Here is a 287,696-nt window from a genome sequence, read left to right as displayed (position 1 = left end):
TAAACATGGAAAAAGTCAGATGTTCATGCCATGGCCCCTTTAAATCGGACAATGGGTATCATGATCTAAAGATGTCCAAAACATCATGGCAACATGCAAACCCAGTTTCAGTCACAAGACAAGTGACGATTTTCACAGAAGGTTTCACAAAGGTCCAAAGGCTAAGTTCGGTAAAACTACAGTTAATATTGCACGTACAGCTGTGCTTTCAATTATTAAACAACATTAGGCAGACGACTTTGCACTTTCAAGTGAGATTACAGTCTATTCATAAGTTTATCTCCACAATGATCAAATTTCCCTTTTGGTATTTATTAAGTCTACACATTTAAAATGAACATGTCCTCAGGCAGTCACTGCCCATACCAAATCCTAGAAATATTCATCTATATGAAACTTAATATCATTCATTTTTTATTTATGATTGCATTAATGTCACAGATGGTGATGTTGATCCCATACTATGTACTCTGTCAAGGGGACAACCGTTGGTATATCCAACCCCCCTCTGCCTGATGCTGCATATCTCCCAGCTCAGTTTCTCCCTCTTTCGGTCGCATGAAGACTATTCGGTCATGTAATCTATTAGTCTGACCCTGCCAGAACTCAATCAAGAATGGTTTGACGATGTATCCACCCCTGTAAACATATATAGCCGCAAAAATTACATAGATTACATATATAGTTTTCTCTGTCACGGTAAAGCATATCATTTTATAAGGCTTACCAGTAACTTGGCATCGGCACATCTGTGTCCTTATACTTTTCTTCAAGTTCTGCATTCTTGTCTCTCAGATACTTAAAGGGGAACACGAAAATGGACCAATGAATCAAGCAAAACAAGAATGATAGCATGGACAGCTTGAATAACCAAGGTGCGAATTATCAAGCTGAAACAAAAGGTGGTGAGAGCCACCTCACCTGTCTGCTCGGTATTACTGCGCTCTGCCTGCTAACAACAGCACCGATCTGACTGCTCTTGGGCCTTGAGTGGAAGTATTCACACGAACGATCATATGGGATCCGGTTTACAGTGCCTTCAATGCGAACCTAGTACAAAAAAACTTTATATTTATACACCATATATTTTAAAGGGACATTTTGATCTCCAATTCAGTGAATTCATACTTACTTGCCTATTTAATGGTTCCCAGTAAAAGACAAGAGAGGCATAGGGATTACTTTCCTATTTGGATAAGAGAGGGTTATTGTAAGTAACTATACGCTAATAGATATTCATTGAATTATAAATTCAGTTTGAAAGTGCAGTTACCAGTTCCAAACCTTTCCGACTCTCGTAGTTGGTAAAGAAGCAAAATCCTTCCTCGCTGTAACCTTTTAAAAGGACCACGCGGGCAGAAGGACGGCCATCTCTTTTAAAAGAGACAGAGGAACAAAACTGAAAATGTACAAGTGCCTTTTTTATTGATTTATTAAATATCTCAGTATGCATCTCTGTATTACTATGCATACTGTAGTACCAGGTATTTTCGAATCACACCAGGATTCTTACTTGGTGGCTGTTGCAAGACACATTGCATTGGCTTCTCCAACCTCAGGACATTTTGTTGCCTGTTCAAACCAGTTGCCAAACTGCTTAATTGGATCTAGGGAAGCAAGCTGGTCTTCCTCAAAACACTGTAAATAAAATAAAGTAACAAGTCATTTACATAAAAGACTTTCTGTGCTAAGCTGTTTTAATAATGCTTATATATGATTACTGCTTAGACATCACATTACATTGCACATTAACATGTATAATTAATATTAAAAGCATTCGATTGTGCAATATTTCTTTTTACTTAAATAACTTAATGACGATTTAATGCACAAATATTTTTTACTGCGTAGGTTTTGTTACAAAAATTTACTTGCTTTACTTATCTGTGCATTGTCTTTACTATTAAAATAGGTCTGAGATCATGAACAAACATAAATATTGAGTCCCACCTCTTGGTCGCTCTTATAGCTTTTTCTCATGTTACTCAGATCCATGCTGGTGCCGCTGTCCGTAGATTTACTGCAGACAAACGAGGTATATAACGATTGATTATAGCTCGCAAAGGAAATACGAGGCTTAAAAGCTTTCACAATATTGCCGATATTACTTGACGTGCAGAAGCTCAATATACGTCTCATGCCTGAATCTCCAGACCAACGTCATTGCGTTACGTAAAATGTTTGGAAAACACGTTTTGACAACTAAACTTTCAATTTGAAAATAAATAATATAAATAGTAAATAATACAAAGTGCTTATTTATTCATCAATTTAATGGAATAAATTATTACGTAAATGACATTCAATTACACTAAAACATTTATACGCTGAACTTTTATTTTGCAAACCTATGCTGTCATATATCATATCCGGATCAAGATGGCAGCGACCTTGTGTGGCAGGCTTTTGCCGAAAGCAGGTACATTTCTGTTTTAAAATGATAAGAAGCTTTACTATGTTTATAATAATGCTCGTACAATATGGCGGACGATGTCTGGTATTTGTAATTAGGCAATGAAAATGTTAAAGCTAAAATATAAGACTTTATCAGGTAACTGCACAACATCATTACTGTTAACGCATATACATATAGTTTATTTGAGGTGATGATTTAAAATATTCCCCATGATATTTGTGTTCTTTATTAAAGATATAATGTCGAAGTATGTAGTTATTTAATGCTATGTTTGTATGTCTTTTATTCCGTGTTTTGTTTTGTCTCTGCTGCCACTGTAGTACATGAGTATTTTTCTTCCCAATATGCTTTTGTGTTTTTTTATTTTATTGAATATTTGGGGGATAATTGCAACGTGTCAATGTGGTGTAACCGGTCTGTCTCAATTGGTGTAACTCGTTTTTTTTTTAAAATTAAAAAATGAATATATTCATAAAAAATATGTAATAAAATATAATCATCTAGTTTAGTGTAATATGAGTTTTTTTTTAAACATATATTTTTACTTAATTTCTCAAAGATTATTTAGAAAACAGAGCTGTTTTCAGCATATGTCAGTACAAATATTACAAAACGCATTCAAATTTACATTTAGAAATAAAATGATATTTTAAAATCATTATTTTTTTGATTACGCTTACATGCCATCAAGGTGGATAAAATATTTAATATTTCTCATTCTTTGACACAATTGGCGGTTACACCATTTGACATTTTCAGGTCCATTTAGTCTTAACTTTCATAAAAAATGGTGCAAATGTAATTTTTTGTTGCTGAAAATGAACATCAATACACTATGCATTGAAACAAACCTGATGCATGCTTTTAAACAAGTTTGCATTAGAAATGGATTCTAAATTTGTTAATTCTGTATACATATATTTGATATATCATGTATTGAACACTGAATTTCATTTTTTGTAAACGAATAAACAAATTTAAATGAATATTGTTCATGTGCATTTGTGTACATGTGATACAGATTTTAAAAAGTAATGAGGAATGCAATTTATTTTTAGACAGTGTAATTAGTGAGTAATTTAATACAATGTTGACAATGTAATTGTGTGCATACAAGACAACATAACCAGATACGCTTCTTTTAAAATCACAGGATGGGTACCAATAACTCAAAGTGTTCGCCATGGCTCCAAATCAGTCACACGTCACAGAAAGCCAATGCACATTCTCAAGCAAAAGTTGATGGCTGTCACAGAGTACATTCCTCCTAAACCTATTGCTCCCCCTGGTGCCCTGACTCCACGAGTTAGAAAGACTGAAGAGGTGAACAGCTACTATTATAGTTAATAAAACAGTATCTTAATGATAAAAGGATTGGCTTGATGAAAAAATGTTTACCTTTTATCTGAAATTGTTTCATTTTGTGATAATTTTGGTATTAAATCAGAAAAGATATGTTGGCGGTGTTTTAAACTTTTGGACTTACATGGTTAATAAATCTAGATGTGTTTGATTACGACAACCACTTAAACATGTGTTCAGTCTTTATTCAACAGATATTTAAACGATGATTACTATTTTAATTTGTGTTCAAAATATAAAAAGTGTAAGTGTCTATTACTATACTATATGTTAACTCAACTCCACCTCTTCTAGGAAAGCGCCCTTGCAATTCTGTTGAGGAAAGACCTGGAAACGTTGTTTAAGGAATGTAAGATGATTGCTGTTGTCCAGAATAATGCATCCAATGCAGAAGACATGCTACTTCTTAAACACAGGCTTAAAAGACACAACATCAATGTCAAATTTTTCCCAAATCAGGTAAACCAAAGCCATGTCCAATTGCATTCAAGGACCAGAACTAACTCTATAATATTATGTTACAAGATTCTGCTTGTTTTTCTTTGCAGGTGATGAGGTCCTTTCTCAACAACAGTGTATACAGTAACATGTTACCACTATTCATTGGCCAGACTGTAATATGTGTTAGTAAAGAGCCAAAAGTTAAAGAGATGCTGCAAGTGTTGAGGGGCAGTCCACAGATGGTGCTTCTAGGTGAGACTGTCATATACATAAACTTGTCATTTCATTGTGCTTGTTGTTATCTAACAAAGGACTTTCTTAAACCTTTTTTTTTAGGAGCATGTATAGAGAACACATTACTCTCGTGTCAAGGCCTTCTCAATTACTCCAAACTTCCTTCAATGACCACCATTCAGGGTGAGCTGGTTAGTAGTCTAACCATGATGACCTCACAGACTGTTTCATTGTTACGTCATCACCCAACCCATCTTTGCTCGCTGCTTCAGCAGTATATCAAACAGCAGGGCGCTGGGGACACAACAGATGCTGTTGCAGACAAAGATGCTGCCTGAATTTTATTAATACATAGATGAGAAATTTCAGTAACTGCCTCAATGTCTGAATGAATTTGGTGCGGCATCACAATATGTATTAGGAAAAACTGCTCTATGTGATTGACAAATGCATGCATATAATAAAACTCTGTTATTTAAAGTGGACAGATTTGTTACTTCTCTGCATTCAAGATGCGGTCTCCTCTTTCATTAAAACATCTTTGTATGCAAAAGCATTGGCAGTTGAAGCGTACTTCTAAGTGTATGGAAAGGTGTTAATTTTCCTAAATATTACACTTACAGTAAACTTCCTGATTGCTTTCTGTTATATGGGCCAAGGGAGGCAATCAATTTTCTTATAGCTTGAGCCATAAACAGACAGAGTTGAGCCAGCAAATCAATATATTTAATATAAAATTTACAAGGCATGTGTGTGTTGTAAGTATGGATGTTGATGGAGTTTGTCCTGGTTAGTCCTGAACTGGGGTCTCATTTATAAAATCCTTACTAAAAGTCTACGTACACACAAAAGCCAAAAATGGCATATGGCAAATAATATTAAGACTTATGAAACAAAGCAATGTTCCCTTTATAAATCACAGATCACCGGCAAGTGTGCGTACATGAATCATCTTCAGATCCCACCCTGCAAGCCCATTCTTCCATCAAGTTTGTTTTTTTATAGATCACAACCTTTGCGTGGGAACTGGCGTACGCACGTTTCCAGACTTGTTTTGTGCGTACGCACCATAGGTACGCACGCTTTATAAATGAGACCCCTGGGCAGTGGCACCACAAACAATTGGAGCATCTCTTTTATTTCACAGCATTTGATATTATATAATATGTTAAATAACCTTAATAGACAGTTTTAAGTTGTCAACTTTTATAAATTCAAACACAGGGATTAAGTCCCAGACTAAAATGCATATTTGAGTGGGCTTAACTGAAAACAGCTTGGACTGACATAACTTAAAATACATTAGTGTCTATTGGTTTGTCTCAATATTCACATGAGTAATGCTTTTTTGTAAGGTATGTTTGTAAAAACAACTTAAAGGTCTTAAAATAACTGAGGCCTAGTCCTGTCTTAATCTTAACCTTGTTTGGGAAACTGTCTGTCCCAAATTGTACAACTATATAAGCCAAGTGGAACATGCATTTATACTGCAAAAGTAAATATTAGCTTGTGGGCATGAGTCCTGATTAGGGCTAATCTCTGGATTACTTCATGTTAATCTAGTTCAGTTAAGGTTGAACTTCCAGATTTGCTGTAGTAGAAACCTTTCTGTGATTCATATGTTGGCAGCTGTTTGATTTTATCCTTTGCAACTATATATGGTCCCCTTTTTGGAAAACAAACATGTGCATTTGTAAAACTTAGCACACAAGCTGATTTTAAGACCAGAGGGGTGGCTACGCACATTTAAAGAAAATTTTTAGAAATAAAGCTTTTTAGATTTTTATCTTTTTATTGAAGCAATAGCTGTTATTGTGTCTGAATGGCTGGATGGATGTTACTGAGAATTCAGTTGGTTGCCTGTAATTCCTACAGTCTTAAAGACACTAATGCGGATAATGATATGGCGCAGAGCCTTTGGTGGATTTGGAGGATGTGAAGTCACCAGTGAAGGACTGTTGTGTAGCTCTCCATAATATTCACTGTTTGTATAGACATACAGACTGCATACTTGTATTTTGAAGTAAAGTGGAGGAACTGGTTGTCGTTGTCGAGTATTGTGACGCACAGATGTCTCAATGGCAGAGGGTGAAACTCAGACACTTGGAGAAGATGAAACGCATTATACACCATTCACAAGAAATCTCAGGTGAGTGCATGAAATAGACAAATTATTTAGTTTTTAATAGATAAGTATGTCTGAATATGACCAAATATTTTCTGTATATGAAGTAAGGAAGAAGTTGACTTTCAGCAGTAAATGCAGTTTAATAGAGAAATAACTTATTTGTGACGTTAGTTTTATGACAGAGTTTTACATTCAGAAATATTTCCATTTTGAATGTTATGAGTTTTTTTGCAATTTGACGTAGTTGATTGACACTAATAATTTATACCACTAGTGACTGTCACAGACATTGTGTGATTTTTACATGAAAAACACTGTAGCATATAAAGATGATACACTGAAAAAAAAGATTAATTGAATTTAATAAATTTTTTTAAGGTAAGTGGTTGCAATCAGTTTATTTAAGCTACATTTAAACAAAAAGATTAGTAAAGTAAAATAAAATATAAAACTTTTGTTTAAATGTAGCCTAAACAAATTGATTGCAACCACTTACCTTAAAAGGAGTTGATTAGATTCAATGAATCATTTTTTTTTCAGTGTACTTATATTTGTATTAAAAGCATCTGCACCAAGATATTTGTTATTAAACTGTAGTAATAGAAATGGTAATTAATCTACTAAAACCATTATATAGGCTACATCATGTCTGCTTTGACCTGTCTTGGCTATACTTAAAGAGCTATTCGAAACCTAGTGCTGCTAAAAAAGGGACATTCAAAGCCAATTATCATAATGACATTAAGACTGTGCAGCAGAGACGGTTACCTGTGTTAGGTTATGAGTTAAACAATTCCAGAATAACTTATTAATTTCCCAAAACTTCTGCTTAAATGTAATCTTCAATTATACATTTGGCAGATGCTTTCATTCACAATGTCGTACATGTTGATACGTGTGTTCACTAAAAATTAAACCCACAACTTTGGTGATGCAAGCACAATGCTTGACCAGTTGCGTTTCTGCTTTATAGAAACTAGGTTTTACTTAAATGAAAATGTTACTGTTATTATAAGATTTTGTTCTTGTTTGCCTTGACTTATTCTAGATGAATGGGCAGGTTTAGGCTTGTCAGCATCAAGACAACAGTAGTCTGGTTTCTATCACACCCTGCGGTGGCATTCCATTCAATTTATATATGTAAAAAATGATTACTGTAATCTGTCAAAATGTAATTAATAAGAGTAATTCAGGATGTACAGGTGTTTTCTTGATCCACACATCATAGTTTTAAAATGAGCTTTGGGAGTGTACTATATTATTATACGATTATTATTTTTAGGAGCGTGGGTTGTAGTAGATTTACAATTTAGAAATTGTTGTCCATTATGTGCTTCTTTTATTTGTGTTAGTGTTCAAAACAAAGAAATAAATGAGACTTTAGCTTGGATTTCACAGACAGGGTCACATTGCATTTATTTATTTAGTTTATGTTGTGATGCCTTGACATTATGTACAATTAAGTTTTAAGTCCTAACATAACCCTTAAAATGCATATCAACTGTTCTCTTAAGGGGACACTCCACTTTTTTTTTTGGGGGTATGCTGGTTTTCCGGCTCCCCAGGTGAAACATTTCATTTTTGCTGTTTTGAAGGCCGTTCGGCTGATCTCCGGGTCTGGCGGTGGGCTACCGCTTTTAGCATAGCTTAGCATAATCTATTGAATCTGATTAGACCATTAGCATTGAGCTCAAAAATAACCAAAAAGTTTCGATTTTTCCTATTTAAAACTTGACTATTCTGTAGTTACTTTGTTTACTAAGACCAATGGAAAATTAAAAGTTGCGATTTTCTGGGCTGATATGGCTAGGAACTATTCTCTCATTGTAAAGTACCATGACAATAGGCACAATGATATTACGCAGTGCACAAAAATAGTCCCCTGCTATTGAAAGTAACCAAGGGGACTATTTCGGGTGCTGCATGATATCATTAGTTTTAAATATTGAAGCTCTTTGGTCATTTTTGAGTGCGATGCTTATGGTCTAATCAGATTCAATGGTTTGTGCTAAGCTATGCTAAAAGTGGTACCGCCGGACTCGGAGATCATCTGAATGGATTCCAGAGCTGTAGAGGTCAAGTGTTTAACTCTGGGGGAGCTGGAGAGTGGGCATATTTTCAAGGAAGTGGAGTGTCCCTTTAAGTTTCAGATGGTGTTTATACTTGTCTAACTAAAAGATATGTAATTCTGTGATCACTAATAATGTATTTCTACTTTCCAGACATACTGTGCTCTAGTAAACAATGAGAAGAAGCCTCTAGCTGAGCTTATCGAAACATAGAGCTCAATTAATAGGACATCATGAACATGGATTTCCATGGATCTTTAGCGGACCACAACCAACCACAGATCAGCGGTGTGGAAAAAACTCCTGGGGGCTGGTATAAGCCGACCCACTCCAGAAGCAGCAGCACGGGATCATCACGTCACTCGCGTCTGGTTTGTAACCTCTCAACCATGTAAACAAAATACTTCCCATTTAAAATTGCAACTGATTTTGGGCACACCTAAATAGTATCTATCAAGTTAAGGTTGGTAAGAATTGGATGTTATTTCCTGGAGCAACCAGTTGCTCAACATCTTCGTTGTGTAAAAGCCAATCCAACAAGTTTATTTGTTCTAAGAATCTTAGCAGTAACGTTTTGTTCACCAGGGATGTGCCAAGTGCACACGCTGTGAATGGAAAACACCCTGTTTTACATATTTGTGTTTTTTCTGCCCCTTTGGTACCTTACAGAACATTAAACATTGGGAAGTAATGGACGACTTTCCAGCAGATATGAATCTCATCACAGAGAGCAAACAGGTTTCAAATCCTCCAGGAATATGTGAAGGCTATCTGATGAAGAGGAGAAAGTGGCCGCTGAAAGGTTGGCATAAGGTATGAGGAACAAGCGGATCCAAGACTTTTATCTAAAGTGACTTACAAAAGTAAGGAAAACAATGAAGTGATTAATTGTAAGAGTTATATATAAGTGCTATATAGTGTTTGAACAATTGGAGAGAGAAAGAAGTAGAGAAGAGCAATTTGTTTTTAATCAATTTAAAATAGTTATATAGAGTAGTCTTTTTTTTACTTTTTATACTTTGCCAAACCAACAAGTCAAATTCCTTCTTGCAGAGATACTTTGTCTTGGATAAAGGGATCCTTCGATATTCAAAAACTGAACATGATGTAAGTTTGCTATTCCTTTGTCTATCCATAACAACAGCATTTTGGATCCAGACACTTTCAACACACATTGATATGTTTTTCAACAGTTTTCCAAAGGAAAGATGCATGGTTCACTGGATGTCAGTCTGGCTGTAATGTCGGTAAACAAGAAAGCAGGACGCATAGATCTAGATGCTGGAGACAATCTCTATCACATGAAAGTATGTTTCTGCAATGTTATTGCTTTGCATTTTTATTCATAATGTAAGATTTAATTCTTTACCAATTTATCGACACTATCAGAGAAAAATGCTCCCTAGCCATTACTGGTGCGGTACACCTTTGCACAGCACCTAAAGAGTTAATATTAGTACCTCAGAGGCACATATTGGTACAAAATAGTGCAAATTAGTACCTCGTTGTTACAAAATGTACATATCTGTACTTAAATAATATATATCAGGACCTTTTTAAATTGTAATGCACTAGTGAAAGCTTTTTAACATTTTTTTTCTGTTTTCCTTTATAAATTATTATGCAATTATTTATTCAAGTGAATGGTAACTAATGCTAATTTTATTAAACATTTCACTAGGCCAAAAGTCAGGAATTATATAATTTGTGGGTCACCAAATTAAGTGCCCACAGGATGTATAAGAAGAACGAGGCTGCGCATGTTCACAATGGCTACCTACAGGCCCTGACCCAAAGCAGCCATTTATCCCAAAAAAACAGTGCCATGACGGCAATGGTGAGTAGATAATTTACAAATCACTCGTGTGCCATGCTGACTTAGTTTCTAAGTGAAGTATTTTTAATAATCAATCGATGCTTTTTGTGTGCTTCTTAATGCCAGAGCACGTCTTCATCTTACTTGGGTGAAACTCAAAGAGCAAATCTGCCAAATGTCAATCCTGCGGTTAATGGAAAAGTGGCAGCCTGGCTACAGACCCAAGAGCCTGACGTCTGCAGCCAAGGTATTGTAGTATTTATTTTGTTTCAGCAAAAGTGTACATTTGAAAAGGAGACAAATGAATATGTAGTGAGCCTATGTAATATGCTTTAGAGCTTAACCGCTGTCAGCTGGAAATGAATGAGCTTCATCGGCTGGTTCAGAAGCTGCTCGCTTATGAGTCCGTCAAAGCAGTCAATAACGGAGACCTGCAACGGATTATAAGCATGCAGGTAATGGGTCTGCTGATGACAACCATTGCCGTAATGATTTGTGAATCTTTGACACAATATTAAAATAAATGTTTGATTTACAGAATATATCTCTTGACAAACCAAAGAAAAAGCCTGGCAAGATTTGGGGTCACTCTCGCACACTGTCGCGATTTGAAGCTTTTGGAACGGTGAGACCGCTCAGTTAAAGCTTTATTTGATATTACAGTTTTCTCAGTCACTTTGAAGCATTTCTCGAATCCTTCTTAAAATTTGCATACTAAGTGCATTTCTGTCAGAACCATCCAAATTGCAAATGTTTAGCCATGTTGTCACCTTTACCTTTTTTTAAAATTATAATTTAAAGTACAAATAAAAATTACAAAATTAGAAAGGTTCACTGTAAGAAATGTCACATTTTCTTTAACTCAAAATTCAAGATTTACTTAACAGCAATTTATCAATTGAGTTCACATTTACATAAGACAAAAAAGCCTATGGAAAATATGCTTACGGTAACAGATTATAACATAAAGGTCAACAATTGTGCATGAAAATTACATAAGCAATTGAAAATGTAGCAAACAGCAAATAATTTATCATCTGCATGATTGTACCAAAGCATTTACAATTTGTCCAAACCCATGAGAATTTGCTTTTACAATGGGGAAGATAAGTATGAGTATTTGACACATCAGCATTTTTATCGGTGGGGGGATTTCTGGGTGGGGTATTGACACGGATTTCCACCGGATGTAACCTTCAAGCCAAATGTTGAATTCATACAAAGAAATCAGAACATTTAAGTGTACAAGTTGAGTCATAATAAATAAAGTGAAGTGACACAGGGAATAAGTATTGAACACATGAAGAGAACAAAATGGTATAGAAAGCCAGGAGATCACCTGAAATCTGTCAATATTGAGAGAGAAACCCTGCCCTCTATCAGTACTAATTGATATCAGCTGCTTTAGTCCTAATTGATGGCCTATAAAGGCTTCTCATTAGCCAGGAGGCACACAGAATAGACTTCATGATGGGTAAAAGCAAAGAACTCTCTTAAAATCTTCGTAATCTTATCGTTGAAAAGCATTTTGATGGGAATGGTTATAGGTGCATTTCCAGATTGCCGAATGTTCCTGTGTGCACTGTGGGGGCCATTATCCGGAAATGGAAAGAGCATCACTTCACCATCAACCAGCCACGATCAGGTGCTCCACATAAGATCCCTGTCAGAGGAATCCAAAGAATAATCAAGAGAGTTCTCCAAGAGCCTAGAACCACTCGGGCAGAACTTCAGGAAGACTTTGCATCAGCAGGTACTGTTCTTTCAATGAAAACTGTAAGCAATGCCCTGAACCGTCATGGCATCCATGCACGCTCACCACCCAAGACTCCATTGCTGAACAAAAAGCATGTTGAGGCTCGGTTAAAGTTTGCGAAGGAGCATTTGGAAGAGCCTGTGGATTATTGGGAGACTATAGTATGAAAGCAAAATTGAACCTTTGGAGGTCGAAGCATTATGGTTTGGGGCTGCTTTTCAACAAGTGGTACTGGCAGACTTCATATTATTGAAGGCAGGATGAATGGAGAAATGTACCGGGACATTCTGGATAAAAATCTGCTGCCATCTACCAGAAAGCTGAAAATGAAAAGAGGGTGGACATTTCAGCAAGACAATGATCCCAAACACAAGGCCAAGGAAACAATGAAGTGGTTTCAAATAAAGAAAATCAAGTTGCTTGAATGGCCCAGTGAGAGAACTGAATATCAAAGTTCATAAAAGTGGCCCAAGGAACCATCAAGATTTAAAGACCATTTGTGTGGAAGAATGGGCCAGAATCACTCCTGAGCAATGCAGACGACTTGTCTCTCCATACAAGGAACGTCTAGAAGCTGTAATCACCAGCAAAGGCTTTTCTACAAAGTATTAAATAAAGTGCGTTCAATACTTATTACCTGTGTCATTTTACTTTATTTATTATGACTCAACTTGTATACTTGAATGTTCTGATTCCTTTGTATGAATTCAATATTTGGCTTGATGGCTGCATCTGGTGGATATTTTGTGTCGGTTGCCCACTTGGAAGTCCCCTTGCTGGTAGAGGTGCTGATGTGTCAAATACTTATTTTCCCCACTGAATGTTGTGCACAACTGACTTGATGATGTGGAGGCTGAGCAAAGCTTTTTGAAAAATTAAATTTGGATGTGAGAAATGCTCCAAAGCGACTGAGAAAAACTGTAAGATAATATATATTAATAGGATGATATCCTATTAAGATTATTCCATGTTTCCTTAAAGGTTTGGAAATCCAAAAGGTTTAAATGCATTGTGTAGTTATTTGTGTAGAGGATTTAAACCTATAGTTGTTAAGTTAACTTCTTTTTTTACATTAAGCCATTTCGTGGGATTACTAAATCGGTAAGTTAACATACTGCTGCTGACATCCTTATTTCTATTTACAATTACACATACTGTAAAAAGCATAATAGTACAGAATGGGTACTACCATGGCACTTCGATAATGCATGTACACTGTCCGAAAAATAGTCCCAAGCTGTCATTAATGCAGTACTCCTTATAAAGGTCCTAATATGTAGGAACATTTATGTATACATTTGGTACCAATATGCACTCTTTGGTACCAATTTATGCACCTCTGAAATCTTTAGATACAAATATGTACTTTTAAAAGTGACAGATAGGGACCATTTTTTACTTTTTTTCTGGCAGTTTTTTTGCGTGTGTGTGTGTGTGTATATGAACATGATAGCGTGTTACATGATGTAGATATTTAGTGGAAGTTTGTGTCATTTCTACCTTGATCTTACTAAACCAATGTCTCTTTTCTCTTCTCTGCCCTTCCTTATAAAATACAGTTATCGTCAAGCCACCTAAACAGCTCATCCCACCTGGGAGCCTCAATGTCGTCTATCCCAGATTACGTCAGCACCCAGCTGACCCCAAAAAACTCACCAGATGTCAAGAAGCTCCATCAGGACATCTGCTCTATGTCCTTGAAAGGTCAGAAGCAATACAAGTAATGCATAAGTTTGTTCACACTTGATAAATGCAAGATTTACCACTGAGTTGTAAAGTGAAGTGAAAGTGACATGCTTGTCAAGTATGCAACGCATACTCGAAATGTGACCTCTACATTTAACCCATCCCAGTGAGTAGTAAACACACACGCACTACAAGTCGTAAACACAGACGGAGCAGTTGGCAGCTATTAGGGTTAATGCCCAACCTGCCAGCTGTGAGACTCAAACCAACAACTCTTGGGTTACAAGCCCGAATCTCTAACTACTAGGATACGACTGCCCTGTAATGTGTGCTTCTGAAATACATTAACCGTCAATGTTTGTTTTCCTCACAGTTCATGGGTCTCTGTGTTCTGCACATGAGTCTCTCGCTCAAGAGCGCCTGCGGCTGCAGGACGCCTGGTCCAGCAGAGAGCTCCACCAAACCACATCTGCCCAGATTAACAACCTCTGTAGCCTGGCTGAGGTAAATTACCTGAAATATCAATAGCATGCATGTCCTACATAGATTTAGTAGTACAGCTTATGTTGTATCTGTTAGGTAGTATTTGATAAATGCTACTAGTAATACATACTGTGTTGTGCTTTAGATGTTGTGCTTTACTGTATAGATTTGTGTGTGTGTGTGTATCTTCAGTTAGACGTTAAAGCCCGCCACACCAAAATCCACAAATTGTCCGTGTCCTCCGAATCCTCTGAAGGCTCCTACCGCACTGTGCTACAAAGGAAGGTGTGTCTCCTCCCACCCCAAACCTAGTCACCCTGTTCAATGCATTTATTTATCTCTTCATCTCCTCCCATTATGCCTGCATTCCTGTTTATAGGAGGACAGTTTCACTTATTGTATATGCCAAACGGGTTATTTGTACTGTCATACTCTCTGTCTGTACTATATTATCTTAATCTCTTTCTTTACTTTACTCAGTTTGGTTCAGGCCGCAGTTCTTTACGTGCACCTTCAGTGGCTGACTCCACAGCGGAGTATTTCGATGCATGTGATGAGCTTGTGGACGCAAGCTCTTCGGAAATGTCCGACGAATCGGGTCTGAGTGATGGGTCCAGTAATTCAGAGCCAGACGAGTCTCGGGGTTAGTGAACACCTGCTATTTGTTACTATAGTGAAAAGTAGAACATGATTACGAAATGGCCAGAAGTTGGTGGTTCACTGCACTTTCGGTTTAAATGAATAAATAGAAGACTAGTTCATTATGGATATCTGCCTAATATTGGCCATATAGTGAATTGCATTAACATTTTTCTTTTTTCAATAAACTCCACAGCAATAGCTTCACGCAAGTATCGTGCCAGTCTCTCAAGGGCGCCACCTAAACTGAATATTGTTAAGGGCACCGGACATCGCACTACTCTACCTGCCGTTTGCCCTGATAACAGTCACGTTGGCTTGATGACCATCCTGTACAACAACATCGGGAAGGACCTGTCCCGCGTCTCCATGCCAGCAGCTCTGAATGAACCCGTGTGCCTACTGCAGAGACTCTGTGAGGAACTGGAATACTCAGAGCTACTGGACACAGCCAACCATACTGATGATCCCTATCACAGGATGGTAATAACAGCTTATAGATTTTTGACAGAGTTGACATATTAGAATTAATGATAATTAATGATTCAATTAGAAGTATAGATGTTTCAGTGGTAACAACATAAACAAACAGCTTTTGTGTCCCTTCCAGTAGACTTTCTCATAGAATAGTCTAAAGTAGATATTTCTGATAACAACCAAAATAAATAACCAGAAACCTTAGTTTAAGCCATAGCTAAAGCATATCAACCATTACACTGAGCTTACGTCATTGTGTAAAATGAATGTATACAATGTGAGCTACAGATTCTTAAATTCTTAGCTGACTGCCAAAAAATCGCAAGAAAAGTTGCGATTTTCTAGGCAGATATGGCTATATCATTAGCATCGCGCAAAAAATAACCAAAGAGTTTGGATAGACACAGCAGCCAAAAATAGTCCCCTTAATAACTTTCAATGGCAGGGGACTATTTTCGGGTAGTGCATAATATCACTACGCCTGCTGCAGCCATGTTACAGCAGCAAAGTCCTTGATTATTTCGCCAGAATGAGAGTATAGTCCTAGCCATACCTGCATAGAAAATCGCAACTTTTATTTTTTTTTTGTCGGTTTTAGTATACAAAAATATTGAAACTCGTTGGTTATTTTTTAGCACGATGTTAATGGTCTAATCAGATTCAATGGATTGTGCTTAGCTATGCTAAAAGTGGTAGCGCCAGACCCAGAGATCGGCTGAATGGATTCCAAAATGGTAAAAATCAAATGTTTAACTCTAGGAGAGCTGGAAAATGAGTATATTTTCCAAACAAAGCGGTGTCCCTTTAACTTTAATTGTTACTATATTAGTAGACACCCCAAATAAAACTTTGGACAAAATATTTGTTTTTTTCTGTCTATCCCACTTAATTAATTTTTCTGCTAAATGTAAAAGTTAGTTCGTTGGCTTGTTTCTTTCTTTTTTGTAATTTTAAAAGTTTGTTTGTTTTTTTATATGTTAAGCATTTTGGAATTTTTTTAAAAATTTTATTTCTAAAAAAATTAGAAAAAGGTACAAAAGTTGTCAGTGGGACGAATATCTTTTTAAAAAGTTCTTAATATGTACCAGTTTGGTAGAGATATGTAACTCTGAGGTACCAGTATACAATATGCACCTTACAAAAGGTACAAAAGTGTACTTTTTCAAAAGGTAACGCCCTAAGGATTTTTGTGTTTTTTTGTACCTTCTTGTACTTTTATTTCGGAAATTGTACAGTATGCTTAGCCACAACTTCTGACTGTCTTTAAACTTACGATTCTTCTGTAGTTTAAAAGTTTACAGATTTTTAGAGATGTTCGCTTGCCACTTGTGGTATATAATTATTGTGTTTTCTGGGCAATACCTGAAATAGACAGTTTTTCCTCAATTGTCTTAGGCATTTTCAGAAATAAATTTGACAGTTTATAAAAAGTTTTTTGTCTTTGTAGGTTTATATCGCTGCTTTTGCCATATCTGGCTACGCATCAGCTCAATTCCGCAATCGCTACAAACCCTTTAATCCCATCCTTGGAGAGACATTTGAGTGTATTAGAGAGGACAGAGGTTTCCGCTACATTAGCGAGCAGGTAAGTGATCGTCTCCATTGATCCTCAGAGATGTTTGTTATGGAGTGATGGTTGAAACTGTATGTTTCCACAGGTTTCACATCATCCACCTATATCTGCTTGTCACGCAGAATCAAGCAATTTCAACTTCTGGCAGGGTATGATTTTTGCCCTAGTTACAGTCATGAGTAATGTAAACAGTTGAATTGAACAATCACATTCCATTGTGTTGACTTGTATGTTGTGGACAGACCAGAGATGGAAGAACAAGTTTTGGGGCAAGTCTTTGGAGATCATGCCAACAGGGATGGTGAATGTGACTCTAAAAAAGCAAGTATCTTGTGCGTTCCGCTGTCATTTCTCGGTCTTTGGAATGCTGGGCTAGGAATACTGACTGTTCTCTGATATACCTTAGGTATGGGGATCATTATGAATGGAACAAAGTGGTGACTTGCATCCATAATGTCCTTAGTCAGCAGCGATACCTTGAGCACTATGGCGAGGTAATCATCCGCAACCTGAAAAGTTCAGTGTGCACCTGTAAGATCACATTTGTCAAGGTAGGTTTTGATTTACACGAAGCATACAGTATACTGATGCAGTCCAAGTATAATTAATGTGCATAACTTTAAAGATTTTTTGCACCTCCAGATTCTAGATTTTCCAATAGTTTTTCTCTTGGCCAAAAATTGTTCTATCCTAACAAACCATACACCAATGGAAAGCTTATTTATTTATTATTATTACATTTCAATTGTGTCATCCATGGTCCCATATGTAAATGTGAATGACAGTGAACGGCATATTGCTCTACCAGTTAAGCACAGGTGTTTATAAATGCATGAAATCTTTTTTGTACTCCCAGTCTCGTTATTGGGGTTCAGATGGGTCCAAAAACCAAGTGCAGGGTGAAGTTCTTAATGAGACTGGTAATGTTGTCCATCGATTTGGTGGATTTTGGCATGAAGGAATCTTCTGTGACACCCTGCCCAACCCACAGTGTGTCTGGAAGCCAAGTGAGTACAGAAGAGCTGAATCATCCTTTTTTATTGGGCACATGATTTCAGACATTTAAAAAGTCTTGTTTTGTATTGCCAGATATTGTCAGAATCTTTGTGCTTTCTTGCAGATCCACAGCCTAAAAACTACATGCTTTACTATGGCTTCTCTAGCTTTGCTATGGAGATGAATGAGCTGACCCCTGAGCTGAAGCCCCTGCTGCCCCCAACAGATACACGCTTGCGTCCTGACCAAAGGTAAGAACTTCCTAGTGACAAGTGGTCTTGAGGAACATTGTGTTTTGGATGCCGAAGCGAATTACAGTCATTGACGTTAATCCATCCAAAATAATATTCTGTGGCATTTATCAAGAGAATTACAAAAATTGTGTGGAGAGAGAATGAAGCCAAAGCTGCCATTAGAAACACTTTGTAAGTTTTTTTGTACAAATTTTGTATTATTCACCTTATACCATTCTTTGAATCGGATTGTCCTCTGCAGCGTCGGGAAAATGCTGGATAAGGACAAATATACTGTATGCATTGCATCACTATGCACTTGTGAATAAGAGTCAAGTAAATTATCGCCTTTATTGTGAAGTGACATTGTCACATTTACTCAAGTCTTAGCCTCAGATGATATGGTCATCAAAAGTTTGTATAACCGTCTGATGCAAACAAAAAACTAGACAAGACTTTGCTCTTTACACAGCTTAAAGCGCATGCTCTTTACACAGCTTAAAGCGCACGCAGGCTTTTAATGTGCTATGGTTGGAGTCGCTAAATAATACTAACGTGGGGTTAATGGTAACACGGTTGCTTTATATATTTATACAGGGCTGAGCAATCTGTGCTTTTGGTCTTGAATGTGAATCCTGTGAAAAGTTTTAATGTGTTTTTGTTAAGATATTGAACAAAGAGTGTTTTGGAGGCATGTACAGCAGGGAAAATAAGTATTTGACACAGCAGCATTTTTATCAGTAAGGGGATTTCTAAGTGGGCTATTAACACAAAATTTCCACCAGATAGCCATCAAGCCAAATATTCATACAAAGAAATCAGAACATTTAAGTATACAAGTTGAGTCATAATAAATAAAGTGAAATGACACAAGGAATAAGTATTTAACACACTTTATTTTATACATTGTAGAAAAGCCTTTGTTATAGATTACATCTATCTAGATGCCTCTTGTATGGAGAGACCAGTCGTCTGCATTGCTCGGGAGTGATTCTGGCCCATTCCTCCACACAAATGGTCTTTAAATCTTGAAGGTTCCTGTGCCTTTTTATGAACTTTGATCTTCGGTTCTCTCCATAGATTTCCTATGGGATTTAGGTCGGGTGATTGACTGGGCCATTCAAGCAACTTGATTTTCTTTCTTTGAAACCACTTCATTGTTTCCTTGTTTTCCTTATGTTGGTTCACCCTCTTTTCATTTTTTTTAGCTTTCTGGTAGATGGCAGCAGATTTTTATCCAGAATGTCCCAGTACATTTCTCCATTCATCCTGCCTTCAATTATATGAAGTCTGCCAGTAGCCCTTAGTAAAAAGCAGCCCCAAAATATGTTGCTTCTACCCCCAAACTTAACTTTTGTTATGGTGTTCTTGGGGTGGTGGGCAGGGCCATTTCTTCTCCAAACATGGTGTGTAGAATGACTGCCAAAAAGTTTAATTTTGCTTTCATCTGACCATACTATAGTCTCCCAATAATCCACAGGCTTCTCCAAATGCTCTTTCGCAAACTTTAACCGAGCCTCAACATGCTATTTGTTCAGCAATGGAGTCTTGTGTTGTGAGCGTGCATGGATGCCATGGCGGATCAGTGCATTGCTTATAGTTTTCTTTGAGACAACAGTACCTGCTGATGCAAAGTCTTCCTGAAGTTCTGCCAGAGTGGTTCTTGACTCTTGGAGAACTCTCTTGATTATTCTTTGGACTCCTCGGACAGGGATCTTATGTGGAGCACCTGATCGTGACCGGTTTATGGTGAACTGAAGCTCTTTTCATTTCCAGATAATGGCCCCCATAATGCTCACAGGAACATTCAGCATTTTGCAAATGCGCCTATAACCATTCCCCCATTCAATGATAAGATTACAAAGATCTTGAGAGAGTTTTTTGCTTTTCCTGTGTGGCTCCTGGGTAATGAGGAGCCTTTATAGGCCATCAATTAGGACTAAAGCAACTGATATCAATTAGTACTGATAGGGGGCAGGGTTTCTCTCTCAATACTGACAGATCTCCTGATCTCCTGGCTTTCTATGCCATTTTGTTCTCTTCATGTGTTCAATACTTATTCCCTGTTTCATTTCACTTTGTTGTGACTCAACTTGTATACTTGGATGTTCTGAATTCTTTGTATGAATTCAATATCTGGTGGAGATTTTGTGTCGGTGGTCGACTTGGAGGTCCTCTTGCTGATGGGAATGCTGATGTGTCAAATACTTATTTTCCCCACTGTAAGTAAATTTCTTCGTCTTATATTTTTTTCGATTTCTGAGATTGGTTTGGAAGTCACCAAATCCAACCTTATATTATTTTAATCACTGTCTTCTTATCTTAAACAAAACACCATTTAAAAACATGTCAACTCCTAGTAACCGATAGCTAGGATTGAAAACATTTTTACACAGCGGGGTTAGTTGTAACATAGTGTTACAATTAATTATGCATATAATGAAATGAAACCAATTTGAAACAAAATCAGAACTGTTAATACAATATCAGGAAAAATAACTAACAATTATGATTTTTTTGTCGTAGTTGTTCAGCCCATTTAAATCTGCTATTTATATGCATTGATGCATAATACAAGGATGGTTAGATGAAGGATCATGGATGGATGAATGTGTGAATATCTAGCTATTATCGGCGGATATAAAAACAATATCCATCTTTAGAATATAGACAGAATTTTATTGAATTATTTGTGTTTTAACTAATTTTTGTAGCAGGTGTTACAACAAAAACTGTTAAAATGAACCCCACCCAAGTTGTAACGTTTGCAAACCTGTCACTTTCGGTGTAATTGTACGATAATGGTAGGTCCCACAAACAAACTTTTAATGTTCAATTGTACTAGAAATGTGTGCTGATTATGTAAAAAAATGATTAATCTAACTTAAGTATTTTTTGGATTATAGAGCCAAAGCCAAAAAAGGTTACTTTGTGCCCCACTCTCCCCTACTCCTGATAAACCTGCTCCTAAACAACACAAAAATTAACTGTGACTGATCACTTCACATACTGTATATCAGTCAGATGTCACTTCCTATCTATGGGTGGTTGTTGGTTAGCTCAAGACCTTTTGACCTTTAAATCTGCTGGCAAGAGATTTATGAATGGGGATTATGAATTCCCAATATTTTTCTTTTATATATAAAAGATGAGGTCATTAAATATTTACTGTTTGGTAATCTTAGGTTACTTGAAGAAGGGAAAGTAGATGAAACAGATAAAAAGAAGGATGAGTTGGAAGAGAAGCAAAGAGAAAGAAGGAAAATTCTGGCCAAAAAAGGAGAGGACCACATTCCTCGCTTCTTCAGGTAAGTTAACATCAACACTATGCAGAGCGGGAGTTGTTTTTAACAAACAGACACAAATATTTCAATGCCCTCTGTTTTGCAGGAAAACCTTGGATGATGCTGGAAGGGAAGTATGGCTATACAATGGAACGTATTGGACGATCAGGAAGAATCCAGGATTTTCCCACGTAAAAAACCTGGAATTGTGGTGAAGGTAGATTACTGCATACCGTGGATATCCATGCTTGCACATGATTTAAGAAAACCCATTGAGAGCACAGATGATTTGCCCAGGAATTTTCACACAAAACCGATTCCACCGAGCAAGGATGGTGCTTTTACCGACAGCAACAGGATGAATGCATTTTAAGACTTTTTATGATTTTGTGTCTCATGGTTAAGGACACAAACACTTTGACCTTGTCTTTCATTTTGGATATAAGCCAGGACAACAAACTATAAGATGAATGACAGATGTACGTGGATATCTTTTAGTTCTGTTGTGTAGGTACACACATTTCTATGGACTACACTGAATTGCTTTTCCATTCAGATAATGAGTTGTGTGACACTGGATAAAATCATTGGGAATTTTCACAATGAAGTCTGGATTCAGAAAATGGATATTATTTATTCAGAGGTCTTGTAATTTTTAAACTAATTTTTAAAACATGATTTAGGTTTGGTTAACTTTCTTAAGGACTATTATTTCTTCTGTTAGAGACATGGCTCAACCTGAGCAGGATTAAGTTGTAAATGGATTAATTCTAATTTGAGTCCTCATTGACTTACACTGAAGGAGAGGTGAAATGTGTCCTCTGCTCTAGGTTGCACATCTATTTTGTTTCGTACAGCAAGTGACATTTTCCTTTTTTAGGCTGCCACATTGTTTATTGGCATGAAATTATTTAGTTAACAGTGTCAATTTGAAACAACTCTTCTGTACTCTTGGCCAAAATATTTACAAAATTCCCAGTGCACAAACACTTAAGTCATGACTTGCTTAGCGTATAGCAGGAATATTGTAGCCTAGGCAGTCGGTTGTTATCGCAAAAATAAGCCCCAGTGATGCAGTGTGATCTCACGAGAATTCGTACATATTTCACGAAAATTCGTATCACTTCATTCAACCACATTCGTAAGTTTTGGTACGATTTGCCTTGACCCCTGTGACGTTGGGGTTAGGGGTTCGGTTTCGTCGTTGTTTTTTCATGAGAATCATACGATTTTGCACAATTAACTTCGAATGAATTGATAAGAATTAGCCAACTCGTAAAATATGTACGATTTCTCAGCACACTGAAGGGGCTTATTTCGTGATAACAACCGTCTGCCTCTACATTATCCGCTTATTACACGGCTATTTACCTCAGAAGTAAGGTAAGGAAAATTAAATATTGATTTTAAATATTTAATTAGCTAATTTTTAATGAATGCAGACCTTTCGCGAGGAAAACCTGTTTACTATCGGTTTTATCATAAGACGAGACGATAAAACGTCGTGAATACGTTATATGTTTTAATCATTTGTAAATATTGTGTCATATATGTTATTAAAATACATATTTAAATTACAGTTTTGTGTAATATTAAACTGTAAAAAAAATAAACTGTAGCCTACCGGTTAAGATGATTTGCAGCATCCAGGTTAAGGTTACCGTTTATTGGGAATAACAAACCTGCAAATGTTGCAACTAACTTAGCCAATCAGAATCAAGCATTCCAACGAGCCATGTAATAAAAGAGCAATACAATATACGAAAGAAAAGGAAAAGAGAATTTCGTATAGTTTCATCTTTATTACATTTAGAATGAATCAAAAACATCATTTATTAATATATACAATATGACAGCTTTGCTGTATCTGAGGCTCAGTTTGCTTTTTGAGGAAATACATCTTTATCTGGTTCATTAAGAGCACCTCTTTAATAACATTTGTTGTTTAACAGAAATACACAAATCTAATATCAGATGGTGCCAAATAGCTTTCATAAAAGACCTGATATGACACTCTTTGAAGATATGAGGAGCATAATGTCCACCAGGGGTCAGCCAAAACAGAGATTGATTACTAATGACAACAATTCGTTCGAGTATTTTAAGTACACACCAACAATAATAAAGGTTTCAGTGCAAGTGTAAAAAATAAAGAAAACGTACAGGAACATGAATTAAACACCTTTTTAAGTTAACATATAGAAACACTGTTTAATTGCACTTTAAAAGTCAAATTGTACTTCAGTGTTTGTTTGTTAAATAAGATTCTTTTTTGTCTTTTAGCCACATTGTTTTCATTTATTCATTTAAAATCGGAATACTTAAAACAAAATATTTCTTATAAATTATTACATTACACAGAATACCAAAAATCCCAGTGTCTAAATTGATGTCTTTAACATGTTTGTGGGCTTAAATAATTTTTGGCACACCAATATCCAATAACTGACCATGGCCTTTAAATTCAGTGATGACATTGTAAAAGAATACAGTGATCGGCTTTACATCGAATTACTCTTGTTTCACTTGGTTCGCATCCCAATACATACATAAAAGACAGAGGCAGTTAGAGTCAGTTTGCTGACTTTTTTTAAAGTTGTGACCACAGAGGATCAATGCCAAGTTGGTTTTCGCAGCACGTTACAGTTTCTCGGAAACTTCTAGCATCATGCGTTTTGACAAAAATAACATAATGCACTTTAACAAATTCAAAATTTCAATTGTTATATATATTAAAAACACTTATGGAGAAGATAATACACTGTCAAAAAAAGTTAAAAATGGTCCCAAGCTGTCACCAGGGCAGTAGACTACCCTTTTAAAAGGTCCTCATTGGTACATAATGTATTTGGTACCAATATGCACTTTGGAGTTACTAATATTAACTCTTTAGGTGTACTTTTTGGAAGGGTACCGCCCCAGTCACAGCAATTCATGCCCATTTCAGATAGTGTAGGATATCAATGGTTTTAGCTTTACATCCTCAATTTATTTGTCGCCCCTTGGCATATGTTTTATCAGTGTACCTGAATATCATTTGTGTGTGATGTGGAAGACTCAGAAAACTTCAGTAAATGTACGATTGTGATGTTTGGCATAACCTATGCAGTGTTGTCTTCACCCACTTATCTATCTGGGGTCGTTCTCACCTCTGAATGCCAGGCGTGCCTGATAGGCTCAGACTGAAGGCTTATTCTTACATCGCGTCTTTGACGTCTATGTGTGGGCTGTCTGCATGTTACTCTGTTGATTGAATAAAGATGATGTATAGTCAGTTTGAAGCCCCTGCCAGGTGTCCATTTTTCCACCCTGTCTGTCTGCATGCTGTCATACGCGACGCCTGGAGGTGTGACGCTGTTGCTTTAAGTATGTCCTTGTTACAGGTCAGATCAGATAAATTAAACTCGCAAGGGTTAAAAGATTTGCTTGTAGCCAGTTTAACTTTTTTAAGATGAAAATAATGTTTTAGCTCTGGAGATGAAAAAATAAATTATAGCATTTTTAAGTCCTTTTAATCTAGATAAATGGGAGTCATGGTATAAAAAATCATTTGTATACGGTGACATTTGTTAAACTGTTAAAAAACAGAGCAAGCAGAACGTGCACCCGAGTCTGCACACCGTTGTCCTCTCTCACTTTTTAACCTTTAACATTCTTTCAGTTTGTACTTTGTTTTTTGTTTCTGTCGCTCTTATGAGGTATTGTGCAATTTCTTCATATACGAAGTGGACTGATGCAAAAGTCCTGGTATTTTGGCATGAACTCTAAACTACATAAAGTGTTTATACTTTAACGTATGCTCCCTATCAACCAAATTATGTCTGTCTAATAATAGTTGGAACCACAGTTGGTGCATAGAGCCATGCTCTTTTAGACACTGGCTATTTTATTTCAGCATGTGGTGTCTGGGTGGCCATGGCTTTATGCTTATTGGGAGCGCATTTTGGGATTGCAAAGATAGGATACAGTACCTGTAAGTAATTGTCTGTACTGGTGTGGTTTATAGTAAAATATATCATCAATGACATCATTTTATATGGACCTAAAAATTATTTATTCTCCCTCATGTCATTTCAAACACAATGGAAGTGAATGGTGACCACTGCTATCCGTAGTGCCCATCCACTTTTTTGATTTCACAGAAGCAGTTTGGTCTTTCTGCTAAAATATTCCTTCATAAGAAAGTCAATAAAACTGTTTTGAAGACATGACATTGACTAAATAAGAGTTTTCATTTTTAGGGCAAACGGTCGCTTTAAGGACAGAAGAGAATGTGACAAACTATTTGATCGTACGTTTGTACGTGTGAAAGAGCGTTGCGTGGGTTTTGCAAGGTGTTTTTCGTTCGTTTGATGAGGGGGACGAGACAGTTCCTTTGGGGGAGTGTCAGCAGGTGCGCTGTGAAATCTTCAGCTGCTGAAACGTCTGAAGTTGCACAGGTCTGTCTGTCTGTGTCTCCAGGCCAGTGTCTCAATGCAGTCACATCGTCTCGGCTCTTAAGCTGTCGCTTCGTCTCACCGTGACCTTCGGTACACCTCCAGATGACCTTACCCCCAGACAACTAACACAGGAAACATAAAGCACAAAGGGACCACCTAACACGAAGCAGACTGAGATTATTGTGCTGTCTGGCACGGTAATAAAAACTGGTTTGGGTACGCTGTGAATCTGTTGGGTTGAACGGAGATGGTGCGTTGTAGGGAAAAACGGATGGGCTTGTGAATGTGCTACAAGCACACCTTGAGATCAATTCATCCTTGCACTCTTCTAGAGTGAAGCTTTTGAAAAACCAGTTGGCTTTATTCCTTTATATCAAACCCATTTGTGGTCTTCAGTGAGCGTAGAAGCCGTAGTAGCCCGCATCACTGCAGTTATCCTTTTCGCAAGGCTCTGCGTTGCGGTTCGGAGGGGAATTCTCAGTGCTGGATGTGTAAGGTGATACACGCCTCTTCTTGTTCTCCGCTCCTTCAAACAGACCCGAGTCACCAGAGTCCACTGATTTTACCGAGGGGGTTTCAATCCAGGGGTCATCCCCAGACTCTTTGGACTTGTCTTGGAGCAGCGGTTGACGCTGGGGCTCCAGAAGCGACGGGGATGGATGGAACCGGGAGTTTGTAGCTGAAGGAGAAGATGAAGTAGTCGAGGAAGAGATGGTTCGAAGCCAGCTGAGGCTAGACCCGGGTTTACCGTGGTGGGGATGGTTAAGGTACTGTGGTGAGGGCCTGCCTGAGCTCCACGCACCTGGGCTGGCACCACACACAGGACCGGAGGCGAAGGGGCTATCAGTGTAGTAGCCAAGTGGGTGGTGGGGGGAGGACTGAATCGGAAAGGGTTTGTAGAGATTGTTTGAAGGGTATTCGCTATCGTACGCATTAAAGTCGAGGCGGTTGGGAGGAACCCCCTGCTGGCTTGGTAGGTACCAGCGGCTGTGAGGGCTTGTGGTAGGGTCTTTGGGACACTCCTGGGCCATGCTGACAGGCTCACGACCATAAAACCGACTTTGAGGGAGAGGGCTCATGTATTGGTCAGACAGGTAGGGCTGATGAGGGTAACAGCTACCCGGGAGGAGCTGCTGGCCGTCCGTTGGGGAAGGTGTAAGGCGGTCAGATTCAGGTGGTGCGTACAGCCTGTGTAAGGAAAACTGAGCGTTAAAAGTCAACTGATGACTCTTAAACAGAAGTACAGCTCAGGAGTATTATTTTTAATTTGTTACTTATACCAAAGTGATTTTTCGCATGTATAATGAACAACATTGCCAAAATGTTCTTTATGTGAACATTTTAAATCAACAGCAATTGTCCACACAGACCACATTTTGCTTTATTTATTTCGCTGCGGTCTTACTTACGTGTCATAATTGTCCCGGAAACCTTTAGCAAAAGGGTTGTGATCTATTTTCAGCTGAGTGATCTGTAAAACAAATGAAAGTGGAAGGGGTTGAAAAAAGGACAAGGGGAGAGATAGTGAGAGAGAAAGAAGAAAAAGAACAAGAGATGGGATCAAGGAGCAAGGTCAAAAAAACAAATCAGTGATTACAGTAATCAGTGATTACTGTCAATAAGAAATAATTTATTAATTTATCTGACAATAAAAAATACCATAGTATACTTAAAGTATACTAAAGTCAGTGACTGCTCATCCGAGGGGCGCTAATTCAATAATAAGTGTTTGGAGTGTCACGTGTGTTGCTTGCGTTTTCAAAATATGTGTTTGTTGAGTCATGTAAACCATGTGCATCACGTGTTTTGTCAAAATAAGTGCCTGCTGCACACGCATCGAAATATTTATGATAAAAGAGACGCTCAGGTTCCCAAAATACACACAAGACACTCCCTTAACAGTAAACTCGGATAACGCATAAGATTATGCGAGTATCTGGCAAACACGAGCGTCTCTTTTATCATAAACCCTTTAGACGCGTCTGCAGCAGGCACTTACCTTGACAAGACACAAGATGCACACAGGATCTCTCGACGCTCCGAACACATATTTTGAAATTAGGAACCACACACATGACGGGCTACATACATGTTGTGAGGAACTTCGCATCGAGCGCCCTCGAAAAAAAAAGTCACCAGCCGCCACTAACTAAAGTCTATTGCAAAATACAAGTTATTGTCTAGTTCAGGTGTCTCCAACCCTGATCAACCGTCCTGCAGACTTTAGTTCCAACACACCTGTCTGTAATTTTCAACCAACCCTCAACACTTTGATTAGCGCTTAAGCTGTGTTTGATTAGGATTGAAGCTAAAATCTGCAGGATGGTTGCTCAGCAGGATTAGGGTTGAAGACCCCTGGTCTAGTTCATCCTACACTGTGTTAGCTGTAAACTGTGGTTATTTGGCTGATTAATATGAAAATAAGCCCACAGCTTTACAACATTACTCACGTCTGCATTCTGATAAGCAGTGACTGCGATAAACTGGGTCTCTGGAAACACAAACGTCTGGGTTTTTGCGGTCAAAAAGGGATCTTCCGTTCCGTCCTCCTTAACCTCCACAATGTGTAGACGCGGTTGGTACTTATGAAGTGACTGGAGCACTATCATCTGTATATCAGACAATGCAAGCATTAGAGAAGATGTAAAGATATGCTGTGGTGCAACTGATAAACTATATAAAAAATGACTGCTTTGCTTTAGATATTTCAGCCTGTGTAATTATTTTGCTCGACAAATTTAGTCCTTTCTGATATTTCTCAAAATATAAGAATGTAAAAGTAGTAGAATCAATTGTTTGCTTTTTAATGTATTTGTGTTGTATCTTGTAATGAATACATAGATAACTACAGTACATAGATGACTATATAAATACATACTGGGTCTACATGAGTAAGATGGTTACCTGTCCAACATTGTTTGAGCTGCCTTTGTTGTTGGTGAGTTTCAGTTTGCCAAAGGAAACTTCTTGTCTCATCCAGTGATTTCCAGTATTGGGAGAGTCTGGGTGCATATACATTCTGTTTCCTGTAAAATAATGCATAATAATGCAAATTACAAGAATTTATACCACCACCAGCAGCTTTGTTGTTATAACCAAGTTTAAATGACCATCCATGTTTATTTTTCTGTCTTTATTAGACACAAACAGAAAATATAGAAATATATAGATTTAATTTAGGTTCAAGAAAGTATGTAGGTTCCGGCTATTGCTTAAGTGTAAGGGGAGGCCACACTAAACAATGGACACTTTATCTTATAATATTCAATAATTAATACCGTATACAAATTTCTTGTATTTTCTGGTTGTTTTCTAATAAATCACTGAAGTCATCACAGATATTAAGAAATAAGCATATCATTGCAAAAGCAACAAATCTAATGGTGGTACGATGGCCTTTTGCACAGTACTGTAAATATTTATGTACGCAATAGCTGTTATCAAAAAATGTATCTTTACGTTCCTTAAAGGTAAAAAATTTTTTCTGACCATATTTTTATCCATACATATTAGGTATATCTCTGTTGCTCTATAATGCTGTTTAAAAATTCCCACAATGTCATTAACCAAGCAAACATGACATCACTGGCTAAACCATTATTATTATTAATATTATTATTATTGTTATTATTATTATTACGTTTCATCAACTAATGGCAGATGGGGGAAGTGTTTAAGAAGTGTTATTTCATTTTTGAAAAATTATTATTACTATTATTATTTAATACAATTATTTTTGCAATGCCAACTGGAGATGAAGAAAATACATTACATACTGTACACTGTAAAAAAAATTCCGCAGAAATTACAATGTTATTGCAGCTGGGTTGCCGGCCATCCACCGCAGATTCAAACTGATGTTATCTACTGGCAAGAGCCTGTTCAAAGTTAAATAAATTTTAATTAACAAGTCTTTATCTTTACAGAGTAAAACTATACAATAACAGCCTCATGCAAAGCATTCTGGGAAACAGAAATCATCATCAACCTTTTTTTGTTTTTTGCTTCAGATTTTGTTTCCCAAAATGTTTTGCTTGATGCTGTTATTTTAGTTTTACTCTCTAAAGACAAAGACTTGTAAATGTTTAATGTTCATTTAACTTTGAACAAAATGTTGCCAGTGAATAACATAATCTTGAATCTGCGGTGGGTTACCGGCAACTCAGCTGCAATTTCTACGGATTTTTTTTACAGTGTACATCAGCTTTAAACATCCATATTTCACGTTTCACTGGAATCAATAGTATTTTTAAATCTTATAATTACATAAATAGCATCTTTTGAATATGCTTAACAATGAATGCATTTCCAGCAAAAAAGAAATATGTCTTGGAAATGCACTGGAATGGGCTGTCATGCATTTGACAGGCACAGCAACATGCGATCACTCTTGAACAGCAGTTGCAGTGCAGAGCTGTTGTGGTGGCGGGCCACATGCTTAAGTTCCTCTGATTGTGGCATACAGTGGTATCAGAAACACTCATGCACTTCTAGCCACAAAAAGAAAGAGATCCGAGGACGTGAAGTTTTCTGCACTGCTCAGAAAACACTTACACTGTGAAAACCGCAAGACAGATAAAGACATTTATCTTGTTTGTAGGGTTTAAAAGCAGATAGTGGCCAGAAGCTGTCGTGTGTCTGTTCGGTACCTGGCATGTTGCCTTCTGCTTTTCCACACTGAACCCATTTGCCTCCTTGGTACCTCCAGTGGTGCTGGTCGGAGAGAACCACATCGACATATATGTTATAATGAGCCGTTGGGTCCAGAGAGCTGATGTTGAAGCTGAGGAAAGGGAACATCCTCCTGTTAACAGAGAGATAAAATGCATTGAGATTATGTTGTTATTGTTATGGGCCACTGCACAAAATGTGCAATTCATACTTTCTGTGAAGTATGCACTGTGTTCCTGTAGCTCAGCTGATAGCGCTTTGCATTAGCAACGCAAAAAGTCGTGGGTTTGATTCCACACATGCTGACAAAAATGCGTAGCTTGAATGGACTGTAAGTCACTTTGGATAAAAGCATGCCAAATGCATAAATGTGATTGAGATGTGGGTGATTATAGGGTAGTAATAGTTTGCCACAGATGGACGATAGGTAGCAGTCTGTACATAAATCTTTAATATGCCTCTTAATAAACATGTCTGAAGATGCATCTGCCTGTAGATTTATTTGCAAGACACATTTCAATCATGGGGCAGTGAGGGAGTGAAGGTAACTGGGAGGTCAGCGTGTCCTAAGATAGAGTAACAAACATAGGAAACACAGATTTTCCTGCAAGGGATGTGATGTTAAACAAACTCAGTATTTGCCATTTTACTGCTTTGGTTGTCTTGGGACCTTGGGTCCACCTGTGATGTAACATTCATTTACCGTCACAATTGTTTTACAAACAGCGTTGGTTCTCAAACTTTTTGGGGTGTGGCCCTACTTGTGTAAGGTGCATCCCATACGGTTCCCCTAAAGAGAATTCATGACATTAATGACAATCTCAAACTTATAATTTGAATTCAGCAAAACATTATGGGGCGGTTTTCCGGACAAGGTTTAGATTAATTCAGGACTAGGGCTTAGTAATATTAGGACATTTAAGCCCACATGGAAAGAACCTATATGTGGATATATGTGCATATATGAAACCTATATGCAGCTTATATGCACATATATGCTGCATATATACAGCATATATGCACATATATAAAAATATATATGTGCATATATGAAACATATATGCAGCTAATATGCACATATATGCAGCTAATATGCACATATATGCAGCACATATACAGCATATATGCACATATATGAAACCTATATGCAGCTAATATGCACATATATGATAAAACATCGGACGCACTTGATACACGTCTGGATCCGAACTTTACTTCTGTTTTCGTTTTTTTCAATGGTTTGACTAGTTGCTAAACTGATCTCTTGAACAAATGCCTCATCGAAAATAACAAATGTTTTGGTTTCCTAGGTAATCTGTGTGTTGTTTTTTTGCTTGTTATATAAATAAACTACGCTTAAAGTACTTTGTTGTTATTTATTATTAGCGGAGTTTCCCGGAAGTTATGTGCGGACCGCGACAGCCGCTTGTTTATGTTGTTACTGCTAAAACCGTCTATACTCTCATTAGGGCTGGGTATTGTTAGGAATTTCACAATTCGATTTGATTTCGATTCTTGAGGCTTCGGTTCAATTCGATTCGATTCAATTCTACATTGATTTACTTCCTTCGATATCGATTCAATAATAGGTAAATGCACAAGCAATTAAGTACCTGAGTATATTTTTAAATAATGTGTGTAGTATTACTAATGTTCAGAGGTGGAAAAAGTACTAAAATATTGTACTCAAGTAAAAGTAAAGTTACTTTAATAATATTTTACTTAAGTAAAAGTAAAGTTACTGGTCTAAAAATTTACTCAAGTAAAAGTAAATCATTTTAACTTTACTCAGAGTAAAAGTTACTTTTTTTTTACAGCGGGGAGAGGTGGAGGATTTTAGTATAGTTCAAAAACGACAAGGGAATATAAATCTCAAACTAGTTATTTTTAATTGTAAGAACATCTTTACAATTAAACTGCAATAACAAAAAGTTAATAAAATAAAAAAACTAAGAAACATTTATGGAATTATTTAATGATTTTACATTTGAGTTATGCACTTTTGAAGGTGGTCAGCAGCTTGTAAATACAATCACTAGTAAGGTTGTAATTGATGTATTGCTGGTAACATACATTATTTTATTAAACTATATATCTAGTTTAAATGAGCATATAATGAGATGAGTGCCATGTCATACTTTTGACACGTTTATTGTCTTCCCTGACCTGGGTACCTGATGTCAGACCTTTATTCTCTCTCTCTCTCTCTCTCTCTCTCTCTCTCTCTCATGTCTAATGACCTGCGCATTCACGAGGACGCGAAGCTGCTAGACTGCGGAGGATAATGCGCATTGTATTAAAAACGCATCATGCAAATGAGCGGTAAAACCCGGTCTGCAATTTCGTACTCGAGAGCATGAATCCTACCTTTCATAGGAATGAAACACTCTCTTCGCGTCAGTGGAAAGTGGTCGCTTAAATATGACCAGGGGTTTCTTTCATAAGATTTGAACTGAGACGTGTCTGCATTAGCGCGCGCCTGTCTCGTCCGTCTCCATGGTTCTTTTTGCGCGTTCCCCCGCTCATCAATCATCCGTTGCGCGTCTTTATCACTTTGCTTTTTAAAAAAAAATTTACCCAGTAATGGATATGATTTAAAATGTAGCGAAGTACAATACTTCAAACAAAACATACTTAAGTAAAAGTAAAAGTACAGATTTTAAAAACTACTCAAAAAAGTAAAAGTACACAAAAAACTACTCATTTACAGTAACTTGAGTAAATGTAATTCGTTACTTTCCACCTCTGTTAATGTTTGATCACGTTGATGGTACAGGCTTAAAAGAAGTGCTGCTGTTTGCCATCTTTGATCTTTCTGTTTTGATATAGCGCGGCTTGTACAACGCTGAACGCTCCCACTAGAGTGTTGCCCACAGCGCCGCCACTGGCCGGGGGGGCTGAATCGATTCATAGGATTTGATGAATCGATATTGAATTGAGAAACAAATAATTGCAATGCATTGATGAATCGATATTTTTACCCAGCCCTAAATCTCATTCTGCTAAGGGTCTAATCTGATTCAATGGATTATGCTAAACTATGCTAAAAGTGGTACCGCCAGACCCGGAGAATGGATCCCAAATGGTAAAAATCTAATTAACTCTAGGGGAAAATGAGCCTATTTTCAAAAAGAGTGGAGTGTCCCTTTAAGCCCTGTTCGGAAACCGCCCCTAAATTATATAATGTAATGCTGGTGGTTAGTCGTAATCTTCTGAGGTTTAATTACACAGAATTTATATTAAATGAATGTACAGTATTTCATAAAATGTCATAAAACTAGGGCCTCCCTGGCACCATCTCACGCCCCCCAATTTGAGAATCACTGGTTTAAAGCCATAAGTCATTAAAGTCCATGTGAACAGCTTTACTCATTCCCATGATTTCAAACCTGTATGTTGTTGTTTAAGTAACACCTAAATATAATTTTTCTAACACATCTCACACTTTTTTGTATGGAAAGACCTGCATACCCGTTTTGGTTGCAAAGAATAAGGTACAGTACAGCTTTGAATGCAGTACAGTAAAACTTCCTGTAGCTCAACTGGTATTGCGTTAACAGATCAAAAGGTCATGTGTTCGATCCCAGGAAACACACATACAAATAAAACTTTAATGCACTTTAAATTGATTTTGACCAAATGCGTAATTTTAAAAATGACTAATTACATTTTTCCGCAAACTGTGCCTTTAAGAAAAACAACAGTTCAGCTGGCTTCGGTCCAACCTCAATACTATTCTGCATGCTTTCATTCTCAGTAATAGATTTCAGAGATGTCTGTAAGCACAGTGACACTCGCACTGCATGGCTGCCTGTCATTCAATAGATTTCACAGTTGCAGTCTACTGCTCAAGCTTATACATTTCCTCTCAGCTTGACTGTCAGGTGACACTGCATTTGCCCGCTCATATCTGTGTCTGTATCATATTAATGTCGTGAACCGCATACACACCAAATAGTATGTATATGGCTGGTAATTCATTTGGGTTATGAATACGCCTTTAAAAATGTCTCTCTCGTCACGGCCCCCTGTGCCGGTGTGCTTTGCTGAAAGAAACTGTAGACTTTATTTCCACTGGGAAGAACATATGGGGTCATATTAGTTGTGCATATTTTCGCAAGCGTGCAAAGGTATCATGTATAAGTTAACATTGTTTGTTTTGATCTCTGGATGTGTGTGCAGGTGAATAATATACACAGTTATTGCGACTGTATTTATATGCAAATATTTGCAAATTGTGGATAAGATATTTTAACGTTGTGCATTAAGGTACTGTAGGAGGAACAAAAGATAAAATATGACGTAAAACAACTAATTAAATCATACATCAAGATCAAGCTTGTTTTTGCCACGTACAATTCACGATCAGTTTTACGGTGCTTTGATGCTTTTTTGTCCGTGTCGAAAGTTTAGCGGGCTATTTGACTTGCATGCGTTACAAAAATCCAACCTTATGACAGTCGTCAATTGAGTTTGGAACAACCTGAAGTTTAATAAATTATGAATAAGTTTGCATGTAATAATTCATGAAACGCATCCATAATGATGCTCCTGTTCCACTCGCTCCAGCGTAAAAACGGCTAGTGGATATAAGTGTAAAATTGATATTTCAAAGCGAAAAAGGTTTCACTTTCACAGTGTCTCTCTTCAAGTAGGGTAAAGGACGTATGTCGAGGATCAGAAGCACAGAAGGGCAGGGCGGACTGCCCACCCGCAAGCAGCTGTAATCAATCATCATTCTCAGATGGACTCCTGGCATTGTAAAGCCTTGTGGTGGTGAAGAGACCGAGCAGGTGATGGGTTTCTTCTTCCACATCAGTTGTCAATATAAGTGAAAGCAGAAACCAGAATAGTCTGTGTATCGTTCTACGCTCGCTTGCCTCCTCGTTCTGACTTAAAACTGTACTGTCTGTGGCAGTCACTTTCCTCATCTGACTGAGCTTCAAAAATTGTCATACTTATTTCAAATGAGACATTTATAAGAAATCAGTACCTGGAATGGGGGAAACCAGTGGGTTTACCACTGAAAAAATGTTTTGCATGAGTGGGAGGTTAAGGTTTACGACAGAAGTTAGAGGTTAACCTGTGGAAACTTAGCTGTCGCTCGACTCAGCGATGGAGCCAGAACATTGCAGTAGGTGGTTGCCAAACACAAATACCTCCTCTGCTATCTAGGACTATCTGCAGTGCACATGGGGAAGGTACAGTTTTCCATAGGTTTATACAGTATTTCCCCTTTGCACATGTAATGCTGGTTGCCCTGCTAAAGCTAGCAGCTGTGTTTTGGTTTGTGGTAGTAGTTTAGTTTTTATTTAGTTTAAACAGCTTAAAGGAACAGTTTAACCCCAAATGATTCAATTTTGGGGTAAACTATGGGCATATTGTAGGGCACAAAACCACTCGTACATTTCTCAAAATATCTTCTTGTATGTTCCGCAGAAGAAAGAGTCATATACAAGTTTTAAACGACATGAAGTTGACCCTATCAGTGAAAAGCAAGCTAAAGTCTCATAGGCGTGGTTCCCCGGACAGGGATTATCTTAAACCAGAACCAGGCCTTTGTTAAATTAGGATATTTAAGTAATTTTTAAAAGCATAATTTATACATAAAACCTACCAGTGTGCATCTTGAGACACAACACTCGCACTGATATATTTTAAGATATGTCAGAGCAAGTTGTTTTCGATCAAGACAAAACTAACATTTAAGTTAGTGTAGGACTAGGCTTAAGCCCTGTCTGGGAAACCACCACATAATGTTATTTTAAGACTAGGAGCATCGAAGTTTGATTTCAATCACTGATTACATTTTAAATTTGACATGACCTTACTCAGTCATCATTAAAGGAAAACACCACCGTAAAATTTTACTATGTACTTACCTCAACTTAGACAAATTAATACATACTGATCTTTTTTCAATACGTACACTTAATCTTTGTACCACGCATTGTGACTGTGTTAGCATTCAGCCCAGCCCCATTCATTCCATAGGATCCAAACAGGGATGAATCCAGAAGCCACCAAACACTCCCATGTTTTATTTATTTAAAGACTGATACATGAGTAGTTACACGAGTATGGTGGCACAAAATAAAATAAAAACGTGGCAGCACTTCGACCTCGGGTGCAGTAATATTGACGAAAGTTTGACAAAACGGGGAGTAGTCAGGAGTGATGATGTTACTGCGCGCCAATGTCGAAGTGCTGCAAACTAAGTGCTCTTCCGCCATACAATATAGTTCTCATTTTTCATACGCTTAAAAAATCGCCCCGTTTTATTTTGTGCCACCATACCTACTCGTGTAACCACTCATGCAACAGTCTCCAAACAGGGAAAACATGGAAGCGCTTGCCGGCCTCCAAATTCATCCCTGTTTGGATCCCCAGGAACGAATGGGGCCAGGCCAAATGCCAACACACTCCCGACGCACGGCACAAAGATTAAGTGCACGGATTGAAAAAAATAGGTATGTATTAATTTGTCTAATTTGAGGTAAGTACATAATAAAATATTTAAAAAACAGTGGTGTTTTCCTTTAAAAATTTCAATTATGTAGGTAATTCACAAGTGGGTTGACGGAATTGTATTTTTACGTGTCCCTTTAAGGTCCCTTCAAGCTGATACAGCTGTGGCCGGTAACTATAATCTCATGGCAATTTTTATGTATTTTACACAATCTTAATAATAATTTGTTTTCCCTTGTGATGTTGGGGTTAGGGGTGGGGTTTTATTATTGTTTTATCTAATAATCATTTCTGTACAATTCATACGAATTAGCCAACTTGTAAAAAACGTACAAATTCCTGTGTAAGTAAGAAAAAACTGGCTGATATCAGCTAGGGACTTTTCTGTTTGAGTGCAATCATTGATTCACCAGGACAGGAGTTCAGGTTCAGTTTATGTCACCAAACGTATACTCGTGAGCGTCTGCTGCTGCTTGTAGACGCAAACGTGTTCTGAAACCGTTGGCATTAACACTCATTTTGTCACTTTTAAAGGTAAAAACAAACCATCCACTATGACGCAGGCAAATTGGGATGTATGGTAATCACGGCATTCGTACGTGGTTGTCATAAGCTATTATGTGAATGCGGTTACATTTGGAAACCACTATAGAATTGCTGATGTTGGAGAATTGTCATAACTCTACAGATGAGCTTGAAACACAGCTGCTGATAAACAGTGGCTTGAAATGGAGCAGCCGGTAACCACAGTTACATCCCTCATGTCAACAGACAAACCCTTTGATCTTCATTTTGTTCGACTACCGTCACAGCTTGTTTGTTTCTGTTAGAGCTGCCTGTGGCGATTCTCCTGGAATCATGAACTTATATGATACAGTCAATCTGTTCTGCAGTGACCTGTGAGAGTTTAACAAGCAACAGAGTTTGTTGAAACTGAGGTCTTTGCAGCAACACAGCAGCGTATCTACCATATAGAGCTGAACAGGAAGTGATTTGTTAGTTAAAAAAAAGACTGCTCAAAGGCCAAAACGGACAAAAATATATTCGCACCTTTATAGCAGAGAGCAAGCAGAGTGACATTGAGTGGCGTGAGAGAGAGAGAGAGAGAGAGAGAGAGAGAGAGAGAGAGAGAGAGAGAGAGAGAGAGAGAGAGAGAGAGAGAGAAAGAGACCTAATAAAATGTTTTATACTCAGTGTTTGTTGAATTAAAAATGCTTTTGCATTATATAACTAAATATGGGCTTCTATAAGTGTCATCTATTTTAAAGAAGGAAGCATGCACGGTTTTCCAAACTTTGCATTTTTCACTCATGTTAAAGGTGAAAAGTTGGATCAACTTAAAAAATTACTTCAATTTGTAAACGCCTACAAAATTTATGTTATTTCAATGTCAGTTTGTTTAGGCGTTACCGATTGATGTAATTTTTTTTAAGTTGATCCGACTTTTACTCTTTAAAGTGTAGGTGGGTTCAAATTATAAAATAAAAAAATTTAATAAAAAAAATGTAATGTTTCTACATTTTGTGGTTTTAAAACTTAGTGAAACATTCCCATGGTTGATGATGTTATGAACTACACCTGTGGTTAGCCTACTTTGGCACTTGTGTGTCTTGCACCTTTTTTTTTGCAGATGATGATGTATTTCCTTTGATTTTTTATATCCTATGCAATTAAATGTATGCATTTGTAATTGTCATTTGTATTGTTTTGCCTAAGGCCCTAAATTTAAGTGAGCGCAAATGAAGGCCACAATGCATTTCTTTCTTCTTTTTTTTGGTTGTGCTGCACCATAAATACACTGTAAAATTTCTTGCTGCACTTAAATGTTTAAGTTTAAATAACTTAAAGCATCATGAAAAACGTTTTGCTTTTGTGTGTGCGCGCGCGTGCTCCGTGCGGCAGGTCAGCCAGGGGAGGGGTGTCTTGGGCTTAGGATAATCGCACATGGATACGGTTCTGAAGTAAATGTAAAAATATTTATATTATATTCAAAAATATTCTGACAGCGTCCACGCCCATTTCGCTTTTTTTTTAAATGATAGTGAGGTAGACTGGAGCTGAAACAGCGGGGTTTCATGATGCTTTAAATTAATAAATAATTTCAACGTTTTTGATTAGTTAGACGTAGGGATGGGACGATTACAGGTTTCACGATTAAACACAATGAAATGTCCTGACGGTTAATATTATAGTTTAAAATTGAATTATCATTACAACCGTGTTTGACTAGCGTGATTATGAAAACTCGCGGTAAATCCTGTCCAGCCAAAATCAGTTTGAGGCAGGCGCGCACATGCAACATAGTTTTAACATTCACAGTAAACTTATTAGACAGATTTTTTTTAACCACAAAAATAATTTCAGCGACATGAATATTAAATTGTGATTTTCAAAAATAAAACTTGTTCAAATGTTTTTAGTGTGTGTATCAGCTTTTTTACATTTCCATCTCATTTTAACAAAACTATGATAATATTGATAACTTTGGTCACTATAATCATAATATGAAATTTTCATACTGTCCCATCTCTAGTTAGAAGTTGCTATAAATTATAAAAATAAAGTTTTAAGAGCTTTCAACTTCATTATTTTATTTATACCAACTACTCAGTAGTCAAGTATGTACTTGTTAATTCTTAAAAAAAGTAAACTTAAACATTTAAGTGCAAAAAGCATTTTTTTTACAGTGTACTAAATGCCATTATACCTACAGTGTCTACCAATTTTTGCAATTTAGTTGTCAACTTCCATGCTATAACCAAATGCTTAGAAAGTCATAAGCCTCTTTGTGGCATTTTATATGAGACATATATTCACTCAAGCAGTAAGCCAGATCTATTTAGACCCAAAGCAGGGACCCATGACTCCTCTGAGCATGGCGTTCAGCAAAAACTGCACCTACGATAAACCTACGAACAACCTATTGAGTCATATCTTCCACACAAGCACCCAAATACTTTGTAGGCCAAAAAATATATACTTTCTAGGCTATTTTGTCAAAAATTTACAAAAATATAAAATACACCCCCTCCCAATATAGCACTCGAAGATATTTGTCACATGGGAAGAAAAGTAGTTCCCTTTTTTCAGGCGAACTTATACTGTTGATGCATTTGACTTTAAAAAGTCCTGTTTCATTCACTTTAGTAAACCACTGAACCACTGGCAGTGGAATAGTGCAATGGATGTTAGACAACATCTGTAGTTTCATTTCCCTCCCACAAATGTTCTATGAGGTAATATATATATATTTTCTGGTATAGTTATTAGTCTCATTTGGCTCACTTCGTTGCCTTATTTGGATCTGATACTACCCTGATAAAGCAAAACAACGTACACCTACGCCAGTCTATGTATAGATGTGGTGGCCCCACGTCTGTTTAAGTTTGTGAAAACCGGTTGCAGGGGTAAGGTTAGGGGGCAGTTTTGGAGTTAGACTTGAAAAGGGCCGAAGACCTCTGCTCTCCTCTCAGGTTGTAGGCCTTACAGTGCATTTCAAAGCTTTAACTCGGACTGCACCTCAACTTCTGAGGAAATGTGCTTCACTGCGCGCACAGGGTACCAGACCAGAGGAGAGAGAGAGAGAGAGAGAGAGAGAGAGCAAAGAAAAAGCGAGAAAGAGAGAGCGAGAGAGAGGAAGAAAGTGCCTTCCTTCATTTCCTGCACATCAAAGCTGCCTCCACTGATGTGTTTGGCCATCACAGTCTCAGTGGTGCTCAACCAACTTTACCCCCAAGCACACCACCCCCCCCCCCTTCCTCCTTACTTTTCCACTTCCTGTCTTGGCCAGAATTACCTGAGCAGCCTATTGGCAAAGTGATCCACCACCTTGAAATCTCAAATAACCAATAAAAAACTGATGTTGTGATACGTTGTATACAAAGACATGAAATTATAATTTGCATCAAATTGCAAACTGAAAAAGCATTTTAATAACACAAGCCTGTGTTCATTCTGAAATAAACTAATAAAAATAAACAAATATAAACAGGAAATGTAAAGATTCAGATGCAACAATTAATTATTAGCGGTAGGCATGGAGGTGCAAACAAACAAACAAAAAAATGCTGAATCAAAAGAAGCAACGTTTTCTCGATTTAAAGCATAAAATATCTACTAGACAAAGCAGCACAATTACGAACCTAATATAATAGCCTTACATCTAAAAGCGAAACAAAGCCCAAAATAGCTCTTTTTAATGGTTACTTTTACACACAAGGGCAAATCTAAGTAATTACAGTACAAGCAAGTCTTTATTAAGTCTAAGGTATATTAATATACACTCTTTAAATGTAGTATAACTTTAAAAGGTATTTGCGCACATAACCAATAAACTGACAATTTCTTATCCGTTCCCTTTCTCTATTTTATTTGCATGCCATGCTGAATTCCATTTTTTAACATAAATGTTTAATGCAAAGTGTGCCGATGTTTATGTGAATGTATGCATTGATTTTGCATTGATCTGAGCTAAAATAACTTTACAAAAAGTTTCAAGACACTGTTTACATTAAACAGTGTGCACTTCGTGCCAACACACCCACGATACACACATGCATGATTCTATCCGTATAAGTAGCAAGAACGTGAATTTAAAAACTAATAAATATTACAATTTATTTTGTGCACATAGTTCATACTGGAGTTTAATGTGTATTTAATTGTGTACAAAATTATTAATGAATTTTGTTAGACACAAAACAACAATAAAACTAAGTTTTTCAAAGCAATATCTTATTTTAGGCTGTAGAAACACTGCAAGAAAAATGTTTGGCATCTTCCCAATTTCTAAAGGTCAGACTTGCTTTCATTTACTTTTATTGTGAAAATACAGACTAATAAGATAGACACATTTAAAACGTCCCACTTCTTAAAATAATATTTATATTAGTAGTCTTAAATTCCCTGACCATCTCAAAGGTCGCTGCTGAATAAATTTGGAATTGTTTAACGATGTTATGAAAACTTAATTCTCATATATTTTAAAATAAATAATTTTGATTGTATGTGGTCAGTTTTTATATCACTTGATAAGAAACAACAATTTTGTTTAATCATCTAACATTTAAAATTTTCATCATGAAATGACTGTATTAAATGCATGACTTAAGCTCTGTAGGTGGAAGTGTTGCTTATTTGTACATTAATCACATATGAGGATACATTATAATGGTGGGTTATCAGACATTCCCACAAGTGTCTTTGTCTGAGGTCTCTAGGGACCACGAGCAGTTATTAGTGACGTTGTTTCCAGTTGAGTGTTTTCTTGGTAATAATTACTCAAATCTTTAATATTAATTCGTCCAAGTTCCTCTAAGAATTTTTTTTATAATAACTATCATCAATTTTTTGAAGAAGCCTCAAATATCTGAAATATCAGAGAACAGTAGTTCTTTCAAACCAATATCCAATATGTTCCAGTCAATGAGAAATAGAAGTTTGACAGATTTGTGTCAAAGTGCAGACTGGTGACTACATTGAGAGTATTGCACATAATTGCCACAGTGTTTGTTTACCTTTCGACAATAACTGAAACCAGGTCGCGGTTTGTAGGGAAAAATAAATGATTTCAGATCAAATGTAGCCATATTTACAACTCTCTTTAATTGAGATTCTAAATTTAAGATACATGCCAAGTGTTGGATTGCTTGCATGCCCACCTGCCTTGGCTGGCACTGCGCTGCAGTACTTCGTGCATCTGTGCATCACTTCAATTACATTTGAAGTTAAAACAATACATTAAATATACCAATCACATCGTGAACTAATCCTAAGTATGAAGAATTGACGTGCATATAGCATATGCATCGCATATAGGCTAGTTATGATCCGCTGTTGTCACCGCGCGTAAAATAAACATGTGCAGTAGCTTGCTCATTGCATCTTTTCAATGACATCTTTTAATTTATCCTTACAGTGTATTAAAGAGTGTGGCAAACAATTAAAACTTCTTACCGTCCCTGTTTTGTTATGATCATCTCTGTCTGATATTTGTGAAACTTTGCCCATAGTGGATAGTTGTTGAGAAGGACTTGGGTCTTCCCCGACACCTGTAGACCAGGTAAAGAGTACATCGGTGTTCGCGGGTATCCGTGCTGAAAAGGAGCCGGGTACGCGTCTGCGCTGCTTGGAAAAACGTCTTTGCCGTTTGTTGAATATGCATCCGCTACGTGTCCCGTGCCGCTGCGGGTGTTGAAGTGACAGCTGCCGAGCGCAGCCGGTGCGTAAAACCTCCCCGCCTGCGCCCCGAATCCGCCAGAGACGCTTTGGTGGTGCTCGGCGTGGAAGGGCAAAGACAAACTGTCCTGTCCGTTTTGAATCGAGTCCTGATAATAAAACCTCGTGTCTTGAATGCCCATTTTAAAGTCCGGTAGGTCCCGGTTGCGGTGCAGGTGGCTGTTTAAATCTGTGTCTTTAGCGAAACTTTGCGCGTCGGTTCCATTCAACATATTGAGATAAAAAGTCCTGCCTATGCCGCCCATCTGCAGCACCGGTCCGAGTTTACTAGCGCTTTCATAAGTTTGCCGTCCGTATTTTATAACATTTAAAATCAAAAGTTACTTTATAAGACTTCAATGAAGTTAGGTCTTTGGAAACGTATGCGCCTTTTTCCCCTCACAAACTGCTTGACTTTTCGATCATGTCTGCAATACGCGTTTAATGGCTATTTTCCCCTTTTGATTTATCTTAATTTGTTGAAGACATTGCTATTGCTATGTGTTTTGAAAAGGAATCACAGATTCAAACACATGATAAGGCTGTGTGATATATCCATATCTCGAGTCGTTATTGGTCCGGAGGTGGGCTTTAAAACTCAGACTGGGCGTGATAGGTTTATTGCGTGAGAAAGGGCCTTCCCCTGTTACAGGGACTTTACTTTGTGCCTTAACAAAACTGCACATTTATATTATTCTAATGTCAGTCAAAATTATCGTTTTGGTTTTAATTCACTATAAAATATAGAAAAGCATCAACTTTAATGTAAAAATGAATAAATACATTGTTAACATATATATTTTTTGACTAATAATAATAATAAGACTTAGCCCACTGTCATTTAGGAAATGAGGAATCTTAATATTATAACAAAAGACTCACTTTTGTCGGCTTTTAATGAATATTACACAAAGATGGGTTTGCATGGGGTCACTAAATAATATTATGAAAGACCTATTTTACACGAACACAAGTCACAGAGAGTAAATAGGCTATTTATCAACTCCATTCTTTTGCTATTGTATTACAATTTATCTACAATTTACAATTATTATTATTTTATTTTCATAAATAAGTCATATATTTTAAAAATAAATAAGTCAATATAGATTAAAAATGTAACCTTTCAATTGTGTTTTGGGGAAAGTCTTATGCAACATTAGAAATCACATTAATACTTATATGAACTAGCCAGTATTTTGTTTCTCTGTCTGTGAAATCCAGGCTAAAGTGTCATAATGTAATTATGAGATTAAGAGCATCTAAGTTTGATTTTACTTACATTTTTTAAAATGACCTTAGTGAGTCAATATTAAAGATATTAAAGTAGGTAGGCCTTTTTTTTACAGAAATGTATTTATTAAAGGTAATTAAAAAAACAGTAAATTACAAAAAAACATGACTTTTCACAAACTTGGTCACATTTGAACAAATGAAGTGTTTAAAGGTGATTTTTAGATAGTATGATCAGGTTATGTTTAAAAACTAAATCATTATTTAAAAAGCAACCAGATAAACATCTATAATTATATCTTAAGGTTTGCAACAGTGACTTCAAAAATAAAAATATGTTTGAATTATTACAAAAATCCACCAACATACTCAAACAAGCATTACATTCACACACATACTCGCAGCAATGTCCCTCCAGTACAGGTATGACACCGTTGCCTCTCCGCGCTCTCTCTAATTCCTCTTTCTGTGTCTCTCCAAGCAAGGTGAACTCACAAGGTCGCCAGCTGAACTCATTGATGTTGACACCCTGGATGATAGTGTATTGTCCCCAGTGACACTTTTAGCAGGCCAGCGAGGCAAGCCCCACACCTGCCCTGTAGTTGGTGACCAGGTCGTTTTTGTAAAGAATTTAGTTAAGCTGCTTTCCTGCAGGCCACGTTTGTCACAATGCTACAAAACACAAATAATATATGGCTTTAGTGTAGTATATTACACTATAGCCATTCAAATTTGCATTTTAAGTGCTTCATATATATTTGGCCATACGTTGTACAGCAATTCTCTGTTCATGGCACATGAGTTGCGAGAACTCGGCTTTATGGAGAAGTTAAATATGAAGTGCGAGTGCATATTTATATATATAGTCATATGTAAAAAAATATTTTTTTATTGTAAAAAATAGCATGACAGGATGTGACATATTATTTAGCTCTTTAGTGAATATTGCATCAGTGTAAATCATCTATGTTGTGAGCGCAAAAACCTAAGCGTTGTAAAAAAAAAAAAAAAAAAAAACCTAAGCGTTGTTTTAAGCTAACATCACAACACATTTATTTGTGTTATATCATTATCTTTCCCCATTCTTTAGGATGTCTGCGTTACTTTATTCTTTATCATACATAACAGATTTGAGATGTCACATTGATATCTGTAGCCAGTGAATCTATGAATCCTCTACCAGCATCTGAGTTTTTTTAGAGGGAAGTAATAAAAATATGCTATCTATGAGATATCTTTGCTTTGTTTTTTTGATTTTGTAGCTTGTTAAAAAATCATGGTTTTTCAGTTAAACTTCAGTCATAGAATGATCTGAAAGATTGCTAGATTTCTTTATCACACTTCTTCCTGCAGATCCGGGGTTGACAGTTTTCATGTGGTGGGGTAGTGAGGTGAAATGCTCTGACTCATTCTGCACTATGGGTTTTCTATACACCTGAGATTTTCCATCACTACTAACTCTAAATCTATATGGCTATGTGTGTATTTGGTATATTTTAATAGAAATACTCCAAGTCTCTCTGTTTACAACAATCCCTGGCTCTTATCTGTGGACATAATGGCTACACTCTTTAAAATAAATGATGCTTTATGATGCCATAAAAGAGTGGTTCCATAAAGAACCTTTACATCCAAAAAAAATCACAAAAGGTTCTTTGTGGTAAAAAAAATTCTTCAATGTTGGTTCCCTTAAAGAATCTTTATTTTTAAGGGTGTAATGGTAGGCCCCATTGAAACGTGAGTGTGGTTGATGTTCTGGTGGACTTAGATCATGCCTGCACTCCATTCAGTCATGTTATGCATGCAGTACTCATTTTGTCAATTCGGCATTTGCAAAATGTCAAGTCTCACTTCCTTTCCTATTGAATTTGTTTTTAGATTTAAGTAAAAAATAAAATATAATCCTAAAATACCAAACCAATAACAAGCATAATGAAGGCAGTTGAAATAAGTTGAATCAAAAATTGTGTTTTAAAATTTTTAGCAAGTAAAATATGTAAATTGTCTGATATAAAAATTTACCAAAATATGTGGGTAGAAAGTTTAAAAAATATATATATTTTGGTGACACACATTACCTCAGAAATGTAATAAAATTTTGTCCATACACACTTAAAAATACTGGGTTATTTTCAACTCAGTGTTGGGTCAAAAAGAGATGAGCCAAGCCTGTTGGGTTGTAATTTAACCTATGCTGGTTTGTTTTAACTCAAAATGCAGGGTTAGTTTTACCCATTGTTGGGTCAAATATAAAAAATTTCTATCTTTTTGACCCAACGCTGTAGGGTTGTAGACTGACTTATAAATCTTTTTGATCATTATAATCCCCAATTCGAAGTAAATTACATTTGTAACATTTATATGAAACATTTTACATGTTATATTTACATAATAGAAATGCAAGTTTTCATTATTAATCAGCATATACTAATTTTTGTATTTGCTAGCGTGTTCCTGTGTCCTAATGAATAATGCATTGCAAAGGTCATGGGTTTGATACCAGGGAACACATATGCTAATATAAGAAATATGTTGATTAAATGCACTGATTAAAAGTCACCTTGGATAAAAGCAACAAACTAAACTCTAATATTACTTTAAACAACGTGTTTTAAGTTGTATTACAATTACTGTGCATGCAGTTCGTATTAAATGAGAAAAAAGTCATATTTTATATTAATCATAATTATTCATAATATTTTTCATTATATTTTTTATAATTAGCCTGCACTGTAAAAAATGCAGCCTATGTAAGTCAATTCAACATAATATTTTAACTTATGACTTGTGATAAGTTGGCATAACAAGTGTAAATTGTTCAACTTAATTTGTTAAGTTAAAGTAACATGCAAATGATGATGTCATTTTTTTCAATATTTTCAATATTCTAGGATTATACTGTGTACTGCTACTGTGTCATCACATAAAATGAACATTTTGAAAACAGAAGTAGAACAAAGATAATACATTGTGTGTGGTATGTTTGGGTATTTTTGGCAATGCAGGTGAACATGATGGTTAAGGTGATATTAGAGGACAAGAAGAGAACATGCCTATTAATCAGTGTGAATAGCTCTGATTAGAGAGACTTAGCGGCATATGTTTCCACAACTCGGCTCTTACACCAGGTCTTCCTGTCAGGCACAGGGATCTAATTAACGCCACATATGTTTATTTAAATCCCTGCTTTGGGTGTGAAAAAAGGCTTTTGGGAGGCACCACCTACAGGGGCTGTGAACTTGGATGGGGGCGGGGAGGGGGGTTGTTGGAACGGCGAGGAAACGCAGTAGAATTTAAAGGTGTAGAGAGAGAGAGAGAATATTATGGAAGTGAAACGAAGACAAAGCAGGAGAAGTGAGTGGCGAAGGTATCACATTGAGCTCTAAGGATCTCTCACCCAACATCACATGATCTCTGGAGATGTGCAAATGTATTCCACTGCAACTGTAGATACAAACAAGCTGCCACTTCCGTAGTTTATAATTAGCTGGTAAACGATGCCGAGTATCTTGGAAAGAGGAGAAGACCTGTCGATGTCCATGAGATCTTTCAATCAGCAATTTTGGGATTTATGTCCCTAAGTATTACCCTACACTGTGACACCAATTGGCAAATCATTCAGCTAACCATGGGTGTTAACACCTACTTTTAAAAGATACCAATGAAGACAGTCACATCTTTCAAGAGGGATTTTCCACATTGACACACACATTAATTTTTTTTTGTGTGTGTTTGCTGTTGTTCATTGCTGTGAGTCACTGGGAGCTTTGCATTCTGCAACCAGCAACTGAACCCTGTATCCTCTTGTTAAATGCACTGTGTGCAAGCTTGAGGTGCAAAGTTGGTCTTTAGTCCAAAATTGATCTTTTAATGTATCCAACAATTAAGACGTTACTGCAAAGGTTCTTGAAGACTGAGGACTAAACACAACATGTGTGTGTTTCTTCTTATAAATGGTTGTGCGTCTGTGAAAGTGTATTTCCAGAACTTGGGAGACATTTTTAACCACATGTGATGCTGATACCACTGCTAAAGATGAACTACCACACTGTGTTTAGTGAGGTAAACTAAAAATTATGCTATGACATGCGGACCAAATTTACATCTTCCCTTTTACTAGCCAGCCACTTTTCCTATCCCTTTCGTAAAAGGATGAATCATTTCAACATAAATTATTTAAAACATTTTCAACTTGTTTTTCTAAGTTAAGTCAAAACTTAATGAACTTAAAATGCATTGACTTACATTTAAACTTCATGCTTTTTTTACATGGCAGCAAAAAGACTTTGTAAGTAAAATCGCAATTTTAAATGTCCACAAAATGTTTCAAATAGAAAACCTATAAGTGTACGTTTACATGACAATAATTGCACTAAAAACTGAAAAGGGTTTCCTTTGTATTTTTGAAATATTTGGCGTAAATTGTCTAAAAGCAAAAAATTTTAAAAATGCTGTATTATGCATGCCAGGCCAGTAGTTGGCGATGTTACTTTGTAAAGAAACTATGCTTTTGCACACATACGTATTCTTCTACAAATCGATAAATAAAAACAACCACTATGGCGAAAGCATTGAACGATTTTGTTTGGATAGATAATGAGGTTGGTCTTTTATTATAAGTGACCGTTTTGCTACGGTTTTCGAGTTAAACGACATGTTTCCTGGAAACGGTGTGCACTGATGTGCAACAGGGTTTGATCTTGTTTGGTGGGTGTGTCAGAACTGCAGTCCAATCTCAGCAATATGTAAATAAACCACGTGTTACTAAAGAGACTGGAATGTTGTCTTTCATTCTGGATGGCAAGGGCAGTGACCTAGCATCGAGCGTATTTTACAGTATCAAACACGTAGTTGAAAAATTCGAACTTTGGTGAAATTTTGCTCCACGTTAACCAATCAGCTGCCTGCTTGCTGCTGTGGTGCCAGTCCCGCCCGGAGTCACTCATTCAACCTGAAGGAACGCTTGATATTGTCCGTAAGCAGTCACCCGGAGCTATACGACACAAGTTCTTTTTTCTTCTCGCTTGGAAGAGTGTCAGTGAGGACAATGGGCAACCTGGTAAGTTGTAATACACATTTCACTTTTGAGTCACGTGACGTTTATCGACCCGCGCCGTTTATTTTCCCCCTATAGTGAGGTTACCAAATACAAACCGGTAACTCTCTAAATAAATGCACAATCAACATAAGTCATCTTGCAAACAGACAACCGCATAACACTTTCCCCTCCCACAAGAAGCGGATTTTGCCTCTGATGCGCGTCAAATGCTTGCTTTTTCTGCGCGTCTACTTCGTTCTGTTCAAGCGGCAAACTAGACGCGGTAGACACGATTTTGAAACGCGGTTGGTGTAAACGCAGCTTAACGGTGTCATTTTCAAAACCTTTTCAAAACTTTGCATTGTAGGACCCAAAAACCCTGCTGTCGTGTAAAAGGATGACCAAAATGCATGAAAAGTTTCTTGCATTTGGTTGAAAATGTTTTCATGTAAACGTGACCAAAGTTACTGCTCCAGTGAGTGATGGAAAATGATCACCAAACTCCGAAGATGTAGACATGCTGCATGTGCTCTGTCTGGGGTGGGAGGGTGAATAGGGGTCCAATATACAATACGGTAAGCCTGATTTTCTTCAGACTGTCCCTGGTCTGCATTTGACACAAGAAGACAGCTGTGCTCACTTGGATTTCTCCGGCTTGATCTGCAAGCTCCAACAACCCGACCCCCATAGCATGGTTTTCCTCTTTTTGGGCGAAGGACCGTACAATCCCTTTTCCTCTCAATCACTTCGGGCCCCCACTGTCGCCCGCTTGGCAAACATTAAGAAATCATCACTGGTATCGCAAAAGGGTCATCACATGTAACGTTACATCACCAGACTTAGGAGCATGGAGAAAGATGATTTTAAAAGATCTTAAAAAACTGAATGAGGATCTGATGTGCCGCACCACATCTGCAGTGACTGAAAACATGAATGAGCAAAAGTGTGCCTCAGTCTGTATCTGTTGGCTGGTAGCCTGGAAAAAGTATGTGGGCCAGTGTCAAGTCTCATTTGCGTTGGTTAGGCGTCACAGTCATAAATCACTGCAAAAGCCTATTAAATCCACTGTTGAATATAGGCTGTAGTAGGGCAATACGAGCAGGAGCTTTTTGTATCTTAATACATGTGTGGGGTGTAGAAAAAGACATTAGTGGATATAATTCAGAAGGGATTGTGGGTAATGTCTTACAAGCAAATGCTGGCAAGGATACAACTGAACACACTTTACGGTTAAAGAAGGGAATTTTTCAAATATTATTCGACACCAAAGCTCCTAGGCAATAATGTAAGAATTTCCTGTAGTCAGAACCATATTGAGTATAAAAAAGTTAAGGGAAGCTCTGATTTGACATTTTTAAAGTGTATAATGTATTGTATTGTATGGTATTGTAAATATTATATTAGAGATATTTGGGTCACACTTTATTTTACGGCATTACTATTACAGTGTAATTATACATTTAAGTACTAAGTAATAATCATTAACAACATGTATTTACTATAGGGTTGGGGTTAGGGTTTGGTTTAAGGTTAGTTGCATGTAATTATGCATAATTAACTGTTATTACTATAGTAATTGTTGCATGTAGCATGTGTAACAAAGACACCGTAAAATAAAGCGTTACCGAAATTAGTTTACACTGCTAGCGCAGATGCTAAGCTGCAGTAAATAACATCTCACTCTTGCTGCTTTGACAGGTTTATAGCAGTCATGAACAGTATTGGAAATGTACAGCATTCCCAGGAGTGGTTTAACAAATATAAACTCTTTACTACTATCAGCTGGCACAGACATATTACATTGTTTTCTTTGCTATATCTTTTACCCCATATTGGTGCATTTTGCATGTCAGAATTTAACTATTTGAATAAGGCCATAAATAGGATTTGTTCCTGTAGCTCAACTGGCAAGGCACAGGTAATGCCAAGGTCATCGGTTCGACTACCAGTGAGTACAAATGTATACAATGAATGCACTGGGAGTCACTTTGGATAAATAATTTACATTTCTCAGGTTTAAAATCATTTGAGATTTTAAGAACAGCAACTGAGGATAAGGTTGATGTTTTCCTGTCCCTGGGTTTTGGTTTCAGAGTAGCTCAGTAATATGGACCCTTCAGTCCTGCCTGGTGACACACTTGGCACAGGTTTGAAGTCTGCTACATTTGGGCTAGATAGACTGGCTAGTTGGGCGTTGGATATTAGTCTCTGTCCAGGAAGGATCACTGTAGGAAAGTGGATCTGCAGGGAGCACAGTGATAGATTTAGAGGGAGAATATCTGGTAATAAAATTTGAGTCTTGACCTGCTTTTTCTTGGGCCATGTTGCATGGCAATGACACATATCTTGTTATCACATTAAATACACTCACCTAAAGGATTATTAGGAACACCATACTAATACTGTGTTTGACCCCCTTTTGCCTTCAGAACTGCCTTAATTCTACATTGCATTGATTCAAAAATGTGCTGAAAACATTATTTAGAAATGTTGGCCCATATTGATAGGATAGCATCTTGCAGCTAATAGAGATTTGTGGGATGCACATCCAGGGCACGAAGCTCCCGTTCCACCACATGCCAAAGATGCTCTATTGGGTTGAGATCTGGTTACTGTGGGGGTCATTTTAGTACAGTGAAGTCATTGTCATGTTCAAGAAACCAATTTGAAATCATTCAAGCTTTGTGACATGGTGCATTATCCTGCTGGAAGTAGCCATCAGAGGATGGGTACATGGTGGTCATAAAGGGATGGACATGGTCAGAAACAATGCTCAGGTAGGCCGTGGCATTTAAATGATGCCCAATTGGCACTAAGGGGCCTAAAGTGTGCCAAGAAAACTTCCCCCACACCATTACACCATCACCAGCAGCCTGCACAGTGGTAACAAGACATGATGGATCCATGTTCTCATTCTGTTTGCTCCAAATTCTGGCACTACCATCTGAATGTCTCAACAAAAATCGAATTTATCAGACCAGGCAATATTTTTCCAGTCTTCACCTTCACCAAATTGTAGCCTCTTTTTCCTATTTGTAGTGGAGATGAGTGGTACCCGTTGGGGTCTTCTGCTGTTGTTGCCCATCCGCCTCAAGGTTGTGCGTGTTGTGGCTTCACAAATGCTTTGCAGCATACCTCGGTTGTAACGAGTGATTATTTCAGTCAAAGTTGCTCTTGTATCCGCTTAAATCAGTTTGCACATTCTCCTCTGACCTCTAGCATCAACAAGGCATTTTCGTCCCACAGGACTGCCGCATACTGGATCTTTTTCCCTTTTCACATCATTCTTTGTAAACCCTAGAAATGGTTGTGCGTGAAAATCCCAGTAACTGAGCAGATTGTGAAATACTCAGACCGGTCCGTCTGGCACCAACAATCATGCCACGCTTAAAATTGCTTAAATTACCTTTCTTTCCCCTTCTGACATTCAGTTTGGAGTTCAGGAGATTGTCTTGACCAGGACCACACCCCTAAATGCATTGAAGCAACTGCCATGTGATTGGTTGATTAGATAATTGCATTAATGAAAAATTGAACAGTTGTTCCTAATAATTCTTTAGGTGAGTGTACATTAGTAATGATATAATGAGGTTGTTCTGCTTTTTGTAAACATAAATATTGTAATTATTGAAAAGTACTAAAACTCTTTTCTTACTGTAAACACTCTAAAGAACCAATACAAAGAACCTTAAGTGAAGTTCTTCGGCCGTTAAAGGTTCTTTATGGAACCATAGCCAACAAATTGTGTAGTACTGTTCAATCAAAAAGTTTCAAAGTTTCTTACATCCTGTTTTACTTTGTTTTGTGCGCTGGAGGGCCTGATTTTTAAATTACTGTAATAAATGTTCAATTGATTGAATGATTGACAGACCAAGACATGCATAATGATAAATGACTTAATTCAGGGACGGTAAAACAAACCCAGTGATAGACAGGTGCCCTTTCTGCCTGTGAAGCCATATGAAGTGCAAATGACTTAGGCATGAAGACCAGGGCAGGACCTTCATGATGGCGAACGCTTGGAGTGTGACGGCAAATGTGTGGGTGTGTGTTACTCAATTCACCCTGTAGGATTTGGCCTTGGTCACTCAGGCTTTTAATCCGTGGCATGAAGCAGACATTGATGTGTGTGTTTGCATCATTTACAGTATTTGTGTGTCTGTGTGTAGGAGCGGGGAAAGAGTGGGCTCAGCTTTAGGGTAACCAACACACCAACGCTAAGAGGCTGGGGGTGGTGGGTGTCATGGAGGCTTTAAGCAGCCTTCCATGTGACAACGGCCTGCCAACCAGAGGTCTTGCCTGAGCTCTATTTCTAATTTATCCGCTTTCATCAGTACCAATCAGTTGAATCATTTATTTTTAGTGGGATGTGGTCTCTCTGCGCCATTTCCCCAGGCTGTGGCTAACAGCGGCCTGCTAATGAGCGCCAATCTGCTGTCTCTGTCGAGTTTTCGGCAGACACCTCGTCTGACAAACGCAGGGCTAAAGTCAACACGCATCATTTCCTCAGAGCCGAGTCGCCGTGTCACGATCTTGGACGCGTTTCACTTTTGTTGTGAGGATGAGAAGCGCTCTGAGGTCAGAGCGTCTTTTGGATTGTCTGTGTCAGACTGTACTTTTAAAAAACCTGTGAAAATGATGCGTTTATCAGAGTCTCCCCTAATCCATCAATTAACACAGTGCATGTGTGCACGCCTCCCCACGTGTATTTGAACCCTACTGCACCTGGGCGCTCTATCTGTGTCATGGGCGATCACACGGATAGATTTTGTCCGTTTGCGTATCCTTGTTCCCGTGGTTCTTGGGAGAGTTCAATTTTCTAGTAACTCAGCAGACGTCACTGCGCTATTCTGGCAGGCCAGTTGTGACAGCCGGCCAGCAACAGCAATGCCAGGGCAGGAATGCTGCTGGGGGTGGGTGCTTGCTGATATGTCAGAGGAAGTGGAGACGAGGGCTCTCCCATTTCACAGGGGGTGGGGGTACAAGGATTCGAGCGCAGGGGTGTAGCAGAGACGAGGAATAAAGGGAACGGCCACAGGAAGACGGGTGGGCAAAGTATTCGGGTTTGGTGCCAGCCAAGCCGGGTCTCTGGCATGCTACATTCCTAAAGATCAACACAACGGTGTTTCCTTTCAGTTTCCCTGCCCGTTTTCCCTTTACAACACCCCCCCCCACACACACACAAACACACACACACATTTTCCTTTCACGTCTTGTGCGCTCAATTAGGGTTGTCGTAGTGCTAATGTAATGTCTAATTTTCCATGGAAGTCTTACTGTTTGATATTCTCTGTAAATAACATATTCAGTGTTGGGGAAAGTTACTTTTAAAAGTAATGCATTACAATTTTAAGTTACTTCTCAAAAAAGTAACTAATTGCATTACTTAGTTACTTTTCATAGAAAGTAATGCTTACGTTACTTTTGCATTACTTGGCTGAGGCTTGATCTCTTTTAGGCCTTGCAGTTTTTTTATGATTGCAAAAATTTCAAGCTCTGGCCTGCCATCTCCGTTTCTGACTCAAACTGTTCCCGTTCAGGTGCACAGAGCACGTAATTCTATGTTAATATGTTCAGTTTAATTCAGTACATTATTTTATTTTTAAATTGAATTAATTATACTGAAAAGTAACTCAAATATTAATTTTGAGTACATTTATAAAGTAATTCGTTACTTTTATTCGTTACTTCAGAAAAGTAATATTATTACGTAATGCGCGTTACTTGTAATGAGTTACCCCCAACACTGTACTAATTTATGTATTACAGAGAATGTTAAAGCGTGCACACAAAATGTATGAAAATATTTACTTAAATAATTTATTAAAGCAACACTAAAGAGTTTTATGCTCTTTGCTCCCCCTACAGGTTGGAAGCAGAAGTGACCATTACCACTGTTGTAAATAATGTAGCCTACTGCAGCAAAGCTGGCTCTGATTGGATTGTAGGTCTGCCGTAAAGCAAGTTTTTATAGTTTTTACTCGAACTACAGGACTGCGACCCGACAGTTGTATACTTCTTTAGTGTGGTTTTGGCCGATAGAGGGCTGTAAAGCGAAGGTGAAAGTGCCGTTCACCCTGTTTCGAGTGGATGAACGACTGAAACTTTTTTGGAAACATTATTTTAAGGTAAAAATAACTCTTTAGTGTTGCTTTCATTTACTCAGGACTCAGGAGAGATAATTTATCGTGAAAGTCAAGAATATTTACATTTGTACGACACATTTTTGTATTTTTGCATAAAATTACAGATGCTTTTATCCAGTGCATTGCAATGTATACATTTTATCAGTATGTATGATCCCTGAGGATCGAACCTATGATCTTTTGCACTGCTAATGCAATGCTCTACCAGTTGAGCTACAGGAACACAGTTTTGCAAATGCTTTTATCCAGAATGACCCACAATGCATGTAAATGATACATTTGGCATGGATTTCTGTTTCCTGTGAATGCAACCAACAACCTTGCAATTGTAATATTATGCTTTTGAACTATAGAAGGGTCCTCTTATTGTTTCAAACCTATATTACTTCTTATACCACGGGTCTGTTAAATGCTGTATTCTGATTGGTTGAGAATGTTCCATGGGTATGCATATTTTTTCGATAACCGCACACCTACCTTTTCAAATGTCTTAAAAATAGGCACCAGAGCAATGTTTGTGGTAACTGTGGTATAAGCGGAATAATTGACTCCGGTCCTTTGAATTATTTGAAAATAATGCACACCCGCGGTATAACAGCATAACCACATTGGGTGTGCATTATTTTCTTATAGTTCAATGGCTAGCCATCAATTTCCTTACATATATTAGTTCATTTGTAGGACACAAAGGGAGGTAGGTTAGGGACTGATATCTAGTGTTTGTTTTATTTCTTTACCAAATACAACAGTGGCATGTAATGTGATGTTGTTTATTGTATATGATAGTGGTTGACATGCAATGTACTCCCATTTCTTGCGATGCAGGGATCAGGAGGTTAAAATGCTTGAAGCTGCAGACTGTTTGGCAGCGGGTGTAAATTAAGAGGGTCAAGACCCTGTTAAGGGGTCCTTCAGGGTGGTTCTAAGCACAGGCACGTTGGGTTAATATTGTGTGTGGCGAAGCTTGAATGTTCAGGTCAACCGGTCCGGTTTTACCCTGCGTTACGCTACAGAGCAGCCTCTCCCAAGAACTGGACTGGCGTTCATGAGAATAAAGGTTATGCAATCATGGAATAATCTTTGCGGTGTAATGCTAATGGATGGAATACTCAGAAGTACCATCAGACAGAATAAACCCTGATGTCAGACCAATGACAGGTTTGGCCAGTGATTATCTAAGACATTGTTATCAAGACGCACGCAACGTTCCGATCTGTTACAATTGACCTTCTAGGAAGGCACACACATACATACTGCATTGCATGAACACATACACTTATATGTTTACACACAAGACCCCTTAATGCAATTCAATCAAATGCCTTCAAAATTTCTAAGATCTCTCCTGTATGTTTTTATGAGACAGTGAAATCATGGGGCTGTTGAATGCTTTATTTTAATTAGTTGAGAAATGTTCCATGGGTGTTGATTATTTTTCTGTAAAACGCAAACCTAACCTGCAAATGTCTTAAAATAGCCACCAGATCATGTCTTAGCAATTTCTGTGGTAACCGCAGTGGAATAATTGACTCTCTGGTCTAAGGTGTCACCCACCTTGGTTGTGCATTATATTTGAATAAGTCAATGGCCCGTCGTCGATTATTCCTATGCAGACTACTTTGGAAGTCACATTTGTTTTATATTACAGCTTGAAAGTGCATGAATTTTTGGGTGAACTATCCCTTTAACATTTCTATCTTTGAGTATTTATTAGTGGCGGCTGTGTGTTGCTTGTGTTTTCAAAGTATGTGTTTGTTGCATCATGTGAACCACGTGCATCACGTGTTTTGTCAAAATATGTGCCTGCTGCACATGCGTCAAAACCGTTTACGGTAAAAGAGATGCTCACGTTCACAAAATACACACAAGACACAGTAAACTCTGATTACGCATGAGATTATGTGAGTATCTGGCAAACGTGAGCATCTCTTTTATCATAAACCCTTTAGACGCGTCTGCAGCAGGTACTTATAATGCACATAGGTTCACTGGACGCGCCAAACAGATATTTTGAAATTACGAACCACACACACACACATGACGGGCTACATACATGTTGTGACGAACTTCGCATCATGAGCCCTCGAACGAAAAAAAAAAATCACCGGCCGCCACTGTGCTTATACACGATGCAGCACTAGCCTCCAGTATCTTATTTTACAGTAGCCTACCTTTGGCTAGATCAGTTTACGTGTTTTCCAAGAAACAGATAATGTTGTGTTATTGCAAATTACGTCTTGAATATGCACTGGTGAGATCTCCGTTTATCACCATGCACAACAAAACCAAGTTTATTATAAACAAGGTCGATTTCAGTTATGCCTATGAGGCCTAGTCATGTAATGAATGAAGTGTTGTGTTGCTGTTTTTGACATGACATATTTACATATCCTCATGAGAATTCTGATCGAAACGTGTTTCATAGCACCTCAGATGTAAAGCACACCTGAAGACAGCTTTGCTTCCTTCTGCTTAACACGTAGCAGCTGTGCAGAGGGAAGGTGAGGAAAGACTGCGCTAATTCGGGGGCTGTTAGTTTTCATGTGACCAGACGGCAAGATTCATGTTCAAAGACACTTCTGACAAAGGAATTTTGACGTCTGACTTATGCTTAGTATGGACACCGGTGAAAAGTTTGATTGCACCTGAATGAACTTTTGTTTCTTGAGACCTTAACCTTTTCATCAGATTTTGGTTTAAATACTTGAAATTAGCTTGTAGCATGTACTGCGCATATGAATTGTGCTTTTATGGAAAAAGTCACATAAAATTGAAATGATAGTTAAGTAAAAGCAACAACAAAATGTTCAGTATATTATACATCACCACATACGATCCTCATGAAGTTGGTTATAGCTGCACTCTAAAACTGGCTGGGTTATTTTTGACCCATGTTGGGTAAATATTGGACCGAACACACCGCTGGGTTAAAATTGACCCAATGCTGGGTTGTTTTAAAGGGGACATTTCACAAGACTTTTTTAAGATGTCAAATTGGTTTCCCCAGAGTTCATATGTGAAGTTGTAGCTCAAAATACTATAGCATGTTAAAATTACCACTTTGTAGGTGTGAGCAAAAATGTGCCATTTTTGGGCGTGTCCTTTAAAATGCAAAAAAGTTGATCTCTGTACTAAATATCAGTGCCGTGGTTGGATAGTGCAGATTAAGGGGTGGTATTATCCCCTTCTGACATCACAAGGGGAGGCAAATTTGAATTACCTATTTTTCCACATGCTTGCAGAGAATGTTTTACCAAAGCTAGGTTGTTCTTTTTCACATTTCTAGGTTGATACGAGCTATAGCACTTAAACATGGAAAATTCATATTTTCATGATATGTCTCCTTTAACCCAACTGCTGGGATAATCCATGGTTGCATAACAACAACTCAATATTGGGTAATTCTTAACCCAGCATGTGTTTTGTCCAATATCGTCCCATTATGGGTCAAAAATAACCCAGCCATTTTTTTTGTGTGCAATCCGTAACTTTTGCCTCTCCATCCCCATCTACGTTTGGGGAAAACATAAAACTGCAGGTCACTATACGTACTTATCTTTGCTTTTGTTCAAAAACAACTAAATCTATACAGATATAACAACTTATAAATCATTATTATAAACACAGTATTGTGAAACATGGTAAGTTAAGGAGACACAAGTTTTGAACACAATGTTTTTATGTCCAATTATTGCCAGTTTAAAGAATCTTAAAGGAAAACACCACTGTTTTCAATATTTTACTATGTTCTTACCTCAACTTAGATGAATTAATACATACTATCTTTTTTCAATGTGCGCTCTTTTAATCTTTGTACAGCGCTTCTTGAATGTTTTAGCATTTAGCCTAGCCCCATTCATTCCTATGGCTCCAAACAATCGTTTTGTGCCACCATACTTACTCGTGTAACTACTCATGTAGCAGTTTTTAAATAGGGAAAACATGGAATTGTTTTGTGGCTTCTAAATTCATCCCTGTTGGGATCCTATGGAATGAATGGGTCTATGCTAAATGCTAACATATTCACAAGGCGCTGTACAAAGTTTAAAAGTGCACGCATTGAAAAAGATAGGTATGTATTAATTCATCTAAGTTGAAGTAAGAACATAAAATATTAAAACGGTGTTGTTTCCTTTAAATATAAGGTTTATTTAACAATTTTGGTGTCATTACAACAATTTATCATTTTACAGCACTTTAAATGACTGTGGTTGAGCTTGTGTGTCTGATGTGTATGTTTTCAGTGTATAAGTGTGTGTGTGTGTGTGTGCCTGTCGGCTCAAGTTATGTTAATGTTGAGTACCCGCTCCTCGAGGGACTGTTGGCCTGCAGGGCGGCCTTTCTCTAATCAGCAGCATTAGGGTCCGGTGTATGATGGGTGCTGACCCCTGGAAGGGCCATAATCAACCTAAGATTTCCTTCTGCCACCAGCACTCACATGCTGGCACCAGTCACTCATGCTGTGCGCTATATAGACCATGCGCAGGCTCCTTTTAGAGCTGTCCTGTTGCTGAATGTGTTGCTAATCTGAATTCAAGAAATTATTTTTAATGGTTAAATATAACTAACTGGTTGATGATTTTATTTGGCGACACAATACTTTCACTAAAATATTACCAAAACAATCACAAAAAATGCTGAAAGGAGAAAAATGGATACATGTGGTCCAGCAAGTAACTGGGGTGTTCCATACAGATCTTTTTTTACTTTGAACACTTTGACCAGCTTTCCCTACCTGTGCCGGCCCAAAGGTGGGATTGAGGCCTGTTGGCAGATTGACCCTTACCATAAAACAACAATAAGGCAAGAAAAGCCTGGATATGTGAAGTGACAAATGGTGCCCTTTGTGTATGAACTGATGGGGCGGAGGGCTGACAAGGTGCTCCCTCTAGGGGTTAACCTTCCAGTGTGGATCAACTGCTAAATCTAGGTCAAAAAGAAGGGTGGGGGGATGTGCTGGAGGGTCAGAGAGAACAGAGGGATATGTTGAGGAAACAATGATAAAGATGAGGGAAATAATAAGAGGTTCTAATAATCTTTAAGGGTTATTGAAAAAAAATCATTAATTTCACTGTAAAAAATTTGCTGTAGTTATGCAGCTGTTTGCCAGTAACTTACTGTAGATTTAAATGTATGTTATTTACCTGCAACAGTTTGTTCAAAGTTAAATGAACATTAAACATTAACAAGTCTTTGTCTTTACAAAATAAATCTATAAAATTACAGCCCATGCAAAGCATTCGTGGAACCAAAAATCCTAAAATCATAAAATTTTCCTTTAGATTTTGGTTTTTGCAGAATGTTTTGCATTAGGCTGTTATTTCAGATTTATTCTGTAAATATAAAGACTTGTTAGTGTTTAATGTTCATTTTGAACAGTTTGAAGAAAACCATTAAATAACATACATTTAAATCTACAGTAAGTTACTGGCAAACAGCTGTTAGTAATACTGTAATTTGAACACTGTAAGTGTTTAACAATGTAGATAGGGTTTGAGTTGTGCACATGGAGTCACAAATGAATGCAAATGGATGACTAGGGTAACCAGGTGCATGAGGGGTTGACTATAGGCTGTAGTTTTGTTTTGCCAGACTTATAACAGCATTGTAAAAAGTCTGATCCACCTCTGTGTCTTATTCTGGACAAGAACCGCCCACTTGGATAAAAAGTGGCAGTCTGACTGATATGTTAAATGACCACAGTTTGTTTTTATGTGCTGGTTAGGAGTGGGTTTGTCAGACATAGCCTTCCACAGCAGTAGAATGTGGAAAAATGTATTTCAAATAATGACACAGCAGTCTTTGGCAAAGTTTGTACAGTAAATGCATTCAAATAATGGGAAGACAATAAGACTCCATTAGTTATTGCATTACCTAACATTCCTTAACAATGAGCACAGCATTTATTCATTTTTGTTAATATATAACTTGATACCGATACAATTGTAAATTGATTGTCTGTGTTAATGCATTGGGCATTATAACAGATACATTATTAGTAAATGTTGAAATTAACATAAAAAAAAGTTAATAAATGCTCCAGATGGGTGATTCTCGCAAAATTAGACTTTTCATAAAACATTTTGATAAAAAAAGTAAAAGCAAAGTAAGAGTATCAAAATAAGAAGCATACAGTTGCAAACATCTCTTCATGTACTATTTTGCACATGATTTCAAATGACATCATACAAACCAGTTTTGTTGTTTTTTCCACATTTAAGGGGAAAATTTTCATTACCGCAATGTGTCCATGACTGAATTTGGGTTCTTTGACAAGGAAATATTTAAAAAATAAAAAACTTCAGTGCATGTTATAGTATAAACATTTACAGTAGGTATTTGATGATCATTGATACATGTAGAGACAATTATAAGAAATATAAATGTGTCCAAGACCAATTTTCTCATCCTCCGCAACAATTTTCAATCATTGTTTAAGCCCTCAAGGAACTAACATTTAAAAAAAATTGTTGGAAAGGACATAATTGACTCTGACACTAAAGATGGCTACCAGGTAAGCAGTCCTTATTTTTTTCTCTCCAGATAAAAGTTGAAATTTTGTTTGTCATAGTACCTAGACAACTTTTTAGTTCTTATTACCCAAACATGAGTTTGTAAATGCATAAATTTAATGTAATATCATGTTGCGATAATGACATTTTTTGATAATGATAATCTAAAAAATGTAAATAATTCTATAGGAAATATTTTTTAAATCCTCTAAAAAATAATGGTTACAATAAGTTTTTTTTTGCACAAATTTATATGTGCAAAAAATGGCTTCAATGGCTGTTTAAAAAAATCTGATCTTGGACACCTTCTAAATCTGGATTTTGTGAGAATCACCCACATGCTTTGTTCATTGTTAGTTCATATAACTAAACTAATGTTAGCAAATGTAACCTTATTGTAAAGCGTTGCCAAAAAAGCTATGGCCATCTCATAGAGACAATATGGTAAGTGATTGGTCTAAAGTGAGTCTGTGAATGTGCTATCTAAAAACTATTTTGGAACTTGTTATCTAGAAGTGATCAAGAAAGCTTGGGTTGTAGGTAAGTACTAAATAAAGCTTTTCTCCAAAAAGTTTTATTTAGTTGTAATAATATCACAGTACATTCCAAAGCTCTGTCTGTTTAATTGGCAGTGGGTGTAACGCATCCACTGACGCTCCACAAAACCCCTCAGAGCATTAAGGCTCATACTGAGAAAACAGATGAGGTTTGAGACAAAACAATACAGCTATTAAGGGCACTATTTGCAATCATGTAGATTGAAGTCATGTCAGGGCGCTAGAGGAGGCCACAGCTGGGTTTCTCTCTACACACACACAGAGAGCAAGATAGTCAGCAGGCTCCACTGCACCATTACACTGTCTCGGTCTTCACATTCATCACACAGGTTTTATGAGCTGAAGGAGATGAAATGGAAAACACGCCAATATGCTTAAAGGGATGGTAAAAAATGACAAATTGGTCAAGATTGTTTCATATGGTGTTTTTTTGGAACATAAAATGACAGTTTTAAACGAAACTACAATCTTTTTATGATCTCATAGTGTCTTTCAAATCTGTTCATGCTATCTTGCCTGTTTGATAAAACCCATGTAAACCAATGATATTTGGCATAAATCAAACAAGCAAAATACATAACTATAACTAGGCTAAAAGACATAAACTAGGCCAAAAGCTTTGAAAATACTCTCCTTTTTTATTTATTGAATTCTGTAAAGAATGCATGCACTCTAAAAAATGCAGAGTTGTGTCAAACCATGGTTGGGTAAAATATGGACAAACCCAACCATTGGTTTACATTTTTATAATATTAAGGGTTAAATGAATTCAAACAGTTGGGTTTGTCCATATTTAACCCAACCACTGGCTGAAACCCACACTTTTTATAGTGTTTTAAACCAAAATGTGTAGTTAAATAATCACAAAACTTTCAGTTTGGGGTAAACTATTCCTTTACAGTCCACATAATATACACTCACCTAAAGGATTATTAGGAACACCTGTTAAATTTCTCATTAATGCAATTATCTAATCAACCAATTACATGGCAGTTGCTTCAATGCATTTAGGGGTGTGGTCCTGGTCAAAACAATCTCCTGAACTCCAAACTGAATGTCAGAATGGAAAAGAAAGGTGATTTAAGCAATTTTGAGTGTGGCATGGTTGTTGGTGCCGGACAGGCAGGTCCATGTGTTTCACAATCTGCTCAGTTACTAGGATTTTCATGCACAACCATTTCTAGGGTTTACAAAGAATGGTGTAAAAAGGGAAAAACATCCAGTATGCGAAAGTCCTGTGGGCGAAAATGCCTTGTTGATGCTAGAGGTCAGAGAAGAATGGGCCGACTGATTCAAGCTGATAGAAGAGCAACTTTGACTGAAATAACCACATGTTACAACCGAGGTACGCAGCAAAGCATTTGTGAAGCCACAACACACATCACCTTGAGGCGGATGGGCTACAACAGCAGAAGACCCCACCGGGTACCGCTCATCTCCACTTCAAATAGGAAAAAGTGGCTACAATTTGCACAAGCTCAGCAAAATTGGACAGTTGAAGACTAGAAAAGTGTTGCCTGGTCTGATGAGTCTTGATTTCTGTTTCTGGCACACTTTAGGCCCCTTAGTGCCACGGCCTACCTGAGCATTGTTTCTGACCATGTCCATCCCTTTATGACCACCATGTCCCCATCCTCTGATGGCTACTTCCAGCAGGATAATGCACCATGTCACAAAGCTTGAATCATTTCCAATTGGTTTCTTGAACATGACAATGAGTTCAATGTACTAAATTGGCCCCTACAGTCACCAGATCTCAACCCAATAGAGCATCTTTGGGATGCGGTGGAACGGGCGCTTCGTGCCCTGGATGTGCATCCCACAAATCTCCATTAACTGCAAGATGCTATCCTATCAACATGGGCCAACATTGCTAAAGAATGCTTTTAGCACCTTGTTGAACCAATGCCAAGTAGAATTAAGGCAGTTCTGAAGGCGAAAGGAGGTCAAACACAGTATTAGTATGGTGTTCCTAATAATCCTTTATGTGAGTGTAGTAATCTATGCATTTACATAATCCACACAGTGGACACATCATATACACTCTAAAAATGCTCGGTTGTGTAAACCTAAAGTTGAATCAAATATGGACAAACCCAACCATTGGGTTAAAATGAACATATAATTTAAACCATCTGTTGCACTGTAAAAATTTGCTTTAATTATGCAGCTGGCTGCCAGTAACTTACAGTAGAAGATAACAACTGAAAATGTCTCATGGTCATTTAAATTTGAACAAACTGTTGCCAGTATATAACATAAATGTAAAATCTACAGTAAATTTTTGGCAGCTAGTTGCCAGTAATACAGTGAAAGAATTTTTTTACAGTGTGGGTTTGTCCACATATGACCCAGTCATGGGTTGAAACAGCCTGCATTTTTTTAGAGCATACAGAAGTTGTTTAAACAGCTAGTTATGGTAGTCATCAACAGGTTTTACTGTAACTTCTCTAGACAAGAAGTCACAAGCTCCTAGACTGATGTATTATATTTTCCGTTGTGGGTAGTTTTGATGGTGATTGTTGATGTTGTGGTTTACCTCTTGGTAATTTGTTCGCAATGCTCTCCACTTGCGCTTTAGCTCAAACTGACCCTTACGTTTCATTAATTAAAATTTGCATCCCCTTAGCATTGACTTGTTACGTCAACTAGAATCAACTTTGTGCCAGCAGGCCCTGGGGTCTCAGGCCCTTACAAGCCCAAGATCCTAATTAGGGACAGATGACTGAAAGAGAGCGAGGAGGGGGACAGAGGGACAGAGAGGGTCCTGCTGAGATGAGCGTAGCCACGGGGCTTGCGGTATTTATACTTCATGCACCTATGGTACACATGGTGGGGTGAGACCAAAATGAAACTGGACCGGGGCAGCGCCTCACGACCCAGCCATCAAGACCACTATCAGTCCAGATGGGATGATGGTGTGAGCATGAGAGAAAACGAGCGTGAGAGAACAGTGGGAGGAGTTTATAGAAGAGAACAAAGAATGAAACAGTGGGGACTAGGAGGAAGTGAGAGAGATGGACATACCGCAGGTATATATATAATACGAACATGCTGATGGGAAATTTCACATGTAGACCAAAGGTTAGTGGTTTATACTGATAGTGTCTTTTGATAGCTCTGTGAAAGGGTAATGAAGATCTGATCTACTATATCTGTTCAAACTAAAAATTTGTGGCATGAATGTTTCTGCCACAGTAAATAAAAAAATAATATTCATCTTATATTCCTCATATCATTCAAGATAAAGTACATGCTTTTATTGTTAGGATTTCACCAACACGAACTCATGGCAATTCGTATGTTTTTTATTAGGTAGCTTATTTGTATTAATTCGTATGACCACATTTGTTTATTTTTGTACAATTTGCATTTGCCCCTATAATGTTGGTAAGTACAATAATCGTAAGTACTTGTACGATTCTATTCGTAGGAACTTCATACAAATTAGCCAGCTCGTAAAATATGCAGTGGCGACTTGTGACTGCTCATCCGAGGGGCGCTAATTTAAAATAAGTGTTCGGAGTGTCATGTTTGTTTCAAAATATGTGTTTATTGCGTCATGTAAACCATGTGCATCACGTGTTTTGTCAAAATAAGTGCCTGCTGTACACGCCTCAAAACTGTTTATTATAAAAGAGACGCTCAGTTCACAAAATACACGCAAGACACTCCCTTAACAGTAAACTCTGATTACTCATGAGATTATGCGAGTATCTGGCAAACGCTAAATCTCTTATCATAAACCCTTTAGACGCATCTGCAGCAGGCACTTATTTTGACGGGACACGTGATGCACATAGGTTCGCTCGACGCGCGGAACACATATTTTGAAAAAAGGAACCACACACATGATGGGCTACATACATGTTGTGACGAACTTCACATCAAGTCACCGGCCGCCACTGAAAATACGCATGAATTCTTGTAAGATCAGACTGTATAAGATTTATTTAGAAGTGATATATGCTTATTCGTGTATACTGGTATCTCATTTCTTTGTGTAACACTATCTGTTACATCAACTGAGATATTTAATCTGTTTAAGTCATATCATCTTTTATACAAGCAGTTGAGCATTAACTCTGAATGTGATGCATCGTTTTGCCCCAGCTAAGCTGAGTGTGATGATGTGGATTCGTCCAACATGAGCAGACGGGCCAGATAAAGCAGTATATATGAGCCAGGACCTGAAAAGACATGTGTCAGTAACACAGAGGGTGACATGGCCTGACACCCTCTGGTTCAAGTGGATGTTAAACCTGTTTGAAGGTCTCAGCCTGGATGGATGATGCTTCTGGTTTGAGGCTGAGGGATCTTTGGACATTTCAGTTGATAGCTGAAGACATCTCCAGATCTTCACCGCTGGTGTCTTCTGACTCAATCAGGCATGTATGAAGCACATCTGTGAACTGGGTTTGGTGAGGAGGGTGGCATGGAGGTGGAGGAAAGAGGAGCGTTGTCGACCACAACAAACTCTATCTCTATATTGTCTCTATTTTTTTGCATACGCTTTAATCGCCTTTCCGGTTTCATTTTATATCACTTATTTCGTACTCTATCACCTCTGGTTTTGTGCTTGTTTATTGTGTCTTTTTAACATGTTTTTATACACTGTCAATATAAAGGTACAAAGCTGTCACTGGGGGAGTACCCAAAAAAGTAAAAGGTCCTAATATTTATCATTTAGGTACAGATATGTTTATTTGAACTGCCAATATGTACCTTTGAAGTAGTAATATGCACTCTTTGGGTACCTTTTTGAAAGGGTACTGTCCCAGTGACAACTTTTGTATCTTTAATTCTGAGAGTGTATACACTTAATTGTATACACTATCACAAAAATCTGTAAAAAAAAGTCCCTAGCTGTCACTACGCTGGTACCCTTTTAAAAAATACACTGCACCTAAAAAGCGCATATGAGCTCCTCAAAAGTACATTTTGGCACCAAATCTGTACCCAAATGCACCTATTAAGACTTTTTTGTAGGGTCCTGGGACAGCTTGGGACCATTTTTGCCCACTTTTTCTGACAGTGTCATTGTCTTTAGGTACTTTCTATCTCTTTGTATACCTTTAATAACTTTATAACTTTAAGTTCAGTATTATCTTAATCATCTTTTTTACTGTGCTTTTATAATACAAACCGATTAGCCTTAGCCCCAGCAAAGGTTAAAAATAAAATATTTATGCATGGTAATGACATAAATGGAACATGTTGAATCAGTCATTTTTAAAGTTTCATTTGTCATACAATATCGGTTTGGGAGGAAAGTGGAGGAAGATGCATACAGGGGGTCACCATGATTTTCTAGACCCTAGTTGGTGGAGGCGGTGCAAAATCACCTTTTTGTGGTGACTGAACCCCACGAAACACACCCCTTACCCCCAGCTCAATGTTTCCGAGGTCAAACCCACTCTTACTGTCATAAATGGATTAGTATTGTTTTTCTTTCTTTCAAAAGAATAGGCAGATCAGAGATTACTGATATTCAAAGACAAGTCTTTCTTGAGGTATCACAATGTTAAATCTAATAAAAATAAATGTTGTGTTTTCAAACAAAGAGGTGTGTTAAAAAGTGTGAACATTTTGGGACGTCCTAAGTGAGAGAAATGACTCATACCCTTTAAATGAGATGGTGCTTTTTTAATTCTTCTGTAGCTTTTTTTTACGGTATCTATTTTATCATAATTATAAAATACAACACAAGTATATGATATGCCATCATTTACATAACTAAGTGTGTGTCTGGCATATCTTACTGCCTGCGTAGCTGCTAAGACCTCATGTTTGCCAGCCAGATCTCTCAATATAAGAGCTCTAATTGCTCAGAAAATTACATGTAATGCTGATTGCAGATGACATGGCCTGACGGTACAGAGACATTATGACGCCTTATGTCTCCCCCCTCCTTTTCTCCTAACCATCTCTTACCTCCTCGAGCCCCTTCCCGTACACCGTGTCATCCTCCGCTGACCGCAGCGATGCCCCTGGTGACCGCCCATTGCCCTCTTCTCGTTGAAGCTGTCGAGTGCAGAGATGTCCCAAAGTTCAATCTTGTCATACTCAGGCATCGCTTTCTGCCACCCCCTATCCATCAACCGAGCTGTTTATGAACCATTACGATATGTGTGTGAGAATCCATCTCTATGCGCATACGACACGCTCACTGCCTTCCAGTACATAGTCAGCTGCATGGCTCACCTGCAAATGCAGACAGGGTGATTTTTGTTCGCATTTCTCCATGAATTTAAGGCTTTGTCCAGTGTACTTTTTAGTTTGGGAAAATTTAAGGAAATCACAGGAAAATTGGGGTATAATTTTTGATATGGGAGCTTCACAGTGAGATGGATTTTTATAGAAGGCTGAAATAATCTGTATTTGACCTTTCGAAGCTTTGAGGGCATGTAAAAATATTTTTATTACTCCAAGTTATCGTAATGAATAGTTAGTTTAACTACATTTATTTTTTAGTGTTGGCCTATTTCCAACCAAACATGAAAATTGTGACGGTTCTTATATATGCAATGCTCTTGAACATATTTACATGCTAAAAGTTTAATATAATAAAAAATGCTGGAAAGCAAAAATTAAAGGATTAGTCAAATCTCTTTCTAATTTACTCAACCCCATTTCATCCAAAATGTTGATGTCTTTCTATGTTCAGTCGAGAAGAAATTAGGTTGTTTGAGAAAAACATTCCAGAATTTTTTTTAAATTTTAATGGACTTTAATGGACCCCAAAACGTAACAGTTTTAATGCAGTTTAAAATTGCAGTTTCAACTGAGTTTCAAAGGAGTCTAAACGATCCCAAAAGTGGCATAAGGGTCTTATCTAGCTAAACAATTGTCATTTTTGACAAGAAAAATAAAAAATATGCACTTTTACACCACAACTTCTTGTCTATCTCCGGTCCTGTGATGCGCCAGCGCGACCTCACGTAATTGCGTAATGCCATGGAAAGGTCACGTGTTACATATATGAAACGCACATTTGCGGACCATTTTAAACAATAAACTGACACAAAGACATCAATTAGTATCGTGCCACATACAACAACATCAGAACGGTCCTCTTTCTCCAAACACTAGGGCGTAGTTTCGCATTCGTCATCTGTGACCTCTTGACGTGATGACGTATTACGTGAGGTCGCGCTGGTGGGTCACAGGACTGGAGATAGACGAGAAGTTGTGGTTTAAAAGTGCATTATTTTTTATGTCAAAAATGACAATCATTTCGCTATATATAAGCCCCTATGCCTCGTTTGGGATCGTTTAGAGTCCTTTGAAACTCCGTTGAAACTGCAATTTTAAACTGCATTTAAACTGTTAAGTGTTGGAGTCCATTAAAGTCCATTAAAATGAGAAAAATCCTGGAATGTTTTCCTCAAAAATACACAATTTCTTCTTGACTGAACAAAGAAAGACATTAACATTTTGGATGACATGGTGGTGAGTAAATTATCTGGATTATTTTAAAAGAAAATTTACTAATCCTTTAAATCAAAATACACAGAAACTTTTAACTCTACAAACATGAAGTGAAAACTAAATAAAAAGTAAATAAAAAATGTTAAACTAGATTAACACTGGATTGCATATTCACATCGAATGTGTCTTAATAAACGCGTGTGGTGTGTAGGTCGTGCGCTACCTCCCTTGCGGGTTGGGACGTGTCACCCTGTTGTCTCGTCACTGTTAATATGAACTTGAGCAGCCAGGCGTGGAGCTGTCACAGATCAGCTCACAACCCTGCCCCCTCACGCTTCTGCTCCCAGCATGTATTCATCCCTGCTACCTCACTTTATCTTAAATTAATTTCAGGTCAAAAAACCAACCTATCCCTGGCACCAGTCTATGATACCTCACCAGACACCACTGTAGATCAGTCGAAGTGTAGAATAACAAGGTAACACATTGTGGTCAAGTTTTGGGATTGTTTGCTCGTTTGATGAAAATTGTAAAATGCATGTGCAATACAAATGCTAAATATTTGTGTATTGGCTTGGATGGTGTTGTATGAAAAAGTTATTTGACGTTTTTCTTTCTGTTGACCTTTCTACTAATGTTGCATGAGAACCTGGAGTGTTCTTCTTCGTAGTAGTTGAGGATTAGGCCTAGCATGATGAGATCAGGATCTGTAACCTTACTGGCGGGCACTTAACCTTTTCAAAACATTGTCTCAGACGTGAACTAGAGTACATACTGTAGACTTTTAACGCTCCATACGTTGGTTTATTTAAAATGATTTATTGACAATGTTACAGTTTTATCACTTCTGAATGCACCCTCAATTGTAAATTGCTGTGGATGAAAGTGTCTAAATGAATGAATGTAAATGTTAAAGGTCCCGTTCTTTCTGTGTTTTTGAAGCTTTTATTCTGTTTACAGTGCGCGATATAACATGTGTTCATGTTTCACGTGTAAAAAAACACGGTATTTTTCACACAATTCACTTATCTGTACCGCTGTTTTCACTGTCCTCAAAACGGGTCTTCCTTGTTCTATGAAGTCCCTCCTTCAGAAATAGTGATAGGAAGTCCTACTCTTTTTTGTGAACCAGTTCTTTCGGACAGTTCGTTTCAAAGAACCGGTTAAAAAAACGATTCACAAGTTCTTTAACGTACTTTACGTAATGACGTCATTCACATCTAATTCTATTATTCAGGAGGGTAAAGAACGAACAATTCATTCACGAACCGGACATCACTATTCAGAAATACGTATCGAGTTCTGATTGTGTAGTTTGTTTAGTGTGTTTTGATTTGATAGCAGCCTAGCTTTCCGTTAGCTAATCTTCCCTACTGAAAAATCCAGCTAAAACCAGCATAAGCTGGTAGCTGGTTTTAGCTGGTTTAAGGTGGTTTACACTGGTCCTCCCAGCCTGAAAAATCTGGTCATGCTGGTGGGCCAGCTGGTATTCCAGCATGACCAGCTAAGTCCAGCTAGACGAGCTTAACATGTGACCAAAACACAGCTAGACCAGCTTGCTACACCAGCAAAACCAGCTTCCTACACCAGCAAAACCAGCTAAAACCAGCTCACCAGCTTATGCTGATCTTATTCCTGTGGGTGGAGTTTAGTCAAAAAAACGTCATTGAAGCAGGAAGTAGAGGGCTGTCGTCCAAACCAGCTGTTCGCTGTAGTCTTTGAAAGGTAAATTCTGTTAAATAAATATATCGCCTGGCAGTGAACTTTTTTAGCTTTATCATATTACAGGTATTATTTATGATATTATACCAACATTACACGCTAACTAGGGTTTAAAAAATGGGATCAGAAAGAACGTGACCTTTAAGTAATAATGCAGGTTAAATCTAAAGATTACTTTTGTGACATTTCTGTGTCTACACACATTGTTGGGTTACTTTTAACCCAGCATTGGGTCAAAAGGGACAAATCCAATCCTTTGGGTTGTAATTTAACCTATGCCAGGATGTTTCACCTAAATGCGTTGTTTTAACCCATTGTTAGGTAAAATATACACATTTTCTTTCATTTAATCCAATTGCTTGTCCCTTTTTGATCCAGCCCTGATTGAAAATAACCCTGCATCTCTTCAAAAAAGAAAACTTGAATAAGGTAAATGAGAAAGTGTGTATGAAAATGAATCGGGATTCGTACGTGTGTGTTTATAGCTGTCTGCCTGGGCAGTTGATGTCGAGCTGATGTGGAGTGACAGTGAGCCCCCTTTCTGGCAAGCCTAGAGTGCGGGCCACCATATTGCCCGACTCCCCGGGGACGACAGATCAGAATGCCTGCCTTGCCAAAAAGTGCTAATAGGCGCAACACGTCTTACTTTCACACATTAAGGCGAGCAAAGGGTGACAGATCAGAGCTGTGATACTGCCGCATGGAAAAAAGGGCTGCAGCACCCGTTTGCCGTGCGGCAACGGCTAATGATGAGCGCTGCTAAGTTGCGGTACATGTCTGCAGAACACTGGGCAAAAATGCATCCTGACAGATGAACACTGCCTCAATACCAGTCGCAAGAGCAAATGAAGCCAACTTACTAAAGATTCACAAATATACCTGGGAAAAAGCTGAGAGGTTTTTAAAATATGAGCAAACGTAGGTGAAAGTGTCAATTTATGTGCCATATTATTTATAATGTTGGTTTTAACATGAATTGGGCGTGTGAGTGGAAACTAACCTGTGGTCACACAACTCCTTGCTTTAGTGTACAACCAATATGCTACTAAAATAGGAGGGTTTGAATATAAACCACAAGCTCTACCACAAAGCATAATTAAAACATGCATTGTTTACCACAGTTATGGATGACATCAATGGACCTGGCCTCTAATTTGTTGCTTTTTAGTTAAAACGCACAAGTTAGGCGTTTTGATGTCAAGCAGTTGCATTGACCTTTGCCTGTAAAATGCCACTGACAACATATTTTGCGGATATTGTTGCAAATCAGAGGCACACGTACTGAAATTTCAACCCTCAAATCTCTTTGATGAGGTCAAATTGCTCTCAGAAAAATGGGGTCACCTGGGCAAAGGTTCGACCATGAAGAAGCAAGCGTTTCACGGAAGGCTTTGCAGTGGCATACTTTAAAATAAGTATGTTGTGCAATATTCGTAGCATTTTTGCTGTAACATACTAAAGAAACGAAAATTATGTCAGTATTCAGTCATCCTCATGTTGTATATCTGCTGAAAGAAAGACACAGATATTCTTAAAAAATCACGAACAATAAAATATTTTTTTTTTCAAATGAAGAAGGTAATGCAGGAAACTATATTGTAAGGGTGAAAAATGACTTCATCTTTTACTTTCAGAACCGCTTTGAATGGCTAATGACTGCCCAATAGGCCATATGACTGACACATAAAGCAACTAATCACTTTTCATTTTTTAAAATAAAGTACATTTTACATTTTTTCAACTCTATTTTTACAGATTAATAACAGACCGTTGCGCAACCATCATTTACCAACATCTCGAAAGTTTATAACGACAGCTGCAAACATGTTAAAGGAGACATTTCACAAGACTTTTTTAAGATGTAAAATAAATCTTTAGTGTCCCCAGAGTACGCATGTGAAATTTTAACCATATAGATAATTTATTATAGCATGTAAAAATTGCCACTTTGTAGGTGTAAGCAAAAATGATGAAATAATGAAACAAACACTGATCACCATAATGGTGGTTTGTTGAAATTGAAACTCAATTGTGCTGTCAATTATTTCCTCTTTTTCTCTCTCTCTCTCTCTCTCTCTCTCTCTCTCTCTCTGCACTAAAATGCGGTATTATCCCCTTCTGACATCACAAGGGGAGCCAAATTTCAAAGTTTTACATGCTTGCAGAGAATGGTTTACCAAAACTAAGTTACTGGTTTGTTCTTTTTCACATTTTCTAGGTTGATAGAAGCACTGGGGACCCAATTATAGCACTTAAACATGGACAAAGTCAGATTTTCATGAAATGTCCCCTTAAAAATATCACTTTAACTGTTTGCCTTAAGGAAAACTCTTGGACGTCTCTTTAAAACTTTTTGTTGTGACCCTCGCATATCTTTAAAAATGCACTGTTTATTCCATCTTGATAAAGCATGTTGCCCCTAGTGTAAACATGACATTTTTTTATCCTCGATCAGACGGCTTTGTGCTGTTTGTTGGACCGTTAAATAATGTGACACGCGTCTCCTGGAAATCATGTATAATTCAACCAATCAGAGGATGGCTATGAATCTGCTGAAGTGTTCCCAGTTAAGTGAGCCGTATGCATTAGACATTCAGCCAACGGTCCATAGTCTCAAACTGAAACTAGTGGAAATCCAGCTTAAGTCAATTTTTATGATTTACTGTTTTCTACATGTAATCATCCTATATGATGTAAAACATATATCCTTGATATCTTTAATATTGACTGAGTAAGGCCATATCAAGGATTGAAGTCGTAGAGAAATCAGTGATTGAAATCAAACTTTGATGCTACTAATATGACGCTCCATACTTGTGATTATGAGACTTTAGTCTGGATTTCACAGAGTCAAAGGTTTTGTTATCACTGTGATTGTAAACCTGAAAAGACCCGACAACATTCATTTTTAGTACCACTATAATAGTACCACTGAATGTTTAGTTGTGTGATTGGGGTCAAGGGACATCATCAGTGATGGATGAATAACTGACCCTAAAAATAACTGACACATTGCTGAAATGATTGTCAATAATATTGTACTCCATGTCATTAATTCTACACACCATTGTCTTTTCTATGATTTTATAGAAGCCAGGGATACATCATTGTATACTATGAAATAAACATGATTTTTTTTCAAGTGAACTTTTAATAATCATTTTATTGAAAAATCCTGCTAAATGTACTCAGTTCTAACTCAACACATTTTACTGTCCTCCTTGTCCCTCTTGCCCAGGGTCACACTGTGCTTGCTGAAGCGTTATTTTGTAAGTGTGGGGAGTGCATGTCCCGTCATCAATAGGGGTGAGTTAAACAGGTCAGCGGTTCAAATGCAGGTCATACAAGTTGATGCATCGAGCTGCCCTGATTGGCCTATTGTGTCAGCTTGATCAGGTTCACTCTTGCACTCTGTTTGATTCCTGCCTTGTTTTGTAGCCCACTATACTACCAACTTCATATTATTATACCTGAACTGGCATTTCGAAGGCAAATCTGACCAAAGTGGAACAAAATCATGGTCCACATGGGATTGTTAGGGAAAACAACTGATAAAGTCAAGTGTTCACCCCTTGTTTATCTCCAGCGAGTTCTTAACACCCATGAATGCATTCTTTAAAAAAAAATGTTTCGTCTCATAATGCTCATTTGAATACAAAGTATTTTTATTAAAAATGTATTGAAAATGTGGCATTAGATGAAAATACACTTACCTAAAGGATTAATAGGAACACCATACTAATACTGTGTTTGACCCCCTTTCGCCTTCAGAACTGCCTTACATGGCATTGATTCAACAAGGTGCTGAAAGCATTCTTTAGAAATGTTGGCCCATATTGATAGGATAGCATCTTGCAGTTGATGGAGATTTGTGGGATGCACATCCAAGGCTGAAGCTCCCGTTCCACCACATCCCAAAGATGCTCTATTGGGTTGAGATCTGGTGACTGTGGGGGCCATTTTAGTACAGTGAACTCATTGTCATGTTCAAGAAACCAATTTGAAATGATTCGAGCTTTGTGACATGGTGCATTATCCTGCTGGAAGTAGCCATCAGAGGATGGGTACATGGTGGTTATAAAGGGATGGACATGATCAGAAACAATGCTCAGGTAGGCCGTGGCATTTAAACAATGCCCAATTGGCACTAAGGGGCCTAAAGTGTGTCAAGAGAACATCCCCCACAACCTGCACAGTGGTAACAAGGCATGATGGATCCATGTCCTCATTCTGTTTACACCAAATTCTGACTCTACCATCTGAATGTCTCAACAGAAATCGAGACTCATCAGACCAGGCAACATTTTTCCAGTCTTCAACTGTCCAATTTTGGTGAGCTTGTGCAAATGTATCCTCTTTTCCTATTTGTTGTGGAGATGAGTGGTACTCGGTGGGGTCTTCTCTTGTTGTAGTCCATCCGCCTCAAGGTTATGAGTGTTGTGGCTTCACAAATGCTTTGCTGCATACCTCGGTTGTAACGAGTGGTTATTTCAGTCAAAGTTGCTCTTCTATCAGCTTGAATCAGTCGGCCCATTCTCCTCTGACCTCTAGCATCAACAAGGCATTTTCGCCCACAGGACTGCCACATACTGGATGTTTTTCTCTTTTTACACCATTCTTTGTAAACCATAGAAATGGTTGTGCGTGAAAATCCCAGTAACTGAGCAGATTGTGAAATACTTAGACCTGCAGGTTTGGCACCAACAACCATGCCACACTCAAAATTGCTTAAATCACCTTTCTTTCCCATTCTGACATTCAGTTTGGAGTTCAGGAGATTGTCTTGACCAGGACCACACCCCTAAATGCATATATATAAAATTCCAGTTACACAAAATGTCCTTTTTAGCAGTGATTTTTGGGGGTCTGATGTGACACCTATTTCAGAAAAGGGTATTTTTTATATACTGTAATGGTATACATGAATGTGGATGATATGTAAGGTAAATAAGTAGGCCTATATGACAGGTCATGTATTCTAAATGTGTTGCCAAAACAGTGACTTAATAGTTTCCATGTTATCTACTATGTTAACATTTGTGTTGTTTCATGAATTTTTTTGTATTTCATAACATATATCAATTTGTGCATTTGTTAACAGACACTATACTACCGAAAACCAGCCAACGAAGCAGGTCATTGGTTTAGCACTGTTAAGCTGCACAGGCAATGTTTGTTGTAGATGATGGATGATGAAGTCTTTACTGTGATCTCCCTGGCCATCTAGTGGAAAATGTAGGATACACAGGGATACTAAGGCAAGTGGGATTTCATGTAATTATATATGCTATATGCTAATATAAAATTCTGTGCTAATTATTATGTTAAATCTCTGGTGTTTCTGTTTAGTTTAAGACATATTTTTTTAGATTTTGGGATTTGGTTCTTCGAGGATTTGAACACAAATGGCCTGCAGCAGGCACAGTATTGAACTAAGGTTTGGCTCAAACAAAACCCTAAATTTGAAGTTTTTTTTAAAAAAATAAAAAGCCAAACTACTTAATAAGTAATATGCCTTCATTATATACAGTGTATGTTACATTTACACGTAACAAAGGACTTTGTGCCATTTACCAAAATAAGTCTTCTTTGACTAAACTTAAACCACAGATATACCTGATATGTATGATATTTGCATGATGATATGTACAGATATGTACTGCATATAAAGGCTTTAATGAAATGGACGTTCAGCTAAAATATGTTTTAGATGATCACCCAACCCAGTGCACTAAGATAAATGAGACAATCACTTATTTCACAGTTTTACCCAGAAACGGTTTGTTGAAGGGTGAAGATTGTGCAGAAACCATTACAATTGGACACTATAGGTTTATCAGGGTCAAGTGTGATGCACTTCAAGTGTGAGGTGAGTTAATCTTTTTTATCTTGTTGTTAAAGGTAAAATCAGGTTTCTGGCTTTACTTGCACTAGCTGACAGGCATATCTTGTGTTCAGTTAGTCATCCAGTGTGACAGTAATGCATTGGCAGAATCACCCTCACAGTTGTGAAATTTTGAGAGCTCTTATGATTTTGACTGAGGCCAAAACAAATGTGTGAAGATGCCACTCGCAGCACATCAGGAAAGAGAAGAAGGTGTCAACCACTAACACTTCATGCTCTTATCTGGTTGTTACTATAGTATTTTCCCAGGAACATTACAGCTACTGACGTCAGAAAGTTACTTAGTTAAAAGTGTCAGTTAATAAACCAGTTAACACTATTTGCAGTAGTTCTCTAGTGAAACTGAAATGAACATTAAAATAATGATTTTATAAACGAGTTACAAGGGAATTACAATTTGTACCTAATGCTTCAGTTGTAAGTTGTAATAAATAATTAGTGCTGGGCATAGATTAATCTAGATTATTATATTATTGTGTAATCATTATGTATATATAAATACACACACATTCATGTATTTAAGAAACATTTACATGTATAAATTGTATATATTGTGTGTGTGTGTGTGTGTGTTTAAATATATATATTCTATTTACACACAGCACAAACTCATATGCAAAAAATTACTTATTTTGTATGAGATTAATCTAGATTAATCTATGCCCAGCACTATAAATAATATTTAAAAAATATTTATAAATAAATAATTCCGCATAAGTTACAGTTTATATACAAATAAATACATAAATATATACATATGTTACCAATAAAGAGCAACAACCTTTTATCCTGTTATGTATGAAAGAAGCAATGTATCAAACTGATACTACACATTCTCTGCTTTTTTTATGAGTAAACTATTGCTTGGAGGCACAGCTCATCACTTAACATCACTTGTCAGACAATTGTCTCAATAGGATCACAAGATAGAAATATAAAAAGTGTGTTGTTCCAGTAAGTTGGCAAATTAAATTAAAATAAGCGCACACATCTATGGGTGATTCTCGCGAAATAAGACTTACCGGTATGAGGTGTCATGAAACATTTTGATAAAAAAAGTAAATGCAAAGTAAGAGTATCAAAATAAGAAGCATACTGTTACAAACATCTCTTCATGTACTATTTTGCACATGATTTTAAATGACTTCATACAAACCAATTTTGTTGTTTTTTCACATTTAAGGGGAAAATTTTCATTAGCACAACGTGCCCGTGACTGGATTATTTGACATGGAAAATGTATAATTAAAAAATCTAAAAAATAAAAAGCTTCAGTGCATGCTATACTATAAACCTTTAGGGCCCTATTTTAATGATCTAAATTGTCTAAAGCGCACAGTGCAACGTCTAAATGGGCGTGTCCAAATCCAATTTTGCTAATTTAACGATGGGAAAAATGGTTTGTGCGCCGAGCGCATGGTCGAAAAGTTGGTCATAGTGTTTTAATGATTTATGGGAGTATTTTGGGTGTAACGTGCAATAAACCAATGAGAGTCTTAGCTCTCATCCCCGCCAGTTGTGCTGGCACTATGTCTAATCCCTATTTAGATGACGGACTTTGTAAACATGAAAACTAAGCGGAGGAAGAAGACCCCCAGTTTAAGATTAATGTTAAATAATTGTGTTGTTTTTCACTTGTATTTTTTCATTAAAACCTTTAAAACCCGTTTTCTTTAATTCATGGAAGTAAAAAAGCAGGCTTTTAATTGCTTTAAATGTATGGCTATTCAATATCATCAAAAAAATAATTTGCAAGTATGTAAGAAAAGGTTTGTACTGTAAAAATACTTTACTTGTAACAAACAGGAGTTAAAGAATTTACAAACGGCTCTCCGCAAGGTTCAGCACTTGGACAGCTTTTTGGGCAGTTTTTGGGCAACTTGGGCAGTTTTTTTAAGCATTACTTAAAAATGTTTTTCATCTAACCATATCCACAGGTACAGAGTCATCATATACAATAAATCCGTGAGGTAGCATTTAAAAAAAAAAAACATTTAAAAATAGATGCATTTGTTTAAAGCAAAGCATTTATTTACTTACCAGGCTGCAGGTGAAGCAGCTCTTTGTGCCTTCTAATGTCTCATAATTAGTCCTCATTTATGTCCAAGAGACTCAATAATAATCTTTTACATTCAATCCTTTAATCTTTCATATTTAAAAGCGTTTTTGTGCTGCTACGCATTCATGTATGTGTTAAGCAAACCCGCGTTGTCGCCATTTAAAAAAAATTGTTGGAAGGGACATAATTGACTGTGACATTCAAGATGGCTACCAGGTAAGCAGTTCTTATTTTTTCTCTCTAGATAAAATTTGAAATTTTGTTTGTTATAGTAGACAACTTTTTAGTTTTCATTACCGAAACATGAGTTTGTAAATGCATGGTTAATTTAATATCACACTCACTTTTGCCAATTTTACTTAATTCTTTCATGCTGTGATAACTTAAAAAAGTGAACTTAATTTTATCTAGTTCATTTAACAAAAAAGTGTGTCTTGTCAGCTTTACTTAAAACTGATTTGTTCAGCCAACATAACATTGTTGCATAAAAGACAGATTAATAAAAACAATACAGACTTGCATCTCATTGGCTGAGGATTTTGCAGTGTATTATGGATAATTGTTGTTCTGGCACCCTCTTGCAGAAGTGTAGCACCATTAGATAGGTGCGCCAGTAAGAAGTGGCCAAATATGAGTCGATGAACTTGTTCTGATATATTTTTGAACAAAACAAATAAACGGTTTGGAACGTTACATTGCATTTCATGTTTGTGATATGTTTGTAATAAAAAAAGAAGTGTACTTAAATTTTAATTAAAAGGGTTGGCGTTTATAAAATGGCATTATTTAAATTTTGTGTCATCATTAATAAAGAAATCCCAACATTAAACCCAACATTTCATTTTTTGGAGTGCATGTTGCGGTAATGACAATTTTTTATAATGATAATCTAAAAAATGTAAATAATTCCATAGGAAATATGTTTTAAATCTTCTAAAAATAATGGTTATAGTAAGTTGAGACCTTAATATTATATGTGAAAAATTTTCTTCAAGGGCTTTTTAAAAAATGTGATGCTGGACACCTTCTAAATCTGGATTTAATGAGAATCACTATATATATATATATGTATATATGTATATATATATACACACACACAAATGTATGTTTGCACCAATAAACATGTACGAATAAGCACCTTTAATAAAGTATTATTCATCAAATAAAGTCATTGAACAGCTTTGTTTGAGCCTTAAATAGCTTCACTTTAACTTGGCCTATGCTAAAGTGGCAATTGCCTGTTAGTATGCATGTTTGCGTGTCTGAATATAGAGAAAGAAGAGGGATAAACCGAGAGAAGAGCAGAAAGAAAAAAAGACGAAAGTATGAGCACTTGATGAAGAGCATGTGGTTTGGAACGGATGGGCGGGTCATCCTGTGAACTTGAGAAGTGTATCTCTCAGTCAGTGTGTGTGTGTGTGTGTGCGTGTGTGTGAATGTGGCAGAGAAATGACACAAAGGATCGGAAGTGGGGTGGGGGTATTAGAGGAAAACATAAGAGAGTTTTTAAACAGTACTTTAACAAAACACTCTCTATTATTACTTACATTCAAAGAATATGAACAGCATGGTGGGTTTCGGAAAAATAAACTGTTGGTTTAGAAGATCTTAGATATTCCAGAGTATGTAGAAATGCCAGTTGGTGTTATAAATATGTATTTATAAAAAGGCTTTGAAAAATGAGTTCTGAGAAATAGCATGATTTGTTTGCTGTAGCACTTGCTTTGTATGCAACAGACTGTGTGTGTGCGTGTTCTCTATTCATCCCTGCACATTAATTACTCTAATGTGAGATTAATTTTCCCATAGGTTAAAGTCTACAAAAATATGACAAAAGATCAGTGCATGTTCCAGTTTATTTCACATAGTATTTACAGAAGAAAATCTTTGACACAATATGCATTCATTATGTGTTCATAAATCCCTTTTTCTTTAAAATACCTTGTTGCTATCACAAAATACCGTATCTCCCCAAATACAGTACAACCACCCGTTATGTCCTCTTGGCCCTTTTGGAGATTTGGCGAGTTGTCATGTTGTCCCTGTGGAGGTTAGTCGTGTATGGTCAAGGAGCCATATTCACAAAGTTTTATCCCCTGAGTTATTTAAGAATATCACAAAAGGTCACACACCACACTACAGGGCAAATGAGAGACCATATATAGAGCATCCAGAAAAGCACTCGGTGGCTAATTTGCCATTGCATGAGAAAAACATGAGCGAGAAACAGCGGCAGCTCTTTAAATAACTCCTGAGGAAACTCTTTGTGAATAGTGGCTTACTTTCTCTTTGCTTCTGCTCGGTAGGTTTGTGGACAAAGGTGCTAGACAAGTTAGATTAGGAAAGGTGTTGTGCACACATCTGTGTTATTATGCAGAAATGGTAGCTGAAACTTTTCCAATTGATACCATTGATCCTTAAGTGGTACCTGGTCGATATCCCAAAAAGTAAAAGAAGAAACAAGCAGGCTTTGTCTTTGGTTGATTAGATGGTTTCTGGTTGACTTCAGTATGTCCACATCTGTTGTACGTCTTTGTATATTTAATAGTGACAACATCATACTACAGATGATTCATGTTTACAAGAACGACACTCCCCAAAAATTGAGGTGCTTAAAGGTTCTTCACAGCAAAGCCATAGAAGAATCAGTATTGGTTCCTCAAAAGGTGCTTAGAAGATAAGTTTCTTTCATATCTTTTTATAATCTAAACAACCTGTAGATTACCATTCAGCCAAAATTGTTCTTCTATGGCATCGTGAAGCACCTTTATTTTTAAGAGTGTATGCCGTCTGTATTTGCCATTAGACTATAACCAGAAACCACATGTAACTAGACAACCAATTGGATGAAACTTCCACCCATTATTTGACAGACAGCATATCTTCCCATTAGCTCTTGCTATATTTGGATGGCTAATTTTGGACCACTTTCCCATTATAGCTCCTTGGGTTAGTAGCATATCCAGTGCTCTCACCGTCACAAAGTCTGCAGAATCAAGAAGACTATAACACATAGGGTACACCTGAAAGGGAATAGGTTAGTTAGCTAATCAACCCCTCAACTGATGCCATTTATACTCGGATTATAGTAGTACAAAAAGTTGTCTTCGGCAATCCTTTTGCTTTTATCTGAGCTTGCAAAATGCATATCTATATATTATGTACTGTAGGTGATTTTACATATTAATACAGATAATTGGCTTTAAATACAGTTATACATTTACAGTACTTACATTTTACAAAAATTTAAACTGATCAAACTGAGTTCTGTTTGTGATCAAGAGAATACATGGTATATTATTTGTCCAAGCAATTTAGTTAGATAACCTGGTTGATCAAAAACCATCCATGGAACCAAAGCTATCAACTCGAAGTAATAGTACTGAGATCACAATAAACTGTTGAAATTGACTAAACTGTAGAAATCACAGTATTACTGTCTTGAGAACAACACAGTAACTGCCGTTTTGTCAGTGATCGTCTCAATCCTTCTGCACAGAGCTCGCTTCGTCTGTACTGTATATTGTGAAAGTCTTTAAGAACATATTTATGAAAAATCTTTCCTTTTTATACATCCAAACACCCCGGAAGACCAACAAAATAAGCGTAATTGTGAATTTACACGTAATTACAAATAATTTTGTTAAAGGGAAGTCCTATCAAATGAAGATATTTAAGGGAGAGTATTAAAAAATAAATTACATCTGTAAGTTGTTTCTTTTTTGCCTCAGTGTTAGTAATATTGGTAAAGGTAAACTGGATGTTAAGTGCTTATATAAAGTGCTGATTTCATAGGATATTTATTGACCTAGAAATTGGCTGTGTGTTTAATGATCTCTTGATATTTCAGAATAATGCCACATCCTGGATGAATCTTTAATGCCGGCTAAGTCATTAACTCAGCTCTTCTAATAATGCCCGCTGACCGAATGGCCCGCAAGGCATTGTGTGGCCACGCCAAAGCGTGAATGCAAAAGATTATGGGAACTGTGACTGAAAGCACAAATGACAGTCTTAATATTGCACTTTGCCTCCTTTAGAGAGTCAGTTTGGCTTAGTGTATAGAATTCAAAATGCATGTAATAAAAAGTTACAGTCTGTGTTTAAAGGAAACCTGATGGAGATATTTTATGGATGCTTATAAACCTTTCATGGCCTCTCTTTGGGATTCTTGACATGTATGTGTTTTTGTAGTGAATCTTTTTCAGACCGGCCGCAAGTTCGCCTACATTCTTTTTGAAGGCACCCAGCTTGAAATAGTGGGAGCTCTGAAAAAATGTTCCTGTGGAACAACAGAAGGTCATGGTGTAAATGTGGGTGTCAGATCTTGCTATTCTCCAGGTGCGAGTCAATGTGCTTGATCAAGGCATCATCAGGGTAACCGACAGGAAAGATAAGTTGGCATAGTGGACAGCTCCTGACATCACCCTCTTCATCTGTCTCCATCCACAGCTGTGAAGAAGTTATTGTTACTCTTTCATTTGTATTACTATTTACAATACACAAATACCAAATTTTCATAGCCTATACCAGGGATGGGCAATTGGTCCTGGAGGGCCGGTGTCCCTCAGAGTCTAGCTCCAACTTGCCTCAACACACCTGCCCAAAAGTTTCTAGTAAACCTAGTAAGACCTTAATTGGCTGCTTCAGGTGTGTTTAATTATGGTAAGAGCTAAACTCTGCAGGACATCGGCCCTCCAGGACCGAAGTTGCCAATCCCTGGTCTATACCAAGGTTCCCCCAAATCTTACCCTGGAGGGCCGGACCTTGCTCCAACCCTGATCAAACACACCTGAACAAGCTAATCAAGGTCTTCATAATCACTAGAACAGCGTTTCCCAACCCTGGTCCTCGGGCACCCCCTCCCAGAAAGTTTTAAATGTCTCCTTATTTAACACACCTGATTTAACTCATCAGCTTGTTAGGGACACATGTTTACCATTTTGGAAGGAGGCTGATGAGTTGAATCAGGTGTTTTAAATAAGGAGACATCTAAAACTTTCTGGAAGGGGGTGCCCGAGGACCAGGGTTGGGAAACACTGCACTAGAAAATCACAGTAGGGTAAGTTTGATTAGGGTTGGACCTAAACTCTGTAGTGCTCCGGCCCTCCAGGGTAAGATTCGGGGAACCCTGGTACCAATACCAGTGCCATGACTTTTGGTGCCAATTTGACAAAATATACTAATATATTGAAATCTAGAATAATTTTGAGCAACAAATGCTACTCACGTTAATAGACGGCCAAGACTGGGCATGCTCTGCGTGCAGGTATCCAGGTGGGTGGCAGCTTAGGGTGTTGGGGCGAGGTGGAATAGGGAATGCGGAACAAGAGGCAGGGCCTCTGGCACTAGACGAAGGACTAGACACACCCAGTGTTCGGGGAGGACTGATGGGATGAGGGCAGGACCACTCCTCTTCATCCTCTGAGGACTGAGGAGGCTGTGGAGATGGGTGCAGCGATTTTGGGCTGGGCTGAGGCTCAAAGTGAAGGTGGGACACGTCGGAGTGGTGGAAAGACAGCTCCCTGGACAGCCGTGGAGTTTCCGACAAGCCCCCGTCTCCTCCCACCCCCTGAGAGCCCTGTCTTTGGACTAACATGTGCTGGCTTCCCCCATGTTGTTGCTGCTGCTGCTGTTGTTGTTGCTGCTGTTGCTGCTTGTGGTAGCTGTCCACATACGGCCGAGGTTTCGGCAGGGTCGACACAGGATCCAGAGTGAATCTCGGCGGCCGTTGGTAAGCCGACGGATCGGCCACTTCGGAGTAACTTCGCCTGCCCTGGAAACTTGCCCTCAGGTGGTGGGACGTGGGCCTGCAGGAATACGATGCGGGACCGTCGCTCAGCTCAGGCAGAGGTGAACGACGGTGCATGTCTGGAGACAGACGCTGCAGCACAGGAGAGCGGCGCTGGGGCACAGGAGAATGGCGCTGTTGTATTGGGGAATGACGTTGTTGGATAGGAGAATGTCGCTGGGGAACGGGAGAATGCCTCTGATGGGGGACGGGTGAGTGGCGTTGAACTGTCAGACAAACACACAGGAGATAAGTGAAAAAAGAAAAGCAAAAAGGCCCATATTATTATTATTATTCATATTATGCAAAATCCACTTTTACAAGTTGTTTGGACATAAATGTGTGTTGGCAGTGAGTGAATACAACCACCCTACAATAAAAAAAATGAAACCAAAGAAGTCTCATTAGACATTAGGGATGCTCCGATCGATCTGCCACCAATCGGTATCGGCCGATAATAGCATTAAATGACTCAATCGGAACTCGCTAATTTAACCGATCTCATGAACCGATCTTTGTGCTTACTTTTGTCATCATAGGGATCCTGAATGCGGTTGCTCATGTGCGACATGCAGATTTGGATTTCTCTCTTTGCCTTTACAGAGATATGTGAATTTTCTATGAAGACGCGCTCCGGTCAACAGTGCAACGTGTCTTCACATCCCCATCAAACAGCGTATACAACAAATATCTGTCACGGACAATGGCATCCTCATGCCAAAAGTTTATTGTTTGCATGCATTTTAAAGTTTTGACTGTTTAAACTTTATTTTTACTCACAGCTGCTCTTGTATGCGTACACCCGACGCACGCACACACAGCTGCCTGTCATCAGTGCACATAGACAGAGTGATCTCTCTCACGTCTTATGCTGCGTTCATACCAGCCGCGGTAGAGGCGTCAAGCGCGAGTTAAGTCAATGTGAAGACTCGTTGATGCGGGTCTGAAGGTCTCGTGGAACGAATGAGGCGTTTAGCGCTGCAGACGCAATTCTGCCTAATTCACACGTCTAGTTCACGCGAATGGCGCGAATTGAGCATTGCCGCGACAAACGCGCAAGTTGAAACATTTTAACTTTGCCGGAAAAAAGCGCTGCGTTAACCGATCAGAAGCTTGCTCTAGTAGTGACGTAATTACAGGAAGTGAGCGGAGCCGCAGAAGCCCTTCTTTATGACGCGAATTTCCGCGTGAATGTCTCGATGACTAGAATTTCATGCACAAATGAAGCGAGAAAACTCAAAATGTTCAAGTGGCAAACTAGTCACGCAGACGCGAATTTGACACCTCAAACGCGGCTGGTGTGAACCCACTGTTAAAACTACAGTAACATAATTCATCTCAATAAAATCACATTCTGCTCTTCACTGAAAATTTTTTATACTTCATACGAATGTGTGTATATTTAATTCATACAGTAAAGACTTTTAACAGACATAAGCCTTTTTAAAGAAGATGAAATATTTGTTGTGTTTATTTATTTGATTCTCTATTAAAACAATAATATACCTGATTCCTGCAAGTAATATAACAAAGGCAACATCTGTGTACTTTATCTACAAAAAAGTTACAGTCTTCAAAAAGCTTGCATATCATCTTTAAAAAAAAATCGGTAACATAATCGGTATCGGACGATCACGAAAATAACAAATCGGTATCTGAATCGGCTGCAAAAATACTGATCGGAGTATCCCTATCAGACATGCTGTTTTGATTCTCTTGTTAATGTGATGTCACACTAACAAAGTCCCACCCACAGCCACTGACTGACTTGTTAACTTTACCCAAAAGCTTTTCTAAATGTGCTTGTAAGCATGTTGTAGCAGTAATGCGGCTATTAGCCCTTCAAATGTCCTAGATTTATTTAATGTACTGTACAACTGGTTGATTATTCTGGTGGTTGGTATATAAAGAGCAACATGATATTTGATTTTAATGCTCTACCAGAGGAATAGCTTGAAAGGAATATAACAAAAAATAAATAAACGTGCAAATGAAACCCACCAAAGTCTATAATCACTTCCCCTTTTCTCCTCAAGTTTCCTCTTTAAGATATTTGTATTTACTTTTTTTGCATTCACCCTCACCATCTGTGCTACATGTACTTCCATTTTTGACTGCTCCCCTATAGGGCATGCAGAACCTTGCATTTGCCTCTCTCTATTAAGACTAACGTGCATATGCTGAACTTCCTGCAATGGTGAGATTGCAATCAGCTATTTAGAGAAATCAGTCCCTCTATCTATGAATCAGTAAGTTTTTTTCCCCTACATCTCCGCTTCTGGTCTGGTTTCCTATATTAAATAGCTTGTGTGGTTAAGTGCAGGGTGCTAAAACGATAAGGAGGAAGGTTGTTTATGTTCTCAAAGTCTAAAGAAGAAACTTGTGGCGTGACAGGCAGAATCATGTCAGCAAAAATAATCCTTGTGGAATTAAACGAAATGCAAACAAGCGCACAACGCTCAAAAGCATGTGAATGTTGTGAGTTTTACTTAAATGATCTGTTATAAAAAAGGGTACAAAAACACTTTATATTTCCTAAAGCCTGCATTTTGCATTTTCCAATTTGCGTAATACTTGTTTAACAGTAAAATAAATGAAAATAATCCTGACGGGCAATAATTGAAAACCTCAAAGATTACTTTGAGATAACTACAGGAATAATGTTTTTAATATTTGTGCGAGTGCTAAAGATCAAGAGATTCAAAATCAATAGGCCTTTTGGTGTCTCCAACTGGCCCTTATGTTTATTTTTATTTTTTTTTAAATATATAATAATAATCAAAATACTTTTTGTAAGTCTTGGATATATTTATGTTTAAAAATTGTTTAAAGTGTAAAAAAATAGCTAAAACACCCCCTGAAAGTTCAAGACCTCAGCATCAAGGTTTTTCCCCTCACGCCTCCAACTGAAGACATAAACATCAAGCAGTGATATTCGTGTTTAAATAATGTAAAATATAGATAATAGAGATGACGGTTAAGGCTGTTACCTGGGCTTGCCGGCTCCTGTGAGGCCTTCTGCAATATCTCGGTCTGTTTGGCGGTCAGAGTCTGTAACTTGCCCAACTCCTCTGTTAGTTCAGTGTAGGCCAAAGCCAAATTTACCCTGAGGTAGAGTGGGTGAGAGACAGCGAGCAGAAGTGAGAAAGAGAGAGACTGGCAATGTTGACTGCATGTACTGTTTTAAAGTTTAACACATCGCTGTACGACTGACAAAGACTAAAATATCAGCATCATATCCTGTAATCGCATAAGTTCGTAGCTGTAAACGCAAAAATAAGGTGACACGCTTATGACAATGTTCGACAATTTTGGTAACCCAGCTAAAGTTATTGTTTTGTGATCAAGTTTTCTACATAAAATCCTCCTACATAAAGAACATTCTGTGAAAATCTAATTTTGATATCTTTAATATCGACTGAGTAAGATTAGGGCTGTCACGATAATGAAATTTGGCTGACGGTTAATTGTCTAAAAAAACGTGACCGTTAAATTGTCTGTTTTAGTGTTTTGACGATTATAATGATTATTTGTCTGTTTTATTGCTTTATTGATTTGTTCATAAAAAAAATTCACACATTGTTGTGATTATTTAAATTAAATATTTTAAAAGGTTTACCTGGCAGTAAATGAAGAGTTTCGTTGCAAAACGAGATAAATCCATTTTTTAACATTTTTGTCAAAACATGTTTATTATTATGTTATCATGTTATTATTTTGTTTTATGGTGCTACTTAGCTGTATTTTTTTAAGTTATGAAGGTTTAAATCAAAATAAACCAACTGCAGTTGAATTGATATTAATTGGAATGCTCAACCAAAAAAACGAGATTTCTGAACAATTAAAAAAACGTAGTTATCTCGTTTTGCAACGAAACTCTTCAAATATTAATACACATAACACATATTTAAAAGTAATTATTTAATGAATATATATTTAAAAAACGGAAAATTCCGTAAAAGGAAATATACACAATAAAGTGTCTGAAAAATAACTGAAAATAATAAAAAATAATAAAAATGCAATCAAAATAAACTGACTATACCAGAACAGGCCTCAAATAGTAGCCAATCCTACTAAGGTCATATTAGTACTGGACCACAAGTCTGTAGTGGTTGCAAAAAAAAAAAAAATCAATTACTGCAGCTCCCCCTTGTGTTTTTTAGCGAGATGTGCAATCATTGTGGTGATCTGAAATCATCGTGATGAGGCCAAACAATCGCGACGAGACGATTATTTAATCATTGTGACAGCCCAAAGTAAGATCATGATTAGAAAGAATGAGCTCAAACTTTGATGCTGCATTAGATTATGAGACTTTAGCCTGGATTTCATTGACAGGGTCACACTTATTTTTGTGATAATTGTTTAACAGCACTGTGAGCCTCCATCCTCCATCTTTCAGCAAGCTACATGAGATGTCTAGCAAAGAATAGAAAGTATTAGCCAAATAATTCATTACAGAACATTGTACTCATTCACCACAGCATCCAGGAAGTTAAAAGTAATCATTTGCAGGTTTCGTAAAAGCTATTACCACAAAAACTCATAACCTACAGTACCTTCCGTCTTCTGCTTATATTAAAATCTACACTCTTGACTTTAACTACACTGTTAAATGATGGGTTGTTTTTTAATCTATGGTTGGTATCATATGGACAAACCCAATCGTTGGGTTTAAATGAACCTATACTGGATTATTTCAACCCAAAATGCTGGGGCTAGTTGGAGCCAAGAGTTGGATTTAACAACCCAACATGCGATTTAATGTTGCTCAATAATTTTAAACATCATAAATCAAAGAAATTACATACATGAGTAAGTTTGACACAGATAAGGGACACATTTTTTGTTAGAAACTAAGTTTTAGTAACAGTGAAATCATGCCAGCTCACCTTGATGCAGTAAAACAGAAACTCTGCACTTTATCTGATTTACGTGCACAGAATTTACAAAAACCTCCAAATGTCTTATTATAAAAACACTCATCGCATTTAAGATGGTGAAAGATAAATCAGGACATGTATTTCAGTTTTACTTGGAATGTGGGCACGTGAGACCGCTCGGTTTTTAAACTTGCAGATGTTGACATGAATCTGAGAGCCACAGAGGGGCCACTTGTTACTGTATAGTTAAAATATACTGCCAAGCTGTTACTTGTAACAAATTATTGTTAAGTAAAGACTATGATAATCATAACTAGCACGGTTTTTAGATACTGTACAGGTATAATCCTAATAAAGTAGTAATTATATTCACATTATAAAACAACAAGTACATTTAGGATGCCATCTGAATTACCATTTTAGTTTTTCTCATGTTCTGTATATTGTATATTGCAAATTACTACACAGACTAAATGTAAGGGACATAAAACACAAGATGCTGACAAACCTAACAATAAAGTTTGCTGTGTTTCAATAAGACGAGTTTATACTGTATGAGTCACCACCACACAACAAGCTTTCTGCCTCTTTCTCAACCCCCCACACATCCAAATCACCACACGGCCCCAATAAACCTGCGTTAGAGACAGCTGAATAATTGAAAAACGGTTGCATAACTGTACCTTCTGTCCATTTTAATTGAGACTACTCTTATACTAAAATTTGAGTATAAATTTACTTGTATATAGGCAATCTTTATTTCAGCCTTGGTTTGTATTTATAGACTAGACGTCAAATCAAGCCACCGGTCAGCTTACAGTATCCAGTGATCTGCTAGTTTCTGCTTTGTTGCCAGCCAATGAGCCATACAGTAGCAGGCATCCTTACCGTACTGCTTAATGCGTCCTTTATTTGCCATCCAGCGACCGGCTTAAACAGCCGTAGTACTGAACGAGAGTCAGCAGTAATGAGCTACCTTTGTCATAATCGAACACTGAAGTCTCAACTCTCATTTGATAGAGACTTTCTATCAAAGAGGTATTCACATCAGATTTAGGCGATGTGTGACAATTTTTTTTCTCACCTCCACACGCACACGTACACACACGGCTATAAACTTATAAAGCGATGTGCATCACTTCTCGCACTGAGCAGAGACGCTCAAAGAATGTGTGAGCATCTTTCGATGCATATTAATCATAAGTCAAAACACAACAACACATCATTGTCAGATGAGATGACCAAGCGATTTGTGGTGTGTTGGTAACGTGGACAAATGACACCTAAAGTTTGCGCTCTTTCCAAAGTACTGCTGTTTTTATCATCAATACATGATATCTCATTGGTTCCTTTCCTAATAAAATAAAATAAAAGGTCCAGATGTAATTTCGCATTTGCATTTTTCAATCGAAAGAGGGGTGTGTGATTTACTATCCATGATCTTTCTTGCAGCATCCCCTGCAGTGCAGGTTCATTTTTGTCATCTGACACCTTGCCTTTTGGGGTTTCTTTATTTTATCAAAGGTAAAATATCAGCCCTTGAAGTTTTGTGATTTTGGCGAGCAGATGTAGTAGGAGAACAAAATGTAACAAAAGCATGAGTGGGAGGATGTGTGTGTTCTTTTATGTGAATATTAATAGTGATGTTGTGTGTGAGTGTATGTATGGGGGAGGAACGGTGTGTGGGTTTGCTGAGCGATGTCCGACCTTTGCTCTGAAACTCGAATTTATAATATTTGCTTTTTCCTATGTAAGCTATGGGGCTTCATGAATTTATCTTCCATTTCTCTGTAAACCATTGTCATAAAACCTCCAACTAACTTAATCAGCACATCCCACACTCCACATTATACATGTCACAAAGAAATATGAAATAAATATCCAAGAGAGAATTATAATAATAAAATCCTTCTTAGTTATTCAAATAAATAAAAAATTTTGAACAAATATGGTATGATTTTAGACATCAAACCTAATGGCCTGTGGATGCATGTTGAAAATACATGCTAGCTATCTTTGAAACCTCAAAGGCCCCTTTGCGTGTTAAAACGTCTGTGAAGGGTTTCGCAGTACTTGGGTGTAAACGTTTAAGGCAGTTGCTATATATACACTGCTCAAATTAATATAATAATTTCCTTGCTGCTTAGATGGGCCACAAAGTCAAGCGATGCATCACCAGACGTTCGGGTTTATGACTGACATGTCATGTCAACAACTTTATACACAAAATAAACAGAATATCTGATAACAGTTATGCTTAAAATAAAAATTAGCATAGCATATTTAATCCATGGTAAAATACTGGCACTAAATAACTTGTAGATTATTCAAATTCATCAGTAGGTGTCGAAAATGCTAGGATTTTTGTTTTTGTAAGCAAAGTGGTTGTTGTATGTGGGTATGTCTTGGGCGGTGACTTTTTCTACTCTATCTAAAACTATTTAAAACATCATTTTGCAAATTTGCAGAATATTTAGAACAGTGATTCTCAAACTTTTTCAGAGTGCGGCCCCCTTTGTGTACGGTGCCTTCCTTCGCGCCCCCCCCAACAAAAAATTTATGACAAAAAACAGTTCTAAAACTTCTCATTTTAATTAAACAAAACTTTAATTTATACAAGGTAGTGCTGCCTTATTTTTTTAGGTTTAATTTTACTGAATTCATGATAAATTAATGTGTTTTATAAAATGTCATAAAACTGGGGCCCCCCGCCACCATCTCGCAGCCCCCCTGTGGGCCCCGGACCCCAGTTTGAGAACCACTGATTTAGAAGACTGCATATTTATACTTTGCAAAACTCCATTAAAAATTCACTATTATGAAGCAATGAATCCTTTCAATAAACCTGATGCTATAATCTTTACTAACTTTATTTGTGTTGGCTGTTTAATATTTTTTTCAAAAATGTCTCATTATTATATATTAATATTATATAAAAAAATATTAAACATTTAGGGGTTCCATATGCAATCTGAAAACAAATTAGGCATCGCGGAAAAAAAATGAGTCAAACTGCACATTGTTCTCATCTATCAATGTTTTTAGAGAGTGTATATGAAAACGAAAGCAAATCAAACTATTTTCCTAATAACCTACCCATCAGAAAAAAAGACAAAAACTACCAACATAAGTAATCTATCTGAGTAACAGCATGGTAAGTTTTGTCCTTTTTCTGTTAAATCACGGCTTTTACAAGAATGAGCAATTCAAACAGAGAGGGGGAGTGAAGTGTGAAACTGTGAGGTGCAGGGAAACGCCAGCATTACTGCGACCTTCCTCTCCAATACTCCCCATTTCACTTAAACACAGGCTACTTTCAGTTCACCTGTATTCTCTTCATCTTCAGTTAGACCTTGACGTGTCATTGAGATTGTGGAAGTGGGTTGGAGGCTTGCCAATAGTTATACTGCCCTCTACTGGCTGATATTTTTCCCTTAACAACATCTAAAGAAAACAAACAACTTCATGCTTTGTTATTGATCTGTACATATGAAAATCAAGCAATCTTATCGCTTAATAAAAAGAGTTAAGTTATTATCAAATTTTACTGTAATTCTTTAATCAAATTTGATCTAATTTAATCTACTCAATGTGACCCTGGATGCAACTGAATGGCAACTTTTGTTAGACCTAATTACAGTAGCCTACTGTTTTACCCCACCACCACCTGACTTCCATCCACGTTTATTTTTCAATCTATTTTATTAAGATACAAACAGAAAATACAGGAATGTACAAAAAATAAAAAAATAAATTTTCAGGATTAAATGTCTTCTTTTGGCATCGTCTGTGTTTAGTGTGATCTCTCTTGGAACTAAACACATCTTGAGCATTTCTGAGCAGAATGAAGTAAAATAAATTTCTTTAAAATTAGAAATTAGGATTTAATTTTATTTATGTTTAAGAGATCTTGCAGTTTCCTGCTATTGCTCAAGTGGAATGGGAGTTTACCCTAAAACGTGACACATCAGTTTACATTTTTATACAATTTTTAATACTATATATATACACATTTCCTGTATTTTCTCGCTGTGTTCTATTAAAGAGACTGAGAAACAATTATGATCACTATAACATTGTAAAAACATAAAATCTAATTGTGGCATGGTGACCTAAGACTTGCACAGTACTGTATATTGTAGAGCACCTTACTGGGTTTCCCATTTATATTTTGTGTAAAAACACAACAAACACAAAACTTAGCTAAACGATTTTAGGCTGTAGAGCTCACGTTCTCTTGAAATCAATGAAGTAGACACTTACTGTTCATCTCCAACTTTCTTTATCCATTCCACATCACACTGTCCACATATGGAGCTCACCTCCTGTGCAAAATAGAGACATGTTGTGTATTAAACCTACTCTAAACAGTGAACAGTACTGGGTAAATTACAATGAAACACCAGTGGCATGTGGCATGTCTATGGCATCTTCTGGAAAGTACAGTACAACGTCAGGAAAAAAACCCAGTGCAAAAAGGTACAAAGCTGTACCTTTGGAGTGGTACCCTCAAAGGTTAATTTTAGTACCTTTATGGGTACACAACAAATTGAATGTTGTATCTTTTGGGGTACAATATTATATCTTAAGGACCTTAAAGGGACACTCCACTTTTTCTGAAATTTTTCTGAAATTTTTCCAGCTCCTCTAAAGTGAAACATTTGATTTTTACTGTTTTGCAATCCATTCAGCTGATCTCCGGGTCTGGTGCGGTACAACTTTTAGCATAGCTTAGCATAATCCATAGAATCTGATTAGACCATTAGCATTGCGTTAAAAAATGACCAAAGAGTTTAGATATTTTTCCTACTTAAAACGTGACTCTTCTGTAGTTACATTGTGTACTAAGATCGACAGAAAATGTAAAGTTGTAAAGTTTTTTAGGTTAATATGGCTAGGAATTATCTCATTCCCGTGTAATAATCAAGGACTTTCCTACATGGCTGCAGGAGGCACAATAATATTACACAGCGGCTGAAAATAGTCCCCTTGGTAACTTTCAATAGCAGAGGACTATTTTTGGCACTGCGTAATATCATTGCGCCTCCTGCAGCCATGTTCAATGGATTATGCTAAGCTATGCTAAAAGTGGTACCGCCAGACCCGGATCAGCTAAATGGATTCCAAAACGGTAAAAATCTAATGTTTAACTCTAGGGGAGCTGGAAAATGAGCGCTTTTTCAAAAAAGTGGAGTGTCCCTTTAAGTAACAATTCTGTACCAGTTACATTTTAAAACAGTTAACTGTACCTTTAAAAGCACACAATAGATCCTTAAGGTACAGTAATGTACCCAAACTGGTACAACATTGTATTATGTTTTGCATATCTGTAAATGTACAAAACGGAGCTTTAGGGTACAACCCAGCAACAAATTTAATTGTTAATTGTTTTAATTATTAACTTTTTTTCTGACAGTTATGTGTTTATATGACACTCACGAAATTTCGTGATATAGTCACGTAACTTTTTGATTCTTTTTTAGTGATACTGTCACGAATTTCCACGTTTTTTCGTGATCGTATTACGACTTTCTGTTTACGTGTAATTGTCATGTATTGGTTACTCAACTGCTTTTTCCTATTTTCGAACCACTGTTGCTTCGGTTTAGGGTTAGATTTGGTGTTTGCGTTAGGATGTCACTTTAAGTATTGGTTTATACTATTTTTTCTGAATTATTTTTGTATATTTTCAGATTGTCGCCTGGCATTAGGGTTAGAGTTGGGATTGGATAAGGATGTTATTTTATGTAAATCTAACCCTAAACCGATGCGACAATGGTAAGAAAATAGGACAAAACAGTTGAGTAACCAATACGTGACAATTACACGTAAACAGAAATTCGTGATACAATCATTTTGTGACAATATCACAAAAAAGAATCAAAAAGTTACGTGACAATATCACAAAATTTTCGTGAGACTGGGTAGTTATTTGCAAATGTATGTGCTTTTGTTTATAAGATGTTTGTGTCACTGACCCGCTGTCTATGATTGCTTTGCAATTCTCTGAGCTCTTCCCGTAACCTCTCGCATTCGGCCTTTAGCTCCTCCTCTCTCTGACACGCACCTTGAGCCTCATGCCGCACCCCCTCTAACTCCGCCTCCAGGCGTTGTAATTTTAGGTCAGAGAGGGTGTCCAGGCTTCGGGAGCTCTGGAGGGTCATGGGGCAGTCAAGCACTGGGAATGGACAGTAATTATTATGAGATTATGTGAAAATATACGGCAATCAGAAAATAAACACGTTTGTCATAGCCTTAATAAAAATGTAAAATAGAAAAACATTAAGACAAAATAAATAATGCTTGATTGAAGCTCAATCATTTGCACAACAATAATTTTGCATTTAAGGAATATCAACATTGTAATTCCTTAAAAAATATAGAAAATAAAGAATTAATATAGAATTTTTATAGTAGCCTACTTCAGGATCCTAAGTGTCAGGAGAAATCAAACCCAGACATCCTAATTTTAGTTGGCATGCACCTTGCCAACTGCTGCCCTTTTTACTCCTCCTACGCCAAAACAGGCAGGTGTTTCTGAAAGGGCCACAGCTTGCCATCTCACAAAATCCCGTCTGATCTACACTGTGGACAAATTGTCTATAAACATGACTTTGAAGTAAAAGACTTCAAAGACCGATCGTTCTCAAAACAGGATTTAGTGAGACAATAAGGCTATGTCCAAATTAATCTGCATATATTGAAAATAAACCATGTTTTCGTTTTGTGCGCACCTCGTGTACTTTGGAGTTTTAAAATGATTTTCAGAAATTGCTTATTCATTCTAAAAATATATGATAACCCTTGGGAAATTAATAAAAAAAATGTGTTTCAGTTGTCGCTGAACAGGTGTACTGTCTCAGTATGGAGAGATGGCAAAGAGAGAAAACATCCATTTTAATATTTATTATGAATAATATAAACGATAGAAACACTGTAAAAAAGAGTTGTTGGTTTAACTAATATTTTTTTTGTTGAATTAACTCAAAATTTTAAAAACAACCAGGTAACTTTTTAAGTTTTTTTGTGTGTTATTCTATGACCCTTATAAAAACGAACTAGGTTTTTTTTTTTTTAAATATGGTAGCCATATTTAACCACTAACCATACTATAACTGTAGTAAAACCATGAGTGCGTTTACATGCACAGTCTTACGCAGATTATGCTTAATAAACTGATAACACGTGGGATCATGTAAACGCGTAAAAGATTTTCTTTAATCGGGGAAAGCCCATAAACGGCGTAAGCAAATATCGATCGGCACAGGTAGTTTTTTTGCTCATTACCCCGATTTCGCGTGGCATGTAAACACCTTAACCGGCTTTCTCACGGTTTTGTCCATGTGCGCATGTCTCCACGTGTGACAGATATATGTCAGATGCGGAAGTAAGCACTAAGTAACGCTTAAAAGTCTCCGCTCTACTAAAGCAGTTGGCAGAGAAACTGCGAAAATAAAAACTGATGTTATATTTGCAGGTTCTGGGGACACGAAAAGAGATAAAACAATATAGCTTAAGACAGATATGCCGCCGGCTTTTTGATCAACTATTATGTACTATAGGTGATGACGTCACTACCTGCGAGAAACCTTGGCTGCGTTCAGCCCCGACAAAACGTTGCACAACGTTTATTAAACAGAAACGGTGATGCGTTGAACGCCCTGTTGGGATGACGTAAGAGTTGCAACTGCGGTAGCTGAGAGGCCATTCTTTGTGTTCTTTTTTAAATGTTTCTGAAGCCTGATGAAATCGTTATAAATGTGTGTTTAATACTGTAAAAGACCCTCAATGTTACAGTCACTGACCTTGCCGTCCAGAATGAAAGACAACATTCCAACTTGAACCCATTGAGCGAGCTGTCTCTTTACTAACGCGTGGTTTTATACATCTTGCCGCTGATTGGGCCAACATTTCTGACACACCCACCAAACAAGAGAAAACGCTTCTAAAACCTGTTGCATTCCGTTGCACACCGTTTCCAGGAAACATGTCGTTCAACCCGGAAACCGTAGCAAAACGTTGCGCACCGGTGTGAGATTGAACGTGCCCCTGACAAATCTCCAAGTCCCATGTAAACGCAGTTGTCTGCATAGCGGGTTTATTGATTTGCATGTAAACGCATGAAAACAGTTTTTTATAATAAGCCGATTTTTGATAGTTATCCGCTTATTCTGTGCACGTAAAAGTGCTTCATGATTAATATCTGTAAGGGGTGATCGGAAATGCCAACAAAAACTGTCACCAAGTTAAAAGTCTAGTAGAGGCTTGGCAATTGCTCCTGGGCCAATAAGGCAAAGTTTCAATCTACAGTACACTCCTCCTTCACTCCATGCACATCTGAAACCTTGAAGCAGAATGCAAAATTGAACTATTTACTGTCAGAACGTCCTGCTTCTCACCCCCGGCGTGGGCACAGTGATTCAGCAGCTCATAAGCCGTCCTTGAGCCAGCAAGTATTCTGACAGTTCAGCAATAAGCAAGCAAAAACCAACACAGCCCTGCACGCCTACATCTCACACCAAACTACAGTTTACGGTGAGATGGATTTTTACTCCTCCTGCTACATTTGCATGTAATATTAGTATTCATGTGCGTGCAAACAAATCTGACATCATCCCTGTGTTGGGCTACACAGCATCTCTGTTGCATAATTTACATAAATGCATAATTGGCTTTAATTCTCTGAGATTATTTGGCTTCTGCTGTGCCTCCAAGCACGATATATCAGCATAACTAGAGGTTGACTGAAATGTTTTACATTCAAAAAGGGTCTTAGTTGAGAGGTTATGTTCTTGCAAATATGCTTTCATCTCAGTTAAGAGTCTATTGGTGTATGTATTGGTATATATTGTACTGTATACATATTGTATTTGTATTGGGCAAATGCGCTTTTGGTGACCTGAGTTTGAGTCCTTGCTCGGTGTCCTTTGCCAGTCCTGTCCCTGTACTTTCCTGTCCTTTATCTGTCAATTTTATGGCACAAATACCCCCAAAATAACCAAAAAAGCCACTGATGATCTCTTGTCTTTATCAAGAAAGCACAATGAAAGTGAGAAAAAATTATGGCCAATGCATTGGCCTGTTTGAAGTCCTTTATAAGAAATGATCTCTTTGAAAACTATAAGGCTTGATAGAATACTAATCTGAAAATTTGAAGCATATTTAATGAAAGTGGACGCTTCAAAGACCCTTATACATGGTGGCATAAAAATGAAGAGACTATATAAAGTGGAAAATAATGAATGAGGTTTAAGCTTTTTTTTTAAACTTGAAGCCAAAAAGAAATTTTCAATGAGAAATGGCAATGTCCTTCGTAGTTTCTAACTTTAATGTTTTTTTTATGCATTGGCTTAACTTTAAGCAATTGAGTTATAATGTGATTCATGCATACTATCAGCAATGCATCTCATTTCTGGCCCTTTTCACAGCCCACCATTAACATTATGGCTTCAAGCAGTGAGAATGCCAACAGTACAATGATGTGGCAACCCTCAGAGATAAAATCACTGTCAGGATGAATGGCTGACAAACTACTGTAATAACTCTATAAAGCTATTGGAGCGAGAACGTTCTAGTCATTCAATATTATTTCCATTATATTATTATAACACCCCCAAGACCAAAACATAAAGACCATTTGTGTGCGGAAACACAACACAAGACTTACAATGTGGGTCAGGGCTGTGTAGCTGCAGATATTGCATGTCTTTGTTGTGTAGCTGTGTGTTGAGTTTGTGTATAGAGCTCTCCCTCTGCCTTAGAGCCGATTCTAAGCTGTGGATCCGCTCGACGTGTTTCTCGACCATAGATGTCTGAAAGATGTGAAGAGAAAAATAAAGCAGAGAAATTTACACTGTAAAAGATTAAACAAGAAACACCCGAAGAGATCAGTACAGAGAGTAAGAGAGGCAATGGGGGATTGATCAAAAGATAGACAGGGCTAAGAGGCCATTACTTAAACCGTGAAGATTTTTCTCAACGTTCAGGTCTGTGAGGGATTTTACCAGCAATGAAAGATGAGAACATGTACAGACATACAGTAACATCTGATGGGTGGTTGAGTGTTTTAGAGAAGTGGAAAGCAATCATCCAATTTTCAAAAACCCAGTTCCTGGGTCACATTCAAATCCGGAATCATCCGAGACAATCCATGTTTAACTCTGAGGATGCAAGCGAGCATGCATATATCAGGGTTCCCACGGCTCCTTGAAAGTTTGTGAATCTGGGGGAAAATTCAAGGCCCTGGGAAGTTTCGGAGAATATACATACATAGATACAGGTCATTGAAAGTGCTTATTTTATGCAAGACGTTATCTGGAAAAAATCCATATTATTCGCTGTGTAGTGTAGAATAATATCATAAAAATTCTAAACTTTTTAAGCACACGTGCTAAACTGTTCGCTTTAAATGCGTATATCTTCTGTATGCGAATGTTGATTCATATGCTTTTTTGCATAGTTGCATTTGACATATGAAAATGTCTCGGGTTACGTATGTAACTTTTGTTCCCCGAGAACGGAACGATGCGCTGCGTCTCCCTTGCCATACTTCCTGCATCCCTGTAACGCCGTCTTTGGCAATATTTCAGATTGCGATATACTTCCTGGCTTCCGCGTCACCCTGTCTTTGTCGTTAAGCCTCACTATTAGTCGTTAAGCCTCACCCTTACCCCTGGAGGCATCCCAAAATGTCACCGCAGTGACGCAGCACGAGTTCCCTCGAAAGGGAACCGTAACAATGTATCTTAAAAGATAACACAATGTAACCTTGCTCTCATTTGAAATGTGTCCCCACATTAACTCCTTGAATTTAAGGGTATTGGACCTGGAAAGTCCTTGAAAGGTCCTTGAATTTAAATTTAACTAAGGTGTAGGAACCCTAATATATGACTAAGAGCTTTTATTTCATGATTCACTAATATAAGGGCTATTTTGGAATCAAATCAAATTCATACGGCCAGTTAGAAACGTATGCATGGTACAATATTCATCAAGTGGACACCTGGTTAGATTAAAGTCTGTAGCACACAGAGAGGCTAATTATCACAACTGCCCATTCGCTCTGCAGCCAAACACAGCATGGATGGATGTCAGGGGAGGGTGTGAAGCATTAAATGATTCAGGAGTACTCGCACCATCTTGTCGAGGTCGCGTTGAAGACTGGTCTTCTCCATGTGGATCTTCTCATAGGCTTGAATGACATCTTCCAACTGTTCCTCTCGTTCTTTGCTCTTCTGAAGCTGAAGAACACACAAACATAAGCACACACATATAAAAAAGTTGCTTTATGGTATAGTTGGGTACCACAATCCTCAAGACCTTCAAGAACTTCACATGGAAAGTGTTTTTGTGTTTTTCTTCTCTTTGCTTTTCCTCTAATGTATGAATATTAAGCATGAATATGTCTACCTCGTTGTTCTCCTGCTATACTGTATTTGTGACTATTTAATTTACATTTTGAAAGTTTACAGTAAATCTAGTACCTGATTTGTAGCAGGCTAGCCTGACACGAATCAAACAGTAAACAAGCAGTTTACTTAGCAAAGGAAAATCCATCCAGATTTCACTGGCTCATATCGGCATGAGGAGGCTGTGGGGGTGTCCCGTATGCCACCAACCCAAGCCTATTTCATTCTGGAATCCATCTGGCTACAAAAGTAGCAGACTATGTAATAGAGGATAAAAAGATTTATACTGTAGACACAGAAACATATCACAAACGTTTACAATATTACAAACACGCTTGTGTTGTCGCCTGACACATAAGCATCTACTCCAGTTATCCCGTAATGCACTCCTCTGCACTGATCCTTTGGCTTTGTAGATAATAGCTGGTTTTAGTTATACAATAGCTTGTGTACAGAGAGAAAGAACAGAAAATGGTTTTTATTTTCAATTGTGCTGCATGTGATCTCGGTGACAGCTCATTACTGCCTGAGAGTTATAAAGTAATGATGTAGGGGTAACTATTTGTAGTTAATTCCATTTCTGATTTTAGATAATGTAGATTTAACACTAACAAGACCAATTTGGATTCTAACTCGTTTTAAAGCACGGGTTCATTATGTTGTTAGGACATAAATGTTTTAGGCAAACCTGATTGGTGCATTTACCTCACTTTAACTAACCTTACATTTACTTACGACTCGCATGGTGCGAAGTTCGTAACAACATGTATGTAGCCCGTCATGTGTGTGGTTCGTAATTTCAAAATATGTGTTCGGTGCGTCGAGTGAACCTATGTGCATCACTGTCTTGTCAAAATAAGTGCCTGCTGCAAACGCATCTTACTGTGGGTTCACACCAGTCGCGTTTGAGGCGTTAAATTCGTGTCTACCGCGTCTAGTTTGTGGCTTAACAATTTTGAGTTTACTCGCTTCATTCACGCGTAAAAAAAATGTGTGTGAAATTCTGAATGTCATCGAGACATTCACGCGGAAATTCACGTAATGGGAGGGGCTTCTGTGAGTCCGCTCGCTTCCTGTAATCACGTCACTACTGCAAGCTCCTGATTGGTTGACGTGGCACGTTTTTCCGGCAAAGTTCAAATTTTTCAACTCGTGAATTTTTTGCGGCAATGCTCAATTCGTGCCATTCGTGCTAACAAGGTGGAATTGCATCTACCGCGCCATGCTAAACGCCTCATTCACGCCACGAGACTTCCAGACGCACGTCAACGCTTCTTCACATTGACTTAACATTGAAATCTCTCACATTTGACGCCTCTGCCGCGGCTGGTGTGAAAGCAGCATAAAAGGTTTATGACGCTCGCGTTTGCCAGATACTCGCATAATCTCATGCGTCATCAGAGATTACTGTTAAGGGAGTGTCTTGTGTGTATTTTGTGAGCAACACACATGACACTCTGAACACATATTTTAAATTTGCGCCCCTAATCGAAACAAAAATGAGAAGCAGACTGCAGCCCCTTTTGTTTTACTGATGGCAGTTTAAAGACCACGCCGAACACTGTGGGTCTGCGCTAGAAGTCAGGACAGATGGCAAAACATTGTGCTCAGTACATTACACATAAGGTCAGAAGTCGGAAAGTAGGCTGTCTTTTGTGGCTGTTCAAACACATTAGAGCACATTAATGCGTTTTCGAATGTGGTTAAGTGGACGAGTTCAAAACTCTTTAGACCCCGTATTTATCATGTGATCCGATTGACCAAAACACATCTTATAGCAACTGTAAACAGGGCCTTAGAGTACATTTCAAGGTATGTCTTTTATCAGTATGTGTTATCGCAGGAACTCAAACCTATTACCATTTGCGCTACTAAAATGCTCTACCAATTGAGCTTTATTAAAGGCAGGGTCCATGATCTCTGAAAGCCAATGTTGACATTTGAAATCACCTAAACAAACACGCCCCTACCCCAATAGAATATGGACCTTCTTTTGATAGACCCGCCCCACACATACGCAACCCAGGCAACAATGTTGTTTAGTAGACACGCCTCTTACTGCTGATTGGTGTGTTTTGGTACTCGCGACTCTGGCCCTGTTTACATTAGAGCATTTGCGTTTTAAAACGGCATTTTAAAATGAAAACGATCATCATTTATACTGGCATTTTAAAAAGAATCTTCATTCACACTATACACGACCATAAACGCATGAAACATGACCAATCACGTAACATGCGCATAAAAGTGTAAAATAACTTATTACTCTAATAATAGCTTACCTTTGCGCATTTATGCAGCCTAGGGGTGTGCGATATTGACAAAATTTATACCTGGATCCTTGCCGGCAACTAGACACTATTTTTGAACCTATAAAAATGTGTTTGGGAAAGTATTATATTGTTCTAGCTCCCCCACAACATATTAATATGATAAATAGGTTAATGTTGATGTTATAAACCAAACAGAAAGGTCTTTATGATTTAAAAAGGAAGCATTCAAGTGAAGAGTACTAAACAGTAGCGAATTTGAAGCAAAAATAAATTTCAGCAAATACTTATTGCTTTAATGTAGGGAGTTCCTCTTCAGCCATTTCACGCTGTTATATTTATAATAGCCTAGTTCATTGTTCGCACTTCATATTTATGATCTTATATTTGAAAATTTTCGTACAAACTGACTGTATTCTTCAGAAAAACACCAAATAACGTCCCTTACCTTTCGCTGTTCAGGGTGTGATCAATTAATTTAAAATTAATATGACGTTAATTTTAAAAGTGTGCGTGGTCCGTGCACGTCCTCCGCTAGCAACACAGAAATAGCAAAAAGTGCAATCGGCTATAACGAGCATTAAATATTAATATGACGTTGATTGTATTGTTTTTATTAATTTATATTCACAAAACTTATCAACAAAACATCTATTAAAATCAAAAGGCAAATTATATGAAACGAAATTCATTTTAAAGCAGCAAACAAAACTTAAATTAAACTTGAAAATAATGTCTGACCCATTACAATTCTCCCTTCATATTGGCCTTTCCAATGCCCTATATGGCGTTTAAAATTACACTCTATCTTTTGTAATAAGCTAACTAAATTTAAACAAAACAGAAACAACATTACAACAATATTCAAACCCAACAATACTCAAACATAAATATAAAACAGACATTATCTATAAGGACACATTTTAAAACAATCTGATATAACGTTTATACTAGCTTGTTGGTAGATGTTTACTATTTTTTGGCAAAACCTCCGTTGCAAACCTCAATTTACCTGAATAAATTTTTTTTTTACTTTTAAAATGATGCACTGTCACGTTAACATCAGCTGTTCATTTACATAAGATTCTGTCCATGTTCATTTACACAGCAGCGCAACGTCTGAGTTCTAAAACTAAAACAGGGTCTGCGAACGAATCCGTTTATGAGGGTCGAAAACGGTGGTGTGGTGTAGTGTAAATGAAAGGCGTAAACATAGCAAAAGTAACGCGTTTAATTATGTTTATTATATAAATAGATGTTTTTTGATAGCGTTCACAGTTTGACAGGTCAGCAATTTTGGATAGATCAACTGTTTTTATCAATTGTTTGTGGTTTAGCTAACCAAGGTACTGTGGCCTGACTGTCGTTTAATGTCATTGTATTAAGAGAAGTTTATTGCTTGAGAAGCTACAGTTTTAAAATAGCTTTCCCAACACTGTTAAAGGATAGAAAACAATGTAAAGAACAGAAAGTGAAGAATGAAACAGGCAATCAAGGAGGGCAGAGAAGAAGAAGGAATATATACACAAAGCACAAGACGTCAGCGAAAGCGAGGGAGGTGTGGGAGAGAGAAGAACAGATGACAAAGAGAAATCTGGCTCTTTAAGCAACGATGCTGGGTGGCTATGGAAACACATAGCAAGCATCATTAATTAATGAGATGCTTCGCCCGGCAACAAGCTGACTGATGAAGAGAGAGAGAGAGAGAGAGAGAGAGAGTGTATGATAATCACATATACTCTTCACATCACAGCTAGTTGAGAGAGATAGACTGTCATGAGTGAGGTGTTTAGGACAGCAAAACCGAATGCATTGTGGTCCGTGTTATGTAAGGCTTTTGTCATGCATGACTGGGCATCTGAAAGAGTCCGGTTCTTCTTCATTACCCTACAAATCTTGTTTTCCCTCTAATCTTTCCATTTAGTGTCGTGTAATCCAGATTTTCAACATAATGAAGCTAAATTACATTATGAAAAGGCATTGGTTCAGTTAGCAAAACAGCAGATGCAATACACTCCAAAAAAATAATAAGTGTACTGTATGTGGTGTGTGTATTTGCGTATTTAGCAGGATTTGGGTAAAATTCAGCATTTAAAAATAGGGGATTATCACGCCGATATGTAGTACTTCTGCTTTTAGCGATCTTTGTGCCATCCACTTCCAGTATATCGTAATGCCATGCCAGTTCTGCAGGTTCAGATTGAACAGAAAAGTTTGTAAAGAAAAGTATGTAAAGGAACGACGATGAATTTGTAGTTAAGTAAAAGTACAGATCATTTGTTGCAAAATGTAACAAAGTAAAAGTCTAAAGTATGCACTATAGATTCTACTAAAGTAAAGTACAAAAATGTACTTAAATACAGTAACAAAGTATTTTTTACTTCGTAAACTTACATTCCACCAATGCCTAACAGGATGTTAGATAGCTAACCTAACTGTGCCGGAAGTGGACATGCACAAAGTTGACAAGTCCCGCCCACAAAACCCGAAAGCATGATAGTCACCTATAGTATCCATTTGGATTTATGAATTGAAAATTAACTGAACTGGCAGAGCCCCTCGGGATGTTGAATTGGATTTGAAACGACAGAAAGAGAAATGTACTAAATTGCATTTCCAGGACATAGACATCTATTTACAGAGGACATTTATGAGTCCAAAACAACAACGAAATAGGCAAGAGCAGAAACCCTCTTGAGTGTTGTACAAGGTCTTGTAAGCCTGTTTTATGTTTTGTGGCTCAACTTTTGGGTAAATAGTTGCATTTACGATTCCAAAATCTTATTCTTCCACAAGCCATTACTGATTTGAATAGGTAGTATAAAATATAAAGTATATATAGTGAATACAAATTTCTGTAACTGGCACTGACATCTATTTATGAGTAATTTGAACACTACTTTTCAAAATTTAAAGCAATCGGCATGGTAAGTTCAAACATGTCACCACGTTGTTAACATCAATTGTCTCATGATGACTAGTTGTAATATGCCCATTTCGTCACGAGACACAAGAATCAGCGAGATTCCAAGTTATTGATATGCTGATCAATATGGTCCCATAGCAACGTAGTGATTGCTAAATAAACTCAAAATATGAAGTTTTGTTTCGCTTCAAAAGACTGGAGATTCCTTTAAAGGGGACATATCATGAAAATCAGACTTTTTCATGTTTAAGTACTATAATTGGGTCCCCTGTGCTTCTCTCAACCTAGAAAATGTGAAAAATATCAACCCAGTAACTTGAAAAAATAGGTAATTGAAATTGGGCTCCCCTTGTGATGTCAGAAGGGGATAATGCTGCCCCTTAATCTGCACTATCCAACCACGGCACTGCCATTTAGTGCAGAGATCAATTTATTTGCATTTAAAAGGACACATCCAAAAATGGCACATTTTTGCTCACACCTATAAAGTGGCAATTTTAACACGTTATAATAAATTATCAATATGATATTTTGAGCTAAAACTTCAAATATGTACTCTGGAGACACCAAAGATTTATTTTACATCTTAAAAAAAGTCTTGTGAAATGTCGCCTTTAAAGATGGATATATGTGCTTTTTTCATCCATATAAGACAACATGACAGCATTTTAATATAATTTTTTTTTTAGAAGTCGTATACACCTAGGATGGCATGATGGTGAATAAATTATAAGAAATTATATTTCCTTTAAGTTTCCTGTTTGTTACTTCAATTTAAATTATGAATGAATAAAACATGTTTTTCCCATTTAATTTTAAGTGGTACACAACTATAAGATATATATTGTATACACTGCTAACATATTCCCACATAGACACGTCTGGTATTTATTCTGCCAGTGTTACCGAGGTCTGATTCTGGGATAAAAAGTTTGTCATTGTGACATCGGTTTGCATTCACATTCATTGGATGTCGCTATAGAGAAAGTGTGTGTTTGGGTGTGTGCATTTGTCTATGTTTGTGTTTGCCTCACCTCAACGGTGAGCATGTTGACTCTCTGTTGCAGGCTGCCATTTTCTGACTGGAGCAGGGCAGTGTCCTTGGGCTCAAAGGAGCAGTAGGAGCTTCTGTCATCTCCAAACTCACTTATCATGGGGAACTGCATGCAAAAACAAACGCACACACATAAATATTGATCACAATGGTGATCACAGGCACAAAGCATACAAAATTAAAACTTTAATCATTTAAAAGTATCATGTTTTTAAAGAAAAAACATCAAATTCATAGCACAACAATCCATCACATGGAAGGTTGAGCGTATTGCATTGTGGGATATAATAATCCATGTTGTAAATTTGGTGAATGTGGTAGGAATTTCAGTCAGTTATCAGTCTGCATTATCAGTCTGTAAATTGTATGAATAGTGCTGGGCAAAGATTAATCGTGATTAATCGCATACAAAATATAAAAGTAATTTTTGGCATAATATATGAGTGTGTGTGAATAATTATTATGTATATATAAATACACACACATTCATGTATTTATTTAAGAAATATTAAAATGTGTTTATAGATATTTATTTATATTTTTATATATTCTATATTATATATAAATTTAAAAAAATTATATATAAATTAAAATTCTAAAATGAATATATGTATGTGTTTGTGCCAATACAATGCAAAAAAAAATCACTTTTATATTATATGCGATTAATCCCGATTAATCTTTCCCCAGCACTACATTAGAACGCTAACATGCAAAAAATAGCTCATTTGAAAAAAAAACAGACTTTTCTGAAACTGCCCTCAGCAATATGTGATCAGACACACAAAACCTTATAAACCAAAGTCGTGTTAAAGTCATGAAAAATTGTATTAATTTATTTGTGTCCATGGCACGAAAATAGGCTTTTTCGTGCTTTGGACACAAATGTCTTTTTCATGTCACTCGCACAAATTTCTATAAATAGTTTTTCGTGTCTGTGGCACAACTTTCTTTTTTGTGTCATTTTATGTATTGTTTTCTCGTAGTTTCTTCCTATTTTCCTACCATTGTCGCTTGGGGTTGGGGTTCGAATCACTTTCTGTAGACATTCATTTTTAGACATCCTACCCAAACCCCAACTCTAACCCCAACTTCAGGTGAGAATCGTCTTAAAAGCGGAAGAAAAACATGTAGAAACCAATACATAAAAGTGCATCCTAACTCAAACCCCAAATCTAACCGCAACGCCAAGCGACCATTATTTAAAAATAGGAAGAAAAAAATGAGAAAACAATACATAAAATGACATAAAAAAGAAAGTCGTGCCACGGACATGAAAAAGCTGAATTTCGTGCTATGGACATGAATATATTAACCACATTTTTTGTGACTATAGCACGACTCTCTGTGAGATCATGTTGTTATAAACTTATATTTTTTCTTTTAAAAGATAAAGAACACAACAGTCCATTTTACTGCATAAACACAAATGCGCCACTCAGTAATTTCGGTGTTTTAACTCACTTAGCCAGTCAATTTATAGCAAACACTCCTTTTCCATTTAGAAGGGCCTGCTTTCATAGGCCACAAGTTCATCTCCTACATCATCATTTATCGCACTATTCGCATCAGCAGACGCTATGTGTTTTGATGTATTGCATATATATTTTTCACTCCTACATGAATCTTCCACATTTAGCCTTTTGCCAGGCAGGGAGCCATAATGAACGCAGAACCCTGGAGGCACTTATCCCCTCGCCTTATGCGAAACCAGGTGCTCTTCATAGGACCGCCTTAGTTGGTGTATATACATGCATATGTTTGGGCAGGGCTAAACCAAAAGTTTGAAAAATGCCCAATCTGTTAGATCTGCCCAAACCTTTTACCTTCAGCTCTCCATAGAGGTCAAACAGCTGTCCAACGTGCCAAGTCATACATTAGGCAAAGATCACATCAAATGAACCAGCTTGAAACTGAATAAGTAACACTGTGTTATGTAATGCAAGATGTTTATGTATTGGGAGGACACTTTATTTAAAGTGACTTGCAGTGGAGTGATGCTAAACACTATCAATAACATTTTTAATCTGTTCTACTTTATGAAGAGTAAAATCTATGTAAATGAAATAAACTATGGCTAAATGTACTGTTTAGCAGCATCAGGAAAATCTCCTATTTTGTGTTTTTGTGTTCCATCCTCCCTGTCTGACCTCCTCATTAAAAACATACTTGTTTATATTGCATGCCATCTGGGATATAAATAAGCATTTCTCATACATGAAATCCCAGGCACGGCTCTTAATAAGGGCTCATTAATCAACCCCCTCTTGCATGCTTAAGCTTAAACTATGCCAAACGTTTACATCAGTACTAAGCTAATATATATTCATTGTTTTACATGGGAACTGACTGTAAAGCAACTCTACTGTATAAATACTGCAGTTATTTAAAATGCTTGGGCTCATAATAGGTTCTGTGCAAAAACAGTGGCCACCCCCATACTCTGAAAAGCTACGGTGTAGGAACAAATTATGAACCTATATTTAAAACTAATTATATTGATTATGCTAATAATATTACTATAAAAAATGCAACAGAGTTTCTATTTCCCATTTCCAACCAAATATAGCACATCATATGTCATATGGAGTCAAGTATGTTAGGTAGGTACAGTAGTTATTACCAACTGTTGCTTTATGCTCTTTCTCAGTTTTATCCACTGCTGTGTGCCGGATATTCTTGTTATCACTTCTGTGTTTATCCGCTCTTTTCCACTATGCTTTAATTAAATGTCATTTATGTGTTTGACCATGGCATTGCATCTGCAGCTGTGACAGAAAGGCTGGGAAAGAAAAAAGGATTCGGCACTGACAGGGATGTTACCATTTAATAATTACGCCATTTGCACAACACTGGCTAAATAAGACTTAAAGGATTAAAAAAAAAAAAAAGATAATTTACTCACCACCATGTCATCCAAAATCTTGATGTCTTTCTTTGTTCAGTCGAGAAGAAATTGTGTTTTTTGAGGAAACATTCCAGGATTTTTCTCATTTTAATTGACTTTAATGGACTAGTTTTAATGCAGTTTAAAATTGCAGTTTCAAAGGACTCTAAATGATCCCAAATGAGGAACAAGGGTCTTATCTAGTGAAACGATTGTCATTTTTTGACAAGAAAAATAAAAAATATGCACTTTTAAACCACAACTTCTCTCCTTCCTCCGGTCCTGTGACGCACCAGTGCGACCTCACGCAATACATCATCACATCAAGAAGTCACGTTGACGTATGCGAAAATACGCCACAATGTTTACAAGTGTAGAGAAAGAGGACCCTTCTGAAGTTGTTGTACAGTATGTTGAATGATAATGTCTTTGTGTCAGTTTATTGCTTAAAATGGTCCGCAAATGTACGTTTCATATATGTAACACGTGACCTTTCCACGGCATTACGCAATTACGTGAGGTCGCGCTGGCTCATCACACAATCCTCGGAAGAAGAGAAGTTGTGGTTTAAAAGTGCATATTTTTTATTTTTCTTGTCAAAAATGACAGTCTTTTTACTAGATAAGACCCTTATGCCTCGTTTGGGATCGTTTAGAGTCCTTTGAAACTGCAATTTAAACTGCATTAAAACTGTTAAGTGTTGGTGTCCATTAAGTCCATTAAAATGAGAAAAATCCTTAAATGTTTTCCTCAAAAAACATGATTTCTTCTAAACTGAACAAAGAAAGACATCAACATTTTGGATGACATGGTGGTGAGAAAATTATCTGGAAAATGGACTAATCCTAAGAAACCCTGCAGTGTGGTACATTACAGTACCAAAAACTAGAGTTTAGTTTAATCTGACTTAAAATTAGCTATTTTGATATTTGAATAAATACGTTTTAGAGGTGTTAAAATAACTAACACCACACTGTAAAAAATGCAGAATGTTAAGTTAAAACAACGTGGTTTTGCAAGTCAATTCAAAATACTATTTTAAGTTTTGACCTCTGAATACTTTACATAACTTTTAAGAACAATTTGAAATTGTTTAACTTAATTTTTTAAGTGAAAGATACATAAAAATATATGGTGATTTGACAAAAAAGTGCATAATACAATTTTAAGATGCTCTTAGGAAGATTATCATAACATGCAGGTATCGTAAAATTGATCATTAGGTTTTGAACACATTTGACATCAAAGCCAGCTAAGTGTGTGCTGTCACTAAAGACAAAGAAAATACTAAGAAAGTCTTATATGTAGATTAAAGTAAGCTTTTATTTTGTTTTGTTTAGAAAGTACTTTGTAATTAACATTTTTGTATAAATTTTTTTTCTATATTTTAACTATTAAACAAGGTTGCTTAATGTGCAAAGATATAGTACTCTGCAAAAGTCTTAGGCCACCACCACCATGTTGTTTTAGCAAAGTTTTAATGTCCATCCATATTTCTTTGTCACTCTCTTTATTTAGATACAAGCAGAAAATTCAGGAAATATGTACACAAAATTGAAAACAAAACAATGTTCAGGACTAAATGTCTTCTTCAGGCATCAGTCAGTATTTAGTGAGGCCTCTCTTAGCATGAAACACATCTTGAGCTTTTTTGAGAAGACTAAAGTCTTGAAGTCATTCGATTAGAATTAGAAATTAGGATTTCATTTATTTCGGTTTAAGGGATCCTGCAGCTGCCTGCTATTGCTTAAGTGGAAGGGAAGTTTACCCTAAATACTTAACACTTATATTTTTACACTGTTTTTAATACTACTGTACATACACATTTCCTGTATTTTCTGGTTGTATTCTAATAAATAGACTGAGAAATAATTATATATGATAACTATACAATTGCAAAAACAACAGATGTAATGGTAGCATGGTGGCCTAAGACTTTTGCACAGTACTGTACGTCACAGCACCCGCCCGCGCTACCAGTAGTTACCTCGCTGACAGGCATATAAGGTGACCGAGCTGTTATCTGAGGATAAATTCTCTTTTGTATGTTTTTGTACCTTTATCTCATAGATCTTGAGTTTTCTTTTGATGTCTGTATTCTCTCTCTCGAGTCCCGCCAGTCGGGTCTTAATGTCCTGGTAGGCGCTGATGAGCGCAAAGTGGGAGGCCGAGTACATGTCTTCTGATAAGGGAGAGCTGGACCAGCCCACCCCGCATCCATCTTCTTTGAGACCCTCGTTACCCCCCAACAAACCCAGCTGGCTCCCAAACAGAGACTCCATAACTCCCGACCCTCAACCTGTGAGAGAGATAGAGACAGAAAAAAAGAGGAAGGTTGTTTATGTGAATCAAAGATTTGTGCTGATCAGCTCTGCGATATCGGTTCTTTCATCTTTACCATCATTTTCACTCTAGGGGTTTCTTTTAATACTCATGATAACATGTTATTTCTCAGCTACCCCGATCATTAGTATTGACATCGACATCAATGTTCATGTAAACAGCCAAGCAACACTGAATCAAAGTATTTCCACCACAGTGCTGTGAACCACATGCCCTTCTGGGTACATGTTTGATCTTTTAATGGACAATGGGGATTGTTCTCTGTCAATGAAACATCATAAATTATTAAAGAAGACTACTTCACAGAGCTGAGCTGCGTGACCTAACTCAAGTACATGCTGTGCTGCTAAGTTGATGACCTCACCACCTAGTAACAGTGTGTGATGCTGAGATCACCTGTTTTGGTTGCTTGTTGCAAGCACAGAATCAGCAAATGTTGCATGTGATGTGACTGTGGTGATAACATTAAACTTGTTTTAATGCATATTTTCTCTACATTTTAGAAACCTGAATCACTTTTTACCTGAAGCCGCGTGCATATTTTTTATTTTTTTAAAGAAAGACCCGACCTGAGACAAGCCTGAGAAAATTAGACCCGAGTCCGACCCAAACCAGTGGCAAATTTTTTAAACTCGACTGGACCCGAATGTAAATGGAACAACTTGTGTGCAGTCTGCAGAAATGTACCCGACCTGAAATGAACTGAATCACTTTATACCTGAAACCAACGTGCATCATTTTTTTTTAAAGAAAGACCCGACCTGAGACAAGCCTGAGAAAATTAGACCCGAGTCCGTCCCAAACGAGTGGCTTTTTTCTTTAACTCGACTGAACCCGAATGTAAACGGTACAACTTGTGTGCAGCCTGCAGAAAGGTACCCGACCCGAAATGACCCGAATCACTTTTTACCTGAAGCCGCGTGCATAAATCTTTATTTTTTAAGGAAAGACCTGACCTGAGACAAACCCGAGAAAATTACACCCGAGTCCGACTCAAACCAGTGACATTTTTTTAAACTCGACTGGACCCGAATGTAAACGGTACAACTTGTATGCAGTCTGCAGAAATATACCCCGACCCGAAATTACCTGAATCTCCTTTTACCTGAAACCGACGTGCATAAATCTTTATTTTTTTAAAGAAAGACCCGACCTGAGACAAACTCGTGCAAATTAGACCCGAGTCCGATCCAAACCAGTGGCATTTATTTTTAACTCGACTGGACCTGAATGTAAACGGTACAACTTGTGTGCAGTCTGCAGAAATCTACCTAACCCAAAATGACCCGAATCACTTTTTACCTGAAACCGATGTGCATGAATCTTTTTTTTTTTAAAGAAAGACCCGACTCGAGACAAACCCGAGAAAATTTGACCTGAGTCTGATCCAAACCAGTGAAATATTTTTTTAAACTCTACTGGACCTGAATGTAAACGGTACAACTTGTGTGCAGTCTGCAGAAATGTACCCGACCTGAAATGACCCGAATCACTTTTTACCTGTGACCGATGTGCATGAATCTTTTTTTTTTTAAAGGGACCCGACTCGAGACAAACCCGAGAAAATTTGACCTGAGTCCGATCCAAACCAGTGGCATTTATTTTTAACTCGACTGGACCCGAATGTAAACGGTACAACTTGTATGCAGTCTGCAGAACTGTACCCGACCTGAAATGACCCGAATCACTTTTTACCTGAAACCGACGTGCATAAATCTTTTGTTTTTTTTTTAAAGAAAGACCCGAGACAAACCTGGGAAAATAAGACCCGAGTCCGACCCAAACCAGTGGAATTTTTTTAAATCCACTGGACCCAAATATAAATGGTACAACTTGTGTGCAGTCTGCAGAAATGTACCTGATCCGAAATGACCCGCATAACTTTTTACCTGAAACTGTTTGCATCTTTTTTTTAAGAAATGACCCAACCCAAGACAAACCAGAGAAAATTTGACCCAAGTCCGACCCAAACCATTGGCATTTATTTTTAACTCGACTGGACCCGAATGTAAACGATACAACTTGTGTGCAGTCTGCAGAAATGTACCCGACGTGCATAAATTCAGGCATTTTTTTTTACCTGAATGTAAACGGCACCGACTTGTGTGCAGTACAGAAAAAAAAACCTAATGGCCTTGCATCCAATTTGGTGACCTCGCATCCAATTTGGTCCCCTGCTCCATGTATTTTTTGTGATGACGAAACCAAGGTTACCATTAAAATGTGCATTCAAAATTAATTTACAAGGTCTTTCTCACCATAAATTAACCTACCTCCAGCCACGCATGGTCGCAAGTTTTTAAATTTTAAATTACCCAAGACCCGATGCCGCTATATTATTATTATGCCCGACTCATGTCCAAGGCCAACGTGAAAGTTCGTGTCTTGGGTTGGACCTCGGCTTTTCGGATCTAAGTAAAGACCTCTAGTATAAAAACCTTACATAATGAACTGTATTGTTTTTATTACCTTAGAATGAGCCGTTTTTATGTACGCACACATCTGGTCTCCTCTGGTCGAAGTTGCCGTCATGTTAGCCCTAAACAAAACCCCAAACTGTTCTACAAAGCGCGTTTTGTCCCTATGTCGTCTCAGACAACGACATGTTTATCCGGTCGCAGCTACTGAAGCTTCTCATTGCATTTCTAAATTGTGGTTGGTTGCAATTCGCAGTGTGACTTCAAATATACACTCAAAAATGTAAATGAATCTAAGGAATTAAGTTGTTTACACTAAATTTATACAGTACTATGGAATTCAATAGGTATCGTCAACTGCCTGCATCATTCGTCAAAATATCTTTTTTTGTGTTCAACAGAATAAAGTAACACATGTCTAAAATAGCATAAGGGTGAGTAAATAATGACAGAATTTTTATTTAGGGGGGGGGGGGATATCCTTTTAAATGACAGTTGTTGGAATTGGGCTGTGTAATACAGCAGAGTCAGACAGCGATGTTTGTAAATGTCTAACTCTGTCGGTCCCGTGTGAGGTGTTTTCATCCCATCAGTCCTCTGGGACCGCTGTCTACACCATGATGAATCACCACCAGCACCCATTCACTGGAAATGGCCATGCACATTGCGCATGCATACATAACATAAACAGGAAAAATGTAACATGTAAGCGCTTTAAAAAACATAGTATGGAGAGATGCATATAGCATCAGGTCGTCCATCTGATAAACTATGGAGGTGTGAGGAGGTTTTACCGCACACAGAATGAGTCACACGCTTCTTTCTTAGCAAAGCTATTTTCGATCACTTGCATGCGTACGAATGTTCAAAAATGTACTGAGAACCCTTGGACCTCTTCCTGGGTTTTCTCTCCGTCCTACTCTCTCTCTCTCTCTCTCTCTCTTTTTCGTTTTCTTTCTCCTCATCCATTACGGTAATCCAGAAAAATACACACCCACACTAATACATTTGCTCAGGCATGGCACAACCATGGGAGGAGAGAGAGAGATTGCTGTTTGCTGATGAAGGTGCGAATGTGTGTAGGTGGAAGAATATCACTTCAGAGACATTACGACCCACTACATTAATACAAGTGTGTTCTCACCCATTTTTGTGATGATACGAGGCTGCAACCCAATGCAATTGTCTCATGTGATGTGTAAAGCATTTTGACCTCCTCTGGACATGAGCTATGTTCTCACGCAAACATTTGGCTATCTGAGTCTCTGCGAAAACAAGGGATTATAACATGGATCTGACAATTTGTCATGGCTCAAAACCCTGGCAATGTACGAGGGACGACAGCAGAATGATGCACTACTCGCATAGCAGGCTCACCAGACATCGCCCATCTTTCCCTTTTCTTTTTCCCCTTGCACCTAATTTTTGTGAACACTTGCACTATGTGTTCACCTATTATGAATTCTACAGCTCTCCTCCCTGCTTCATTATGGCAATTACCACAGGAAGTCATTTGTTACCTTGGGGCTGGAAGGCACTGGCACATGGACGCACACACATATATATTTCCTCAGAGATATTTTCAGCAACTCAGATAGTCATTATTAATGACAACAGTGTGGTTGCAAAAAAGACATTGTGTAGGTATTTTTAAAGAGCTGTTCTGGATTAAAACACCTTGTACCATCTGTGAATAATGCTGAGGTAGTTAAAGGTAGCTTTTGTACTAAATACAGTACATGATTTTAGGGTTAAGATATGTAAAATATGGCATTACATTAACATTTCAAATGCACTCGTTTTAAGGTTATAAAAATCATAATGATGCTGAAATTTCAGATCATTTGCTTTAATGATGGGAGTGGGAATCATATTTTGTTTTTCAAGTCAGTACAAGAGCGAAATGACACATACTATAATTATACAAAAACATCTGAATAATTAAAGAATCTACCAAATCATCCAAAATTTAGGAACAACGGCTTCCAGCTCTCTCCGTTGATCACTGCTCTTCAGCAGACATTGCATAATTTTTTGCAGTCTCACTTGTTCACGTATTGGCTGCCGTCCTAAACATTTACCACAAGCCACATGCATTTATAGACAGCAGGACAAGTCGTATCGGACACAAGGCCATTTTATCGTGGGGATTTGGCTCGTGTAATGCAGATATAATGGCACAGATACACAGACACCTGTTATTTCAGTGGGGTGTGTATAGGTGTTGCTTGGTAGACTATTAGCAAAGGCTGCAGGGATAGTGTGACTTGTTTATGTTAGTGATAAAAAAATGACCACTGTAGATACACAGGTGAGCAATACATGGGCTACTTTGTCTTTACGCACATACACACACAAGCTTAAAATATGAATGTGTGTTAAAGTACACACGTGCATATATGCATCCACATGTCTTATTTGTAAAAACAGTTTTTTTTACACTGGTTAGTTCTGAATACAGCAATTTTGGATACGCACGACTGCATACATGGCTGCACGACTAGATTGAGTAGTGCCACACTCATCTTCAAACTAATTTATGCTAAATATTTGTTAATAGTCATGTACATGTAGAAAGAAAGATGGCAAGGACAGAAAAATGCAAATCAAGCTCTTTCAAACACACAACCCCCAATTTTACAACAATTATTTGTAAAATTTCTACCACTGAAACATTTTGATTAATTTACTGTAGAAAACGATGCTAAAAATTTTGATTCCTTAGAAAGGCTAACAATAAAATAAAATGTCTATACTTCTTTATCTGTACTGTTATTTTTACTGTTCCTAACCTATAAACAGGCTGTTGTAGAGTAACTGCGTATACAATTGGCCCCTGTGTTTACTGTTGTGATAGCAGAATTCAGGGCCCATGGGGTTGAGGAGCTCTAGTCAATATCATTAAATGGGCCCCAATGGTAGGACTGTAATGCTGTATTCATTATTTTCAGTGAATTGTCATGGGAAATGTCAAATTGACGTCAAAACCCAATGTCAGACTGACATCAAAACACAATGTCGGCTTGAAGTCAAAACCCAATGTCGGACAGAGGTCAAAACCCAACGTCTGATTGATGTCAAAACCCAATATCGGACTGACATCAAAACTCAATATTGGACTGACATCAAAACACAATATCGGACCGACGTTAAAACCCAACATCAAAACCCAACGTCAAAACCCAACGTAGGATTTAAGTCAAAACCCAATATCGGACCAATGTTAAAACCCAACGTCAAAACCCCATGTAGGATTTACGTCAAAACCCAACGTAGGATTTACGTCAAAACCCAATTTCGGATTGACGTCAAAACCCAACGTCAAACCCCGATATGTCTAAACCCAACGTCAAAACCCGATATGTCAAAACCCAATATCGGCCAACGTTAAAACCCAATATCAGACTGACGTCAAAACCCAACGTTGGACTGACATCAAAACCCAACGTTGGACTGACGTCAAAACCCAACGTTGGACTGATGTCAAAACCCAATATCAGACTGACGTCAAAACCCAACTTATGATTTACGTCAAAACCCAATGTCGGACTGACGTCAAAATACAATGTCGGCTTGAAGTCAAAACTCAATGTCGGACAGACGTCAAAACCCAAAGTCTGACTGATGTCAAAACCCAATATCAGACTGACATAAAAACCCAATATCGGACCGACGTTAAAACCCAATATCAGACTGACGTCAAAACCCAATGTAGGATTTACGGCAAAACCCAATATCGGACTGAAGTCAAAACCCAACGGCAAACCCCAACGTAGGATTTACATCAAAACCCAATATTGGACTAATGTCAAAACCCAACGGCAAAGCCCAACGTAGGATTTACGTCAAAACCCAATGTCGGACTGGTGTCAAAACCCAACGGCAAAGCCCAACGTAGGATTTACGTCAAAACCCAATGTCGGACTGGTGTCAAAACCCAACGGCAAACCCCAACGTAGGATTTACGTCAAAACCCAATGTCGGACTGGTGTCAAAACCCAACGGCAAAGCCCAACGTAGGATTTACATCAAAACCCAATATTGGACTGACGTCAAAACCCAACAGCAAAGCCCAACGTAGGATTTACGTCAAAACCCAATATCGGACTGACGTCAAAACCCAACGTTAAAACCCGATATGTCAAAACCCAATATCTGACCGACGTTAAAACTGATCGAACTGATGTCAAAACCCAACGTCGGCTTGAAGTCAAAACCCAACATCGGACAGACGTCGGAACCCAATGTCTGACTGATGTCATAACCCAATATCGGACTGATATCAAAACCCAATATGTCAAAACCCAATATCGGACTGATGTCAAAAGCCAACGTAGGACTGATGTCAAATTCCAATGATGGACTCATGTCAAAACCTAATGTCGGCTTGAAGTCAAACCCCAATGCCGGACAGACGTCAAAATCCAACGTCTGACTGACGTCAAAACCCAACATTGGACAGACGTCAAAACCCAACGTCAATTTGATGTCAAAATCCAACATAGGATTTAGGTCAATACCCAACATCGGACTGACGTCAAAACCCAACATCGCTTGACGTCAATATTCGACGTTCAGTCCAAGTATTATTTTGACATAATTGTGTGTGAATTTTCTGCTTAAGCGCACACAGAAGTTAATTGTGAACTGTATGAGATGCGGCTTCCCGGGAGCATGCTTTGAATGCGTGCCCACACAAAACTCAGACAACGCATACCTTCACATTAAATTTGCAAGGCTTAAACAGTGACAGTTGTACAAACTGTCCCGGGCGTCATTCACGCTGACCATGGATCTTCAAGCAGTTATCATCGTTTATAGGATTTTCATGTTAAATAATAATACAATCTCTGCACGCGTAGTAGTTGCTTCTGAGTCAGCACGTCCATGAGTATACTGTAATACAATTACTAAAGTGTGTTGTGGAATCGTGTGGGCCCCCGACAAGCTGGGGCCCCAGGCAACTGGTTGCATTGCCTGTAGGATGGGTCAGCCCTTGCAGAACGCCTCCGTTTTGGAAAGAAGATGGGCCGGCACAAGTTGGCATGAGTAGCGACTCAGCTGAGTGGGTGCTGTGGAGGGACCATGGTCGAACCTGGTGGGCAAATCAAAGCATGTACATGTGTATTTTTACCATAAAAGACAAGAAAGGGAAAAATGGATTCTATAGTACTCACAAATGCAAAATAAGCTCTTTTGGGGTTATATCCATGCTGGAGTGTTATATCTTCCGGATGCACATGATGTGTTCATGTTGGTTGAGCAACATAAATGTGCTAAAGGCCAAGGGGCTTTTGTAGAAGTCGATGTATTCATGTGTGAGGATCATACAAAGGTCTTAAATTGAAAGTTGCTGTCATGTAACATAAATTACAGTAGTGGCCAGCTTTAAACAATTGACATCTTTATAATATTCAAATATTGGATTAAGTAAAGATACATTAAAAATGTTGTATGCATTGGTGTGTTTTTGAAAGATAAACTAAAGCTCAGCTTTGAAAAGAACTTAAAGAGGCTTGGCAAAAAATTACACACAACACATGTGCAAAGATTATAAAGACCTAGCCCAGGACAATGACTATATTGCCACAAAAGAGAATCTCCAAATTTAAATAACAGATACATTTGTAGTCAGTATAATAGCTTTAGTTTTTTTGTCCATTTTTTTCACTGTAAAAAATTAGCTGTAATTATGCAGCTGGTTGCCAGTAACTTACTGTAGAAGATAAAGAATGAAAATGTTTCATGTTCATTTAAAGGATTAGTCTATTTTCTTAAAAAAATCCAGATAATTTATTCACCATGTCATTCAAAATGTTGATGTCTTTCTTTGTTCAGTCGAGAAGAAATTATGTTTTTTGCGGAAAACATTCCTGGATTTTTCTCATTTTAATGGACTTTAATGGACCCCAACATTTAACTCAACACTTAACAGTATTTTTCAACGGAGTTTCAACAGAGTTTCAAAGGACTCCCAAACGAGGCACAAGGGTAATTTTTGGCAAGAAAAATAAAAAACATGCACCTCTAAACCACAACCTCTCGTCTATCTCCGATCCTGTGACGCACCAGCGCGACCTCACATAATTGCGTGATGACGTCAAAAGGTCACATGGTGGTGGTGGTTGAGGAGATTCCCCTGTTCATATGTAAAGCGCTTTGAGTACTGAGAAAAGCACTATATAAATGTAACAAATTAAATTATTATTTTAAAACTCCGTTTAAAAAATGTTAAGTGTTGAGTTAAGTGTTGGGGTCCATTAACGTCCATTAAAATGAGCAAAATTCTGGAATGTTTTTCTCAAAAAACATAATTTTTTCTCGACTGAACATCAACATCAACATTTTGGATGACATGGTGGTGAATAAATTATCTGGATTTTTTAAAGAAAATTGACTAATCCTTTAACTGTTGCCAGTAAATAACATAAATGTAAAATCTACAGTAAGTTACTGGCAACCAGCTGGCAGAAATACTGTGATTTCTACAGATTTTTTTACAGTGAAATAAAACCGGGATTTTCTAATATGCTGTGTTTTGACTTCTTGCCAAATTATTTTGGCCAATAAATACTTTAAGGGGTGGTTTCCCAGACAGGGCTATCCTAGTCCCAGACTAAAATGCATGTTTGAACCATCTTATTTACTCTTGCACTGACATATCTTTACATATATCATTGTTTTGTCTTAAAGGTAGGGTAACACATTTTGAAAAATGCTAACGGTAGCCGCCTAGCAATGAAATCCCGATCCCACCCTCAAGTCAAACCGCCATCCAAAGTCACGCCTCTTCCAAAACACATGAACACGCACAGATCAGATGGTCACATCTCATGTCTCATTCAGCAGTGAGACAACTTACTTGCAGTACAAAGTCGAATAACACTGCCAAAATAACCAAACAACTGGTTTACATCAGAATTAGTTTAAGCACACGTTCGGTTGTGTAGATGTAGTAACTATATCGTTACGCTAATCCGTAAACGAACACAAATTTCATAAGCAACACAATGTTTCATCAAAGTAGAATATCTGAATCCATCTCAATACAAACATATCGCGTACCTACCTTACCAAAATAAACAGTGCAACGACTCTTTCAGACCCTTTGCGTCCTGCAGCTGTTTGCATCTCGTGGTAAAGCAGTAAAGTTACCGATGTTCATTTGAGTTTTTGCTCTTGCTGATCCAGGCAGTTTTTGCTGTTGTTGTTATAAAAGATGCCTTTAGTTTTGTGCCTCCTGTGTAGGTTGTCAATTTAGCAGAAAAGTTTGCTGTTCTCACTGTTTACAGGCAGGAGGTGAGTGCACGTAAATGCGCCAATGACGTACGGTGTCTGCGTGGACTTGCTGCGCGGTGGGCATTCAAATTATGCTTACGTATGAGGGACAAAAATGGAAACGTCCGTTCGGACCGAAATCTATGATTTGTTGAACATTTTTTGGTCCTACGCCTTTCACAGATGACATACATATCTACAAATACATTTAAACAACTTAACACAGTGATTGCTATCAGGATGTGAGGAGACTTTTAACCAGCATAACAAAAAATGTTTCAGGATCAAATCTGTTACCCTACCTTTAATATACACACCAGTATTGTTATTTGCATGGTATGGATGTAAAAACTACTTAAATGTCCAAAAAAACAACAACCAAGACCTAGTCCTGGATTAATAATCTAAACCCTGTCTGGAAAATGGATTCAAAAACTTTAGTATTTTGCCCTTTTTCTAGCCTACACTTCATTTGATGGTTTAATTTAATTTGAGGGTGCATTTAAAGCACATATTGTACCCCCCAACACACACAACCAAACTTTGGCTCACTATTGGATGTAAATGCATACCAGTTTGGTACTTTAATTAAGTATTAGATACATGGACAAAACAGATCTGCTCATACCAGTGAGGGCCAAATGTCTTCACAAAAAAAGTGAGGATATTTCATGTGGTCTTTATTAGAAGAGAAGGGTAAAAACAGATCAAATCATGTTAGCTTTAAATATCTAGGCATTTAAAGGATAAGGTCGGTATTTTACACTTAAAGCCCTGTTTTCAGAATGTTTATGATGAATTAGAACGGTTTTGACTGAAATTTGGACATATGATGCTGACCCAAGAATTTTCGGGTGTTTGTTGTATCCGTCCCCACCTCTAGAATGGGTTTATAGGTGCACTGGAACAATCCTTCCTAAAATGCATTAAACTTTTGTTTACAAAAAACATGAAACTCACCGAGTGGTCAGGGGTGTTCACTGATATGCTCACACAAAAATCGCTGCAAAAGATGCTTTCCAACAGGTTTTATTGTAGTCTCTGTCCAACTCCATTGACTTGTATTAGATGTGCTGTGAGGTACGGTATTAATCCACGCCGGGAACGTTGTTTGTATTCTTGCAGTTGGCAAAGGCGGATTATCGCCACCAACTGGGCTGGAGTGTCTATTATTTAAGCTCTCAACGGAAGAATATACGGGTGTGAGGCGTTTGGAAAAATAGATCCACAAGTTTACAACGAATGATAAAGCACCTGTTGGAAAGCATCTTTTGTAGCGATTTTTGTGTGAGCATATCAGTGAACACCCCTGACCACTCAGTGAGTTTCACTTCTTTGTAAGTGAAAGTTTAATACATTTTAGGAAGAATTGTTTCAGTGCACCTATGCAGCCATTCCAGAGGTGGGGGCTGATACAACAGAAACCGAAAATTCTCGGGCCAGCATCATATGTCCAAATTTCAGTCAAAACCATTCTATTTCATCATAAACTGAAAACAGGGCTTTAAGTGTAAAATATACCGAACCTATTCTTTAAGGTTTTACTGGTATAAACATTAGAAACCCAAGAGAAGTCAAACATGTGAGTTGTCAGGGCAGATGGATGAATATGGTAGGTGAGTGGAGTGAAAGTGAAGCAGAACAATTGTGGGTGATGCATCTGTAGGTGGAACTAGAGATGCAGGGAGGGGAAAAATTAAGTTAAATTGCACAGCTCACTACTGCTCTCTCTCTATCTCTCTCTCTCTCCATCTCTTTCTATCTCTTACCATTCTACTTCTCATCATCCCATTCCTGAGTGCAATTTTCCTAACATTTGTCCATTCATCTATCCCAACCAAAATCTCATCTTTCTTTCAATTTCCAGGTCTTCTCATTTTCACTTCTCACTTTTTTCATTGTCGCTTGTTTTTACATCTTCTGCAATATGAACACAAGCCCAGCCCTCACCTGGTACCCATTTTTATGTAAGCCATTAAAGGTGCACTCAGTAATTTTCCCATTAAAAAGTGTACTCTAAAAAAGTACTAATAAAAAAGTATTTAGTACTCTAATAAATAGTATCAATCTGTCAGTCTGTCTGTCTAACAGTATGTGAGACTGAAGCTTACTTACAGTATACTGTAGGAGCACAATTTATAAGCGAAAAACACAGTGCTGGGTACATTATTCAAACTGGATGTAAAATTGAATTTTGCAGACACACATAAATGAAACAAATGTGCCCGATCCACACCTGGCAGAGAGTCAGATCTGTAATGATTTCAATTTGATAATAGAAGTCGGCACCTTTAGCACTCAATGGCTGTTCTGCTTCATTGTTCAGTCACACAGCAACTTCAGCAAACGCGGAGGAATGAATTATCCAAAAACATTGGTCTGCTCTCACTCAATGCACTTCACATATATATATATGTGTTGGTTTTTACGCTCTGTGTCTTGATATATTACTGCATTACCAAAATGAAAGCTCTGAAGTGTCCTTGGCAAAGACATGTACTGTAGCACTTCCAGTGAAAATCTCATTCATGCTGGAAATCAGGTTTAGGGGGATGTACAGAAACAAGGTCAAGGTAGTGACAGACTGATGGAGAACGACAGAAAGCGAGGTAGGAATTAAACACTTGGCTCTGCTTAAACAGCCATAAACTGGGTTTTACAAAAGGGATGTTGTAGTCTCACGCCCACACCACTGAACCTAACGGAGATGAACGAATTCCAATACAGTAAATGCCTCAGAGACAATCAGAGACAGGCAGGCAAGTCTATGACGTCACTCGCACGCATGTGGAACGACTGTGATCAGCATCTGCTCTGTCGTTTTTTCTTGAAACTATGCATCTGAAGGAGGGGCCCCGGGAATAAATTGATCACGTAACACTTCGAGAAACATGAGGAACATAAGAGAAGAGTGGAGAAGATCTCATGCAGTGACTTGTGAAGTGATGGCAGTCTCATGACGATAGCACTCTCTTTTCCACTCACATGCAATTCAAACAAGCGTGACAGCAGTGCACATGTACATGCAAACAAACATTGGGTTCATTTTAACTCTTAGTTGTCACCATACATTGGAGACAAATAATTAAGGTTTTAGAAATATCTCAAAATATCTTCCTTCGTGTTCATCAGAACAAAGAAATGAATACAGATTTGTAACATGAGAGTGACACAATTTTCATTTTTGGGTTATCTAAGAGCTACGCACAGGCTACGCAGAGCTATGCACAGGCTACGAATAGCCTACGTCGTAGCTACGGCGTAGAACCTATGCACGACTGTAAATCGGGCTTTACAATTAAACTGAAATTTCTTTATGACTGCCACTAGGGGGCGAACCCCCAACAGTCATGTCCTGATGTAATATACAATGAAAAGGCGGTTACGCCTATATAGCTTTAAAATATTAAAGCTCACATAACACACGCTGGTTCTGCATTTCTGATGTTAATCTGGAGTAACTATAGAGTAGTATTACATCCTTTATATCTCCGAAGAGTCTTTAGTTTAATCAGATTTATAAAAGAAAGATTAGCTTTACAGATTCTTTCCGATAACGTACGAAAAAATGAAGAAGGGGGAGTTACTACCGTGGGAGGAGCGCGTAAGAGTCATGCAACACTATACAACACTGTTTAACTTATGATTCACTACATGTTTGTGTCATTTATATAATATGCAGGGACTATTTCCAACATAACACAGAAGTCTTACTTACCGCATGCAACTCATGACCCGGTTGGGACTTTTCAATGAAATTCAGTGCATCAAACCCAATGGCAAAACTCCGCTGCTACCCCGGATAATAAACTATATCCATTGTTTTCATAAGGCTGGCTTTCTTCTCCTTACATCCAAAAACACACTTCTTCTTTCATGCCATTGTTGAGTTTTAAAATAAAACAAAGTTGTGTCGCGTGATATGATTTTTGCAAGTTCTAGCGTCTCCCACTGATTGACAGGTGGGCGTGGTTTTCCGGGAGAAATGCCCATAAAAAGAAGTGATACGTCTAGAAACCCCTGAAACGTCAGCTGGACCCGTAATCGGAAAAAAACTTTCAGAAACTTGTACAAAAATAATCTGTAACATGCCCAACTGCTTTTTTGACACTTTGCGTACGTTTAGCATGAGGAAACAACTCTATAACTGTGTTAATAAGTCAGAATGCATGAAATACCATTGAACCACCCCTTTAAAATAAACATTCATAAACATGAAGTGCAATTTTAGTCATAAGGAGAAGACTATATGAATGTGAATGAAATGTAACAATGTATATAATTTAAACAGTTACAAAAGAAGTTTATGAGCTCTACATGTGTTGATCTTTTACACTTGCACTTTTTTGTGCAATGTTCGATGTAGTTGTTCATAACCATTAACATTTGGCTCTTGCAATGTAAAACTGCAATTGTTTTTAAATATTAAAAAAGTAAATATGAGTTTTCAGTAATTAAAAGCAGTTTTTAATAATTAATACTGGAAACAGGAAGTGTGCATCGTTTTTTAAAAAGGCATGTTTTTTTTTAAATATGACTTTTAATATTTTAATGTATATATATTTTAATCTGGCTCCTGAAAAAGAGTAGTTGAAGACCCCTGGTCTATGGGGTCCCCAGATGGTCGAGAAGAGCATTCCGCAGTCTCGGAGCAGAGCAAAAAGCACGATTTCCCATTTTTTACTTAAAATACTTTTAGAAACCTATTTAGTTACATCTTCAGTCAAGTGGAAAATTTAACATCAGGGGCATCTTACTTCAGCAATTAAGTATACTCCACAACCCTTAAGTCTTTCTGCTCTCTGCACTTGCTCCAATACCACAGTAATGATTGCTACAAAGATAACATCCTATTGCACTGAGCAGTTTTTCAGCCGCTGCATTCATTTTAGTGACTTTGAAAGGCACAGCTGCCTGACGCTAACAACGTCAGTCACACCCCTTTCTTTTCATCCTGCTATAAGGCAGTTGCAAATAACTCTGCTACTATATTAGTGGCGACGCTGGGGTGTGCGAGTGTGCAATATCCTTCGTTCTCCTGATAGCATCTCTGTCAACAACAGCACCGCCAGAGGGGCTGAGGAGAAAGGGAGAGAATTCCGTGGAAATTGCTCTATAGGAAAAGTGGACTCTTGTTATTTTTAGGGACACCTGGGGGAATTTGAGCAGTCCAGTGCCGAGTGCAATGCAAGTGGGTTAACCTGGTTTTCCAGAAAAGCACAACGAGAATATTTTCAAGGCTAGATAGAAGCACACGCTGTCTAGAAAACGCCCCACTCTTTTATCTTGTTATGTCCCCACTAGTCATTTTTCACCCTAATATGCGTCTCATAACCCGCACTCCCTCTTTTTCTATTTCTTGCTCGTTTTCGATTATAGATACATAGCTGTACTACATTACGCCTCCGTGGTGAGGTCTCATGCTGTGTGTGTGCCACCAAAGATATCACTTTACAGAACAATTACATCAATTTCATACGGTCAACCCTTCAGCCACCTGTTCTTTACTGATAATTGCTAAATCAAAAGCTTGGGTTTCCACGCATGGGATAAAAAACGCTACCTGACATTATTGAGGGCAACAAACCAACCAACTCGAGTAACACTTAGCAACCACTTCCAAAGAAACCACCTTTGGTTGGAAACAAGTCTGAAAGCATTTTAAAGGTCATGCAAGGAACAACACAATCCATACCTCCTGTGATGCAGCACAAAAGCACATAAAGACCCTGTGGTGTGTCATTTATAAGTCTTAAACCAGATTCAAATGAGAAATCAAATAGGAAACAGCAGTTCCTGTGGTATACTTTACGTCCAGCCATTACCTAAAAGCAAATGTTAAGGTCAAAGCTGTTTTTGCAGAGATATGGTACACTTGTGTGCCAAAACTGGTTTAACTCTTTAAGAGGAAGTTGTGTAGGCTTTAATACTTTACATTTGCCATCTATTGAAATACATTGATAGAAACACATTAAATATTTTATTACTTCAAAAAGCCCAAAATTTAATAATCATTTTAACCCTGTGGAGATTTTGTTTCATGGTGCATTCTGGGTCTATGAGGTGTAATGGTTGTTGTGAAATATTACTACAGTACTATAGTACAAAATACGGTATCTACAGTACTATACCATATTTTTCGGACTATAGGCCGCGTTTTGTTTATTCATAACTTGGCTGGTGCTGCGTCTTATGGTCAGGTGCACCTTGTAAGTCAGTATGAATAATTTTGACATTTATGAGGCAAGAGACATCATTATCGTCTACAGCCGCAAGAGTACGCGATATGCTGCTTCTGTATTTATGTAATTCAATGGATTCAGTGATACAGGTGATACAAGAAACACCCGAAAATTCTCGGGCCAGCATCATATGTCGAAATTTCAGTCAAAAGCGTTCTATTTCATCATAAACAATCTGAAAACAAGGCTTTAAGTGTAAAATACCAAACTTGTCCTTTAAACTATGTAAGTGGCGCTCTGTTGCGCGACAGGGATTTGAGCAACTTCCTGAGTCGTAGCTGGGAGCCGCGGACAGGCACCACTTGTCGGCACCGGTGTGCGTATTCTCATAGAAAACAATGTGTTCGATTTTTTTAGAACGGCTGAGCTGCGCTTCCGGTGTGTGACTCCCTTTAGTGAAAATATTTTTTAAAGAAATGAAAACTATTGACATTTGTTTTAATTTCAAGGTTCATAGCCAATCCCAGTGTTAATCTATTATGCATTACATGTGTTTAGAGTTGTGGTACCCCCTTAATGTCACATATGTTTGTGTTCATGGCTGGAATTAATAAATAACCTAGCAAGAAAAAGTTTAAATACATCAAATGGTGCTTTTGATCTATTTCATCTCAGATGTTTTGACCTTCTCGCCTACACACAACAATTAAAGGAACAGTATGCAGGATTGTGGCCAAAACTGGTATTGCAATCACAAAGCTTGTGGCTAAAACTGGTACTGCAATCACATAGCTTGTGGCCAATGCACAAAATGACAACATAAACATCAGTTGAGGGCTGCAACTCCACTTTTTAAATGACAATATCCTGGCCAGACCACTGTTGTCATTGTATTTAAAATGAAAATGATTTCTTAATGTCTAGTAACATATCAGGGCCATTTTATGATTAATTGATATAAATTTCTTACATACTGTTCCTTTAAATATTTTATAATAATAATATTTATAATATTAATAATATTAATATTTATAATATTAATATATTTTAACTTATAGTTTATAGTTATATATAATATATTCTAGTTTTATAGTTTAATAACTTAATATTAATTATTAATAAATTATTAATATTACATTGCTGTATAATTCTTATTTATAATTGTACTCTACATTTACAAAAAAACTCATGACTCATATAATATTTTGATTTATGAAGTTGATAATCAACATTTTATGAAGTTTAAGAGTTTTGTACCCCTACTGGAGCCCTGTTTTGTACCCTATTCATGTAGGTGTCAATTTCCCAGATGAACCATGGAATAAAAAGAACACAAACTGAATATCAGAGAAATACAAAGTGGATACTGTAGCAGAGTGGATGTAAATAGAGAGGTATAATATATTTGCAACAGCGTCAGCACTTTAAAAGGTAGAATACAAAAGGGCATATGTCCATTCTCTAGAGGTCATTCTAAAGTGAGCTTAGACGGCGAATCTGCTTCGACTGCCCCAGCATGATAAATGACTACCTACAAACAACAGCATGCTGGAGCATTTGGTTGGGCTTCAATCAGATGACCGTCACCTTGCTATTGACCCGCATTCCGCATGTGTGGACACAGCAGTACGGTGACGGGGTGATGGATGCGAACTCCAGGGACGGTATAGTGATGGGGGCAGGATGGAGATGTCATTTTTGAAAAATCACTTTATGTGCTTAACTCCGATATGTTGAGGTTTTCAGAAATGAGGGGAGAAAGGCTACCTGCTAAACAGCCAGGTCTCTAATAATCCGGCAATCAATCAATTCAAAAAGGCTTCAAACAAATAATAGATAATTTGTTATACTGTTTGTAGTTTTCTCCACAGAATGAAAGTAAATGAATGCATTTACAATTTGCATTTCTGGTTTAAGTTTTGGCATTTCTTTTTGGTTTTACTCACTAACAAGCTTGAATCTTGAAATAGATTTCTTACTGCCAAAGCAACACAGAAATGATTGCAAAAAGCCCTGGTAACTATAAAAAGCCTGTCAGTAATGCTAATTGATGCTCTGTATTTGATTTCAAAACACCAAAGCATGTTTGTGATCCATACAGTTCGAAAACTCTTGAAACCTGAAGAGAAGATCAAAAGGAACGTTTTATTATCCATTCTGTGCTAAGGGACGTTGGGCTGATATTAAAAAGGCAATGTGAACAAAAGCCAGGAAGAAAGTATTGAAATCTCTGGCAGTTTTGCCAGGTCTGTCAAATACCGGAAAGATGGATCAAGAGCAACATATCACCTTGGGCTTAAGTACTAAGTCTATTTTAGTGCTCCCTAACTATTATATCTCCGTGCACCTCTCCGGCTCTCGTATTGGTCAAACTGACCTGCCCGGGTATTTAATATGGCACCCTGTTGGAGAGCTCATTGTGGGTTGCTGTGGCCTACGAACAAACATTTGTCAGCCTGCGAGTGCCTTACATAAACCTGCTTCTCTCTAAATTATGCATGGGAGGTATGAAACTAGAGAAAGTAATGCAATCACGCTAGTTTTGCCGTGAATCACGATTATCGGTCTACGGGGTGCTGAAGTACTTTGTAAGTGTGTTACAAGTGCACATGGTAAAGTGCTTTGTTCCGTTTTGCTCATAACTGAATCCCACCGGGAAAGATCTTAAAGGTGAAAAGTTTCACTTTAATGAAATCATTTTAATTCTGTACAGCTTTAAGAACAGCTCGACATAAGAAGGGTAATCAGCCGAGACCTGGCAATACAATATTATGTCGATTATGTTTGATTAATGCCTAAATGTAAAAGTAAATGTGGGTCATTTAAAGCCCATGTACTGCAAAGTTTTGCTTTGTAGATAATCTTTCATATGTATTGAATTTTGGGGCTTTATACAATTATATGATTTTTTTGGTTGAACAGGAACAATTGGGTATGCAATAATCTTTACAGACTTAAGCTTTACATTAAATAGTGTGCTTAACCAAAAAAAATTTTATGTGAAAAACCGTGAGCCCCATTCACTTCCATAGTATTCTTTTATCCTACTATGAAAGTGAATGGGACGGTTTGGTTACAAACATTCCTCAAAATATCTTCCTTCATGTTCATCAGAACAAAGAAATGTATACAGGTTTGTAACAACATGAAAGCGAGTAAATGATGACAGAATATTCATTTTTGGGTGAACTATCCCTTTAAAGTATTGTAAGATAATATATAAAAATACATTTTGGTTCAAAGCTTATTAGGATGACCTCAAAATGCATACGAATGTGAATGACAATAGATTAATCCAGTAAAACTGATCAATAATTTGTTTAATAAATTGCATTTTGTAAAAGTGAATGAGTGTAACTAAAGACAATCAGAGCCTAAGGCGACTGAAATAGTTTAATTGAGACTAATGACGGTTATTACAGTCGTCCTCTGGGTCACACCAATAAGCCATTCAACTTCTTTCTTTTGCTCTCAGTGCAATATTAAGCATTTGGAAAATTCCCCAAAATCCCTAATTAATCTGCAAAATAACAACTTAAAGCAAAAAGACAGCCACAAACTTAATACAAAAAAGCCTAGCTTGGAAAATTGTGTTCAGCTTTATCACATAAAATTTTGCATTTGACAAACACCTCTATTCACAGTAACTTACAGTGCATTACAAGATAAATATTTTTTATCAGTGTATGTCCCCTGGTTTTAAATCTATGACCTTTAGTGCTGCTAACACAATGCTCTACCAGAAGCTATACAGGAGCACTGCCAGAAAATATGTACACCAGCTGTACCCTTTAAAAAAGTACAGCTTTGCACATAAAGAGTTTATAGTAGTACCTCAGAGGTACATATTAGTACCCAAAAGGTACATATTGGAACCAAATGTGTACATACCTGTACCTTAATTTTTTTGTATTGATCTATTTAGCTCAATTTTACACTAAGCCATCTGGTTATATAAGCAAAATGAGGCTACAGCCTAAGCTTCAAGGGGTCTAGATGTTCAGATCTGAGGATTCACAAAGACGACACACACACAGTTCGTGATAACTCATGTCACTCATGAATGACCCTCTCCAGAAGATTTTTCTGCCACTGTTTTTCCAGCACAGCAATAAATTACTACTGACTTTCCATGTGACCATTCTCTTATAGGTTGAAACAAAGAATACAGAAAAAAATCATTTTATATTCTTTTATGTGTTTGATTACAAAGACCATTTCATAATCACAGGAGGAACACAATGCATGTAGATCATAATTACATGTTGCAACAATGACCAACATAAGAAGGGCTTTGTGACTAGGAATAGCTGTGAGGCTAACATGATTCACCTCCCAACGTCACACTCTTAAATTAGCTCCCGCAGATAGGCTCTCACTAGGAAAAAAAAGGCTGTGCTGCTAATTAAGTGCATAATAATCAAGTCAAGACTCTAAACATAAAAGAAAGAATAAAAATACAGGGCGGTTGCTGAAAAACTACAATGTCCAGTTAGTTCTTGACAATATTTCCTTACAAGGTATTCTTAAAGCGTGACGTAGACTGCCATCCCACGCTTTTCAATAAGCTACCCGACTGAGAAAGCATAATGCCTGTCAGGAGTCAAAATCAAGCTTTTGACAAACAAAGCTTGTTCTGAATCAGTTTCATAGCCTACAGCTTTTATGTGTATTAAAATGAGTATGGCAGATTTAAGCAACTAGAATTAGGAGATTATAATGCTATCAAAAAAAAGTAATCTATAAATAAAGAAATTATTTAGTAGTTACAGAATAGCAATGCATCCAGCAATGCATTTAGTCTTCGCTAAAACAATACCATACTTGAAAGCTTCTCTTACATAATAAAATAATTGATGGATATGCTATTTTATCATTATGCAAACATTTATGATAAAAATGTTTTCAAAAATAACTGTTTCAGTTTTGGGTATGTTTTTTTAGCCAGATGTGAGAGAGAGCACACAGTTTTTAAACTGGTTCAGCACCTGGAGCTGTCCACTATTCAGACCCATAGAAAACACTGCTAAAACACAACAGACGATCCTAAAAAAAAACTTTATCACCCTAACTGTTTTAGGATCTCAATGAATTTTAGCACATTTACACGGCAGGCATAACAGTTAATGTTAATGAATGGCTGCCAGTCTTTAACAATGCAACGCTTTAAAGCAATTATACCGTTAATTGAGATTTCCTATTCACTTGCCACAACAGTTCCCTACCATGTCGTTATACAGGTAATATGATCTTCTCGTTACACAACAGAGCTTGCTAATGATGTCAGCGATATTTCCTTGATTATTTACGTTCATCTTTTCCTAAATTTAAAAAACTGGATGATAAATGCATACGTAAGAAAAGTTATATACTGTAGCCTATATGTAGTGTTGCGCGAGGCAAACCTATCCACTGCGTCCGCACTGTTATTTACCGTCATATGCCGGTTAGCAAATTTATTCCGATTCAGTCTAGTATTAATCTCGTTGACTTGATTAAACATTAATGAAATATCTTCGCATGGTTTTTCAGTTTTGATCCGTTTGCTTTCATATCGATTTTGCAGTTTGACGATCCGCTTGCAGCGGCTGAGCAATGCTGATGTCAAACCTCCAGCGTCTCCTTTAAGACCAGGCTTTTGTTTCAAAACTGGCTGTATTTATTGCATATGCACCAACGAACAAAAGCTTTAGGCAACTACATACAAACCACAAAATGCGCTTTCAATACATGTTGAAAACGCAAGGCTATGCGTGTCCTCTTTCCATGTAATTACACGGATATTTGTAGAGCACGCTGTAAAACATGGCTGTGCGCTGTTTGCCACTGTGTGTGTTGGAGATGTAGCCAGCACTGCAATACTCTGACAAAAGCGAACCGAAGATATAATTCAATAAAATGAAAAATAGAAACACTCACGGTCTTTTGTGGATCGCTTTTTTGCTGTCATGTCTTCAGTTAAGGGCCAGGCACCCCAGAAGAGCTGCTGAATGCCCGCTGTTCTCCGCTGCTGGTGTTGGGTTCAGTTCCTCTCAACTGAGATCCGAGAGAGTTTGCGCGTCTCTCGAAGCTACGAGCGTCATTGTTAGGAGGTCAACATAAAACATCATCATCACTGTGCTGTATAGCATTTTCTAATGTTCATAATCTGCTGAGATTGACTTGACCTCTTTGCTGTTTGGGCTGCTGAAAATAATTTATAAAGAGGCAATTTCTTTATGAATATAACGCTTGTGCTCTGACCTAATTTAAACCAAGCTGATTGATTTTGAAGCTTTAACCATTTAACCATAGACTCATTGACTCTTGACCACACTACTTAAAGGATTAGTAATTTTCTTAAAAAATAAATCCAGATAATTTACTCACCACCATGTCATCCATTTTTGAGAAAACATTCCAGGATTTTTCTCATTTTAATGGACTTTAATGGACCCCAACACTTAACAGTTTTAATGCAGTTTAAAATTGCAGTTTCATAGGACTCTAAACAATACCAAACGATGCATAAGGGTCTTATCTAGCAAAACGATTGTCATTTTTGGCAAGAAAAATAAAAAATATGCACTTTTAAACCACAACCTCCCGTCTGTTTGACGAGCCAGCACGACCTCACGTTATCACGTAATGACGTCGAAAGGTCACGTGTTACATTTGTGAAATGCATATTTGCGGACCATTTGAAACAATAAACTGACACAAAGACATTAATTAGTATCATTTGACATACAACAACATCGGAACGGTCTTCTTTCTCCACACTTGAAAACACTGAGGCGTAGTTTCGCATACGTCATCCGTGACCTCTTTGTTTAGTGGTTTAGAGTCCTTTGAAACTGCAATTTTAAACTGCATAAAAACTGTTAAAGGAACAGTATGTAAGAAATTTATATCAATTAATCATAAAATGGCCCTGATATGGTACTAGACATTAAGAAATCATTTTCATTTCAAATACTTATATCACTGACAAGAGTGGTCTGACCAGGATATTGTCATTTAAAAAGTGGAGTTGCAGCCCTAAACTGATGTTTATGTTGTCATTTTGTGTATTGGCCACCAGTTGTGTGATTGCAGTACCAGTTTAAGCTACAATACTACATACTGTTCCTTTAAGTGTTGGGGTCCATTAAACATAACATGACAAGACAAGATCATTATTTCAGGATTTTATTTATAACTTTTTTTGAATGGTTAATAACTTAAAGGAACAGTATGTAGGATTGTGGTCAAAACTGGTACTGCAATCACAAAACTCGTGGCTTAAACTAAAAACAAGGAGCGGCAGGAATTTTTCATCTTAGGGTGGCTGTGTTCACACACTGCCAACGCACATTATGTCCAAACACCTTGTAAAAGTTGTAGCCTAGGTGGATAGCTGCCCACTGCTCTGGGTGTTCATGACTTGCAGTGTGTTTACTACTCACTGGGATGGGTTTAATGCAGAGGTCACATTTCGAGTATGTGTTGTTATCATATGTGTGTTTTTATTTATTTATGGATTGCATGGTTTGGATAAACATTCTAGATTTACACTTGACATTTATATGGATTAGGCAACAGCAGCGAATTATGTTTTAAAATATTACTTTATGAAATGGCTATAGAGAAAAACAGGACACCAATGGCCCATGTCTGACCATAAAGAAAGCTTCCACTGTGAGTGTTTTCTTCTCCATATTCTTGTCCTGGCATACATAACAGAGTCATTTAAGTCATTATTTAGGATTTAATTTAATTAATATATATATACTTGATATTTAAGAACATTGGCACTAAATATATGGTACTAAAAATGGTTCTTCTATGATTACGAGCAAAGAATCACTTTTGGTGCTATATAGCACCGTTTGTTTTTGCCTAATTTAATAACATTGCTATTGTTATTCAGCAGCAATTCTGTTTTAAAATATTACTTTGTATGAAACGGCTATAGAGAAATGGTAGTTTGGATGCTGTAATAAATGCAATTGATCTGAATGTATTAAAGGTCTTCTATTTGAAAAGAATGCAAAACTGGACACCAATGGCCCATCATGTCTGACCATAAAGAAAGCTTCCACTGGGAAAGTTGTAAAATATTCCCACATTGAGCACAAGGTGGTGCCGTTGAGCACTGGTTGAGTTGTATGCTTTGAACATGATTTAATAGTGGAATGAGCCACCACATGTCGATTTATCGAGGCCTCGATTGTAAGAAAACAAGCTTATGATGCTCAATCCACACAATTACTGAATGCACATGTGAATCTCCCAAGACATCTCGGTACATATATTTATGATAAGCATGTTCATAGAAATGTCTACAAAGAGGGTTGTTTTTTGACTTGTTTAGCCCACTGATGACTGGATGGAGTTGGTAAAATATGCATGAGTGACTTGCTTCTTATCGAGATTGTCCTGGTTATGCAAGAAGGTGTTTGGCCTGCTCCTGTTCTTGGTGTCTTTCATGGAACATAATGTCCTCAACCATGCATTCACAGTTCATAACATTAAGCCTCTGTCAGGTATATTATCCATTAATATTTTATAAATGTGTCCTGATAAGATTACAGGTGTAAAATTAAGTTTAAGTGTTGTGTTAAAAAATCTAGTTTTTAGTGTATTTTATTTATTCTGCCTTATTTCATTTAGCTCTGTGTTGACAATTTCCTTCAACTAAAATGTAATTATAGAGATATGATTAAATTAAGCTTATTGTCTACCATCTATTACCGTTTATAATGTGAAGAAGTACAAAGAGTATGCACGTGTTGTTTATGTCCTCAACATACTGTATGAACATGAGATGCACGTACGTTGCTCCACCTTCGCGCCTCGCTATTGGACAAATCTGGAGTAGTAATAGTAAACTTGGGCTCTGATTGGTTGTAAAGTGTTACGGATGAACAGAAGCTGTTTTAGAAAATATCGTACATCGCAGTATATGCATTATAAACAACATCCTAGCTATTGGAAATATTGGATACCTGCATCTGTGGTTTTAAATCAGTTTAAGACCAGTCATCGAAATGAAGTTCGTCAGGTTTATTATGAAGAACGCTGCCTTGGCCAATGCGCCTCAACACATCGAGCACTTTTCCAAATTTTCGCCTTCACCACTTTCTATGAAACAATTTATAGATTTTGGTGAGTGATCATTCTCCTGTGCTATTTGTTATCACTTGGGTGTATTTAAAATGTGTATTTTCAGGCTGATTGACTCATAGCTTACAATGCTGCCAGTTATCGTGGTGCAGTCAGTCCAGGGTTTATTACGTGGCTCATACAGTAATGTGTTACTACTACGATGAACATTATGTACGTTTGTGATTGGGTGCGTTGCATTGCATGTGCTGTTTGCATGTGGACTGCATTTGATCAAGCTGCACCGAAATAATGCATCGCTCATATCAGCCGAGTGTTGCATCATTTAGCTGGTGTGTCGGCCCTGCGATATTTGTAGATGACTTTGTTTTATTGCGGTATGAAAAATGCATTTTTCAGTTCCAAGATTACTGTATTATATACAGTCTCGTGTGTTTACATGCCTTAACGTATCCTATCAAAGCAATCGAAATTAAAATGAATAAAATTTAATAAAAAAAATGTTTATTTTTTTGTTCTACTAACCAGGTTCAACAAACGCATGTGAAAAGACGTCTTTTGTTTTCTTGAGACAAGAGTTGCCTGTACGTCTGTCCAACATTATGAAGGAAATCAACTTGCTTCCCAAAAGACTCCTTACAACTCCTTCTGTGCAAATGGTTCAAAGCTGGTAAGTTATAAAGAACGTTACCCCATTAAGTGATTTTCATTTTTTGGTTTAAAAATGACGATTATCGGTTCAAGACGTGTTGTCACACTGGATATTTATAGCATTACTCCGTAAACACGGTGATCTACTTGAAACAAGGCCAAAAACTGACGTGTGTTGACTTTATGCGGCGGTGTGCAGGCTGTTCGGTGTATGACATCAATTTACTGCAAGAGCGATTCAAAAGCATAGAGATCAATGCACTTGAATCGCTCTCGCGTTACTTTGATGTCATACCGCGATCACTCTGCGCAGCGCCAAAACATTTGCTGACGTAGAGCGCGTGAACTTTGTCCTACATTTGTTGTCTGGGTGGGTTCTTCCAGTAGGGTCTCTCTGTTATGAACTTTGGACTATTTTCACTGCCTCGTGCCTTCTGGCCACACGTCTCCTTGTTTGTGCCTTTTGGGAAGAGTGGAAACTTGGAAACAGACACCGTCAAAACAAAACACTATTCCATTAATATGCATAAAATGCACGGTGTCAACATTGTTGCACTGGTGTTTTGCAAGGACATTACGTCAATGTTTTTGTGCATGGTTCCCTTTACTAGGTTAAGCTATTTGTCATCCATCTCAATAGATCCCACACATTTATAGAAATTTAGTGTAATTTCAGAACATATACAATTATAAGTGATTTTTCATGTTACAAAAGGTCAAGAAAGTGTTATATCTAAAAATGTAAAAAAAAAATTCTTTTTACCTGAAATACTTGATGTAAATGCATATCCTCTGGTTTGTTTGTGTGCCAAGGTATAGTCAGAGTTTAATGGAGATCTTGGAATTCTTGGATAAAAGTCCAGATGACCACAGTGCATTAGAAGAGTAAGTAGGAAATGGTAAAGAGTTGGATGTTATGAAAGCAATTGAGGAGTTCAGACGCAAAACCCTCTTTGTGCGTCTTATGTTTTTTTTAATGAGCATTTTTTATCAGACTCTTAGTAATTTTACAATAAAAAGTGGCAATAAAAATTGTATTTGTCAGTAACTAATATGCCTTATTTTCACAAATGGCACTTTAATCATTTAGTCATGGAACCCAGGTATTTGATAAACATACAATATGTTGCCAAGGGCATTTGGTCAATGTCATTATATAATTTTTGACAGAGGAGAAGTTTAGCTGCTTTTGCATCAGAGCTCCTTATTTCACCCCAAAATCAAGAACAACAATTTTATTATATGTATAATAAAATTTTACAAAATTTTCCAACAGCATTAAGATTTCTCTCACAATTAAGCACATTTATGTAATATTTAATATTTCTGTTTCTTATTTATGCAATAAAATATGAAATTGGTCTGCAATATGTTCACCCAAACATGTGTCCATCTAGCAAAAGTGACATAGTTTAACCCTCTTGACTATGCACACAGGTTTGTGGCTACTCTGGTCAACATCCGAAACAGGCACAATGATGTCGTACCCACTATGGCGCAAGGTGTGATCGAATACAAAGAGGTTTTTGACCAAGATCCAGTCACCAATCAGAATATTCAATATTTCCTGGATCGCTTCTACCTGAGCCGGATATCCATCAGAATGCTGATCAACCAGCACAGTAAGCACAATTTTCAACCATTAAGTTCATGTTTTGTATTTTGAATTGTTTCATTAATTCCTTTTATTTTAATTATTTTCAGCTCTTGTTTTTGATGGTACCACAAATCCAGTTCACCCCAATACCATTGGCAGTATAGACCCTCATTGTCGGGTGGCAGAAGTTGTTAAAGGTACGGTTTAAGTAAACAAATCAGTTTGCAGTCTGATAAAAATTTGCTGCTGAGTGGGTGTTTGTAACACCCTGCTTCAGATTAGTGAGTGGTTTGTTTAGTCAACACATTACAGTTTCATTTATTTCTAAAAATATTGTCTCTTCACATATGTTTCATTTAGATGCCTATGAAAGTGCCAAGATGCTGTGTGATCAATATTACCTCAGTTCCCCTGACATTGTGCTTCAAGAACTCAACAGTAAGGAAAATCATCATGTTCATTTTCAAATAAAGTGGAAAAATCTTATATTGTGTTTTTTTATATGTAATTGTCCAGAGCTCAGCAGTACATGCAATTTTACATTTAGTTACAATATGAACTGCTAAGACCTTATTAAAATGCTGCTGTGCCTTTTACAACGTTTACAACAATGATTCTAACCCTTTTACCAATTTTATTCACAACCTTTTGTATTTTCTGTTTTGTTTAACACAAATAATAGGAATCAGCCTATTAACATAGTGTATGTGCCTTCCCATCTCTACCATATGCTGTTTGAACTGTTTAAGGTGAGCTGTAGCCCATCTCATATTCTGTTCTCAAACAATGCTATTTACCCAAGAGAAACGGAATGTTGTCTTGACAATATGCTTCCTTTCACAGAATGCAATGAGAGCAACCATTGAAAACCATAAGGATGGTTGCAATCTTCCACCTATTCAGGTTATGGTGGCTGTAGGAGGAGAGGACCTCACTATCAAGATGACTTGAATGGAAAATATCCGTATTATAAGATAGCTCCAAACTTATTTTCTTCTCACATTTTATCTTAGTTCGATTTTATGTGTTACTTTATTTGTTAACTAAGTACAAAGCACCATGCACTTTAAACGTTTTTTTTTTTTTAAGTCAGACTAAGGCAATTATTTGACTTGTGAAAGTACAGCAAATGATTCAATCCCACTTCAAAGACCTTCATAATGTTATTCTAGCTCATTTCAACTTTCCTGACTAATAAGGAGGTGTAATAAATTATAAAAATTACATTATATTATTCCAACTGAATAATTCCAAGTTGATTAAACTTATAAATTTAAGTGCAACTGATATTTTTTGTTTTCCTATAGTTACCCGGTTATGCAACTGTGTCATGTGTACTTGGATTGTAGCTTGCCTATCGAAAAATCCCACGGTTTTTATAGCTCAATCGTAACTGCCTATTTAAACAAACTTATCGGTTGCATAACTCAGTCTTGACATAACCGTAGCCAGCAGCGAGTTTTCCCTTCAGCGAAACTGTACAAACCAACGCACCTGCTGTTGTGTAACACAATAGATTAGAGCTGAATGACCTTGTTGTTTGGTTACCTTGACAATATGCTGATTTAAGACCTGTATTTGTGCCAAGTTCATTAGTGATCAGAGGTCAAAGTTTTGACCAGAATCTGTTTTTCCTGCATCTCACACTGTAACTGAGTTGTATATGTCCATCTTTTTTTTTTTTACCTAACTTTGTGATCTTTATGGTTTTAGATGAGTGACCGAGGTGGTGGAGTTCCCTTTAGGAAGATGGAGAATCTGTTTAGCTACATGTACTCCACTGCACCGACCCCTCAGATGGATGCTATGGAAAGAGCTCCGTTGGTCAGACAATCTTTCATCTTTTAATCCTTCATAAACAAAAGCTACTGTATTCATTTAATTAAAACGATTAATTACATTATATAGAAATGTTGCAAGTAATAGCCAGGGTTCCCACAGGTCCTTGAAATCCTTGAAAGATTGTGAATCTGGGGAAAACAATTCAAGGCTCTGGGAAGTTTTTGAAAATATATATACATATATACAGGTCATTGAAAGTGCTTGAATATATTTTATGCAAGGAGTTTTCTGGAAAAAAATCTATATTATTCCCTGTGTAGTGTAGGATAATATCATAAAAATTCTAGACTTTTTAAGCACCTGTGCTAAACTGTTCACTTTAAATGCTTATATCTTTTGTATGTGCATGTTGATTCATACCAAAATGCTTTTTTGCATTTGACACATGAAAACATCTCGAGTTATGTATGTGACTGTTGTTCCTTGAGAAGGGAACGCAACGCTGCGTCTCCCTTGCCATACTTTCTGCGCCCCGTAAAACCGTCTTTGGCAATATTTCGGATAGCGATATACTTCCTGGCTCACGTGTCACCCTGTCTTTGTCGATAAGCCTCACGATTGGTTGAATTTAGATGTCTTTAAAGTGGTAATGCATGCTGGGCACAGTCTGATCAGTCTCCTTTCAATAACATTAGCCTGATTTTATCTGCAGGCTGGGTTCGGTTACGGGTTGCCCATCTCCCGGCTCTATGCCAAGTATTTCCAGGGTGATCTTCAGCTCTATTCGATGGAGGGCCACGGCACTGACGCAGTCATCCACTTAAAGGTACATTTAAAACCTGCTTAGGAACACATTGGTACCGGAAACACTTTAATTGCTGTAAATTAAATTATACTTACTTTCTTAATATAATGAAATGTGTTCTTTCCTCAGGCTTTATCCACTGACTCAGTGGAGAGACTCCCAGTTTTTAACAAGACAGCTCGGCGAAACTACGAAGTCAGTCAAGGGGCAGATGATTGGTGCGTTCCCAGCAGAGAGCCCCTAGACCTGGCTGTGTTTCGACTGGCAAAGTGAAAAGAAACTCACTTCTGGAAGGAATCTAGTACAGTTCCACGACAGGACCGGAGCGAAGGGCGATCGTAAGGTTGGGACCGGACGCTGTCCACGTGGCCGGCCACCATCTCTGCACTCACTTTGAAGCTGCGTAATCTCTTCGCAATACTGTAGTTGTCGCATGCAATGGTTTTCTTCTGCATCATGACTATATCATTTACTTTTTGGTTTGAGAAAGTAGGTTTTGTCATAGTGTTACCTGCAGACAATAGCAACTCATATGAAGTGTGAATCTTGTAAAGTGCCAAAATGTATATAAATCACCCTTCCTTCTATGGGAGACAGTGATGGGGAAGATTCCGGGCCAGAGGAGGAATTCACAGCAGTGTTAAAAGAAAAGAGAAGTGGCCCTCTAGGCTGTTTTTTGGAACTAGCATTAAACAACAGACATGTGCTAAGAAACTTAAGATAAATAGCCATGGTAGTGTTATAAATCAGTATGAAACGCATGATGGATCATTTACGCTTAATGGATCATTTTGGGGTGGTCGTAGACAAAACAATGGCACTGATATATGTTAAGATACGTCAGTGCAAGATGTTTTTAAATTAAGGCAGCATTTAGGATAAGCCCTGTCCGAGAAACCGCCCCATTAGGGAACTTCAAGAACCGAATGTTAAATCTGCATTAGCAGCACTGACATCACATAACACTCCTTATTAAATGATGATTGTTAATATAAAGTATTTCTACACAGTATGTCTACTCAGAATAGCCCAAAAGGCTGAACTGTAATATCACTTTGCGATTTGAGCGTGTGGCCAAACATATTTATGTCATCACTAGTTTTGTCTTCGGACTGTTACTAATGTATAATATATTGGGGATCACAGATGTGTTTAGAACCAATAAGAATGTACTGTACCAATAACAATGTTTAAACTTGAAACACTAACAACATGTATTTGCCGAGCATTTCAAACACAGAGTTTTGTGCACTTGTTTTCTTATACGAGTTAAAAAAAACTTTAGATACCTCACCTAGAGTTCGTTTTCCAAATTTAAGACCTTTGCTTTAGATTTAGTTTTGCATTACACAAAATTCATAGAAATTTTGCATTTGTTATGATATATATTTTTGGGGGGAGCACTTACATGTAAGGACCATGTTATATTTATGTTCTGTTTGTTTTACTTAAACATGCTAAAATCCTAAAAAGACTTATTTTTGTAATATGTTCTCCATGTAAAGCCATGTGTACAGAATGGAAATAAAAACTTGTGTTAATATTACTGTGTAGTGTAGTCAATTGTGAGTCAATGAGTTCATTTGTGTTGAACCTAATGTGTCTGTAAAGTTTTATTGATGCATATAATCGGGATGGATGATAAGCTAAATAGAAATCCAATCCATTAATGATTAAAGGGATAGTTCATCCAAAAATTACAATTCTGTCATTATTTACCCATCCTCATGTTGTTTAAGAACGGTATGATTTTTTTCTGATGAACACAAAAGAAGAAATTTTGATAAATGATGATAAGCACACAACTGGTGGAAACCATTGACTTTCATAGTAGGATAAACAACTACTATGGAAGTATTGTGATAAATGATAATGAAGATATTTTGACAAAATATGGTAAGCATGGAGTTGACGGTTCCTATTGAATTCCATAGGATTTGTTTTTCCTACTATGGAAGTCAATTGTTCCCACCAGCTGTGTGCTTATCATCATTTATCAAAATTTCTTTTTTTGTGTTAATCAGAAAAAAGAAATTCATACAGACTAGAACTACATGAGGGGAAGAAAATTAAGACAGAGTTTTCATTTTTGGGTGAACTATCCCTTTAAATAATAATGTTTTTTGAGCATTGTACTGTATGTGATTAAAAGCAACAAGAAAATAATAAAAAGTGAGTGGAATGTTGAAAAATATTTGGGGGGTTAAGGGTTTGCATCCCCCAAAGAAAATTCATGACATAAAACAGGGATCTTCAAACTTTCTACCACAATGTATAAAACAATCTGGGCTACTTTTTTGATATTGTATATTCAAAACTTTTTTGTTTTACTTGTTGATTTTATTTTATTTTACTTGTATACTTATATATATATACAAGTCAACATTCGAAGTGGATCAAAAACGTTTATCAAAGTTGTCCTAAGACAAGAATGGGTATTGGTTTGAAGACTTTTAAGTAACTTTTAGGAAAGGTTTTGATCCACTTCAAATGTTGACTATTGTATTTACTTAGATATGTTTATCATTGTTGAACATGTTAATATACATAAAACTAAAAGAAGTTAAGCATATATAAAAAATATTTATAAATAAATAACTGTAATAAATATTATAATTGAGGCTAATGGAATGTGCTTTGGTGTGCAACTCACAGACTCCAGGGCACCATTTTGGATACCACTGACATAAAACAACATCTAACTTAGAATGTCTAATTTAAACAAAACTGTTGGTTAGCCTTATTTAGAGGTTTAATTACAGAATTTACAATAAATTAATGCATATTATAAAATGTCATACAACTTGGGCTCTCTTTTCACAATCTTGCGCCTGCCCCAGTTTAAGAACCACTTACAGTAAAGGAAAACACCACCGTTTTTTAATATTTTTTGTTCTTACCTCAACTTAGAGAAACTAATACACACGTATCTTTTTCAATGCGTGCACTTAATTCTTGTACAGCGCTTTGTGAATGTGTTATCACTTAGCCTAGCCCCATTAATTCCTTAGGATCCAAACAGCCATGAATTTAGAAGCCACCAAACACTTCCATGTTTTCCCTATTTAAGCGTTTTGAGTGATGCGCAGATTGATCCGAAATGAGTGGGTGTCGTGTCACCCCTCGTTATGAGTCATCCAAAAATATCGGGTGCGGATTTTTTATACATTGACCCCCGCATCACTGATTCGCATTGGCTACCCGCCAATGTGGCCGGTAGATTGACAGTGTTACATCACTGATGCGAATTGAGTGATTCATTGAGAGGATGCGACTGCTGTTTGACAACGTTCATGTGATTGGAAAGAAGATGAGGCACTTCTCTGACTACGTTTGGATGTGCGAGTAAGTATTAAACTGTTGAGATGGGATGAGAATGCAATGCTGACATAGGCTACACAATCACAGTTGCAGATTTGTAGTGCTGTGACGGATCAAAACTCTTGATGTGTAAACTTTAGAGAGAGTTGCGCTACTGTGTCTTATATTGTAGTATATTTACATACGTTTTGCGAATAGAGGAATGAAAAACGTATGTGCGGCGTTTATGTGCGCAGTTTGGAATTCCCTCTCCATCTGTGTGTGTGCGCGCGGGTTTAAGGGCACTTATAGGGCACATCGAGAGACTCGTTCCTAAAAGCAAGCGTACAAATCTTTCTGTTCTTGACAGGGCACATATAAACAAAATGATCTTCACAGTATTGTTTTTCTAATAAAAACATTTCTTTATGTCTTAAGTGTATATGGAGAGTCAAAAACCAGTCTGTGCTTATTTGGTCTTAAAGAGAAAGTAACCTCTATTAACATACTTAAGTCTGTGTCATTAATGTTAATCAAACAACCTAAGACAAAGAGAAAATCACTTTTGTAGCCCTAAAAATAATTATATTTAATTCATACAATAAAAAAACTTCAGGCCCTGGTTTGGTGGCTTCTAAATTCATCCCTGTTTGGATCCTAAGGAATGAATGGGGCTAGGCTAATGCTAACACATTCATGACGTGGTGTACAAAGATCAAGTGCATGCATTGAAAAAAGATAGGTATGTATTAATTCGTCTTAGTAAGGTTAAAAACATAGTAAAAAATTTAAAAATGGTGGTGTTTTCCTTTAACACTTATTTATTTATACTTATAAGAATTTGTCAGACGTTAATACTGGTCGGTGCATTTATATTCATGCATTTGTCATTTAAAGTGGCTTACGTTATATAATGCCAGTATAGGAACCGCCCCGGGAATCAAGCCCATGACCTTGATATTCCTAGCGTCATGTTCTAGCAGCTACAGGAATCTAGGATGACAATGATTGATATGTGGAGTGAGGTACTACGTGCTGTTCTTTTGCCCAGTGAAGCAGAGGTTACATTCAATAGTAAACAACATCCTCTTATAGGTCACAGGTTATGAGAGTGAGATGCCATTAAGTAACAATAAGGCATGAATGGAAAATAAGCATGGGCAAAAACAGATGAAATTCAGTTAACATTTACCAGTTTAAACAAAGTAACAAATTAACAAAGCTGTTCTTTAATACGCTATAATGTGCAGTTTGATGACATTAACTTGACATTAACCATTTTCCCTCCATAGAGTTTGTTCTAATTGGATTCAATTTGAAAATAGTTTCTTAGGTGCTACTTGATAAACAAGTGCTGTTGTGAAAGTCAGCTCCCTTGATATATCACATACCATAACACACATGGCACATGGTCCTCCATATATAGATGGATTTCTTGTTTACACCCAGAGTTCATGCACCCTGAGTTTCAGGCCTTGCTGACGTAAAATGTGATAAGCTTTCCTATATATGGAAAACATCATCCAATTTTTAATAATATATGCTATTTATTTTTATGTATTTCCATTTCACTTTTAACATTTCCTATTAGATACTTTGTTCTCAGCAAGATACAAAAACTGTCACTGGGACGTACCCTTTAAAACAGTCCGAATATCATTTAAGTACTGATATAGATACCTATACAGTATGTCCCTTTCAGGAACTAATATGCACCCTCAAGGTACCACCCTAGTGACAGTATTTGTATCTCAATTCTGAGTGCAGGTTCATGTATCCAAGCGTTAATAATGAACAGAATGTCCAGAGTTCTTTGGTAGGGGCACCTGCGCCTCTGACGTGTTAAACTTACACAGATGTGCGATTATAGCCATGACGAACTGCAGTGGACCACTTCCAGGAATCCTGATAGGATGAAGCAGGCCATATATGATGGTGTGTACGTGTTTGTTTTCGGGTGAGTGGACTGGGTGGGGGTGTGAGGTCATGAGGTGGTCTGGTGGTAAGCACAGGGTTTGTAATGTATGCAAACATGTCACAACCCAAAACAGGCTCTGATCTTTCTGTCTTGCTTGTCATTTCCCAGGGCTGTTGACTAATTTTCCAATTGCGTATGTAAAAAAGATTGATGGCGGTGTTGCACATGAAAACAAGAACATTGCATTACAGGGTTTATTGTTGTACTCATTCGACGGTTCTTATCTGTATGCAATCAGCTGCTCATTGCTGCATTGACAGTGATAGCAGAAGTGGCTGCCAGATGCCGTTACACGTCACAATATGATCTGTTATTGTATGTTTACATACTGTGCAAAGTATCCTGCTGTTTCTGTTTAAAATCATATTTTCAGATCAGGCAAAAGCAATTTTTATGTATTCAGAAAGAGTTTAAGGTACCTAATGACTGAGTCATCAATGAATCTCATTACTCCGTTTAAAGAGTTAAATTAAATTCATATTACATGATATCCCTATCATCACAAAGTTAAATTTTAAAATAGTACATCAAAGTGTACATAAATATACATTATCTTCTTATCTCATATGTGTAAGTTATGTTCTATATAAAAACCAGCTCAGTGTAACTGCTGTAGCCCAGTTCTGAAATAAGGTCGCCACTATGTGGTGATCATTAGTTACTGCAGATTCTTATTATTCAAAGGTATTTACTGAGCAGCATCCTAGTCACAGCATCTTTACTTTACGGTAAACATTTTCTACAATTTATGTCTAATTTTAAATCCTTAAAATTTCATAAAAATGACCACCAGGTAATTCTGAACCCTGTTTTTCAAATATTATTGCTTCCCTTAATGTGAAAGTAATCATAAGAATTTAGCTGGGTTATTTTCAACCCACGAGCCAGCCTGTTGGGTTGTAATTTAACCTATGCTGGGTTGTTTCAACCCAAACTTTTGGGTGAAATATAAATTAATTTAACCAAACGGCTGGGCTCGTCCCTTTGTGACTCAACACTGGGTTAAAAATAATCCAGTATTTTTTACAGCGTAGATGAAATATTTTGAAAATAAGATCTAGTATTGAATAAACTGTGCTCGGTTGCATTAACATAGCCGCTAAGTTAAGACTGTGTCCTAAGAACTAAATCAGAATAAAAGCTACAAGAAGGAACAAACGTGTCACTTGCTGTGTTGGGGTAACGCATTACAAGTAACGTGCATTACGTAATAATATTACTTTTCTGAAGTAACGAGTAAAGTAGCATTACTTTATAAATGTACACATTTATAAATATTTGAGTTACTTTTTAAAAGTAATGCGAGTTACTTTTTAGTTTAATTAATTAGATATAAAAACAATGTACTGCATTAAACTGAGCGTATGTTAACGTACAATTACACACTTTATGCGTGAACAGTTTCAGTCAGAAATGGAGATGACAGACCAGAGCTTGACATTTTTGCGATGGAAATTATGGAAACACCTGCAAAGTAAGAAAAAGTAACTTAAACGGAACTTAAAAGTAACGTAAGCATTACTTTCCATGAAAAGTAACTAAGTAACGCAATTAGCAATTACTTTTTTGGGGAGTAACTTAATATTGTAATGCATTACTTTTAAAAGTAACTTTCCCCAACACTGGTCACTTGGGTGGTCACACTTTTTATACCTAAAAGGTATAAAGGTACCTTACAGGTACATTCTAGTACCAAAATGGTACATATTAGGACCTTTTTAAAAGGTATGTCCCAGTGACAACTTTTGTATCTTTTTCTGAGAGTGTATTTTAACCAGCTAGCAATTAGTTAGAGCTGATCAGTTTTACTTTGCTAATTCAAATTAGACCAATCCACCTTTTTATGTAAATTACATGTAAAACGTAAATCTCAAAGAAATAAAAGTTGTAAGACTAACTTGTAAGACTATTCTAGGTCAGTGGTTCTCAAACTTTTTCCGCGTGCAGCCACCATTGTGTGTGGTGCATCCCTTTGTGGCCCCTTTTGAGAAAATGTACACTGTAAAAAAAATCTGTAGAAATTACAATGTTATTGCAGCTGTTATTTAGATTTAAATGTATGTTATTTACTGACAAGAACATTTGTTCAAAGTTGAATAAATGTTAAATATTAACAAGTCTTTATCTTTACAGAATAAAACTATACAATAATAGCCTCGTGCAAAGCATTCTGGGAACCAGAAATCATCATCAACCTTTTTCTGTTTTTGCTTCAGATTTTGTTTCCCAGAATGTTTAGCTTGATGCGTTTTTTTAGTTTTACTCTGTAAAGACGAAGACTTGTAAATGTTTAATGTTCATTTAAAGGATAATTCCGGTATTTAACACTTTGAGTCTCATTTCTGGTTTGTTTTGGATGAACTACAGTGATGGACACAGAAATTTTGACAATGGGTCGTGTCTTGAGTTTTTGACTCGTTTAGAAACGTCTCTTGACTGCTTCAGAATGGAAGTCAATGGCCATGCACAAACATGTCATTAAAACAACACTTATCTTTGAACAAAATGTTGCCAGTGAATAACATATATTTAAATCTACGGTAAGTTACCGGCAACCCAGCTGCAATAACATTGTAACTTCTACGGATTTTTTTTACAGTGTATGACTTAAAACATTCTAAAACTTCAAATTAGAACAAAACATATTAAATGATACAATGTAATATTGTCAGTTAGTAGCCTTATTATTCTGAGGTTTAATTACACAATATTTATGATAAATGTATGCATTTTATAAAATGTCATAAAACTGGGGCCCCCTGGCACCATCTCGCGGCCCCCAGTTTGAGGACCACTGATCTAAGCCGTTTATACAATCGGTTACTGATCTAATATTACATCAGACATCAATTGTAGGCCATTAACATTGCACATAAAAGGACTGCAGCTACTGTTCGTGCCTCTGCAGTGTCGTTTTTACTATTGCGCTGATAATGCAAGAATTGTTCTTTGCACTAACCATTGACTTGACGTGTGGTTTCTGAATGATACTTACAAATGCACAATTTTCAAGTCAAACGACTTGTTAATGTGCTATTGGAGGGAACAGTTGAAACTGACTGACTAAAAAATTGGTCTGTCTGATAACAACCATCTATGAGAGTGAACCTGTTCAACTTATTAAGCCTTAATGTTGCACTTTTTCATACCTTTATAAACTTAATGTCTTAATATATAATTCTGTTTTCTTGTTGACATGTTTATTTCTTATTTTTTTATTTAATCTTTTTTAATTACTATAATTGCACAAATTTAATGCATCAACGTGATGTACTTATGGAACCATATATCTTTTCTGATAAAATTTTTTAAATATGCAAACATTTTTTTTTACAAAGACATTTTTGCTGACCTCATGAGCTCAAAAACTGCCAATGGCAATTTTAACGTACATGTTAGCACCCTATTTGTGAACAGTGTGACCATAATTTCATGCAAGAGCATGCTGGTGTGAAAGTCAATGTTTTAAGTTCCCTTTGCATGGCAGCAGTGTCCACCCTTAAACAGGGGCAGTATATAAACTCTGTACTAGTTCACTTGCATAACGGATAGAGAACAGCTCTCTGTGAAAAGGTAAGATCTATCATTTTTGACACAAACGGCATACATTTATTAAAAAGGAAGAGAAAAAAATCTAAGCACGTCAAAATATAAAAAATAAAGCACGTCAAATAAAAAATAAAAAATAAGCACCTCAACAATTTAATTAGTTTTAAATTTGATTAGGGACCCAATGCCCAAAATTTATTATTATTATTATTATTATTTTTACAATATCATATTTGTTATTATTAAAAAAATCTTGTCTAATGCAGTTTTTACTCTTTTCTTTAGATGGTTGCCTTGTGCATCCAACTGTTGACTCTGTTGGTGGTTTGTGCAGCTGCCAATGAAAATAAATATATTACAGTAAATACAATCAAATTGTCATAATCCATCATTCATAACAAATATTTAAGACCAACATACAGTAATTGTGCAAACTAATTTAAAAAGCATTATTTTATGTTTGCCTTGCTTTTAGTATACATTTAAAGCTTGGAATATGGGTGACAAGCCTTTGCAGGAGCAGCTTGCTATTGTGTATAAGGTAGGGGAACATTTAATATGTTCTTGCATGCTTTTAATTTCTGATGAATGAATGATGCAAGCATTGCGTTTTCTCTATGTATATATATAAAGGAGATGGAAAACTTGAAACATGAACAAGCAGTGATGAAGCAAAAGCAAGACGCCATGAGTCAGGTAACAAAGTTATTTTGATAGATGGAAAATGTATGTTCAGCTCCACATTTTAAACAGACCTATTAGGATTTATTTTTATTGTAAAACATTACATATTTTTAAACATGCTGCTGTCTTGTTTTACTGTAGGTATTACCACACTGTCCACAAAAGCCTCTTGATACAGATGTGGAATTGAATGTGACGTCTTTGAAAAGTGGTCAGTCAGGTAGGCTACTGTTTGTAAACTCATTTATTGTGTAGTTTTGTATTTCATGCATACCCACAAAAAATGCTGGGTTATCTTCCACCCAACATAGGGTCAATAGGAACAAACCCAGCCCGCTGGTGTGTAATTTAACCTATGCCGGGTTGTTTCAACAAAAATGCTGGTTTGTTTTAGCACATTGTTGGATCAAATATAAATATTTTCTGGGCTGGTTTGTCCATTTTTACCCAATGCTGGGTTGCAAATAATCCAGCAGTGTTTATGTACACTCTTAAAAATAAAAGTAATACATGATGGCAAAGAAAAAACAATTTAATTTGTACTTTTTTACATTTAATCATAAGCAGTAATATACCGTAAAAATATTTTTGTAAATCATAAGAAAAATGTATTTAGTTATTTTCAACACTGCGCTGGGTTAAAAATGGATTAACCCAACCTGTGCCAGATGATGCTAGGTTGTTTTAACCCATTGTTGGGTCAAATATAAACATTTTATGTGTTAATTCAACCCTGTTAATTCAAGCTGGGTTTGTCTCTTTTTGTGTATCTGATACCTGAGTGACACTATACTGTTTTGTGGCTTTGATAGGCAACCATCTGGTTAATAAATGGCTCAGTGAGGTTGAGGATGATGAGGGTTCTGGTGATGATGAGTTTGATGCGGGCTTAGACCCTTGCAATCACTACAAAGCGTTGGACCAGCCCTGGAGAGCAACTAACTACACCACTAAGAGAGTTGTTTGTGACCGTAGTATGCAATGGAAGGGCTGGTACCGTCTCTTCTACCGTGGGAAAACCATCCAGATGCCTGAGAAGTGTGTGAAGAAAGAGATGTGTGGCACGCATTCACCTCTGTGGCTCGCCGGCGGTCATCCACGAATAAGAGACGGAATCGTCACACGCAAAGTGTGCGGAAACTGGAAAAACAACTGCTGTTTGTTCAAATCTCATCCAATTCAAGTGAAAGCATGTAGGGGAAATTATTACGTCTACAGGTTCGTCAAACCAGTGGCTTGCCATATGGCATACTGTGCAGGTAAAGTGCTTTTAAAATAATGTATACTTTTTAATTTTGCTAAGAGTTGTATAAACTGTTACGAATATATTCTTTCAGACATCAACACTCTTGTATGTGGAAGGTGCAGGAAAAGTGAATCTTGTATCAGCAGAGACAAAATCACCTGGATGTGTAGGAGAAACAAACGGAGAGGTGAGGCCTTTATGAAGTTAAAACAGAATTTTTATCATTACAATTAATCTTCCTTATAATGATGAATAATCAAATGTATTTTCCATTATCCCTGCAGTAAAAGCAAATGTCCATTTCTTTGCCTCTTACCCGGGTCGAATCTCAGGAAAAGTGAGCAGGATCGTATACAGAAAAGTGTATGTGAATCAAGGCAAGGCGTTTAACAGTCGCACCGGGATATTTCGAGCTCCAGTGTCAGGGGTTTATCAATTCTTCTTCTCCTCACAGACTTGGGGTGGTGGGGTGACGGACCTATGGCTCGTTGTTAATGGTTATTGGGTGGCTGTGTCCCATAACAATGTTAAGGGCCCAAACTCGGTAGGAAATCTCTCTACATACATGACTACCCTGCGCAAGGGTACTAGGGTTTATGTGACCCATAATCGTGGTCGCTCTTGGGCCAACTCTTCATCTAACAACATCGTTTTTGGTGGTTCTTTACTTATGGTGAGAAAAGTCTAAAGAAATGTCAATTTTAAATGAAGCAGTAGTATAAAATTTGCTGTAGTAATACAAATATATGATTTGAGATTTTTCACTCTTAAAAATAAACGTGGTAAAAAAATTGTTGCAGCAATGCAATTAAAGAATAATTTTTAGATCCCCAAAGAACTTTTCAGTTGAGGGGGATTAAAAATGTAAACATGATTTGCCTTTTTATAGTGTTTAGATCCTTTATTCACTATACAAGGACCCTTGTGCAACATAAAGACTCTGTGGATGTTAAACACAGGCCAACAAAGAAACTTTTCACTTTTATGTTATGCTATTTCTGTTATTCATTATTTTGGCTTTAATAGATGTGTTTTTTTGAGAGATTTGTTTTAAAAGTAAATAGCAAAAGTGTTTTAAAATGCTATTTTTCATAAACCTGTTTTAAATTGTCATTTTATTTCTTAAACATAATTATTTTACTATACAGTATTTTTTTACATTTTAATTATATATGTATTATTATTTGCTAAACTATTAAGCACTATTAATGTATTAAAAACTACTGTCGTAGAGTAAAATAAAACTATTAGACGTATATTTTCTAAGTAAAAGGTAGGGGGCAGTAGAGTTATTGTGTTTATTATAGGAGAATGGCACAATGGCACATAGAGCAACCTCGTGCCTCATCTTCAATCCTCATTCAACCTAAACACGTTCCCGTGTCTTGAGGTTACTGTACAGACATTTTCACATCACGTGTCAATGATGTTTTAATACCAGATTTTTTTTTAAAGCAGAAAATATTGTTAACCATTAACGTGCTTACCTGCGAGCACCTGTACTGTATAAATGGAAACTTGGGTATTGTGCTTTTGATGTTAAGTTACTATTAAAAGTTAACTAATTATCATTTGCATTATTGTATTTTATTATATTATATTATATTCTAGTTCATATTTTTGAGTAATTGATTTTTTTATTCAAGTTGCTTGTGGTATAAACAGAGCGGAGCAGTACGTTAAACCGTTGTTTAATGAGAGATGTTATCCATCTCCTTATATGGCCAAATGACAGACGGACGGACATTCCTGGGATATTCGGCAGCTATTTAACAATGAGTAACTGTACTTTTTCCAAAATAGTTGTAACTGCACATTGCAAATGTTATTGTGGAGATCAAATTACAGATAATCATGACGCCAAACTATCCCATTTTTAAACGTTGCCATTCACATTTATAGATAGCATAGGTAAGAGCTCGTGGCGAACGGTTCTCTCGCTCTGAAAGAAGGAGGGGCATGCGCGCTAACACGTCGTTACCGAAGCCACCGTATGATAGAGACGAGAGAAGTTCACGGAAAAGGGATGAGCGGCTCGATGTAGCGGATTATCGCTTGTCAAACGTTGCGAGGCTCTGAAAGTTGTGTTAAAAGTTTTACAAGGAGTGTGTTGCTTTGAGGATTTTAACTTTTGAACACGAAGACGCGACTCAAAGTCATCAGGCAGTGCGTGTTTATATTCCTGTTAGATAGCTACTGACATGAAACAAGCCGACAAATCGCGGTTTAGGCAAATGTAAACAAATTTATTGCGATGCGCTATCGCTCCAGTTTGGTGTAGTCGATTTGATTTGTGTAGCCTATTCGTGGGAATTCAACACGGCGTTTTAAAGTTTTGCATCAGTTTATTTTTAACGCGTTATTATGGCTGAACACGAAAGTTTGGAGTTCGGCAAAGCGGACTTTGTTCTTTTGGACAATGTGTCTTTGGAGGAGTTTATGGCCAACCTGAAACTCAGGTAAGACAGTACCCATTTACCAAATCCCAAATTTCTCAGCACAACAGACTGACCGCACAATGAGATCTAGCATGGGGGCACAGGTATCCCCTGATGATTTTTATGTCTCATTATTTTGAATAAAACTTAAGTAATACAATAAAGATAAGTGTATGCAAGTAGTTAAATATGAAAATACCTTAAGTGCAGAATGGAATGATACACCTGTCAAGAGTTTTATGTCACATTTAACACGTGCGAAAGAATAAGTGAGTAAACAGGTAGTTTAACTAAAAATATCTTACAAATCGGAATCACTTGCATTAAGTTAATCAGTAACAATCTTCTCCATATACGTTGGCTTTGTTCCAAAAAAGTGAAAATTTACTGACTGATACTTGTGGATGTGGAATTACCTAACTTTCTCACAGGTACAATGATGCAACCAATACACCTCACATTTCCATCAAATGAATCCACGTCATTGTTGTATTGTTGTTTTCTGGAGTTATTAGCATTATACAACTGGATACACCTGCTGAACCAGAGCTCTGTATGACAGTCATGGTAACACGCCTCCCTCAGATCGGCCTTATTGTTCAAGCAAATTTGCAGTGGAAATCCTGCCATTGTGGTTTGTGTTTTTTGCAATGCAGATTGCATTTCCTTATCAACACAGTGTCAATAAATGACTTAATGGCTTTGATAACATGGGCAATGTGGTTGGGGAGTGTAACTTACTTTTTTGTTAATGTTTAATATAACCATGCTATAAAGGTTACATATGGTTTTGGTTTATCACTCTTGGATGCCAATTAACTGAGCTTTGAAATGTTTGATGTTATTTTTATAATGGCATTAAGTTACACATTTTTTTAATGTTATGATCTGGTTTTACTTCTGATTTTATTATTATTATTATTATTATTATTATTATTATTATTATTATTATTATTATTATTATTATTATATTATTTCATTGATTTGATTATTTTATCTCGGATAAGAAGCATATTCAGGTCAAAGAGCTCTATAGCAGAGTGCAATGTCGTAAAATTCATCCAGATGAACTCTCTTGCCATTGGAGCAAAATTATTTTTGATCATTATGTTAAATTTCAGTTATTTGTCATTCATCTCCTCTTAAATACTGTAAATATTTGGTATATACATCACTGAATTTATTTTTCACCCATTTTTGTGGAATTTGCAATGATATACATCGTGTCCATAAACCAGTAGCAAAAGATGCTTACATGTTTCGGTTATTGGTACGAGCGGTTTTTCCCACTTCTCAGCTACACTCGTAAAAATAAAAGTGCTTAAAACGTTGTTCACCACCATGCCATTGAAAAGAACCTTTTTTGGTTCCTCAAAGAACCATTTCGTTTTTATACATTTTTATAATGTAATGATCCTTTTTTCACATTAAAGATCCTTTTGTGAAACAGAAAGCCTTACAGAAAAGTCACGTGAATTTCACATATGCAAATTCACATGTGTAACTACCACTTGCTCACGTGAAACCACCGCTTGCTCACGTGAAACTACCGCTTGCTCACGTCACCGGTTGCTCACGTGAAACTACCGCATGCTCACGTGAAACTACCGCGTGCACACGTGAAACTACCGCGTGTAGTTTCGCGTGCTCACGTAAAACTATCGCGTGTGCACGTGAAACTTTCGCTTTCACATGCGTGCGCGAAAGTTTCACGTGAACACGCAAAACTAAACTTAAAAAATATTTTGCACATGAAGGTTTCGCGTGAGCACATGAAACTAAACTTTAGATTTGTTTTACTCCAATGTCACCTTAGGTGCTCGGTACATGTGAAATGTGTGTGTTTTTTGTGTGAATTCCATGTGAAACCCATGTGATAACATGTAAAAAAATTGTCACCACATTATGCACATGTGATCACATGGGTTTCACATGTGTTTCCCATGGGATTCACACAAAATGTTATTCTGTAAGGGAGATGTTAAAGGTGCTTTAAAGAACCATTTAGACAGAAAAGGTTCTTCTATGGCATTGTGAAGCACCTTTATTTTTAAGAGTGCATTGCCGTGTGCAGTTTGTTATTTGCTGAGGGTGTGACCAGGCGAGCTTCCTGCTTCTTCAGTATCTACATCTGTGTCTGGGACCTGGAATAGCTTGGATAGCTGCCGCTATGTAGTGCCAGGACACATCCTGCCCTCTGGAGTGACTTTTTTTTGAAAGCCCTTTGATTTGAATTTTGAAATAAGGAAGACCATTAACTATGACCAAGCACAGCTTTGAATTAATTGTCCTCATTAGATCTGACATTGTAGATATATCCACTATTTTTGATTGTTCCGCCAAAGAAACTTTTAAGAGTACCAAAGTTGAAATTCAGCCTTTATTAGCAAAACTGTATGTCAAAATGTTTTGCCAGGAGATTTAAAGTAAATCTGTCAACTTACCACCACCTAATTGTAAGGGGCTTAAATGATCACTCACAGCTAAAGCGGTAAAGTTAAACAAGTGTCAGGATTGGTGATATACTGTACTGTACATTAAAGTGTGATCTAAACAGTGTTTACACAATGCCCAGGATTTATGTGTAGTACTCTGGATTCACTGCTCGAGTGTGCTGTGTGTTTGGGCTTGACTGTATATGGCAGTTTTGTTTTGTCTGCCCCTAGGATCTTGGGGAAGTTTTTGGCAGTCCTCTGAGCATTTCCAAAAACAATTACATGTACTGCTCCAGACATTTTCCAAATTCTTCCAGACACTGGCTCTGATACTGCAGATCAAATAGTTGATAACCACTATACCATGTCAGCGCCTTTTAGCTTGCTGCTTATAAAGTTTTATCAAAACGCTGTTCTCTTAAAAAGATTATAGATTTATACACCACAGTTCATTTCAGTCCTCAAATCAAATTTCAAAAGTGCTTATGCATCCCAAAACAGCACTGTCTGGTACGCTTTAATGTTTTGTATTACTCCGTTTAACAGAGTAAGCATTGAAATGATACTATGGCTAAATCGATATTCGCAGTGGACATTGTGTTTTGATCTAGTTTTTTGTAAGGTCCTGAACTTCTATATTAAAATAGGTTTTGAGGACACTTGTTCTTTGCTTATAGATTTAGATGCTTTTCATTTTCTTATAACTAATGTGTGAAAGAGTGCTGTTTTGGCCATATATCAGCCCTCCTGTGATTCTGTTGTATGCAGGAGGTAGCAGGCCAGTATGGTTAAGTATTCCCTTGACAGCATGACATTTTCACTTCATTTAGACTATGTGTTTAACCTTTTACTCTCATGTAGCTGTATTGTTGTACTGTTCTGGAATTGACAGGAAGAGTGCGCTTTAAAAAAAAGTGTTGGCAGCATGTAAAGCTTTACCGCTCTTCCTATTGATATTTTCCTGCACTGGAGAGGTCACCTTTGACCCTCACAAAGTCCTTGCCATGCACTAACACAGTCAGAAAAAGGTAAAAGAGCCGTCACTGGGACGGTACCCTTAAAGGTCCTAATGGGTGATTCTCACGAAATCCAGACTTAGAAGGTGTCCAGCATCAGATTTTTATAAAAGCCCTTGAAGCCAATTTTTTTGCACATATAAGATTAAGGTCTGAACTTACTATAACCATTATTTTTAGAGGATTGAAAATATTTCATATAGAATTATTTACATTTTTTTTTCCAAAAATTATCATTACCGCAACATGATACATTAAATATATGCATTTACAAACTCATGTTTTGGTAATGAGAACTAAAAAGTTGTCTAGGTACTATGAAATACAAATATTTCAACTTTTATCTAGAGAGAAAAAATAAGAACTGCTTACCTGGTAGCCATCTTGAGTGTCACAGTCAATTATGTCCCTTCCAACAAATTTATTTTGAAAATGTTAGTTCCTTGAGGGCTTAAACAATGATTGAAAATTGTTGCGGAGGATGAGAAAAATTTTCTTGGACACATTTATATTCCTTATTATTGTCTCTACATGTACCAATGATCACCAAATACCACATGTTTCTTTACTGTAAATGTTTAACATGCACTGAAGCTTTTTATTTTTTAGATTTTTTAATTTTAAATATTTCCATGTCAAAGAACCCAAATCCAGTCATGGACATGTAGCGGTAATGAAAATGTTCCCCTTAAATGTGGAAAAAAAATTGGTTTGTATGATGTCATTTGAAATCATGTGCAAAATAGTACGTGAAGAGATGTTTGTAACTGTATGCTTCTTATTTTGATACTCTTACTTTGCATTTACTTTTTTATCAAAATTTTTCATGACACCTCATAAGTCTAATTTCACGAGAATCACCCTAATATGTACCATTTAGATGCCAATATGCACTCTTTAGGTAGAAAAGTGTACTTCATGCAAGGGTACTGCCCCAGTGACAGCTTTTGTACCTTTTTTTGAGCGTGCAAGACATGTAACTGCTCATTATAGTTTTAGATTATAGCTTAAAGCTTTATTAGTTAGTCATTACCAAATTTACCTGGACAGTTCTGAAACAAAGGTTATAATGTTAAGTCTATAAAGTCATATTTGTTTGCATTGGCACTGGCAGCATGGGCAGGAGTATTTAACAAAGGCCATAAATGACATAACCGTATTTGTTCCAGATGGCCAGTGCCTCTTACAGTATTGATGATATGAAACTCTGGACAGCATTCAATCACTTCTGTTGACATTGATCTTATTTTGTCTGAGGGTGCCTCTCCACTACTCCTTTATTTTGTAACAGAACCCATGCAATGATGTTTAAGTTCGTTGTATTTGGCTCTACAGTACCTCTGTTTTTAGCAATGTGACCTGCTTATGATTGTGACCAAAGAATTCGATTTTATTACTTAAATACAGCTACACTGCTAGTATTTCAGGGCTGTAAAACTTTTTGTTGTACAAGCACAAAGCCTCGCCCCATCAATAGTGTAACAAGCCACTTGTTGCCTTTATACAGTAGCAGGACCATGTGGAGTCCAGCTGTGACACATGGCAACCCGATTCCAGTCCGACAAAGCAAACAAGAGGGATCAAAGTCTTTACAGAGCTCAGGTGCACTTTGCTAAACCAGACATAAGGTTGCAGATTTAATTTCCCTAAACTGGGCAGACAGATGAGCTAAACATTTGGAATGTAAGCAAGAATGATGACATTAAATATAAAACGTATGCCTAGTAAGTGCCCTATTTGTAAATTTAGGTACAGGTGAACATAGTCTTAATATTTCATGGTTTACCATTTGAATAAGTGACTGTGACACATAGACAGTACAGGACTTTTAACCTTTTGAAGGCAAGACAGTCGGTGCAAATGGAATCTTTACCCAATTCCAGCTTATTGAATGGGGGAAGACTAAAAATGGTTTGTCAATATTTAGTTAAATAAAGGTTAATAATTTTATACAGCTGTATATTTCAGACTGGTCTATTTAAATATGGTGGTACAATGGAGCTATATGGTTGGTGTGCTCCCTTGATGTGCTGCCCATTTGCTTAGCCCACAATGATGCAAACTCAAGCTTTAAAAGAGGACACCTCCACTTGTTAAGTTATGAGGTAAGGGATACTGTTTCCGGGTCCAAGCCTTGACTCATTTCAATAGAGGATGTTATATAAACAGGCGTTTATGAGCACTATTTATTCATGTTACGTCGTAAAAAATGTATAAACACCCAGACGTGTCTCCAGGCTCACAGAATCAGACAGCAATATATGAATAATTAGCATAAAAAAATCCATGTCCATAACTCCATGTCTGGTCATCTCGAATTTTGTTTTTGAAATAAAAATTAGGATCAGATACGAGTACATAATAGCGTGATTTTCTTGTTATTTCCCTATGGCCTTTTAAAGCGGATGAACTTGGAAGTTGTGCGTGACGTCAGACTTGAACTATTAGATATAAACCAGGGCCACTGTCTCTGTCGCTTTTTTGTCTGTATAAGGTTGTCTGCATTGAAAAATCCAATTGGTAAATGCCATCATGTACAGTAGACACTAGGGGTGCACGAATAAATGCAGATATACACTAATAACACGTGACCGATAACTATTCTGAATCGCACAGCCGATAATATTTACAGCTATTTCATGTACTACGGCTTTTGATCAGTAAGTCTTATCAATTAAATCACAATAATCACTGTTAATTTGAGTCGTTTATAACATGCTTTTGAAAAAGCAAAACTCGTCAAACATAATCATTATACATATTCTTTATTATCATAAAAATACCCGAAAAGGTTTGAAGAACAGCAATATAAATATATCCTTAAGCAATTTCCTGTAGCTGCGTGTCATAGCTGCATGTGTATGGTTCTTTGTCTACAACGCATATTGAGTTCTGCACTAGAGCGCCCCCTGGATTTTCGATGTAGGGGCGTTTAACCATAATTAATTGAGAAGCATAGCAAGCGTCATCGGCCGATATATATCGGTGCACTCTTGCACTGTAAAAAATGGTGAATGTGATTTCACCAAGTAGGATGTGATCCTGGATCAATACCATTGTTGGTCCTGGATCAACATTTTCATTAACCAATAAGATTGCAGGATTAGGGGCTTTTAAAAATACCCCTCAAACTATTATTTCACACTAATTTGAGGGTTTAAAAATGGTTAGGGTTAGAGTTAAGGGTAGGTTGGGGTATCTTTGATTAAAACGTTGATCCAGGATCAACAAAAAATGTTGATCCAGGATCACATCTTACTTGGTGAAATCACGGTGACCGTAAAGAATACTTTGCTGCCTTAAAATTTTTTGTTGAACCAACTCGGATTTACAAGTCATTTTAACTTACTATTATTTGTCTTGACTAGAGATGAGTTGTTATAACTACAGGTGAGTTGTTATAACTTATAAATTTAAGTTTACTTTTCTCAACTACATTTTATAAGTTGTGACAACTAATCTCTGTTGACATGACTTGTAAATCTGAGTTGATTTAACAAAAAATTTTAAGGCAGCAAAGTTTTTTTTACAGTGTGGTAGACACGGTTTCCATTGAATTCCTCCATCATTTTCTGACTTCCATTGGCTTTGAAATGAGCTAATTACTGGAAGATATCAGAATACAATTATTGGATAATTTTTTTTTTCATTTATGACACAATCCAAGCCCATTCCTCTTCTGGAGGATGATTTTCCCATTCCTTTAAGAACATATTAGCTGTGTCTGAAACCGCTCCCTATCCACTATATAGTGCACTATATCGGGTGTCGGCCATTTTGTAGTGGTGTCCGAAACCTGAGTGAACAACTTCATTCCCTACATTCATTCACTACTTTTTACCCACAATGCACTCTGATTTTGAGGGTACATTCGATGTACACTCGTTCACTCATATTTCCCATGATGCAACGGGAGACGAACGGGTAACTTGAATCAGCTGAAGGATACTGACAGTAAACACCAAACATTTTCTTGTTGTCAGTTATTTTCTACTTTTTAAAAATAAACAAATGAAAAATAATTGCGTATCTCTTATTTAAAATCTAATACACATTTTTATTAAACAATAAATAAACAGCAGTAAATAAATATTATAAGCAGTTGTTTTGTTCTCTTATTATCAACTAATACAATAAACATGACAAATGTGAAAAACAGTAAGAAAGTAAACTTTACCATTTCACAGCACAATCAATAAAGCCACACAGGTGTTTTTGATAAAGCTCTGCGACAGCTCTCTGACGCATGATATTTGCGTCAGTGTCCGAAATCGCTCACTCATTTTCATTTGCTTCTTCCCCATATAGTGGACTCAACTGTCATTCCCCATATAGGGCATAGTGAATGAGTGAACGAGGGAACGGTTTCAGACACAGCTATTGTAACCTTGCCTGTAAAAACCCAGCTTGGAGCCTTTTACCGTTTTCTTCATAAATTCATCCTACATAATGATGGTTGAAATTAAAGTGAAATCAAACTTTGATGCTCATAATTTCAAAATTAGATTTTGAGATTTTAGCCTGTATTTTAAAGACAGGCTCACATAACATATCCCGTCTCCTGCTAAGCAGAATTTTTCATTTGAATCATTTCAGTCTTGTGTTGCGAAAGGCTGTTGTATCGATTGTTCCTTCAACAGCCTCTTCTTTAACTCTACAGCAAAGAAAGGCAGCCGTCTGCCCTCAAGAATTTCCATACAACCCCCTGTAATCTGAAACATATCACCAGCCTTACATAAACAAGGCTGTGCTTTTTTACCCTTTTTCCCCCAGAAAAAGCTTTAAGCTCCACAGACGTCTCATTTGTGGACTGTGTGACTTGGCGACGGGCACTGAAACGATGAAGCCTGTCAGGGGAGCTCCCACTTTCCCTGTCTTTAGGGTTTATGGTCGTGATATTTTTACAGTCACTCTTTTTGTACCCCGTCTCATGTTAACAGCAGGCTAGAATTATTTGCAGGTTTGTATTTGAAATGGAAACCCAAAGCACCAAATTTAATTTTCGTGGCCTAATGCACACAAGTGACTCCTAAATAACTCCCAAATTGTGTATCTGCCACTCCCATCACCCCGAGGGTCCATTTCCTCTCTCTAGCAGATGAGGTGGTTTGATTACATTACAAAGACTAATAGATGATATTATATATCCTCTGTTTTGTCTAATAACATAATTTAGATGGTACAGAAGGGATGTGTCATGTATTTAATGAGCTGTTTCTGTTGTGTTTAATACATGATTGAAGTCTGCTGCGTGTATACTGTATGTCTGTGTATGAGGCTATTGTGTTGTTGTTTTTTAGGCCATTGGTGCGTCATATAATCCTTGCATAAACATTTATACTAATTTCCTCTTTTTAACCAACTCATTCATTTTTCTTTTTGTTGTTTTAACAACCTCATTTTCTGTATTTCTCTCTTTCGCCTCCTTCGTCTGTTTTTGTACTTTCCCTCCTTGCCCTCTTTTTACCCCGACAGAGATCACTTTATGAAATAGCTTGCTGAGTAACGTCTGAGTCCCCTTGGCTGTTCTTGTATTTGTGTCTATTTTCTTTCTCGAGTTGGCCGTCATCTCGTCCGCTACCGGCCAGTGACATCATATTGGGCTCAGGACCATGTGGTAAAAGCACAGAAGCGTTAGAGATGGGCTCGCGGCCACGTCTAGCCACTAGAAACCCCTCTTACGCTTTACCGTTGACCTCTGAAATGCAATCGTCGAAACACGCGTGCCTCTTTTTTCCATCATTCCCTTTCCTTTATCCTGATGCGAGAACAAACATTCCTCTGATCTCAGGGAGACAATGAAGGGAGTGGTCCAAAATAACAAAAAAACTCAGCCCGGCATTTACACCTGGCTCTCATTTCCTGAATAGTCAGTGCAAAGCTAATGAAAGTTAGTGTGAAAGCTGCACGTTTCAGATTGTTAAACGTAAATGTGTGCCAAGTGGAACACACATTTTTCCTATTCAGACTTTGTCTACAGTAGCATGTTTGTAAAAGAGTTTAGTTTAATCGACAAGAGCGAGAAAAACTGAGCGCAAGTGGGATGGCCGTGAACAATTTTTCTTACCAGAAAAATGTTTGTTGAAGGATATGTGTTGGGGTTTAAAGGATTGTCATCAGCACAGAAGCTGCTGGCGTTTAACAGTAAACAAATGTAGTAAAAGATACAGAGACATTTCTTTCAAATGTGCAAATTTGTTTGTGGTGTTCAAGAGGTGGGGTTTAACCTTTAAAGACCTATTTTAAAATGTTTTCATTTTTTTTCTTTAGAAGCATAAGAATTACTTTTATTTCCAATGAGCCAATGTAGTATATGATGGAAAGATACATCATAATTTACATCTACCTGTATGCATTTGGCGACTAACAGTGCATTACAAGGTATACACTTAGCTATACAGCCTTGGATATCTTGGTTGTTTATTTTAGATGGCAATGAGATCTTTCAGTGTGGACATTTCTAAATTTTCATCAAATGTGTTCAAAATAAAATGATCTAGGATAAGCTATCCACATTAAAAATAAACGTCAAATCTGATACTTAACTGTGATCTCCAGTATAAGTCTCAAGTTTTACATATCAATAGTGTGCTGCAAAAAATCAGACATAGGACAGCTGATAAACAGTCCAGAGGCTGACTCGCTATCAGGTCATACCCAGCATGCTCTGTGTTAATCTGTGGAATAACTTTGATTGCTTGATGGTAAATTGTATGCAGGGATAACCATGGATCAAGGACAGATTATCCTCTCATTGCTGAGGCTGTGAATACATAGGCTTTGATGTGTTATCAAGGGGGTGGACTATCTCAATGCTCCACAGACATGGACTTTATATAAGATAGTTATAGGGCTACAAGGAAAAGTACTGTACAAAAACAAGGCATAGTCTGTTGGAACCTTAAAGGGATAGTTCACCCAAAAATGAAAATAATGTCATTAATGACACGCAGTTTAAGATGAAGTTTAAGAGATTTCTGACCCTCCATTGAAAATCTATACGGTATACTGTCCATGTCCAGAAAGCTGATAAAAGCATCATCAAAGTAGTCCATGTGACTTCAGTGGTTCAGTTAGAATGTGTGGTCCAAAATGGATGACTTTATTCAGCATTGTCTTTTCTCCCGCGTCTATTGTGAAGCACATGCGCGAGACTAAAGACACGTGACTGCAGTGGCGTGCATGACGTACAACGTGGCTGACGTGTTATCTGGTGTGCCCCGGCTGTTTGTTTTTTTTGTGCACCCGGTCTACGTTTACAGATGCACGCTGTAAGTTTAAAAAAAACTGCAGTCACGTGATTTTAGTCTTGTGCATGCGCTTCACAACAGATGCGGAAGAGAAGACAATGCTAAATAAAGTCATAATTTGTATGACTGTATTTTCGATGCTTCAACACATTCTAACTGACTCACTGATGTCACATGGACTACTTTGATGATGTTTTTATTACCTTCCTGGACATAGACAGTATAGCGTACATAGATTTTTAATGAAGGGTCAACAAGCTCTCGGACTAAATATATAAATCTTAAACTGTGTTTCGAAGATGAACAGAGGTCTTACGAGTTTGGAACGACATGAGGGCGAGTCACTAATGACATTATTTTCATTTTTGGGTGAACTATCCCTTTAATGGCCAAATGAAAAAGTTTTATTTTTAAATAACACCATATTCACTTTAGTATATTCCTTTGTAAGCTTGTAACTGCTGTCCAGTATTTTCACTTTGCTCACTTTTTGCTGTAACTTGCCACTAGAGAATGTCACAGGCTACACCCCACCCCGGTCAACCACAGGCAAATAACCACAAGAGACCCACCCAAACAAGGATGAAACCAGTAGTTAGACTGAGCAAGTGATCCCATTCTAAAAATGGTTATTGTCTTAGTCTTTTAAAGGGATTTAAACTACACATCCTAGCTTGCTGAAAAAAGGGCAGAACTTTTCTCTTGCCGAACGTGCTTTGGATATTTCAATATTGGTGGTGTCAGTATGCCCAAGTCTAATGTACACAAATGCTGATGTTTCACCCGTGGACCAGATTCAGCTAGAGAAAGTGGCCAGTTGTTGCCTGACACACATCTTTATTCTCTATTCAGTAGAAACTCCTCTAAAACTTTCTGGGAAAATGTGAATATGGGATGACAGAGCCACTCCCTGCATTCTCTTATGATTTCTAACAGCCCTACTGAAATATCTAGCTCATGGGTCTCCAACCCTGTTCCTGGAGGGTCCTATCCTGCAGGTTTCAGTTTCAACCCCAATCAAGCACACCTGAACCTGCTAATCAAGTTTTTCCAGGCTACCTAAAAGTTATAGGCAGGTATGTTGGAGTAGGGTTGAAACTAAAATATGCAGGACAGGTTTCCTCCAGGAAGAGCGTTGGAAATCCCTGATCTCGCTAATATCAGCATTCATTTCTATGTTGGACCAGGCTGGTTTATGTGGGTTAGTGCTGGTTTTGTGCAGATGGACAAGAAACATTTCTTGCATTCTGTGCATTTGCATTATCCACTCATCCATCCATCCATCCATCCACCCACCTATGCATCCGCCTACCTACATACCTAACACACATTAAGGCCTAGTCCACACAGACACAGGTATTTTTATAGCCTTGATTTTTTTATGCGGTTCGGCGTTCAGTATTAGGGCACTGAAACTGAACATTTTTGAAAACCCCTGCCAGGGTGAGGATTTTAAGAAACGCCGGTAGCAGTGTTGTCGTGTAGACAGTAAAACCTGGGTTTTTGCCTTGCTACGGAACCGGTCATAACTTTTTGTTAGGTTTCTGATTGGCCAAGGTTGCTTTACGATTTGGGTTACCGTATTTTCCGGACTATAAGCTGCACTGGAGTATAAGCCGCATCTTTCAAAAATGCGTAATTAAGACGAAATAACATATATAAGTCACAGTGGAGTCGACTATACGTCGCGTTTATTTAGAAAATGATTTCGCAAAATCCAAGCCGAAGAACAGAAATTGAATCTGGAAAGGCATGTTATTCAACTAAACAATAGCAGACAGAACAGCAGGCTGAATAGATGTTTGTACGTTAAAAGTAATATTATCAGTTATTCAAACGATAAACGAATAGTCTAAATTAACCAAACAAGCCAACTAGCGTGAAGTTCGCAGACTCGTCATTCCGCATCACTGAATCCATTGACTTACATAAATACAGGAGCAGCATATATCGGACTCTGTGGACGGTAATGTGGTCTCTTGCCTCATAAATGTCAACATGAATTCTTACGGACTAACAAGCCGCACCGGAGTATAAGACGCAGCAAAAGCCAAGTTATGAAAAAAAATGCGGCTTATAGTCCAAAAAATACGGTATATCGGCGCCTGCTGGTGCTGGTGTGGCATGCTCTTGACAGTGCTTGATAGCGTGTTTTTGCTTTTTCATGTGGATGGAGATTTTTTTTAAACCGAGCATGTGTGTACGAGATTTTTTTTTAGGAAAACTCGGGTTTTTAAAATACCCGTGTCCGTGTGGACTAGACCTAATGCTTAAGGGGTAAATTGCATAAAATTGACACCTGACTGTTCCCAAAAAAAGTCACATTGCAAAAAATCTGATACCTGTTTAATTGTTTCCTCATCTAAAAGTGGAACATACAAAAAAAAGGAAATGACATCAGTGGACCTAATTTTTATTCAAAACATTAATAGCTTTTATATCATATGTCTATTTTTGTCAAGGAGATACACCGACTTGCCTCAAAGCTATGATACTATTACTCATGTAAATGATCTGTTTATTGTCATCAGCTGACGTTAAGGTGATGATGTGGGTGAGTAAAGCCTGCCTGCTCTGTTGGGGTGTGGAGGTCTGGCCTGCGCTCCGTACACACAGACCTCACATTGACAGAAGTACAATGGAGCGGGTACACCACAGCATCCCACTCCACAGGCTGTCACAATAGATCCTTTTCATTCAAGCAGCTTTGGGGCCGGCCTGCCAGCCTGCTGTCACCAATGGCACAAGCAGCACTGCCCTGCCACCCTGTCTGCCAGTCAACCCCTGACATCACACTGATATATGTAGAGCACTTAAACACACAGTGCTGAATCAGTTCACCTCAGCTAAATCATTTTTTACATTTGCCTAAAGACATTTACTTGAGGATGGTTGAAAATTGTGTTTATGGACCAGTTCAAAAGATGCAAACAACACTGGTCCAGAAGCACCCCCCGTTTCCGTTTTTTAACACTAGAAAAACGTTGGGATAAAATAAACCAACAGAACATATAAACCTGAATTAACTGAAGTTAAACAAACATCTTAAAGATAATAATATATATAAAATAAAAAAATAACTGTCACAAACTGTAACAGGAAGTGTTTCTGGACCAGTGTTGTTTACATCATTTGAACTGGTCTATTTTCAGTTCAACTCAATTCATTGGTCCCAAGCTTTCACTGGGACAGTACCCTTTAAGAAGGTCTTTATACAAATATTAATACATTTGGTACCAATATTTACCTTTGAGGTACTAATATGTACTCTGTAGGTTCAAACAAAGGTGTATTATAATTTTTTAACCAGTTTTTCTCGCAGTGCATGGTCTCCATTCACATATTGTGTGGGAAAGGGCAGGTTATGAATAACATGAGGGTGAGTAAATACTGGCAGAATAAATTTTTTTTTGGTGAACTATCCCTTAAAGTGAACTTGAAACTAGTATACACTATACACTTCAAACTTAAGCAGTTTTAAACACTTCAGTCTGCGTCCATGGTGATTTATATTGTTTTAAAGGATCACTGCTCATTTCATAAACCCCCTGATGTATTTGTGGGAAGACCTGAGGGAATTATGGGCTGTTTATGTGAATGTTATTGTGATATGCAGGGTGTTAGTGAGGTAGGCTCCTCTTCAATTAGTGCAGCAGTTTTTTATACATATTCAGTTATTACATTATACTATAGGAAACTCAAAGTTTCTATACAGTGTTCAGATTCAGTACTGCGCTGTATGAGTACCATTGATTCAGCATGAAACTATGATGTCACTATTCAAACTTCCAAGGGTACTGACTGGGGCAGGATGGAGCTGAGGGAGGCTTGGCAAACCCACAGGTTGAGAAGAAAGGATGCCTTATTCTAGGCATGACCCAGGTCTGCTTAGAAGAACAGGGAAGTGAGATCTCCGCTCCCCTGGGAACGAGTTCAAAACAGCTTGGCGAAGCGAACTTTAACTACTGGCTTTGTGTGATCTCGGAGTTTGCAATGTGGGGTGGATAGGAGACTGTTTTAGATGTCCACAATCTTCTCTTGTCTGAGTTTTTCAGTGAAACCTGACCCTGACCATCCTATTTACTTTTCATTGCTGAAAGAGATAATTCATAAAGCTGGTCTTTCTTTAGACCTTGAAATATGACTTCACAAACCACAGTGACCACAAAACTAACAAATAGTAGTAAAGCTAATACTCCATGATGTGCACAAATGTGACAGTCTGGTTGTCTCTCTGCCACAGGTTTGAAAAGGGTCGCATCTACTCATACATTGGCGAGGTGGTGGTATCGGTTAACCCTTACCGTGCCATGAACATTTACGGACGGGATACCATCGAGCAGTACAAAGGCAGAGAGCTGTACGAGCGCCCGCCGCATCTCTTCGCCATCGCCGATGCTGCATACAAAGCCATGAAGCGGAGGAACAAAGACACTTGCATTGTTATCTCAGGTAGACTCTTTAAAGGTGCAGTGTGTAAATTTTAGCGGCATCTAGTGGTTAGGTTGCAAATTGCAACCAACAGCTCAGTTCACAGCTCACCCCTTGCTTTTGAAACGCATAGAGAAACTACGGTAGCCGACACAGGACAAACATGTCATTGTTGGAGACAACTTAATAAAAAAGTTAAGAGCTTCTGTAAAAACATGGCGGCACAAAATGGCGTCTTCCATGTAAGGGGACCCTCGGTGTATGTAGAAAAAAGTCTCATTCTAAGGTAATAAAAACATAGCGGTTCTTTATGAAAGGTCTTTATACACCCCTGATAATATAGTTTTTTATATATTTTTGCATTTCTGTCAAGAGATTCTTCTAAAAATTACACACTGCACCTTTAACATTGACCCATAATTCTGAAATTTTGCCTTGATTTGAGGAGGAACCAGTGATAAAAAAAATGAATTTCCATAAATATTAAAAAGCACCCTATTGTCTTTTTCATTATGATAAACAATAAGCATACTGGAATACAGGGTTTGGGAAAGCTAGCAGTTTTGGGATGATGTGATTTAATTTGTGGTCAGATGAGAATTGCTCGGCACTGACGCACTATAACGTGTGGTTTACGAGTCATACTTGACTGTTTAAGCAGAGAATGCTGACAATAGAGAACAAAGACTTGGTCCCCATTGTGTGAATAAGACTTACAAAAATAGGGTTGGCTCATTTCAACAACAAATCACTATGTTGAGACTATGTTTTCCGTCTGGGCTTATGGGAAACTATATTGAGGTGGGACACATAGCTCTAGGGAACAATCCAGAGACCTCTGAGATGAAGAAATGTTTCCTTTATAAGAAAACATTGATTGTTATCCAGAGAGAGAGTGACCACAGATTGTGACAACACTGCACAAATATTTGGCATACGTGGTGCCATCTTGTGGCAGACAGAATAATGTGCAAGTTTATTTAGAATGACTTACATTATAAGCATAATTTTATTTCATATACATGTGCTGCATACTGTAGGTGCTGCAAAAAGGATTTTCTTCTTTTTACACCCATTTTTTTTTCTTTACACCTGACAAGTGCAATAATCAGTGTTGCTTCAATTTCCCATTTAAAGTGGATGTGTATAACTTTTAGATGTTGCTGTGTTGTTTTCTGTGTGATAATGTGTAGATGGGTAACTTTAAACAATCTGTAAATTGCTTTCCAAGAAATCAAAAAAATATGACTGTTTGGGGCTGCATCCACTTTCATTCATTTTACATCACTGTAATGAGTTTGTGTCATACAGAAAGAATTCAATTCAAGTTTTGCTGCCTGTGTTTAACAGTGTTATACATTGTATTGTTGTTTCTGTGCAGGGGAGAGCGGTGCTGGAAAAACAGAAGCTAGTAAATACATTATGCAATATATTGCTGCTATCACCAATCCCAGCCAAAGAGCAGAGGTGGAGAGGTATGTAAAACAAAAGTTTTCCTGTTTCTCTCTCTATGCTGCTGCAGTGATGACTCATGTTAAGACTATTCTGTATAGCATTCAGTGATTTATCTAATGTTGAAAAAACTCTAAGCATTTCAGAATCAGACAGTACTTTATGTATAATATTGTTAAAGGGACACTCCACTTTTTTTAAACATGCTCATTTTCCAGCTTCCCTAGAGTTAAACATTTTATTTTTACCTTTTTGAAATCCATTTCAGCTGATCTCCGGGTCTGGTGGTACCACTTTTAGCATAGCTTAGCATAATCCATTGAATCTGATTAGACCATTAGCATTGCACAAAAAAATAACGCAATGATATTACGCAGCAGCCGAAAATAGTCCCCTTAGTAACTTTAATGGCAGGGGACTATTTTCGGGCAGTGTGCAATAATACTACGCCTGCTGCAGCCATGTTACAGCAGCAAAGTCCTTGATTATTACGTCAGAATGAGAGTATAGTCCTAGCCATATCTGCCTTGAAAATCACAACTTTTAATTTTCTGTCGGTCTTAGTACACGATGTAACTACAGAAGAGTCAAGTTTTAAATATTGAAACTCTTATTTTTTAGTGCGATGCTAATGGTCTAATCAGATTCAATGGATTATGCTAAGCTATGCTAAAAGTGTTAGCGCCAGACCCAGAAATCAGCTGAATGGATTCCAAAACGGTAAAAATCAAATGTTTAACTCCAGGGAGCTGGAAAATTTGTATATTTTCAAAAAAAGTGTCCCTTTAATAATCACACATTTCTAAATATTTGAAATAACAGAGAAGAACAGATTGCCTTTATTAATGTAAAATTATATAAATCAAGTTTTATATGTAGTCTTTACAGAGATGGGGGACTCGAGTCATATGACTTGACTCGAGTCAAATTTAAGTCGCAAATTTGAGACTTGCTTGACAAATATTAAAAAAGACTCGACTTGACTTTGACTTGACATTCATGACTCGAGACTTGACTCGGACTTGAGTTAAATGACTCGAAATAACAGAATAATATTAACATAAAACATAATGGTAACGCTTTATTTTACAGTGTCTTTGTTACACATGCTACATGTAATTATTATAGTAGTAACAGTTAAGTATGCATAATTACATGCAACTAACCCTAAACCAAACCCTAATCCTAACCCCAACCCTCTAGTAAGTACATGTTGTTAATAATTATTACTTAGTACTTAAATGTATAATTACAATGTAACAGTGATGCCGTAAAATAAAGTGTGACCAACATAACTTATAATACTAAAACAGTGACAAGAAAATGTTTTCTGATAAATACACACTTTTATTTAATAAAGGTTTTTATTGCTTATTTTAGAATATTCAGCCATTATACGGTCGTTGCAGTCTCATAGTCCATAACTAATGTAGATTTAACTTTGTTTAATATATACATTTAGTTAAATCATCAAACATCTGTATGACTTGCCTGTGGCTTGCTTGACTCAAGCTACGACTTGACTTGAATTGCTTGACATAAAGCAGTGACTTGACTTGACTTGACTCTCACAAAAATGACTCGGACTTGCTTAAGACTTGAAGGTTAAGACTTGAGACTTACTTGTGACTTGCACATGTGTGACTTACTCACACCTCTGAGTCTTTATGTGAAAGAACTGAAATATAAAATAGTGCTGGTCACACTAATAAAAATATGATGGTTCAGAATCAGGACAAGAGTGATGAATAAATAATAAAACTTAATTGGTTCCACATTTTATTTCTTTTTTATCTGTATTGCTTGAGAAATATAACATCTGAAATAAGAATATATAGGGCATTTCATGTTAGCTTAATCATAAAGCTTTTTATATTGCTTTATAATGCAAAGGAGCCTTCAAATGAGTGACCGCTATCTAACATTGCATAGTGCTTTGTCTTATCACCCCACCATGTGCTTTGGCCTCTGTAGATATGGTTTCTCTCCCTGATAAAGGTCGCTGGTTGAAAATGAATACTGAACTGTATACTGAAATGTTGTGACAACTTGTAAAAGTTTGTTGAATAATCGGTCATTTCATTCTACTCACCATTGACACTGAGGTGTGATTTCTATATTTATCATGTTTGTCTGAATAGAAAAACAACTTTGTCGCTTCTCTCGCAAAGTCAAGCCGAAACACAAAGCTATCCCTCAATTACGTATATAGCCATCCCATAGGAAGAAAAAAACAATGACACCTCTTTTAAATCATTTTCACGACTACAAATCGGGCTTTAGTGTGACCTCTCTTGGCTCTAAACACATCTTGAGCGTTTTTGAGCAGAATTAAGTAAAAAGACAAATTTTTTAAAATGAGAAATTAGGATTTAATTTTATTTAGGTTTAGGAGATCCTGCAGTTTCCTGCTATGTCTCAAGTGGAAGGGGTGTTTACCCTAAAAACCTGACACATCAGTTTACATTTTATACAGTTTTTAATACTATATACACATTTCATGTGTTTTCTGGATTTATTCTATTAAAGAGACTGAGAAACAATTATATATGTCCACTATAACATTGTAACAAATCTAATTCTGGCATGGAGGTCTAAAACTTTTGCACAGTAGTGTACATAGGTACATAGATGCCTGTATGAATGTAAAGAGCCATTGCTAAGCATTCTGTGGCCTGACCCATGCGGCAGAACCCTTAAATCATCTTCCTCAAAACCATTCTAAACACTATGCTGGGATACCGCATGGTGATACAGTATCCACTAAAATATCCTAAAATGACCATACAGGCTCATAAAAGCTTTATATAAAGATTTGCCTTTTTGTTTTAACATCATATGTCGCCACCAATCAGATCTTTTAGCCTCATATTGAAATAGACACAAGTTCAGCTGTTGTGGTGAATGAGTACTGTAGAGATGAAAAGAGTCTGTGTTTATACAGGGTGAAAAACATGCTGCTAAAATCCAACTGTGTCCTGGAGGCTTTTGGGAACGCCAAGACCAACCGCAATGATAACTCCAGCCGATTTGGCAAATACATGGATATCAACTTTGATTTTAAAGGAGACCCCATTGGCGGCCATATCAACAACTACCTGCTTGAGAAGGTAGGGGGCAGTAATGATAAGACAAAGCAGCATAAAACTGGTTATCTCTCATTTTGTTTGTTAGTGGCGTTTGCTAAGGTTTACTAGTTTAAGTTTTTTTTAAATCACATCTAAAGTGACTACAGATGTTTCATTTACATGATCATTTACACATCCTATTTTAATTTTTCTCTTAGTCCCGAGTCATCTTCCAGCAGGAAGGAGAGAGAAGTTTTCACTCTTTCTACCAGGTAAGTAATCTGCTTGTTAGAAGTGAAAATACTTCCTTATTTTGTTTCAACAGCCGTTCTGTTTTTCTACTATAGCCTATAATTATTTATACCAGACAGACGGTGTGGTTATAATTATAGAGTAAAATAGTTTCATTTTATCACTTTTATTATTATCCCTGAAGTGTAGTATCTTGTCTGCCTGTTAATGTCATACAGACCATTATTACACAGACTGTACTTTGCATGCTCCTCCATATCAGCTTTGAAGAAATGTTCCGTTGGGGAAAGTTAAAAGTGTTTTTTAATGTATTTTTTCAGCTGGTAAAAGGAGCTCCGGACACTCTGCTGCGGTCACTGCACATTCAAAAAGATCCCACAGCGTACAACTACATAAAAGTCGGAGGCCATATAAGGGTATTGCATCATGACCAAATTAAGACCATTGTGGGGCGTATGCCACGTTTAATGTTGTATGGATATTTATAAAGATAATAACGGATCTGAGAACATTCTTTGAGATTGTAGAAAAGAAAACCTTGGCAGACACAATCAGAAGCGGTAGCATTACTGTAGCTGTTATGTGAATATCATTATATATGTACTTTTAGAGGTGTTGTAGGTTAAAATGTGGACTCTTGAAGTATAAAAGTAATCATTTGCTGCTGATTTTTGTAATGTGCAATAAAAAAAACTATTTTAGGTTGCCATTTCCATGTAAGATGAAAAGGCAAGTATAGTTTAATATGACTCATATACCCAAGGTGGTCATTCGGCACGGTGCGAAGCGGAGTGCCATTTTCATGCATTATTTTAAAATAATTCAAAGGACTGCTTATACATGTACCACAGTTACCACCGACATTGCTAAGACATTGCTCTGGTTGTTATTTTAAGACATTTGAAAGGTCAGGTGTGCGTTTATTGCAAAATAATGCATACCCATGGAACATTTCTCAACCAATCAAAATAAAGCATTCAGCAGCGCTATTGTATAAATTGGTTTAATAGATTATAGTCTATTTATTAGGACAAAAAAAATGCAATAATACTATGGGGTGGTTTCCCGGACAGAGCTTTTTCTAGTCCCATACTAAAATGCATGTTTGAGCTGCCTTAATTTCAAAACACCTTGTACTGACATATCTTAAAGGGTGCATTTCACAATTTCACAAAATTTTTTAAGATGTCAAATAATTATTTGGTGTCCCCAGAGTACGTATGTGAAGTTTTAGCTCAAAATGCCCCACAGATAATTTATTCTAGCATAGAATTGTTAAAATTGCCACTTTGTAGATGTGAGCAAAAATTTGCTATTTTTGGTTGTGTCCTTTAAAATGCAAATGAGTTGATCTCTGCACTTAACTGGCAGTGCCGTGGTTGAATAGTGCAGATTAAGGGGCGGTATTATTATAAGAAGTCGATGAGCTATTTTTAACATGCTTGCAGAGAATGGTTACCCAAAACTAAGTTACTGGGTTGTTCTTTATCACATTTTCTATGTTGATAGAAGCACTGGGGACCCAATTATAGCACTTAAGCATGAAAAAAGTCTGATTTTCATGAAATGTCCGCTTTAACATATATCAGTGCTATTTTTTGTCTCCGGATCAACACAAATATTGTTTTTTGTAAGGTTTGTTTGTAAAAACTACTTCAATGTCCTAATGTAACTAAGGCCTAATGCTGAATTAATCTAAACTCTGTCCGGGAAATCATTCATATATGTTCTATTCTGCATACTTTGTATTTAATCATGTTCTCATTTTCTGTCCTTTTCACGTAAAGCTGCTTTTAACTCTTTCCTCGCCATTGACGAGTTATCTCGTCAATCCGCAATACCATTATTATCCACCAGGTGTATGTCCGTGTAAGGATGAGGATGCCTCTGAATCTGATCTCTATCAGAAGTCCTTTACAAAAATAGAAATATCTCAGCTTTTTGCTCAAAATTTGGTGTTTGGTAATAAAAAGAGAACTAATGAAGGTAAGACGAAACTTCTTTTTGAAAGCATAGGGTTTGTTCTTTCATTTAATATATTGTATGTTTATATATTTAAAGAAGAACATTTTTTTCTGGGAGGCATTAAACTTTTGTAAAAATCATGAAAAATGCTGTCGGGGAAAGAGTTAAAAACAATGCAACAAAAAGCACTATATAAATAAATGTGACTTGACTAGATTTTAAATCAGTGACTACGGGTGTAATTTTCCCATATGCCTGTTGATTCAGGGTGGAAGATTACTCAGCGATTTTCCATTGCCTCTGCAGGGAGCTTAATGAGTGGAAGCGAAAACAAATTTATAGCAACAAACAAGGTTTCGTCATGGAACAGACCGAGCTAACAGAGCTAACAGACATCCTGGAGCGAACTTTTGATGCCAGTTCTCAAGTCTTTTAAAAGTGCACATGCAGGCCTAACCTCACACTCCATCTAGCACGACAGCGGGTGCAAAAGGTTCCTGCTGTATGAAATCAGTGTTTCTCTGCAGGAACTGTTAGAGATCAACGTGCCAGAATAATTAGCAGCTTTAGCTTCGCTCTCCAGTTTTTGAAGATCAGAGTTTTTGCTGCATATGCAGTTTTTAGGTTTTAATTGCTTGGCTGTAAATTTAATGTAAAGTAGGATTAAAGGGATAGTTCACCCAAAAATGAAAATTGTTTCATCGTTTACTTTCATGTTGCTTTAAACCTGTTTGAGTTTCTTTATTTTTTTTAAGCAAGATAGAATAAATTTTGATAATAATGGTAAGCACACAGTTAATGGTACCCAATGACTTCCGTAGTTTGTCTTCTTATGAAAGTCAATGGGGACCGTCAACTGTGTGGTTACCATCATTTATCTAAATATCTTTTGTGTTTAACAGAATAAAGAAACATATGCAGTTCATCATGGACAACATGAAGAATAAATGATGACATCATTTTCATTTTTGGGTGAACTATCACTTTAATGACCAGGATTTCAAAAGAGTTAATTTACCTGAAAAGTTAAATGTAGGGGTCCACATTTGGGTTATGACCAGCAACATGAAGGGGATGTTTTAAGCAGAATGCTAATACTATCAGCATGTGCTTTTGTATATATAACCAAAACTCACCCGTTTTCCCTTTTCACTTTTACAGTCATCTATAAATGACAATGCTGATTTTAAAGCTGTTGCTGATGCCATGAAGGTGATCGGCTTCACTGCAGACGAAATACAGACCGTCTACAAGATCCTGGCTACTATCTTGCATCTGGTTTGATATTTCCTGTGTTTGTTGACATGTCATGCTTGAGGACTTTTGGGAGATTTAGTTCCCATTGGGTCATAAGTGGAAAATGTATCAACTATTGCTTTATTCTAAAAGTCTTGTTTAGGTGCTTTACTAAATAATGTGCAATGTATTCTTTGTCCAGGGGAATCTGAAGTTTGGATGCGATGGAGATGTGACTCTCATCGAAAACTCTAAGCTAGTATCGGTGCTGGGTGAATTGCTGTCCACCAAAGATGAGAATGTGGAGAAGGCCCTGCTGTACCGCACTGTGGCCACTGGTCGTGATGTCATTGACAAACAGCACACTGATAAAGAGGCCAGTTATGGTCGTGATGCCTTGGCCAAGGTATAAATAGAGACTTGAATATGCATTGTAATCTCAGACATTTGTGCCGAAGTCTGATTCAAATAAAACTGATTGTTTTGATCCAGTTTATTGATAATGGCACATGCATATATGCACAAAAGAGAGATTAAACTAGTTATTCAACTTTTTTGTAGCCTTTTTGAGACAAGTTGTGATATCTGACATGTACCTGTAGTAGGGAAATTGTATTTGTGGCATTCCTAAAAAATGGACTAAGCTAATTCTCTTTCCTTTTGTCCCTGACAGGCCATTTACGAGCGTCTTTTCTGTTGGATTGTGGGAAGAATAAATGACGTCATTGAGGTAAAAAACTATGATGCTCGGGTTCATGGAAAAAATACCGTAATTGGAGTCCTGGACATCTACGGCTTTGAAATCTTTCAAAACAACAGGTGAGAGCGCATACCATGTTTTTAACTTTTTATTAGCCATGTTATTCTGCACTATATTCAGTATACCTATTCTTATAACTTGTTTTTGTTCAGCTTTGAACAGTTTTGTATAAATTACTGCAATGAAAAACTGCAACAGCTCTTCATTCAGTTGGTGTTGAAACAAGAGCAAGAGGAATATCAGAGAGAGGGAATCCCCTGGAAACACGTGGGTTTTATTCTATGATTTCAGAATTATTTCCCAACTTCTCTACTTATATTTCTTGTAATACTACAAAAAAAAAACAATGGTTCAACTTTTATAACAACTGTAGTAAAACTGTATTTGTGTTTTTGGAAACACATCGACTACTTTAACAATCAGATCATCGTGGATCTGGTGGAACAACAACATAAGGGCATTTTTTCTGTTCTGGATGAGGCGTGTATGAATGTGGGCAAAGTAACAGATGAGATGTTCCTGCAAGCGCTCAATGGCAAGCTGGCAAAGCATGCGCACTTCACCAGCCGCACGGTACTGAAACTAAAAATATTTTTAAATCATTAATGTGCAAAAAGTTATAGCTTTAAATGGTTAGTTCACCCAAAAATGAAGATAATGTCATTAATGACTCACCCTCATGTCGTTCCCAACTCGGAAGACCTCCGTTTATCTTCGTATCACAGTTTAAGATGTTTTAGATTTAGTCCAAGAGCTTTCTGACCCTCCATTGAAAATCTATTTACGGTTTACTGTCCATGTCCAGAAAGCTTATAAAAATATCATCAAAGTTTTTTAGAATGTGTTAAAGCATCAAAAATACATTTTGGTCCAAAAATAACAAAAATTACGACTTTATTCAGCATTGTCTTCTATTCCGTGTCTATTGTCTGTGTGACTGCAGTGACGCAGATGACGTATGACGCGGCTGACGTGTTATCTGGTGCGCCCCAGCTGTTTTTTTGTGCGCCCAAGCTTCGTTTACCGTCTGAGGGGGACGCATGCTGTAAGTTTGAAAAAAAAAACTTTGCAAACATGTCTGAGGATAACACGTGATCCACGTCACTGCAGTCACGTGACTTTAGTCTCGTGCACGCACGCGGTTCACAACAGAACCGGAAGAGAAGACAATGCTGAATAATTTTTGTTATTTTTGGACCAAAATGCATTTTTCGATGCTTCAACACATTCTAACTGACCCACTGTTGTCACATGGACTACTTTGATGATGTTTTTATTACCTTTCTGGACATGGACAGTATACCATACGTAGATTTTCAATGAAGCGTCAACAAGCTCTCGGACTAAATCTAAAACATCTTAAACTGTGTTCTGAAGGTGAACGGAGGTCTTACGAGTTTGGAACGACATAAGGGTGAGTCATTAATGACATTATTTCCATTTTTGGATGAACTATCCCTTTAACATTTAGCAGTCTGCTAGAATGAGTGAGATGCTGAAAATTAGGGCTATGAGGTCTTCTTATTGCCAGTGGCAATGGAGATCAGGTTGAGCGCATGGCATTATGGGAATCCACTGCAAGATGCTGTGCACATTTTGGCAAAATGAGATTGCATTTTAGTGTTCTAAAAATGCAGAGATTTCTACATGTGTGCACAATGTTACACACAATTTTTTGTTGGTATGCTACAATATTTGAAAGTATCCCCTTAATCAGGGGTGGGCAACTCCTGGGGCCTTATGTATAAAGCGTGCGCACGCACAAAATGGGGCTGGAAATGTGCGTACGTCACTTCCCACGCAAAGGTTGTGATTTATAAAAAAACAAACTTGATGGGAGAATGGGTATTAGGATGATTCATGTACGCACACTTGCAGGTGATCTGTGATTTATAAAGGGAACATTGCTTTGTTTTAGAAGTCTTCATAATTTTTGGTGTATGCCATTTTTGGCTTTTGTGCGTACGTAGACTTTTAGTAAGGATCCTACGCACAGTTTTATACATGAGGCCCTTGGTCCTGAGGGCCAGTGTCCCTGCAGAGTTTAGCTCCAACCCCAATCAAACACAGCTGAAAAATCTAATTGAAGTCTTCAGGACTGTTTGGAAATGACATTCAGGTGTGTTCGATTAAGGTTGATGCCAAACTCTGCAGGACTGTGGCCCTCGATGCCCACCCCTGCCCTTAATAGTTGCTTCATTGCATTACACTGTATCAACACAAGGGGGCAATAACAGACATTGAAAAAAATAATTTTTCTTTACTGAGCCTGGTGATGTCACTGTTAACCAATGGAAGCTAGTGAGACTGTTGTCTCCCAGTCTTGACAAAAAAGTGAGAAAGAGAGTGATGGATAGAGACAGTCCGAGACAAAGATAGAAAAAGGCAGTGCTTTTAAAATAAAGATAAAATAAAGTGTAAGACTCGTAAACATATAACCCAGCTTAAACTACAGACAGACCTAATATATTGGTCTGCATAGAACAAGTAGGTATGACTTTATCTAACTGGGCTCAGAATCTGCCCTCGGCTTGGCATACACATGCCGCATTCACATGGAAGGGTGGGTGGGTGAGAGAGAAGTGCAGGCGTAGTCAACCCCTCGATAATTCCTCCGTGTCACACAGTTTGAATAATCAAAAGTCTCCCTGGATGCAGGAATAATAAGTGTCCTTCTGAGCTCATTTGTAATGCAGAGGATTACTCCTCAGTGTGGCAGGATCTCAGGTCTGTTAGCTCAGCAGAGATAAATGATGTGCCCTTCCTGCCCTTCCCCTGCTGTGAGTGAATGCAAACATGTACAAATCTGCACGTGGATTTGTTTTTAAACGATATGTAACTAGCATGTGATTGATAAAGCTTTTAGTTTATGCAATTTCTTGACTATGTGGCCGAATCACGTGTAGTATGACAGCATGTTGTCATAAAATGAGCTTTGTGTGTCTTGAGTGAAATAACAATATTTTCCCCTTCCTTCATTTATACCTTGTAAGCCAATACAATTAGAAGGCGTGTACAGTAATTATGTGTAGTAAACTCCCAATGCTTGACAGCTGATCAAAATGGTTGAGCGAGAAATTAACAGGAAAACTGTATGACAGAGAAATCTTTCTTATATATTTAAATGTTTGTGTGTGCCATGAATGTGTCACATCAGACTGTATCACTTTCTTTCACAGCCACCTCGCAGATGTTTCCAGTCTTGTTTATGGTGATAGACATCCTTTCTGAAAGACGTGACATATGCAAACCGCTTTCACTACATAATTAATGACTGCTTGTTAAAAATCTGTGGCTAAGAGTCTCGTGCGAATTCCTTGCTCACAGTTCTACCCTATTTTGTCTGCAGTTTCTGTTTAAAAGGAAAGGTTTTTGCCCTTGGTTGATTTCAAGTAGCTCTGTGGACAAGATAAACTGTGGCAGTGTCTTCCCTGCAGTTATTTATTTATTTATTTTTAACTTGGGCCTGACAGGAAACATGGATCCTGATCTGTCTGAAGCTGAATTGGCCGTAGAGCAAAACATACACACACAGGCCATGTTTCCATCACACAGATTTTAGCGCATTTTGAAGTATCGCATCAAAAACGTATGATGGAAACGGCAAATTTTGAATAAAAATCCCGTAATTCGCACTTAAAGGGACATTACACTTTTTTGATTATATGCTCATTTTCCAGCTCCCATAGCTTAGCACAATCCATTGAATCTGGTTAGTCCATTAGCATTGCACTAAAAAATAACCAAAGAGTTTTCATCGTGTACTAAGACCGACGGAAAATTAAAAGTTGCGATTTTCTAGGCAGATATGACTAGGAACTATACTCTCAAACTGGGGTAATAATCAAGGACTTTGCTGCCGTACCATGGATGCAGTTATTTTATTTTAATATAACAGCTTCAAAGTTATTTCGGTGGTAAACAAAGTCATAGTATGGCGAATCATCTTCCTGTTGAAGCACGGGGAAGAAGCCGCTAGAAAAACCAGCAATGCAAGCTTGAGAGGAGCGACCCTGACAAATCTCGTGAGAATCACGACTTGCTTTACGGCAACGACGCCACACGTTAGGCTTGTTCGACTTCGTGCGGCGCTGCAAGAACTGATAGAAGGATGACGTCAAAGTGCCGTCTCGGATCATTCTCGCGGTACTCTGACGTCATCCGGCTGTCGGTTCTTGCAGCGCCGCATGAAGTCGAACAAGCCTGTAAACAACAACTGCACGCACGAATTTGAGACGTGATGGAAACGTTAAGAAAGCGCATTCGGAAGAGAGTAGGAAAAGAGAATCTGACCGCGTTAGGAACCGGACAAGAGTCCCACTCGGTCAGGCTTTTACTCGTTGGCGTGAGCTAAAAGACAGCACTGGATGCAACAGGGATGCTGATCTGGCGATCTTGTTGATGGACTAATAAGTAAATCTCTTATTTGTAAACTTTTGCGCTTGCTTGTAGTATGTCATGCGATTATCATGACAACAGTTGTCAATATCTCACATAATTATCAGGACATAAATAAGCCTAGAAGTTGTAAATAGTGTAAACATGAACAATTTGCAAACTATTATGATAAATAGCAATAATCATGTATAGTGACATTATAACGACCAATGTTATGAAATAATGCAACATACACAATTAACTTTGTCATGGCATTTTGTAATGTTGACATTACAATAAAAAAACACAAATGAAATGATACAGTAGACAGTTTACTTGTGATTTAGCTGCAATCGTGTAAAAATGTTATAAGCCAGCAAACGCGGTAGGCTACTTTATTATTATATGCACTCTACACTTGGAATAAACTTCTTATTATCCTATTACCATCATCAGTAGTTTAGTAGACTATGCAGTAGCCTAATATTTGTATGAAATTGTGAAACATTACCTGGTCATTATTTTCGTAGGTGTACAGAGTGGGGGTGGGAAATTACGACAGTTGCAAGTATTCCCCAGCGACTCTAGGGGTCGCTGTTTGACAAAATGGAAAATGCATAAAGCGCCTTTAAGCAGCAGCCGAAAATAGACCCCTTTGTAACTTTCAATGGCAGGGGACTGTGTAATATCATTGCGCCTCCTGCAGCCATGTTACGGCAGCAAAGTCCTTGATTATTACACCAGAATGAGAGTATAGTTCCTAGCCATATCGGCCTAGAAAATCGCAACTTTTATTTTTTTGTCGGTCTTAGCACACGTAACTACTGAAGAGTCAAGTTTTAAATAGGAAAAATATCAAAACTCTTTGGCTATTTTTAGCGCAATGCTAATGGTCTAATCAGATTCAATGGATTGTGCTAAGCTATGCTAAAAGTGCTAGCGCCAGACTCGGAGATCAGCTGAATTGATTCCAAAACGGTAAGAATCAAATTTTTACCCCTAGGGGAGCTGGAAAATGAGCATATTTTCAAAAAAAAGTGGAACGTCCCTTTAATTCTTTACTTAATGCAGTTGGGTCACCTCCACTTTTCTTAGTGTTTATATGATGTCCACTGTATCTAGGATAAAAGCATCAGACAGAATTCTTCGTCCAGCCTAGAGCTGCCAAATTCATTGCCACTTTCACCTTCTCAGTTTGCTTTATCGGTTTGTTTACTTCTTCCTCCATGTGCCTTCCAGGCAGTTTGTGCTCCCCACAACCTTTCTGCACCCTTAAAATGGCTTTGATCCCTCCAGATGTGTTATAAAAATGCCTCTTTCCCCATCAGATCTTAATTACTGTTATTTGCTGACATGGGCGTCTGTGTTCGCCATCTAACATTACGCGTCGGGGGCTTCGCCTCTCACTCGTTTCTTTGATCACTCTTACTTCCACTTTTTTCCCTTTCTCTGCACGTGCCAGATGCAGGTGTGGCCATGTGAGCGCGTGGTGCTACCACGAGAGCCCACAAGTGCCTGGTCGCGTATAGACGATGGCAAGCTCATTATTTCGTCAAGCTTTCCTGCTCTCGTTGCAGGGGGACTTTTAGGATGAAGCAACCAGCCAATTAGCTTTTTGCGTTGAAGAGCCCCGCTTGCCTTCTGTGGCCTTTTGGTTCAGAGAACTGTTCATTAAGAAGAGATCATGACTCGTTTTCATGCCAGTGGAAGTAATTGTGTTGTTTTTATGCTTATGTGTGAAGTGCTGAAACATGTTTAGCACGCATGTAACCAGATAATTGCTGGATGGAAACTCAGTGCGAAGTATTTTACTATCGTCATTGTATTTTGATTGGATGGCTTTTTTTAAAGAACTGCGTAATTTAGTGTGTTTACATGCGCATTCTTACACCAATTATGCTTAATAACCTGATCATATGTAAGCTCATGTAAACATCATAGAGTAAGTTGTGTTCATTTATTTTCTCAACTGTGCAGCTGTGTGCACATGTCAGTTTACAGTTACTAAAGGCTCCACAATATAAATCTTTTTTTGTTGAACATTTTATAACATATGTAAATCCATTTCTTGTTGGCTAGTACACTGAACTGTATAGACCGAAGAGTGGGCTACAGCAGTACCCCACAGAACAGGTCAAGCGTTATAACGCTGTGCTCAAAGTTCAGACAGTTCCAACTTTGACCCCATTTGCAGCTGACCTTTCGAAGCATTGACTTTTTCGGTCATTTCACATGAAATATGGACAGGCTAAACTTCACAACTGACAAGATTGTTAGCTTAATACATAAACATTTCTGTTTGGTACTACAAAAATTATAACTAAGTAAAAAAAAACAGCTGAACAGATTATGAAAGCCATAAGTGTAAAAAAACATGATTGAAAAGTTATCGCCATACTGCCATAAATAAAATTGGCACTTACATCTGTTTTACATTAATATGCAATGTAAAACGTAATATGTTCAAAATATTAATAGTTTTCTCTTACAAACATGTTGTGCTTCAGAAGACGTATATTAACCATCATTTGGATTACTTTAATGATGGATGTGCTTTGGCCCCCCTATTTGTTAATATAAAACTGTTTGTGTTTGAAATTCACTTTAATAACTAAAAGTCATATACATATGTGACCCTGGACCACAAAACCAGTTAAAAGTAGCACGGGTATATTTGTAGCAATAGCCAACAATATATTGTATGGATCACAATTATTGAATTTTTTTATGCCAAAAATCATTAGTGATATTAAAAAAGTAAAGATCAAGTTCCATGAAGATATTTCGTAATTTTCCTATTGTAAATATATCAGAAATGTATTTATCATTAGTAATGTTTGTTGCTGAGGACTTCGGTTCAGACCAGGCTCATAGGGAATGAGACATGGTCTGGGAACCACATGCTCATTTTCTCGTATTTGAGGCATGGTTTACGAAAGCCCAGAGCCGTTTATTGGGCACTACGAATGTCTATCAAATGCGTCTGTACGTAGCTCATAGTCAATCATTTTTAATTATACCAGATGACGTATGTAGAGCGACATAAATTCAAGTGTCAACAACTTTTATCAGGTATGTGTGCACACAGCTGAAAGCTATGCAACTAAACCGGTGCTGTATATTGATATTGAAAAGCAACACAAGTTTGTGGCACTCTGACAACCACAGTACAGGCATAATGACAATATGATATTAATAAATACCACGTACCATTTATAAGTTAAATGGACTTGCCTAGCAGGTTGGTCCTATAAATCTCTGTGGCTATCATCTCTTGCCATATCCAAACATCCTTCTTGGATATGAAATTGTTTAACGCCAAAAGTTGCTCTTTTTTTAAATAAACCTGCATTCAAAACTACGTAGAACACTGTCTAAGGCTGCATCTAAAAGTAACTTCGCGTCTGCTGCCGTGTTGGATAAACAAAACTGGTTCGGTGTGTCGCATAGACGTCATCATCGTCTTGCTGCCCCTCCCCGTTCTGTGATTGGTTCCCTATTTCAGGGAAGAAATTAGTCCATGGTTTCCATGCTAGACTTGCAGCGTGAATAAATTTGCGCGCAAGGCAGCATGGGGAAACCCAGGCTAGTCAGACAACTTTCAAGGTGATTTTCTCAATATTTTGCACCCTCAGGTTCCAGATTTTCAAATAGTTGAATCTCTGACAAAAATTACAAACTTATTAATTTAGCTTTCATTTGATGTATAATTCTCATTTTCCAAAAATTGACCCGGGTTTAGGGTCACATACACAATATAATGAATTAAGCTGGGTTTTCACAGGCAGGGTCACATATGGGATGGCATAAGACAAATAATATAAGAATATATTTGGGAATTTTCATATGTGGCTGATCTATTCCTTCAGATACCTGGTGGCCATTGGCTCCAGTGATATGTGAATGGCAAGTTTGGGCTTGGTTGGCAGGTGCCATTTCTGCAGCCTGTGGTTATTGGTTGGTTTAATCAGCATACTGTGGTGAGAAGCGCAGGTGTTAGACAAGGCGTTGTGGTCCTGGGGGGGTGTGAATAGAACTAAGTGAAGGGAGACGGTTGAGACATCTGTGCGACCAGCAGGATCTAGGCTTGAACTTGTTTGTACAATCAAACATTTTATACCCCAGGACCTGGTAGAATCAGAGTCTATGTCAGTGGCGGCCGGTGACTTCTCTTCCGAGGGGCGCAAATTCAAAATATGTGTTCGGAGTGTCGTGTGTTGCTTGTCATGTCAAAATATGTGTTCGTTGCGTCATGTGAACCATGTGCATCATGTGTCTTGTCAAAATAGGTGCCTGCTTGCACATGCGTCACAATAATGTTTATGATTAAAGAGACGGTCACGTTCACAAAGTACTCACAAAACACTGACTTAACACTTAACTTTTATCATAAACCCTTTCGACGCGTGTGCACCAGGCACATATTTTGACAAGACGCATGATGCACATTGTTCACATGACACGCCGAACACATATTTTGACATGACGAGCTACACACGACACATAAAGTTTGGGTTGCCGATAATTGAAAGGGTGCTGGTTCGATCCACGTAAGCCACTTGGCTGTAGGTTGTTCCAGGTGTATTTGTGCATTCTCTGAGTTCTTTTGCTTTAAAAGGATGACTAAGCTTTTCTTCTTTGTTACCTGAAGCTTTGATTGTCAGAGTGTCCTACATTTCCAGATTCTTTGTCTCCGACCGCTTAGAGTCTTTTGATCTCCTGCCGTGACTCACCTTCATTTGCTATTTTTCATCCACGCTCCACTTTGTATAATGGCACATGATTAAGGATTACACAGACTTTTTATTTACACATTGTGGGTTTGCATGTGTGCCACTGGCCGTGACTAATTGAGATAGATTATATTTTTGGTGGAACCAGTAAGTGTGTTCAGAGGGCATTTTGAGGTACTGTCCAATATAACTGTAATGCTCTTCAATTATGTTGTTATGTAGGCATATGATTCAGATGTATAAATGAGGCATAATCCAATCTTCTTCCTTTCAAATATTCCATCAAATGGAATCTCAGTCATCCTTGCAATTTCAATCTGGAACTTGCTTGAGAACTTATCGACTTTTCGCTTTTACCCATCTGTCACTCCACCTCAGATGAAATGTTCCTCACTTCTTTTTCCTCTTACTCCCTGTTCAGTTTTCTTGCTTTGTGTCTCCCACCTCTTTCAATGAGGCTGTTAAGGAGGCATTTCTAAATTTGTTTGTCATAAACAAATGAGTATCTTCCACTCCAGTAACTGACGAGAGACGAATGACGTGAACTCCACTGCTTTGCTCTCATTGATAGTCGCTCCCAGTACCTATAGAGTAGTATTACATCCTTTATATCTCCGAAGAGTCTTTAGTTCAATCAAATTTTTAAAAGAAAGATTAGCTTTACCGATTCTTTCCGATAACGTACAAAAAAATTAAGGAGGAGGAGTTACTACCGCGGGAGGAGCGAGTACGAGTCATGCAACACTTTATACAGCACTGTTTAACTTATGATTCACTACATGTTCTTGTCATTTCTATAATATGCACGCGCCAACATTTCCAACGTAAGACAGAAGTCTTACTTACCGCATACAACTCATGACCCGGTTGGGACTTTTCAATGAAGTCCAGCGCATTAAACACACATGCAAAACTTGCGTTTCCATAAGGCTGGCTTTCTTCTTACATCCAAAAACACACTTCTTCTTTAGTGCCATTGTTGAGTTTTGAAATTAAACAAAGCTGTGTCGCATGATGTGATGGTTGTAAGTTCTAGCATCTCCCGCTGATTGACGGATGAGCGGGGTTTTCCGGGGTAAGTGCCCATATAAAGAAGTGCATAGAAACCCCTGAAACGTCAGCTGGAACTGTAATCGAAAAAACTTTCGAAACTTGTACGAACCCTGGCATTCGGCACAGAAATACTTTGTAACCTGCTTTTTTGATACTTTGCCTAAGTTTAGCATGAGGAAACCAACTCTTAAACTGTGTTAATAAGTCAGAATGCATGAAATACCATTGAACCCCCCTTTAACTTTTCTCAACTTTGTTACGTTGCTGGACATACCCACTTCCTGTTGCCAACGATCACTGTCGCTCGTGTCGCTGCTAGTGCTAGTTGCTGGCGATCTGAACGGTGGGTTAGGATCATTATGTCCGTCCTGCATCTGAAATGACATTAAAACCAAACAGAGACGCATAAAGTAGAACCAGACGCTTAATGGAGATGTTGACAAGTCAAGTGACACAAAAGCTCAAGTCACTGATTAGTAGGTCAAGTCAAGTCCAGTGTGTGGGTATGCGGTGGTTTGTGGCTGGAGGATCATTGTTCTAAGCAGCTTTAATTTGCAGGAACGGGTGTCTCTGTTCGTACAGTGCATGCGAGTCGTCCCTTTGATGTCGCTGCAGTGTTTTGTGAATGACAGTGATCTTATATAACCTCTCTAGCTGCCCTCATTCAGCAAGACAATCTGACCTTAATAACAGGGACTTTAAGTAACTTTCAACAATTGTTAAGTTACAAACATACAGATTTGGATTTGCTACTATGTAAATAAGCTCATGTACTCAGTAAAGAGTACATCATTTGAATCCATACTACATCACATTGTACACTTTCATAAATTAGTTACATATGGAAAGTGTGTTCACTTAGGCAGAGTGCCAACCAATTGTTTGCCAATAGGACATGTTTGTCTGAATAAACATTTTCAACATTGAGTTCTTGAAAACAAATAATAGCTTATCCGATCTATCTTTCATATGCTTAGATTTATTTACAGTAGATGCCTCTCACGTCCTCTTGGCTGTCTTTCTTTGGCTATATCATCTCTGAAAAAAGTCACACATTACCAAGTTATAAATCCTTCACACACACACACACACACACACACACACACACACTGACACACACACACTCTGGAGTTTGACCATGTTTTGTGGGGACATTCCAAGTAGACGTACATGAGTCATGTTTATGGTAATAACATTGTATTCTAAACTAGTTTCAAGATTATTCATGATTCCCCTAATACCTTGTGTGTAATTATTTGTATTCTCATACACTCACCTAACCATCACAGGAAACACCTTCTACTACTAATGCACATTTTCTAATTAAACCAATCATTCATGTTTGCAGTTTATCAATGCATTTAGGGGTGTGGTCCTCATGGGGACATCAGACAATGTCCCCTACAAACTGAATGTCAGAATGGAAAAAACACTGGTATTCCTATCTTTGTGCGTGGACATGATTGGTGCCCCACAACATGATAATTACTCAGGTTACTGGGATTTTCACACACACACACACACACACACACACACACACACACACACACACACACACACAAATGCAGCACACTTGTGTAATGCCTTGTTGATGCTAAATGCTCAGAGGAGAATGCGCCCAGAACTGATAGAACGAGCGCGTCGCACAGCATGCGCGTCTCTTTCTGTTACACGCGCCTAGCATTTGTGAAATAACATGCACAACCTTGAGCGCGCAAAAGATCGGCTTACAAACTTAGAAAAAGTAGCCAAGTCTTATACCGCTCAGATCAAGTGAAGTATTTTAAAAGGAAATAAATCTAAATTATTTTGCCCACATTTGCTCACCAAAATTGGGCACGGTATGAATGACTCATCATTGATGAGGGTTAATGAGTCTACTTTAGCTATTATTACATTCAGCTAACTACCAACTAACAGATATGGTGTAAACAGAATGAGAACTTACTGAATGGCTCTTCAAATGACGGACGAAATTGTGCAGGTTGTCGCGTGGCTGCCCGTGATTTTAATGGTGTGCATGATGTTGCTATCTTGGCCCTAATGTTGATATCTGATCTAAGTGGGCGTGGCGTGTGTAAATGCCACGGCCTACCTGAGAGGGCATGACTGACCATGTCCATAGTGTTGTGATTCAGTCTGATGACAACGCCATTCTCATGCCCATGCGCTCACAAAGCTGCGAATCAACTTTCAAATTAGTTTCTTGAAAATGAATTTATATATTTTACTGACTGTACTAAACTGAAAACATGATGTCACCAGATCTCAACACTCAGAGCATCATTCAATGTGGTGGAACGGGAGCTTCGTGCTCTCAAGTGCAAGTCAAGTCTCCGAGTCTTTAACTTCCAAGTCCGAGTCAAGTCTCAAGTATTTCTATGCTTTCAGCACCTTGTTGAAGTCAAGTCACAAGTCACAAAATAGCGACTCGAGTTGACTCGAGTCCAAGGGGGTCAAACACAGTATTAGTATGGTGTTCCTAATAATCATTTCAGGTGAGTGTACATCCATTTAAGAACACACTTCTTCCTTTGTGCCATTGTTGAGTTTTGATCTATATATAAAGAAAGCTGTGTCACGTGATGTGATGTATTGTAAGTTCTAGTGTCTCCGCTGATTGACGGATGGGCGGGGTTTTCCGTGTGGGTAGTGCCCATATATACAAGAAGTGATACGTATAGAAACCCACAGTGCAAACGTCAGCTGGAACTGTAATCGAAACACAATCTTTCGAAACTTTGTACGAACCCTGGCGATTAATCGGCACAGATTAATACTTTGTAACACGCCCTAACTGCTTAATATAAAATTGATACTTTGCCTAAGTTTAAGCATGAGGAAACCATTGACTCTTAATACATTGTGTTAATAAGTCAGAATGCATGAAATACCATTGAACCCCCCTATGTATAACTTTTCAAAACTTTGCTTACGTTGCTGAAATACCCACTTCCTGTTGCTCAACAGAGAATTTCACACGTGTCGCTCGTGTCGCTGGAAGTCGCCAAGCTTCCATGCTAGTTGCTGGCGATCTGAACGGTGTGTTAGGATCATTATGTCCGTCCTGCATCTGAAATGACATTTATTTTATATTTACCAAACTCAGAGACGTGGGCTTCATTGACAAGTAGCACCAGACGCTGAATGGAGATGTTGACATGTTCCACACAATAAGGACCGTGACACAAAAGCTCATGAAAACTAAACACTGATTAGTACTTATTAATCCAGTACAGTGTGGGTATGACGGTCCTTGATGTATATGTGGCCCTGGAGGATCATGTGTTCTAAGCAGCTTTAATTTGCTGAGGAACCATGTCGTCCCTTTGATGTCGCTGCAAGTGTTTTGTGAGCATGACAGTGAGGTCACTTATATAACCTCTCTGACCGCTGCCACGCTCATTCGGCAAACACAATCTATGATCTCTTAATAACAGTGGACTTTAACACTTTCAAGGGCCAATTGTAAGTTACGTCACTGCTTTATGTAAATGGCATTTATATGTAGCAAACATACAGATTTGCTACCATCTACTATGTACGATAAGCTGTGTACTCTAATCCGAAAGAGTAACTATGCATTTGATGGCTGTTGATTACTACATCACACACACTTTCATAAAGCAGTGAGTTACATATGGAAAGCGTGTTCATTAGGCAGAGTGCTTTTCGAACCCGAGCGATTTTTTTTAAAGCACCAAGTGGAGCACATGTTTTTTTGCCTCCTGGAATAAACATTTTAACACGGGTGCGGCGAGCCGGCTTTGCCAACCGACAGACCTATCCACGGTTTCTTCAGAGATAAACACTTTACCTTTGTTTTTTGTTTTCTTTATATATTCAAGTTGCTATTTTAGATTTAACTGATGTGATCATTGTTCAATGCACTGTTTCTCCACAGCTTTCCCCCACTGACAAAAATCTGGAGTTTGACCGAGACTTCCGAATCCGCCATTATGCAGGAGATGTGGCGTAAGTAGTTGTACATGAGTCATGATTTATGGTAGATAACATTGTACGCTAACCAGTTTCAAGATTATGTCATGAAAGCTGTCAGTTTCTTGAGTGTCATATACTGTGTGCATTGCTCGCTGTAAGGGTTGTATATGTAAATGATGACGTACAAGCTAAAGGATTTCAGTCTGAGGAAGACCTGCTTTTTCCAATAGCCTTGATCGATTGTGACTTATCTAATCAAGCATAGACTATGGCAATTGCTTCAATGCAGTAGGGGTGCTACCAGGATCCTGGTTAAGACAAAACACTTCAGACTGAATTGTCAGTCAAAACTTGATTGTCAAAGCCTTTTGAACGTGTTTCATGTAATGTATGGACAAAATTAGCTATTGGAACACAGGTATACATGGGACTTGTTCACGCACAATGATGTCTCTTTACAAACAATGTTGCTCAAACGAAATAATCCACTTTGAAACCCTCTTACCACATGCCTTTGATGAGTTGATGCTAGATGCAGGAGAACCTGAACCGACCTGAGTCAAGCTTCAGATAGAAGAGTCAACATTTGACTGAATTAAACACTCGTTACATTGACCGAATGCAGCATTAGCACAGCTCCAGAATGCTTTGTGAAGCCACAGACACTCAGTTGAATTTCTTTGATGTAGATGGCCTACAACAGCTATACCCCACCGGGTACCACTCATCTCCATTCTTTATTTTTCAGATATAAAATGATCTCAGAGTTTACCTGGCCCAACCATGACCTGCCATCAGATAAGGAGGCAGTAAAACGTTTGCTACAGGGTCTGATGAGTCTCGATTTCTGTTGAGACATTCAGACGTAGAGTCAGAATTACGGCGTAATACCAGAATGAGAACATGGATCCATCATGCCTCGAACCATCTGTGCAGGCCTGGTGATGGAGCAGAGAGCAGAAATGGTGAAGAGGATCGTCCTCTTTCTGCAGAAGGTTCGAAAACTTTACTTTTAACCATATTGGGGTTTCAAATGATGACCATGCCTACCTGTGAAAGTCAATCATAAGTTTCTGACCATGTCAATCCCTTTATGAAACCATGTTTCATCCTATCTTTTTTTCTCTGTTTATAAACTACTTAACGCTTTGCCCATGGTCACAAAGCTCGAGATCATTTCAAATTAGGCTTTCCGCAACATGACCACTATTATCCACCAGGTGGCCAACACTTCACGCAGATCTTATACAACCTGGAAGTAAAGCCTCACGTGGAACGGGAAAAAGAACTTCTGTGCCCTGGATGTTTGAAAGATCGCTCTGAATCTCCATCAACTGCAAAATGCTATCCTGTCAATTATCTCAGTTTTTTGCTCAAAATTGGGTGTTTTTGAAGAAACCTATCCATATGCTTGAGAGGTGCCATGTAAAATTAAGGCAGAACTGAAGGTGAAAGGTAGGATGAACACAGTTTTTTAGTATGGTTGTTGTTGAATAAGCTTTAGGTGAGGGTACATGTATACATTTCATGTTATGCATGTATATATTTTTGTATCTATATATAATATACAAGAAGAAAATTTTCTGGAAGGAATGATATGTACTTTATGTGAAAATCATAAAAAATGCTGGCACTGGCTGACAACTTTTTTAATACAAACGCTGGCGGGAAAATTACACACAGGTGCAAAACAAGATATTTTGCAGTAAAATATCACAAACCACTAGGCCAGTGATTATATATTTTGTCCAGCTGATTACTATCAAAATTATCTGTAATGTTTTCAACTACTTGTAAATCGTGAGAATACATTGTTTTAATCCATTCAAAACATTGACACGGGGCAGTGCAGTAACTCCTGTCAGTGACGTTAGTATCCATGTGACCCTTTTAATTTTTTACTGACGCAACCCACATGACAACACTGGTTGAGTTCGAACAGAGAATAAAATGGCGGCCAAGGAAGCGACGTGGAGCACAAATTTTGAGTGTAAATAAACGTATATTGTTGGCGTGACTGTGTGTTACACATTGTTAATTGCATCCTGTCTAGCGAGACATTTATTTTAGTATTGTAGTTTTCAAACTCAGTCGTGATTCAGTTGATCAAAAACAAAGGCGCTCTCTGTTTCATATTTCAAACACGCGGATGCCTTTGTACAACAGTGCGTCGGAAAGCCTAAACATTAAACAGTCTGAGCTGCCTTCAGTGCCTCACATGACGTCCTTGAAGTCATATGTGCCTGCATGCAGCGATGCCACAAGTCCTCACAGTCCTCAAACAGCCTTGAGGTTTCGGAAAACGCATGTGGCCTGAGTGTCAAGTGGAGCAAATGCGGAACTATGCGTTAGCGCCCTGTCGGGCTACGCCACGCTTGCTTATGGACTCTATGGATAACTCTTTAGTGGAGAACCGTCTGCCAGCTGGTTGTGTCAGCTCCTGCTATCGCCTACGGGCCAACCAAACGACCCAAGAAGGGTTTGTACGCAACTGTATATAACGAGAGAGGATCATATTTGTCTGTTGCATTATCTGGATGGAGAAGAGCTTCACTATGTACGATGCATTTAACTAGACCGAGATTCTGATCCTGCTTGTGTTTTACGAACCCGAGCGATGCAAGCACCAAGTGGAGTACCTGTTTTGGAGAACGTTCGTAACCGGCTTTGCCAAAACAGACGTATGCTATTATATTCAGATCACAACACTTAGTGTGTCGATTGTAATCAGCGCGTCTTCCCGCGGACGATATGCACATCAAAGGTATTGTACAGCAATATAACTGATGTGATCATTTTCAATGACACTGTTTGGTGCACAATAAGATTTGTCACTGTCAATTAGTGACAGCTTGCAACGATTCGTCGACGTTGTCGACAAAAATGTCGATAATAGAAACTAGTCGACAGATTGAATATCATTAGATCACGACGTTGTACGCCAGACCTTCATGATGTCGCAGCATGTCAGTTTCATTGAGCTGTCATCTGCTCAGCTGTTATAACACACAGCTAAATGGCAGCGTCCAACGCAGCATGATGCGCGTACCAAAACTGATTTCTGAGGTTTGAGGAAGATGCATTTTAGCCTGGATACGGCTTGAATAAAAAGATTACCTGCATGGTTTTCAAAAGCAGTCTTTGCATTTCACGGCAGTAGTGCTACCTCGGATCCTTAAGCACGAACACTTTAAAGATGAAAGCACGTCGGACAGTTGAATTGTCAAAGCCTTAGAGTGTTGACTCGCCTCGGTAAGATTATGGACAATAACTATTGGAAGCACAGGTATACGTTTTGTTTTGGAAATGTACATTGTACATCTTTATATGCGTATTTTCGCTTTAAAATAAATAAATAAAGGATTTGAACGTTATGCCCGACTGTGCCTGATAAAATTTTAAATTAAATGCATGCAGTCTGAAGAACCTGAGAGCCACGGACGTCACTTTCTGCAAAAGAAGCAGACGTGCACCCCACAACAGGCGAATGCCCTCACTGAGTATATATATATATATAAAACTGCTTTTTTTTTTTTGGCAAGAAATCTCAGTTGAATTTTGGTTGTGCATTCAAATTAACAGCTATCAATTCAACTGCAGTTGGTTTGTCTTTGATTTAAACCTTCAAAACTTAAAAAATACAGCACATGATATATTTAGTATATACCTGGCCCAAATATTAAAGCTGCCATCAAAATAAACGCAGTTAACGCAAATTCATTTTAACGGCACTACAGGGTTGTGGTATTAACGAGCATGACGATTAACGGCAACACGCAAAGTGTTCTGTTTGAACCCATCTTCAGCCTGGATGAATTGCAGAGAGCAGCAAGTAACCGGATCGCAGTCTAGCATGAAGGTTCGGAGCTTTTCTATTAAAAATAAGGGTTTCAACATGTGACCATGCTCTCGTCAAGTCGAATCATAAGTCAATGCATCCTACATCATGGTCATTAAAACATTTTCTGAAAATTATCTTGATATCTGCACGTAAAATTCCTGAGAGGTGTACCGTCTCAAATCCATATACACTGTTTAGGTCGGCCCAAATGACGTGTCGTCTTCTTTCACTTTTTAGTTTCGTTTTTAAAGCATTCAGAAATGATAGAAAATAGACTGCAGCCGCACTCGGGTGCTTGATGTTAAAATCCGAGACCGCTCTATTAAGAGAGATAAAGTCTCGGGAGCGGCTGATCTGGTGCGACCCACCTGTTAAAAGAGTTATTAAGAGTGACCTCAAGGCTCAAATACAGCGATGTCTGACGCAGACATGTCTGAAGCGCACTGCACACAAACATGCGAGTGACGCGAGCCCAAGTTATATATAGACATCTTACACAAAATTACAGTTTTAACAAATATCCTGTTTTGACATAGAGATTCACGCAGGTATGACCTATAATCTGTTATATCTAAAGTGAATGTTTGGTAAATGCATAGCTGTTAAGGACAAAGTATCTGTTGTGTCATTACGGGCTATTAAACCCTTGGCAATAGCCTACCGTATCTTAATAGAACGGTCTGTCTCAATGTCAAAATTAAAGCAATAGAAACTTTGCAAAAACGTGCATATATGTAACATATATTGATATTGTTTCCCTGTCAGGCTCTGTCGTGGAAACAGGTGTAGTTATGAGTCAGTAAGAGCTTTATCAGATTCCAATGACAGCGCTGACCGTTGTTCCACATGGTTTTGAAGTTTTTCGAGTAATAGAGAATGTTAAATATATATATGTGCTCGGATCCGCACTAACTGAAAAATGATACAATTTATTTTGGTGCGCTCCGAGCACAGGTCACAAATGATGCAGCAGCAAACAGAAATGTGAGAAAGAACCTGAGTGAGGTCTTCTAAAGGGAAAATCATGTATCAAAACTATGGCTGATGGTAATCTGTTGAAAATGTAAATAGGCTTTTGGATTGTCACTGACAAGGTCACATTTTCATTATAGCATATATATTGACCAAATGCCATGCTGATTAGAGCATTAAAAACTTGAAAAGTGTTACATTTAGGTAAATTGTTCCTTTAGAACAGATAAAAATAATTTATTGACAGCCCTAATAAATAAAATAGCTGAAATACATAACTCTCTGCTTTAAAATCATAGTAGCTGCAATTATTAACAAATGTAAAACTTGTTTTCATTAAATGTAAAGTGTTCATTGAACTACCTATCTTCTTTCTCTGTTTACTAAACTCTTAACTCTTTCCACAAAATTAAAGCAGATAACTCATGCTTAATTTTAAGAGAAATGCTTCCCTGCCAATGACGAGAATTATCCGGCTATTCGATTAGTCGACTAATCGTTTCAATAGGTCGGTGCACTAGTCCGCAACTTATACAACCTGGTTAGGTTGCAGCGCCTCACTGTCAATACATTATGTGAATAACTCATTGTAGTATTGTAAGTTGAAAGATCGCTCTGAATTCTGATGCTGTTTATCAAAAGTCCATCGAATTTGTATCTAATATAATATCTATGACTGAAAATTGGGTCGTTTTTGAACATCACCCATATTTGAGAGGTGACTTACATAATGAGAACTAAACCATGTCATCAAACGCAAACATTTATAAGACTTGATTACCTTATCCATCAACGTGATTTCTCGTTCTCGTCTGATTCATGGCCATCAGCGGTTGAGTTAAAGACTACAAATCCCATAAATCCACGCTGAAACTTCAGAGCGTCAGTAAACAACATCATTGTTGTTGTTTGCATCTGGCGCCATCTATCGGCGCAAATAATACAAACGCTGGCATCTTTAAATATGGGTATTTTTCTTCCAAAATACAAAATTTTGAACAAAAGCTGAAATAATTGCAGTTTTTGTGAAGGAATTTTGTTTGAGATCACATTCCAGAACGATTATCAAAACGTACACAGAGTGTAAAATTAATTTAAAAAAATTTGATTTGGTTTTTTATAAATTGGGTAAGAGTGACATCTAGTGGATAATTTCGCGGTATTACAGAATACAGATTAACCATAAAAACCTTTTTTTTTCAGGCAAATGTTTTCTCTTAATTGACGAGATAACTTGTCACTGGCGGGGAAAGAGTTAAAGCGTATGAAATCTTTTGCACTTACATATTTCAAACACATTTGCAAAAATCATACAGTATGCTGGTCTTTTAGTTGCCTTAGAAACAGGGAATGCATTAAGCAAAAAATATTTGCTTAAAATTAGAACAAGGGCAGCAAATGTGTTTGTGTACTTATCCATTTTGCATGCATCTGAATGAAAATTGTTTAAAAAAAATTGCATTATCCAAAGCTTATGCTCGAGGCCATCACTTGCGAACATCACAATAGGACAATGTTAACTTTTGTAAAGCCTTTTATTTGGTATTCAGGTGGTTTTATTAAACTAATTCTGATTTTGAAATTTAATAAGCCAATTCATAAAAAATTAAGGACCAGATTACAAACAGCTTGCGAAACGTCAGCTGCAAATCGAATAAATTTTGGCCGTTAAACTTGTAACGAACCCTGTTGGGAAGTGCATTCGGCACTAATACTCTGTAACACGCAGTAGATTTGCCTACGTTTAGCGCTGAGGAAACGATGTGGTAACTAGTTAATTCTTTCACCGCGGCTGATTTTAAAAAGTTGCATATGCGTTTTATAGGGGTTTCCCTTATAGACGCAAAATTTAATGGGAGGAGATTATCTTAAAGCTTCAAATATTTCTGCATTTCTGATGTTAATCTGGCAGTAGTATTACATCTTAAAAAAAAAACCCCGTTATCATCTCTAAAGTAGTTCTTTAGTTTAATCAGATTTATATAACAAAGATTATGCGGTAGGTTTTCCGGGGGAAAAACACCACATTTTGAGCAAATAAGTGATACGTATAGATAATTCCCCTTTTTGTGAAACGTCAGCTAGAGATCCCGTAGCGATCTTTAAAACAAACACGGACATGCAGCCGCTTGCCATAGGGCAATACTACTGGGTTTAAAAAGTTGCGGAAGGGCTCCACCTGGCGAAGTAGCGGTATTGCGGCACAGAAATACTCTGTAACATGCCCAAACGTTTTCTCTTAATCTCCGACGAGATTTGCCTACGTTTAGCAATGAGGAAACGACTCTATAACTGTGTTAATAAGTCAGAATGCATGAAATAACATTGAACCACCCCTTTAAATGATTCACGCAACACAATTTACTAATGTTTGCACGTGTGTTATGACTGGTATTTGCACCGATATTTAACGCCGAAAAAAAGCATGCCTTAAATCACTTTGCACTTGAAATGGCTGCAATTATTGCTTAAAAAAGATGCAGCGTACTGGAACATTTATTCAAAAATATTGTTTGCCAAGCCATGTTATTTTTATTTGCTTAAGTAAGTAGATTGCGTTGGTTATTATGGAAATCAGCTGTTGTGCCTGTGTTATTTAATTTGCACGTTTTTAGTAAGTAACCCGCAGATATTACCACTCCCATCGGCGCTATTTTGAAATTGTGTTTGCATGCTAATTTGCCTCGTTTAGTAAATCTTGCCCTATGTGTTGTACTTCTGCTTATTGGCACCCATAATTTCAATAGGGATTTTTAATATCACATTGTTATAGTCTGTTGCAGAGAGACTCTAACACACATACACTCAGGTGCCATACAGTATCTGCTCAATATGTTTCTATGACTTTTCAATAACAGACCTCACAACACAGCAACAAGCAAAGCAAATACCACTCAAGCCCCCCCTGCCTTTCACTATTTTCCTTCTGTGCCTTTGTAAATACACAACAGAGATTTTGATCAATACACCTTATTGTTGAAACATTTATGTTTTATTTCCTTAGGAAGCTGTGAACGTTTTGAATGGCAGATTAGTTGACTGCTGTTGTCATTTTACTTTCAAACGAAATGATTGTAGCCTTATTGCTAGCTACTGTAAATTCCCCTCCGTCTCTTTCTCTCCGCAATGACTGACAGTTATTGGAGTTGAAAGTATGTATCCTGTCTGTGTGCATGCGTATTTTTGCCACTCATGCTGTTGCCAGTGTGTTATCAGGGGGCTACCTGTTATCAAGGTGTTTTTGTAAGCAAACCGACAACGTTTTTGCCGCCTCCGCGTGCAATATCAATCTCTCAGTTGTGCGATCAGAGCTCTGTTTTTTTTCTTCTAGTCTTGTAGTCTCCTCAGATTGCATCCTGTTGCACAATACAATGTTGAATCTACCTGTATCGGAGATTGATTGTTTGACCTATTTTATTGATGCAGGCCTTTTTGTGGGATAGGCTAGAAGTGTCGACTCGGCACAGGTTCATCTTGTGTTCCCTAAGGGACAAAAACCTCATTTCTGTGAATGTTGTCACTGTATTAATCATGTCATATACCTCCAGGCAATAGCAGAGCATCCCCGCAGAGCTGATATCAGTTGTTTCTATTTCCTTTGAGTGACGGGCACCAATGTTATTCTGCGTGAAAACGGTTCCTTTTGAACACTGAAACCATTCATTTGTCTTTATTCTGGTCCCCTACGCATTGTATTCAGCTTTGCATCGTCTACCACACCACACAATCCCTTAATCAGCATCTGGCAGATGCATTCGACTTGTGCCAAGTCTGTCAGTTTTGCCAGAGGTTTTAATTTGTGCCAGGGCTCCCAATAAACGCAGTGATAATGAAGTCTTGCTTCTTTGTCTCTCTTCTTGCATTGGGCTTGGGGAAGTGCTGTATCTTTCATCTTTTTTTAAGCTTCTAAACCAAAAGAAAATACAATCTTTAATCAGCACTCGTTTCTCACCTCCCCCTCCATCCTCATGCACAATTTCTTTTCTCAGTCCTGCTATTTTTCTGTCTCATTTCCTTCCTCCACCCCCTCTCCGCTCTCACCTTAGCGCTTTTCTCATAGGTGATGAAAACTCCCAGAATCCTTGCTCAGACTCTGGTTGGGTAGGAACTCAGTGACTCTTCATCATCATCATCATCATCATCAGCGCTTGATCAGTCCGTACAAAACGCAAATATAGAGCGATTGTATTATTCATGAATTTCCTTGCTTTAATTAATATTTCATACATTCAGGTCCCGGCATGCACATCATCTGCCATGTTAGTTTTTACTATAAGAGCAGCTCTTTTTATTTATTTTAGCATTTGAATTAAATCCCATGCCAGTGCTTTCTGGAAGGATGAACAGATTTAGGACATACTGTGGATTTTATTGTGTATATATACTATGGCTGGCAGCTCAATGCTCAGATATTTCGCTGTAAAAGCACTTAACAATCTTCTGTAATATCCCCATAAATCCCTTATGCTTCAATTGTTTTTCCTTAGGTCTTTTCTGCGGTATTCTTATATTTGCCGTGACAGATTGCAGGGCTACTGTAATTGAAAACCCTTTTAAAGTAAACTGAACAATCTTTCACCCAGCACGGTCAACCAGGCCAATTTAATACTTGTCATGTCAAACTATAGGTTTTTGTGTGTCTAGTTCTGTGATGTATGACTGCAATATCCACATCCTACGGTTCATGACACTACAGTCGATGAAGATGCACCATCAGGCAAAGTGGGAAATGGAAATGTACTTTATATAATGAAGGTGCTTTACCTTTCTGTCTTTGAAAATAGCCAATAGGGTGCAAAAAAAGAGATACATAGAAATATCCTTTATATTTTCTTTTATATACTTATTATCGGGTAATGTTTTAATGTTGCATTGTTCTTTGTGCAACCTTTTTACATTTGTTACATATCGTTGCTGTCTAGTGAAAACCACGTATGTCCATTTTGCCGATTTTTAGATTTTTCGACAGGTTGAATGTCAAGGTTCATTTCCGTATACAGTGCTTCACATATCTAAATGGCCAATGAAAAGTTGTGAAATCATGTCATCTGATTTTCACGTATATCCATTTGGTGTCAAAGCTGTCAATCACGCCACATATCTCCCGCCCTGTGGAAGCATCTCATTTCATCGAAGCTCAGCACTGGATAGCCAAATAAACATAGCCTGGTGAGACAATGACTTTCCTTCATCGAGGTAAACGTTCCCCTCCCCCTGATGTCAGACGTACGTCTGGAAATGACAAAATTACGGTAGCACTGTGCAAACAAAGTATCTGTCTAGCATTACCATGTCAGTGTATTGATTCATTGTCCCTTCATAGTTTGCAAGAGACATTTAATAAATGTATAATTAATATTAAATAAACTAAGTGTAGACGTAGGCTATTTAATAAACTGAGCGTATTCATCTATCAATATGAAACGCGACTTGGCCATTCTAATTAATGATCTGAAGAACACGTATATGCCACTGTTACTGTAAAATATGCACGCATGTCCATTTAAACTCAATTATGGTCAAATGTGGATTATATCATTACACTGGCAAGAATATGGTTACATGTAAAGATGCCGTACCAAGTGTGACAACGCTACATTCAACTGCTTTTGATATACAGTGTTTTTTTTCACTTCCTGAAAAGTAACCGTTTTGGACATACGTGAGTTTCATCGGGCAGCGACGATATAATAAAGGATTTTTGAGCACAGAAGTGAGTTATAAATTAGAGTTATAAATAAGTTGTACAGCAATTTGTACAGACAAAAAAACATGACTCTTGTGGTGACCAGTGTTGGAGAAAGTTACTTTTAAAAGTAATGCATTACAATATTAAGTTACTCCCCGAAAAAATAACTTATTGCGTTACTTAGTTACTTTTCATGGAAAGTAATGCTTTAAAAGTTACTTTCCGTTGCTTTTTCTTACTTGGCTGAGGCTTGATCTCTTTCAGGCCTTGCAGGTGTTTTTTATGATCGCAAAAATGTCAAGCTCTGGCCTGCCATCTCCGTTTCTGACTCAAACTCGCACAGAGTTTTTTAATTCTATGTTAACATGTTCAGTTTAATTCAGTTAATTCATTCTTTTTTTTCTAAATTGAATTAATTAAACTGAAAAGTAACTCGTATTACTTTTTTTTTAAAAAGTAACTAAAATATTAATGTGTACATTTATAAAGTAATGCGTTACTTTACTTGTTTTTTCAGAAAGTAATATTATTACGTAATACGCGTTACTTGTAATGCGTCACCCCCAACACTGGTGGTGACTATTAAGGGGGTCACACACTGGACACCCAGCTCAGCGCCGCACCGTTTTAAAAAAATCGAACACATTGTTTTCTAAGAGTATACGCAAACGGTGCGCAGTGTCCAGCTACGACTCAGGAAGTTGCTCAAATCCCTGTTGCGTCACACAGCGCCACTCACATAGTTTAACATTAAATAACATCATATTTGTCCCAAATCATTAACGATTAACATTGGCTGCTAACGTATATTTTGCATTTTGAAGTAGACACTATCTGACTAAGCTCACGTTATTTAATGTGGACTTCCGGTGTTCGATACCTCAGAGTTGTCCTAGAAGCGGCACGGCGCTGCGCTTCTCGTCTGGTGTGCGACACCCTTTAGACAGCTTTTGTTCATAGTTGGGCTTAGAGCTTTGTTCAGTCCAGTGTTAAACTTTGGTGCATAACTCTGTTTTTTTTGCACTATAGACATGAATAATATCTGAAATCATTCTCCTTGCCGAGAAGAGCTGTACTATTATTTCCCTAAGCAGTTCTACTCATAATTGCCAGCTAATGAGGAATAAATCTGCCAGGAAGATCACATAGATTTATGTAAACACCCCCAACAATATTACACAAACGTGACGTTGGGCTCCATTGAACCAGCCATCCAGAAACCAAATCATTCAACACCCCGGTATCATCAATGTGAATTTTGCAAAGAAGGTCACAAAAAATCTACCCAAATATTACATTTACCTACTGTAAATACTTGTTCGAGGGGGTGGGGGTACACAAGTAAGGTGTCTATGCATGCAGTGACAGATGCAGTCGAAGCCATGCTGTTATTTGGCAGAAAAAAGTGGCAGCACCCCAAAATGTAACCCCCACCACAAACAAACACAGACAAACTAGTGCAGAAATCTGCCAGAGGACACAAGGATGGAAAACGAGGGTCTCCATCAAGTCAATGGTTTGCCAGACACGTGGTATTGATTTATGAAAATGCTTCCCTGTCCTTTTCCTCCCCCACCATCTCTTGGGGTTTTCTGCGGTTAGGGTTTTTGTGCATGAGTTTAACTCTGTCACATGTTCTGATCGAGATTCTGCCCAGCCTGTGTGCTGAGGGATTTGCCTGCCCGCCTCTCTGATGAATGGATAAGTCACCGTACATTCTGTCAGCCATCTGTAATTGCCTTTTGACACCTGATGACACACGTGAATAGATTTTGCCAGAATTTCTATTTCCTGTTTACCACGGGATGAAATATTCACAAAGCCTCTTTTTATTCACCTCAACGAAGAATCTGTTTGCACAGCAGTTACGACCATTAAAACACTTAGATCTTATCCTTTCACGCTTATTATTCTTTTCAATTGAAATTTTTGAGCAGCCCTGAAAAGAGAATTAACAAAGATGGTTAAACAATGGGGTTTGAGTGACAGATTTATTTTTTTTAATTGCACTGGGAGTGTTTTTGGAATATGCCTTTTCTTTGTCTCAGCGGTCTTTGGTTTGGCTTGGATGAGTGTGTAAATCTGGTGCGGCAGTATTGTGCTGGGTTTGTTAAACGCTGATCAGACAAGCTGACTGGTGGGGGCGGGTGAGAGAGCTCCGTTATTAGCCTGATTTAACCACGTTCCCCTGGGTGTCGTCTACTTCCACCTTCCTCTCTAAAAACAAACACAGACCGTCTGTCCATCCCACTATTTAACCATCTTCAATGTCATCAGCATGGCCAGTGTTAACACACAGTCTGTCTCAAGTCTCTTAATGGCCACAAACACAGCAGAGTCTTTTTAGCAGTACTGTAAATTCTGCTTTTACTGAGGCGCCCTGCTCCAGCGTTTCCATTTGGGATTAAGTAGCTCTAATGATATGCACATATATAAAAGGCATTGTTGCATGCTAGTGTAAACATTCATTTGATGTAAAGGATGATTTTTTTGGTACATTTATATAGATATACTGTAGGAATATCACAAAGGTTTTCAGTATTTTGTGTGTGTGTGTGTGTGCAGGCCCGGATTGACCATAGGGAGAACCGGGAGGATTCCCGGTGGGCCAGTCTGTTTTTTTTTGGCCACGAGGGCCGGTGTTGTCATGCCACCGGGATGACGCGTATTTGCGGGTGAGAGATGTCCCCGCCGCTTTATGCACAAGTTGATTGTGTCCCGAGTCCCGACCACTTATTGGAAGAATTCTTGCATTTAGATTGACATCTAAAACGCATGGGAAACGCAGGACGTGCCGCTGTCTTCTGGTTTTCAAAGCGCTTACTTGAACACGAGTTTTGTTTCAGACGCGTCTATATTGATTGCGCTTGCCGGCCGCGCGTCTATTATAATTTAAATAAACTTGAGCGCGTCTTAATACAAACGGGCTGGCCTCTAAACGTATTTTTTTTATCCAAGTCATAGATGAATTCTCTATGAATAGTCATTATTCATCGTTTATTGCAAGAGGAACAAAAATCTATTTGATGCAAAACTCATTAGTTTCAAAAGTATATCCATGATGTTTTCTTTTTTTTAACACAATGTAGGCCTACGTTATTTAGCAATAGACATGATCTAAGTACTAAAAAAAAAGATACAGATTATTTCCATTTGTTTCCAATGCATAGGCCTACTTGATAAATCTTGCTTGTGTATTGTATATCAGGGGTTTCCAAACGTTATCAACCCAACAGTTAATCTCAAGACTCACCATTTTTTAGAAATAGAAATATAGAGGAAAATACAAACACATTTGTTTCCTTTAGTTTTTGAATAAGTTTACTTTAGTAATATTATGGTCTTATGGTAGGGCTGCATAATTATGGCAAAAATTATAATTGTTTACTGCATTTGCACGGAATATGAAATTATATATTTGAAAAATACAGTGAATTGCAAGGCTGCAGAGAACAGTGCACTACTGCAGACTTATACTACTGAGGGTTTAAAGATATTATTTTAATAGTCAGTCGTGAACTAAAGTGGGCCGGTCTAAGGCATGAAACTCCAGGGCTGAAAATGAGTCCCACTCCGGCCCTGTGTGTGTGTGTGTGTTTTGATGGTGGTTTGGAATATTTTACTCAAAAGATTTTGTTTCATAGATTTTTATTAAAGGGACACTCCACTTTTTTGAAAATATGCTTATTTTCCAGCTCCCCTAGAATTAAATATAAGATTTTTAACGTTTTGGAATCCATTCAGCTGATCTCCGGGTCTGGTGGTACCACTTTTAGCATAGCTTAGCATAATCCATTGAATCCGATTAGACCATTAGCATTGCGCTAAAAGATAACCTGCTATTAAAAGTTACCAAGGGGACTTTTTTCAGGTGCTGCATCATATCATTGCGCCTGCCGCAGCCATGTTACATCAGCAAAGTCCTTGATTATTACGGCAGAATGAGAGTATAGTTCCTAGCCATATCGGTCTAGAAAATCGCAACTCTTTGGTTATTTTTTTAGCGCGATGCTAATGGTCTAATCAGATTCAATGGATTATGCTAAACTATGCTAAAGTGGTATCACCAGACCTGGAGATCAGCTAAATGGATTTAAAAACGGTAAAAATCAAATATTTAACTATAGGGGAGCTGGGAAATGAGCTGGAAAATATTTTCAAAAAATACAGAAAGACCCTGCGTCCACTATATCACATGTTTTGCATTGATACAACTCTATATTACCACTGTTTTAGGACTCAAGACCATACTTAGTCTCGAGTTTCACTCTGGCATCCTGTAGATCTTATACAGACGTTCAATAAGAAAAAAGGTTAAATTTAGTTGACACATTTTAGACAATTTTAAAGTTTTTGCTCTATTTCAGCGATGAAAATATAGTTGTTCCAAACAAATCCATAGCAGAACTTTTCTGAGGGTTTCTGAGCAACACTGGTGTGTTATTTTAATATGATTTTTAGGGTTAGGGCTATGCAGATCTTTCAGATGAATTTAAATGGGACATTTCACAAAACTTTTTTTAAGATGTCAAATAAATCTTTGGTGTCCACAGAGTACATATGTTCTAGCTTAAAATACCATATAGATAATTTATTATAGCATGTTAAAATTGCAACTTTTGGGTGTGTCCTTTAAAATGCAAATTAGCTGATCTCTGCGCTAAATGGCAGTGCCGTGGTTGGATAGTGCAGATTGAGGAGTGGTATTATCCCCTTCTGACATCACAAGGGGAGCCAAATTTCAATGACCTATTTTTTCACATGCTTTCAGAGAATCGTTTACCAAAACTAAGTTACTGGGTTTTTATTTTTCACATTTTGGTTGATTGACACACTGGGGACCCAATTATAGCACTTAATCATGGAAAATATCAGATTTTCATGATATGTCCCCTTTAAGGCAGCATGTCTGGTCTTGGTTCTCTCTGGTCTGGTCTCTGGTAGATGATTGTATAGCTATAATCATATGTTTGAACACAAAATTATTGTAAGATTATTTGTATCTGCGTGTTTATTGTTGCGGCAAAGGATAGATAAGCCTGATAATGTACAGTATAGAACAGAACGTTCTGTATTTATAACAGTAGTAAATCCATTTTAATGCAGCAATTTTTCAGATTTCCATCATGATTTCATCGATGGATTGTTATGTCAAACATTGTCAGGGTGTTTAAAGATGGGTAATAACAAAAGTGCATAGTTTGCAATGCTGTGTCCAATAGTCTTTACCCCATGAGAGCACAAAGTAATAACCAAAGACTGACCCTTAAAATTGACCCTTCAACCTCTAATTAGCAAAGCTAATTACATTGACCCTTTGTATAATAAATCATAATTAATGCATAATCAATAACATCAATAAGTTATTTTTTAGAATTGCACTAAACGCCTAGTGGTCTGTTTGTTTGTTATGCACTCTAAAATCGAGAAGTATACATAAAATCAGATTTTGTCATCATTTCTTTACCCTCATGTTGTTCAAAACCTGCATGAGTTTCTTTAGTCTGATGAACACAAAAGAAAATATTTCGATAAATGATTGTAAGCACACAGTTGATGGTACCCACTGACTTCCATAGTATTTGTTTTTCCTACTATGACAGTCAATGAGTACATCAACTGGGTAAGTTAACTGTGTGCTTACGATCATTTATCAAAATATCTTATTTTGTGTTCAACAGAAGAAAAATTATTTTATTTTTGGGTGAACCATCCCTTTTAATTATATCAGGTGCTCAGTCACAGACATGTTCTTCCTTAAGGACAATGCTGGCACACAGGCTAGAGAAACCCAGGTGAGCTTCTCCACAGCACTGCACTGGATTTTTTACTGTAATGCTCACGACCACTGCCAAGTTTAATTTTTTAACCGCATCAATGCACACATCTGTGATGAAGGTCCCTTACACTAAAATAGCATCCTCTTAATATTTTGGACATTAATGGAACATCATTCGAATTGACTTTGTGTTTGGACTACACGATCAGGTTTAATCACGCAGGTTTATGGTGCTGTTTTTCCAGACATGAGGTTATTTTGGTTGTTTGTACCTGTGTCCACGTAAAGTGATTTGAACATATGGTTGGGGTTTTTTTTGGGAGTACTAAGCCACTCAAAGAGCTCCCTAGAGCTCCATTATCATCTATTATTCATCTGTAAGTCTGGGCTTACACCCACTGAACTGCACTTTGGGTGCCACATATCAGATTATATGTATCATTAAAGAGTTCCAACAATACCTCACACAGAAGCAGATGTGTTATATGTGGTACTGTGGTGTGTCTATACCGTGGTTCTTTTTATAGGCAAGATAAAACAAAAAAACAATACTACAAACCTAATGTAGGCTTGGGGAGTAATCATACTGTACATACTGTAGAATACAACTAAAGAGCTCAGATGCAAAAAAAAGTGTGTCTGACATGTTAATGACATGACTCTTAATGGACTCTGCCAACAATGCAGTATTTCTGAATGGCCTAAGGGCGGGTTAAGCAGATTTGAAGCTGAAGTATTTGATGAATATATAATATGATAGCATATGTCTCATTATTGACGGAGATGGCGTTTAGCAGCTTTTGGATTTGAGCTCCTTAACTGTATTTTATTAAAAGGCGGGGTGCATGATTTTTGAAAAACACTTTGGAAAAACACAATCAGCAATAAGTAGGGATGGGCATTTTCCAGTAATTTAATATTCGAATATTTAAGCTCATAAAGAACGAATATTCGAATATTCGTTTATTTAAATTACGTTAATTACCGTAATTTATGTTTTGTATTTTTCATTTTGTCACAATTTCACAGAAGGCTTATAATTAGGAAATATCCACAACAAGCTAAGCTTTTATTTTTTATATATGTATGTATGTATTTTTAAGTTGAAAACATTGTAAAAAATATATTTTTATGATTCTTCTTAACAAAATAGCCTACAGAAAAAATGGTGTTAAAACCCGTGCAGAGCGAAGTCTGAATCAAATAGTTTCAAGTCGGTCGTTAGTACGAATTCAGTACTGTTTGATCTAACAGAAATGATATTATACCAAATATAATACCCAAACCCAAGTGAAGTTTGAAGTTTGAGGACTTGACAAAGTACGCTATCATCATGTAAACGGACTCAAAACACCGAGTAAGAACCCGGAGCGGATTAAAAAACATAGACTACATAACAGACTGCTCGGTCGGCATATGAATATCTTCTCTGTTTAGTTTTACATGTTTTTGTGAAGAAAGAGTCTAAATAACACGTGAGCCGGTGGCCAAAAACGGACAACCCGGAGTTAAAAATAAATACTTAAATGCGTCTGCAATCTGAATTGCCAAACAATCAGAAATACATACAAATAAATTTTCATGTAGCCGATATTTTACATTAAAGTCTGTAAAAGACAGTATAGATGAAGTGAAAAAGCATTAAATAAGTCGTAACCCTTCGGTGGCACATTAAAAACAAATATTCGGATAGCATTTTTTTTTTATTCGAATTATTATTGCAGATCGAATATTTGAAAATTCGAATATTCGTGCCCATCCCTAGCAGTAAGGGGCGTGTCTACTAACCAACATTATTGATTCCATTGGGGTAGGGGTGTGTTTGTTTGGTGATTTAAATTGTCAACATTGACTTTCAGAAATCATGCACCCCTCTTTTAAGTTACAGTTACATTAAAAGGCACAATCAGATTTTTACATTTTTGTCAAAAGGTGATTACTTTTGTTATGCCATTATTTTATTAAGTAGTGCTTTTTTATTTATTTATTTATTTATTTTTTGCTGGGGAGACAAAGATGGTTAGGTCCTCTAGTTTTATATTTGTCTAGACATTGCTTTTCTGTAGTAACCTTTAATGTAATGCAAAATCTATATTGTGATATTTAGATTAGCTTATTGATTAGTTTTTACCGAGTAATGAGCAATTTGTGCAAGAATATAATAATAGCTATGTTAATCCTGATGTTTTGTTGTACGCTCTTTTCGTCTAGGTGTGGCGCGGGACACTGGCCAGAATGCGTTATCGTCGTATGCGTGCTTCCCTCATCATCATCCGGGCGTATAGGCGTTACAAAGTTAAATCATACATCCAAGAGGTCAACCGGCGCTTCAAAAACGTACGTGGCATGAAGGATCATGGCAAGCATGTGAAGTGGCCCACACCTCCCAAAGTCCTGCGCAAGTTTGAAGAGGCCCTGAGGAACATTTATAACAGGTCAGAGTTACTGTTAACAGGAAGTGTATTGTCTTTACAATGCTCTGAATGGGAGTCATGAGTTATGACTTTCATTTCATTGCTGCACTATCACCAGTCACGATTATGAGGATGCTGTAAGTTTTTTTTTTTTAAGATCTGGCGTGGTGTAACCACACATTGTCTGTTAGTCACTTATGTGCTTTCAGCTGGGCATCGTTTTTCTAGGAAATAATTGTTTTTGCTACAGGCTTGTAGATTTCCTGGATCTTTATGTACAGAAAAGGCTCTCTTGGGTTGAACAGGCTGCTCAGTGCCTGAAGCAGATATTGATCTTTGGATCAAAGTCTTGTTTGAGATCTACCCACCAGAGTCCTAACACACAGCTTTGACCCTGAAAACAATGTAGTGAAATTCTTAAATGTGAAAATAACATTTGAGATGTTTAGATTTCTAGGAACATGTATGACACCTGCTGTGGTTGCAAAATTGAAGACCTTCGGTTTTGCATTTTTCTAATTGAATACATTTTTATTAGTATAAATTATGTTATTAGCATACCAATTTAATTCTTAAAAAAAAGATTTAGTAGAATTAAAGGGGAATGGTTGCCCCTTTTGAATCAATGACAGCATGCACTCAAGCTGACATGAACTTAACATAATTAAAGTCACACAGGTTTATTTTTAGCAATAGCCTAAAATACATTGCATTGGTCAAAATTATCGAAAAAAAAAAGGCGATGTTCTCAATATTTAGATTTTTGCAGATTTTTAAATAGTTGTATCTCGGTCCTATCCTAACAAACCACACATCAATGAAAAGGTTATTTTTTCAGCAGATGATGTATAAATCTCAATAACAAAAAAAAAAAAGACGTTTGGACCTTATTTTATGTTACTACTGTATAGAGGGTATGCATTGACGTTACTCCTTCACGTGACCACGCCGGAGCACGCCCTGTTGAGTGGCAAACATTCAACAAAATGGCTGGTTTTCATAGCGGCTGCTGCAAAAATGCCAGTAAAACTTACTATTATCAGCTTAAATTGAATTTAGTTGGCCTTGATAACAGAGGTGGACAATAGTTAGTTACATTAGTTACATTTTCCAAGCATCTGTGCTTGGAAAAATTTTACTTCACTTCATTCTAAAGCAGAGAATCATACTGTGTATTCTTTAATATTGCACATTATTATTTATTTAATACCTAATTACATTAAAATTGTGTACTTTTGCTTGAGTAAAAGTACGTTAATGTACTTAAATATTAAATGTAAAACAAAAACTTTTATGAAAATGTATTTATGAAATGTAATAGAGGAAAAATTTGTATAATTTTTATAAAAAGAAATACACTGATAAAATACAAATACTTGAAAAAAATACTTTTAAGTAGAAAGTAAAATATTTAAGTAGTGTGACCCTAGCAACTTGTCAACCCACCTGTGGACGTTGGCATGAACGATCTATTTACTTCTCCTTTCTGTGTTTTTTTGCAGTCTGTAAAACGATAGCTCTGAATTCTTGTTAAATCTGTTAGTACAGTCTATCGCACAACAGCTTTTCCAATTTAGATGCGTTTTCCCCGTGTTTCCGCTGATTTCACACTGTACACAAATTGTCTTTTGCCACTCAGTGGGCGTAACCGCAGGCACTTTTGCATACCCTCTATTGTATTATGCTATGTTGCTATAGCTACTGGTGGTACAAAGTGTATAATGTATGTTTTAGGTAATGGGTATTTTCTGATCATCTATTTGTTGAACAATATATTTTAGATGGTGGGCCTGGACACTCATTAAAGACCTATCTCCAGAGGAAATGCTTCAGATTAGGGCTAAAGTTGCCACATTTGAGTGTTTGAAGGGACAGAGAGCTGATCTTGGACTGCAAAGGACCTGGGAAGGCAACTACCTGGTTAGTGTTTGAAACATCTTGATGTGTCTGAGATTAACACAGCTCTCTAAGTTTTCTGTTTTTTATTTAAATGACTTCCAGAGCTAGATTTTCATTTTTGTTCATTTGAATCAAATCCATGATTTTGGCATTGATAGTGACATCCATGTGATACAAGAATATGTTATGTCGTTTATAAATGTTTTTAGAAACGGGACAGTCCTGGGACAGCATCTTCCTTTACTCTTGTGTCCAGCGAACTGCAGAGGAAAGATAAGTTCATGAGAGTCCTCTTCTCCTGCAATGTCCGCAAAGTACGTTCCTTATTTTATTCCGTTGAGACTTTTTTTGACCAAAAGAGCTTGTTTAGATAACAATCGATGTATGTTATCACTTCAGTTTCAATCATGTGGTTTTGTTTGACTTGTACGTAACGTGACCCTATGTAATATATCCTCAACAGATCAATCGCTTTAATAAGGCAGAGGACCGGGCTTTGCTCATCACTGATCGACATCTCTACAAAATGGATCCAGTAAAGCAGTACAAACCCATGAAGAGCATCCCACTCTATAATGTAAATATCTTCCATATTTTAAAACAAATAAACATACTGAGATTTATTTGCTTTTTTTATTTTGCTTTATTTGCTAAAAATGTTCTTGACCTTTTAGGAGATTTTGTCTTTTATATATATCAGAGTGTGTAATAAATCATGATTTTGCCAATAGTATTATAAAAGAATATATTGAATGTAAAATAGATTAAGCCTAAATGAATGCAGGATCAATCTTTTAAAAAAATTACATGTTTCACTGCCATTTCATATAACATACCTTGACTCTACGTTTAATTTACCATCATGTTTGAAACCATACTCGGGTCAAGCCCTTTGTCCATCTCTGGGATTAGTCCACTTTAAATAGGTTTTTAGACTTTGAGGCTGTAAATACCTGGTATTAAAATGGGTTTTGGTCGAACGGATCACAAGTGGATGTTTATGTTTACACCTGGTATTTTAATCTGTCTCTTTTGTTCCCTTTTGACCGCTTCTGTCCAGTTTACTTCAAGAAGCTGGTCTGTGGGCGAGTCCCTCTGCTTTCGTTTAAATGCGAGCAGGATAAATTATAGGTTTAAATTAATGCACAGTTTCGCACTAATACTATTTCAAAGTCAGCTTCTTGTTGTTAGTAAACATGTTGCAAAACGTTTTGTACATATATGAGCTTTCTCTGATATTTATATTTATGCATTTGGCAGACGCTTTTATCCAAAGCTACTTACAGTGCATTACAAGCTATACGTATGTGTGTCCCCTGGGGTTGGAACCCATGACCTTTCGCACTGCAAACACAATGCTCTACCACTAAGCTACACGGGAAAGAGCCTTTGCATCAGTTTTATCAGCGATAGCCTTGAAGGATTAATCCATTTTCTTAAAAAAATCCAGATATTTACTCACTACCATGTCATCCAAAATGTTGATGTCTTTCTTTGTTCAGTCGAGAAGAAATTATGTTTTTTGAGGAAAACATTCCAGGATTTTTCTCATTTTAACTCTAAACGATCTCAAACGAAGCATAAGGGTCTTATCTAGCGAAACGATTGTCATTTTTATCAATAAAAATAAAAAATATGCACTTTTAAACCACAACTTCTCTTCTTTCTCCGGTTGTGTGATTCCATCCCGTCATAAGGTCACAGATGACGTATGCGAAACTACGCCCCAGTGTTTACAAGTGTGGAGAAAGAGGACCGTTTCAATGTTGTTGTATGTCGAATGATACTAAATAATGTCTTTGTGGCAGTTTATTGTTTAAAATGGCAAATGTGGGTTTCATATATGTAACACATGACCTTTGGTTGTCATTACGCAATTACGTCACACGGCCAGAGGAAGAAGAGAAGTTGTGGTTTAAGAGTGCATTTTTTTTCTTGCCAAAAATGCAAATCGTTCCGCTAGATAAGACCCTTATTCCTTGTTTGGGATCGTTTAGAGTTTTTTGAAACTGCCTTTTTAAAATGCATTAAAACTATTAAGTGTTGGGGTCCATTAAAGGCCATTCAAATGAGGAAAGTCCTGGAATGTCTTTCTCAAAAAACATAATTTCTTCTCAACTGAACAAAGAAAGACATCAACATTTTGGATGACATGGTGGTGAGGTAATTATCTGGATTTTTTTTTTTTTTTTTAAGAAAATGGACTAATCCTTTAAGATCACGCTGAACACTGTGGGTGCGAGCTAGAAGTCGGGTCTGGTGTAAAAACATTGTGCTCGGTACATCCCATTAGATTCATAGGCAGGGAGTAGGCTTTTGTAGTTGTTGTGGAATGCGTTTTCTACCTCTGAAATGTGGTCAAAAGTAGATGACCTCACCACGTTTCATACCTCGGTTCCTCCTGTATGTAGTGTTGTCCACTTGTGCTCCGATTGACCAAAATGCACCTTAATACCAGGTGTAAACAGCATTTAAGACATTCTTAAAGTCTCTGGCCAGAAAGCTTTTTCTCTTCAGTATAAAGAGATGAGCCATGAAGGATGATAACTCTTACATTTAATTCAAATCCTTCTGTAGTCTGCTTCAGCAGAGACATCAAAGAGTTGTTATTGTTTCATATGTAAAGTGGGTTCAGTAAGAATTTGCCCAATATAAGTAAATCAGTAATTGCTTTCTGGATGAAGATAAAGAGCAGTTAACATCTCTTGATTACTGGAAGGTCACTCCCCAAATAAACCTTTCTTGACCCCTACATTTATTTATGGCTCCACTGTGAGACCGAAAGCACAAGGTCAGTGAAACGGATCAGATGATATATATGACGGCAAAGGCCTTGACAAAAGCACATCAAAAACAATCATCACGTTATTAAATGACCGGGCTTGAACCATGTCCTAGAAAACATTATGGAGATATTATCCAAAACGATGAATAAATAAAAACCATCTTAATCCCCCCCCAAACAATCCACTTTGCAAGCTTTGCTCCTCCCCCTTCATCCATCTCCTCCACTGTTGTCATGCCAGCATCCCAGGGGATGGGGTTGTCATGGTGACGGAACAGGAGGGGAGATCAGCCGATGTCTAGGATCGTTCCGGCATGTGCACAAATTTCCCTCCTTATGTGCTCCTTCTGCTCGAGCTTGCGGTATCTTCACTCCTTTAGTCTTCCTTTGTTTTCATCTGTTGCCCCCTGATGTGGTTTCTGTTTAGCACTTTTAGATGTCTTAGGTTCTTTATATTTTACTGGATGCTATGTTTGCTTAGTTTATCTTGTAGATGTGTAAAACATGGTTTGATGCTGACATTGTAAAACAAATTGTCCTTTATTACTGCAGAGGGGTAAACAAGTGATTTACCCTATATAGGGTAAAGTGCATAAATCATTCCTTGCTTACATGCTTACATTATTATGGTTATTACTAAAATGGACACAAATTGATTGTGCATTTTATTTTTTTGTAAATAAACAAATTGAAACAAAAAGGAGCAACACGGAAAGAAGTTAAATAATAATAATAAAAAAATGACCAAAAACTTGATTTTTTCGGACTAGATAACTGAACCTAAACCGAATTAAAACTGTAGCCTAACTATAAATTGTAAAGGATTATTAGATAATGGTATTGATGTGAAGTTATAGTAATGTAACCATCTTACATAATGAACGTATGACTAAAACAGTGGGAGTAATTCTGTTCTTTAAGTCATCTTCTCTTCCTTTATCAGTTCTCTGAACAACTGAGAAACTCATTGATTGTGTGATTCATTTGGCCTGATGAAGATCTTTATTGATCGAAATGTTGTTATTTTACTCTTTTTTTTTTTAAAGGAATAAATAAATGTTGTGCAGATTTCCCTTGTCGGTCTCTATGTGTGACTCATTCCACTGGTTACTGGTAGTCACTAGGATTTCGTAGAGACATCATTATGAGGAGTTCAGGACCTGTTCTGCTCATTAGTGCCATTTTTAACTGCTCACATTTGTATTCTGCAACTGCTCTTTAAATATTTACTTGAAAAAGACGAAGTGTACTTGGAGGATTGCTAGTGCATTTGGATTCGATACTGTTTGTGATGATATAAAAGAAAATCATCTTTGAAATAGTATTGTTTTATTTATGTTTTTTTTTATTACTTTGTCACATTACAATTTTTTTATTTTTTTTGCATTGAATACTAGTATTTACGCAACGCATTTTGAACTAAAACCCAGCAAGTTTTTTATGCGTTTGGCATTCTTCATGCCTGAAAAAACAAACTTTGAAAAAACGATACCATTATTGTCTCTAATTTACAAAAACGTAAATTTGTATAAACAGTAATGTCATCCACATGCGTTATGCTTGTTTATACATTGCCAACTACTGGCCTAGCATGGATAATACAGTGTTTTTAGCCGTTTTTAACGTTCAGTATGAATGCCGATCGTTTTAACAACGCTGCCGTCTGTATGCATGAGACACTAAGGGCCCTATTTTAGCGATCTAAGCACATGGTCTAAAGCGCACGGCCTAAACGGGCATGTCCGAATCAAATTTTGCTAATTTAACGACGGGAAATATCGTTTAGGCGCCAAGCGCACGGCCTAAAAGGGTTGTTCCTATTCTCTTAATGAGTAATGGGTGTGTTTTGGGCATAATGTGCAACAAACCAATGAGAGTTTCAGCTCTCATCCTCTTTAAAAGCCAGTTGCGCTGGCGCCATGCCGATTTCCTATTTAGATGGCAGAATTTGTAAACTGAAAAACTAAGCGAAGGAAGAAGACCACCAGTTTAAGACTGATATAAAAAAATTGCGTTGTTTCATTTTTTGGCATTAAAACCTTTAAAAGTCGTTTTCTTTCAGTCATGGAAGTGAAATTAGCAGGCTTTTAATTGCTGTAAATGTATGGACAGCCTACATGACCTGTGTTATCTCAAAAAATTATTTACAAATATGCAAGAAAAGGTTTGTTCTCTAAAAATACTTTATTTGTAACAAACAGGAGATAAAGAATTTACAAACGTGCGGAGAGCCGTTTCTGCACCCGGACAGCGCAATGGGTTTTTTAAAAGCGTTACTTAAAAATGTTTCTTATCTCACCATATCCATAGGTACAGAGTTATCATATACAATAAATCTGTGGGGTAGCATTAAAAAACATTTAAAAAATAGATTTAATGTTTAAAGCAAAGCATTTATTTACTTACTAGGCTACAGGTGAAGCAGCTCTTTACGCCTTCTAATGTCTCATAATCGGTCCTCATTTATGTCCAAGAGACTCAATAATAATCTTTTACATTTTAATCATTTAATTTTTTGTATTTAAAAGCGTTTTGTGCTGCTGCGCATTCATGTATCTGATAAGCAAACCTGCGCTGTCGTCCCATTTATAGGCGCATATTACTAAAGCGCTCATTAAATAACAAAAACAATATTGCGCTATAGACTTCATACCAGGTTTTTGTTGGTCAATGGCGTGGCCTATTTTAGTTGCCTCAAAATAGCAACGCACCAACAATGCGCCTGAACACACCTCGTTTTCAGACCAGAATGCCCATGGGCACAAAATTGGGTGCAAATGCATTTGCTGTTTAAACAATGTGGCGCTAAACGTGAAAATGATAATCACGCCGGGTTGAAACTAGCAAAAGACACTTGTGTCGCGCATTGCGCTGGATGTATGATAGGGCCCTAAAGAAAGCTTTTGGTTCTTAGTTCAGTTTTGTCATGAAAACATAGCCTACAATTTTAATGTAATACATTTTGAAACATAAATATTAAGGATTTCTTGAGGACATTTGACAACCTAAACTAATCTTGCCATGTCGTGAAAATAAGTATGACTCGTGACAGCACAATGATTTTCTTCATATTTGTTAAACCACATTGACTTTGTCAGAACACAGCCCATGAAACTGCATGTTAAAGTTTTTTTTTACGTAATCTAATGATCTGCTATGGAATAATACATATCCAAATGTATTAAATTACAAGTTGCACCTCACTATACCAACAGATGTGAAATCTTCCTATTGGCTGCTCCTCCATAAGCCATTTCCCATAATCACAAGTTCAGGATAATGAGAACGAAATTATGGCAGGCTCATTAGTGCACACTGATCTTCTGCGACCGTCTGAGCTCAAATTTAACTCGCATCGGCTTTTCCTTCTCTCCCAGGTGACCGGAGTGAGCGTTTCCCCCGGGAAGGACCAGCTGGTTGTCTTCCATACCAAAGACAACCGGGATCTAATCGTGTGCTTGCAGGGCATGGTGCCAGCGGGGGACAGCCGCATTGGAGAGCTGGTGGGGACCCTTCTCAGCCACTTCAAAAGGTGACAACAGCAGGGGGCGCTCCTGAGAGCAATTTGGGAGATATAGCAGGGCTCCGGGGACACGGCCAGGGCACGCAAGGCTAGAGTGCCAACAATAATAATTCACCCACCATCATGAGGTTTTAGTGCCAGTCTAGGGCATTTGAGGACAGAGAAGTCAGCTTAGGACCATTTTTAGGGACACTTCCTTTTCTATACAGTATGTATTTCTTTTAGATGACTTTGTTTTGTTGCACATGCATTTGCATAAGATGATCCTGCCCACTGATAGCTGCACAGATATATTGTATCCTTATAGCAGACACATTATAGCAAATCTCTATTGTCTATTTCCGCTGTAGTCTCTATACATTTAAAGCAATCAGTTTGGTTCAGTGATATCGAATTGTTTTACACGGACGCTTCAATGCTTTTCCTGTAAATAAAGCGCCTGTATTCCCCGAGCAGAGCATTTTCTCAGAAAAACACCTTGCTAACATTTCACTGCTAATGACCTGCAGCCGTAAGCTCTCCTTGGGTTCATTTATCAGAGTGATCCATTCACTAAACAAAAGGCCAGGCTGTAAGGCTGATGCGTTCTGCTCCTTTTCTTTCCCTGTAGATGGGTATTTAACCTTTATATCTCCTCCGCTGTCCAACGCGGCATCCTGAGCACTACCCACAGCAAAGAAGCTACTACTTCATCTCAGGTTACTTCCTGTAGTCGTTTTAACTGTAACCTACAGTACAGGTTTTATTAAAACATCAAAATCATTTAAAATACACTGAAGCTTCATGTTAAGCATGAAGTAAATTTTAGATTTAGTAGGATGTCTTGGCACATTTCGCTGAGGTTTGACACTGAGCCGGTTTGACTTTTCTGCCAGAGTGGCTTTACGGGAAAATTGCAGACATAATCGTTTCTCATGTGCTATGAATAGAATGGAAGATCAGCCATGTATTGAAAATCGGTCCGACCGGCAAAGTCTGTGCAATATGCGAAGAAGATCTTATAAACCTCTTATCTGCAATAACGCCAAACTCTCTGATAACTCATTCTGCTGTATATAAAAAGAGAGGATTATGTTTCTCTGCCTGCAGTCACTTTCTCTTTCAACTCTCCTTCATCTTTTTATAGGTCTCTGGGACACGCTTTGTATTTTTCTGCTGGGTATTTCTGACTTAGTGAGCTGCCTTTTTCATGTTTAAGTGCTATAATTGGATCCCCAGTGCTTCAATCAACCCAGAAAATGTGACAAAGATCAACCAAGTGACTAAGTTTTGGTAAACCAGTCTTTGCAAGCATGTGAAAAAATAGCTTTTTGAAATTTGGCTCCCCTTGTGGTGTCATAAGGGGATCTTTTTATAATAATACCACCCCTTAACTCTTTCACCGCCAGCATTTTTCATGATTTTCACAAAAGTTTAATGCCTTCCAGAAAATGCTCCTTTTTAAATATATAAACATACAATATATGAAATAAAAGAACAGACCCTCTGCTTTCAAACAAAAAATCTGTTTCATCCTACCTTCATGTGTTCTGTTTTTATCACCTCTCAAATATGGGTAGGTTTCATCAAAAACACCAAATTTTGAGCAAAAAGCTGAGATAATTCCATTTTTGTGAAGGACTTTTGATACCTGGTGGATAATAGCGGTATTGCAGATTGACGAGATAACTGATCAATGGCGGGGAAAGAGTTAATCTGCACTAATCAACCACTGCACTGCCATTCATTGCAGATATCAACTAATTTGCATTTTAAAGAGCACACCCAAAAACGGCACATTTTTGCTCACATGTACAAACTTGACACTTCCATTCAGTCCTATGGCTCCAAACAAAAGTTTTATTTTGTGCCTTACTCGTGTGACTGCTCATGTAACACTCTTTAAAAAGGGAAAACATGGAATTGTTTGGTGTCTTCTAAATTCATCCCTGTTTGGAGCCATAGGAATGAATGGGGCTAGGCTAAATGCTAACACATTCACAAGGCGCTGTACAAAGATTAAAAGTGCACGCATTGATAAAAGAATAGGTATTTATTAATTTCAGGGATCCCACGGGTCCTTGAAATCCTTGAAAGTTTATGAATCTGAAGGAAAAATTCAAGGCCCTGGGAAGTTTTTGAAAATATACATACATAGATACATTGAATCTATGTCATACAAGAAGTTTTCTGGAAAAAAATCTATATTATTCCCTGTCTAGTGTAGGATAGTATAAAAATTCTAGACTTTGAGCACACATGCTAAACTGTTCGCTTTAAATGCTTATATCTTCTGTATGTGAATGTTGATTCATACCAAAATGCTTTTTTGCGTAGTTACGCTTGACAAATGAAAACGTCTCGGGTTACAAATGTAACTGTTGTTCCCTGAGAGGGGAACGAGACGCTGCGTCTCCCTTGCCATAGTTCCTGCGTCCCTGTTACGCCGTCTTTGGCAATATTTCAGATAGCGATATAGTTCCTGGCTCCCGCATCACCCTGTCTTTGTCGTCAAGCCTTACCATTGGTTGAATTTGATATACACATTCAGACGCACTTACCCCTGGAGGCGTCCTTAAAGTGTCACCGCAGTGACGCAGCACGAGTTCCCTTGAAAGGGAACTGTAACAATGTATCTTAAAGCGTAACACGATGTAACCTTGCTCTTACTTGAAATGTGTCCCCATATTTAGTCCTTGAATTTGAGGGTATTGGACATGGAAAGTCCTTGAAAGGTTCTTGAATTTGAAGTTTACTAAGGTGTGGGAACCCTGTAATTTGTCTAAGTTGAGGTAAGCACATAGTAAAATATTAGGGCTGTAACAATAAAACGTGTGACGTCTAAAATCGGTTCTGAATCGCAAGGCTACGATTTGTTATTCATGCGCAGCTTGTGCATGTATGGTGTTTTGGTCAGTACGTTTATAACGTGCATTTAAAAAAGCAACACTCATTAAACAAAATCATTCAAAATATTCTTTATTATCATGAAAATACCTAAAACAACCTCAAGAACGGCGATAAAAAAATTATTCTTCTAGACATTTCCTGGAATAGCGTTTGTAATGCAACTTCTTCTGTGTCACAAAGGGAGTTTCTGCACGAGAGCGCCCCCTGGCTTTGGGATGTTCCTGGATTTCACCCTAATTCATTCAAATTCATTCATTGAGAACACGCGCATTTGCACAATTAATTGTTACAGCCCTATAAAATATTGAAAAACTGTGGTGTTTTCTTTTAAGGTCTTTACACACTGAAGTTCATATTAATAACCCAAAAAATGTGTCACCCACAGAAACCTTACATGCTGATTCCAATGCGTATTAATTAATCAGCTGGAAAAAAGCAAAACAATACAAATGGAGTCTTTATAATGTTAGCACTATAACTGATGTCACTATTAAAAGCAAGTCTCTCTCTCTCTCTCTCTCTCTCTCTCTCTCTCTCTCTCTCTCTCTCTCTCCCCAAAGATGAGATGTAAGAGATGAAATATTTAAGCTTGTGCGACTGCAGCTCTATTTTTAACCCGGTTCTTTATCATTGACATGCACGGCACACAGGAAGTGCTGCATCTCTTTCTCTCTGTTTGCTTTGCTTTCTACGGAGGGAATACCTAATTTCCACTCCTCTCACACCTGCCTTTAAATCCACAAATACAAAACCACATGTGCTTGGGCAGACACGTCCCCCCATCACTAACATCTCTGTCTTCATGATTTTTTCCGTCATTCATCCTGTCATGGCTATAAAGGAGCACCTCACTCTTACTGAAAGTTGCTTAATGAATGGTAAGGGTCATGGATTAACTGGTACAATCTATACTATTTAGAGTCTCGAGGTTTTGTTGACGTCTTTGTTGCAACAAGAAAAGTCCTCAATTTTCTTTATTGGCCTGTGTGACTCTTTCAAAAGAGGAAATCCACTGCGAGGTGCCAAATCCAGGGGGCATACCTCAGTGTTTGTTTAAATTGGGTTTGAAACAAAGGTTTCTGTGTCACCGCAGCTTGTGTCTCATTTAAATAAGAACTCTTGTCTCTGTTGATCACTGTGGCTTTAACTAAATGCATCTATAGGAATTCATTACGTCTTGTGTCCTGTTAACACAAGTGAGAATGAATGAGCATCTTTCAGACTCAAATCCCATCTGAAAGGTCCTGGGAGAGATACAAGGACTTTGGATGTCTGGTTGAGTGTCATTTCAAACCTCTGACATTATTATAGCATTTGGATTAGGGGGTCAAAGACCCCCTCCCTGTGGCTTCAGGCTGTAGGAACGCTTTCCGTCTTGATGTTACCATAACTATGCATTGAAATGCAGACAGGCGGTCACCATTCTCTCTTTCATTCACTTTTATCACTCTTTATCTGTCTTTATTCTCTCTTAACTCAGCAAAATCACATGCCATTAAGTTTTATTGATTTTAACTTGTTCTTTGATCACTTTCTGCACTCCTATTACCCAGAGTGCCTTAGAACGACCGCCATGCCCTCACTAACAAAACTGGGCAAGTTTCCAATACACACTACTCCATAATGCTGTTAATGTGCTGTGCTTTAAAGCCGGGGAGACACTGAGTCTGAATCTGTAAAAGAGAGAGAGAGGATAAATTTACATTGATCCTCACAGTGGTCTGCTGGGCATGTGTTTTGGCCATTTGCTTCTACTGTTTCGCTTTCCACCAAAATGTTGCAGATGCTGTAGGAGCCTCTCTCAAAATTGGCATAAATTAAATCAAATCCACTAAGAGATCTGGAAATGTGCTGTCTTTGAACCCTAAGCTCTTGAACAGCCGATCAATATGCAAATCTTGTATTCTGTTTTTATGTATTCATTAACTTTTCAGACTTAAATTAGTAAATAACCACGGGGACAATTCTGCTTTTCCCTTCAATAATTAATGCAGCATTTGTGTTTGCTGAATTTAGGAGGATGCTTTTAGAACAGCAGATACATAAGTGAATTTCCACCATTGATGAGATCAGATATCCATTTCTTTAGACACTTGATAGCTTAAGTGTGTGTTATAGCGTCAGGGAAGTCGTGATACAGCATAGATCTGGAAAAGGAAGCTCTTTTGTTCATAGTGCTGTTTTATAAATGCCAAGAATAATGGGATTGTTTCTCAGGTCTCATTAGTTTGTTTGCCAGGAGCCGTGTGGTGAGGATCTGGCCATAACCATTCTGCCCTTCAGCAAGGTCATCCTTCATACTGAACGCTCCTTCTAGGCTCCACAATTATACCCCCCTTCCCATTTCCCCTGCTGGTTCACACTTATTTTTCTTTGTTCATTTCTCATATTCTTAGTTTGGTTTTCTCCACCATTGCTCTTCTGAGTCTACTACGTCTCTTTCTCTATCTGCATCTCTCTTCCTCCCTATTTCTCACCTCAACTCACTCTCACCGCTGCAGATGCAGTTCCCATAGCAACTAGACGATCTATGTCTGTCTGATATTTAGTCTAGTATTTTGCCTGTCGGTTTAGAATACTAATGAGTGAAGAGAGAGATGCTCCTTTAAATAGTTTGATTTGGCTGCCCTGTCAAGGTTAAGACTTCTCTGAATGTCCTATTGCTGATTATACTTGAAATCCTTACGTAAATGAGTTTCTTACAGTAGCCCGTGGAGGAAAAACTTCGTTCTACCCAATTCTAGAGATTCAAATGAGCAGAAATGTATCATCTTTATTGTGCATACAGATAGAGACGCATGAATGGTGTTTGGTGGACTACAATATGGACGATGTCCTAGATTTGTTTTTGTAAATTTATATTCCAGTTCCATTTGATTCAGGTTAAAACTGAAACATACGCTCTAAGAACGAATGTGTAAAAAACAACACATTAAATGAGTTGTCCCATCTCTGTGTTATTATTGAAACAACACATTTTGTGTTACTTTTAACACAACTTGTGTTATATTTTAACACAAAATCAACACAAAATGACACATAATGTGTTAAAATAGGGCCCATAATGTGTTAAAAGCTTAACGCACAAAGATGTGTAAAACCATGTCCTTTCTTATGCTACGTACACACCAAACGCAAAGCATCGCATTGCTCGCTCTAAACTACTACTACTACTATTTTTTCGCTTGAGTTGAATATTTTCAACTTGCGCGAAGGCGCGTTTGAGGCGAATAGCGTGTGTTTTCGCGGCAATCGCATTGCCCAATTCGCGTCATCCGCATCGCCCTGCGCGAGGACGCGTCTGTTCGCGTCTTTGCATTGACTTTGCATGTAATCTACTAGCGCAAATTGTTGAACTCGCGTTTGGTGTGTATGCTCCATAAGAGCATATTAAACAATGGCAATGTTTTTTGTATACGATATTTGTTTCAAATTCACTGAAAAAAAATATTCATTGAATTTAATCAATTTTTAAGGTAAGTGGTTGCAATCAATTTATTTAAGCTACATTTAAACAAAAAAGTTTAGTAAAGTAAAATAAAATAAAACTTTTCTTTAAATGTAGCTTAAATAAATTGATTGCAACCCCTTACCTTAAAAAATTGATTAAATTCAACAAATCATTATTTTCAGTGTTGTTGTCATCATTTTTATAAAAATAAATGCAGGGTTCCCATGGGTCCTTGAAATTTTTGAAAGTTTGTGAATCTGGGGGAAAAATTCAAGGCCCTGGGAAGTTTTTAAAAATAAACATACATAGATACAAGTCATTGAAAGTGCTTGAGTCTATTTTATGCAAGAAGTTTTATGGGAAAAAAATCCATATTATTCCCTGTGTAGTGTAGGATAATATCATAAACATTTTTAATTTTTTAAGCACACGTGCTAAACTGTTCGCTTTAAATGCTTATATGTTCTGTATGCGAATGTGGATTAATACCAAAATGCTTTTTTGCATAGTTGTGTTTGACACATGAAAACCTCTCTGGTTACATATGTAACTGTTGTTCCCTGAGAAGGGAATGAGACGCTGCGTCTCCCTTGCCATACTTCTTGCATTCCTGTAATGGCGTCTTTGGCAAAATTTCAGATAGCGATATACTTCCTGGCTCCCGCGTCACCCTGTCTTTGTTGTTAAGCCTTACAATTGGTTGAATTTGATATACACATTCAGACACATTTACCCATGGAGGCATCCCCAAAGTGTCACGGCAGTGACGCAGCACGAGTTCCCTCAAAACGGAACTGTAACAATGTATCTTAAAAGGTAACATGATGTAACCTTGCTCTCACTTGAAATGTATCCCCACATTTAGTCCTTGAATTTGAGGGTATTGGACCTGGAAAGTCCTTGAAAGCGCCTTGAATTTGACGTTAACTAAGGTGTGGGAACCTTGTAAATTACTGGTAGTAATCAGCCAAACACTGCAATATGAAGGTGCAATATGGCAACACCTCATGTCAGGTGACTTTACATCTGTGTTGCACCCCTCACATTTATACCACTGTCAATGAGGATACAAGATCAAAGGAGGCGAAAGAGATGCTGCCACTTTTTTAAGCTTTATCCGCCGATGTTGCTATAAGTGTTTTATATTTTATTAATTTATTTTGTATTATTACATAATTAGTATACTTTTTGTTTGGACTTATTACATGGTCAAATATTTTCCACCCACAACATTTTAAATTGCTCCTTGTTTACATTTAGCAAGTTACTGTGTTTATTTAATGAGATTGACATGTTTATGTGTTTAGTCAACGTGAACTGATATAAAAGGTTTAGTTGAAGAAGGGTTGGGGTGAGATTTATTTTGCTGTTGTAGGCGGATGTATGTGTTATAGTGTCTATAGTGCATTTAAAAATTGAGTGGCTGAATCTGACCTACTTTCCTTACTGCTAGGTCTGCATTGCTGCGTCTCTCTCTCTTTCTCTCTCTCTCTCTCTCTCTCTCTCTCTCTCTCTCTCTCTCTCTCTCTCTCTCTCTCTCTCTCTCTCTCATTCAACCCCCACTGCCCTTGTCTCTTACATTCTTTCACTCTCTGCATTCCGGCCAGGCAGAGATGCAGTGATAGGATGACGCTACATTGGCTCGTGTACAGATGAGCACCATCCTCTCTGGTCCTCTGGTGTGATGTCTCTATAGCCATTTACAACCTGTACTTTCCTTGCATTTTTTTATCTATCACAAATTAAAGGGGCCATGGCATGAAATTGTTAGCATTGCCATACATTGCATTTGTAGTAATGTCATGTAGTATGATGTCATAAGGAGATCTTATTATAATAATACCACCCCTTAATCTGCACTATCCAACCACAGCACTGCCATTTAGTGTAGAGAGATTTTAAATTTCCTTTGGTGTGTTAAGTAGTACATGTTAATGATATGCAAAAGGTAAATAAAGTAAACAATGACGCGAGTTATCGTCTCCAACGTAAATCTCTTGTCTTGGACTACATCAAACACACGGATTGTAGGCAACAGTTTACTTCCTGGGATTGGGGATGTAGACCGACATTATCATAATTCCTCCCGCTTCAGACTCAGCCTGTAAGTTAAAGGAATAGTCTACTCATTTTCCATATTAAAATATGTTATTACCTTAACTAAGAACTGTTGATACATCCCTCTATCATCTGTGTGCGTGCACGTAAGCGCTGGAGCGCGCTGCGACGCTTCGATAGCATTTAGCCTAGCCCCATTCATTTAATTGTACCATTTAGAGATGGAGTTGGAAGTGACCAGACACATCAACGTTTTTCCTGTTTGAGGCGAGTGGTTGTGCGAGCAGGTTTGGTGGTACAAAATAAAACGTAGCGCTTTTCTAAGCTGATTTAAAAGAGGAACTATATTTTATGGCGTAATAGCAATTTTGGGAGTACTTCGACTCGCCTGAAAAGTCCGCTCCCCTTCTCACTCTCATAATGGGAGAGGGAGGGTGTTACTGCGCCATGTCGAAGTACTCCCATAAGTGCTATTACGCCATAAAATATAGTTCCTCTTTTAAATCCGCTTAGAAAAGCGCTATGTTTTATTTTGTACCACCAAACTTGCTCGGTTAACTACTCGTCTTAAATAGGACAAACATTGATGTGTTTGGTCACTTCTAACTTTATCTCTGATTGGTACCATTGAATGAATGGGGCTAAGCTAAATGCTATCGAAGCGTCGCAGCGCGCTCCAGCGCTTACGTGCATGCACACAGATGATAGAGGGATGTATCAACAGTTTTTAGTTAAGGTAATAACATATTTTAATATTGAAAATGAGTAGACTATTCCTTTAACTCCTGTTAGCATTGCATTGTGACCGTATCTTTCAAACATGGTAAGGAGCGTCAGATTTCCTGCCGACATCAGAGGTATTTAGGCCAACACAATGTAGAGATTAGCTGTCCAACAGTGACACAGAGATTTTCAAATAGATGTGTTTTGTACAAAATCAGTTCGTTTCAGGAAGACAGGGAAATGTAGAGTTACAAAAATGTAAGATTGTTAAATTAAGATTGTTTTTAGCGATGAAATAGGTGCACTTTAACAAAAGCTGTCCCTACTACAATGCGCTTTAAATCTGCATTACCGTTATTGATTTCCTTTTATTACACCTTCATATGATATCAGAATGTCATTTTTTCAGATGTTGTAACTTACCAGCTAAGTTAAATTTTATGTTTTAAGTGGCCAAAAATTTAATTTCATGAGATTTTAGTGAATTATGACAAAACGTCATAATAATTGAGCTTCTCCTGTCGGTGACATTTTCAAGATGTGACGTTTTCCCCTCTGCAGCCAGCAGGGCAGAAATCAAGGATGGCGGATGTGAAACGTTTGCTGTTTCTCATGTAACATCTGTCCTATTGTATTGGGAACACTAAAGAACAGATTGTCTTGTGTGCATCAGTAAAAAGCTTGTCTTACCCTTCCCAGAGAAAAAGAGAGAAGTCTGAAAGATGTTAAAATTAAGCTTCAGCAACCCTGAAGCACACCTGCTCACTCCATCAAATTAAATTCGGTTGAAATTATTATTTATTCCAAACCATCGGCACAGGCGATCTCAGACTCACAGGTCCACTATGATCTTTATGAACCCTCTGCAGAAAGTGAATCTGCACAGTTTCAGGACATTCATAACTCATAAACATTACTGGTGCAAATCATCACCTGCTGCTAATAATTTCTGTTTTTTTTGGTGGAACACAATGGACCTGTTTATACTCACGGGGTGGATCTGTGCTGGTCTGTTTGACTGCTTTCATGTACCAGATTTTCTGTATGCAATGTAATAATGTGTAGTGATTTCTACTAAATTGGACATGTTGTTCTAATAAATGTCAGTAGGTGCATTTACATTGACAACTGTAAAATGTTCAATCTGAATAAAAATGCTCCATGTAAACTCCTCAATCGGAATAGAAAGAGTCAACCCGATTAAAAATCTAAAGGGCTGGTTTATACCTTTTGTAATCCGCTCAAAAGGTCATGTAAACACATGATTGGATTGATAGCGATTGTAGAAGTATGGCTTGCCAAGTCTTAAAACTGTGCCAAACTTTATATTTATGCAATGTGGCCATGTCAAATGGGCAAATCTGATTTGAAGCTTGTGCCATATAAACATGCACATGAATCTGATCACATTATTAAGTGTTAATGTAAATGCTATGATAGGATTTATCAATCAAAATGATATCTTTCCAATTGAGGCAAAAGGTGTCCATGTAAACGTAGCTACTGAGTGTGCATTGACCTATTAGTGGGTTTAGTAATACAGTATTGACCTATAAAGTAGTTATTTGTTTTCAGAAAATGTATGTTTATAGCACAAATGTTTATTAGTAAATGTGTTAAATGTGGCTCAAACTTCCGTCAATATTACTGCGCCGGGGGTTGAAGTGCTGCAAACTAAGTGCTCTTCAGCCATACAATATAGTTCTAATTTTTTATCTGCTTAAAAATTGCCACATTTTATTTTCTGCCACCATACTTACTCGTGTATCTACTCATGTTACAGTCTTTAAATAGAGTAAACATGGAAGTGTTTGGTGGCTTCTAAATTAATCTCTGTTTGGATCCTAAGGAATGAATGGGGCTAGGCTAAATGCTAACACATTCATGACGCGTTGTACAAAGATTGCATTGAATAAAGATATCTATGTATTCATTTATACAAGTTGAGGTAAGAACATAGTAAAATATAAAAAAAAACAGTGCTGTTTTCCTTTAAAGGACAAATTCGGTATTTTACATTTAAAGCCCTGTTTTCAGATTGTTTATGATGAAATAGAGCGGTTTTGACTGAAATTTGGACATATGATGCTGGCCCGAGACTTTTCAGGTGTTTCTTGTATCACCTCCCACCTCTATAATGGTTCTGTAGGTGCACAGGAACAATCCTTCCTAAAATGCATTAAACTTTGATTTACAAAGACGTGAAACTCATCGAGTGGTCAGGGGTCTTCACTGATATACTTACACAAATATCGCTGCAAAAGACGCATTCCAACAGGTTTTATCGTAGTTTTTGCCAACTCCATTGACTTGTATTTGATGTGCTGTGAGGTACGGTAGTACTCCGCGCCGGGAACGTTGTTTGTATTCTTGCAATTGGCAAAGGCGGATTATCGCCACCACCTGGGCTGGAGTGTCTATTATTCTAGCTCTCAACGGAAGAAGAATGTACGGGTGTGAGGCGTTTGTAAAAATAGGTCCACAAGTTAACAACGAATGCTAAAACACCTGTTGGAAAGCATCTTTTGCAGCGATTTCTGTGCGAGCACACCAGTGAACACCCCCGACCACTCAATGAGCCCCACATCCCTATAAACGAATGTTCAACGCATTCTAGGAAGGATTGTTCCAGTGCACCTATAGACCCATTGTGGGGGTGAGAGGTGAAACAACAAATACCCGAAAATTCTCGGGGCAGCCGCATATGTCAAAATTTCAGTCAAAACCGTTCTATTTCATCATAAACAATCTGAAAACAGGGCTTTAAGTGTAAAATACCGAACATGTCCTTTAAATGGGATGACTTAAGGTAGATGTTACCACATGAAGCACATTACAGTTACTGAAGATAAACATTTTTTGCATTGTGATGTCCCTGCGGGCCCACCTTTTACCATTTCGTCTCTCTTTTTTTATTATCCTCTTATTACGCTTTCTCTCTCTCTTCTTCTTTGTCTATCACCCTTTCTCTCTTTTGTATTCACTCTAATGCATGCAGTTCTGTGAGTAGTGCCCCAGCTTTCATCAATATTTCTTGCTAAGCCTCTGTAAAGACCTTGTTTGTAATCTCTTCTTTAACAACTCTTTTTAAACTGTAGAAAGTGAAGAAAAAGAAAGTGCCATTGCTATAGTATATACTAGAAGCAAAAGCTTGGGCTTGTGTTTGATGAGAAATAGTTTAAGGCTTTACTGCACAGACATCTAAAGATGCTAAATAAATACATTTCCTGCAGTAATGGGCATATTTATCATCGGTTCTACTGCTGTAATGAACAACATGCTCATTTTTTGCTTTACAGATTGAAAATGAGCCAAATGTCATTTAATACCATTATAAAATCATGAATTAATTGTGTATAATTTGACTTATAAAATAGTTAGTTCCAGCTGTGTTTTATGATAAAAGAGACGTTCACAAAATACACGCCCTCCCTTAACAGATTATGCGAGTGTCTGGCAAACGCGAGCGTCTCTTTTATCATAAACCCTTTAGACGCATCTGCAGCAGGCACTTTATTTGACAAGATACATGATGCACACAGGTTCACTTGACGCGCCGAACACATATTTTGAAATTATGAACCACACACATGACGGGCTACATACATGTTGTGTTGAACTTTCTCAAAAAAGAAGTCACCGGCCGCCACTGCTGTTTTTCGAATACAATGCATACTGACATACTACTCGCCTACTGCTTTCCATCTACTATATAGTATGGAAATAGGCTGTTTTGGACGCAGCTTCTGTTGCTGTTCACAGTCAGTCAGGGACTATTTTATCAAGTGGAAGGAAGGCTTTTAGTGATTTTACTTCATTAAAGTTGCACTGATACAGATTTTTGTACTGTATGGTAACTTGTTTATAAAAGGTAGGGTAGTGCTGTATCTTGAATAAGTCATGGGTTGTCACGTCATGCTTAAAAACGCTCTTCATCCGTGACTTATTCCACAATAGAGCACAGCCTCTCGTACCTTATTGCTTAATTGTATAATTTTTTCCATTTTTTTCAAGGTCAGGGTGAACAAATCTCCCATGACAATTTTGTTATTTATATACTGTAGAATTAGGTTTATTAATATCAACCTTAAACGTGCTTTATAAGTGTGTGTGTGTGTGTGTGCGTGTGTTTGTGAAGAAGGGAGAGTGGGGACCTGCACACGTGAGGTGTGTGATAACACCATGTGAGAAAGATCACTGGGGTGGGGTGGTGCGGTATGAAGTGAAGCATGATGGGATACTGCCTCTCCTCTCTGAAGTGCACAGCAAGCATTACACTTTTAGCTTTTTCCGAGGATGTGAAGATGGATTAGCCCAAGGGCATATCTGCTATTTTGGGAGGTGGGGCGTGACTGTATTGCAGACATATATTTATTCTCCCCCTTCTCTCCTGCTTCCTCCTACTCTCTTTGACCCACTAAATCCCCCAGACCCCAAATTCCTTTGTGGTGCAGACAAATGCAGATACACACGCATCTCGAAAGAGGTTGTAACAGCTGCCCACGTAGGCTTTAAAGAGCAATGCAGTGGCCATAGTTTGACTGTGAGGCCTTTTACTCTCTTCAAAGCCTGAAACCTCAGTTTGTTGGTGTTGCAGAGAAAGGAGAAGGTGAAAGATTATATTTATATTTATTATATATTATAAGATGCCTTATACCATTCAAACCATATCTTAGACATGCACTGATGCACAGTCGTCATGCATCTGTCGTAAGACAATAGGACATAAGAGGTATTATTAGCATTTACCACCGCAGCCCTTGGGCACTTACTGTACCTCCCCCTCCTCCTTTACCTTTCCTTATTACTCCTAATGTATTCTCGGTATCGAAGCAGACCTCCAAGCTGGTGAGTCAGTTGGCGTGAAGGGCACCGGCACAGGGGGAGAGGAGGACTGGAAAGAATTGATTTTCCTGTGGGCTATGCAGAGCGGTCTGTTCCCCGGCCCTCTGTGAGCAAGTCTGGCACAGAGGGAGGCTGTCAGTATCAGGAAATGAAGAGTTTGGTTCCAAAACGCAATAAATCCATTTTGACAAATTTTGGTAAAAACGTGTTTTCTATACCAAGAAAGTGACAAGATGAAAACAACTATTTTCTGTTACAAACTTTCACATAGCATCTTTAGGTTATAAAAACATAAAAAATTCAAATCCATAAGTTGATTTTCAAAGATTTGTTATAAAAACGGATAATTTTTTCCACAAAATGCAATAAATCCATGACAAGTTTTTATTCAAAATGCTATAAATCTATTGAATCAATAGCCTATATAAATGTGCATTCATCTTTGCCATGTTATATTCATTTAGTTGACTAGTTGTACACACTAATTAAAAATATAAACATTAATGTCATTAATCAAAGCACTTACTTTGTCATATTAAGATCACTGTCATTGCGGTTACTTGACGTCCTCGCTTAACGTCTTTCACAGAAATCAGCTGTAAAATGTTTTTGGTCCTGCTCGATTTTCGTTGACTTTGAGTAAAATTATGTAAAGTTTTTCATAAGATCATCTGGGGTCAATGTGTTAGCATGAGAAGCTTGCTGTCGGGAGAACAAGCACCCGTCTCCCGAGTGCCTCTCAGGGAAAATATTAGATGCTGATGGCTTACGTTTCTTTCCCATCACAGAAAACCATCACAGGTTTAGCGATGCAATTAAAGTATTATTTTGTTTTGTTTGTTGATCACGAAGTACAAAGTAGATGAGGAAAACTAGGACTCCGTGGACTCAGCGCGTCCGCCATTGTTTGTTTACATTGCGTGAACGGTGGGCTGTAATATCAGAAATGGATTTATTGCGTTCTGTAAAAAAGGAGCAGTGGCGTTTATCGCATTTTGGGAAAAAAGGGAGAAAAGATGACAGAATAACACGGCGGATATTGGATTTTGCGTAAAACGTAGAATTTACTTTTAACTACTGACCTGATATAATACTGATTTTGACAGTAACTCATTTTTTTCAAAAATGGCGTTTATCGCGTTTTGGAACCAAACTCTTCAAATATACAGGTTTCATACAGCTCCATGCTGCTAAAATCAACCCTTAGCTTCACTTTATGCCCAAACCACAAGCTAACATTTTATTACATCCAGAGGAAGTGAAGCTATTGTATATCAAATGTATACTGAATGTGAGAAAACCCGTTATCGGATTATCTGTGAGTGCATCAAGGATGGATTGTGCCACTGTTTAATGCTATAGCTATGTTTAGCATTGGTTTACTAAAATTATGCAAAAATGTGCGCACTGCGTCTCCTGATCTTTAGAGTCGGGACTTGGGGCTTATTTGTGAAAGATGTAACAGACGAAATGTAAACAAACATCATGAAATCAAATCTTGATTTCATATTTTCACAGCAATTGTCCTCGCATGTAGTAATAACAACCGGTTGCTTTTCCTAAATCCAGAGGTTTGCAGTCATTTTATTGCATGTTACATAAAGACAACATGACTGTGAGATGTTGATGAGACCGAGTGTGTTGGCTGACTGGAGCATCTCTAGCACATGATTGGGTTGCCATGGAAACGTCTGGCGCAGCAGGCTGCTGGTACAGTAACTTATGTGTCTGTGTGAGGGTGGCTTTATAACGCAGAGTTTATCATTCGCAGGATTTCTTACATAAGCTGACTCGTAAAGGTCACTCTTCTGAATCAGATTCTTTATTTAGGAGATGATTGAGTTGTTATGATTTTACCATAAACAAGATAAAAGCTTCAGTTAGGTCTTTGTTCTGTAGACAGGATGTTGTAATGGGTTATAAGAGAGACACTGTTGAATTATTTTTTATAATGGGGTATTAGGTTCTATACTATGTTAAAAATAGCTTGTCAGTATTGAAACACAGCTAGTGGATTGGATACAATGACATATAAGTGGAGCTAGTGTCAAATATTTTGTGTCGGTATGGATAAATGAAATGTAAAAGGGTTAAAATTTCAAAATAAATTTGCAGATTACTTGCATATATTCTCTTTTTTTGATGACCAAGTCTAAAATTTCTGGTTTTATTTCATTTTAAAAGAATATTTGGGGGATATTGCAAAAATGTCAATGTGGTCTAACCGGTCTGTGTCAATTGGTGTAACTAGTATTTTTTAATGAAAATTTAAATATATTCATAAAAAAGTGCCATAAAACATAATCATCTAGTTTAGTGTAATATGATTTTGTAAACATACAGTTTTACATCATTTGTCAGATTATTTAAAAAACAGAGCTTTTTTCAGCACATATCAGGACAAATATTACAAAAACACATTAAAATTTACATTTAGAAATAACTAATAAAATTATATTTAAATTTTTTTTATGATTACACTTACATGCCATCAAGGTAGATAAAATATTTAATATTTATCATTCTTTAGCGCAATTGGCGGTTACACAATTTGACATTTTTAGGTCCATTCAGTCTTAACTTTCATAAAAATGGTGCAAATGTGTTTTTTTGTTGCATAAAATGAACATAAATACACTGTGCATTGAAACAAACCTGATGCATGCTTTTAAAACATTTTTTTTTAATTGAATTTCTCATCTTGCCAAACTGTTTTTGTCACTGACCAGGTAATAGGTGTTATTACGTTCCATACTATGTTAAAAATACCTTATCTGTATTGAAACACAGCTAGCGGATTGGATACAATGATATATAATGGTGAATGACGTGACATTAATTATTTTGTGTCTATGGATAAAAGGTTTAGTGTAATATGATTTTTTACATAAATTTTTACATCATTTGTCAAAGATTATTTAGAAAACAGAGCTTTTTTCAGCACATGTCAGGACAAATATTACAAAAACGCATTAAAATATTTAGAAATAACTAATAAAATTATATTTTAAAATAATTTTTTATGATTACGATTACATGCCATCAAGGTGGATAAAATATTTCATATTTCTCATTCTTTAGCGCAATTGGCGGTTACACCATTTGACATTTTTAGGTCCATTCAGTCTTAACTTTCATAAAAATGGTGCAAATGTAATTTTTTGTTGCATAAAATGAACATAAATACACTGTGCGTTGAAACAAACCTGATGCATGCTTTTAAATTATTTTTTTTTTATTGAATTTCTCATCTTGCCAAACTGTTTTTGTCACTGACACGCTAATAGGTGTTATTACGTTCCATACTATGTTCAAAATACCTTATCTGTATTGAAACACAGCTAGCGGATTGGATACAATGATATATAATGGTGAATGACGTGACATTAATTTTGTGTCCATATGGATAAAAGGTTTAAAATTTTAAAATACATTTTCAGATTACTTGCATATTGGATTGGATACAATGATATATAAATGGAGCTGGGGTCAATGACGTGACATTAATTATTTTGTATCCATATGGATAAAAGGGTTAACATTTCAAAATAAATTTGCAGATTACTTGCATACATTCTCATTTTTGAGGACCAAGTATAGGGCTAACTGCTGTGTGCGTGCACGTGCGTGTGTGTGTGTGTGTGTGTGTGTGTGTGTGTGTTTGTGTCATACAGAAGAACTTTCCATTTACCCCGCTCTGAAAACAAACCAGTTCTCTGTTTGCGAGTTACGCTTGCGCTTCATTGATCAGAGTCTGGTGTTAAACACCCATCCACCCGGAAACAAGCAAGCAGATGCGGCAAACAGAGATAAAAACAAATCCTCTGTGGACCAAAACAATAACAAGAGCATATGGATGATTCATTGAATAAAATATTGACATTGGCATCTTTCTTTTTTCAGTGAGAAGAGGAAGCTCCAGGTAAACATCGTCACCCCCATTCATTGTAGTATGAATGGAAGAAAGTGCACTGTCGTCGTGGAAACCAAGATCAACCAGTCACATCCAGACTTCACCAAGAACCGATCAGGATATATTCTTTCAGTGCCAGGCAACTAGAGGAACGGGTACACACAGCACCTATCAACAGGACATAACTAGTCACTAGTCAAAACTTCTGAGTTGAATCTCAGAATCAAAGCCATACTTTTTTGCCTGATTAAAGGCAAGGTGGAAATATTGTATTTTTTTTTAAAGTAGAAAAGTTTCTATTCCCTACATTTTTTACTTTAGCTCAGATGACAATGTTGTAAAAAGATTTACCATAAAAGAAGAAGCCCAGATCCATTAATTTATTAAACATTACAACAAAATAAATAATTCAGGATTTATGCGCTATGCAGAGTTTAAAAAAAATCAAACTCTTGTTTTGATATATTCTAGACTTTTATTCTTCATATGTTTTGATAAGTAGTTTGTTTGAGATAAAGAATAGCCATGCATATGTCCCAATTTATTGCACAGATCATAAGTTGTTGGATATGTTGATCATATCCATAAACATGTTAAACACTCTCGTAATTTAAACTTTTCTGCATGTATCTGGACATTTATAGCACAGGCAAATATACTGTAGTTATCATATTGGTTATTGAATTGTAGCTCATATAATGTGTTGTATACGCTATATATGAACACAACGTAGTCGTATTTATCTTGAAGTAGAATCAGACAGACAGGAACACAGAGCGGAGGCTGATTGCGTCAGACTATTATCAATTTCTATTTTTTATGATGGTGGTTCCTTTATAAAGACCCTCTCTAAGGACACACCAGGAGAAAGAGAGATGAGTCTTGACCAGTCCTCCAATCTGATTCTTTGGCATATAGGATTATTTAGCAGTCTGTTTCTACTGCAATGATGAGATGCTTTTATGTTTACAAAGACTAAATTTAAAGTAGCACAAAGCCATTCTTTATACGAGCCAAAAGGACAAGAAAATGTGTGTTTGGCATAAAAAACACATATTGTGAGACAAGAAGAGATACATATTGCCTCTATCGACAGTGACACTGCTTGACCCAGTTTAAAACTTCCGGTACTGATTGAAAAAGTGCCAAACTGAAAAACCGACTGCTGTTCAATTTCTTAGCAGACATTTGCATAAATCTGTTTATCGATAACTGCTTCAATGTCTGTGGCTGGTAGCTACCCATTTATTAGCTATTCGTTTCTCATGGCCAAAAACATCACAAAGCATCAGTAGCGTCTGTGATGTACCTCTGTGTGTGTATGGTGATTAAAATGAGAGCTAATGCATCTGAAACAGCGAACCGCCATCTTGTAACAGAAGATGGGCTATATAAAAACCAGTGGAGACCAATGATTTCTTTTTTCGAGGGCGCTTGATGCAAAGTTCATCACAACATGTATGTAACCCGTCATGTGTGTGGTTCCTTTTTTCAAAATATGTGTTCTGTGCATCGAGAGATCCTGTGTGCATCACGTGTCTTGTCAAGGTGGGTGCCTGCTGCAGACGCGTCTAAAGGGTTTATGATAAAAGAGACGCTCGCATTTGCCAGATACTCTCATAATCTCATGCATAATCAGAGTTTACGGTTAAAGGAGTGTCTTGCGTGTATTTTGTGAACGTGAGCGTCTCTTTTATCATAAACGGTTTTGACGCGTGTGCAGCAGGCACTTATTTTGACAAAACACGCGATTCACATCTTCACATGGCGATTCACATGTGTCATTCACATGACGCAACAAACACATATTTTGAAACTCCGAACCCCTAATTTGAATTTGCGCCCCTGATAAAAACTCATGCAAGTTTGGTTTTTATACATTCCCATTTTCTGCACTAGCATTTGTTTGTGTGCTGTGCTGCTCGCATCTAAACTGATTCCTAGCTTAAAATGCTTTTGCATAGGAAGCCCATCTTGTTGCACAGTGACACACTCCCTCTCTCTGCACACTGTAATCCTTGATCGCCCTGTCCCTGAATTCTCTCTCTTGACTATTAGCCTGGATCACTGAAGTGTGTCAGTAAAAGCAAAAAAACACAAAGTGCTGCTGGGAAGATAGTCAGACTATGTACTGCCACAGGACAGACACACTGGCAGATTCTTTCTTATCGGTCAGAAATTGTTGGTAGTCTCTTAAAACTTTGCCAGGAAGGTGAAGGTCAAAACAATAAATGTGTGTTGATGTTGTTTTTTACTGTAAAAGGGTATTTTAAATATTTCGATACATCATTTGAGGCATACAGATGTATGAATGCTCTGTTTTACAGAATTACAGGAAATTGATAAATAGGACTTGTTTAGCTTTAGATCATACTTTTTCTGTCTTTTTTGTTCTCTGTTATGGTTATTTAAAATGATCGATTCTTTCCTCTTGTCGTAAACACCACAAATGCCATTTGGAGGGATAGTTCACCCAAAAATGAAAATTCTGTTATCATGTTCTCACTATATTTCTTTGTTCTGATGAATACAAAGGAAGATATTTTGAGGAATGTTTGGAGCCAGTCCGATCATGAGCCCCTTTACCTCCATAGTAGGAAAAGTGAATGGGGCTTATGAGTGGTTTTGTTGCGGACATTCCTCGGGATGTCTTCCTTTGTGTTTATCAAGACAAAAAATGTATACAGGTTTGTAACAACATGAGGGTGAGTAAATGATGAGTGAATTTTCATTTTTGGGTGAACTATCCCTTTAAGTGCCGAATAATTTAATTCCCAGGTAAAATGTGTTTTATGTTGCTTAAATTGTGTAATTATATCCGTTTGTCTTGGTTGATATTAAAAACCTGAAGATTTAGTTTGATCAATCGATGTGCCTACTTTTGTACCTCTTCTATTTAAGTAATATATTAATTTAAAAGATTTTCAAATTTAAGATGTTGCTTGGACCAAATCAAAAAGAAATCCTGTGCAATGTATTTGTTTAAAAGTAAAATCATGTTATGTTTTCATATGTATGTCATTAATGCAATAATTAATCTCATTTATACATTTGCAGAAATGAAAAAGCTCTCGTTTTACAAATAAGGATTTTGTTCAGAAAGCAAACAAATGTGTTTATTTAATGCATTGAAACCATTTACTGATTTACCACAGTTTATGTTTTGTTTAATCATAAAACGCTGTACCAAATATCTGCTCCTGAAAATAAATAAACATGTCCTTGAGGTATCTGTTCTGGCTGATATATTGTCATTGCTTCATTGTTTTGTCACACAAGGTAAAAATGCTGTAAATTCACAGAGAGCAGCTGTTGCAAGGCCGAAAGTGATTTGAATCTGTCAAGCCTTTTTTTAGTCTGAAGCGAATCTGACTGTTTAGTGAATAACTGATTGACCGACAGTTATGACTATACTGCTTTGTTTAAAACCATGCAAGTAAGCTAGTAGAGCAGATTTAAAGGTTAAGTTTGCTGCTGCTGCAGCAGGCGTAGTGATATTACGCAGCACCTGAAAATAGTCCCCTGCTATTCGGGCAGTGCGTAATATCACTACACCTGCTGCAGCCATGTTACATCAGCAAAGTAATTGATTATTACACCAAAATGAGAGTATAGTTCCTAGCCATATCTGCCTAGAAAATCACAACTTTTAATTTTCTGTCGGTCTTGGTACACGATACATAAGAATCAAGTTTTAAATAGGAAAAATATCGAAAATCTTGTGTTATTTTTGAGCGCGATGCTAATGGTCTAATCAGATTCAATGGATTATGCTAAGCTATGCTAACAGTGGTAGCGCCAGACCCGGAAATCTGCTGAATGGATTCCAAAAATGTAAAAATCAAATGTTTAACTCTAGGGTAGCTGGAAAATTAGCATATTTTCCAAAAAAGTGGAGTTTCCCTTTAAATGCATGCCGATTAACGTCCACATATCTTTTTGTGATGAGACCACATTGAGAACATTTATGCGTTTGACAGACACTGTGCTGTACTGTGCATTACAGGGTATACATTTTTAATCATCTTGTGTGAACCACTGAGCTATACAGGAAATCATTACATTGAGAAAAGAACATTACATTGGTAAACTGCCAATTTTCATGTTCCTAAGCTGAAGTTATGTAATAACTCCGTGCCAAAATGTGACTCATTACAATTAGGACACTGCTAAGCCAGTATTACAGTGTTATTTTGGTGATGTCAGTCGGTAAAGCTCAGCAAATAATTGCAATCCCCTCGAACAACCACACCCCTGGTTGTATTGAACCATCAGTGCATTTTATTTTTCATCACAGTACAAAAATAAATAAAAATAAGCAGGAACGAAACGAGAAAGTTCAATTACATCAACAGAGTTTTGTCTTTTTTAAGACCCCTTTACTGTGTCAAACTCCAGCTTAGAACTGTAAAGTAACACCATCAAAAATAAATCAATAAATAAACATGGCCATGTTCGGTTTTCTTACACACATCGCATACTTCTACTGTATACAAATAAACTCATACGCTCACACACTCATGCAGTCTCTTTTCGTAACACCGTTTCTTTTCAGTTCTACAAAGAATTACGCAACAAGATACAGAGAGATTTTGACAGTTTTAATCTTTTACTTATCTTTTTAAGTGTTTTGCGTTTATCCAAGGACTACTCTATGATGCAAGTGAAAAATGGCACAATTTGTGGGCTGGGGCAGGTGATAGCAGGCAGACAGAGCCCCGCTTCAGGCCCCAATGACATTAAACCCTTGCGGGCTCCTATACTGTATCTCACAGAAAAGTGCAAGTCCATTTTGCAGTGTCTAAACCTCTCCTTGAACTTTACTGAGCTTTCTTCACCTTTACATACACACAACGCAGCACAGTTCATCTGTCCATCCCACTGCTCTGGGACAAATTCAGTATCTTCAGATCAACAAGCTTTAGCATGAAGTAACAAAGAGAGACGCGATGTTCGCTTACATGACTGTCACATTATTTTTTGCTTAGAAAGAAAATCGAGATACATAACTACCGAAAGAAAGCATGCACAATTTAGCACTGTTGAGATGCTTTAAACCGATCATATAACATTCAGTCACCCGTATGTATGACCATGGTCCAAATTGATTTACATGGCGGCGATGTGCCTGCATTGAAGTAGGTATCAGGCAACTCATATATACTGCAAATGTCTTGAGGAAGCATGTTTGTTGATACTTTGGACCTGATGCTGCTCCACATGACCTTCTGTAGAAATGGACCACACCTCAACCAATTTAATGCCAAAGGTAATGACTGATGGTTGCTTTTGCTATGATATGTAGAACATCTCAACAGTACTTTACAGAGAAATTGGTTTCAGATTGAAACCGATCATCTGTCGCTATGATGAATTACCCTTGGTGTCTTTCAGATTTAAAATGGTTTTAAACTAAGCTCTTAAAGAATTCGTCCAAATGCGAATGTGCATCGACCATAATCTTCATCCTCACCGAAAGGTAGCCATCAACCTATAAGTTGTAATGGTTTTTTAACCATTTTTACAACACGTTACTAAAATCTCTAAATGTGAGAGAGAGAGAAAGAGAAATGTGTGGAAATAAGCAATAAATAACAATAAATTACGATTCCAAGAGGAGAATCCAACGTTTGCCAGCCATTGGTACGTACGTTCAGACCTACGTGATTTTCATCAAAGGTATGGCACCGTTTTTAATACATTTACATTAACTGTACACAACCCCAGTCTGAAACAAAGCAACACAATGACAATGGCTCATTGAAGCAGGCATAGCTAGATATTTGTACTTTGTTCTCATTCCCTAAACACATATGCGGATGGCAAATTCAACAGAAATGCCATTCGGATTGTGTATGCATTCAGATGACCGAGTAACAGTAAAACAACTTGTAAAGCTTTAGAGAGGTAAACCACAGAAGAGATCTGTTCAACTCATTGTGTATGGATGAAAATAAAGTAGGTCTTGCTTACGAATGTGCTGACAACCTCTCTCATCTAAAAACAGCCACTGTGCAACGTTGGCCCGTTCTAAGAGTCATATTCTTTGTTTGTGGCTTACGTTCTGGCAACATAAACATGTTAAACCTTTCACTTCATATTTTTGACTTGTATGTGCCATTCATTGAGTGTCCAGTTTTGCGGACACGATGTTTATTGTGAAGTTTTCGGCAACGATCAAGTTGTTCTGCAGCTAAACAAGTCCTCTCCACATTCATAGCCGTATGCGTTGTTGAGTCTTTCTTTTTTTCAGTGATTTAGATCGTTCACTGCTTCTCCTTTGGTTCCACTCCAGTCTGGCATTTTTCTTCAGATCCAAAATTCTCATTGCTAAAAGTAACGTGTGATTTTAAAAGACATAGACTGCGATCTCACGAACAGAGATCCTAATCCACTAAAAGGTATGCTTATTAACGTTCCACCCATTTGAAAACTATTTAAAAATGCCAGACGAGAGTGCCAACGAATCCCCCTCCAGGACTCCTCACCGATCCAGGCCGATGAGCAGACGACTCCTCTCTTCTTCCTTCTGGCTCTCGTTCTTGAGGTCTGCAAAGACCTGGGTGAAATAATGAGGATCAGAGTTGATCTGCAGCATCTTGGCGCTCATCATGTTGATGATGGAAAGACAGCGGTCCCAGAATGTCTCCTTGGAGGTCTCCACCAAGAATGGCTTGAGAGGGTATGAGATTTCATTGCCCATGTAAGAGTAAGACAGGTAGAGGCAGGTCAAGAGCACGGCCTGGAGCTCGTGCTCCGTGGCCACCTCGGAGGAAACCACGTCGCGGCAGAGCATGTAGACGAAAACCACGTTGGCCGGGGTGATGAAGCCCTGGTCTTGCCAGCCCTGAAGCAGCAGAGAACGATCCACGCTGCGCAACCATAGCACTGGGTCAGTGGGGGAAACGTGTTTGAGCCTGTAGCATCTCCGGCACAGAAATTCCCCCAGACACCTGAGCAGCTCGCTGGTGGAGGCTTGGACGATCACCCTCTTGGGCGTTCCAGGGACAGCGTTGGAGTTAGAAAGAGGTGCCTTTTTAACAGATGAAACGGAATTGTTGGAATTTTTAGAGCCTTGGTTTGATGGACTCGACTGGTCCTGGGTAAAGGAGGCGAGGTTTGCACAAGACTGCGACTTCTTGAGGTTCTCATTGTTGAGGTGGGAAACATTGTTCTGGTAGGTGGTGTTCGGCTGCACCTTCTTGGAGCCTTTTTTCTTGGTCGAAACGGCTACTATCCGTTTCCACGGCAACACGTTGATGAGCGGGTGGCGCTTCAGGTTCTTGTCTTTGGCGTTCTTGCTGTTCTGGACTGCTGTGTAGTGGCCCACGGTAGCTGGGCCATCCTCAAACAGGGCAGCCTTACGGTAGCTGGGAGAAAGGGATAGCACGGTTCCCATGGTGCCAGTACAGGAGGATGATAAGAACCTGAAGGTTAGGGATCAACTAAGGAAGGTGCCAAGTACCGGAGCTGAGGACTTGCCCCACTGCTTCCTGAGACCAACTCAATCTGTGTTAGACATCCAAATTTAGGTTGGCGCTCTATTTTAAGAAAAATGGTGTCGGGATGGATGAGGGCTCTCTCACAACGCCTGTGGGGAAAAGATTATATATCAGTAATGTACTGTGTGTCTGGCACCCACACAAATATAATGTTTGTAGGTTTCTCTAAAAATGTTGCCGTTTCAACCCATGGCTGGGTAAAATATGGACAGGCTCAACTATAAATTTAAAATAACCTAAAATGTCCATGTTTGATCCAGTCATGCACTCTAAAAACAAACAGTGCTAAATAGCACCAAAAGTGGTTCACGCTCGTAATCATAGGGGAACCATTTTAAGTGCCATATATGTAGCACCTGTGTAGAACCATATTGTGCTATATAGAACAATCAGATGGTTCTTCATACATATGTGCTATATAGCACAAAAAAATTGTTACATTGTGAGCTTTTACTGCTATTTAGCACTAATTTGTTTAGACTGTGGATTTAAACAGCCCAGCAGAGGTCAATTTAAACCCTTAGGTTGCGGGTTTGTCCATATTTTACCCAACCATGGGTTGAAACAAGCCAGAGTTTAGGATTTTAGCATCACATACCTTTCATTTTATAGTGCTAAATAAACTGTATATGCAAAATCATCAATTTAAATATTAGATGATGAGATTTGCAGTGTTTACTACAAAATGATGACAGTATTTTAACCTGACCCATAAATAGGTTTGATATCTTGCTAGCTCAAGCCAACAACAATACTGATAAATATGCTTTATACTTAGCTATAAATCGAAATAATTGTAATTTAGTCTGCATTAACCATATTTCTTACTCCTTCAACTTATCTGATTAAGTTTTTTTATCTTAATTTTAAGGTAAGTACCCTAATGTTTTCTAGACATTTTAAAGTCAAAGCACTGTGAAGTCTTTTACAGTGACCTCATAAGTCGTGGATTTACATTTCTTTATTCCACAAACAATTTAGCTGTCTTTAGCTGTATAGTTGCTTAAAATATATTTATAAAATATTCGTTAACATATGGCCCCTAGCAATGAAAGGGCCTTGACTAAAATCCCACATTTTACAAAGAAATATTTTGCTCTGTTCACCTAAACCAACAAGGAAGATATTTAAGACATCGCCATCAATGTTTACATTTCTCTTGTAGGCTATACCGACTCGTTCGTATGGGTTAAACGAAGCTTGATTCATTGGGTGTTTGTAAATGTTTTAATAGCCTACATTACAAAAACAAAACATGAAATCATCTTTGCGCCACTAATTCATATGCGCGTGGCTTAAATATATCGGCTACTGTCCAAGGTTCTGAAAATGTGCGCGCCCTCACTGCCATGTTTACATGAGCAATAGACATAAACCTTCATTCTTAACAATGAATTTCGTCTTGAAAGAAAGAAAGAAAGAAAGAAAGAAAGAAAGAAAGAAAGAAAGAAAGAAAGAAAGAAAGAGAAAGAAAGAATAAAATTATTAACGTAAAATTAAGCCAGCCTAGTTCTCCTCTGAATAATTAGCCCACCTAGAAAATATGATCAACAACAACCGCAATGCATTTAGAATCTGCATAGAGATGCTGCTTACTTACAGGAATCTGCTCTCCACCACGATGCTTCAGAAAAACAAGATCCGCAGTAATGGCTGTCTGGGTTTATCCTTGACAAACTGCGCATCAAGGAGATGCAAGATCCGCCAGAGCAAAGAATAAATTGAGAATAAAGACTGTATCCTGAATTGAAATAAAATGAAAGCCTTTATTCAAATAAACAAACAAAATCCTCACGCCTCGTCAGAAGTCTCTGTGGGCGCTCCAGTGGTCTAGGGATACTGGGTACCTCCTTTGGTTGGTGATGCTGAGGAGTGTGAAGCTGCGCTATTGGTCCACAGCACAGCAGCAGATACAAGGGCTTCAGTTTGATGTTGCGCTGTCACCACCGTCAGGAATTCGCGCACTGCGCACAGCTGTTAGAAAACCTGTGCTACAGCGCCTCCGTGTGCTGTCAAATGGTACTGTTTGCCAAAGCCCCACCTTAGACACTTGAGCAGTCGAACTTTTTTGGTCAGTCTTTAGAATTAAATTTATAAGGAAATAACTAGAGGGAAATATAAATAAATCTATTATATATGTATTTAAACACATTAGCCTATAACCATTTTAAATAAATTGACCATCGGTGTTGGGGAAAGTTACTTTTAAAAGTAATGCATTACAATATTAAGTTACTCCCCAAAAAAGTAACTTATTGCGTTACTTAGTTACTTTTCATGGGAAGTAATGCTTACGTTACTTTTAAGTTACTTTTGCATTAATTTTTCTTACTTAGCTGAGGCTTGATCTCTTTCAGGCCTTGCAGGTTTTTATGATCGCAAAAATGTCAAGCTCTGGCCTGCCATCTCCGTATCTGACTCAAACTGTTCCCACTCAGGCGCACAGAGTGCGTAATTCAATGTTAATACGTTCAGTTTAATTCAGTACATCATTTTATTTTTAAATTTAATGAATTAAACTGAAAAGTAACTCACATTCCTTTTTTTAAAGTAACTCAAATATTAATGTGTACATTTATAAAGTAATGCGTTACTTTACTCGTTACTTCAGAAAAGTAATATTATTACATAATGCGCGTTACTTGTAATGTGTTACCTTCAACACTGTTGACCACAACTATAATGTACTTATTTTATTTCATTCTCAATAAGAAATATTACATTTTATGCAAAGCTAGTTGTAAATAAAACTGCTATCTATCAGGCTATATACCAAAAAACTTTGCAATTTATAGAAAATGTCAAAGCCCATGTCTACAAAGCGAACATTTTATTTATAAACCAATTACATAAAACCTTTATTTTTATTTATTTTACATTTTTGACAATGGAATAATCTCCATGAAGTCATGATATGTCAACTCATGATATGTCAGGTCATGATATTAGGTCATTGACTTCACCAGCAAAAGCACAAGACTGGTAATGTTTTTTTCCCATAAAAGTGAATAAACAAACGCAATGGGTATTCACAGCTACAGCAGAGCTTTATTTATAAGGTTTATTTACAAACAACTCCACAATATTACACTATATTTCTCAGACGTTTTACATTGTGCATATTGCACATATAGTTTGTGACCCAGCAATTCAATTAGGTTGAGAAAAAAAAACAAGAACCAAGATGAAAAGGCAAAGGAGTGATAAGGACTACAAATCCCACGCTGTCCCCTCCCAAGTGCTGCGCACTTCCGGCTCGCATCGCAAGCGCTTGTGGGTAGTGAGCTATTTGAATAGGGAAGATGGCAGCCGCGGCAGTGGTGGAGTTTCAGAGAGCTCAGTCTCTCATTAGCACAGACAGGAACGCGTCTATTGACATCTTTCATTCAATCGGTAAAACTCTCTTCAAAGCCTTTTCTAAAACGTTATTTTTCACTTTGCATGTCTACCTTAACGCTTTATTATTAGAGGATTGGGAAGCCATGAGCCGGTGCTGACTCACTGCACATACCGAGTATGTGTGCGTCTCAAAACGTAGCGAGCTACCTTTCCAGACAACAGTTTTAGCTATTATAGATTTCTTTATATATTAAAATGAAACTTTTTACCAATATCATATTTTTAGGATATCACAGCCGTGCGCGTTTGTTTATATCAACTGCCCGAAAGCGTCTTTATTGCTGTACGTTGCTGTCTAATTAGGGAGCTCAACAGAATTTGAGACGCAACCGCTGTGTGTGGACACTACGCCTTCGATATTAGCCACTCATCCAGGCCAAGGCCCACTGTAACACATATGTAGTTATGCTTTATTTACTTAACCGTTTTATATTTTATTAAGAGAATGACTTGTTTTGAGTTTGTATTGTGTGCTGCGTATTTTATAGCCACCGTTAAACTCGCTATGATGTCATTACTGTTTTGGGTGGCGTGAACGTGACATTGGCATTATATTAATGAGATTTATTTTTCCTTATTGTGTTGATCAACCTAAATGTCTTGCTTGAATATGAAATGTTACTTCTTAAGACGGACTATGTATTTTTATGTTCAGTAGTATGTTCGAAAAATAAAGTGACATGGTGGTTGTTAGCTTAAATCTGTCAAGTCAGTCACACTTTCACGTGAAATATTTTTTTGTGTTTTTGTAAGATCTGCTGTTTTTTTTTTGTAGACTTTGTCGAAAGTTTCTTTCAATATATCTAACGCTAGGCTTTTGTATTTTTAGCTTTTTGAGCAACGAGAAACAAACTAACAGGTTGTTTGTCAGACAGAATTTAGCTTATAGCTAGGCTCATATTACTATGTTTCTTATGTTTATGTTTTCTAAGTTACATAAACCTTGGTGGGTATAGTTATTCGCAAATAGCCTTTTTGTTTAGCACTTGATACAAGGAAGTGTTTTATACAAGTAAGATTTAAATCAGGAATATGAATATGATATTTGATTTATTTATGGGACTAAAAAAGTTATGATGTTAGTTATACTTGTTTAGTTTATACGCTGGCATTTTTTACAATTTTTATTTAGCTTTATTAGACAGTTTAGTGAACAAAGGGTCATGACATCATAGAAAATAGAGAGGGGAACAATAGTTGGTAAAGGACTAGCCAGAACTTGAACTTGGACCACCCAAGGCTCTATTGCCTAACTTTTACATTACATGCATGTACACATTTCACAAAACTTTTATCCAATGTGACTGGTGTATTACAAGTTATAAATTTTTTCAGTATGTGTATACTTTTGTAATCGAACCCATGACCTTTATTTTGCTAACACTGTGATTTACCAGTTGAGCTACAGAAACACATTGGCTGTTAGGGTTGCTGTTCCTGTAGTACCCTAATGTCATGTTTTTAATATTGGAGTATGAAAGTGTGTTTGTTTTAATTCTTGACTAACTTGATCATTTTCGTGGTCGTTGAAGTGAGGCGAGATGTTCAGGAGGATGACGAAGAGGCGGTTCGTGTCAAGGAGCAGAGTATCTTGGAGTTGGGCAGTCTCCTTGCTAAGACCGGACAAGCTGCAGGTGATAATCAAGATCATGTATGAACCAGTGTCTAGTAGTGAAAAGTATTACCTTGTTTTGATTTTTATGACCTTGTTTTAGAGCTTGGAGGCCTGCTGAAATTCGTGAGGCCTTTTCTAATCTCCATAAGCAAGGCGAAGGCTGCACGCTTGGTGCGGTCACTCCTAGATCTGTTCCTGGACATGGAGGCAGCCACGGGACAGGAGGTCGAACTGTGTCTGGAATGCATAGAGTGGGCTAAAGCTGAGAAGAGGACCTTCCTCAGACAGGCCCTTGAGGTAACCATGTCGAAACCTGCTTAAACTGTCTTTGCAGACAGATCTCCTATATAGAGTATTATAAAACAGATACTGCTCTAAAATCAAGTTCGTTTGAGTGATGTTGGTAAAATAGCCAATGTACGACCTTGTCTTTGAAATCCATCATTCTTTTTCTTGTCAGGCTCGCCTAATTTCACTCTATTTCGACACTAAGAGATACCAGGAAGCCCTGCATCTAGGTAAGAATAATACAAAAACAAATTTGCGTGTCTCTAAAAAACTGAAAGTTTATAAGCTCTCTTCTTTCTCTTTAGGAACCCAGTTGCTGCAGGAACTCAAAAAGATGGATGACAAAGCTCTGCTGGTGGAGGTTCAACTACTGGAGAGTAAAACCTACCATGCCCTGAGCAACCTGCCCAAAGCCAGGGCTGCCCTCACCTCAGCCAGGACTACCGCCAACGCCATTTACTGTCCCCCAAAGCTTCAGGCGGCTCTCGATATGCAGTCAGGTAAGTCGTACTAAATCTCAACTTCGTTGATCTACAAGTGCATGTCTCATATTGATGTGTGACCTTGCACATTTCCAATCCAGGTATTATCCACGCGGCTGAAGAGAAAGATTGCAAAACGGCCTACTCGTACTTCTTCGAGGCTTTTGAGGGCTACGACTCCATCAACAGCCCGAAGGCTGTCACAGCACTTAAATACATGCTCTTGTGCAAGATCATGCTCAACTCGTACGTGAAATATAACTGCTTGCTGTTTATACCTGTTTATGTGTGGGAGCCAATGGGATAATGCACTGCTCAGTGTTTTAGTTATGTCAAGCGCTGTTAGGTAACACCGCCTTAGTAAAATGTAGGCTTTCAATTCTTCTGTAATGCATATCGCTTAGCCCATACTACCCAAAAGTATTATTTTTGTTCCATTTTGATCGATTAGTAGTTGATATTAAGTTTTTTTTTTCAGGCCAGAGGAGGTACAAGCCCTGAGCAGTGGCAAACTGGCTCTACGATATGTAGGGAGAGAGGTAATGTCTTGTCTTAATGATTTTTATACTATAATAATAGAAGTACTCTTAAGTTGTATTGTATAGTTTCACGTGTATTTATGCCCTATATATTTTTCGCCATCAGACTGATGCACTGAGATGTATAGCACAAGCCAGCAAGAACAGATCATTAGCAGACTTCGAAAAGGTGAGATTTTAAATTGACGTCAATCACTGAAGATGCAGAAATGATCCTGTTATCATACTCTGCTTTCTGTTTGCTCTTGCATATGTGAAGGCCCTGACAGATTACACTAAGGAACTGAGAGATGACCCCATCATCAACACACACTTGGCCAAACTTTATGACAATTTGCTGGAACAGAACCTCATTCGGGTCATTGAGCCTTTTTCCAGAGTACAGGTATGCGTGTGCCTGCAGAACATGAATGTATTGTTTTATGGATCAGATTTACTAAAAAAGTTGTTTCTTATGCATCTGTTCTTTTTTTAAGATAACGCACATAGCAGGTCTCGTCAAACTCTCAAAGGTATGACATGTTCTTAAAACCATATTAAAGGATCCTGTATCATTTATTTAAGGGAATAGTAAGTAAAATGCTATTCTCTGACATTAATTGGGGTCCACAGGATGATGTTGAGAGGAAACTGTCACAAATGATCCTGGACAAAAAGTTTTATGGTAAGTCTTTCTTTCATGAATCAGTTTATTTTAATTCACTACAGTGATAAATCTAAAAACGTAAAGACAAAATGGATCGCTTCTGTCATGTTAAAGGAATAGTCCATTTTCTTAAAAGAAAAATCAAGATAATTTACTCACCGCCATGTCATCCAAAATGTTGATGTCTTTCTTTGTTCAGTCGAGAAGAAATTATGTTTTTTGAGGAAAATATTGCAGGATTTTTCTAATTTTAATGGACTTTAATGGACACCAACACTTAACACTTAACTCAACACTTAACAGTTTTTTTGAACAGAGTTTCAAAGGACTATAAACGATCCCAAATGAGGCATAAGGGTCTTATTTAGCGAAACGATTGTCATTTTTGACAATAAAAATAACAAATATAATATTGACCCCACGCAATACGTCATGACGTCAAGAGGTCACAGAGGACGAACGCGAAACTCCGCCCCAGTGTTTACAAGTGTGTTGAAAGAGGACCATTCCTACGTTGTTGTATGTCAACTGATACTAATTAATGTCTTTGTGTCAGTTTATTGTTTACAATGGTCTGCAAATGTGCGTTTTATATATGTAACACGTGACCTCCCTACGTCACTACGCATTTACGTTAGGTCGCGCTGGACCGGTCCTAGAAGAAAAGTTGTGGTTTAAAAGACTCTATTTTTGATTTTTCTTGTAAAAAATCTTTCACTAGATAAGACTAGATATGCTTTAAATAATAAATACAAATACATTCTTTTATTTAATGTCTTATGGCATCCTTGACCAAGGTGAAGGTGTGCTAATCATATTTGAGGAACCCCCTGTGGACAAAACCTATGAGGCAGCCCTAGAAACCATACAGAACATGAGCAAAGTTGTGGATTCGCTGTACAACAAGGCTAAAAAGTTAACATAGGTGAGGTATGGTAAATCAAACAATGATGTAGTGCACACACACTGGCAGTTATTTGAAACAATGTGTACATAATTGAAACATTTGTACACTAAATATTTCACTAGTTCATTAACATATGTAAAATGTAATGCCAATAGTAATACATTTAGACTTTTTTTATGTTAACGGTTATTTTCTCTCTATTCCTACAGACGAAACGTCAGAAGCTGCTGCTGTGTGAAATGTTTGTATGTTTGTGAGTTTGCCTGTATGTATGTGTGTGTGTATAGCCAACACGTGGATCCGTCTCACAGCAAAGGGACAACGAAAAATGCAACAGGATCTACTGGTTCCCCAGTTGAGAATTTTTAATGTCTCTCTTTCAAATGGACAATTTCATCTGATTTCCTGTTTTTTTTTCTCTTCTGTATCTCTTAACGGCCAACGCAGGCCATCAGGGAATGTTGTACAACTACAATAAAATCCTAAAATGTCATAAAGAAATGTATAGCTCTTCTACATTTAAAGTTTTTTTTATTACAGCAACTTTGATACACGGACTCTTGGGTTGCAGTGATCTGCGGTTCATTGGTTGCTTGCAGAAGAACACATTTTTCCTCCAGTTTTTTTTCCGATTTAATGGATGTATGTGTCTGTCACGCCTCAGGTGTGATTTTAAAGGTTTTTGGCAGTAATGCAGTTTGAAAGGCTCTGTAATAAGCACAGTTGCCAAACATATAACCACACACTAGAAGATTATTTTTGAAGTTCATATGATCAAGAGTATTGTTTGTCATTTACTTTCTTAGTACGCTGTCTTTACAGTTTTGTACTTCCAGATTACTGTTTGCCAAGTAGGGTGGTTATATTAAGTGGCCCCACTCTCACAATTGTTTTACTGTACTCCTCTTTGATAAAGTACTCCTATTCTCAAGACACATGTTTGTCTGCTTTGAAGTTCATTCTGTCATTTCTTTAACTATTTTTCCTATGCTCTTTTTGAATCAGTGCAAACTTCATTTGTAGTTTGCCAGCAATAGAACACGGAATAAGTCAAATACACATTAAGTGTTGTTTTTCATGGAATTTAAAAATCCATTTTTATTTTGTTCTTTGTTTTTTAACTCATTGCTTTGGTGAAAAAGTAAACATTCAGACATCATTTCAAACAAACATTTTATTTAATGATAAATATTCACAAGAGTAATTCAGGTGTGAGAATGGTGTGTTAAAGTGTACTTTTGAGGCCCAGTGTTCGAGCGCTCCCTGCATGCGTTTGTGATTGATTTGTTGTGGCAATCTATCAGATTTTAGTGGAATATAAAACACATTGGAGGTCATTTTTTGTGACTAACAAAGAAAGTGGTCCAAAATCTTTCTATCTGAAGCTCGAATTTTTATGTATTGAAGTCTTGGTAGGCAGATTTCACTTTGAGAAGTTTTTTGTTTTGTATGGGTTGGCTTGTTTTTTAATTCCATGTAATGGTTTAAGGGAACTAATCCTTGTTTGTAAATGAGTAGGGCATTTTACAATTATGTGAAAGCCATAAAGGTTCAAGTTTGCCGTTTCGTGTGTTTGTTTTTAAAGACATAAATGAGCCGGGATTTTTAAATTAAGAGCCAAGCATCCAATAAGTGACTTTATTTTGTCATCATGTGTGTTCCCTGGAATTAGACGCATATTTAATAGATTTATCGTAACCGTATGTGTTTGGTTACATTTAAAAAGATTTTCCTGAGCACTGTTCTGAGAACTGCACTGTTTTATAAAGAAGCCAGCAGAGGGCAGCAAGATTATGTGAAAAATCAATGAGTGACAGACGCGACAAGAAAGTAGCATCAGGGCACACAGTCAATTAAGTTTTCCATTATTTTCCCCTTAAACTGTTTTTTGGGGCATTTCAATTTTTTTACTTTTTAAAAAGCAATTTTTAAACTACCTTTATGTAAATGTATGTTTACACAACACTATCAAATTGATACATAAAAGTATGCAATCATTACAAATGGATTCCAGTTCAAAACAAAACTCGTTATTCCCCTTTATATTGTAATTAAGATGTCAATTAGAATACATTAAAAAACATCTTGACACGGCTAAAATTTTCACAGACATAAGCTGAGAAGCTGTTTTTTAATTATTTCCACACTAGAAATAAGCTTTAAACGCAAATTGCTAACTTAAATGCTGAAAAACACGCAAAAATACATATCTTGATGTTAATTTATTTTAATGCTAAATTTTAAACCATTCGTATATTTTCTCATTTCATTTTCATGTATCACAGTCATAATAGATTTATTTTTTATTGTGCATTATCTTAAATTTGGACGGTATTTTGTTCATCTTGGTGGTATTTTTAGTAAAATTCCCTGTTTATACATTAAGAGACTTTTATTTTGAAACTCTAGAGTCAACTGTTTAACACGACTGTCTTATGGTTTGCTTCACACTTTACGTTTTCATTAGACAAACACCGGAATGAAATTGAACTACACACGTGTCATGTTCACGCATACAGACATATATTTTTAAAACATGACTGTACACCGAAGAGGAATCACTAAAACTGTAGAAAGTAGCGCCATTGAAAAAAAAATTAAGAGGTAAAAATTTCGATTTCTGAAACTGTGAAAGCACAAATTAAGCATGCATTGCAATGTAGTATCAGCGATGCAGTTTGAAAAGCACGTCTACATGCATAATCCTTAAATAAAGTTTATTTATTTGTGTAGTTTCCTGTTTCTTTGTGCCATCTGGCAGTTACTTTAAATCTATTAACTTACATTATAGCAGCTAACACCTGCATTGCAGTGTATGTATTTGTGTGTGTCACTGTGTGTTTGTTTTTTAAGGGGAAATGCACAAAGACAGGCCTCTTCATGGAAAGAGAATGTGACCATCCCGATTATGATATTGCTAGCCACTGGATTAGTGAGCTGGATGTATTACACGTGGACTGATGACAGGACACAAACTTTGGTTTCAAGAGGGGAGCTCCTCACTCAGGCCAGAGTCTTCACTGTTGACTGCTCGGAGGACTACAAGAAGTACAAACTCTTTCCAGGTATACAGGTGATTTCTTTTGTGCAGTTAATTCATGTACAACTGCTTAACGTATGCAAATTAATTGTACAATATGTCACGTTGATGCATTTGGCAGATGCTTCTATCCATATTGAAATCATTTGAATATTGCACATTTGCATATCGCAATATGCAAATCAAAGGGGCGGTTCCTGGACCAGGTTTAGAATAATCTAGGATTAGGGCTTAGTAATTTTAGGACATTTAAGTAGTTTTTAAACAAACCTTACAAAAAACGATACTGGTGTATCTTGAGACAAAACAATGGCACTAATATATGTTAAGATATGTTAGTACAAAGTGTTTTGAAATTAAGGCAGCTTAAACATCCATTTTATTCTGGGACTAGGATAAATCCTGTACGGGAATCAGCCCCAAAAAGTTATGCATAGTTTTTGGGCCTTTTTACACCTGGTCACTTCATGTGTTTTCTCTGATCGGATAGCTATCTGATTTGTTAAAACTGTTCCATTTACATTTGGCCACATAAATGCGTCTTGGCAAAACAGATATGAATCCGATCTTTTACCCACGCCCGAAATGCAAATACACCATTTATTACTCCGCCTTAAAAAACTTAAGATGACGTTTATGCAAAAATAGGCGGCACTTACTGTATGTTGTACTGTATGTTGGGCAGGGGACGCGCGTCTCTCCTTGCTCGGCATGAGCTGAAGCTCGCAGTATAGCACAGCAGGAGAGTGACAGCGCGATGATTTAATACAGGTCCATGATGAGAAAAGCATTCACAAAACTCTCTCTTAAAGTTATATTTCTTTGTTTAATATCATTTGAGTTTGTCATTAGACTCTTTTATTGATTCTATGAAGCTTTTTTACCCGCTGTCATCACTCCATAAAGCAATAGGCGTGTGATCTTTGTTTGTTTGGCGCTCTTCCAGCTTACTTGCGAGTGACGTGTTTACGTTTGGGAGGAGTAAAGCGTGACATATGTGGATTCATCAACCAGATACATTTACACTTCTCTGAAATGCGTCCCAGACCACCTCCTGAAGTGGTTTGAGCGATCGGATTTAAATCCGTCTCGAAATCGTTTCAGAGGGCATTTACACCTGGTCTTTTTACGATCAGATAGCTATCCGATCAGAGAAAACACATGAAGTGACCAGGTGTAAAAAGGCCCTTTGATACAGAGAGGCAAGCAAAACAGAGAGTGATATTTAGTGCTTTTGCAATGTTTGCCAGACTAAATGAGTGTGAAGAAAGTGTGGGTGGGATGAGTGGGGTCACCATCCCATTTGCAGATCCTTTTGTTGTCAGTGTCCCGCAGTGCGGGGAGATCTGTCCCTGTGATTTTCAGTAGGTGCAATGATTGGATGAACATTAAATGGTCCTAGGTTTTTTATTATATATCAAATTATATTTAGACCACTTTACTCGCTATCGGGATGTGACCAAATGGGTGATTCTCACGAAAACTTGGTTTTAAAAATGTCAAGCATGAAAATGTAAAAAATGCTTAAATTTACTTTTTTTCCCACCAGACATTGAAAAACAAAGTCTGGAGTAAATGGGAACATTAATTTAAAAACTTTTACTTATCATTTAACACTTTTTGTAACAATTTAAAAAATTAGTCCTAAAAAATCTCATTACCGCAACAGTCAGAAAACATCAACACTGACATATTTTCAAAATGACATGACAAACCTGAAAGAACATAATTTGGAGATTCTGCACATGCATTTAAAATCAAAGTATTATGCTTCTATTAATTAAATTAACATTTAATAAGCATCTGTTGCGGTAATGATAATCAAAATGTTGTGTAAGCATTCTGACAAGACAATATTTCAAATTAACTGTAAAAAATGATCTTACCTGGTAGCCATCTTGAAGTAACTGGTCCATGTGCTTGGTCACTCAAAATCAAACTTTATTAAAAGTCTGTATGTGTGCTTAAACTGTTCTTAAAAAGTGTTGCGGAGGATGAGAACATCAGGCATGGACACATAATTTTCCTAATTTTTCTTCATTATTATTATGAATATGAATGTTCAGTAAATATTTTTCCTGTCATCTAAAGTAGTCTAGCAAAACATCCATTTTTTTTATATTTTTGTGTTAATTTGATTAAATTACAACATACCGCATGTTCAAACACAGCCGGACACATTGCGGTAATGAGAATTTCAGCAGAAAATGAGATAAAATTTACAATTTTAAATTCTTATGTTGAAATCACACATTGTGCAAGGTAGAACACAGTATTGTGTTAATTCTGATGCTTTTTAATGTTACTATATTACACATTTTAAAGCTAAAATCATTAGTGCCGTGGTGTTTCAATGGTTTCGTGAGAATCACCCAAATCATCTACCCTGCTTTAGTAGTAAATTTTAGGGCACAAGATGAAGCCTACGTCTTAACCTCTATTAGTAAAATGCTTTGTTTGAACAAAGTCAGCACCTATGCATATCACTGGGATAAATCATAAAGTGATGTTTGGCCAGAACTGTGATTGACAATCTGGATTCTCCCACATGGGATTCATTACTACACCTTACACCGTCTTCAAAAAGCTGTAGGCTCCACAAACAAAGCAAATGCTGAGATTAACAACCCGTCCCTTGGTTCTAGTTCATCCCACACTATTTACACTAGTTGCAAATGAGCTGTGGGAATGGGAATTAAAAGAGAGATAATAAGTTGGCCTGAAGCTGACTGGAGCAGTATTCCGTGTTAGGAACTTTTGGGATTTTTCTTATTCCAACTTTCCTGTTTTCCTCACTCTTTCTGCACAAAAACTGACAAAATATTTTTAATAGTTTTGATGCCTCTCTAAGCTGCTGCCACTAAACACTGTCAGATCCAAGTAGTGCTTGTTGCATGGGCAGATTGGCCATCTGGCAATTCTGGCAAATGCCAGAGGGGCCGGGCCATTTTATTTATGTGGGCCAGTGAGATTTTTTATATACACCCTGTTCAGAGGTTATGCAGATGCAGGGGCGAACGGGTCATCTGGAGCTTGGCAATGTTTGCTGTTATGCACCCAAGTTATAGAGTAATAATAATAACGATTACAATACTGTGTTTTTTCTTTGTTTTTTTATGAGGCTTTGATAATGAGTCAAAGCCTCATGTTTTTCTTGTTTTAAGTCATGGTTTGTAAGCTGTCATTGGCAGATAGTTCAAATGCATTATTTTATAAAAAAATTTGATTTCCTATAAGTAGTATTTATGCTGGGTGTGCTGTGATTTGTTGCCAGCAGGGTGTGGTGGGCCGCTTTGGGTGAGAAAGTCCTGGCTTGTTGAATCCCCCCAGATCTGTTTTCAAGAACCTGTTTTGCATTGACCCCCAAGTAGATAGCAATTTTAGATCAGCGCTTGTAATTTCTTCCAGCTCTTACAATTTTTTTAACAAAAATTTGTTTCCTTGCCTCTTTTAATCTGTTGCATCACTATTATTACATTGTCAAAGGATCAGAATGAATTCTTGGCTTCTTTCTTTGGTTAACTGCTGCAAAGTCGTTTAGCAAATTTTTTCCCCAGATTGTGTCATAACAGTTTAAAGAGAAAATTCGACAGGGACAATAATTTAATAAGTGTCATAATTTGAAATCAATTGATACAAGAGTGAGATCTGTTTTGTCCTCAGGTTGCACCCCGACTAAATGCGGCAGAGCCGTTTCAGACAATGTTGTGACTTTGGAGGAGGCACAAAAGCTGAGAAGGTACACACACACTTTACTAGATTCAAGATTCAATGCTTTATTGGCTTGATAAAAACAGTCTACTTTACGAAACCATTACCTTAAAGGGATAGTTCATCCAAAAATAATAATTCTGTCATCATTTACTCCCCCTCACGCCAATTTAAACCTGTATGAGTTTCTTTGTTTTGTTGAACACAAAAGACGATATTTTAATAAATGATGCACAAAGTTGATGGTACCCATTAAATTCCATAGTATTTGTTTATCCTACTATGGATGTCAATGGGTATCACCAGCCTTGTGGTTACCGTCAATTATCAAAATATCTTCTTTTGTATTCAACAGCAGAAAAAACTGTATTGTTATATTTATGAGAACATCTCATAGACTTCCTGACAATTTTTTTATTTGACCAATTTATTAGCTGGTTTAAAAATAAATTGGCCACCAACTGGCCACATCTGCTCAAACACACACAGACAAGCATCTTAAAACATTATACACTCTTAAAATACATACTCTTTTGGTCCACAGGTTAGCTGAGCAAGGATTATCACTGGCTGGATCAGATGGTGGGGTGAGTAGACGCTTTTCATTATTTTATTTTTTTTAATGTAGTTTATTAATCATTCATGTGAGCCAGCGAGTTAAGAACAGTAGATGGCAGTGTACACTATGGTTTGGCCTCTAGCTAAAATTCAAACAAGAGTGATTTTGGACCACAGGTTTGATTTTCTAATGCCTCTTGATGCGTTGGCTTCATATTATCAGGAGTGATTGAGTTTCTGAAGAGAAAAACACTTTTAATGAAGGAACAGTTCACTCCCAAAAATATATTTTTTTGTTATTTTATTCAAACTTGAATTACTTTTCAGACCCCTTTAGTAATTTTTTTTAAACTGTCTTTCTTTTACTTGTACATTTTATTTTATTTTACTCGTTGCTATGTTTTAGCATTATTTAAAATGTTGACATACATAAAAGAAGCCAAGTTAATATAAAAATAAGTAATAAATAAATATTAAAATCGAGGCTATTAGTAGAATGTGCTTTGGTAGGCAACTCACAGACTCCATGCGGGCAACCTGGTGCCTATGGGCACCATGTTGGAGATCAGGACTACTGACTTCTGAACAGTGCAGTAGAAGAATGAATGCTGGTTAAAGCTGCAGTCTGGCATTTTTCCTCTTTGTCGCCATCTCTGTTTGAAATCTGCAATTGCAGCTATTCGTGGAATTATCAACTTTACGTGGGTTGTTGTACATCGGCACGAAACAACACAGATGAACACAATTTATTGAGAATCTGTCAATCACTGCGTCGCTGTGGATACTGTCATCCTGGCTAACTTCATTATCTGATTTTTTTAATCCGATTAAAAACTAAATACTGCGTATTGGGATGATAAACTTTATATACACAAGTGAGTAAGATCTTCAGTTATGTCTGGACAATGAGGAAAAGTAAAGAAAGGTTTATCTTAGTTACAGTAGATGCTTTATTTATCCCACTGGGAAATATATTTACAGATCAATGGAAGATCGACTGGAGGAAGATTATATTCCTAAAGTCATTTATTTTCATTTATATTTGCTGTCATGTAATATTCTTATTACACGTCACTCAGGTAAGTTACATGCATCCACATATGTATTGTTTACAAACGAGGACGCGTTACTTGCGTGCCGTTTATTTCTCTACATGTGGTGTATTGCATTCGCTATTATGTTATCTTGATAGTAAAGATGCACTACAGGATATTTTAAGTGTGTGCTGTAATATGATTCCATACATTGCGCTGTTGTTTGCACGTGACGCGATGCCAGTCAGTTTTTACGTGTTTACAGAAACACATGCATTAAAACATTACTTATAAAACGGTTAGTTCCAATCCTTGATTCTGATTGGTCAATAGGTGTGCTTTATTCGCAATAAAACACTGCTATGACCGCTTCACCCAACTGTTCTATTTAATATCACTGCGCCCTTAGCAACACCCTTAGCAACACATAAACATATAATGAGACAAAGTCTGAGAACAGTTTGTTGTTTTTATTTGAACTTTCATGTTGTTTTTCGCAGTCAGGGACTATTTTTTCTAGCGGAAGGAATGCTTTTATTAATTTAACTTCATGAAAGTTGCACTAATATTTTTTTTACTTTAATATTGTGTGGTAACCGTTTTATAAAAGCAATAAGGTACTCGAGGCAAGCGCTGCACCGTGAACAAGTAACGGCTGAAGGGGTTGCAGGCACTCCGCTTCGCGTCGTGCCTAACAACGCCCTTCAGCCGTTACTTATTCACGATACAGCACAGCCTCTCGTACCTTATTGCTTACTTAAAACAGAAGCTAACCAATCAGTCGATGGGCATCTGCAAAAAGCTTTTTATATAACTAAGCACTGCAGATGTTCACAGTCTCTAATCATATTTTTATTGTGTCTGTTGCAGCCACACTTGATTCTGAGGAACTACTTTGTTTGGCGGAAGAGTAATGTCTGTACTAATATAATTACAACTTATTTGTGTTTTATTTTAAGAAATCCTGCTATGCATATGAAGTAACCGTTTTATAAAAGCAATAAGCCCCGCAAAGCAGTGGTGTTACAGTGTATTTTATAACAGCTAAGGGGGTTATAAACCCCCTCCGCTTCACGTCGTGCCTAACAACGCCCCTTAGCTGTTATAAAATGCACTGGTAACCCACTGTTTCTTGGGGCTTATTGTTTTATTACATGCTTACCGTTTTGAATCGAGCTAAGGCAAGCAGATATTTTGAACACTGGCAGGTTATGTATTTTCTCAATGTTTTTTTGGGCTATTTTTAAACCCAAATAAGTGCCGGACTGCTGCTTTAACAATGTGTACGTTAACAAGTAGTTTTAATGAGTCACGTTCACTTACTATTTAATACTTATTTTGCTGTCTGACAACAGAAGCGCTTTTTTGGCATTTGGCAAACTATTTGACATTTCAGAGGGTAAGAGAAACGTGACGCAGATTTAAAATGCCAATGTAGTCAGAATGCAAATACAAGGTGATGACATCACTGATATGCTAATTACATTATATCGTTATGTTGCAACATTTAGCGACTTTCCAAGAAGGCTTTAGTTAGTTTCCATTGAAAATAGTTAGCAACACTAAGTGTGTAGAGTATAAATAAAATAATGTACGTTTTTATTTTGAAGTGCGGAAGCAGCCTTTGCGAATTTAATGGGAACACAGCATGTCATCATCATCATCATCATCAGCTGCTAAAATTACATTTAGTGGTTGTAAAGGATTAAGCAAAGCTCACCAGTTTATCCCTGCACCGTTTATTGGAAAACAGAAGAAAATCACAGCAGAAAAAGCAATTAATAAAACGCAACTCTGTTTACAATCTAAACACTAAACCAGTGTTGGTAAAAACAACTTTCTAAAAGACATCACAGACTGTGTGGATTACATTACTTTTAGCGTACTGTGTACATTACTGTAGGTGAATATTAAAGCTACATTCTTCTACTCTTTAGATAAAAACTTGCAAGATAGAAACCAGACAAAAAGGGCTTTTTATAAATTGTGTGATTTATTAAGATGTAAAAGGGTGCATTGGAGCAGTCATGGTCAGGTTCTGTAATGCAGATAAGCTCCATCATATTAATTCATGAAGTGTGTGGAGACAGAGACCAGGGAATAGCAGTATGTAGCGGCATCCATCTGTTGACCTTATGATACACTTTGAATATTAACAAGCAAAGCAGAGAAATCTCTATAAAATGTCTTGAAAAACAATACAGTCTAACCCTCAGGACAGCAGCAGGTCCTCACGGGGACTCCTTTTGAATTTATTCAGACCAAAGCCGCACAGAAAACTTTACTTTGATTTCCCCACAGTTTATATTCTTCACTTTCCTCTTTTTGTATACAGGCATCCATCCTGGACCTTCACTCCGGGGCTCTGTCGATGGGGAAGCAGTTTGTGAATGTCTACAGGTGAGAAATCCATCAGGCGAGACTTTGCATGCGGCATGCCAACAGTAAGGCCAGTCTGCAGCAAAGGAAACATCAGTGGCATGTTGATCTGTCAGAATCGCAGCTCTATCAGTCTGTTTTTGAGGTGCATTTCATGTGAACATCAAAGTAAGCCCTTGGGCATGAGGAACAGTGCCGAAATCAATGCATTCAGTGACGGAATGGTTTTTCAGCGCCGTCTGATTAAGATCTTTATCCATAACACCTGGAATTTTTTTTATTTCATTTGAAGAGCTTTACACGTTTGTTCCCACACACATGCTGGTAACTTGTTTAGCCCTGGTAGATGAAATGTACAGCTGGTGTGAGTTGGCAGGCTTGTTGTGAAGCTTTGGCTTTCTGTGTGTGCATCTATCGCGTTATATTTTGATATGGCTGCGGAAATTGAATAGCTGCCTTCCCACATTTGCTTATGGTGGGGTGTCTCATACTGGTTTTCTTGTTTGTTTCATTCGACTCGATACGTTTTTATTCCCAGATATTTTAAGAATCAAATAAGAGGTGTTTTCACCGAGGATGATTTTCAGCTATACAGGTGAGTGATGTAGAAATATGGCCATTTTTTATAGAAGTAGATGTTTGTAGAAGAGCTCAGATGCAAAGGCAACTGAACGCTACCTCAGCCAAAAAAGATATTAACTGAATGCTTTCGATGGGTTTTACACTTTCTTAAAAATACTTTGGCTTAAAATCTGCTTAATCACGCCCTCAGGCCATTCATAAATACCGCTTTGTTGGCAGAATCCTTTTAAGGGGACATTTCACAAAACTTTTTGAAGATGTAAAATAAATCTTTGGTGTCCCCGGAGTACGTATGTGAAGTTTTAGCTCAAAATATCATATAGATAATTTATTATAACATGTTAAAATTTCAACTTTGTAGGTGTGAGCATAAATGTGTGCCGTTTTTGGGTGTGTCCTTTAAAATGCAAATTAGCTGATCTCTGCACTAAATGGCAGTGCATTGGTTTGCATAGTGCAGATTAAGGGGCGGTATTATCTCCTTCAGACATCACAAGAGGAGCCAGATTTCAATGGCCTACTTTTTCACATGCTTGCAAAGAATGGTTTACCAAAACTTAGTTACTTGGTTGTTCTTTTACACATTTTCTAGGTTGATAGAAGCACTGGGGACCCCATTATAGCACTTAAAGGCGGGGTGCATGATTTTTGAAAAACACTTTGGAAAAGGGAGTCGGGCCGAGTACCAAAACACACTTGTAGCCAATCAGCAGTAAGGGGCATGTCTACTAACCGACATCGTTGCCTGGGTTGCGTATGTGTGGGGCTGGTCTATCAAAAGAAGGTCCAGATTTTATTGGGATGGAGGCGTGTTTGTTTAGGTAATTTCAAAGGTCAACATTAGGCTTGTTCGACTTTATGTGGCGGCGTAAGAACCGACAGCCGGATGACGTCAAAGTACCGCTAGAACGATTAGAGAAATCGTGCGAAGTCTAATTTCGTCTCGCTCTTGTGGTACTTAGACGTCATCAGGCTGTCGGTTCTTGCGGCGCCGCATGAAGCCGAAACACACCTATTGGCTTTCAGAGATCTTGCACCCTGCCTTTAAATATGGAAAAGTTTCATGATATGTCCCCTTTAAACATTACAACGTTTATTATTTTCAGCAAAGTCCTCTAAGTGCACAGAAGAAGAATAGAGTGCCACAGGGATGATGTATTTTTGTAGGCTAAGTTAACGGGACACTCCCATTGTTTTTTCCCATAGAATTTTGGTTTATCGCAAAAAATAAGCTCTGTGTTTAACAAAAGTTTATGACGCTTACACGTTTTGTCCAACAAGTTAGTCTTCGCTGATGAACACAACTTTTATACATTTTGAAGTCAAAATTCGCCATTTTATATTGCTAGTAAACGATTTACACTTTAAAATTCATAAGATTTGTACTGATCTGAGAAGATAATCTTATTGGACAAAACGTGAATTAATCCAAAAGTGTATGGGAAAAATGAATGGGCTTTTTAAGCAAGGTAACCAGTGTCCAGCTAACATCCAGGGTTGGCCTACAAAAATACGTCCTCCATGCGGCACTCTATTAAATGAATGACGGTGCACGTACATCAAGGTGCAAGAGTTTTTCTACCTAGTTAAAGGACGTTTACATAATATTTTAGGATATTGACCGAATGTTTGAGCCTTTTACCATTATTCAGAAAGAACCATGAAGAGAAACTTTTTAGAAGTGGAGATTTTTGCATGTACTTACTTAGAGGGCTTTGCAGCGAAAGACAGTCAAATTTGTTAAATACCAATGAAATGACGTACGTGACATTTGTGAAAATAAGTCCTAATAATAACTTTATCATTCCCATTAAAGTACAATTACTGAACCTAAACATATAAAATGCTAATTTACAAGAAAACAAGTGAGTGGTTTTGCATCAGAGCTCTTCATTACTTTAAATAAAATTAATTTAATCAAAATAGACCAAAATAATTCTGAATTAATTTGTTATTCTTTGCTTTTCGACAACAGTGATGTCCGTGGGCGAATTCAAATGGCAATAGCTGAAACTTTTGGTCTGGACTCCTCACACATGTACCTCACCAAACCCACCTTCTTCTCTCGTATCAACAGCAGCTCTGCCAAAACTACTCATGATGAGTACTGGCACCCACATATTGATAAGGTAAAACTCACACATAATACTTTAATGTCTAACGTTGAGCTCATATCTCAGGAATGTTAAAGAACTCTGTTTACTCCACATCTAATGCTCTGAAACTGCCAATCACGTTGAACAGGGACCAAAAATACCTCCGTGCACTCAAGCCCAGATGTTTTGAACTAGCTTTAATAGGCCATATTATTGCAAATTTGACATTTTATAAATAAATAATGTTCATGTCATATTAGATCAGTGATTAGAAATGTAAAGCAGAACTTTAAATGCATGTCTTGGGAGGTATACAGTTCGTTGAAAGACGACAAAAAGGATTCGGATATAAATAATGGATCAAGATCAATATTCACATTGGCTAATTTATACAGCTATGAAATTTCTAGGCACTTTGCTCCTTTGGTTCAAGCGTATTTGATTATATCTTTGATTTCTCTTGCATTGTAGATGGAGACGTTCAAAACAATACTGTTTGGAACCAAAACACTGTGTCCTGAACTTTTTTTTTGACCTGATCTTAAATGGTTTTTAGCACATCGACGTTACCTTTAAAAGACATGATTTACTTTTGAAACGAAGCAGAATTGTGAATCGTAATGTTCCTACATCATGTTTGAACTGTTGAAATGAGGTCTGGAGGGGATCTGATATCAGGGCTTCATTTATGGCTGGCCTTTAAAACTAAAGCTTTGATCTCAGAGTTGGTCGTACATGTATGAGTGTGGCGATCCGGGTGATTCAATCAAAAGTTAATTTTACTTTGCAGGCAAGTTTCGTTAGGCTTTAACGCATTAGAGGGATGCTTACATTGAAGATAAATAGTTTTTGCGATTTGTATTCTTTCATATTGTGCATGAGAAACAAAAAGACAAACAGACTTGCAAAGGTAGCTTTCTTAAATTTTTTTAAAGTGTACCATCAACATTTCAACATTGTTTGGCGTTCGCTTCGCGTCGTGCCACATTACAATCTTGGGTGTGCATGACTTTCTTTTAATTCATCATCCCATCGTCAAGTATTCCTTACTTATAAATACGAAAAATGTGTGCAATTATTAGTGAATGAGACCATATATTTGCACTTCCAGAGCACATCTTTCAGAACACAACTTTCAGGAATACGTTGGTTTAACTTAAAAGTCTGAAATGATGGGCAGAGAACTGACGTCTTTGTATTTGGTCTTCCTGCTTATTTACACAGTCAGGAATCTTAGGCTTTACCCGAGTGCTCCACTTTTTAAATTCTCCACCATAGCTATAGTATTAAAATCACAGCAATTTAAAATGTATGAGTTGATGAATAAATGAAGAAATCTGCTTAACAGAGATCTTTCTTAAAATATTATTTAAAAGACATGCACAAATGAGATCATGGCTTCTAATCATTGCTTGGATTTAAATTATGCATATAATCTCCTGAATAATATTCAGACTCGTGCTGAGATTTGAACTATATGAGGTTATAGAGAAAATAAATATTACATTTACATGTACATTTGGCATATGCTTTTATCCAAAACAACTTACTTCCATACCTTTCAATCAATATGTGTGTTCCTCAATCCCACAGCTTTGCTGTGCTAACATAATGCTCTATTAATGGGAACATAAGTATGGTTTTCTTTTATGTTACAGGAGACCTATGGATCATTTGATTACACGTCATTACTGTACTTGTCCGATTATGGTGTGGACTTTGGCGGTGGTCGGTTTGTCTTCATGGACTCCAGTAGCAACAAAACCGTGGAGCCACGTGCTGGTAAATCTAAACAGTAACACACATCAACTTCATCTGGTATAAAACTGCATTGCAGTGTAGGTTTTAATATTAGGCAAAAATATGTGAAAATGTATCATCTTCTGATTGGTTGGCCAGAGTGACAACCACATCCCGAAACCCACCTCACTGCTTTAGCAAGTGTTGCTTTGTTGGGCTGTTAAGGATGTGCAACCAAACTACATAATGTATGCGTAGTGCTGTATTGTTTACTGGCTTAACTGGTTTATACACTAGTCAACATTTGAAGTGGATCAAAAAAGACAAGAACGTGTATTGGGACTTGGTTTTAAGACAACTTTTATGAAAGGTTTTGATCCACTTCAAATGTTAACTGGTTTATGTATAGTATAGCTCACCCAAAAATGAAGGTTCTGTCATCATTTATTCACTCTTGCATCACCTGATAATCACAAAATGAAGTTTGTCTAATAATTGTTTTTTTCACGTTTATAGGTAAAAACACATGTTTTTTATAGGCTATAAACCTAATGTCTACTGGCAAGTTGGTTCATTCCTGTGCACTTATGTTTGTAGGCTACTTAAAGGTGCAGTGTGTAAATTTAAGTGGCATCTAGTGGTGAGGTTGCAAATTGCAACCAGTGGCTTAGTTAACTGCTCACCTCTCGCTTTTATAACGCATAGAGAAGGTACAGTAGCCGGCAGCAGATAAATATGTCGTCTTCGGAGACAGCTTCGTAAAAAAGTTTGTCCGTTAAGGGCTTCTGTAGAAACATGGCGGCACAAAATGGCGACTTCCATGTAAGGGGACCCTCAGTGTATGTAGATAAAAATGTCTCATTCTAAGGTAATAAAAACATAAGGGTTCATTATAAAAAGTCTGTATACACCCCTGATAATATAGTTTTGTATATTATCTTGCATTTCTGTCAAGAGATCATTCTAAGAATTACACACTGCACCTTTAAAGCTGCAATCCTGCAATCAAATATAGGGGTGTCACGATTCTCCAAATTCTCGATTCGATTACATTTTCAATTCTAAAGTCATGATTCCATTTGATTCTCAATTTTGTTTTTTTAAAGGAAGAAGAAAATGCTATGCTATTTTTAAACTAGACTTTTATGAAATATGATATCTGACCTTGAACCCAGAGATGCCCTGCCATGTTAGTCGTTCTGCCCGTGGAAAAATATGGCACATACTTGATAAAATGAAACTTCATGTCAGATGAACATATGTCAGTAGGCTACTTTGCAAACGCGCTTTATTACCGTCAGACAAGATTGTGAGACTATACCCCAATAAGTCATGTTTAAATGCTGTTTTCATAACTCTTAAGCACCTGAAATAGGTTGTTGTGAAACTTAAACTTAAACTTAGACGCTGTTCTGCTGTGGACGCGCGTGCTCTGTTCTGATTGAAATCAGCTGAAGGCGGGAGGCGGTTGCTGTTTTTTGTTTCCTGTGTAAAGAGCAGCTCGCGTGGTGTCTCCTGCATCTGCCATGCTATCTTTTAAAGGTGCAGTGTGTAATTTTTAGAAGGATCTCTTGACAGATATGCAAAATAATATACAAAACTATATTATCAGGGGAGTATAAAGACCTTTTTAGAATGATCTGTTATGTTTTTATTACCTAAGGATGAGACGTTTTTATCTGCATACACCGAGGGTCCCTTTATGTCAGGGATCGGCAACTTCGGTGTCCTGCAGAGTTTAGCTCCAACTTGCCTCAGCACACCTGCCTAAAAGTTTCTAGTATGCCTAGTAAGACCTCAATTGACTGCTTCAGGTGTGTTTAATTATGGTTGGAGCTAAACTCTGCAGGAGACCGGCCCTCCAGGACCGAAGTTGCCCATCCCTGCTTTACGTGGAAGTCGCCATTTTGTGCCACCATGTTTCTACAGAAGCCCTTAACGGACAAACTTTTAATACGAAGCTGTCTCTGAAGATTTGTTTTTACGGTGGTGGCTACCATAGCTTCTCTATGCGTTTCAAAAGCGTGGGGTGAGCGGTGGACTAAGCAGTTGGCTGCAATTCGTAGCCTCACCGCTGGATGCTGCTAAAATTTACACACTGTACCTTTAACTGGCTATAGCTAGCTAAGTAAGAGGAGGTTGACTCCCATAACTCAACATGTGTTTTTTTCCCGCTTGTGTGGCAGCATCGACGATTTCATTTTTTTTTATTCAAAGTTCGAGATTGTGACGATATCGTGACACCCTTAATCAAATAACATTTGCTTCTATATAAGCATCTCTGTTTGCTCAGTTTATTAACTTTTTTGCCAAATCTGACTTGAATGAGACAATATGAAGAGTTTTGTTGCAAAACGAGATAACCACCATTTTTTTAATTGTTCAGAAATCGCGTTTTTTGGTTGTGCATTCCAATTAATTTCAATTGAACTGCAGTTGGTTTGTTTTGATTTAAACCTTCATAACTTAAAAAATACAGCTAAGTAGCACCAGAAAACAAAATAATAACATGATAACATACCGTAATAATAAACATGTTTTGACAAAAATGTTAAAAAATGGATTTATCTCGTTTTGCAACGAAACTCTTCATATTTAACATTGATTTTTTAATGCATTTATACCAAAAAGGTTAACTCTTGCCATACAGGTTGTTAAATCTACGTCAGGCCAGGCACATAACCGTGGCAACGCATGTGCGTATGATGAAACCGTTTATATAGAATATACACAGAAAAACACAGGATATAGGGATTATTAGTACATCTCATTTGTGCAAAACAGTGCAAGTAGTGTACATACATTATATTTCACAAGGTTATTATAAGTGGCCTGTTTTTGCATCCTAAAGCATTAGACTTGATTATAGTCATGCCAACCCGAAGCAACAGGATTTCAGTAAGTCTGTCACACAGATTACAGCCTTGATCTTTACAGCTCATTTTACATACCTTCTGCATGGACTTACGGTATTGTTTTCTCAACCTGCCATTTTGTTAATATCCCCCGAAAACATGATCCACAAATAGCTGACTGATTATTTGGTTCTGCACAGACACGCTGTTATTTTGACTCGTGTATGCAAATTCATTTATCGTTCAGCTGTCATTTTTGAGTGGATAATATCTGCACCGGTTAAGGTGCACTGGGATAAAGTGGCATCATATGATGAAGACAGAAACTGTCTCCGAAATCTTTTTTCCTTGCCTGCAGGCCTGGTGAGAGGTGTTGGCACATACATTGCGTGACAATTGATCACGCGTTCTTCATCAAGCTGATTGGGAGTTTTGGCGGGTGAACGTGAGGGGTAATGCAGATACGCTTTACCCCTAAACATACATAGGTGCCTGAATTGTTCGAAAATATATATAAAAAACTGTATAATAAGTGTGACAGATACAATGGGTGGAAAAAAAATCTAAATTCTCAGATTTTTCACCATTAGTGTCACTTCTAGGATTAAAATACCCAAATGCATTATTCATCCGACCCTGATGTTTGCAGTACTGGAAAATCTCACCTCCTTCATCCCCCGCGTGCCCCGTTTCCAGCGAGGGTGATAAGTTTTGAATGTTTTAAATAAATGAGGATACAGTGGGTCGGCTGCAGCAGCTGGAAAATGTTCATGTTCTCCGACTGGCATAAGCGGCACGCTCCGTCTATGTTGATTATCTGTCAGGTGTGGCTGATGAGCCCGTGATCTTGACTAAGGTAATTATTACTCTGATGGATAACTCTGTAGAGCTGCCTGTAATTATATCTAGATTCAGACTTATAATCAACCTCCCCCTTTACGAAGACACAGAGGGAGGACAAAAACCGGCATGTGTAGAGATGCACAAATATGAGTGTGAAAGATAACGTCATACGTGCGGAGATGAGGTCGGAGGGGACGTCTCTCAGGGATAAAGGCACTTTGGGTTTGTCACACTGGGAAAATTGAGGCCTGGCGCTCGAATCCTGCGGGATCACAGTCGCTTTTTTTCTGATTTGAGAGGCGCGGAGGAGTGATGCACTCCTATCCCACAGAGCCCCTCGTATAATCAGCTCTAGCTGAGGAGTTTGAAAGTGGTGACAGGTGCATTTTTAGCGTCAGGTGGAAAAGCAAAAGCAAGTATTTTTTTTTGGCTGTGCTCACGTCTAAGTTTTGTGGCAGATGAGAGAAAATGTGCGCAGTTCAAAGAATACAGTGGGTTGGCTGCAGCAGCTGTGGACTTTGATGTGCAAACAAATGACATTGAAGAAAACAGTTGGAATTTTTTACCCAAATAAATGTTTTGACGAATGCATCACTTTGCAGAGCTGGATCTATAAAAGAACATTTTTAATCATTAAAAATAATTTTATAATAATTTTACTGTAGTTGGCTTCCAAAATGCAATAAATCAATTTTGACTAATTTCGGTAAAAAATGTGTTTCTATACCAAGAAAGTAACAAGATGAAAACCAATATTTTCTGTTACAAACTTTCACATAGCATCTTTAGGTTATAATAACATTGAAAATACAAATCCATAATTTGATTTTCAAAGATTTATTATAAAAACTGATTATTTTTTTCCACAAAATGCAATAAATCCATGACAAGTTTTTTTTTCTTCAAAATGCTATATCTATTGAATCAATATATAAATGTGCATTCATTTTTGCCATATTATATATTTACTTAGTTGACTAGTGTTATACACTGATTAAAAAAATAAACATTAATAGCATTAATCAAAACACTTACTTTATAATATTAATAACACTGTCATTGCTGTTGCTATCCTTGGGATGTCGCCGCTGAACTTTTTTGACAGCGATCAGCTGTAAAATGTTTTGGTTCTGCTCGATTTTTGTTGACTTCGAGTAAAATAATGTAATGTTTTTCATAAGATTCGCTGGGGTCAATGTGTTAGCATGACAGAAGCTTGATGCTGTCGGGAGAACAAGCAACAGCCGGCATTTTTCCTTTGCACGAGTGCCTCTCGAGTAAATTATTCAATTTTGATGGCTTACGTTTCTTCCCCGCTACAGAAAACCACCACAGGTTTATCATCAATGCCATCAAAAGTATTATTTGGTTTTTGATCACAAAGTAAAAAGTAGATGAGGAAAACATGTATTCAACGCACCGCCATTGTTGTTTACAATGCGTGGAATGGTGCGCTGTGATTGGTTGAGCAGATTTATTGCATTCGGCAGAGAAGGAGGACTAGCGTTTAGCGCGTTTTGGGAAAAAGGGAGAAAAGATGACTGAATAACGTGGCGGATAATGAATTTTGCGTAAAATTAAGAATTTACTTTTTAATACTGACCTGATAAAATACGTTATATTTAAGGCAAAACATCTCCACAAAAAATCCCCCCCCCCCATATTTGTCCACTGTCTGTGATTAAATGCATAATTATGGAAATACTCACACATCATTAGAATCAATTGAAGAATAGCTCTTCATTGGTGCTCTGGTGAATCATGTACTATTCAAATCACCTTGTTTGTTAATTCTAAAATAATTGCAAAAATAATCATCTTAATGAATGATCATTATATTTCTGGTGCCTGTTTCGCTCACACAGTCAGTCAAACCGTCCTCTCATTCTTATGCAAACAGTGTAACCAGGATTTAAGCTTTCCCAGCACTAATACTCCAGATATCCATAGGCCCTTCTCACAGCTTGCATTATAGATTATCCTCTAGCAATGCAGGGTACCATACAGCTTTACGTTACTTTCTTATTTTTTATCATTGAGTGTCTAAAACGCACAGTGCTAAAGTAACATTTTAATGAAATTCAGTGTTTCTTTGATAATCAATCGTGGTCTGATGGCTTGAACGGTGCAGACACAAATGGATGTAATTTGCATAAACACCCTGTTTAGCAAAGGTCGCTTTTTGCGTCTTCAGGTGAAGGATACAAGATTAGACTTGTCTAATTAGTGTAAATGCAGAATGGTGTTTATCAGAACTCCAGATTTAACCTGCGGAGGTCACTGTGAGATCTGACATTTTTCACACAAACGTGTTTCTGTTAAATATGTCCCAAATTTACATTTTGTTTTATCTCCTGCCGTAAACCTATTCATATAAAAGCTGTGTGTCTATCTACCACATAACCAGTCATCATGGTAATTTTTTATGAGATTTATATATAACCTGTTAGTTGAATATAAATTTTAATTGATGTGTTGTTTGTTATGATACAGTAGGACAATATAAAAAAAACTAAATATTGAGAAAATCGACTTTAAAATTGTCCAAATGATGCATTGGGGTGGTCTTTATTTTTCAACTTTTAAAAGTATGTTCTCACCCCACCAATAAGTTTGAATAAATAAATAAAAAAATTGGGAGAATTTTTTCAATACTAATTAATATTTAGAGGTTGCTCAAGACCTTGTAAGTTTAACACATTCGCTTATTATGCAATACTTTGTGCTAGCATGTATAATTGTTTCATAATATATACTTATGGCAGCAATGGACTTATTTGACCATGCTCCATGCAAATAAAACTCCTGTTTTAGTTGTGATATGTGTTTCAAAGCAAGAAAGCTTCAATGTGAATGAAGCACAATAGACAATATACACTGAGACAATGGCTGAAGCAAGTCCGCTTTAAGAAGCAAGCTTTATGTGTGTTGTGCGTTTTTAAATGGTACAGTTTTTGCAATGTGATTTCGGAAATATTCAAAGGCTTTGAGCAACCTCTAGATATTGTAGGAACAATTTAAGATTTTGCACAGTGTGTTTTTATTGATATCCTAACACATGTAGGGGGTGAGAGTTTAAAAAACAAAAAAAATGACCCTTTATAAGGACCACCCTAAACTGCATCAACCCAAAATATCTTCATAAAAAACATGATACTGTATTTGCTTAATATCTTAAAGGTGCAGTGTGTCAATTTAAGCGGCATCCAATGGTGAGATTGTGAATTACAACCAATGGCTCAGTCCACTGCTCACCCCTCTCTTTTGAAAAGCATTGAGAAGCCGCCACCAGAAAAATATGTAGTTGACAGAGACAACAAAAGTAAAAAAAAGTTTGTCCATTAAGGGCTTTTGTAGAAACATGGCAGCACAAAATTGCGACTTCCACGTAAGGGGACCCTCTGTGTATGTAGATAAAAACTTCTCATTCTAAGATAATAAAAACATAACTGTTCATTATAATAAGGTCTTTATACACCACTGATAATATAGTTTTGTATATTATTTTGCATTTCTGTCAAGAGATCCTTCTAAAAATTACACACTGCACCTTTAACAATTTTTGGCACAAAAGAAAAATCACATGACTGATGATGTCATAACATTTCCAATATTTTTTGAATGTTGCCTCCTATTGTTTTCGTGCATCTATAGCTTAAATTACAAAATAATAGCTTAAAGGAAATATTTTTTTTTATTGTCATAAAGCTCAATTCCTCTCACCAGATTATACAGCAGCATAAAAATAGTAGAGTGCAGTTGTTCTTGTACAGTAAGTGTTGGTTGCAGTTGCTATTAATATAAACGCTGTCTTTGCTTCTACAAAATGGTGTTGTGAAGCATATTTTATAGGTTCCCCATGTACCTGTTTTATAAACAACACATTGAGAAAACTTGTTTGGTTCTCTGACCAGGCATGTTGTTAAGTGCACTACAAAGCAATACTTTTACTAAAATTTGTGACATTTCTACCTCTGAAAAACCAACCTAAAGTCTTTTTCTTGCAATTTATTGTTTTCTACATAAAATCATTCTTCATAATGTGATGAAGATTCTGTGTAAATATAACCTTTATACCTTTAATACTGACTGAGTAAAATCATGTTAAAGATTGAAATCATAGTAACAGGGTTCCCACGGGTCCTTGAAATCCTTAAAAGTTTTTGAATCGGGGGGAAAATTCAAGGCCCTGGGAAGTTTTTGAAAATATACATGCATAGATACAGGTCATTGAAAGTGCTTGAATCTATTTTATGCAAGGAAAAAAAACAAATCCATATTATTCCCTGTGTAGTGTAGGATAATATCATAAAAAAATTCTAGACTTTTTAAGCACACATGCTAAACTGTTCACTTTTAATGGTTATATCTTCTGTATGCGAATGTTGATTCAAACCAAAATGCTTTTTTGCATAGTTGTGTTTGACACATGAAAACGTCTCGGGTTACGTATGTAACTGTTGTTTCATGAGAAGGGAACGAAGTGCTGCGTCTCCCTTGCCATACTTCCTGTGTCCCCAAAACGCTGTCTTTGGCATTTTTTTAGATGAAGATATATTTCCTGGCTCCCACCTCACCCTGTCTTTGTTCATTAAGCCTCACCATTGGTTGAATTTGATATACACATTCAGACGCACTTACCCCTGGAGGCGTCCCCAAAGTGTCACCGTTTTCCCTTCGAAAGGGAACTGTAACAATGTATCTTTAAAGGTAACACAATGTAACATTAAGTACTTGAATTTGATGGTATTGGACCTGGAAAGTCCTTGAATTTGAAGTTGAATAAGGCGTGGGAACCCTGTAGTAAAAATCAATGAGTGAAATCAAACTTTGATGCTCCTAATAAAAGTTTATTTTGCATGTATATATTCCTCCAGCAATGCAATCCAGAATACAGCGCTTATTCAGAGAATTTCACACATGCATATCCACTTTTAAAATCGTGCCTTTTTAACAAACAAGGACATTTGATAAAATTAAATAAAAAAAATTAAACAGTGGTCTGTACTGGTGAGATATATAATGGAGGTCGTTTACATAAATAGCAAGTTTAGCAAACGCCTCCTTCTGAATTAGACGCTTATGGCAAAATTTTAAAACACAAAAATGTGAGCATTATAGCAATTATCCCAGCAGTAAAAGATGCTTTAGTTATTAGAACTTCGATTAACCTTAAAATACAACAAAAATAACTGAAGGCAAACATTTAAATTTAAAGGGGACTTAACATTTAAAGCTCTATTTATTAAAAACACATTTGTATAAAAATTATTGTTGTTTAGTGAAAAAGTATGTTCAGAGTCTGAAAATTATTAGTCTCTAGTTCCTTCTTTGGATGGATATGAAAGGGATAGTTAACCCCAAAATGAAAATGTTTTCCCTCATCCTCTTGTATGAGTTGCTTTATTTTGTTGAACACAAAAGAACATATTTTGAGAAACGATGGTAACTACCCATTGAATTCCATAGTATTTGTTTTTCCTACTATGGAAGTCGGTGGGTATTGTCAACCGTGTGCTTACCATTATATATCAAAATATATTCTTCTGTGTTTAACAGAATAAAGATACTCATACAAGTTTAACAAGAATGGGGGGGGGGGTGACCGAATAAATTTCATTTTTGGGTGAACCTATCCCTTTAACAATTTAGTTATAAAAGAACTTATCCTGTTTCTCTCTGTCATCCTTCTTCTTTCATCTTCTGCAGGTCGGGTATCTTTCTTCTCATCTGGTTCTGAGAACCTCCACCATGTGGAGAAGGTCACATGGGGCACACGATATGCCATTACAGTGTCCTTTACGTGTGACCCCGACTACGCCATCGATAACCCCTCCCTGCCGTAAGATTCACCTCACTCAGTGGGTGATGGGTGACAGGAACCCTGTGACAAACACAAAGGAGAAAGCTGAAAGAGTCATCAGGCACATTCAGCAGTTTGGCTGGCAAGAGAACCTCCTATTGACTCGATTGAAAAATGGGATTTGCTGTACCGCATTGGCTTTTTGTTTTTAATTTAAGAGGAATTTTGTATTTTGAAGAGATTTGCTACTATCATGTCGTTGATACCTTTTGTGGGTTTGACTTCTTTTTATAAGATTCCTGGCTTTGCCTCACTCTTTCAATTCTTTTATATTATAGTTAAATTATTGTCTAGAGTAGAAAAGCAATGCAGGGATGACAGTACAGGTGTGTGTAATGAATTGCAGACTCAGAGATTGGGTAGGGTTATCGAAAATCTCCACTTGTGGCACCTCCTGAAAAACACATTGCTTAAAAATACTTTCTGAAACCTCCAGGTTCAGATAACTGTAAGAGACCAAAAGATAATTTATAAAGAAAGTTGAATCAGTAATGCACTTTACCCTCTTTGAAAAGTTTCTAATCTTTTTTCAAATCTTTTCTAGAATAATGTATCACATGTTTTTTTATTTTAACACCTCTTTTGTTTTTTTCAATGCCGAGAACACAGTTTTCTTCATGAATCACATTCCTAGTTCTTGTAAACACATTCCTCTCTACAGTTAATTCAAATTGTTATGTTAGTGAATTACATTAACATCAAGATTTTTCAATCGTGACGAACTTGTTTATGACAACTTGTTTTGACAGCTAATGGCTAATTGGCTTTTTTGCAGACCTAAGGGTCAAACTTGCATGCTATCACAACCGAAAAGAAGATTGTTGCTTTTCTCATTTCAAACAAGAATAAAACGGTTACCCTTGAAATCTCCTTGAGAGTTTTCCTTATCAATTGCAAGCTCCAAATCTTTTAATACAAGTAAAGCCTGTTTTTGATATGCATGCATCAGTGTATCATTATAGGATAAGGTCTTTATTAAGACCCCTTGTTTGTCCCCGGTGATGTGTGATGATTCATGACTGGAATTTGTCTGATGTTTAATTTGTTATTGCGGTTTATTTCCACATCACCAGCAGCCTAATTGAAAATCTCTGTTGGTGTATAATGTTCCTTTTTGCAGTCGCTAATTTATTCACGTGTTACTGTATGAATGAGCATGAACTAGTGTGCAGAGTCTATATCCGGTTAGGTTTATGCTAAACAAGCAGGTCTTTGCCAACAGCAACCACAATCTGTGGGCCATCCCATTGTCCTTTCTGAACAGGCTTAACTACTGATTTTCTCACACGTCTATCAATACAGATACCAAATGAGATCAACTCAAATTTTGAGATTTTTTATCTTTGACCCAACAGTGGGTTAAAAACAACCAAGCATAGGTTAAATTACAGTTTGGGTTTGTCCCTTTTTGACCCAATGCTGGGTTGAAGTAACCCATCATTTTTTAAGAAAACTCCAGAAATCACAATGTATGATTTTTTAACTGTTTATTTGTATGATACAGCTGCAAATAAGTATTTGAACACATGTCTATCAACTAGAATTCTGACCCTCAAAAACCTGTTAGTCTGCCTTTAAAATGTCCACCTCCACTCCATTTATTTTCCTACATTAGATGCATCTTTTTGAGGTCGTTAGCTGCATAAAGACAACTGTCCACCCCATACAATCAGTAAGAATCCAACTACTAGCATGGCCAAGACCAAAGAGCTGTCCAAAGACACTAGAGACAAAATTGTATACCTCCACAAGGCTGGAAAGGGCTACGGGGAAAGTGCCAAGCAGTTTGGTGAAAAAGATCCACTTTTGGAGCAATCATTAGAAAATGGAAGAAGCTAAACATGACTGTCAATCTCCCTCAGACTGGGGCTCCATGCAAGATCTCACCTCGTGGGGTCTCAATGATCCTAAGAAAGGTGAGAAACCAACCCAGAACTACACGGGAGGAGCTGCTCAATGACCTGAAAAGAGCTGGGACCACCGTTTCCAAGGTTACTGTTGGTAATACACCAAGACGTCATGGTTTGAAATCACGCATGGCACGGAAGGTTCCCCTGTTTAAACCAGCACATGTCCAGGCCCGTCTTAAGTTTGCCAATGACCATTTGGAGGATCCAGAGGAGTCATGGGAGAAAGTCATGTGGTCAGATGAGACCAAAATAGAACTTTTGGGTCATAATTCCACTAAACGTGTTTGGAGGAGTGGGCCAAAATCCCTTCTGCAGTGTGTGAACCTGGTGAAATAACTACAGGAAACATTTGACCTCTGTAATTGCAAACAAAGGCTACTGTAACAAATATTAACATTGACTTTCTCAGGTGTTCAAATACTTATTTGGAGCTATATCATACAAATAAATAGTTAAAAAATCATACATTCTGATTTCTGTATTTTTCTTTTTTTATTATTATGTCTCTCACAGTGGACATGCACGTACGATGACAATTTCAGACCCCTCCATGATTTCTAAGTGGGAGAACTTGCTAAATAGCAGGGTGTTCAAATACTTTTTTCCTCACTGTATATATAATGCATACATACATTTAGAAATATAAAAATGAGGATCAAATATACAGTTCTTAACAAACCTGCATGTTTCGAAATGCGTCTACTGGGTGCTCGTCATAGCATCAATGCTAAGGTTACTTGGCAATGAAAGGCACCCTGAAGTGCCCACATGTTTGAAGAGAAAGCGGTGATATCACATTTTCCATGTGATTTTAGACGCGACACATGAAGTAAATGTGAAGCAACTGCACATGTGCTTGGCAATTTCGGTGCATGCTGGAGCCAAACCCCAGAGCACCCACGGGATCGGCACCTATGTGCGTGTTTATTGTAGCACTTCCATCCATGAAACAAGAAGTGAGAATCTTTATAGAGGTTATAATGTTTCCAGCCATGCTAAAAAGGCGGTCTGATGGTGTACTTGTAGCGCAGATTGCTCCTTTTTCGCAACTTTGAGTGACCAAGAGAGAACGGTGGTTCACTGGGCGAGATTGTACTTTCTTTTTTTATAGTTTGTGACATGCACACTTCCCCACCGCGGGTCGCACTTCACCACCACGGTTGTGCAGTGGTTATTACAACCATCACAGCCCTAAGGTATTCTAAACATAATAAAATGTTCTACATTTTTGAGTACATTACTATACCCCTAAAATGTACAGAATAGGTCCTTGGGTAGAATTTTGTACCCCAAAAGGTACAACATTTCAATGTGTTGTTATACCCATAAAGTTTTGGTTACATTTGGTTGCAATTTGTTGAAATTAATATTTTTAGCATTTTCAGGAGATTGTAATAGATTTTGTGGTTTTAAAATGATTTTATCTTTTTAAGATCTATCCTAATCTTATTACATCCTTACATGTGTTTCACTGAAGATTAAAATGGGTATTGGCAGCGTGTTAGATGGTAAACAGATTTATAATCTTGTTTAAACAGGAATGCAAATTCACAGCTGATTTTGGGGGTGGGTTCGCCAGTGTGTTGTGTTGTTAACGACCAGATGTTGCTAATTTAATGATTTGAGAAAACAAATGATGGACTGCAAGCCTGCAGTCTGACCACAAGATTCGCAAGCAATTTCCCAGAAAGTCTATATGGATGTCTACAGTAAAACAAACATCCCTTTGTCAATTCAGAATTTGTAATTATTTTGCATGACTCCACATTGGCAGGGCCCAACAATAACACATACAACAAGACAGTTCAAATACTATAGGTCAGTGGTTCTCAAACTGGGGTCCGGGGCCCCTAGGGGGGCCGCAAGATGGTGCCAGGGGGGCCCCAGTTCTATGACATTTTGTAAAATACATTAATTTATCATGAATTCTGTGTAATTAAACCTAAAAAAATAAGGCTACTAACCAACAGCACTATTTTGTATAACTTAATCTGTTTTGTTTAATTAAAATGTTAAATTTTAGAACAGTTTTTGTCATAAATTTTCTTTGGGGGGGCCGCGAAGGAATGCACCGTACACAAGGTGCCTTTAACCCAGGGTTGTACGAGTATCAAATGTGACTTTGTTTAAAACAAGTGCTTTCTGTAGAGCGATACATCTGACTCAATACTTCAACTTTCCAGCTAATCCTTCTATTATGAATCGACGTTCAGAGTGTTTTCTAGTGGGAGGCTTGGCTGTAAGAGCTGTTCAAAACTTTATGTAACTGCTTTGACCCTGGTCTGAGCTGCGAGGTACCCTTGAGTTTGACAATTGTAAAACCGTCAAGCCCGGTTGTATAGCTTCTATTCTCTTCTTTCCAAAGAAATGGAAACTGTAACAATCAATTTTATACTTCCACATTCGCAGTGCTGCCAAAGAGAGATACAAGTGAAAAAAAAAAACGTTTTCCCCCATTTTGCACTCAAGCCCATTGAGTCCATACTGACACTGAGAACAGAAATAAATCATTGCAGGGGTTTGTGCTCATTGACGTCCAAAGGTTTGTAATATCTTGATATCGCAGATCTGTGAAATGAGAATGTGAAATTCATTTGAGACATGCTGCTAATTCATATGCAAGTTGCAGTGTACTCTATCTTTTGCTGAGGAAGTTGAGCGTGAATCATCATTGAAACCACCTGCTTTTCTGTTGCTGTGATATCCAGAAATGGTCCTGATTATGGACCGAGTTAAATGCATTAGTGAGTTCAAATAGATGGATATGCATGAACGAACTATCTGAGTTTAGCAATTAGATATGGCACTGATAAATGCGTACAATATGTGACTATAATATAACCATGAGCTGTAATTTGCTTGGAATTTGCACTAAGGGTCTTTAGCTCAGATGGACCTGCTCCAACATCTTAATTTAATATTACATTTGTTAAAGGGCATAATTATGGCATTTTTACAAGATGTAATATAAGTCTCAGGTGTGCCCAGAATGTGTCTGTGAAGTTTCAGTTTAAAATAGCTCACAGATCATTTATTATAGCATGTCCAAAGTGCCCCTGTTTGGGTGGGAGCAAAATCGTGCTGTTTTAATGTCTGTACCTTTAAATGCAAATGAGCTACAGCTCCTCACTTCCTTACAGACAGTGAGCGCTTTCAAGTTAAAAATAGATCTGATTAATACAATCTGAGACAATAGTTTATAGTGGACAGAGTACAACTCGCTGAGGGTGGAAACTATGGTAATGCAGGACTACAGTGGGCGGGACTTATCAATGTGACTTCACATTGATAAGAGAATCAAAACGGCATGTCTAACCGTGGGTTCACACCAGCCGAGTTTGAGGCGTCAAATTTGCGTGTACCACGCCTAGTTTGCCGCTTGAACAGTTTGAGTTTATTCGCTTCATTCGCACGTGAAATTCTAGTCATCGAGGCATTCACGCGAAATTTCGCATCATGGGAGGGGCTTATGGGATTCTGCTCGCTTCCTGTAATCACGTAACTACTAGAGCAAGCTCCTGATTGGTTATCACGGCGAGTTTTTCCGTCAAAGTTCAAAATTTCAACTTGCGCGTTTGCCAAGGCAAAGCTCAATTCACGCCATTTGCACAAACGAAGCGGAATCGCGTCTAACGCCTCATTTGCGCCGTCTTCACATTGACTTCTCATTGATTACTCGCGCTTGACGTCTCTACCGCAGCTGGTGTGAACGCAGCATAATAAGACTGCTTCGGTTTAATAGGGATTAAAAAACAAGGAGCGGGTGGATTTTTTTCATCGTAGGGTGGCTGTGTTCACACACTGCCAACACACATTATGTCCAAACACCTTGTAAAAGTGGATTTTGCATAATAGGTGCCTGCTTTGGTGTCCTTGACATGAATGTGTGATTGCATATCACTAGAAATATATGGACCAAACACCATGAAAGATATGGGTTCATTAAACTTCATTTTACAGTAGAGTGAAGCTTTTCATATTATGTAACTCGGGCCATATATTTAAATCTACAGAATATCTTAATCAATGATGTGAACAAGGATTTGATTATTTAAGATTTAATTCAGGTTTCCATTGACATCCTAGAAAAATCAGACATTTAAACGTTTAGATAAGAAATTATGCTCATATCTGTCTACTCTAGACAACCATTCCCTTTATACCTGACTGTCCTAAACTGGAGAAATTCCTATAAGCACCCACCTAAAGAACACTATACAGTATAGCTTACCACACAGTATACCACATTTACAGTTTAGTCAGCTATATAGCATGAGTGTGTTTTGCGAATGGAGGGAGAAGAGTGGATGAGTCATTGAAACGTTTACCTGTACGCAAACTGCATAAGGTTTCTTCACCGCGTCATTGCGCCTTCAGCTGCGCCATGACAAGCGTTTCCGAGTGAAAATAACTTGCTTCGCTTTTTGACTAATAAAAACACATATACACTCTTAAATAAAGCTAATTGGAGTGGCGTCATGTTGCTTGTAACAGTTTAAAGCATAGGTCACCCGTTGTTTTAGTTAATGCATCTAATCTGAACAGTGAATGCAAGTGCACATTTTACTACAGTTTACAGTTTAGTCAGCTACTGTATATGAATGAGTGTGATGTTTTGTGAATGGAGGAAGGGGAGTGTGTGGACAATAGATGAGTCATTTAAACATTTACCTGTACGCAAACTGCATAAGGTTTCTTCACCGCGTCACTGCGCCTTCAGCTGCGCCATGACAAGCGTTTCCGAGTGAAACTCGAACTGATTACTGGATGACGCGGACTTTCCCCACGAGTACAAACTCGGTGGCCGCTGTTTAAACGACGACGTGTAGCGGTAAAAACTCTTGTGTCGGTTTTTCAAATACTCCCGATAGTTCTTGGTCAATAGTGTGTACAGGAAAGGATTAATGCAGCTGTTACTGTAGGTCAAACTCGCCACGAGGTAATTAATGCTCGTGTGTGTGCGCGAAGCGAGACGGAAGGGCTTGTGATACAGGGGCACAAGTTGCCATATCCAAAAGGGCAAAAAGCATGCCCAGAACACCAGCACGATGGTGAAAATCATAATAAGGACTCTCTGCTTTGGAGAGCGCTTGCTGCTTCTATTAACGGTTTTGTGAGACTCCAAGTAAGTCCTGGCTAACCTTGTGTATAGGTAACCGATGATCAGTCCTGGTGCCATTATGCTCGTGCAGAACAGGGCAGTCAGGTAAATCTTATACGCCTGTGGTGCCCAGGTGGGCGCGCACATCCTTTTTACCCCTCCATCTGCCGTTTTTTTAGTAGTCAGGTTAACCATGAGCATCATGGGAAGAGTCAGCACTAGAGATAAGATCCAAACCCACCATGCCAATGCTTTTCGATAGCTCTTGGAGCGCTTAACAGTATCTAACGGTTTGGTCACAGCCAAGTAGCGCTCCGTGCACATGACCGTGAGCGTGAAGATACTTGCGTGCATAGTTAAAAGATCCAGACTTAGCAAAATCCGGCAACCCACGTCCCCGAAGTACCAGTCCTTCAGAAAGTACGTGCACACCACGAAGGGGATAGTGGAGAGGTAAAGGAGATCCGCGAGCGCCAGGTTAATGATGGAGATGTACATTGAAGTAGCGAACCGTATGGAGTGACACATGACTACCAGCGTGTAGACATTTCCCGAGACTCCCACGATGTAAACCACCGACAGCAAGGTCCCGAAAGTCGACGTTATCACGAGCTCGTCCGCGGAACCGGAGTTGCCGTTACGGGACGGACCATTAAGATCGGACTTACTGTGATTCATTGCGCTCGCGGTAAATGTGGAAACCGGCTGGGGAAGTTTATGGCAGGTGCGCGAGACTCCTGACGCCGTTTTGTTATGTGTCTGAGCTCACTCGCCGGTGTCCGCAGCTCCTGACGTCAAACCCGAGCTCATCCGCACGTGTGTTTTCCCTATTAATGTTTTAGAGAATGTTGTGAGCAGACGTCATACCTTTTCATGCATTGAATACTGATGGACACTACAAATATGAGGGAGCGTAAATTTGTTAAAGATGTAAAATATTATTAACAAATATTTGGATAATTTTAATTACGCATTTATTAAAAAACATTTTCCTACATTTAAATTAATATTTTATTAAATACAGGCATATAAAAATACTACAAATGTTTTAATCCACTAATTTGAATTTATAAAAATTGCAGTTTATTTAAGGATAGCATTACTCTTAAAAAATAAGGTTCTTTCTTTTTTTCTGGCTGTATGGTCAATAAAAACCTTTAACATCCACAGAACCTTTCTGACTATATAAAAAGTTAAGAGATAAAGTTCTTTTAAGAATTTTTGACTGAAAGGTTGTGGCATTTTATGTGGCAGTGGATCTCAACCTTTTTGACTTAACCCTCCCACACTGTTCACAAGAATATAT

At 37.5% G+C, this 287,696-nt stretch overlaps 12 protein-coding genes across 15 annotated transcripts; 7 read left to right on the top strand and 5 right to left on the bottom strand.

Moving 5' to 3' along the window:
- Positions 1–400: 400 nt before the first annotated feature.
- pnpo (pyridoxamine 5'-phosphate oxidase) lies at positions 401–2,219 on the bottom strand. Its single transcript, XM_055175927.2, has 7 exons — positions 1,951–2,219; positions 1,514–1,638; positions 1,274–1,373; positions 1,133–1,186; positions 922–1,050; positions 728–798; positions 401–639 (listed from the first exon to the last, which is right to left on the bottom strand). Exons 1-7 carry the CDS (start codon positions 2,137–2,139, stop codon positions 474–476), a joined length of 834 nt encoding a protein of 277 aa, XP_055031902.2. The 5' UTR covers positions 2,140–2,219; the 3' UTR covers positions 401–473.
- Positions 2,220–2,260: 41 nt separating this feature from the next.
- Positions 2,261–4,938, top strand: mrpl10 (mitochondrial ribosomal protein L10). The gene is made up of 5 exons (XM_055175928.2): positions 2,261–2,419; positions 3,570–3,739; positions 4,073–4,237; positions 4,327–4,471; positions 4,556–4,938. Exons 1-5 carry the CDS (start codon positions 2,380–2,382, stop codon positions 4,789–4,791), a joined length of 756 nt encoding a protein of 251 aa, XP_055031903.2. The 5' UTR covers positions 2,261–2,379; the 3' UTR covers positions 4,792–4,938.
- Positions 4,939–6,387: 1,449 nt separating this feature from the next.
- On the top strand, positions 6,388–23,846 carry osbpl7 (oxysterol binding protein-like 7). Of its 2 annotated transcripts, XM_055175925.2 has the most exons (23): positions 6,388–6,602; positions 8,804–9,021; positions 9,320–9,463; positions 9,704–9,757; positions 9,844–9,957; positions 10,332–10,487; positions 10,593–10,713; positions 10,803–10,921; positions 11,005–11,091; positions 13,300–13,323; positions 13,782–13,926; positions 14,282–14,412; positions 14,584–14,676; positions 14,872–15,034; positions 15,227–15,513; positions 16,955–17,092; positions 17,166–17,229; positions 17,323–17,401; positions 17,487–17,631; positions 17,937–18,087; positions 18,201–18,327; positions 21,495–21,617; positions 21,700–23,846. In XM_055175925.2, the coding sequence occupies exons 2-23, from the start codon at positions 8,884–8,886 to the stop codon at positions 21,806–21,808; spliced, it is 2,712 nt and encodes a 903-aa protein (XP_055031900.2). In that variant the 5' UTR covers positions 6,388–6,602; positions 8,804–8,883; the 3' UTR covers positions 21,809–23,846. The 2 variants fall into 2 exon arrangements, with proteins under 2 accessions (XP_055031900.2, XP_055031901.2); XM_055175926.2 differs by lacking the exon at positions 13,300–13,323 and having other exon boundaries at positions 6,391–6,602.
- A 688-nt stretch (positions 23,847–24,534) lies between these two features.
- Positions 24,535–43,933, bottom strand: tbx21 (T-box transcription factor 21). The gene is made up of 6 exons (XM_055176717.2): positions 43,127–43,933; positions 30,682–30,836; positions 28,937–29,058; positions 28,483–28,641; positions 27,442–27,503; positions 24,535–27,220 (listed from the first exon to the last, which is right to left on the bottom strand). The coding sequence occupies exons 1-6, from the start codon at positions 43,651–43,653 to the stop codon at positions 26,425–26,427; spliced, it is 1,821 nt and encodes a 606-aa protein (XP_055032692.2). The 5' UTR covers positions 43,654–43,933; the 3' UTR covers positions 24,535–26,424.
- Positions 43,934–81,828: 37,895 nt separating this feature from the next.
- On the bottom strand, positions 81,829–135,526 carry LOC129420946 (TANK-binding kinase 1-binding protein 1). The gene is made up of 10 exons (XM_055176129.2): positions 135,352–135,526; positions 113,270–113,511; positions 108,306–108,431; positions 101,803–101,907; positions 100,335–100,479; positions 96,646–96,845; positions 94,931–94,992; positions 88,772–88,887; positions 85,221–86,008; positions 81,829–84,442 (listed from the first exon to the last, which is right to left on the bottom strand). Exons 2-10 carry the CDS (start codon positions 113,492–113,494, stop codon positions 84,311–84,313), a joined length of 1,899 nt encoding a protein of 632 aa, XP_055032104.1. The 5' UTR covers positions 113,495–113,511; positions 135,352–135,526; the 3' UTR covers positions 81,829–84,310.
- A 2,763-nt stretch (positions 135,527–138,289) lies between these two features.
- On the top strand, positions 138,290–144,900 carry pdk2a (pyruvate dehydrogenase kinase 2a). Its single transcript, XM_073867007.1, has 11 exons — positions 138,290–138,561; positions 139,048–139,189; positions 139,984–140,055; positions 140,608–140,792; positions 140,875–140,964; positions 141,128–141,205; positions 141,440–141,516; positions 141,611–141,713; positions 142,485–142,591; positions 143,262–143,375; positions 143,484–144,900. Exons 1-11 carry the CDS (start codon positions 138,444–138,446, stop codon positions 143,625–143,627), a joined length of 1,230 nt encoding a protein of 409 aa, XP_073723108.1. The 5' UTR covers positions 138,290–138,443; the 3' UTR covers positions 143,628–144,900.
- Positions 144,901–148,181: 3,281 nt separating this feature from the next.
- LOC129421473 (uncharacterized) lies at positions 148,182–155,682 on the top strand. 2 transcript variants are annotated; one of them, XM_073867006.1, is made up of 8 exons: positions 148,182–148,611; positions 152,467–152,541; positions 152,657–152,722; positions 152,815–152,877; positions 153,007–153,085; positions 153,678–154,124; positions 154,203–154,298; positions 154,396–155,682. In XM_073867006.1, the coding sequence occupies exons 2-8, from the start codon at positions 152,467–152,469 to the stop codon at positions 154,797–154,799; spliced, it is 1,230 nt and encodes a 409-aa protein (XP_073723107.1). In that variant the 5' UTR covers positions 148,182–148,611; the 3' UTR covers positions 154,800–155,682. The 2 variants fall into 2 exon arrangements, with proteins under 2 accessions (XP_073723107.1, XP_055033031.1); XM_055177056.2 differs by lacking the exon at positions 148,182–148,611 and adding an exon at positions 151,231–152,205.
- A 344-nt stretch (positions 155,683–156,026) lies between these two features.
- On the top strand, positions 156,027–242,530 carry myo1d (myosin 1D). The gene is given in 20 exon segments (XM_073866506.1): positions 156,027–156,570; positions 171,494–171,702; positions 173,063–173,156; positions 176,078–176,243; positions 176,420–176,473; positions 176,774–176,869; positions 179,580–179,696; positions 179,857–180,060; positions 180,328–180,473; positions 180,567–180,681; positions 180,817–180,987; positions 186,254–186,326; positions 194,276–194,384; positions 195,271–195,514; positions 213,012–213,235; positions 214,996–215,134; positions 215,323–215,427; positions 215,577–215,690; positions 221,276–221,430; positions 239,291–242,530. Coding segments are annotated over 20 exon segments (2,787 nt in total). The 5' UTR covers positions 156,027–156,475; the 3' UTR covers positions 239,448–242,530.
- A 1,028-nt stretch (positions 242,531–243,558) lies between these two features.
- Positions 243,559–248,688, bottom strand: cdk5r1b (cyclin dependent kinase 5, regulatory subunit 1b (p35)). The gene is made up of 2 exons (XM_055176885.2): positions 248,403–248,688; positions 243,559–246,891 (listed from the first exon to the last, which is right to left on the bottom strand). Exon 2 carries the CDS (start codon positions 246,697–246,699, stop codon positions 245,785–245,787), a length of 915 nt encoding a protein of 304 aa, XP_055032860.1. The 5' UTR covers positions 246,700–246,891; positions 248,403–248,688; the 3' UTR covers positions 243,559–245,784.
- Positions 248,689–250,043: 1,355 nt separating this feature from the next.
- psmd11b (proteasome 26S subunit, non-ATPase 11b) lies at positions 250,044–255,613 on the top strand. 2 transcript variants are annotated; one of them, XM_073867004.1, is made up of 13 exons: positions 250,044–250,195; positions 251,734–251,835; positions 251,917–252,113; positions 252,277–252,334; positions 252,410–252,604; positions 252,688–252,832; positions 253,065–253,125; positions 253,232–253,294; positions 253,385–253,510; positions 253,602–253,637; positions 253,738–253,790; positions 254,555–254,696; positions 254,888–255,613. In XM_073867004.1, exons 1-12 carry the CDS (start codon positions 250,105–250,107, stop codon positions 254,694–254,696), a joined length of 1,269 nt encoding a protein of 422 aa, XP_073723105.1. In that variant the 5' UTR covers positions 250,044–250,104; the 3' UTR covers positions 254,888–255,613. The 2 variants fall into 2 exon arrangements, with proteins under 2 accessions (XP_073723105.1, XP_073723106.1); XM_073867005.1 differs by having other exon boundaries at positions 254,555–254,701.
- Positions 255,614–256,980: 1,367 nt separating this feature from the next.
- Positions 256,981–280,245, top strand: ogfod3 (2-oxoglutarate and iron dependent oxygenase domain containing 3). Its single transcript, XM_055175945.2, has 9 exons — positions 256,981–257,282; positions 257,532–257,743; positions 261,382–261,457; positions 261,974–262,016; positions 265,357–265,421; positions 265,939–265,995; positions 267,958–268,111; positions 269,737–269,860; positions 279,226–280,245. Exons 1-9 carry the CDS (start codon positions 257,215–257,217, stop codon positions 279,360–279,362), a joined length of 936 nt encoding a protein of 311 aa, XP_055031920.2. The 5' UTR covers positions 256,981–257,214; the 3' UTR covers positions 279,363–280,245.
- Positions 280,246–285,432: 5,187 nt separating this feature from the next.
- Positions 285,433–287,507, bottom strand: LOC129421128 (urotensin-2 receptor). Its single transcript, XM_055176444.2, has one exon. It carries the CDS (start codon positions 287,066–287,068, stop codon positions 285,995–285,997), a length of 1,074 nt encoding a protein of 357 aa, XP_055032419.1. The 5' UTR covers positions 287,069–287,507; the 3' UTR covers positions 285,433–285,994.
- Positions 287,508–287,696: the final 189 nt, after the last annotated feature.

This window comes from Misgurnus anguillicaudatus, chromosome 4, assembly GCF_027580225.2.
Source record: "Misgurnus anguillicaudatus chromosome 4, ASM2758022v2, whole genome shotgun sequence".
Lineage (NCBI taxonomy): Eukaryota > Metazoa > Chordata > Actinopteri > Cypriniformes > Cobitidae > Misgurnus > Misgurnus anguillicaudatus.
The sequence above is the reverse complement of the archived record's forward strand: the minus strand, read 5'-3'. Positions and strand labels throughout refer to the sequence as shown.

Excerpts from the sequence above, each read along its gene's own strand:
- psmd11b (XM_073867004.1), top strand. The coding sequence starts at position 250,105 with ATGGCAGCCGCGGCAGTGGTGGAGTTTCAGAGAGCTCAGTCTCTCATT. Across the intron at positions 250,196-251,733 it reads TGACATCTTTCATTCAATCG|TGAGGCGAGATGTTCAGGAG; the intron begins GTAAAACTCTCT and ends TGGTCGTTGAAG. Across the intron at positions 252,335-252,409 it reads CCAGGAAGCCCTGCATCTAG|GAACCCAGTTGCTGCAGGAA; the intron begins GTAAGAATAATA and ends CTTTCTCTTTAG.
- pnpo (XM_055175927.2), bottom strand. The coding sequence starts at position 2,139 with ATGAGACGTATATTGAGCTTCTGCACGTCAAGTAATATCGGCAATATT. Across the intron at positions 1,374-1,513 it reads TGTCTTGCAACAGCCACCAA|AGATGGCCGTCCTTCTGCCC; the intron begins GTAAGAATCCTG and ends CTCTTTTAAAAG. Across the intron at positions 1,187-1,273 it reads GTCGGAAAGGTTTGGAACTG|GAAAGTAATCCCTATGCCTC; the intron begins GTAACTGCACTT and ends TTATCCAAATAG.
- cdk5r1b (XM_055176885.2), bottom strand. The coding sequence starts at position 246,699 with ATGGGAACCGTGCTATCCCTTTCTCCCAGCTACCGTAAGGCTGCCCTG.
- pdk2a (XM_073867007.1), top strand. The coding sequence starts at position 138,444 with ATGAAGTTCGTCAGGTTTATTATGAAGAACGCTGCCTTGGCCAATGCG. Across the intron at positions 141,517-141,610 it reads TGCTGTTTGAACTGTTTAAG|AATGCAATGAGAGCAACCAT; the intron begins GTGAGCTGTAGC and ends TTCCTTTCACAG. Across the intron at positions 142,592-143,261 it reads CTATGGAAAGAGCTCCGTTG|GCTGGGTTCGGTTACGGGTT; the intron begins GTCAGACAATCT and ends TTTTATCTGCAG.
- mrpl10 (XM_055175928.2), top strand. The coding sequence starts at position 2,380 with ATGGCAGCGACCTTGTGTGGCAGGCTTTTGCCGAAAGCAG. Across the intron at positions 2,420-3,569 it reads CAGGCTTTTGCCGAAAGCAG|GATGGGTACCAATAACTCAA; the intron begins GTACATTTCTGT and ends TTAAAATCACAG. Across the intron at positions 3,740-4,072 it reads GAGTTAGAAAGACTGAAGAG|GAAAGCGCCCTTGCAATTCT; the intron begins GTGAACAGCTAC and ends CACCTCTTCTAG.
- LOC129420946 (XM_055176129.2), bottom strand. The coding sequence starts at position 113,494 with ATGGAGTCTCTGTTTGGGAGCCAGCTGGGTTTGTTGGGGGGTAACGAG. Across the intron at positions 101,908-108,305 it reads TCAACATGCTCACCGTTGAG|CTTCAGAAGAGCAAAGAACG; the intron begins GTGAGGCAAACA and ends TGTGTTCTTCAG. Across the intron at positions 88,888-94,930 it reads AAGAAAGTTGGAGATGAACA|GGTAAATTTGGCTTTGGCCT; the intron begins GTAAGTGTCTAC and ends ACTCTACCTCAG.
- ogfod3 (XM_055175945.2), top strand. The coding sequence starts at position 257,215 with ATGACTGTACACCGAAGAGGAATCACTAAAACTGTAGAAAGTAGCGCC. Across the intron at positions 257,283-257,531 it reads ATTGAAAAAAAAATTAAGAG|GGGAAATGCACAAAGACAGG; the intron begins GTAAAAATTTCG and ends TTGTTTTTTAAG. Across the intron at positions 262,017-265,356 it reads TGGCTGGATCAGATGGTGGG|GCATCCATCCTGGACCTTCA; the intron begins GTGAGTAGACGC and ends TTTTGTATACAG.
- tbx21 (XM_055176717.2), bottom strand. The coding sequence starts at position 43,653 with ATGGGCGGCATAGGCAGGACTTTTTATCTCAATATGTTGAATGGAACC. Across the intron at positions 27,504-28,482 it reads CTGCTTATCAGAATGCAGAC|ATCACTCAGCTGAAAATAGA; the intron begins GTGAGTAATGTT and ends TTTGTTTTACAG. Across the intron at positions 27,221-27,441 it reads TTCCGGGACAATTATGACAC|GCTGTACGCACCACCTGAAT; the intron begins GTAAGTAAGACC and ends TTCCTTACACAG.
- LOC129421128 (XM_055176444.2), bottom strand. The coding sequence starts at position 287,068 with ATGAATCACAGTAAGTCCGATCTTAATGGTCCGTCCCGTAACGGCAAC.
- osbpl7 (XM_055175925.2), top strand. The coding sequence starts at position 8,884 with ATGAACATGGATTTCCATGGATCTTTAGCGGACCACAACCAACCACAG. Across the intron at positions 14,413-14,583 it reads ACCTCTGTAGCCTGGCTGAG|TTAGACGTTAAAGCCCGCCA; the intron begins GTAAATTACCTG and ends GTGTATCTTCAG. Across the intron at positions 15,035-15,226 it reads AGAGCCAGACGAGTCTCGGG|CAATAGCTTCACGCAAGTAT; the intron begins GTTAGTGAACAC and ends TAAACTCCACAG.
- LOC129421473 (XM_073867006.1), top strand. The coding sequence starts at position 152,467 with ATGGTTGCCTTGTGCATCCAACTGTTGACTCTGTTGGTGGTTTGTGCA. Across the intron at positions 153,086-153,677 it reads TTTGAAAAGTGGTCAGTCAG|GCAACCATCTGGTTAATAAA; the intron begins GTAGGCTACTGT and ends TGGCTTTGATAG. Across the intron at positions 154,125-154,202 it reads CCATATGGCATACTGTGCAG|ACATCAACACTCTTGTATGT; the intron begins GTAAAGTGCTTT and ends ATATTCTTTCAG.